Here is a 265,093-nt window from a genome sequence, read left to right on the forward strand (position 1 = left end):
AGTCTGTAATTGAAGTGGAAAGGTTTTAATGAAAGAACATTTTGAGAAAAATCCGCGAAAATATATTTTGAAAGATATTAGAATTTCAACACATTTTATATCGAACCTTTATGGTTTCATCTCTTCGTAGTTCTTTTTGGACATATTTGGGCGAAAATGGGCAGCGTATTTTTTTAAGTAATTGTTAATTATGAAAAATTCTAAAAATATGTTAATTTTCTACAAGTAATTAGATTGTCATTGCCTTGAAAAAACTATCTATGTAAGTATAAAATAGAAAACAAATTGTTTGTTTGTATGTTACCGATAGACTCAAAAACCGCTGAACGGATGTTAATGAGTATGTCATGACGTGTCCTGAAAGTTACATAGGCTATATAAACTTCTAAAAATCCGCGTGGATGCAGAGTTATATCATCAATAGTGAACATACCTCAAAATTTCTGTACATGTAATATGCGTATATCTTTAGAACGGTAATAGATACATCCATACATAAATGAGTGTGGTACGATTGGGAAAAATGCACTCACTGTTGCACTTAAATAATTTACATACAGCGAAAATAACATTTTTTGTTTGATTAGTCAAAAACCGCTCAACAGATTTTACTGAGAATTTTCGCAGTCAGTCATGCCATCCCATGAAAGTAAGATATGCAAAATAAACTTTCAAAATTCCGCGATGACGAAGAGTTATAGCATCAACCGTAATCATACCTTCGAACTAATATTAATTTTCTAAGCACATATCTGAATATCTTGAATAAATCTGTTCATAAAAGCATGTGTGAATCTTAATTGACAAGGAAGTAAAATTGGTCAAATTCAGAAATTTTCGACTCATAATTTTTTGTCCTATTATCAGTAATTATAATAGCCATCAGTTCAGTAATTCCGCTAAAGTCTACTGCTTTCCATCTCTCCATTGTCATACACATTGGAATAAAATTTGTGTAAAATGAAAAATTGTTGACATTATATTTTTTATATTTTGAAAAAAAATTCAGTTTTTGAACTTTTTTTAATTTGGTTTCCTAACAATACCAAGGTATGTACAGTTAAGAACATTCCACAACCATGAGTTAAGAAGAAGACTAAATCTAAGTTCGTTACAAATATTACAATGTGGAGGGATCCTAGCCATATAATGTTAAATCAGATAAGAATACAGACATAAAGCTAGGTGATAACGGGAATGAAGGATTTTTTGGTCTTTGAACGATTAATACACATGTGAATATTGTAGAAAATATATTAGAGTATAATCCTATTGAGACAAGTCAAACTGTTTCAAATAACGTATACATTAACCAGCTACTACGGTATTTGTACTGATACGAACAGTAATTGGGACTACATAATGCCTATATCAATCCTATCCATAAAAGTGTTGGAATGAAGTGTTGGATTTGATGCAAAATGTTTGTTTGTTGATTTCGATTTCGTCCAATTCCGGGTATGCTGGCTCGCTGGTACCTTTCAATTTGAATTAAGCTATATAAAGCGAACTATGTTTACAGAACCTACATTACCAAGACGAGGTCTATCGGTCCACACCATCTTCTACCTCTCTCACAACAGGTCCAAACTTTAAAAATTTACGGAGAACCAAACAACACAACATCATGTTCAAAGATGGACTACTTCGGGTTATAAATCTTTCGGTTTATAATAAAAGAGACTTGTCTTACTGATTTTAACCTATTTAAAGAATCAGAATCGATTATATTGAGAACATTTTCAAATATTCACGATAAACCTTACTTATTAAACAGATACCTAATGAATGCGATAATATTTCTTTACGATTCAGAAGCATTTTGTTATGCATTTAAATAAATGAGGTTTAACATCTGTGACAGAATATACGATGAGCTACCATTTCGTAAAATTGCATTCGCACGCTGACATATTAGTGAAATATTTATTACTATGCACTTTTAGAATATATTTGTACCCGCTTGCACAATGGATCTAATAAAGAACTAAGTATATACTAATTACCAAATAACCACAACGAAAATGGAAATTCAAATTCTTTGAGAATGTTTTATTTTTAAAAATTAACAAAAAATAGTTTTATGACCCTTCGATTTATAAATTAAAGCAATGTTGTGCAAACCTAAATTTAAAGTTAGTTTGGTGAGAATTCATCACCAAAAATGACACAGGAAAAGAGAACAAATGAGAATGCGTTTGTACCTTTTACGCTAACGTATGATTTTGGGAAGTTTTGAGCATCACTGAATTAAAGTCCGAGTCGAGATTCTTAAGTATATTCGAAAATAATCAACTATACTCTGTTTTAATGAATGAACAGAAATTAGTCACATGCTGCACATTGCCACTTTTTGAATAATCAGCGGTTTTTTGTATTGTTAATTTGTTTCTTATAGCTTTTTGTATTTTTTGTTGTTGCTGTAATTTGATTAGGTTTCATTTGAAGTAAATGAGTTCTTGTTTTACAGCCAGCATTTTATTTACGTCACATAGGAAGTAATAGTATTCGTTATTTTTTTGAATAATGTTTCCTTAGCGGCATAAAGTTGTGAAGGTGTTCGTTTTTTTTTTGTAGCAACAGGTGGGGTGCTGTAATGCTGAGCTATGAGAAATTAGAGAAATTGTTTTCGAAACAACTTTTGAAAATATGCATATATGTTTGTTGATATTTCTATATGGTGCTAATAGTTTAAAGAATTTTTCCTCAGGTTATATTTGAATTGTATGGAATTTATGGGAATTGTACTTACATCTAGCTGTTATAATATATAGACAGACGGGCTGGTCTATAAGAAACTTAGTGTAATGTATACATATATTATTGATCAGAATAAAATACTATGCCGAGGTCCGTATGTCGGCCGGGCCAAACTTTGGATACCCTCCACCATAGGTACACTGGCAGTTACCTGACTTGCAAGTTCCAACACCACTCCGATGTAATAAACCTGTAAGGAAAGTAGTAAAGTCGGTCTGCCCGACTATATGATACCCTTCACTACTTTGGGTATATTCTACATATGTATCCTAAAAGACGTCGCATATTCGAAGGAACGTTGACATGAAATTGAACGAAATTAAATATGTGATCTTTATCTATATCTAAACCGACTAACATCAATCCCTACACATGTCATTCTGCTACCTATGCTACATTTTGTAAATCGATTTAACGCAAACTTGACACACGCTATTCGGTATGCTGCACTGTTAAAAATTTAATCTCATTGATTATTTGGTGTACAATATACATGAATAAGTCGAAATTGTATATGGAAGCTATGCTATATCTATATCTGAACCGATTTCAAGGAAACTTGCCAGAGATTAATTTCTATTAATTTCAGTACTTTGTGTCAATCGGCCTAGCTACGGGTCTTTAGTGCACCATTTACTTAAAATCGGACGAAAATATATATAGGAGGTGTTTGTAAATCTGATCCGATTTTCAAGAAACTTTGCATACATCATTCTAGACGTAATTCAGTTGGCTATACCTAAATCGAAAGATATAGAGGCTTTGGTGCAGAATTTACATAAAATGGGACGAAAATATATATGGGAGCTATATCTAAATCTGAACCGATTTTCAGGAAACTTTGCACACATTATTCTAGACTTAATTTAGTACGCAATGCCAAAATTCGTGCAAATCAAAATATTTGCAGGGACTTTGCCCCACCATTTACCTAAAATCGGGTGAAACAATATACAATATAAATTCGTGCAAATCTAAAAATTTTCAGGGACTTTGGTACACCATTTACTTAAGATCGGACGAAACTATATATGGGAGCTATATCTAAATCTGAACCGATTTTCACGAAATATAACACACATCATTCTAGACTTTATTCAGTACGCTATGCCAAATTTTGTGCAAATCTAATGATTTTTAGGGACTTTGGTGCACCATTTACCTAAAATCGGGCGAAACTATATATGGGAGCTATATGTAAATCTGAACCGATTTTCCCGAAATTTAGCACGCATAACTGTCAACTTAATTCAGTACGCTACGCCAAAATTCGTGCAAATCTAATCATTTTCAGGGACTTTGGTGCACCATTTACTTAAAATCGGACGAAAATATCTAAATCTGAACCGATTGTCGTCATTGGGTTGTCCTTGGGCCAAACCAATGGGCTGTGCCAATTTCTGCGGATGGTTATTCCGAGCCTGGACAATATTTCGTGATATTTGCACCCTCTTGCCCGATTAGAGGTAAACAGCACCTCTCCCTAATGGGTTACTAAATAATATACAAATACGGAGATTCCTGTAAATATTTAGGTGTAACTCCCACATCCGAGCACATACAACAATATAACTGATATTAATTTAAAGGTCAACCACTCCTCTTGGATATAATATCAACTTCTCAGATCTATGTCCTTCAGGGGTAAATATATACGCTATAGAATACAAATTTTGTCATTTTTCACACAAAAGTCAGGGTCCATTTGACCTGCTAAATATTGACCGATCTTTATCAAAACAGACATGCTTATTCTTTGGCCCGATTCCCTTCTCCATGCAAAATTTCACGATGTTCGGGCCATTATTGCGGTCTCTGGAGCGACCCGAAAAACCGACAAAAATTTAGTATTTGGTCCATTTCATCCCCTAAATATTAACCGATCTTTCCCAAAAACAATAGGGGTCTTCATTGGCCAGAACCCATCCTACATGCAAAATGGACAGACGGACGGACACACATGTCTAGATCGACTCAGCTAGTCCAGATATGACGATCGGTATACTTAAAGGTGGGTCTAGGACCAATATTTCGCGGCGTTACAAACTTTTGGGGCTGCACAAAGCTATAATACCCTGACAACATAGTTGTGTAGGGTATAATTAAGTTTCGGCCCACTTCATCCCAAAATTATTATCTGATCATCACCGAAAATTACAAGCGCTGTACTTGGCCATAACTGGAACCTCATGGAACATTTTAAAGCGATCTGCGCTATATTTCCGCCCTCCAGTGTGGTAATGGGTATAATTAATGAACCTGTAGGGTATAATTAATGAACCTATGAAAACAATGTTTTCCAGTGAAACACACATAGTTGAGATCAGAAATCCTTAATTAGATACATTTTTTAAGGCAAATTTTCTAACGTTTACAACATATTGTATTTACATTTATTTGCAATAATGTTTCACACCCAACAAGTAACTAACGGATGAAATTATAATATACCAAAATGTGGACCTATAAAGAAGACTTTTCTAAACAAATGTTGTAAATATGAGGATGATTGACAGCCAATGAGAACACAAAATACCAAATTACAACCATTTCGGATGAAAACGTGTACTTTCTCCGCCAAGTGATTCGGAATTAATAGAACGGTGTCTGTAAAACGTTGTAGACTTTAAAATCAAAAATGGCAGTTTGTGTTGGTATTATTGGCAAGGATAATTCGCCCTTGTACTTGTCTACGACGGATATGGACAAGGAGTTGGAATTGCAGTATCGCGTCCACGCTTCGTTAGATGTCGTAGAAGAGAAGTGCCAAGCCGGTGTTAAAGGAACACCAGAAACTAAAGAATTATATTTGGGTCAATTATATGCAACTGAAACTCATAAAATATATGGTTTTGTGACAAATACAAAAATCAAATTCATTCTGGTGATTGACTCTGGTAACATAGCTCTTCGTGAAAATGAAGTTCGAGCGATGTTCCGAAATCTTCATATACTATATACGGATGTCTGTAACCCTTTCTTCTTACCTGGAGAACACTTAGACTCGAAGAAATTTGATCGCGCTGTACATAAGCTTATGAGCGGAAACATTTAAATAAAATCAGCCGTGAAAATGAACTATTAAATTGATTTTATTGTAATACTTTTCAGAATTGAATTCACTTTTAAAATAAATAACGGTCGTATGAACTAGGCCATTCCATTACAAAAATGTAATCTGGGAAACTGTCAATAAAAAATTCTCAAAATACCGATGGCTCGTGAGCTGAACATATCGCAATATTCCATTTGGCAAATATTGAAAAATGAGCTCGCGGCAAAGCCATTGAAATTCCAAAAAGTGCAAGAACTTACATCGCAACAGAAAGAAAATAGAATCAAAAGAGGTAAAGAGTTGCTTCGCTTGGCCGAAAGCCGATGGTCGCTCTCCACTCGTATTAATCGACCGTGGTATCAGAATAAATGCCGAATATTATCGCGAATATATTCTGGAGGGTGTATTTGAGCCTTGGGCACGCAAACATTTTGGCCGCGCCACCCAAGAATGGTTACAAAATGAGGTTCCTCGCTTCATTTCCAGCGCACAATGGCCACCAAAATCTCCGGATACCAATCCGTTGGACTAGTGTGTCTGGAGTATTTTGGAAAGTAAAGTTGGCACTACAAATACCAAAGTGTCGATCACCTCAAGCAAGCGCTTCGAACACATCTAAACTTAGTTGTGGCGTTTGACTTTGTTGCAGTTTTTTTTATCTCACCCTGTAAACAAAGGATCAAAAATTCAATTCTTTGTATGATTATACAATGTCAAATGTTACAGATGCGAAAATGCAACAGTGATAAAAAAATGGGTTAATAATTTTTCATATGTGCATATGTGTTATTCAATGAGAACCCAAAATACCAAATTACAGACAATTCGATGAAAACCCGTGTCCAAAATCCTGGAGATCTGCAGATTTCATAGCAAATGCTAAATTGCAGTCAAACTCCTCTTAATGAGGGGACTACCCGAAAAAGTAGACAGATATTGATATTTTTTGTGAAAATATTTGGTACCCAATAAGAAAACAATGCACTAAATTTAGTCGAAAACCCCGGATTTGTTCGAAGAACTTTTCAAAATACCGATAATTTGGCGGGCGTACCATTATATTTGGGTTATGCCTAAACGTGGTCCAATCTTCGAACATAACCTGCATGCAGACAAAATTTTAGCAATCTATTTCAATTCGTTTAAAGGCTTGAGTGATTACCGCAGACATGTGTAAATCGTCAAAGAATTTTACGCTGATTAAGAATAGATACATTATAGGGTCGGAAATTATTATTTCGATGAGTTACAAACGGAAAAACAAACGTAATACTGTGGTGGAGGGTATGACAATTATACATTCAATAGAAATTGTTATACCAGAGAGTAAACCAAAGTAGCACACACAAGTCAGGATATTTTTAGTGTACACGTTTTCAAATATATATTCCGTGTCGCTTAAGGACGATATCATAAGGTTCATAACCACCCCATAGAACCCACGGTAAGCTAACCCAGCCATAGAAGTTGCGTTGCAAATTTTCAGCTTTCTAACTATCATATCCGAGTTTTGCGTCGGGTATTTAAATCTCCAATCGACCAATTAGGGTTCTTGTTGCAAGGTTGTTGTTGTCTTCAGAACCCGCCTGAGTTGGGGGATTTTGGATTTGTCAGACAATCTGGAGACAATTTTTTCGTCTATTGTTCCATTTTCTAATTATTTATGTACATTCATATATCAAATTTCTCATTTTTAAATTTGTTTATCTTTGCCCAAGGGAAGCTATGATCAATTTTTTTAATTTAAACATACATTGTGAGGACAGAAAAAACCAAATCGTACTTAGTGTCCTTCAAAAAATAATTAGATATCTTATTCCACATTTAAGTTACGGCGATTTAAGTACGATCTATTTTACGGGTATTTAAATACCCATCAGGCATGAATGGGTTAATGATCCAACAAAATATATGTGGCTCAGTTTATTCGTTTCCGGCTGCAGTGTGCACCTCAAACTGTTGTAGTATCTCAATACATCTAAGTACTTAATGTCAAATAAAAATCTTTGCAAACGATTTCCAAAATAAGGTGGAGTGTATATGACATTTGTCATTCTGTCTCAAAATATTCGACGGAGACCACATATAGTAAAATTCTATGTCGATTTAGCCTGTCCATTAATCTGTAGAAATCACCGATAGATATCGTAGTTTTTAAGATAGAGCTGAAAATTTGCACATATATTGATACTACTAATAGGATGTTTGAATTGAAAATGGGATATATCGGTCAATGTTTTTAGACCGAATATAACGGTGATTTTTTTTTCGTTTTAGTCGCATTTCCAACCGAAAGGGCTGTATTTGGCATCACAGATCCATGGAGGACGAACAAATAATTTTTTTTCGCAAAAAAGGAATTTCGTTTGTAACATATTGAGTCGAGGTAAAATTCTGAGACAACTTTCGCCCTTTTCTTGAATTGCACTGTAGTTTTAGTTCTACCTTTTGATTGTTTCTATTCAGAGTTTCTACCGATTTAATATATTTTATAAGAATAACCTATTTCCTTATATTTCGTAATGACTTCCTTAATTCAATAGTGCTGATTATTAGTATATCATATAAATTTTTCTTAAAATAGACCCTCTCTATATTTCGTCAAAAGAGAGCATTTTTTTTTAGAAAAACAAAACACGTATATTTTATAGAAATAATTTTGATGAATTATTGTAGTGTTAAATCGTTTTCTATTCACTTCACTTTACAATCAATGTAACATAAGTATTCCTCTGTCCACTTTCATTTATGTTTCAATCATTTTGTTGCCGAACATTAAATAATTTATGCATTTATTTTAGCTCATCACAAAACTTTGTTTAATATATTATCCTTATTATTTTTTGCCAGGACTTTTATTTATTTATTTGTATAAATATTTTTTTCAAATCCCCACAACACTTTTGTTTATTATTTGTTTTAATTATTTTTTATTTCGTATCACTTTATTACCGATGCCGTTGATATTTTTACGAAACGTGTTGTTGCACGCGCTGTCAAATGTCAACTGATCTCCAATAATACGATATGAAAATATCGTTTACACAAAATTTGTTATTATTTGTTGCTGCTGCTTTGCGTTTTTTGTTGCTATTGTTGTTTTCATTCTCGTTCTCGTTGAAAATGCGCCTAGATAAAAAAGCAACAATCATAATTCACTGTCGTGTAGATACTTTTATTTGCTTTCTCGCGATTGTCATTGTAACTGCTCGGCTACTCAACTACTCGTACTAAAACATTCTGCATATCTCGTGAGTTCTGACGAGATAATACAGTGAATCGGTGAGTGTACAAAATTACATTGCTATTAAGGGCGAATATTGCAATACATTAAAAAGTCAATAACTTCGCTTTGTAATTTCAGGTTTATTTTTCCATTTTGATTTTGGAAATGAAAATTCCATATGAGAATGAAAGCTCATGGCTGAAGGAAATTTTGGCAACAGGTCAAGTTTTCGAGTTATGTCCTGATGCATATTTTGTTTTTTAACTCTAATGTTCATGAAGAAAATAAGAACGAAATTGGCGAACAAGGATTTGAGATAGAACGGGGATTTGTTTTGCAAAAAATGTTATCTCAAAAATAACCTCTACTAGCCTACTGGTTTTGCTTTATTCCAGTACCGAAATTCCAGTATTTTGGAGCCGGCGAACAAGTAAAAATTTACAGCCTGTTTTTGTAAAATTCCAAACGAACGAATTCGAGTGACTTACGACCAAACCTTTATTTATGTTTATAAATATTTTCTGATTCAAAACAAAAATAAATGACATATTTTTCAAAACCAAGGAGTTTGGTCGTAAGTCACTCGAATTCGTTCGTTTGGAATTTTACAAAAACAGGCTGTTAAACTTTTTATATCCTAAATCATGATGTGGACTTAAAGTCCAAGATGTCGCTGTACTCGGGAAGGTCAAAATATTTATACCCTTCACCACACTGTGGTACAGGGTATTATGTCTTTGTGCATATGATTGTAACAGGCAAAAGGAAACGAGGTAGACACATGGTTCCTTTTGAGAATATGCATAGAATCACTTTCTAAATCGATTTATGCATGTCCGTCTGTCTGTCGATGTTAAATTGTAAACAAAGTACAGGTCGCATTTATGATCCGAATTGGATGAAATTTGTCATAGGTCGCTTATTCGGCCCAAGGACGAACCCTATTGAAATTGGGAAAAATCGGTTCCGATTTAGATATAACTCCCATATATATATATATATATATATATATTTAACCGATTTAATGTAAACGGTCCCTATCATTAAATTTGCATGGCATTTGGTACAGCCTAATCATTTAGGTCTAGAATGATGTCTGCTAAGTTTCGTGAAAATCGGTCCAGATTTAGATATAGCTCCCATATATAGTTTCGTCCGATTTCATGTAAATGGTGCACCAAATTCTCTATATATCCTTCGATTTGCACGAAATTTGGTATAACGCACTGAATTGAGCCTAGAGTTATGTCTGGCAAGTTTTGAGAAAATCGGTTCAGATTTAGATATACCTCCCATATATAGTTTCGTCCGATTTCATGTAATTGGTGCCCCCAAAGTCCCTATATATCTTTCGATTTGCACGAAATTTTGCATAACGTACTGAATTAAGCCTAGAGTGATGTCTGCCAAGTTTCGAGAAAATCGGTCCAGATTTAGATATAGCTCCCTTAAATAGTTGCGTCCGATTTCATGTAAATGGTGCCCAAATCCCTATATATCTTTCGATTTGCACGAAATTTGGCATAACGTACTGAATTGAGCCTAGAATGATGTCTTCCAAGTTTCGAGAAAATCGGTCCAGATTTAGATATAGTTCTCATATATAGTTTCGTCCGATTTCATGTAAATGGTGCACCAAAGTCCCTATATATCCTTCGATTTGCACGAAATTTGGCATAACGTACTGAATTGAGCCTAGAATGATGTCTTCCAAGTTTCGAGAAAATCGGCCCAGATTTAGATATAGCTCTCATATATAGTTTCGTCCGATTTCATGTAAATGGTGCACCAAAGTCCCTATATATCCTTCGATTTGCACGAAATTCGGCATAACGTACTGAATTGAGCGTAGAGTGATGTTTGTCAAGTTTCGAGAAAATCGGTCCAGATTTCTATATAGCTCCCATATATAGTTTCGTCCGATTTCATGTAAATGGTGCACCATAGTCGCTATATATCTTTCGATTTGCACGAAATTTGGCATAACGTACTGAATTGAGCCTGGAGTGATGTCTGCCTTGTTTCGTGAAAATCGATCCAGATTTAGATATAGCTCCCATGTCTCGCCTCGTCCAATTTCATGTAAATGGTGCACCAAATGGTTCTTCGATTTGCACGAAATTTGGCATAACATACTGAATTGAGCCTAAAGTGCTGTCTGTCAAGTTTCGTGAAAATCGGTCAAGTTTTAGATATAGCTCCCATATATATTTTCGTCCGATTTAATGTAAATGGTGCACCAAAGTCCACATATATCTTTCGATATGTACGAAATTTGACATAGCGTACTGAATTTAGTCCAGAATGATATGTGACAAGCTTCGTGAAAATCGGTTGAGATGTAGATATAGCTCCCTTTTAAGTAATTGACACACCAAGGAATCAATAGGATAGGAACAAAACGTACTGAAATTAGTATAACATAACCTGTGACAAGTTTCGTTGGAATCGGTTCATATTTGGATATAGCTTCCATATATATTTTCGTCCGATTTGAAGTAAATGGTGCATCAAACTCCTCATGTTTGTCAGATTGTCTGAAATGTTGTTGAAATTGAGCATAGAATTACGTAGATCTATGTAGATTCACATTTAATTATATATCAGATATTTTATTTTATCCAATTTCATGTTAATAGTCCTGTTTAATATACCCATAGTGGTGAATGGTATCATATAGTCGGCCACGTCCGACTTTACTATTTTCCTTACTGGTTTTTTCTGTGAAAATGTCAATACAAACGACATATACTTTTACTCCGGCCTAGAATATAAAGTTTATAGTATCACCGACGGGAATGACTAGTTTAGGGTATATTCTAGAATAATGTAGAATATATCCGGAAGTGAAAACGTATATAAAACCCTTATATGGGAGCTATGTCAAAACATGAATCTTTATTGTAATATGTATGATAGGAAATTTATAAATCTCTAAGAAATTCGACAAAGACCATTAATGGACTGTTTTTATAAGGGGGTTTATATAAAAACATGTATAATGGAATATTTCTGCGATTAAAGGTTTTTCTGAATTTTGGTTTTTGTATATAATTTGAAAATACACTAATTCAAGAAAGTATTTTTACAATTTGAGGTGAACATTTCAACAACATTTGAAGATATAGTCTATTTATTGTGTAAGCTTCAAGCGATGGCAGAAGTGCTTCTCAAACTTTAAATGCGTCTTTCTCGAAACCGTGTTTTCCAAATGGCCGACACGATAACTCAATTAATAATCTAATCCGTTCCAAATTTTAACACGTTATAAAATTTCATTTATCCGCCATTTTCTCAATTTTTGTGCGATGGTAATAATCCTAGTTCATACTTGAGCCAGACATGTACTCTTTCTAATACCCTAGGAATTTTGGAATATTTTTATTTTTTTAACAAAAACAAACAAATGTCAAATCATTTTTATTTTATTTGTATACCTTCCACCATAGTATGGAGGGTATATTAAGTTTTTTTTCAGTTTGTAACTCATCGAAAAAATCATTTCCGACTCTATATAATATTCGTGATCAGCGTAAAATTCTATGACGATTTAAACATCTCCGCCTGGATTTCTGTTGTAATCACTCTAGCCTCTAAACGAATTGAGATAGATCGCCAAAATTTTTGCATAGAGTCGTCTTCGTCAAGTTCGAAGATGGACTATATCGACACACGCTTAGTCATAGCTCCGATATAAAAATATGAATATAGTTCCCTGTTTTAGTATGACCCCTATTCAGTATTTTAAGGATTTCAGACATATTTTTCAACCGCCACGCGTTTTTTCGGTATGTTCTAGGTCCTAGCCTAACATAAGGTGGAGTGTATATTACATGTGTCAATCCATTTACAATACCTCGAAATATTAACCGGATTCTATGATTTATGCGAGTCCGTATATTTGAGAAAGAGCTCTGAAATTTTGCACAGACATTGCTAGGATGTTTGGTATTGCAAATGGGATGTATCGGCCCACGTTATGTGTAGCCACCATATACCCGCAAATATTTGGTTTTGGGGATTTTGGACACGTTTTCAACCGACTTAACTGTAATTTAGTATTTTGGGTTCTCATTGTATAGTACATGTCCGCACCAAACATTAATAATATTGACCCAAGTTACAGGGTATTCACAATATAACGGTACCGCCAATATTCGGTTTTAGAGGATTTTCGACACCCAACCAAATTGGCTGTAATTTAGTATTTTGGTTCTCATTGAATATCTCCGTACTAAACATTATTTCAGGGTAGCCCCATATAACGGTACCCCCAATATTCGGGGGATTTGGGAAACGATTTTCAACCAAATTCACTGTAATGTAGTATTTTGGGTTCTAATTTTATAAAATATATTAATATTGAATCAAGTCTTAGGGTAGCCTCCATATACTGTTACCCCCACATTTCTGTACTAAAAATGATTAATATTGACCCAAGTCAAAGTATTTAACCGAATTGGCTGTAATTTGTATTCGCATTTGCTGTCAAATTTCAATACCCAAAATTATTAAGATTGATCCCCGTTTTGATATAGCCCCATAAAACCCCCCTATTAGGTTATCGTGTTCTCACGATTTTTTCGGTAAATTCATAATAAATTTTACATATTTTGAATGTCATTCTCATGCTGGAGGGTATAAAAACTTCGGCCGAGCCAAATTTATCTTTGTTTTAACTTTTTTTCGTTTTCTCCTAGATCGGGGCGGTTTTGAATTTTTTTTATACCCTCATCCTTATGAGGGTATATGGGAAATTACAAAATTCTTTTAAAATTCCATAAAAAAAATTGAAAATTTTTTTGCGAGCACATTCATGATTTTTGGTACATAGGTTAAGAAAAATATGCTGATTCGAAATAGGTTCGCGTTCACAAATTCGGATGCTGCGCACAAAAGTTATAGCGATTTTAAATCTTGTATTTCAAAGATAAATTAAATTTATTCCTATTTGTTGTAATTCGCGAATTTCTTGACAAATGGTTAAATACATTTGTTTTCTTTGCATACTTTTCAAATCACATTGAAATACGGTTTAATAGTCGCGAAAAATAATAAAAGAATGAAAATTTCTGAAAATAAAATAAATTAATTTTTGAATTGCCACAACATTTTTTTTCAATTTTTGATTTTTTAGTATGGTTACGGGAATACGGTTTTGTCTAGATCTTCTAAAACATGTGACGATTTCTTCTACAAATTATTTTAGATGATTGTTAAATATCGGTAGTTTCCTCTGTTAATCGTTTTGACTTTCAAAATGACCAAATATATTGCAGTTATAGCATATGAAAATGGTCATCATTAAAAAACATACAATTCGCGTATTCGTTGAAATCGATTGATGCGCATGTGGTTTTCGTATAAACCGAATCAATTTCTTCCATTAATTATGCATTTTTCGAGGTTTTATTTAGCGGCCAAGGTGTGCCGCTCGATGCACTTTACTATGCAAAAACCATAAAAATGGCTAAAAATCACGCAACGTGCATACAATTTTTATGCGCATCGGATTTTAGTAATCTCCTATGAAAATACACAAAAGGATCGGTTAAGAACCGCCGATGTGCCTCCACAATCGATTTTGGATAAAATACGCATATTATTCGCGTATCGATATAATTTTGTCCTATTTTCACACAGATTCGCGAATATGATAACACAAGAATGAATATATGTGAAATAAATTCGAAGGAATCCGCGATTATATACGCGAATTTGTCAAAATAAGTTTTTGCAGTTTTTCCCACATTCAAGGTACCTATATCAGCCGTTTTATTGGCGGAATTGAACATGGATGGGCTCATTAGATCCGGCACGTAAAAAAACTAAAATCACGCGGGGTTCCACGGAATTTGAATGGACTTTCTTAATTTTATTTATAGAAATGAATTTAAATTATATGCAATATGTTCATATTTGGCGAGTTATAACCTTGCAAACCTCAGCTTCAAGGAATTTAAAAGATTTTTGTAATTTCCCATATACACTTAGATACGGTGAAAATATGCCTCATCGAAATATTGGTTTTAGACCCCATATTTCTTTGGACCAAGTCCGTTTCAGACAATTGGGAGTCGAATTACAAATATCAGTCCGTCCACCTGTCTGTCTGTCTGGCCGGCTGATGCGCACGATAACTCTTGTAGGTTGCAACCGATTTCGTCCAAAGTTTGCACATCGTAATATTTCTTCCAAACTTAGTGGAAGTTCGGAGATGGGGAACCTCTTCAGGTACCTCCCCACAAAATGGTCAAAATTCCGCTAACAGTTAATTATTTAATATCACATGAACGGACTGTCCGATTTGAACCAAACTTTGCACAATCTATTATCTTTACTAAGCCTAGATCAAGTCCAAAGATGGGACCCATTGGCCCACTCCTTCTGGTACCTCCCCCACAAATGGTCAAAAATGTCAATATTTATTTGGAATGTCAGATATGAACCAAACTTTGCACTATCTTTACGAAGTCTAGATTAAGTCCGAAGATGGGATCCATTGGTCCACTCCTTCTGGTACCTCCCCTACAAATGGTAAATATTTTCTTTATTTATAAACGTAATGTCAGGCGAATGGAATGTCCGATTGGAGACAAACTTGGCACAACCTATTATCTTTACCAAGCCTATATCAAGTCCGAAGATGAGACTCAGTTGTCCACTACTTGCGGTACCTCCCTCACAAATGGTCAATATTTTATAAACATATAAATTAAATTTGAAGCAAATTGAATAACCAATTTGATCAACATTAAATGCGAAACCTATTTGATAAAGCTAATTACAAAATCTGTGTGTAATTCCGAAGACCTCGGCAAACCATAGGCTGGGGGTATATATCTGTCGGCAACACCGACTGACACTTTTTTACTTTTTGACTGTCCACCCGGTCCAGCCGAAATTAGAAACATTTTTCCTTTTTTTTTTATAACTATGTTGAGATGGATTGTATGTTTTTCGGCTAAAGAGTTTGTAAAGCTATGAAATTTTAGGGTTTAGACTATGTGAATAGATCTAGTCGTTGTGGTTGTTTGAAGGTCCGTCCAAATTGTAATGTAAATGACCTGACAAGTCAGAATTACGAATTGAAAAAATAGTTTTGGGAGTTTACTTCGTTATTAATTGCTTGTATTTTCATATGTTTTGGTCCAAGTGACAGCTACTGAATTTTTGTTTTTATCTATTAGAGTCAAATTTTCACTTTAAACCACTGTGCCAGAGTGAACCACAATAAGTAACAACTAGAACAATAATAATAAAAAAACAATAATTTTTTTACTACTCATATATACGTTTTTTTTTTTCAAAACTTAGCTCAGCTGATCAATTATTCTCATCTCACGAAGACTACGTCACGATCACTAATTGTGTGGGAGGGTGGAGGACACACACATATAGGTGAGTAGAACCAGCAAAGGGAAATGACATTTTGTTTTTGTGTTTCTTGTTTTTTTTTTTCGAATAGCCGATTGTAATTGTGTTTCCTGAATTCTCGAATCAACGCAAAAAAAACAAACCAAACAATTTTGAAATTTGATTTAATTTATTGGAGAAGCGTGTTACCGGTTGTATTTCATTCAATATTATTAAACCGCAATTGTTAATAGATACTATATTTAGCGAATTTTTTTTACAGTCAACTGGGAATGCATTTTCATTGTTGTTATTTTTATTTTGCTCTGATTTTTTGCCGTTTTATATATATATATATATATATATATATCGCACCAAATATCTACACTCATTATTATCGTTGTTGTGGCCACTTGTCACACTATTTCATACCGCTCGAATTTAGGTGTTCGTTTTCGCATTTCTCCACCATCGTTTTTTCACATACTTAAGATATTTTGTTTTTTGTTCGTAGCACATTTATTTTTATTCGTCATTTTGTATCTTGCCGTCTCAATTGTTGAATGACGGATCCAGAAGATATTATGTCAACTCGAAATATCTCTACTTACTATTCGTCATTGGTGCTCTGTCTGCACACATACTCGAGTCGCGAAGAACTTAAAATGTGTAACATACTTGACATTATTTCACCCCATTCCCTTTAAAGTTCGGACAATGTTATAATTTGTTTATTATGAATGTATGTTCGTTTGTTTGTCTGAAATGTTCTAGTTGTCCGTTAATTGAAATGAAAGCTCATTCTTTATGACAGTTAGCTTTGTGGTGACCGTTAAAGTTTGAATTTGTGAAAAACTTTCACTTATGTATAAAATTTTCTTTTAGGCACACTCAACTCAAAACCCTATACACCATATCACCACAATTTCTGTTTGAAAATTCACCATGAACATTTGAATTCCATAAAATGAAGCGAAACGCTTATATCTTGCTATTTCAAAAAAGCTCTTATATAAGAACGGGAAACTGTTTCCAATAATAACACAGATTCCACATTATAGCAAATTTAGCTCTACATATTCTGTAATGCTGAAGTGTAGCCACTTCGGTTGGAAAATGCACCAGAAAACTTCAAATACTTCGAGATCATTAACAAAAAATCAACGGAGAAAATGGCCAAATCAAAGAATATTTATTTGGAGCCGGAAAAATAGCCTGGGAAGCAATATCGCCTGAAATAATTTAATATACTCTATGCCTAAAGGATACCTGAGTATATTACGCGATATTTGTACCCCCTTGACGTATCAGAGGCCAATAGCTTATCGTTTTTCCCTGGCATTTACAATACAAATTTTCTTATTATATCCTCAGCCTTATTGCTAATGAGGGTATATACACTTTGATACTGCAAACATGTGCCCCATGGAAATATTGGATTTAGACCCCATGTTTCTTGGGACCAAATCCATTTCAGACAATTAGGAGTGGAATTACAAATGTCCTTTCGTGCGTCTGTCTGGCTTTTGCACACGATAACTCTCGAAGGGAATAACGGATTTCATCCAATCTTTACATGTCGTAATATTTCTACCAAACATAGTTAAAGTTCGAAGATGGGGAATATCTGTCCACTCCCTCAAAATGTTTAAAATTGTTCTAAAAACCAGTAAGGAAAGTAGTAAAGTCTAACAGGACAGACTACACCTTTTTCACATGTTATTCAAAACATTTCAAATGTAATTCGAGAATTCCATTTGTTATTCATAACATACAATATGCAATTCGAGAATTCCATTTGCAATTCATAACATTTCAGTTGTAATTCGAGAATTTCATTTGTAATTCATAGAACACCTTTCGAAATTCGCAGAATTCCATTTGAAATTTACAGAATTCAATTTGAAATTCGTAAAATTCCATTGGAAATTACTAAAATTCCATTTGAAATTCATAAAATTCCATCCAACTTTCTAATAAATTCAATCGAAAATCGTAATATTTGATTTGAAATTAATAACATTTCATTTTAAATTGGAAAAATGTTATGAGAAACACTCAAAATATGTGTAACACATTAAGGTGGGTAATAATGTATGTACATATTAATGTAATATACTTTATAATTTTAAATACTTTATACTTTTTTGCATCATGAACTTTAATGTATATATTTAAATTTAATTTATATAGATTATTGACAGACCTTAATGTTGATTTTTATTCATTCTTTTAAAAACCGCATATATATATCTTTTATGAATTTGTCATGTATATATGTATATATATATATGTGTATATATATATATATATATATATGTGTGTTTTAGTTTGTTTTTTAATACTATTTTTCACTACATAAAAAAAATCTACCCCACTTATTGTTCAATTTATTTATTTTATTCGAATTTGAAATAAAATGTTAAGAATTTGAAATGAATTTTTACGAATTACAACTGAAATATTATGATTTGCAAGTAAAATTTTATGAATTTTAAATGGAATTCATTGAATTTCAAATAAAAATATACAAATTACAAATGAAATTCTTAAAAATTCAGATGAAATTTTTTGAATTACATATGAAAAGTTTAAAATTACAAATGAATTGTTGTGAATTGCCGATAAAATACTCGAATTACAACTGAAATGTTATGAATTGCAAATTGAATTTTCGAATTACAAATGAAATTCTCGAATTGCAATTGAAATGTTTGGAATAACATTTGAAAAAGGTGTATATGATACCCTTCACCACTACGGGTATATTAAACAGGCAGGCGTCGTATTTTTGAAGAACCAATAACATGAAATTGGATGAACTAAAATATATGATCTTTATTTAAATGTGAACCGACTTACAGATCAATCCATAAACATATCATCCGTTTTTTACAATGGGATAAAAGTATGTAAATCGATTTTAAGCAAATATCAATCGGACAACCGTTGAATATTTGGAGCCCAATTAACACGAAGTTGGTCGGAAATATATATGGGCTATGCCTGTACTTCTACAAAACGATATTAAGAAATTCTATACTCAGTTTTGTACGTTGTGCAAAATTTAACGTTAATAAGACAAACATGAAAAGTTTGGTGCATCATTTACTTAAAATCGGACGAGAATATATATGGAAGCTATATCCAAATATGAACCGATTTCAACAAAACTTAGCACACGTTGGGCTATGCTAACTTCAGTACGTTGTGCAAAATTTTGTGTCAATTGGCTGAACCTTATGTCTTTTGTGCGCCAGGGAGCTATATCTAAATCTGAACCAACAAAACTTGACACACGTTAGTACGTTGGACAAAACTGACTGCAGTACGTTGGACAACATTTTGTTTCTATCGGCCTAACTTTACTTAAAATGGGTCGAAAATATATGTGGGATATATATCTAAATTTGAACTAACTGATCAACGAAACTTTACACACCGTAGGATATAGTAACTTCAGTACGTTGTGCAAATTGTTGTGCCAATCGGTCTAACCATTTATTTAAAATCGGACGAAACTATATATAGGAGCTATCTGTACATCTGAACCCATTTGTCTCAATTTCGATAAATGAGCTCTGTCAAATTTCACCCAATTCGGATAATTCATTTTATAATACAATGCCAACGGATTTTAACCAAACTATTATTTTTACCAAGTCTAGATAAAGTCCGAAGATGGCACACATTGGTTACTCCCTTCTAATACCTCTCCGACAAAGGGTCAAAATTTTCAATATTTATAAACGCAATATCAGAGGAATAGCCAATACCAGGCGAATTGAATGTCCGATTTGTACCAAGATCAAGTACGAAGATGCGACCCATTGGTCCTCTCCTTCTGGTACCACTCAAAGGGTCAAAATTTTCAAATCGATTTTAACCAAACTTTGTAAAACCTATTTTCTTTACCAAGTCTAGATGAAGTTCGAAGGTGGAACCCGTCAGCCCTCTCCTCTGGTATCTACCCGAAAAAGATTCAATATTATATAACCTTGTAAATTTTACTTGAAGCGAATTGAATAACCGATTTGATCAACATTAAATCCGAAACCTCTTTGATAAAAAACATATAATTTATATACGCAAACCATATGCTGAGGGTATATACTTGTCGGCAACACTGACTGATACTTTTGCACTTGTTTTACCCATAAACGTTTTTACTCATTTGACCCTCTAAATGTTGACAGATAACTATGAAAAAGTTGACTCGATGCCCTTCACGTTTAAAACTCGTGATGTTCTGCTTATAATAGTGACCTCTAGAGAGACTTCACCATTTCCCAGTCATTATCGCCACATTTCCGCCCTCTAAGGTGGTAATACAGAATGCGTAGACACCTGTAAATATTTACGTATAAATCCCACATTCGAGAGCATAGAACTATATTGTTGGTATCAATAAAGGTCTTTGAATATACTGTTAATTGGTTCATAACTGTAACGCGTTTACAAATTATAATGGACAAACCGACAGACGGACGGACACACATGTCTATACTCAGCTAGTCGATATATGACGATCGGTATCCTAAATGATGGGCTGAATGTTATGGGACACATGTAAGTATATTTGGTAAAAAACTGGAAATCCGCTTAATTCATGCAGAAATTTTGGAAAATACGATCATTCGATTATCCACAATTTTTTATAACGAAACCTGTAAGGAAATTCGAATGGGGCCGACTATATTATAGCTTTCACCACTTTCGGTACATACAAGATATGCTCCCATGTACAATTTCCTGTAGATAGAACTGACATAGCATCTTTGGAGGACCATTGAAATGGTATCGGACGATATTACATGTGTCATCTACATAGATATTTGAACCAATAAAAAACCATACTCATACCATTCTGATATGTATGAAAAATAGCAGGTCAATCGGGTAGACTTGGATTCTTTGGTGTACCATTTGTATGGAACCGAGCAAAATTATGTATAAGAGATATATGTTAATCTGGACATAATGTTATGCAAAATTTGGTCTCAATCGGACAAAAAGTGGGAGTTAGGTGTACCATTTACATAAAATCGGACGAACCTGTATATGGGAGCTATATCTAAATCTGAACCGATTTGAATAACAATTCACAGACATCGAACTGGTCCTAATTCAGTACTCTGTGAAAATTTTTTGTCTCAATCGGATAAAAATTGGGAGTTTAGTGCATCATGAACCGATTTTCTCCAATTTCAATAGGGTTCGTCCTTGGACCAAATAAGTGATTCTATGCATATTCCCAAAAGGAATCATGTGCCTATCTCGATTCCCATTGTCAGTTAGAAACATATGGACAAATACATAATACCATGTACCACAGTGTGGTGAAGGGTAAAAATTGTATGCTTTTAATAATTATAATAGTTTTAATTTTTAATTATTAACGGGTAGTTGGGACAACTAGTAGGTTTGGGCAACGACTAATACGTAATATTATGTTCTCTTTATAACAGGGCGATTCAGAAATCGAATAATTATAAATCGAGTTAATAACTTCTATAGCTGCGCCCTCTATTAAGCAGTAGTTAAGTTGATCTTGTTAATATCATAGTCAATGGGTGATGTCTTTATAATCAGTGTGACGCTAAAAAAAATAATCAACAGGACAAAAAAGTAATGATAAATTAAAAAAAAAGTTTTTTATTTTTTTATTTTTATAGGTGAAAAGTATATTAACTTTGTTATTCCGTTTGCAACACCTCCAAATATAATATTACATCGATTTTCGGTATTATCGACACTTTTTGAACTGAATTTGCAATAATAGTTCCGTTCCAGAACCTAAACGAATCTACTACTTTTAAAAGTTTTGTAACTTTTTACTCGAGTAAAAATGGTAAACAGCCAACTTCTGATTGGCTGTTATGTTGATTTTGAAGTATTGACATCTAATGTTGCTATATTTACTAAATATTCGAACCCGAACTTTTCAAATTATTTTGTAGGAATTTTGAAATGTTTCCCTTTTACTAGCTTTTCTATTAAAAATGCACTGGAACATACCAAATATGTCATGGTTCCCATAGAGTGATAAATTTCGTCCCAAAAATGATCCATATTTCTATATTTTGATATTCGATATTCTGAGGATGTTGAACAATTTTTTCCAAAATATCGGTTTGTGGAGACTTTGGCTGTAATTCGGCATTTTGGTTTCTCTGTATACCAAAAATTGTCTACGTTTTGGGGTGGTGGTCATATGGATTATACGATTTGAACTAAACTTTACACAACCTAATATTATAATCATAACTGTATAATTTTAACAGATGGGACAAACATACCCACTTCTTCTGGTACCTTCCACACAAATGGTCAGAATTAAAAAAAAAAAAAAAAAACACACACACATCTCATATGAAGCATACGAAATATCAAATTCCATCGAAACTTTGCACAACATTTTATTTATTCCGTAATTATAGTTTGTCCGAAGATGAGACCCGTCGGTCTACACCATCCGGTGCCACCTACCCAGTGTATTTTTTTATATTTGTTAATCAAATATTAAGAAAATTGAATGTCCGATTTAATCCAAACTTTGCCATGTCCAAAGATGGGAACTCTTTGGTATCTCCCAAGAAAAATGATAAAACCTTTGTGTAATTCGGTAGGCATCCGCCGAAGGCATATATCGGTCGGCAGCGCCAACTGACACTTTTCACCCGTTTCTATAAATAATTAGTCTATTTTATTACGCTAACTTCTGAAGGCTAGTTCCGAAGAAGGATCCACGATTGAAGACACTTGTTAAAACTATCCAATATTTATACATAGGTCCCTGTTTCCGGATGTTGAGAGGTTATAAACAAATCCGTTTAAATCTTGCGCTAATTTAGTAATTCATGTAAGTTGGGGGTTTCCCATTACACTTAAAAAATCAGTATAGGTCCATTTTTTGGTATATCCCCCATATGACTATCTCTATATATTACAACGGAAGTCGCAGAACTATAATACAGTTCCAGTGGGGTTGGAAACTCCATTGCAAGAAATATCAGTACCCCTATGTTTAGGAACATATGTCAATATAATTGTTTTATTGGGCTGTGATGCTAGGTTTTCATTGTCACATTAGTAGTTTTATAACATTTTTTTTCTTTAAAATAAGTTCAAAACTATTTAAAATTGTATGTATAAAATTATGCTAAACCTGTAAGGAAAGTAGTAAAGTCGGTCGGGGCCGACTATATGATACTCTTCACCACTTTGGGTATATTCAACAGATGAATGCTAACAGACGTCGAATTCTGCAACCTATACTAAATTTTTCATTTGTTCGGAGGGTTGCTTCTTGCAATGGGACAAAATTACCAAAACTCGGGAGAAAATATATATAGAAGCTCTATCCAAATCTGAACCGATTTCAAAACTTTCCACATTTCAAAACGTTGAGCAAAATTTGTGTCAATTTTGTGTAAAATCGGAAGAAAATATATATCGTTAGCTAAAATGCAAAAAGGCGTAACTAACAAAGAATTGAAAATTGACTTTTTGAATGAATATTTAAATGTCAATAAACTGAATGTGTTGACAAAGTTTTACACGCCTGCGGTCAAAAAAGGAGCTTCTATTTGATAAATACAAAAAGGCGTAACTAACAAAAAATTCACGTTTTTACTGAATTGTTATGACTTCCATTAAACTAAATAACTAAATTTTTTAAAAAAATTATAGTCTACTATTCGTCATATGCAATATCGCCCAGCCGGGCATACTTTTTTTGACATGTTTATAGTTTTCATTCAAAAACGTTTTTTGCTTCTCCTACACAATTATGCTCTTGTTAGTTACGCCTTTTTTGCATTTTAGCTGACGATATGTTGAAGCCATATCAAAATCTGAACCGATTTCAATGAGAATGGCAGAGATTAACTTATATTAACTACACTTTATTGTACAAAATTGTGTGGCAATCGGACAAATTTTGGGTCTTAGTGCACAATTTACATAAAATCGGAAGAAAAAATATATAGGAGCTATATATAAATCCGAACCGATTTTCGGGAAACTTAACACACATCATTTTAGACCTAATTCATTTCGCTAAGCCAAATTTCGAGCAAATCAAAAGATATATAGGGACTTTGGTACACCATTTACCTTAAATCAGACGAAGAGATATATGGGGCTATATCTAAATCTGAACTGATTTTCATGAAACTTAACACCCATCATTCTACACCTAATTCATTAAGCTATGCCGAATTTCGTGCAAATCGAAAGATATATAGGGACTTTGGTACACTATTTACCTTAAATTGGAGGAAAATATATATGGGAGCTATATCTAAATCTGAACCGATTTTCAAGAAACTTAACACACATCATTGTAGACCTAATCCATTTCGCTATGCCAAATTTCGGGCAAATCAAAAGATATGTAGGGACTTTGGTAAACCTTTACCTTGAATCGGACAAAGATATATATGGAAGCTATATCTAAATCTGAACAGATTTTTTCCCAATTTAAATAGGGTTCGTCCTTGGGCCAATTAAGTGACCTGTGCCAAATTTCATCCAAATCAGACCATAAATGCGACCAAAAAAACATGGACGGACGGACAGACGGACATGCATAAATCGATTCAGAAAGTGATTCTATGCATATTCTCAAAAGGAACCATGGGTCTATCTCGATTATTTTTGCCTGTTACAAACATATGCACAAATACATAATACCCTGTACCACAGTGTGGTGAAGAGTATAAAAATGCTAACTTAGTAACAGCAAAATGCTAAAAATTGGAATTGTCTGATTTGTTACGTTTGCCACACCTCACTGGTATATTTGGTGAAAATGTTTAATGTTGGGAGTAATTTGTCATTTCGAGTCATTGGTGGGTAAATATTAGGTTGTGGAAAAAGAAATCCATTAGACCGGTCGTCAAAAATGTCGATAAAGTCAGAGAAATTATCGAAGTTGACCGGCATGTTAGCAATCGTAACATCGCACTATTGGTAATTTGCCATGTTTTTGAAGCAAAAATTAATAACAGCGGTTTTAAACGCTTTTTTGAGATTTTAAATGACTTATATGTACAAGAAAGGGAAAACGCAGATTTCCACAGTAGAAACCGGATATAACGAACAACGGTTATAAGCAACTACGCATATAACGAACTAAGCCAATTCTTTCTCAAATATTTCCATTAGTTTTCTTAAACATAACAAACGGTTGAAAACGATTAGGGTAGTAAGTTATAAAAATTTCGACCACGCGATTAAATTTTTGAAGGAAAATTTATTACAATGTTGTATGTTTTTGCAGAATGCATTAATAACTATTATTTCAGTGCCCATTAATACTCTTTAAAGTTGTTAATATATAAAAGTGCGATAAAACCATGCTTATTACAGGCGAACACAATTATAGTAAACACTGGATATAACGAACAAATTTTTTTTCATATGCCACTTTTTTATTTTTAATCATATTTAATCGAAAATAAATTTTTGATGGTTTATATTCTAAGGGGAACTCAAACCCGCCATTTCTTCTTTTGCAGTTTTTGGGTTTTTTCTCATAATCTTTCCTTCGACAACCTATTTGCGGTTTATGAGTCATGTTACTTATTTTGTAATAAAATTCGAGTGTATTTTTTTTGCGGAAAAGTTTTATCTTCCTTTGACATTTGGTTCATCTTGATAAATGCATGCAAAATAACCTAATTTCCGTTTTTAATTTAACGTTTCTTTTCGTCCATATTGTTGTTATTGACAACTTTACTCACGGGGACGATGTAAACAACAATATGTTTCTTTTATTCTGAAGTTCCCAACAAAAAACTGATATATCTTGAAAAACGCAAAAAATGGCAATTTGAGACTTATTGGAATCAATAAAGAAGGCTTTCATTAATATATTTCAGTTGTCAAAAGATCAGACAAATTTAAACATTTTAGTAAAAGTCTATCTAAAATGACTTATGTGTAAAAAATAAACCCATTTATTTCATTATAGTTAACTATGTAAATTTTGAATCGCTACACAAAGGTATGAACAAATATTATATATTAAATAAACAGCACACACCATCGCCAATACTCTCCATGTTCAATTTTTATGTTTATGATTTGTATTTAGCGGTTTTAAACGTTTTAAAATACGCCTCAATTTCTCAATTTTTTTATTTCTTTAATTTTATTTTCAAAGTTTAGAGTTTGGCAACGATTTTCACCACTTTTAAGACACTTTTACGCAAAAAATCTTACAATCTTACATCAAAAAAGATTTTATTTTCCAAAATTAAAAAAAATACTTTTTGCCCAAAAAAATCGACAATAAAACTGGAGCTAAAAATCGACAATAAAACTGTTTAAACCATTTACATAAAGCTGGATTCAAATAATAATAAAATCAGCACGATGTTTGGGTGCACACCAATTAAGAGAAAAGGATGGGTCGAATATCCATCTGCGAAGCCTAGGCCACGAAAATCTTGTCCTGGTGGACAACGCTAGGCCTCACTCATCCACAGTCACTCGACGGAAACTTCGGGAGTTTGGTTGGGAAGTTTTACTGTATCCGACATACAGTCCGGACTTGGCACTAAGCGATTATATTCGACTATATTCTTCTGGCATTGAAAATTTTGTTTAATGATAAAAAATTGGTATCTAGGAAGGATTATGAAAATCGGCCATTAGAGTTTTTTGCAAACACTGTACATATTTGGTCCAATAATACATATATTGTTCATATAAAAATAATGGATTTCTTTTTCCCCAAACTAATATTTGTTAGCAGAAAATGCTATGTATAACGTATAATGTTTTGACTAATCATGCCTATTCTAGGTACTTCAATAATGCTTTGAGCGTTTTCCAACTGAATTGGCTGTTATTTGTAATTCCAGGTTCAGGTTACAAAATTGGTTCCGATTTAGATATAGCTCCCCGATTTACTGTAAATGGTGCACCAAAGTCCCTATATTTCTTTCGACTAGCACGAAATTTGGCATAGCGTACTGAATTAAGTCTAGGATGATATGTGTTAAATTTTGTGAAAATCGGTTCAGATTTAGACATAGGCTCCCATATATATATATATATATATATTATGATAATGAAGCACAAAAGCCCCTATTTTTTCGATTTGCACGAAATTTGGCATATCGTACTAATTTGAGTCTAGAGTAATGTGTGCTAAGATTTGTGAAAATCGGTTCAGATTTAGATATAGCTCGATTTTATGTAAATAGTGTACGAAAGCCCCTACATTTCTTTCGATTTGCAAGAAATTTGTCATGGGGTACTGAATTGGATTTAGAATGATGTGTATTAAGTTTCGTGAAAATCGATTCAGATTTAGATATAGCTCCCATATATATTTTCGTCCGATTTTTATTAAATGGTGCACCAAAGAGTCAAATTTAGGCCGATTAGCACAAAACTTGTGTCAAGTTTTAATGATATCGGTTCAGATTTAGATATAGCTCCAACATATAGTTTCGTCCGATTTTAAGTATGTGGTGTACCAATGATCCAAAGTTAGGTCGATTGTCACAAAATGTTGGACAACGTACTGAAGCTAGTATAGTCTAATATGTGCCAAGTTTTGTTGAAATCGGTTCAGCTTCCACATATATATTTGCGGCCGATTTTAAGAAAATAGTGCACCAAAGGCACAAAGTTAGACCGATAGACTCAACATTTTGCAGAACGTACTGAATCGGTTTAAATTTAGATAAGTATCCAATATCCCGTATATATAATGACAACCATTTTAGTAACAAAATGTGATCAAACTACACAAAATATCGAACTTTGCGAGATACAGTTATATGAAGGCTACCCTAAAAAGTGGACCAAAACTGATAATATTTGGTAGAAATATTTTCTACATATGCGATCTCTAAATATCAAATTCCGACTAATTCGGTTGAAAAAATTTTGGAATTTCGCTAAAGTTTAGATCCCTAGGAAATTAAAATAGTCCATATTGAGAAAACACTACGATTATTAAAGGTAGCAATATGACTTACCTACAAAAAAGGAATACATTATCTGGATTTTAGTATTCTGAAATGTTCAAATATTACCTATTTTCTCAAATGGGGATTTTTCCGTTTTTAGTGACACTTCCACCCAAAGACGGCTATCGAAAGTTTGGGATCATAGGTTTTTTTATTGAAGAATACAATTTCTGTCTACGTGGGCTTTACGACAAGTCCATTGGGGTGTGCCCATTTGGACAGAGTTAATAAGACACACTGCATGATGTCATAACTAGTTGACAGTCCGATTATCAGAAACTACATCATTGGCATAGGCTACAACCTTTATACGAAGGTGATCGAATTTCAGAATTATCATTATCACCAGAAGCCATAGTAGACGAGATCGTACTCCTCCCCGTGGTGTGCGTCTGTTGACAGATTTCCTCACGGAACTCTCTCCAATGGACGAATTGATAATTCTGCTTTCTAGCATTCTATCAATCCAAACCGTTAGGAGGGAGGGTATACCTGAACTATCGAGAGCAGAATGTATAGCTTCCAGCTTCACATTGTTGAAGGCTCCTTCAATGTCAAGGAACACAGACAATGTGTAACTGAAGGTCTTCATATTCTTCTGGATATGTCCGATCACCTCATCATAAGGCAAGGTCCACTGATTTGTCTTTGATGTATGTATGCTGGGATTTGCTAATTTTATTTGGGTTGATAATGTTCCTAATTTCAGAGTCTAGTAACCTTTCTAAATTCTTAAGTAGAATGGAAGAATTAGGATAGGTTAGAATTAAATAAAACGCAAACTCTAACTTTCTGCGGATGTGTATTCCGAGCTTAGGCAATATTTCGTGATATTTGCTCACTCTAGCCCGATTATAGTTCAACAGCACCTCTTCCTTACAAATGACATATTTTCCGAATATCACTCATATTCAGTACAGCGCTTCTAGTTAATTGTCCAGATTCCCTTCACCGTGGGTTGTGTTGTGATTTTTGGCTTATTATTGGCATCGCCTCGAAAAAACACAAAAAAATTAAGTATTCGGTCCACTTTATCCCATAAGTATAATCTGACCATCACCAAAAGTTATATGCGTTGTCCTTGACCATAACTAGAACCTCATGGAAAATTTCAAAGCGATCAGCTTTATATTTCCGTCCTCTAATGTGGTAATGGGTTACTAAATAATATCTGAATACGTAAGCACCTCTAAATATTTACGTGCAAGTCCCACATCCGAGTACGTATGACAATATAATTGGTATCAATTTAAAGGTCAACCACTTCTCTTGGCTATAGTATCAACTTCTCGGGTCTATGTCCTTCAGGGGTAAATATATACGCCATAGAATACAAATTTTGTCATTTTTCACACAAAAGTCAGGGTCCATTTGACCCGCTAAATATTGACCGATCTTTATCAAAATAGGCATGCTTATTCTTTGGTACGATTCCCTTCTTCATGTAGGTCCGCGATGTTCGGACCATAATTGCGGCCTCTGGAGCGACCAGAAAAACCGACAAAAAAAAGTAAGTATTTGGTCCATTTCATCCCCTAAATATTAACCGATCTTTGCCAAAAACAATAGGGGTCTTCATTGGTCAGAACCCATCCTACATGCAAAATTTCATGAAGATTGGTACATAACTGTGGCCTGTATTGGTACATAACTGTGGACAGACGGACGGACGGACACACATCGACTCTAGTCGAGATGTGACGATCGGTATACTTAAAGGTGGGTCTAGGACCAATATTTTGGTGCTGCACAAAGCTATAATACCCTGACAACATAGTTGTGTAGTTCTGTATAAAAATACAAATTTTTTGAAATCGAGAATATTGGGGTTCTCTTAAATAAAAACAAACAATGTTTTTTTTTTAATTTTTATTATTTTATTTATTTTTTTAATATTAGTTTTTTTATTTATGCATTTTTATTATTATAATTAAAATAATTTCGTTTTTTATACAGTTTTTTTTCATTTTTAAATTAAATTTAACTATTTAATATACAGAGTTGTTTTTATATATTTTTTATTTAAATAATAATATTAATACGCCAGTGCAAAAAGTATGACAAAATATAAAAATATATTAAAATAAAAAACAAATAAATTTAGAAAATTAAAAAAATAAGAAAAGTAAAAGCATTTTTAAGTGGTAATTTGTGACTGATTTAAGTAAAAAAAAAATAAAAAAAGAGAGATGTTGGTTAAAACAAACAAAAAAACTTTAAAAGCCCTGGCGGCATTAAAAAAGCGGAGATTTAGTGCAATTTAGCAAAAATATGAAATATTTATATAGGAATGTGTTTTAATGTACAAAAAGAAAACAAAGATAAATAAACTTATATATTAAAAAAAATATATTTATAAATCTAAAACGTTTTTCTGGGCTAGGGAGGGAGAGATTTCTTTTCTTTTCTTTTTTTGTTAGCGAAAATTAAAAATTGCAATATTTACATATATGTAAGATTGGTAGTAGGGATCGCTAGTTCGGTCCGGTTGGTTGGGAACTGCTAAGAAATCTATTTTAAAAGTTAGGAGATTTTTGAAAAACGTTTTAGTCGTTCGTTGCTAACATTTAAGTAGATTGGTGTGTTTTTTAAAGAGTTTTCGAAAAAAATGTTTTCGCAATTTTACTCTTTTGTTTCTAGTTAGGAAAATTGACTTAAAAACAAGTGACTATACATTGTGTAAATTATTTATAATATTGTCTGTTGAATAATTAAAATATATTTGATTGTGTGGTTGAAAAATATTGTGGAGATTTTTCTAAGGTCCCCTATGAAAAATATCCCACAATAAACTATATGTTCTTTTTAGTTCGCTGCTATATTTATTTTACAAGAACTATATTTTAAAGGGGTTCCTTCAAAGGGGAGTTTAAAAAAATTCCAGCAATATTTTTTCACCTATGTGGAAGCCAATTTATTGGAGGGAATTCTTTCCCAGTAATTTGGGGAAATCCTAAAATGGGGTTATGCATATGCTGCGGGTCCCCGGGAATGTCCTAGTAAGGAGTTGCATTTTTTGTTTTTATATATTTTTTTTAAATTAAAATTACGTTAAATATTAAACAAAACAGTTATTTATATATATAAAAAAATTAGTTAATATTTTTTATATGATATATTAAAAAAATATTAATAATAATCAAATCCTCCATTAGTCAGTTTAAAAATTAAAAAAATATAAACATTTAAATTAAAAAAGGATTTTTGCGGAATTATTTCCCCCCCTTGGGAAGTGGGAAAAGAAGGAACTTCTTGACAGTGAACTTCTGGTTCTATTGACATTTAGAAATTTAGAAATCATACAGGAAATCTTTAGGTTACTTCCTTGTTGAGTATTAAAGTGGGGGGAAATATTAGGGTTCTTCGAAATAAGTCTTTTTTTTAAATTTTGCATTCACAATATAATCGGAATTTTTATGCATTGTTCTAGTTGGCAGTTTAATGGTTGTTTTTTTTTTTGAAGACAGGGTATTTTTTCTGGGATTTTGGACGGAATGTTTGGGGAATTATATTTACAACTACATAGATGAACAGTAAAATAAAAAAAATCTGAAAACTAATATTTTGTTGACTAATGAAGAAGTTGTCGTTAGTACGAGAATCTGCAAATAGTTTGTGATTGATTGCCTTTGTAAGGAACTAACCTAAAACAGAGTTGCCATATCATTTATTTGTGCCCTTATTCGTTGTTTGTTTTTCTTCCGCTTCTTTAAATATTTTTGTTTTTTGTTTTTGTAACTTATAAGCAGTGTTGGTTATATAACTTTGGCAGTATTATACATATATAAATATTGTTTAAATTAAATTTAAATTAAATTACAAAATCACTTCCTATACATTTAAAGGATACAGATAGGCAGGGAGGAGTTCTCAGGGTGGTGCATTAAATGCAACTCTGTTAGGTATTTAATTAAAAAAAAATCTAAACTATTCGAAACTCTCATGTTAGTGGTTTTCTTTACTCTCTGCTTTTACAAACTAATCTAATAGAATTATTTTTTTTTTAATTTTTTCTTTTCTTTTTTACATTTTTCCAAAATACTTTTAATTTTCTTTTCAATTAAACATTTTTTTTAAAACGCCTTCATTAACGTTTTTCTTTAAAGTCATTTACCAAAATTTACGTTTAAAACTTTTTGCACTTGGTGTTTACAATAGTTTTTTTGTTGTTGCTGTTTTTTATAAAATTTTTTATATAACTTAATTTTCTAAATATTTGTTTTTGTTATTGTCTCACATTTGGATATATTTGTATCTTACGATAGATAGTCTGGTGTTGGTTCTGGCACTACTTCGGGATTGGCAAACAGGGGATTGGGGAACTCTGGTGGATGAGGTAGTGGCGCCAATTGTTTGGGTCTTCTTCGGTAGGCCATTAGCCAGCAGGAAACTGCCACAGCTACCGCTACCAAAGCCAAAAGGGCTGTAATTACCAAGGCAATTATAAGACCCACCATAGATACACAAATATCTTCGACACGCTGAGCGGCAGGTTTGACTGGAAGAAGAAAAAAAAATGAGAAATGTTATTAAATAAATATTGGAAAATATATATGATAGCAGCACAGCAGGGCAAATTCGAAGCGTAAAAGGGATATAAAATGAAAGTTTGAGATCCACTGATTGATTGGGCGCCATCGATCCACTATTTTTTTTTTATAATAAAATTTTATAATTTTATTTTTCAAATACTTACTATTTGCATCATTAGCTCCCGTTGTTGTTCTCTTCTCAAATGTCAAAATGGCATTTGATGATATCGTGATTTCCTCTCTCAGTTGACCCTCCATACCGGTGTTTGTGGCAATTGCCGTTGAATCATCGGTCGAATTGTCCGCTATTGAACGTCTACGACGACGACCAAATGCATTATAGCCACGGCAATTGACCGGTTGACATTTGCCAAAGCATACACGTATATTACACTGGAAGCGTATATTATCGGAGGAGGGGAATTTAAAGGCATTGAAATTAGCCAAAAGGCTATTCGTATCTGGGTTATATTCCCAATCGCCAAATATCGAGGGATCCGTGGCGCAACCATTTTCATCGGTGACAATATACTCGTTTTCGACATTATCTTCCATTGTCTTGGCTATGCAAGATCTGGCAAAGCCACCATAAATGGCTGAAAAGAGAGAAAAAAACATAAATTAGTAATGGATCCTCCTTAAAAAAATGTCTCCTTAAAAATACTTACTTGCTGGTTCCACATCAACTTGCAATTTCAAATTATCACCAATTTCAGCGGAATTAATTTCTTCACCTTCATGTGTTATGATTCTCATTTGACAGATTGGTGGTGGTCCAGTATTGGCAATAGTTCCAGCCGTGGTCAACATTGACACATTAAATCCTAGCGTCACATTCTTCTCGCCCGTCTGGTAGACACACTTGATGTTATATGCCTGAGCCTTATAGGTCACCAATTTCGGATGTTTCTGTATGACCAGAACAAAGCTAGCCACATCCTTAACTGCTTGCATACCACAGCTACCAAAGTGTACACGGAATATTTCTGTACGTGGTACCGTCTCACCGGCCAAATTGACAACACGTCTACACTCTTCATCCTTGCTGTGACCCTTGACATATAATACACCATTGAATCCAGGTTCGGTAATATGGATCTCAACTTGTACACCATCGGCCAAACATGACACAACCATATCAGGTCTTGGGAAATCGGTACGGAAGTTCGTGTGATTGCAGATCAAATCAGGATTACCCGAATAACCGGCAATACATTGACATTGGGCACGATGATTCACGGCATTACAGAACGCATTGACACCACATGTCTTGAGCAGGCATGGATCTTCACAGGTCTTTGTTTCGGTGTGACAATAACGATTATCGGCACAATCTTCATCGATGTTACATTCGGGCTGTACTTCGGGAATACATTCACCACTGCTAGTCAAACGATAGCCATGATCGGTTGGGCAAATACAACGGCCACGTTCATCAATGACGAAGCCTCTTTCCAAGGCGCAAACACAGTGACCGGTTTCATCAATCTTAAAGCCCTGCTCGGTAATGCATGGCGTACAGTATTCGTAGACATCTAAGGCTGTTCCAGGTGGACACACACATTGGCCATCAATATCCCGCACGAAGCCCTTTTCAATGACACACAAAGAGCGCTTATCGCACTGCACCGCAGCATTTCCGGTATAACCTTCCAAACATTCACAAATCATGGTGCGTACCGGAACTGTGTCTAGGACCTTACATTTAGCATTGACACCACATGGTTGGGTGGCATTGCAAGGATTGATACATTCTCCACGGATACATGCTGTCTGGCTTGGACAATCGCCATCATATTGACAAATGGGGATATCACGTAACGGTTCACAGCCATTGCGACGAGCCACAGTACCAGGTGGACAGGCACATTGTGGACGATGTTGATAGACCTTGCAGACCTCATCAATGGCACAAGCGGCCGTGGTTTCACATGGATTTTCACATTTACCATTGACACAAGCCTTATCGGCAGGACACTCACTGTCGCTGCGGCATCCCAATGGAGTACATGAGATACGAGCATTACCTCTAAAGCCAGGAATACATTGACATACAGCACGATGTTCCACAGCCAAACATTGGGCATTCAAACCACATTGTTCTCCTTGACAGGCGGGCACACAGAGATTGTTACGGCAGGCATGGGTCGATGGACAATCCGAATTGATGGAACATTCCACCTTAGAGCATTCAAATTCAGGATTACCTTCATAGCCTTGGCGACATGTGCATACAGGCTTATGATCCTTAATACGACACTCGGCATTCAAGCCACAATTACATGGGTCACGGCATACTCCATTCACACATGATCTATCGCTGGGACAATCAGAATCAGCCACACAACCTCCTACTTCAATGATGGTCTTTGTGGGTTGACAGGTACCACTTCCACTGCTGATATAACCATCAGGACATACACAGATCATGGTACGGACCGGTGATGTTGGTGTCACTTCACATTGGGCTGGTCTATTACATGGTTCCAAAACCAGACAAGGATCTACACATTCGTTGCCAATACAAGCCAAGCGCGAGGGGCAATCTGTATCCAATCTACAAGCTGGCTGTTCTTCCAAGGTACAGTCCACATATGGATTACCAATAAATCCAGCAGGACAGCGACATATGGCCAGATGGTTTTGAGCACGACATTCGGCACGTGGTGAGCATGTATTCTGATAGACACAAGGATTGACACACTGTTCGTTGTAGCAATATTTGTCCGATGGACAGTCGTTGTTCGATTGACAACCAATGACACGACAACGTTCGTAGGCATTACCGCGGAAACCGCTCTTACATCTGCACATGGCCTGGTTCGATTGGACGTAACATTCGGCATTGATGCCACAAGGATCCTTAACCAGACAGGGGTTGATGCAGTTACCATTAACACAAGCCTTACCGGAGTCACATTCGCTATCCACACGACAACCGATTGATCTACACAAGGTGTAAGGATTACCTTCAAATCCGTCTTGACATGAGCATATGGCACGATGGTTGCTGACTTGGCATAGGGCATTGGTACCACAATTACATGGGTTGCGACATTGACGATTGATACAAGCCTCTTGGTCGGAACAATCAGAATCCGAGGAACAGCCAGATGGAGTTTGCAGTACCAATTGTTTACATTCACCTCGAGAGTCGGGTACATACGAAGCTGGGCATTCACAAACCATGGTACGAACTGGGACACTGTCCAAAACACTACATTGGGCCGAGGCGGCACATGGCGAAAGTTCGGTACAAGGATTTTGACACTTCACGTCGATACAAGCCAAACCACTTGGACAATCACCATCATCTCGGCATACAGGCTCTTGAGGTCTGCTCTCACAATAAGCATAGGGGTTACCCAATGGCATATTGTCTGGACATCTACAGACGGCACGATGTTGCAAAGCCTGACAGATGGCATTCTGTGCACATGGGTTGCTTTGATCGCGACAAGGATTGATACACAAATTCTGGACACAAGCTTGATTAGAAGCACAGTCATAATCGGAATTACATTCCACGCGAATACAACGGACAAATGGATCACCCTGCATGCCAGCTGGGCAACGGCATGTGGCACGATGATTGCGGCCAAAGCATTCGGCATTCAAGGCACAGGGGTCACTGATCAGACAAGGATTGACACATTCACGATTAACACATTGTTGATCCGCAGAGCATTCATCATCCGATTGGCAACCGATTTGGACACAGCCATATTGGGCATTGCCCGAGAAGCCAGGTTTGCAATAGCAAATAGGATGATGATTGCGTACTTGACACTCGGTATTGGGTCCACAATTGCAAGGGTTAACACACTGTTCATTGACACAGGATTCGGTGAGTTGACAGTCACTGTTCGATTTACAGCCGACTGTGATGACATCGCGCGCTATGAAAAAAATCGAGGTTAGGAAGAACATCTTTTGGGGTCTTAAAATTATTTTAACTTACGTGGTACACATCCTTGTTTGGGTTCTCCGCTATATCCCGGAGGACAGCGGCAAATGGCCTGGCGATTTTGAACATGACAATAGGCACCTTGACCACATGGCTCTTCAACGCAGGGGTTAACACAACGCTCATTGCGACAGGTCTTATCATGTGGACAATCATCATTGGTGGTACATTCGGCTGGTGTCTTGGGTTGTTCATAAACAACACCGCGACATTCAACTCTTGGATTGCCTTCATAACCCTTAGGACAGGTACATTGGGCATAATGATCTCGAGCCAAACATTGGGCATTGACACCACAACGTTCCAGACGACAAGCATTAATGCAGTTTCCTCTCTGGCAGACTTCCGTATTGGCACATTCATCATTGTGTTGACAACCCACAATGACATCGTGTTTAATGGGTACACAATTGCCAGAATTATCGGTTATCGTGTCACTTGGGCACTTGCAAATCATGGTACGCAGTGGCAAGGTGTCCAAAACTGTGCAAGTTTGTCGAGGTGTACAGACATGTGGAGCAGCACAAGGATTGGCACATCTCTGATTAATGCAAGCCAGTTGTGATGGACAATCAGCATCCTGGGTACATTCCGGTTTGGGTTTAGTTGCCGGTGGTTGTTTGGGCATTAGACATTGTTGGTATGGATCTCCGGTATAGCCAGCTGGACATTGACACATTGGTTGATGTTGCCTGGCCAAGCAAATGGCATTCACAGCACAAGTATCCTCATCACAGACGGGACGGCAAACACGATTCAAACGATCGCAAGCCTCATGGTCGGCACAATCTTCGTTGTATTGACAATGACCAGTGATACAGGACACAAATGGATTACCCTGGGTACCGGCGGGACAGACACAAACGGCTTGATGATTTTGTGGTTCACACTGAGCATTGGTGCCACAGCGTACATTGCCATAGGTACAAGGATTGACACAATTTTCATTGATACACGATTTGTCGTAAGGACAGTCGGCATTGATTTTACATTCAGCTGTTAGGAAGATAAGAAATAGAGGTTAGAAAAGGGGGTTTTGAAATTGTGGGTACAGACAACATACGTTTGAAACATTGAATTTGTGGATCACCTCCCCATCCTGAAGGACAGGAGCAGATTGGACGATTGTTGAGTACCCGACATTCAGCATTGCCGGCACATGGATTACCCTCGGCACAAGGATCTTGACAACGTTTGTTGATGCAGGCAGCCGTGGGTGGGCATTCAGAGTCATGGGTGCAACCGGCGGTGATTTGAGCTGCAAAAATAAAAATCGTAATTAAAATTTATTCATCTCTTACGCACTCAATCTCTCCAGATCTTCTTTTGAAACTCCTACTTACGTGGTTGATAGCAATTAACGAACGGATCACCCTGGGTTCCCTGGGGACAGGTACAGATGGCTCTGTGTTGTTGGGCCAAACATTCGGCGCTACGGGCACAAGGTGAGGAATCAATACAAGGATTAACACAATTACCATTGCGGCAGGCCTCCGTAGAGGGGCATTCCTCATTCGATTGGCAACCTTGATCGCGTACAGGTTCTGTTCAAAATAAAAAAAAAACCGATTAGTATCCAGCAAATATTTTGGGGTGCACTTGTGCTTGGTGCTTCTGTTAAGAGTTGTGAAACTAAATATTAGATTGCTTGAAATTATTAAAACAAAAGAAAGTGCTCTAAGGACTATACAAAAGAAATAGAGGATCTGTTTTTTTCTTCTGAAATAAAAAGCAAGCTGCAATATGAAATAAAATCAAAACTGTAAACAATTTTGAAATAATATTTGTTTTCTATTGTACTCCCAGGAACATTGCAACTTACCCTTACGACAACCAACATCAGCATCACCCACATAACCAGGTTCACATTCACAGATCATGGTACGCAATGGCAAAGTATCCACCACAGAGCATTTAGCATTGGCTCCACATGGCTGCGTTACAATGCAAGGATTCTTACATTCGCCGGAGAAGCATGCCAACTTACTGCTACAATCCGAATCCATGGTACATTGAGGTGCGACCTTAGCTTCTTCAATGTCACAGCGTACCGCGGGATTACCCACATAACCGGGGGGACATCTACATTGAGCCTGGTGATTATTGACACGACATTGAGCATTGAGGCCACAGTTGCATGGATCTTCACAACGTTCATTGCGGCAGGCCAAATTGAAGGCACAATCATCATCACGAGTACATTCAGGTCTCTCGCAACGCACCAAAGGATTACCGCGATAACCATCGGGACAATGGCATCTAGCCTTGTGATTATAATCGGAACGGCAGATGGCTTGGGATCCACATTGTGTGTACAGGCATGGATCGGTACATTGCTTATTGATGCAAGCCTCAGTGGCGGGACATTCCTCATCGGAACGGCAGCCAATCAAATAGCAATTATTCAAAGCATTTCCGGTGTAGCCTTCATTGCAGACACACAATGGCCTGTGGCGTTGGACATGGCAACGGGCATTTAGACCACAAATATTATCCAGTTCACAAGGATTCTTGCACTGCTGATTCACACAGGCCTTGTCGTTGCTGCAATCGTTATCCGAAACACATTCTGGTTTCGGTACTGGTACAACATCCATTTGTTGCATACAACTGTTGTATGGTGAACCATAGAAGCCGGGAGGACATGTACACACCGCCTTATGATTGACACTGGTACAAATGGCATTAAGGCCACAGGCATTGATGCAAGGATCGCGACATTTCTGATTGACACAGGTTCGATCACGTGAACAATCTTCATTTACCACACATTCGGGATAGGAACAGGTGGCAACATTATTACGGACACGGCATACACCATTTGTACGGCAAGGTGATGGATTGCAGGGGTCCAATTGTTTGGGTGCTTCGTGACATTCAACGAATGGATTACCAACCATTGATGAGGGACATGAACAGATGGGATTGTGATTCACGGTCTGACAGACAGCTCCATAACCACAGACACCAGGGCAAGGATCCACGCACTTGTTGTTAACACATGCCTTATTCTTGGCACAATCGGAGCTGAGTGTACATTCGGGTCTACATTCAGGGCCATAGGGATTTCCAAAGAAGCCTGGCAGACATTCACACACAGCCTGTTTACCTTGCGTACGGCAAATTGTATTCTGGCCACAAGGTGTTGGATAGCATGGGTCTGTTTGTTTTTCGACCGGGATTTCTTGCACCACAATTGGCGAACATTGGACAAAGGCATTGCCAGTGTAGCCGTTGGGACATGAGCATATTGGTATGTGATTGTTAATCGTGCAAACAGCCTCAACACCACAGGTTCCAGGGCAGGGATCGGCACATTTCTGGTGTATACAGGCACGATTGGCCGGGCATTCCGAGTTGCCAACGCATTCAGGACGACAGCCTTCGTAGGGGTTGCCAATATAGTCGCGGACACATTCACAAGTGAAACCATCACCACGTATGCGACATTCAGCATTGCTGCCGCAAGGTGAGGGACGGCAAGGATTCTTGGGTTCCTCACGTTGGGGTGGTAAAACTGTAAAGAAGAAAAATAGTGATTAAATATAAATCCTACGGAACCTACATTGCCAAAAAATATTTTCTATAAAGCAAAACTCTGCCTTACTTTCTTTACGCTCGTAACACATGCGGAATGGATCACCGGTCATGCCTGTGGGACAATAACAATTGGCCATGTGTAGGGTGACAATGCAATTGGCATTGAAACCACATGAACCAGGACAAGGATCGCGACATTTCTGATTGATACAGGCCAAATTGTTGGGACAATCATCGTTGTTACTACATTCGGGACGGCAGTTTGGTGGGTTACCAATATATTCGGCCAAGCATGAACACTGAGCTTTGCCGTTGACAGCCAAGCACTGGGCATTGGGGCCACATGGTGACGGATAACAAGGATCCTTGGGTGTTTCTGGAGGATCACGACGTATTTCTAGACGAGACGAAGAATATTTTCAATTTAGTAAAAGTTCCCTGGAAACCCTGAAAATCTCTAAAAGCATACCTATACGATTACAAACTGAATAAGGATTTCCCTCATAGCCACGCAAACATTCACAGTGGGCCCTATGTTGTACGGCTTGACATTCAGCATTAAGACCACACTTGCCTGGGCAAGGATCTACACATTTGTTGTTGATACACGAATGTATCGGCGAACAATCCGAACTGGTGTAACATTCCAAGCGGCAGTTTGGTGGATTACCTAAGTAACCGGTGATACAAGAACATACTGCATTACCATTACGTTCCACACACTGAGAATTGGGGCCACAAGGTGATGGCTGGCATGGATTCTTTGGTGGTTCCTCACGTACTGCTTCACAGGCCACGAAGGCATTACCAGTCATCCGCTCAGGACAGCGACACATGGCAATGTGATTGATGACATCACACAGAGCATTCTGGCCACAAGTTCCCGGACAAGGATCGACACATTTATTGCGAACGCAGGCACGGTTACGTGCACAATCGGAATTCAATACACATTCGGGACGACAGCCAACATAAGGATCGCCATGATATTCTGGCAGGCAAGAGCATTTGCCATTTTGACACACGGAGTTGGAACCGCATGGTGATGGATTGCAGGGATCAACGGGGTCTCTTGGTCCTACAAATGGGGTATAATAAGGAGGAATATAAGAATTGGAAGCACTTTCGTTGAGCTTATAAATCATACTTGGTGGTGGTGGAGGTGGCAATTGTCTACAGCTGGTAAATGGATCTCCGGTATAACCGGCGGGACAAGAACAGCTTGGTGTATGATTGATGACATTACACAAAGCATCAAAACCACAAGAGCCTGGACATGGATCGCGACATTTTTCATTGATACAAGCCTGATTGCTGGCACATTCCGCATTAATGGTACACTCAGGGCGGCAATTGGGTGCCGAACCAATATAATTGGGTAGACAACTGCATGAGGCCACACCATTGACTTCTCGACATTGAGAGTAAGGACCGCAAGGTGAGGGCAAACATGGGTTAACTGGTGGCGGTATTGGTTCATTATCCTTGGCTGCTGGTATGGGCAAGCAACGCGTAAAAGCATCTCCAGTAAAGCCGGGTCTGCACGAACACAATGGGCTATGACTGCGTACATGACACTCTGCATTTTGGCCACAAACTCCTGGGCAGGGATCCTTACATTTCTGATTAATACAAGCCTTGTCCGAGGGACATTCCGAACTGACAACACATTCTGGACGGCAGGCTGGTGGTGATCCCATAAAATCGGGTAGGCAAGAGCAAACAGCTTGACCGTTAACTTCACGGCATTGGGCATTGGCACCGCAGGGTGATGGATCGCAGGGGTTCACATACACTGGAGGTTTGGCTGTACGAATTTTGAGTTTTGGATATAGATATGTTAATTTGTGTTGCAATTCAATAAAAAGCAAAGCTTTTAATTTAAAAGCTTTCTAAGCATAACTTAACGTCTAGAAAAGCATATAAGCAATAAGCGTATTGGGTTTATAAAGCAAGGCATTTGGTTTTTCGGAAGCGTTAAAGAGATTCTGTGAAATGAGAGATATGCAAAAGGTGGGGTTTCTTTGGTAGCTGCTGATAAAATTAAAAAAAGATTAGACCAGTGCCACAATGGGCGCCAGTAGTAATATTAAATATTAATTGATTTTTGAGGAAAGAAAAGCTGCATAAAAAAAAATTATATAATAAATATTATTTGGTTCGTTGGAGAACGCCAGGTTGGCATTAGACATTAATTGGTTTTCGGTAGGAGGAAAGAGCTTGTATTTATTTGTTGCAGTATTTAAAGCTGCCTATCAGAGGTTAAAAGTGCACATGTTGAGCGCTAGTTACTGTGAATTAACTTCCAGGGACCGATTTCAAAGAAATCTTAAAGATTAGATATTATTTCGTTCTTCAGACGAGACAAATAAGTTAATAAAGGTATTGTAAGTGGACATGTTGGGCGTCAGGGGCGGTGTAAAAAAAGCGAAGACAAAATTTCCCTTTCGAAATTTTGTCAAACCTTGGTTAAAAATTATTACATTTTGAAGTAAATACTTCGAAGAATTAGTTGATTAAGTTTGTTTGGTTGTTTTGGAGGAGAGGATAGCAAAAAAGAGAGAGAGAATGGAAAATCTTACGTTCATCCAAAGGTCTATGACATTGTCTATACGGATCACCCTCATATCCCCTGAGACATACACAATTGGGTATATGATTAACCACTTGACAGAGAGCATTATGACCACATGACCCCGGACAGGGATCAATACATTTCATATTCTGACATGCTTTGTGGGCTGGACAATCAGCATTATGCAAACATTCAGGACGACAAATTTCATAGGGGTTGCCATAGTAATTGGGTAGACATTGACACAGACTTAGGCCATTCTGTTCGCGACAAATTGCATTTGTGCCGCAGGGACTGGGATGGCACGGTACCGTAACTTCAATTGGGGGATCTTGTTGTCGGACACAACTGACAAATGGATCTCCCACATAGCCAGGAGGACAATAGCACATGGCTGTGTGCGAGTTTGTATGGCATTCAGCCTGATGGCCACATGTTCCCGGACAAGGATCAATGCATTTTTGATTGACACACGTCCTATCCGAGGGACAATCGGCACTGGTCGTACATTCTGGATGACAACGTGGTGGCTGACCTAAATAATCGCGCAGACATGAACATTTTGCTGAATTATCTGCCGCAACAGAACATTCAGAATATGGACCGCACGGTGATGGTTGACAAGGATTTGGTGGAGACACATCACTAATTGGGGGCTGACGAATTTGTTCAACTGCAAAAAATATTTTCAAAGAGAGGCATTAAAGAATCTGAAGACATGATAGGGGGCGGGTCGTTGCGAGCGGAAAACTACCTATTGGAGTACAGCGTATGAAAGGATTTCCAGTATATCTGGGTGGACAGGAACAACGCGGTGTGTGATCATATGATTGACATCTGGCTCCGATACCACATGCTCCCACGCAGGCATCTCTGCATTTTTGATTAAGACAGTATTTATCCGATGGACATTCTGAGTTGGTGGTACATTCGGGACGGCATGATGGCGGTGAACCCAAATAACCAATTACACAACTGCACACAGCTTGACCTCTAACCTCCAAACAATGAGAATTGGGACCACATGGCGAGGGATAACAAGGATCCTCTCTAGGGTTTTCAGCAAACGCAACATCACGTACAGGTTCGCAACGTATAAATGCATCACCGGTCATACCCGCTGGACAAGAGCACATGGGAATGTGATTTCGTACTTCACACATGGCTTGAAGACCACAAGCACCTGGACAAGGATCTTGACACTTACGATTCACACATGCCTTATCTCGTGAGCAATCATCGTTGAGTACACATTCGGGACGGCATCCTACATAAGGATCGCCTTGGAATTCCGGTAGACAAGAGCAAGAACCTTGATCGCACTGGGCATTCACACCACACGGTGATGGTACACAGGGATCGTGGTATGCTGGAGGATTTTCACTGTCCTTAATTGTCACCTTTGGTGGTAAGCATTCCGTGAAAGGATCGCCCGTAAATCCAGATTCACAAATACAATTTGGTATGTGATTAACCACATTGCAGAGGGCATTGAAGCCACATGAACCAGGACAGGGATCTCGACATTTTTCATTAAAGCAAGCCTTATTCGGAGGACAATCTGAATTGATCGTACACTCTGGACGACAATATGGTGGTGTGCCAATGTAACTGGGCAGGCAAGAGCAAATGGCAATGCCTTGGCGATTATGACATTGGGCGAATTGTCCACATGGTGAGGGGTAACAGGGGTTTATGGGTTCAGGAGTAGGTTGATATGTAGTGACTGGTGGTCTGGGACGTTGTGACTCCTCATTAATAACTGGGGGTTGAGAAGTTGTGGGCCTGTTTGTTTCATAGATAACATTAGGTGGTTGCTGAGGTCTTCTTGTGGGTTCCTCGTAAATAACTGGTGGCTGAGGGATAACTGGACGGGGACTTTCGTTGATAATGAATGGAGGCTGTTGAGGTCTTCGTGTGGATTCCTCATAAATAACTGGAGGTTGAGATGTAATTGGTCTATTGGTTTCATAGATTACAGAAGGTGGTTGTTGAGGTCTTCGTGTGGGTTCTTCATAAATAACTGGAGGTCGAGGAGGTCTAGGTGTTTCATTGACAATTATTGGAGGTTGCTGAGGTCTAGATGTTGTAATTGGTCTTGGGCTCTCATTGATAATGATTGGAGGTTGCTGAGGTCTTGATGTGGATTCCTCATAAACAACTGAGGGACGATACGTAGCTGGGTATTGAGGTCTGGTTGCTGTTTCATAGATCACACTAGGTGGTTGAGGTCTCATTGTGGGTTCATGTGAAATAGCAGGAATAGCTGAATTTGAATAATTGAGTTTAGAAAAGTCTTGCAAATCGTTTACACAAAAAGAAGCAATCTTACATTGCTGTACTGGATAACATCTGGTGAAGGCATCACCCTCAAATCCGGTCAAACATGAACACATCGGATTATGATAAATCACACGACATTCGGCATTAAGACCACATGTGCCGGGGCAGGGATCAGTACACTTACGATTAATACATGCCCTATTCAAGGCACACTCACTATTGGTGGTACATTCAGGTCGACATGCTGGCGGAGTACCAATAAAATCAGGCAGACATGAACATACCGCTTGTTGATTAATTTCGCGACATTGACTATTCGGACCACAGGGTGAAGGTGAACAAGGATTTTTATATTCGACTATGGGTTCTCCTGATAAATACAAAATGGGGGGAAATATGAAATTTGTTTCCTTCATGGTATTCGAGTGAATTATTTTCTTACTTTGTTGTATAGGATGACAGATACTGTAGGGATTACCGGAATACCCTTCGTAGCAAGAACATGAGGGCAAATGATTATTAACATAACACTGGGCATTTTGACCACATGTTCCAGGGCATGGATCTTGACATTTGGTTTGAATACATGCCCGAGAGTTGGGGCAATCGGAATTGAGAACACATTCGGGGCGACAACCTTCGTAGGGATTTCCATAGTAGTTGCGTAAGCAAACACAAGATCCTACACGATTATTGGAAAGGCACTCGGCATTGGGTCCACATGGATTGGGTATGCAAGGTTCCACATGTTCATGCTGTGGTGGTGGTGGAGGTGGCAATGTAGGCGTAGAAGGTTGTGAATGAACAACAGCAGTTGGATTATACTGAGGTGCTGGTAAAATTTGACGACAATAGGTAAATGGATCTCCCTCATAACCTTCTTCGCATGAACACATAGCCATGTGATTAATACTGCGGCAAATTGCATTTTGACCACATACACCGGGACAGGGATCTTGACATTGCTGATTGATACAAGCCTTTGTAAACGGACATTCTGAATTCGAAACACATTCGGGACGACAATATGGTGGAGAACCTTGATAGTTCGGCAAACATTTACATGAAGCAGAACCTTGATTCTGATCACACTGCGAGTAGGGGCCACATGGTGAGGGTATACAAGGATTTTGTGGCATTACATCTCGAACAGGTGGTGGAACCACTGTGGGTAATAAATCATAATAGTTATAAATTGTACCTAAAGGGTTCCTAACAAGGTGCTTACTTATTGGCTGACAGGCGATGAAGGGACTGCCAGTATAACCCGGCGGACAAGAACAAATGGGACTGTGATTAACCACATGACAAACAGCACGTTGACCACAACTTCCTGGACATGGATCGTGACATTTATAATTGATGCAAGCACGATTGAGGGCACATTCAGAGTCGGTAACACATTCACGACGACAGGATGGAGGAGAACCCATCAATTCTGGCAAACATGAACAAATGGCTACGCCATTTTGTTCACGACACTGCGAATTGGGACCACATGGGGTGGGAATACAAGGATTTGTAGGATCCATAATAGGTTGTGGTTTAGGACGGCACAAAACAAATGCATCTCCCACCATATCTTCGCCACAATGACACATGGGTACATGATTATGTACTTCACATATGGCATTGGAGGCACAAGTACCAGGACAGGGATCTTGGCATTTGTGATTGATGCAAGCCAAATTACTTGGACATTCCGAATTGAGTATACATTCAGGTCTGCAGGAGACATATGGATCGCCGTGATATTCGGGCAAACAAGAACATTTGCCACCACTACATTCGGCATTAGAACCGCAGGGTGAGGGATGACAAGGATCTTCGTCGGCAATTGGTGCGATAGGTGTGGGTTTTGTTTCAGGCAAACAACGAGTGAAAGGATCTCCGATATAACCTGGACTACAGACACAAATCGGTATGTGATTTGTAACTGAGCAAAGGGCATTCAAACCACACGAGCCGGGACAGGGATCTTGACAATGCTCATTTATACAAGCCAAGTTAGATGGACAATCAGAATTTATTACACACTCTGGTCGACAGTTAGGCGGAGAACCAACATATGAAAGTAGACAACTGCATGTGTATTGGTCACCTTGAATTACCCTACACTGACCATATTGACCACATGGTGAGGGCACACAAGGATTACGATATGGTTCCCTAGCTGGTGTTACAACGGTGGTCGGTATGGGATGACATGATGTAAATGGATTTCCGGTATAACCATTGACACAACTGCAACTTGGTAAATGTTGTATGACACGACACTCGGCCTGTGTACCGCATACACCAGGACATGGATCCTGACATTTGCGATTTATACAAGCCAACGAGGCGGGACATTCACTATTCACTGTACATTCTGGTCGACAACTTGGTGGTGTACCCACATAGTCTGGCAAACATGAACATCTCGCCTGACCCGCAATTTCACTACACTGTGAATTGGGACCACATGGCGAGGGCACACAAGGATTTACATAGTCACGTATAGCTACATTAGAAAAATACAAATTACAAACTAAGTTCAAACTGCTACTAGGAAGACTACTTATAGAACAATTTGAAATCTTACGTTCTCTAATCAGATTACAATAGCTGTAAGGATCACCGGAGTAACCCTGGTAACAGGAACAGGTGGGACGATGATTGATGACATCACATTGGGCATTTTGTCCACAAACACCGGGACAAGGATCACGGCATTTGTTGTTCTGACAAGCATTATTGGCAGGACAATCCGAATCCAAGACACATTCGGGGCGACAGCCTTCGTAGGGGTTGCCAAAGTAGTCGGGAAGACATTGACAGGAACCGGCTCCGTTTTGTTCACGACATATGGCATTACTGCCACATGGGCTCGGTGAGCAAGGTGTTACATGGTCACGTTCAATTTGAGGCGGTGGCTCACAGCGAGTAAATGGATCTCCAACATAGCCATTGACACAAAGACAGGATGGAATGTGGCTAACAACCTGGCATATGGCAGATTCACCACACACACCGGGACAAGGATCGCGACAACGCATATTGATGCAGGCCAAATTGCTGGGACACTCTGAGGAACTGATACACTCAGGTCTGCAATTGGGTGGAGCTCCGATGTAATTTTCCAAACATGAACAGGATGCTGAGCCTCTTTCCACACGACATTCGGAATTGGGGCCACAGGGAGAGGGTATACAAGGATTTGCAGGTTCCTCTTGGATCTTCACTGGTGGCGGCGGTGGTAACAACTGGCACATGACAAATGCATTACCTGTATAACCCGGGGGACATTTACAATGTGGTATGTGATTTACAACTTGACACTCGGCACGTAGACCACAAGATCCCGGACAAGGATCCTGACATTTTTGATTAACACAAGCCATATTGGGAGCACAATCCGAATTTATTGTACACTCTGGCCTACAATAGGGTGGTGTTCCCAAAAAGTTTGGCAGACAAGAACACACAGCTTGATTATTAAATTCACGACACTGGGAATTCGGACCACAGGGACTTGGTTGACATGGATGTTCAGGTTGTTCGACAACAGGAGCTAAAATTTTAAAAAGTATTGTAGGACTAATAATTTCGGACATTCGTTTATTAAACATACTTTCAATGTTTTGACATTGGACAAAGGCATTGCCAGTCATTTGAGCGGGACAACTGCACATGGGCACATGATTGATAACATCACATTGGGCGCCAATGCCACATGTACCAGGACATGGGTCCTGACACTTTTGGCGTATACAAGCCTTATCGCGACTACAATCTGTATTCAACACACATTCGGGACGACAGCCGACATAAGGGTTGCCCTGGAATTCGGGCAGGCAAGTACATTGGCCATTGTCACAACGAGCATTGGGACCACACGGCGAGGGATTACACAGATCTTTGGGTGCAACTATATAATTAAAAAAAGGGGATTTAATTGCGGATTCCTAAAATAATTTTCCTAATAAAAATATTACTTGGTTCCTGCTGTATGGGTTTCGGGGTACAGGCTGTAAATGGATCACCAATGTAACCCGTGGGACATGAACACATGGGAGTATGTGCAACAACTGAGCACAAAGCTGAAAGCCCACATGAGCCTGGGCATGGATCGCGACATTTCTCATTTATACAAGCCAAATTTGCGGGACAATCAGCATTGATGGTACATTCGGGTCGGCAATTGGGTGGTGAACCAAAGTAATTATTGAGACACGAACATGAGGCTTGTTCATTAACAACACGACATTGGGCATTCAAACCGCATGGCGAGGGTATACAGGGATCACGTCTTACATCCTTGAGAATTATCGGACTTGATGCTATATTTAAAGGGAGGGTTAATAAACTTCCAAGGAAATTTTATAATGTTCACTCTTACGTTTTGGTGGTATGGGGAGACAACGCACAAATGCATCGCCTGTAAAACCTGGCCTACACGAACACAATGGACTATGAATACGTACACGACACTCGGCATTAAGGCCACATGTTCCCGGACATGGATCTACACATTTTTGATTTACACAAGCCTTATCAAAGGCACATTCACTAGACAGGGTACACTCAGGACGACAGGCTGGTGGTTGTCCCACAAACGTGGGCAAACACGAGCATACCGCTTGATTTTGTACCTCACGACATTGAGAATTGGGACCACAGGGTGAAGGTTGACAAGGATTGGTAATGACATCGTAGATTGCTAAAATGGGGGAGGGAATTAGGAGATTAATTAGTCTCTCTCCATTCACTTTCTCAGTGCAGATCATCTTACGTTCTGGCAGCAGATTACAGTAGAGGTATGGATCACCAGTATAACCAGCAAGACAATTACATGTGGGCAAATGATTGCGCACCAAACAGTTGGCATTACGACCACAAGTTCCGGGGCAAGGATCTTTACATTTATTCTGCACACAGGCCAAATGTGCTGGACAATCGGAATTGATTACACATTCAGGACGACAGCCTTCATAGGGATTACCAAAGTATTCGGGCAGACATTTACAAGCTCCAACGCCGTTACGTTCCAGACATTCAGCATTGGCACCACATGGATTTGGTTCACAAGGTCTGACAATTTCCGGTGGACTAACATCTCTCAGTTGAGAGCAGAGCGTAAATGGATCTCCTGTGAAACCAGTTTCACAATAACACATTGGTGTGTGATTAACAACACGGCATTGGGCATTGGAACCACACACTCCAGGGCAAGGATCGCGGCAATGTTGATTAATGCAAGCCTGATTTGATGGGCATTGCGAATTTGTTACACATTCTGGTCGACAATTTGGTGGTGATCCAATGAAATCTTTCAGGCAAGAACACGAAGGATTTCCATTTATTGACCGACATTCAGAATTGGGACCACATGGTGAGGGACGGCATGGATCCTTTGGTTTTGAGGGGCTGTCTAATTGTGGCACGACTCGAATGCGTTCACATCCTACGAAAGGATTACCATTATATCCATTAAGACAGCGACAAATGGGACTGTGATTGTGTACTGAACATTCGGTATTTGCTCCACACGAACCGGGACAAGGATCTCGGCATTTTTGTTGCAGACAAGCCCTGTTCAGGGGACATTCATTGTTGTTACTACACTCAGGTCTACAGGATGGTGGAGCTCCTATGTAGTCAGGCAAACAAGAGCACACGGCCTGATCATTAAGGACACGACATTGTGAATTTGGACCACAGGGGGATGGTTGACATGGTTGGCTATCTCGAACCGGTGGCAGGGGTATGCATTGTGAGAAAGCATTTCCTGTCATACCCTCTGGACAGTGACACATTGCCACATGTTGATGTGCCTCACAAATTGCATTGGAGGCACATGTTCCCGGGCAGGGATCTCTACATTTCTGTTGGATGCAGGCACGATTCGAAGGACAGTCGGAGTTCAGAATACATTCAGGTTGACAGCGTACGAAGGGATTTCCTTGATATTCCGGTGGGCAAGAACATTTACCGTCACGGCAAATGGCATTTATTCCACACGGTGAAGGAACACATGGATCTTGAGGTTCACTGGGACTGCGTTGAGGTTCCACAGGGGCTTGACGGCAATTGACAAATGGATCTCCCACTAAACCTGGTCGGCATTGACATGTCGGTGTGTGATTGATAACATGGCAATCGGCATTAAAGCCACATGCCCCGGGACAAGGATCGCGACATTTCTGATTAATACATGCCAAAGAGCTGGGACAATCAGAATTGATGGTACATTCTGGTCGACAATTTGGTGGAGATCCCACATATTCGGGTAAGCACGAACACGAGGGAGCACCTCCTACATCGCGACATTGAGAATATTGACCACATGGTGATGGTAGACATGGATTCAGGGAAACATCTCGAGGAGGTTCCGCAACAGGGGCTAAATATTAAAACAACAAAGGGGTTATTTCAAAAAACCTATTTTCAGATTTCTTTAAAAATTCTTACTAGGTGGTATGGGATAGCAACGTGTAAAGGCATCTCCCGTATAACCAGGTTGGCATGAACATATTGGCGAATGACTGACAACACGACAATTGGCATTGGTGCCACAAGAACCGGGGCAAGGGTCTACACATTTACGCTGGACACAAGCCTTGTCATAGCTACATTCTGAATTTGTGGTGCATTCTGGACGACAACTGGGTGGTGTACCAATGTAGTCGGGTAGGCAAGAGCATACAGCTTGTTGATTTATTTCGCGACACTGAGAGTTCGGACCACAGGGTGACGGTTGACAGGGGTTTACATATTCTTTTAGAATGGCTAAATACATAAGCAAAATAATAGTTCAGTAAAAGGAGAGCTATGTGAATCCTATGACGCCGAGACTTACGTTTAGCTGGTAATTGACAACTCTGATAAGGATCGCCAACAAATTCAGGAATACACTGACATGTTGGCAAATGATTGACCCCATTACACAAGGCATTAAGACCACAAACGCCGGGACAAGGATCAACACATTTTTGATTCACGCAAGCCTTGTTGGCGGCACAATCTGAATTGGCAACACATTCGGGACGACACCCTTCATAGGGATTACCAAAGTAATTCGATAGACATTGACATGAACCGGCATTATTTTCCTGACGACAAATGGCATTTGCACCACATGGATTTGGCACACATGGTGAAATTGTATCCGCAATCTGTACCGGGGGTATCGAACAGCCTGTAAATGGATCTCCACTGTAGCCAGGAGCACAAGTACACATAGCTGTATGTGAAATCACCGAACACAAGGCATTCACACCGCACACTCCTGGACAGGGATCTTGACATTTTTGATTAATACAAGCCCGATTCGAGTGACAATCCGAATTTGCAATACATTCTGGACGACAGTTTGGTGGTGATCCTATAAAGGTGGCTAAACAACTGCATGATGGCGAATCTCCCACGACCCGGCATTCCGAGTTGGGACCACATGGTGAGGGTATACAAGGATTTGGTTTATCCATTAACTTCACGGGTTTTTCAATGATAGGCTGGCAGTTCAGGAATGGGTTGCCGGAATAACGTGTCGGACATACACAAATTGGAGCATGATTGACGACATGACACAAAGCATTCAGGCCACAAGAACCAGGACATGGATCTACACATTTTTGATTTTGACAAGCCTGCTGAGGTGGACAATCAGAATTGATGGTACACTCAGGTCTACAAGATGGTGGATTGCCTATATAATTTTCAATACACGAACAGATGGCAGTGTTTTGATTAACTCTACAACGACTGTTGGGTCCACAAGGTGAAGGCTGGCAAGGATCTTGAAGTCTGACTGGTTCACGTTCTATTTCACACAACACGAAAGCATTACCCGTCATACCATCGGGACAACGACACATGGGTACATGATTGTATACATCACAGAGAGCATTACTGGCACAGGTACCCGGGCAAGGGTCAACACATTTTTGATTGATACAAGCCCGGTTCGAAGGACATTCAGTGTTGAGAACACACTCGGGACGGCAGGCCACATATGGATCGCCATGATATTCGGGTAAGCAAGAGCATTGACCATTTGAACACTGAGCATTTGAACCACAGGGTGAGGGATTGCAAGGATCCTCCGCTTGCACGGGTTTGGCTAAAATATAATAACGGCAATTGAAAAATTCATTTTCGGGACAGAGAATTCTAAGGGCCTTACGTGGCGGTGCCTGTTGACAGCTGGTAAATGGATCTCCCACATATCCTTGTGAACAATAACATGATGGTATATGATTTTGTACTGTACACAAAGCATTGTAGGCACACGAGCCTGGACAGGGATCGAGGCAATGCATGTTTATGCAGGCCTTATTCAGAGGACATTCACTGTTTGTGGTACATTCGGGTCGGCAATTTGGTGGAGCTCCCAAAAATTGGGGCAGACAAGAGCATGAGGCCTGGCCATTAACATTACGACACTGTGCATTGAGGCCACAAGGTGAGGGTACACAAGGATCACGAATAGGTTCTTTTTGCCTTACAGGTGGTGGAGCTAAAATTGGAGATGAAGTTCTCGATGATACTTCCGTCGCACATATCCTATCGATTAACTTACGTGGTATGGGATAACAACGAGTAAATGGATCACCCGTGTAACCAGGTTGACACGAACACAATGGTACGTGATTGCGAACATTACAGATAGCCTGTTGGCCACAGACGCCCGGACAAGGGTCTTGACATTTTTGATTAATGCAAGCCTTGTTGCTGGGACATTCTGAACTGGAGGTACATTCGGGACGGCATGTGGGAGGTGTGCCAACAAACTCGGGAAGGCAAGAGCAGACAGCTTGTTCATTTGCAACGCGACACTGAGAATTGGGACCACATGGTGAGGGTTGGCAAGGATTTACATATTCCTTGAGAATGGCTAAACGGGAAAATAAGGACAACTTAGGTTCACCTTCTTATTTAACTGAAAAAGCCGAAAGGTCTTACGTTTTTCTTCTTTACTGCAATAACGATACGGATCGCCTTGATAGCCATATATACAATTACAGGTGGCCAAATGGTTGCGTACAAAACATTCAGCATTTTGACCGCAAGTGCCGGGACAAGGATCAACACATTTCTGATTAACACAAGCTCTATTTGATGCACAATCCGAATTGACAACACATTCTGGTCGGCATCCTTCATAGGGATTACCAAAGTACTCGGGAAGACATTGACAGGAACCAACACCGTTTTGTTGTAAACAGACAGTATTTGCCCCACATGGTGAAGGATTGCAGGGATCTACCGTTTCAATTTCTTGCCTCTGAGGTATGGGTGAACACAAAACAAACGGATCGCCCATATAACCGGTTTCACAATAACACATGGGTGTATGGCTTATGACACGACAGAGAGCATTTTGACCACACAATCCTGGGCATGGATCTTGACATTTTTGATTTTGACACACTTGAGTGTTGGGACATTCCGAGTTGGTTACACATTCGGGTCGGCAATTTGGTGGTTGTCCCACAAAGTCGCTGAGACATGAGCAGGCGGGTGAGGAACCCACAGCTCGACAGGCGCTGTTGGGGCCACATGGAGATGGTTGACAAGGATTGGCGGGTTCCACATCACGTTGAGGTTCAACTAAGGGGAGGGATTAAATGTTTAACACTCTCTTCCTCTTCTTCTAAGTAACATTTTTAACTTACTAATTCGTTGACACTGGACAAACGGATTGCCAGTATAACCCTCTAGACAGGCGCAGATTGGACTATGATTGACCACATTACATTGGGCAAAACGTCCACAAGTTCCAGGGCAGGGATCTACACACTTTTGATTTTGACATGCCAAATTTGCGGGACATTCCGAATTGGTAACACATTCGGGACGGCAACTAGGTGGTGAACCCAAATAATTGGGCAGACAAGAGCACACAGCCTGTGAATTAACTTCGCGGCATTGAGAATTTGGACCACAGGGTGAGGGTTGACAGGGATTGCGATATATTTCAGCTTTAAAGGGAAGTAGAGTTAAAACTTGGAACCTCTTAAAAATCTTCAAACAAATTAAACCTACTTTTTTGTATCGGTTGACAGAAAACAAAAGCATTACCCGTCATGTCTTCGGGGCAGTGGCACATAGGTACATGATTATGAACCTCACACAAGGCATTAGGAGCACATGTTCCCGGACAAGGATCACGGCATTTTTGGTTTATACAAGCACGATTCGATGGACATTCTGAATTAAGAACACACTCAGGCTTACAGGCACGGTACGGATCACCTTGATAGTCCGCTAAACAAGTACAGACACCATCACCCGAACATATGGCATTCGAACCACACGGGTTGGGATAACATGGATCTCGCGGGGCATCCTTAATTAACACTGGTGGTGGTGGTTCAGGTCTACATGCCACAAAGGCGTCACCAACAAAACCTATTTGACATCTGCATGAGGGTATGTGATTCATAACCGAACATTCGGTGTTCAAACCACAGGCCCCTACACAGGGATCACGACATTTTTCATTTATACACGCCTGATTAGAGGCACAATCCGCGTTAATGCTACACTCAGGTCTACAGTTGGGTGGGGAGCCTATATAATTTTCTAAGCAAGAACAAGAGGCTTGATTATTTTGATTACGGCACTGTGAATAAGGACCACAGGGTGAGGGCACACAGGGATCACGATAAATTTGTACATCCTTAATTGGTGGTCGGATGGCTAAAAATTCGATAAAATTAAAGTTATACACTTCGCACAACCAAATGTTGTTTGTCTTACATGGTTCGGGAGAGCAACGCACAAAGGCGTCGCCCGTCATACCGGGGCGACAGCTACACAAGGGACTGTGATTTCGAACACGACAATCGGCATTTAGGCCGCATACACCAGGGCAAGGGTCGGAACACTTACGCTTAATGCAAGCCTTATCCATAGGACACTCGGAATTGGCTGTACATTCGGGTCGACAGTCTGGTGCCACACCGACAAAATCTGCCAGGCATGAGCACACAGCCTGCTCATTGATGACACGGCATTGAGAGTTGGGACCACATGGTGATGGTTGACATGGATTGATATATTCATGGCGTATGGCTACATGATTTCGAATGGATATAGAATTGTATATAAATGTAAAAAATGAAATGATGATATGGGGAGAATTTTAAGGGGTAGGGGGAGGTTTGTTTAATGGTATGGTGCTCGGGAATTTAGTTTAGTGCAACGTCAATAACTACTATTAGTTTAGGGGTTAACAAGCGTTAATATTTCCTATATAATTCCAATCGGATCAAATCGCTTACGTTCTTGAGGTTTGACACAATAACTATACGGATCTCCCGTAAAGCCTGCAAGACAATTACATATTGGCGCATGATTGAGTACAGAACATTCCGCATTACTGCCGCATGTTCCAGGGCAGGGATCACGGCACTTCTGATTTTGACAAGCCCGGTTGGTGGGGCAATCCGAGTTGAGTACACATTCCGGACGACAACCTTCATAGGGATTTCCAAAGTATTCCGGCAAACATTGACATGCTCCAGCACCATTTCGTTCCAAGCACTGAGCATTTGCACCACATGGCGATGGATCGCATGGCCTTACTGGTTCATCGCGTATTTGTACCGGTATTGGTGTGCACAGCGTAAATGGATCTCCTGTAAAACCTTCGGCACACGTACACATAGGAGTGTGAGATACAACACGACATTGGGCCGAGGCTCCGCATAATCCTACACAGGGATCTTTACATTTCTGATTGATACAAGCCTGTGTGCTGGGACATTCCGAGTTGGAGATACATTCTGGTCGACAATAGGGAGCTGAGCCCACAAATCCTTCCAAGCATGTGCATGATGGTGTTTCTCCCACAACACGGCATTCGGAATTGGGTCCACATGGTGACGGGCGGCATGGATCTTGTGGTACAGGATCCTCTCTAATTGGTTCTATAATTTGTTGACAAGCCACAAATGGATTTCCTGTATAACCGGCCACGCAGGTACAATATGGGCTGTGATTCACCACCGAACATTGGGCATTACGGCCACATGCTCCAGGACAAGGATCCACACATTTTTGATTAACACAAGCCATATTGGCAGGACATTCTTGATTTGCAGTACATTCCGGACGACAGGCTGGTGGTGTTCCCAAGAACGAAGGCAGACACGAACAAACAGCCTGAGAATTGACAACACGACATTGTGAGTTCGGACCACATGGAGATGGTTGACAAGGATTCGTTTGAACGCGAGCTGTAATAGAGAAGTTCGCAAATGATTGCCATTGATCATATTTCAAGAGTTGCGGCGAATATTTACTTGGCACTGGAGAGCAGAGAACAAAAGCATTGCCAGTCATGCCTTCAGGACATGAACACATTGGAATGTGATTGATGACCTGGCATAGGGCATTTGTGGCACATGTACCCGGACATGGATCGCGACATTTATTTTGTATACATGCCAAGTCACGAGAACAATCGGAATTTAAAACACATTCAGGGCGACATCCACTATAGGGATCTCCTTGATACTCGGGTAGGCAAGTGCAGACACCATCATCACAGCGGGCATTGGGACCACAGGGTGAGGGATTGCAAGGATCATCTTTAACGGTGGCTATAAGAAAACCCCCCAAAACACACACATTAAAACATCCCCTATTTCTCAAATTCCTACAAATCTTACGTGTTGGTGGTGGTGGCGGGGCAGGGCTACACACGCTGAAAGGATCACCGGTATAACCCGCAGGACATCTACAGTTTGGTGTATGATTATTAACCTCACACAGAGCACCAAGACCACAGGCACCCACACAAGGATTGCGACATTTCTCATTAATGCAAGCCTCACTGCTGGGACAATCGGAATTGACAACACATTCTGGACGGCATTGTGGCGGAGCTCCAATATAATTGGGTAGACAGGAACAGGCCGGTGAATCTCCTACGTTGCGGCACACCGAATTGGGACCGCAGGGCGATGGGAAGCAAGGGTCGGCGGGAGTTTTTTGTACTTCTTGTACAGGTTCAGCTTTGTGGGAATAACAAAATTTACTTTTAATACCCTCACTTGTATACAAACAATCCCTAACAAAACTTACGAGGTATTGGTCGGCAAATAAAGAATGGATCGCCAGTAAAACCAGCCCTACATGAGCACAGAGGACTGTGGTTGATGACCTTGCAAAGGGCATTGGTGCCACAGGTTCCCGGGCAAGGATCGACACATTTTTGATTAACACATGCCTTGTCATAGGCACATTCCGAGGACATGGTACATTCAGGCCTACACAATGGTGGACTTCCTGTATATTCCGGCAAGCAAGAGCAAACGGGTTGCTCATTGATTTCGCGGCACTGCGAATTTGGACCACAAGGTGAGGGTTGGCATGGGTTGACATATTCTTTGAGGGCTAAAGCCGATAAAAAATAAATTAAACTTCCGCCCTAGTCAGAATTTAGTACGGTTCATTAACTTACGTTGTTTTTCTTGCAAACATTGGCGGTATGGATCTCCCGAGTAACCGGGTATACAAACACAATTCGGACGATGATTCAATACATTACAAATGGCATTCTGACCACATGTACCAGGGCAAGGGTCACGACATTTCATATTTTGACAAGCCAAGTTACTGGCACAATCCGAATCTAAAACACATTCGGGACGACAACCTTCATAGGGATTACCAAAGTAATCGGGCAGACATTGACATGAACCGGCACCATTACGTTGAGTACAGCGAGCATTGGGACCACAAGGACTGGGATTACAAGGATCCACTTGATCCAATTGTGGTACCACTTGCTTTCTAATACACTGAACAAATGGATCTCCTTCGAATTCTGGTGGACAATAGCAACTTGGTGTATGTGATACCACTCTACATTCGGCACCACTGCCGCACAATCCTGGACAGGGATCTTTACATTTTTGATTAATACAAGCTTGATTCGAAGGACATTCTGAACTGGTAACACATTCTGGACGACAGTTTGGCGGAGCGCCAACATAATCTGGAAGACAGGTACATGATGGTGTATCACCTACTTCACGGCATTGTGAATAGGGACCACAAGGTGAGGGTTGGCAAGGCTGAGTTGGTGCCGGTGGTGTGTCTTGCTCTCGTATCGGTTGGCAACTTACAAATGGATTGCCATCATAACGATCTGGACATCTACAGTAGGGACTGTGATTGCTAACGTGGCACAAGGCATTACGACCGCAAACTCCGGGACATGGATCAGAACACTTTTGATTCAAGCATGCCTGGTTAAGAGGACATTCCGAATTTGTGGTACATTCAGGTCGGCATAACGGTGGACTACCCATAAATCCTTCAATGCAGGAGCAAACAGCTTGACCATTGATTTCACGGCATTGAGAATTGGGACCGCAGGGTGATGGTTGACAAGGATTCGATGGGATGTCTTGTTCTACAATACACGTGACATTAAAACCTAATTCGCAACTAAACGACACAAACAAAATCTTACTTGGTATGGGCGAACAGAAGGTGAAGGCATTACCCTGCATACCCTCTGGACACCTACAGTTGGGTATGTGGTTTACCACTTCGCATATGGCATTTGAGGCACAAGTGCCAGGGCAAGGATCAACACATTTATGACGGACACAAGCCCTATCACGGGCACAGTCTGTATGCAGAACACATTCAGGTCTGCATCCAGTGTAGGGATCACCATGATATTCTGGCAGGCATGAACATTGTCCATCACGACATTGGGCATTTGCACCGCATGGTGAAGGATTGCAGGGATCATCGGCTGGTACAATTTCAGTTGGAGCTGGTGGTATGGGATTACAAACACTAAATGGATCTCCGGTATAGCCGGGCTGACACGAACAAATCGGTGTATGACTTCGCACAAAGCAAACGGTATTACTTCCGCAAGATCCCGGACATGGATCTCGACATTTTTCATTAATACAAGCTTGAGCGGATCCACATTCCGAATTGATTGTGCATTCGGGTCGACATTGTGGTGGTGAGCCCAAAAAGTTTGGCAGACAGGAGCAGGATGGTGTACCACCCACATTACGGCATTGTGAATTGGGTCCGCATGGTGAGGGTACACAAGGATCTCTGGGCGGTTGTTGTACAACCGGTTCGGATTGTCGCGGTGGTATGCGATAACAACGTAAGAAAGCATCTCCCGTAAAGCCGTTGCTACACGAACAAATGGGACTATGATTTCGTACATTGCATACGGCATTTTGACCACACACACCAGGACAAGGATCGGCACATTTACGATTTATGCAAGCCTTGTCCGATGGACATTCTGAACTGGAGGTACACTCTGGCCTACAAGCAGGTGGAGAGCCTATATAATCTGGGAGACATGAACAAACCGGTTGTTGATTTACTTCGCGACACTGAGAATTAGGACCACATGGTGATGGCTGGCAAGGGTTGACATATTGGCGAATTGCTAAAATCAAAGAACATTGAGTATCTAAATTAAGCCCTTGGTTCCTATAGAACTTACGTGCATCTCTAATTACAGAACACAAATTATAAGGATCTCCCGAAAATCCTGGTAAACAATTACAGGATGGCAAATGATTTATAACTTGGCATTCGGCATTTTGGCCGCACGTTCCAGGGCAGGGATCCATACACTTTTGATTACGACAAGCTTTATTCGATGGACAATCTGAATTCAAAACACATTCCGGACGACAGCCTTCATAGGGATTACCAAAGTAATCGGGTAGACATTGACACGATCCAGCTCCACCGCGTTCTTCACATTTGGCATTGGCGCCACAAGGGCTGGGATCACAAGGTCTCAAAACTTCAGGTGGTGCCTGTTGTACAGGGCTACACACTGAGAATGCATCTCCGGTAAAACCTTCTTCGCATAAACACATTGGTGTGTGGGAGAATACCCTACACAGGGCATTCTGGCCACACAAACCAGGGCAGGGATCACGACATTTTTGATTTATACAAGCCATGTTCGAGGAACACTCCGAATTTGAAATACACTCTGGGCGACACTGGGGTGGAGCTCCAATGAAATCTGGTAAACATGAACACGATGGCGAATCTCCATTGACACGACATTCCGAGTTCGGTCCACAAGGCGAGGGGACACATGGATTTGTGGGAGTCTTAACATCCCTGATAGGTTCCAATACTGGTTCGCACCTTACAAATGGATCGCCGGTCATACCCGGACGACAGGTACAGTACGGCGAATGATTTACAACATTACAAAGGGCATTAAAGCCGCATGTACCAGGGCAAGGATCGCGGCATTTCATATTTTGGCAAGCTTGATCTGGAGCACAATCGGAGTTGGTGGTACATTCCGGTCGACATTGTGGTGGACTACCAATGAAATTGGCTAGACATGAGCAAACTGCGGTATCTTGAACAACACGACATTGGCTGTTGGGGCCACACGGCGATGGTTGGCAAGGATTTGTTGGCACGGGAGCTAAGGAAGGGGAAAAATATTCCGAAATCAGTAAAGAACCGTAAGTTGAGAATATCGCATATTCATTACTTGGTATGGCACGGCAATCGAAGAAAGCATTTCCCGTCATTCCTTCGGGACAATGGCACATTGGTACATGGTTGTGAACCTCACATATGGCAGTAGGGGCACAAGTTCCTGGACAAGGATCCATGCACTTATTTTGTATACAAGCTCTGTCGCGTGGACAATCCGTGTTGAGAACACATTCAGGTCTGCAACCAACGTAGGGATCTCCTTGATATTCCGCAATGCATGTACATTGGCCATTATCACAAATGGCATTGGAACCGCAGGGTGAGGGATTACAAGGATCATCGAAACGAGGAGGTGTGGTAGCTGTGACAGAAAACATTTATTTTTTAAGTTAGGAAGTTCAACAATTGGAAATCTACGATTCCTTACGTTCTGGTGGTTTGGGTGAACAACTGACGAATGGATTACCGATGTAACCTTCGTCACAGGCACACGATGGTGTGTGATTTATGACACGACAAATAGCATTGAAGCCACAGGCACCAGGACATGGGTCTCTACATTTCTGATTGATACAGGCCTGTTGTGAGGGACATTCGGAGTTAATGGTACATTCCGGCCTACAGTTTGGTGGTTGGCCAATAAAGGTAGCCAGACATGAGCAGGATGGTACCCCATTGCTATTGCGACATTCCGAATTCGGACCGCACGGTGAAGGTACACAAGGATCGCGTATCTCTTCACGTTCAACTTGTGGAGGTGGTGCTATAAAATCAGAAGGGGTAGTTGTAAAAGACCTATCTCGAAACAAATTCAATTTTCAGCTTACGTGGTGGTATGGGATAGCATCTGGTGAATGCATCACCGGTATAACCGCGATTACAAGAACACAAAGGACTGTGATTGCGAACCCTACACTCGGCATTTTGTCCACACGGTGAATTGGCACATGGATTAACACACTTCTGGTTAACACAAGCCTTGTCCGCTGTACACTCTGAGGAGATTGTACATTCCGGACGACAGGCCGGTGGTTGACCAATAAATTCTGGCAAACAGGAGCATACAGCTTGGGTATTAACCTCACGGCATTGTGAATTGGGACCACAAGGTGAGGGTTGGCAAGGATTGACATATTCATTGCGTATCGCTTAGGTGTTATAAATGAAATATAAATGAAAAAGAAACAAAGAAGGAAATAATATTTCCAGTTAGGCATTGATCCGGTTTTTTGCAAAGAAGAAAATTAATTCTTACGTTCTGCAGGAAGTTGACAAATACGATAAGGATCACCGATGTAACCCGATAGACAATTACAGGTTGGCAAATGATTTACCACTTGACATTCTGCATTTTGTCCACAGGTACCAGGACAGGGATCCTGACACTTCTGCTGCAAACAGGCACGATTCGAGGGACAATCGGAATTGAGCAAACATTCAGGACGACAACCTTCATAGGGATTGCCGAAATATTCCGGCAAACAGGTGCAGGAACCAACTCCATTTCGTTCGCGGCAAACTGCATTAGGTCCACACGGCGAAGGACTGCAGGGTGTTAACACTTCCACGACGTCTCTTTCCACAACTGGCGAACACTGTACAAATGGATCTCCACTATAACCCTCAAAGCAAACACATTGCACAGCGTGACTAACAACTCGGCAATCGGCATTAAGACCACAACGTCCTGGACATGGATCGGTACACTTCTGATTAATACAAGCCAAGTTACTGGCACAATCCGAACTGGTTACACATTCTGGTCGGCAATTTGGCGGTACACCAATGTACGATTGCAAACACGAACATGAGGGTGCCTCTCCAATTGGCTTACATTGTGAATACGGACCACATGGTGAGGGATTGCAAGGATCTTGTGGTGCCACATCACGTACCGGTTCGACTAGATATAAAATGGGACTTTTGTTAATTTCCCTCCTAGAATTGTGCACTCAAATTTCAAACTTACTTATACGCTGACAACTGACGAACGGATTTCCTGTAAAACCATTGGGGCAAGTACAGAATGGACTATGATTGACAACGGAGCATTGGCCGCGAACACCACAAGTGCCCGGACATGGATCTTGACATTTTTGATTCAAACAAGCCTGTGTGGGCGAACACTCCGAATTGGAGGTGCATTCCGGACGACATAGTGGAGGAGCTCCAATAAAACCTTGTAGACAAGAGCAAACAGGTTGCTGATTTATTACACGACATTGTGAATTGGGTCCACATGGTGAGGGTTGACAAGGATTCGTGGGTGTCATTAATTCTAAATAATAAAACGAAGTAAAGTTATTTAACGATTCTCTCAGAGAGTAACTCATATTCCATTTACTTTGTTGAGGAGAACATCTAATGAAGGCACTTCCAACTGTACCCTCTGGGCATCGGCACATGGGTATGTGATTGATAACCTCACAAATGGCATTGTCACCACAAGTACCCGGACAAGGATCGACACACTTGCTGCGTGAGCAGGCCTTGTCTCGGCTACAATCGGCATTTAACACACATTCGGGACGACAACCACGATATGGATCACCTTGATATTCTGGTAGGCATGAACAAATGCCGTTACGACACTGAGCATTTGGTCCACATGGTGAGGGACGGCATGGATCGGTGGGTTCATCTAGGAGACAAGCATTTAAAATTTCCACAACTTCCAGAGAAACAAAAAATAAATCCTGCACTTACTATAAACCTCCTCGGGAGGTGCCGGACTACATGAACTAAACGGATCACCGGTGTAACCCTCCGGACAAGTACAAACTGGTGTGTGATTTACAACATTACAAACGGCGGAGAAGCCACACGATCCTGGGCAAGGATCAATACAACGTTCCCTTATACATGCCCTATCCGAGGCACATTCAGCACTAATGGTACATTCAGGTCTACAGTTGGGAGGGGCACCCATGTAATTTGCTAAGCAAGTACATGAGGGTACTCCCTGATTATTGCGACACTGCGAATTTGGACCACAGGGTGAGGGTATACAAGGATCACGTTGTATTGCTTCTTTTACAATTGGTTGAGGAGCTGAAGAAGGAAACGAAAACATTGGACCTAGGGTTTCGATATTTGTTTTAAGTTTCAGATATTTACGTGGTATGGGGAAACATCTGGTAAACGCATCACCCGTAAATCCTGGCCTACATTGACACAATGGACTGTGGTTGCGTACACGACATTCAGCATTGAGACCACAAGTTCCAGGGCAGGGATCTTGACAACGCTGATTGATACAGGCCCTATCACTGGCACATTCCGAACTAAGGACACATTCTGGCCTACACGAAGGCGGTAAACCGATGTAGTTTTCTAGGCAAGAGCAAACCGCCTGGCCATTTAATTCCCTACATTGAGAGTTGGGGCCACAGGGCGATGGTGAACAAGGATTAGTGGGTTCTTCTTGACGTACGGCTAAACAAGAGAGGAAAGGGGGAATTTATTACAATCTGTATAACGTAGGCGGTCGTTGAAAAATCGGTCTTACGTATTTCCGGAGCTTTATGACAAAAACTGTACGGTGCACCAGTATAACCTGGCAGACAGGAACATGTTGGTATGTGATTTGTTACCGTGCATATGGCATTCGAACCACAGGTACCCGGGCATGGATCGGTACATTTATTTTGGGTACAGGCACGTGTTGTTGGGCAATCGGAGTTGCGTACACATTCGGGACGACATGCTTGATATGGATCACCGAAATATTCGGGTAAGCATTGACAGGAACCAATACCGTTTTGTTCACGGCAAACAGCATTCGAACCGCATGGATTGGGTTCACATGGTGTAATTTGTTCGTTGATAACTCGTTCTGGGTGTACGAAGTAATGCAGATGACGAAGACAGAGGTTTTAGGGGGGGAGAAAACAGAGAGAGAAAAAATGGATTTTATTAAAACAAAAATTCCATGAACTTGGCCCCAGAACTACACCTCAAAATACAAGGCCTGGTGTAGTTAGGGTTGTATTAGTATTACATACTCTGGTGTTGAGTTTTGCGTGGTGAGATTGTGGTGAGTACGTTTTTGCACGTAAGCTTTTAATTGCACTTATTTTGGTGTGAGAGAGGCGGTTATTTCAAAATTTCACTACTTTATTTGATATTGATATTAATGTTGTTGTTGTTGTTTTTGCACTACATTTCTCATGAGCAGATGTTGTTATGGTTTTACACAAATTTACCACAAGATGGCGCAGTAATTGTAATAATAATTATGGTGCACTAAAGTTTTTGTTGTTTTTTTCGGAGAGTGTACTCTCTTTAATTTCAAAATTATGGTTATGGATGGTTGTGTTTGTGAGCGTAAGGTGTGTGTGAGTGTGTTGGTAAGTGTTTCTTGGATTAAGTTAGGTGTTTTATTTTGATTTGATTAGGGCCGTGTTCAGTAACTGTGGACACTGGGTGTAGCATTAAAATATATGATTCAGTTTACGAGCGGTGTTCAGTATGTTGTTTCCGAAATAAAACGCTTGTATTATTTTCGATTAAATTAATTTAATTTTTTTCATTTATTAATATTAATTTGTTTTAGCTTATTTTATGAATGGTTACAATTTAGTTTTCGGTTTAATTGTGATTAATACTAAGATTAACAACTACAAAAATGATTAACGAAAGCAGAATTTCCAAAATAATAAAACGAACGACCAACGATGTGTATTTTTGTTTATCAGTAGAGAAGCAGCAAGACAAAAACTTCCAAAAATTCAATTTTTGGCTACAAAATGGGTACCAAAAAAAATTTCAACGACAGCAAAAAAGGGTTAAGGGGTTAGGCGCAAAAGTAACAAAAAATTTCAAAACAAGTTTAACGCCGGGACAAGTGGTTAACCATAATGAGGGAGGGTGTTTGTTTATTATTATTAAAGTTTGGGTGGGGTCAATTTCAATGTTTCAATCAAAAATAAAACCAAAGCAATTTCCTTATTTTTCAAAACCAAAGTTACAAAAATTTGCAGCATATCTTTGTTTTTTGTTTTGTATGATAAGTGGGTGGGTCGAACAATCAAAAATCAACTACTATGTGTTGTATATATGTATATAATTCAGTTAAGTTTGGAGTGGAGCATAAATATACGTTTATATTTCGTCGTCATAAAATAAGCAGCATTACAATGGTTATCGATGTATTTTGTTTTGTTTGTTCCAAAATTAATAAGGCAGTTTGATTTTTAGATATTAGGGCAAAGGCATAGTTTGGCAGGGCAGTTTTGCGTTATATAAATATTTTTTGGGTTTATTTTGTATATATAATATATTGTAATAAAAAAAGGCAAACTACTACTACATAGCATAAATAATTGCAATATGAATATATGTATAATAAGTAAATATATATATATATATATATATATATATATATATAAAAATTTTGACTTTATTCAGCTAATTAATTCAATTAGCTAATTATTTTCCTTTAGATGGGGGGAAAAAATAATAACCAACAAACAACTTCCAATAGACTTTGAAATTCAGACAACTCGTACAGAATTAAAGTCATTATTGAAATCTGCATTTCGCCGTCAAAAGATATTTGTTTTTAATAATAGTAATTAAAATTAAAAAAATATCATCCAATAACATTAAAGTCTTCCAATTAGAAACTCTCAATAATGTCCTAAAAGTTATCTTTTGATATTGTGAATGTTTTATAAAAAATCTTTAACTTCCATGTATCATAAGAATTTTTTTACCAGTAATGAAAAATGTTATTCTCTAATAGAGAATAAGTTCCTACTCCTAATTTGGCGCCCAAGACATATGAAGCGATCTTGCATGTTTTATAAAAAAGGCTTATAATTGCACGCTAAAATCTTTAACTTCCATGTATCATAAGAATTTTTTTACCAGTAATGAAAAATTTTATTCTCTAATAGAGGATAAGTTCCTACTCCTAATTTGGCAAGCAAGACATATCAAACGATCTTTGACATTTTCCTACGATTAAGGTGCATCTAATGAAGTACATTTCATAATTTCTTTATTTGAAATCATTTTGCTAGTAAAGGAGAGTTTAAGCCCTTGTTGATTTAGCAATTTTACAAATGCTTCCAATTTGGCGCCCAACCTCTAGCTTAAAAGGGGTATATTTGATCAATTATGAAAAATTCTAATTTGGCGCCCAATATAAGGAGTTTACATTCAAACACATTATTCTTGATGCAAGCCTGAGAAAAAACTTCATTTGGAATTATTTTCTAAAAGCTTGAAAATTTGGCTCAATATAATAATAGTAAAAAAATTAAATTTGGCAATTTCCAATTGTATATATATATATATATGGGCGCTATAACTCCTCAGGTGGGATAATTATAAATATACTCACAATTTAACTTTTATAACAAGCTCCACTAACATAATTTTTTTTATTTATTAAGAAAACCAAAAAATGTTAAATCGGGCGCCCTTAGTTGAGTTTTTCCGAAAATGACTACTTTGAAGGCTATTTCGTTCATCTACTTCTTTTTTGTTGTTAGTCGTTCATTATTGCTTCTGTTTGCCTAGTTAATTTTTCTCCAATGGTGCATATAGATTTTTAGTACCACCGAGATAGTATTACAACCCTCTCTCTATTATAACTTCTCTCTTTCAGGCTTTTGCCTTAGTATTCAGTTACAAATTGTCTTTTGGTTCCAGTCTTAGTAAAAACTTCATGGGAAATTTTAAATACAGGATCAAGAGTTGCTCAGAACATCCGATTCAAAGTCTAATAAATCCGATTGAAAGTCTAATAAATAATTCATCATTTAAAGGGGATATGCCTAGTACTCTCCTTTAAAAGATATGTTAATTGATTCGGCGCCCAACAGTTTGCAGTCTTTACTAAATAAGCTGTTTTACTACATACTCATTATTTGTGAAATTATTTGCGTCTAATTTTTATCATTTTGATTTCTACTGGGAAGAGTATAAGGTATTGGATTTATAAATAATATTTTTTTTAGTTTTAATAAATGTAATTTGTTGATAAAAATAAAATAAAATTAATTTATCGTTTCTTTTTGTATTTGCAATGCAGTTGTGTTTGTCGGGAATAAAGCCACAATTTTTATTGTGAATTAATTATGGGGGGTCATCTAAACAACGCTTTAACAAATTAGAACTATTTGGCGCGGTTTTAAAAAATAAAATTTGACGATATCACGTATTTTTATTTAATTTCGTTTTTTTTTTCATAAAAGTGAACATGAAGTGAACACAAGGTGAACACAGATTAAAAAAAATAATTTGCAAGTGTATAACTGTGCTCAGTGGCAACACATAGAAAAATTAAACAAAACATTTATTGTGAAAAAAAAAAACATTGTGAAATGAAAGTTCGACTTTTGTTGTTGTGATTTTTGCAAAACATATAAAAACATTTTATATCGATTTGGGAAAATCGATAATGTTTTATTTTTATTTTTTAAATTCTTTTTGAAATTGTGTAAAATGAAAACTTAGTTCTAATTTGTGCGCTGTGTGGTGGTGACAAAGAATAAAACTGGTAATAAATGGAATGGGTGTATTTTTAATCAAAATGTAGTATTTAAATAAATAAACAAATATTCGAGAAATTCAAGCAGCTATGGATCTTCGAAGTATATATCTACTATATATTCAATTAAAATAGAAAATAAATAATAATTTGGGATGTGTCGGAACAATCTTAAAAAATCAGACATTCCTATAACTTTATACGGAAAACTAAATATGAGCCACTGAAGTATTTAGCTGGTGCCCAATATAATCTACGTTTATGGTTAAGACTGAGCTTGTAATGCTAGAATTGTTATTCAAAAGGTTTATTGACTAAATAAAAATACAAATAGCGACCAAAATTACTATCAAATGGCGCCCAACATTTCAAAGTGTGATCAGTAAATTCATAAAATACGATAATAGGATACTCAGAGCTGAGTAAAAATTTAAGAAATATTTCAAAAATTTGATTTTAATAGATTTCTATGCTATCTAATATGCGAATGGCGCCCAACGGAAATGGTTTTCTGGTTCAGTTGCATTCAAGAATTAATAAATATTGTTAAACTATATTTGGAATATAATTGTTTTTGATTTGTAGCATATACTATATCTTCATGATCCATATATGTTGCTTATTGAGTTTTTCACGTTTTTTAACACACACACATTCATAAGATTTACAGTTTTATTCTTTGTTTTAGGCATAACCAATATCTTTTTTATATAGCTATATATTTGTTTTAAAAGCGGATTATCGATTCCATATTTGTTTGTTTTTAATTTTTAATAAAGCTCCATGGTTTTTGGTTTTTAGTTAAGGCATCATTATTAATTTGCTCCCAGCAAATAGGTTTTGTTCGGATTTTGTGTCTTTGTTTTGCTTTCAACAGTTCCAAAAATTTATCACCATTATTATTGTTGTTGTTTATTTCCTTTCACTTTATTATATCCACCACCATTAAAGTCATTTCAACTTCCCTTTGGTTATGCCTAATCTCTAACAATTGGGACAAATTCGAAAACAAATTCCTACCTGGTATTGGTTGACAGCTTGAAAATGGATCTCCGGTAAAACCAGCTTCACAGCTACAAATTGGCATATGATTGGCAACAGTACAGCGAGCATTGAAACCGCATGATCCAATGCAAGGATCTTCACATTTCTGGCGTATACAGGCCTTTGTTGATGGACATTCTGGATTGATGGTACATTCAGGACGGCAATTTGGTGGTGTACCCAAGAAGGTGGCAGCACATGAACATGCTGGACTATCACCGACCACCTTACATTCTGAGTTTGGTCCGCATGGTGATGGTACACATGGATTTTGAGGTTGTGGTGGTGCTATTACCTTTGGTTCTTCATAGCATCGGGTGAAGGGATCACCAGTGTAACCATTGTTGCAAGTACAAATTGGATTGTGATTGATAACTTGACATTTGGCAAATTGTCCGCATGCTCCGGGGCAGGGATCGACACATTTGCGATTAATACATGCCGTTTGTAGCGAACATTCCGAACTGACAATACATTCAGGTTTACAGGCTGGTGGTGAACCCAACATACCCTGTTGGCAAGCACACTTGGGTCCTTGGGCTGAGACTTGGCATACACTGTTTGGTCCACATGGATTGGGACGGCAGAAGTCGACTGGTTCCTCATGGCGTACAACTTGACGGCAATTGATGAATGGATCTCCAGTGAAGCCTTTAGGACACGAGCACACTGGTATGTGGTTGTTGACATCACATTGGGCATTTTGTCCACATGTTCCAGGGCAGGGATCAACACATTTCTTATTTAAGCAAGCCTTGTTGGGTGAGCAATCTGTACTCAAGGTACACTCTGGACGGCATCCGACATAGGGATCACCTTGATAATCTCTCAAGCATACACAAACGCCTCCAGGACGGCATTCAGCATTGGCTCCACATGGTTGCAGGCTGCATGGATCACTTTCCACCGGCGTCTGAGTCTTCTCTTCAATAATCTCAATACACTGAGAGAATGGATCACCAGTGAAACCGTTGCGACAAGTGCAAATAGCCAAATGATTTTGTATGCGACATTCCGAATTGATGCCACAGGTGCCATCACATGGGTTGCGACACTTCTCGGCAATACAAGCCAAATCCGAAGGACAATCGGTGTTGACAACACATTCTGGACGGCAATTGGGTGGTGCTCCCACATAGTTGGGCAAGCAAGAGCATGACGGTTGATCACCACTAACACGACACTCCGAGTACAGACCACATGGTGATGGTATGCATGGATTCTTGGGTTTCGTTGGCACATCCTTAGGTAGTTCTGGAGCCGGGTAACATCTGGTAAATGGATCACCAGTCATGTCCAAGGCGCAACTGCAAATTGGGTTGTGGTTAATCACTTCACACTTGGCATCAATGCCACAAGTGCCAGCACAAGGATTGGCACACTTGAATTTGTGGCAAGCCTTGTTCTGGGGACATTCTGCATTAACAGTACATTCTGGTTTGCAGTTTGGTGGTGCTCCCACAAAGTTATCCAGGCACGAGCATACAGGTAAGCCATTGGAAACACGACATTTGCTGTTTGGTCCACATGGTGATGGTTGGCAAGGATTGCCAGGTGCTGGTGGTGGCAATTTTGGTTCTGGTCGGCAATTTGAGAATGGATCTCCGGTATAGCCTTCATTGCAAACACAGTTGGGTACATGGTTAACAGCATAGCACTGGGCATTGGAGCCGCATATTCCTGGGCATGGATCTTTACATTTGTTGCGTATGCAAGCCATATCGGTGGGACAATCCGAGCTAAGAACACATTCAGGTCTGCAACCTTGGTAGGGATTGCCTTGATAGTCATCAACACACTTGCAGGAGGCGGCACCATTACGTTCAATACATTCAGCGTTGGGACCACATGGTGATGGTTCGCAAGGTCTGATGGGTTCTTCTCTCTGTTGTATACATTGAACGAAAGCATTGCCAGCAAATCCGGTAGGACAAGAGCAAGACACCGTGTGACTGATGACACGACATTCGGCATTGGTACCACATGAGCCAGGGCATGGATCGCGACATTTGTTGTTGATACAAGCCTGGGTGGAGGGACAGTCGGGATTGATAATACATTCAGGTCGGCAATTTGGTGGTGAACCAAAGAAGTCTGGTAGACATTGACACGAAGGACCATTGGGTCCAGATTTGCATACAGAGTTGGGGCCACAAGGTGATGGGTCGCAGGGATCTCTTTCCACGACAGGATCCTTGGGTGTTGGCGGTGGTGGTGGAATATCCAAACATCTCTTGAATGGATCTCCAGTCTTGCCCGGAGGACAACCACAAATTGGACTGTGATTGATAACCTCACAACGAGCATCAATACCACAAGCTCCGGCACATGGATCCACACATTTCTTGTTGACACAAGCCTGCAAAGCCGAACATTCACTGGACACAACACACTCGGGACGACATTGTGGTGGGGCACCAATGAAACCATCCATACATGAGCATACGGCGTGATCGTTGACATTGCGGCACTGACTATTGGGTCCACATGGTGATGGTGAGCAAGGTTCTGCTGGTCTCTCGGGTTCATCTTGTTTCAAACGGCAGTTGGTGAATGGATCACCTTCATATCCTCGTTGACATGAGCAAACTGGAATGTGATTCAGTACCTCACACAAAGCATTAATGCCACAAGTTCCGGGGCAAGGATCCACACACTTGTTGCGCATGCAGGCCTTATCACGAGGGCAATCAGCCGAGAGAGTACATTCGGGACGACAGCCATCGTAAGGATTACCTTGGTAATTATCTTGGCATCTACATTCTCCGTTAAAGCAATCAGCATTGGGCCCACATGGATTGGGGTCACAAGGATCGTTAGGTGTCTTAGGAGCCTCTGTGACTGGTTCAGGACTGCAGCGTACAAATGGATCTCCTGTGTAGCCATCTAAGCAATTGCAAATAGGAACATGATTTAGGACATGGCATTTGGCTTCGAAACCGCAAGAACCAGGACAAGGATCACGGCATTTCTGATTGATGCAAGCCTCGCTGGGACCACATTCGGAGTTGAGAACACATTCAGGACGGCAGTTTGGTGGGGCGCCAGTAAAGTCTGGCAAGCAAGAGCAGGCTGGGCTGCCACCAATAATCTGGCATTTGGAGTTGGGTCCACATGGTGAGGGCACGCAGGATGGTGGTTTTTCGGTGGGTTCGCTTTCAATAACGATGGCTAGAGAGGGGAGAAAGAGACAAATTATTATAAATTTTAACTATAATAGTTTAGTAGAAACTTACGTATCTTGGAACATTTGACAAATGGATCGCCCGTCATGCCTCTGGGACATGTACAAATAGGACTGTGATTCTTTACTTGACAAATAGCCATTTGTCCGCAAGTATGTTGACATGGGTCCACACATTTGTTATTGACACAAGCCCTATCGGCGGAACATTCCGAACTGACCACACATTCTGGACGACAGTTGGGTGGTTGATTCACAAATCCGGATTGACATGAGCACACAGCCTGATCATTGATATTGCGGCAAATACTGTTGGGACCACATGGTGATGGTACACAAGGATTGACAATTGGTCTCGGCGTGATAGGTACTGGTTTACATTGGAAGAATGGATCGCCAGAATATCCTTGAGGACATGTACATGTTGGTACATGATTATCTACCGAGCAGATGGCATATTCTCCACAAATGTTAATGCATGGGTCGACACACTTGAAGCGGACACAAGCCTGGGCTGGCGAACACTCATCATTGGATTCACATTCACGGCGACAACCGACTTGAGCATCGTAGGGATTACCTTCATAACCCTCATGACAATAGCAAGCACCGGCTCCATTACGTTCACGACATTCGGCATGTGGACCACATGGTGAGGGTTCACAGGGTGAGGTAGGTGGTTGTTTGGGTAATACTGGTGGAATAAGTTGACATCCCGATATTGGATCACCTTCATAACCGTCGGCACATGAACAAATGGCATTATGTTGGACCACTTTGCAGAGAGCGTTAGAGCCGCAGGATCCTGGGCAAGGATCAATGCAACGTTCATTTTGACAGGCCAAATTGCTTTGACACTCATCGTGATTGGTACACTCTGGACGGCAATTTGGAGGTCTTCCAATGTAGTTGGTCTGGCACGAGCAGGCGGCTTGACCACCGATTTCACGGCACAATGAATTGGGTCCACATGGCGAGGGTACACAAGGATTTTGAGGATCACGAACAGTTGGAATATCTTCGACACATTCAACAAATGGATCACCAGTCATATCGGCAGGGCAGGTACAGATTGGATTGTGATTAACCACTTGGCATCTAGCCTGAGAGCCACAAGCTCCAGCACATGGATCACCACATTTCTGTTGGATGCAGGCACGATTTTGTGGACACTCTGAACTGACAACGCACTCGGGACGGCATGATGGTGGAGCACCAATGTAGTTATCCAAACAAGAGCATACTGCATGACCATTTGATTCACGACATTGACTATAGGGTCCGCAAGGTGATGGATAACATGGATTCAATGGTGCCATAGTTGTGACTTCAATGACCGAACAGGCACGATGAGCATCGCCGGTATATCCTTCAAAGCACTGACAGTTGGGTGCATGATTGATAACCCGACATTCGGCATTAATGCCACACACACCAGGGCAAGGATCTTGACATTTGTTGTTGAAGCAAGCCTTGGAGCGATCACAATCGGAGTTTTGTACACATTCAGGTCTACAGCCAGTGTAAGGATCACCAAAGTATTCGGGTAGACAGGCACAGGAGCCTACACCATTACGTTCACGGCAAATGGCATTGGCACCGCAAGGTGAGGGATTGCAAGGATCACGTGGTCGTTCAGTGGTGTCGGCTGTAAAAGTAATTGAGTGTAAAAATGGGATTAGTAAAATGGGATATTGAGTGTGTTCGTCGAGGATTTCAAAGGGAAGGAAAGGATCCCTTATTTTTTGTGGAAAGAATACTGACGAATCCTTCCGTTCCCCTTTTCCCCGTTTTGAGTGTATCGGTAGAGAGTAATTTGGATAGTAAGAAAAAAGATATATACTTATTTGTACAGCGCTACAGCCAGAGAACGGATCCCCGGTGTAGCCAGGTTCACATTGACATGCAGGACTGTGTTTTATAACTGTACACTGTGTATGTATGCCACAAGCACCCGCACACGGATTCGAACATTTCTGATTCATGCAGGCCATATTGGCGGGACAGTCCGAACTACTCATGCATTCGGGACGACAATTAGGTGGCCGTCCCAGATAGTCGGGTAAACAGGAGCATGCAGGCGAACCACCACCAACATCGATACATTTCGAGTTGGGTCCACATGGTGAGGGTACACATGGATTGCCCGTCTTTTCAACTGGACGAACATCCACTATGGGTGGCGGTGTACAGGGTGGTTTGATTGATTGGTTGGTAGGTTGTTAGGTGTGGTAGAGTAGTACAGTTTTTTTTTACAGATTTTGTTGGAGATGATAGTGTTGTAGGTGGTGTAGAGTAGAGTTGGATAGTAGTTGTATAGAACCATAGGATATAACATTCACAACACGACATAGAACATTCAGTATTACAATAATAACAAACAAAAAAGAGAGAGAAGGGAGAATAAAACATACATTAATATATATACATCATGCAAAGATAGATAATGGTATAGGTAGAGAGAAAGGGAGAGAGGTAAGGAACTCCAAAATACGATTCCTTAAAGAGAATACCAAATTGGAGCTGGACTAGCTTCTCCATAAGGTAATCTCTTCTGGGAGAATGAAACAAATCCTAAAAAATGGAGAATCTATGGAACATTTGTCTCTGTGGTTCTTTTGGAGTTCCCTTTCTCTCTCCCGCCCTCGAGAGAGAGTGAAAGAGAAACATGCTTACATTTAATTCTAGTACATCTATTGAAAGGATCTCCCGTATAACCAGGAGGACAGGAACATGCTGCATAGTGATTTACAACTTGACAACGTGCTTCGGGTCCACATGTGCCAGGGCAAGGATCAATACATTTCTGATTTTGACAAGCCATATTTTGGGCACAATCCGAGCTAACAATACATTCCGGACGACAATTGGGCGGTGAACCAATATAGCTGGTTTGGCATGAGCAAACGGCATGTCCATTAACTTCACGACATTGGCTATAGGGGCCACAGGGTGAGGGTTGACAAGGATTTTCATCGCGGGCAACTATTTGAGGAGGGAAAATACGAGTGGAAACATTAAAAGTATGCTCGCAGAGAATCGGTTTTTGGGGAAACCTACTTGGAGTTGGTTCAGGTTCTGGTATCAGACGACATGAACTCAAAGGATTTCCGGTAAAACCTGGTAGGCAGTGACATGTTGGCACATGATTGCCAACACGACATTCGGCATTCATGCCACATACACCCGGACAGGGATCGGTACATTTTTGATTGACACAAGACTTGTCACGAGGACAATCGGAATTGACCACACACTCAGGTCGGCAACCACTGTATGGATCACCAAAGTAACCCTCAACACAGGTACAAGAACCGGCACCATTGCGTTCCTTGCACTCGGCGTTGGGACCACATGGTGAGGGATTGCAGGGTGTTAGATGTTCTTCGGGTAGTGCTGAGGAAAAGAGAAACCTAAGTTTAGTATTTTTGCCCTAACATTTTGAGAGGAATATTGAGACCCTTACGTGTTGGATTACAACCGGCAAATGGATCTCCAGAATAACCCTGCTCACAGCTACACACAGGCGAGTGATTGACAACATTACAGAAAGCATTGAAGCCACACGATCCCGGACAAGGATCTTTACATTTCTCATTGATACAAGCCAAGTTGGCAGGACATTCGGAATTAATGCTACACTCGGGACGACAATTGGGTGCACGACCGACAAAATCGGGTAGGCAAGAGCACACTGGTGTCTCACCCACAACGCGACATTGAGAGTTGGGGCCACATGGGCTGGGTATACAAGGATTCGTTGGCTTGTCATCGTCCACCTTACGTTCTTCAATCTTGATGCAACGGATGAACGGATCACCCGTATAGCCGAGGGGACAAGAACATATGGGGTTGTGATTGGTAACCTTACATACAGCCTCATTGCCGCAAGTACCTGGGCATGGATCTACACAACGCAAATTCAAACAAGCCCTATCCTGAGCACACTCGGAACTAACCGAACACTCAGGACGACAGGCTGGTGGAGTACCCATATAATTGGTTAAGCATGAGCAGACCGCATGACCATTAACTTCACGACATTGGCTGTAGGGGCCACAGGGTGAAGGACGGCATGGTTTGACGGTGTCTAATTCTATAAAAAACGTAGGGAAAACAAATTGAAAATTTCTGAGGCCTAAAAAACCTAAATTTTTGACGGGGCTATTACGTTTAATTTCCTTGCGACAATATTCCGAAGGATTGCCAGTGTATCCGGAAGGACAGCTGCAACTTGGTGCGTGATTGATGACATGACATTGGGCATCAACACCACATACTCCAGGGCAGGGATCGCGGCATTTGTTGTTGATACAGGCCCGATTCTTGGAACAATCCGTGTTGAGTACACACTCGGGACGACATTCGGTGTAAGGATCTCCATGGTATTCTGGCAAACAAGTACAGGAGCCGACACCATTACGTTCCTTGCAAACGGCATTGGCACCACAGGGGCTGGGATTGCATGGTTCGGCTTTCTCCGTCGGTACAACAACTAGACGCGGAAAATTAAATTGCAATTTTTAAAATATTTCAAACGAAGCGAAGCGGTTTTTCCTAGCGGAACTTATATATAAAAAGCTATAGCTTTCTTAAAAACTAAATCTTACTTTGCGGACTACATTCTGAAAATGGATCACCCGTATAACCTGGTAAGCAACGACATATTGGTCTATGATTATTTACAATACATGTGGTGAAGGAACCGCATGAACCCTGACATGGATCTTGACAACGCTGATTGATGCAAGCCATGTTGCCGCGACATTCTGAATTCGAAGTACATTCGGGACGGCAATTTGGCGCCCGACCAATATAATTCGGCAGGCAAGAGCAAACTGCCTGTTCGTTGTTCGGTGAAACGCGACACTGTGAATTTGGACCACACGGTGAGGGTACACACGGATTCACAGGATCTCTTACAACAGGGCGTTCTATTTGTTTGTGGTGTTTTGTTGTTTTTTTGTAGATATGATAAATGAGAGCAATAAAGCATGCAGGAGAGGTAGGAGAGAGTATATAACATTTACATAAACATAAAAAGGAAGAGAAAGAGAAAAAACAAAATTGTATATTTGTACATGTATGAGAGAGAGGAGTATAAATGATGAGAGTATGGTATGGATGATATGGATGAGAACATGAGATCGACGAGAGCATTCGCCATTTCTTACTTTCTTCATATATACAGCGTATAAATGGATCTCCCGTATAGCCAGACATGCATGAACATATGGGATTATGATTGACAACACGACACTGGGCATTTATGCCACACGTTCCCGGACAAGGATCTTTGCATTTTTCATTGATACACGACTTGTCTTGAGCACAATCGGAGCTGGTCATACATTCGGGTCGACAATTTGGTGGTGCACCAATATAATTGGCTAGGCATGAACACACGGCGTGGCCATTTTGCACGCGGCAATTGCTATAGAGACCACATGGTGAGGGTACACAGGGATTGCTGGGTACGGTAATATCATCTAAATAGAGGAAAATGTTGGGTAACATATAAACCACAATGGGGATTTAAAACCAAGTATTATTTCTGGGGTTAGGTTGGGATATTAAATCCAAATTAGGTACGAAAATACCTAAACGAAGGAGTTCGAGGTGTTAAGGGTGAGTATAAAACCAATTTGTTTTCTGGAGGTAATTGGGGAGAATTAAATTTGTGAGTTCAGGGGATTCTGTTGGTTAGAGGTTAGATCTTTTTTTCTTGTGAGTGCAACTCAAACTCCTTCTGGGTGTTGTTAATTGGTTTTTTTGTGTGAGTGGTGTAAGTGTTCTTTGTTCTTTGGCTTACATTTAGGTGTCTCTGGTATGGGATGACAACCCACATTGGGATTTCCCGTAAAGCCCAACAGACATTCACAATTTGCCTGATGATTTAAAGCATAACATTCGGCATTATGACCACACACACCCGGACAGGGATCCACACATTTATTATTGACACAGGCCTGTGATTTCGAACAATCGCTGTTCAAAACACATTCCGGTCGACATTCAACATATGGATCACCAAAATATTCGGGTATGCATTTACATGCTGCCGCACGATTGCGTTCCTCACACAAAGCATTCAAACCGCAGGGGCTAGGATTGCAGGGTTGGGCAGGTTCATCGGGTACTACAGCAAACATAAAACAATAAAAAGCATTATTTCGGCCCTGATAATAGTCTCCCTAACAAGAAAAACGAACTGAAACACCTACTTTGTATTAACAGATAACAACCCGAAAATGGATCTCCAGTAAAGCCATCCTGACACATACACACCGGTACATGATTGCTAACATGACACAAGGCATTATTGCCGCATGAACCAATGCAGGGGTCAACACAACGATTGTTGACGCAAGCCCTTTGGGAAGGACACTCGGAGTTGATGGAACATTCAGGACGACAATTGGGTGGTCGTCCAACATAATCACGTAGACAAGAACAAACGGCACCATTACTAGAGACGCGGCACTGTGAATTGGCACCACACGGTGAGGGTACACAGGGATTTTGTGGTACAATGGGATCTCGGGGTGTTTCGGGTTCTTTTGACAATAAAAATAAGGTTTAATTAGAATTGATTTCATGGGGAAAAATTGCGAAGTCCCTCGGTGGTTTTGTAAACAGTTTTTATTTTATTATGAAAACCATTAGAAGTCCGGGCAGATCACAATTATTATAAGATCTGAGGAATCGAAATCACGTAGAGGACTGAGAAAAGTCAGTATTTATACGACTTCTCTGAATTACAAGGATACTTTTGAAATTAAGGGATCACAAAAATATTCGAAAGAGGAGATATTCGACTTCACCCTGATGGGTTAGATTTGAGAAACCGAAGTCAAATAAATGCAATGACTCAACTTGAATTCGGATTGTAATATGAAAACCAAATAGTTGAAAATATTCAGATTTAGGTATGAGGTGAAATGATCAAAGATCAAAAACGCTCTGCTCCTTGATCCAAAATTAAAAAAAACGTTTACAAAAACAACGAGGGTCTACACTTCGAAACAAAAAGACCTACTTCTTTCCGGTTGACATTGATGGAACGGATCACCCGTATAGCCCTGCACACAGGTACATATGGGTGAATGATTGGTAACACGACATCTGGCATTGTGACCACAAGTTCCAGGACATGGATCAACACAACGTTGATTCATGCATGCCTTATTCGATGGACATTCGGCACTGATGACACATTCCGGTTTACAATTTGGTGGTTGACCCATATAATTGGGTAGACACGAACAAATGGGACGATCACCGCGAACGCGGCAGGTACTAAACTGACCGCATGGTGATGGTCTACAGGGGTCACGGGGCAGTGGTAAATATTCATCTGATATATCAAAAAATAATATTTATATTTAATTTTCGGATCTTATTTTGGAGATCTATATTGAAGGGAAACCTACTTGATGGCCTTTCAACACATATTCTCATGGGATTACCAGTAAAACCTGGTTCACACGAGCACATGGGTTGATGATTTGCCACACGACACACCGCCCTATAGCCACACAAATTTTCACATGGATCTACACATTTCATATTTAGGCAAGTTTTTGTACGCGGACAATCGGAGTTTTGTACACATTCGGGGCGACAATTGATGTAAGGATCACCGAAATAATTTGGCAAGCAGCTACAAGCTCCTGCACCATTACGTTCACGACATATGGCATTGGAACCGCAGGGTGAGGGATTGCAAGGATCGCTTGGTGTATCGGGTACCACAACTATGAGTGGTGGTGGTGTTTCAAATAAAAAATATACGTAAGGGAAATGAATATTTTACATAGATAAAGAGAGGAAAAATAGAGATAGAGAGTATGGGAAATAAATAAAAGCTACAAAAATAACATATATAAAACTTATATCTAATTGAAATAAATAAATAAATATATAGGTAACAAAATAAAACATGCATAACAAAATTTAAATATCCCACAACCTTTTTTGGAAAACTGGAAAAAGAGTGTACATTTAAAAGTTTACATGTAAAAAGAGAGTACAACATTCCATTGTTTTGAAATGCTGGTAACTGAGAATCGGAAAATACGATAGCCAAATATTTGAAATGGTACTCACTTGCACGCATACTACAGCCGGCATAAGGATCACCTTCGTGACCCTCAAGGCAAGAGCAAACGGGTTTGTGATTCAATGCCGTACACACAGCATTGAAACCGCATGCTCCGGCACAAGGATCTTCACAACGTTGAGCAATACAGGCACGATTCGATGGACAATCCTGATGGATAACACATTCAGGACGGCAGTTGGGTGGTGCACCAAACATGCCGGGCAGACAAGAGCATACAGCTCGATTGTCCATATCACGACACTGGGCATTCGGACCACATGGGCTTGGTAGGCAGGCATTTATTTCAGGTGTGGGTTGTTTGGCTGTAATTAAGGAAATAAAAAAAGCTGTAAGCATTCTGCTTCCTCCCTCATTTATCACATCTGGACTTACGTTTGGGTACACATTGTTCAAATGGATCACCAGTCATTTCGGAGGGACATGAACATATTGGGTTGTGATTTACCACCTGGCATTTGGCATTGAAACCGCAGGTTCCGACACAAGGATCAACACATTTCTGATTGATACAGGCCAAGTGTTGGCTGCACTCAGAGCTGACCACACACTCAGGACGGCAGTTGGGTGGAGCGCCAAAGTAACCCTCCTGGCAAGAGCAAGTGGGACGGCCATCCACGGCACGACAAATGCTATAGGGGCCACACACATTGGGTTCACAGGGGCTAATGGGTTTCATTTCTGCAAAATATAAAATCATAATTAATATCGTTTCCTCGCGTATCCCTAAATTCTTCCAACTTACGTGTATCCTTTTTGCAACCCGTAAACGGATCACCAACATAACCACGGGCACAGCTACAAACCGGCACATGATTAACCACTGAACATTCGGCGTTGGAACCACAAGTACCAACACAAGGATCGCGGCAATGTTGTTTAATGCAAGCCTGTTGTGAAGGGCACTCCGCATTGTAGACACATTCAGGTCGGCAACCAGTTGAGTAAGGATCTCCAATATAGGGTTCAATACATGAACATCTGGCGATACCATTACGTTCAGTGCAAACAGCATTTTCAGCACAAGGATTGGCATAGCAAGGGTCAACATGGTCCTGAGGCTTAATGACCTTGGAACAGCCGACAAAGGCATCTCCTTCATAACCCTCTTCGCAACTACAGTACGCGGAATGGGCAATAACCGTACATTTGGCATTATGACCGCAGGTGTTGACACAAGGATTTTCACATTTCTCTTGGATACAGGCCTTATCTGCAGGACATTCACTGTTCAGGGTACATTCGGGTCTACAATATGGTGGACTTCCGACATAGTTGGCAACACAGGAACACACTGGGCGTCCTTGTTTCACTTGACAAATCGAATTGGGTCCACATGGTGAAGGTACACAAGGATTTTGTGGTCTTGGATGATCGACTTCTTTAGGTGATTCTTGAACTGGTTGACACGACACAAATGGATCTCCTTCATAACCCTGTTCACAAGAGCAAATCGGATTGTGATTTTGCACCTTACATTTGGCTGAAACACCACAGGTACCGGGGCAGGGATCAGCACAACGTTGATTAATACAAGCCTGTTGTAGGGGACATTCCGAGCTGACAATACATTCCGGTTGGCAGACAGGTGGCGAACCCTTGAAGTCTGGCAAGCAGGAACAAGCGGCATAACCTTCTGGTGAAATTAAACATCTGGCATTTGGACCACATGGCGAGGGTTCGCAAGGATTTCTGGGTCTATCTACTGGCAAATATGTGTTGGGTATTTGAGGTGTGCGCGAACATTGTTTGAAAGCATCACCCGTGTAACCTTCAGGGCAAATACAAACTGGGCCGTGATTGACAACCTGGCAAAGGGCATTGATGCCACAAACTCCGGAGCAGACATCCACACATTTCGAATTGACACAAGCTCTATCCACCGGACAATCCGAGTTTAGTACACATTCGGGTCTACAGCCAACGAAAGGATTACCAAAGTAACCCTTGCGACAAACACAGCTGAGGACACCACTTTGCTTCTTACATTCCGCATTGGCACCACACTGCAATTTGGCGCAGCTTGGTGATGGTGTTGGTTTATCACGAATCGGTACATCACAATGATCATAAGGATTGCCATAAAGACCAGGAGGACAAGAGCAGATGGGATTGTGCTCATAGACATGACACAGAGCCTTGTGACCGCACGAACCGGGGCAAGGATCTAAGCATCTCGAACCCAAACAGGCCTTATCGAAGGGACAATCGGAGTTGGAAATACATTCAGGACGACAACGTGGATTATATTGGGCATCTGGGCCAAAGCATGGATCGCAGAGAGCAACGCCATCGGTATAAACTGAGCAGACATCTGAGGGACCACATGGTGATGGTACGCAAGGATCACGTGACACATTGTGCAGCACACCAATGGCAATACATTGACGGAAGGCATCTCCGGTGAAACCATCCAAACAGCGACAGACTGGGGTATGTTGTTGGACTGAACATAAGGCATTGATACCGCAAATAGTTCCAGCACATGGGTCAATACATTTGTGATTGATACAGGCCTGATTGGAACCACAATCGGAGTTGATGTCACACTCGGGACGGCAGCCAGTCTTGGGATCACCCAAATAACTTGGTAGACACGAACAAACGGCGTGATTATTCATGACTTTACATTCACTGTTCAAGCCGCATGGGCTGGGAACGCAAGGGTTTCTATTTTTCTTGGGGACATCCAAAGCGTAGCAGAAAACACCAGGATTGCCGGTAAGGCCAGGGTTGCACGAGCACACAGGATGATGTTGTTCAACACGGCAATTGGCACCATGACCACAGGCTCCAGGGCATGGATCGTGACACTTGAAGCCCATACAAGCCTTATCGAAGGGACAGTCATCATCCACTTGACACTCATAGCCATGACAACCCAGCGAAGAGTTGGGATCTCCAGCCAAACCATCAGGACAGACACAGGCACTTTGACCATTCGGTGATATAACACATTCTGCATTAGGTCCACAGGGGTTTGGTTCACACACGGAACGTGGTGGTTCACGACAACTCTGATAAGGATCACCAATATAACCAGGACGACAATAGCATTCTTCACGATTATCGGTAACATAACAATCGGCATTTTGACCACAAGGTCCAGGTTTACATAACTCAATGGTGACAGATGGTTTTTCACACAAACGGAAGGGATTGCCAATTTTATTATCGGGACAGAAGCAGACGGGATTGCGTGTTGAATCGCAGATGGCACCAATACCACAAGGATTGGGGTCACAAGGGTTAATGGGTTCAATGCAACCACGAATGGTATTCGGACTTTCCACATAGCCCGGTAGACAGGTACATTTTGAGAAGCCATTTGACAATGTGGTACATTGGGTGTTGGGACCACATGGTGAAGGATCGCAAGGATTCGATGGCAACTGACAGGGCACGTGAGGTGGTTGACCTTCATATTCGGGTAGACAGAAACATATGGGTGAATTTGAGACCATACGGCAACCGGAATTGGGTCCGCAAGGGTTCGGTGTACATTCATCGCCCTCAGGAACTAATGAGAGAAAGAGAAACAAGTTTGCATTTTATGTCTGAGATACATGGAAGAGGGTTTCCTAAATACTTACTGCAATTCTTGAAGGGGTTGCCTGTACGACCCTTTGGACAATAACAAATCGGATTACCATTATCCAATTCGCACAAAGCATTTGTACCACAAGGATTTGGATCACATGGATTGCTGGGTGGACTGCAGGCAATTGCTGGATTTCCGGTATAGCCAGGAGGACATTTACAGATACCACGATGATTGACAACATCACACAGGGCATAGGCACCACAGCTACAGGGCGATGAACATTTGCCGTTAATGCAAGCCTCACTGGCCGCACATTCTCCATCCGAACGGCAACCCTGCAGAACCGAACACTCAACATAGGCATTGCCAGCATAGCCAGGCAAGCAACGACATTCAATGCCATGATTAACGGCCAGACATTCGGCATTTTCACCACAGGAATCTTCTTGGCAGGGATTGATGCAACGACGATTCAAACGATCGCATAACTTGTTCGGAGGACAATCCTCATTGTATTGACAGACCGGTGGAGATTTGAAAGCTATTTTTTGTTTGGGGTATTGGTTTGAATGGGAATTGTTGTGGGTGTGATGGGTTGTTGGTCGGTTAAGGGTGTCGTAAGGTGGGTCGTTCATTTATCGGTGTATTTATACAGGGATTTTTTTCAGAGTTTTTTTGTGAAATCATTTTGCGCAGTGTTTACATTGTTGTATTTTGTACACCAGTGCAAATTATTTGCAGAGTTGTATATTTTTACAGTGTTGTTGTTGTTTTATTTTCAATGTGAATGATAAGAAAGATTAAAAAAGTTTTGATAAGATTAGAAAAAAGGGTTTTAGAGGTGCCTGAGAGTTTTTAAATTTTGTTTCTGAAATTTTAGTAACAAAACCTACCTGGTTGACAGCCAACATAACCATTACCCTCATAGCCATCGGTACAGCTACATTCGGCAGCATGATTGGTGTTGACACAGACAGCATTTTGGGCACAAGGATTGTGGGCATCACATGGATGCAGGCAACGTTGATTGATACAGGCCTCGGTTATGCTGCAATCGGCGTCATGGGAACATTCCACTGTTACAGGGGGAGGAAGAAAATAAAATTAATAATCCGAATTGTTTGGGTTTTGATATTTTCTAAATTTCCAAAAAAGGTTATTTTAATTTTATTGTTGATTAATGTAAGTTTTTAATTAATTTTTTTTAGCAATGACATGAGGATTTTGTTGATTAGCTTATTAGTATTATTCGCTTACTTGACTTATCGGCGGTAACACATTTCACCGTTGGATTACCCTCATGTCCAGGTGGACATGAACATATGGGACGATGCATTTTGGCAACACATTTTGCTGTGGCCGCACAAACATTGGCAAATTCACATGGATCCTGACACAGACCCATATAACATGCTTCACTTTCAATACAATCGTTATTCGATTGACATGGTTCCGGATTTTTAGGTCTACCAGGGGATTCTAGTTTTTTTTTTGATGTTGTTGTTGTTAAGGTAAGTAATTGGTTTGTTTGTTGATTTGGATGATGGTTAAGAAAAATAAGTTAGAAAAAAATATGTTATTATTGTTATTATTTTAATTTGTTATTAATTAAAAAAATGTTAGGTTATGTTTAATATTATATGACACTATTTTTTGTTGTTGTTGTGCTATATACACGCAGTGTCTTGAGGGGTAAGGGAAATGGAAGATAAAATAAAAATTAACTGTACACAAAGGTTATATTTACAGCGGTACAGAAACATTAACAAATTGAGGTTATGTATACGATATAGTATGAAGGGGATGTGAGATAATACTCTTGTTAACGACCTAGTTTTCCAAGTCGGGATGAAAATTGTATAAATTTCTAAATCATCCAGTCTACTTGGTGTTACATTATGGAATTTAAAGGGAATTTTATTACACGATTTTATATATAATATAATTCCCATTGATCTGACATGCCTGGGCGCATCAAAAGGTATCTTGTTTTAATCTGAATTTTAAAGAAGAGCAGCATTCTACGAGGCCTACAAGCTCAAAAGCTTCGATATCTAAACAGTTGAATTCTGAAAGGGATTCTTGCGAACGAGCCGAACTTCCCATATTTTGGGAAGAATTTTAAGCAGCTTTCTGCAGTTAAATAAATTATCGTTAAAACTTTACTGCTATTAAAAAAAATCGGACCAATGTTAAATTTTTGAAAGGCAGATCAATAATCTGTAGAATATTCAAATTATTTGTAAGGATACCAAAAGAGATGTAATTTCCATGATATCATCCATTTTTAGGAAGTTCTGTTAAAACGAGTCATTACACTTTAAATACCAAGGCATGAGTACGAGAAATCGGATCTCTAACTACTGTTCATGGGTCGTTTATAATTATTAACAAGACTAACATGAAACTCTGTATTATAGTTATTTAAAAAGCGCTCCATATAGTTCACTTTACTTGAACTATTTCGTTCATCTAGTTCAAAGTTCATTCATCGATTGTTCATTCCTGAACTTACTCAAATCTAGTACATATGAACTTGTTTGTTCGGTAACGATACAATTTGCATTCCCTTTTTATTTAAACATTGGAGGAATACATCGTTCTGTCAATAAACGGAGCTAAATGAACATAGTTCATACGCTCTTTTCGGAGAAATGTTCAATTTAATTTATTTCTTTTATTAACTCAACAACTCTATTCTCGAGCAGAGAATACTTTAAGGGGTAAACTATTTCGGCAATGTTAAGAAAATAAAAATATTTGCGTGTATTCAGGGGGAGTTGGTTCAAATCAACTATTCTGGAAAAGGAATTATCGGTACTGGGGTCCGTTCTTTCGTTCGTCTAGTTCATACAGCTCAAGTCGTTCATTTTTTCTCTCGTTTACGTAGATTCATTGGATTCTATTTAGATTTTCCAGTTCACTGAAAGAATAATGTGAAGTGTGCCAATGAACGATTGGACTAACAAGGAACTATTGAACTAAATCTTTGACCGAGTTCCTTTGCGGAGCAATAATGAAAATGCTTCAGTCACGTCTACCTTTTTTTTTAGAAAAGAGACAGAAATCAGAGACAGAATAATGAGACCTAAAAAACTGAAGTATTCAGTATTTTCGACTTTGTTCTCTAGTCTTCGATTGAAGAATTTGAAACTGTTATTATACCTAACCTAAATTTTAGTGAAATATTACAAAATAGAAATCTTCTATATACACAGCTACATTATTTTAAGACAATATATAAACAAATCTTATGTATTTTTTATAGGGTAGGGAATTTATACCTTTTACACAATTCGTATCTGTGATGCCATCACCACGACACTTATTACGACACTGACCCATAATACACAGCTGATTAGGGGCGCAATTAGTATGAACTGTACAAGTGGTGTTAATAATTGTGATTATGGTGCTGGTAGTGGTAATGCTTGTTACTGTAGTGGTATTTTCTGTTGCTGTTGTTGTGGGAATCGTAGTGGGGATCATAGTCGGTATGAAATCTGGTGGTTGTTCAGATGTTTGATTCGAGGCAGATTTTTCACTGGTTGCAGTAACACCAGTTTCGGGTATAAGCATTGTTGTTGTACCCGGTACCTCCGGCAGGGATGTGGTAACTTTTTCTGTTATCACCGGGAACATGGTGGTAGTCATTCCTTCTAGAATTTTCGGTTTCAACGTAGTGGGTACTGGTTCCTCAACTTCGGTTACAACACTTGGACTTGTTAGGACCATTTTTTGTGTGGTTGTTGTAATGGGTTCCATTACATCTGAGGGACTTTGCAGAGTGGTGGCTGGTACTGTGGGTGGTTCATGAGTGGGTGGTGTAGATTCTGGTGTTATTACCGGGAACATGGTTGTCTTATCCATTGCCACAAGAGGTTTTTCAGTACTTGGTAGTTCTTCGGGTATCCTTGGTTTATCTGTTACCATAATAACCGGGAATGTTGAACTCTCATATTTCGGTGTAGTCGAGGTACCTGTTATTGTTGTGGCATTATACATTTCCTCTTCGAGGGATGTATCAATGCGTGTGGTTTTCATTTTAGGTGTTGTGGGATAATCAAATGGACCCTTAACATCTTCACCCCGTTGTGGTGGTGTACTAGTGGTAATCACCGGTCCAGGTGTGGTACTGGTGGGCACTTCTGCCGCTGTAGTATCGGTAATATTATTCTCACCATCGCGATATGTTTTCGGGGGTCCCGTCTTCGTAGCAGTTGAACTTTCCACATCTGTGGAAGAGGATGGTGTACTGGTTGTTGTCGTCGTGGTAGCCTTTGTGGTTGATGTTGTTTTACCATCCGATCCTTCTGTACTTGACGTGGTTGTAAAATCCTCTATACCTTCATCTTCTTTTTTAGTAGTTTTCGATTTTTGCGTCGTTGAGGTGGTACTTGACGTTTGGGTACTTGTTTCAATGGCTTTGGTTACAGATGGTGTAGTTGTAGTAGTAGTTGTTGTGGTGGTGGTAGTGGTTGTAGTTAATGTGGTAGTGTTATCGGTGGTTATGATTTTCTTATCTTTAGTGGGTGGTTTGGTTATTTTTTTGTATATACACAGGGAGTTTTGATCAGTGGGGGGTTCAGGATAGATTTTGTCATTATAAGTGATTTGTGGGAGAAAACATATATACAAAGTTATATTATGTATTAAAAAAATATATATTTACAAAATATTAATTAATTAATTATGATGTGATTTTTAAAAATGATTTCTTGATTTAGATTATTTTTGTTTTTGCTAATTAAATTTTTTGTTAGAATTGTTAAAATTTTTATTTTGATTTCAGAACCAAATATGTTTTTTGATATTTTTGGTTTGGTTAGGTTGAAAGGGTTTTGTTTGAGAAATGTTGAATGGACTTACCCTTTATACAGGCTCCCGTTGAGGCATCACATAGATAGCCAGGGGCACAGTGTTCACAGCCAGGTGTACGTTGAATTACTGGAATAGGATTGAATTAAGCAAATAGAAATATAAATATAAAAATATCTAAATTTATAAAAAATTTTGAAATATTTTGTTAAATCTACATTTAAAAGATAAAAAGATTAATCTATTTTTATTAAAATCTTTTTTTTTTTTTTAAATTCGCTTTTTAGAATATTGTAAAATATATTTTCAAAAAAATTTACGCATATTAAAATGTTGTAAAATATACCAAAAAGGACTGCCCTTATCAAAATTCAGCCTAAATACATTTTAAAAAATCTACACTCATTAAAAGAATCAAAAAATTATTAAAAAAATATATTTAAAAAATCTACGCCTATAAAAACTCCTTTAAAAAATCTACGGTCAATAAAATCTTTGGAAAATATTTTTGAAGAACATGCGCTCATTGAATATTTAAAATAAAATGAAATATGAAAATAGTTAAATTTTTGTTTATTAAAATCTTTCATTTTTGCTTATTAAAATATTTTTAAAAATCTTCTGTTATTAAAATCTTGTGAAACATTTTGTATAAAAATATATGGTTAAGGAAACAACTTAAAAAAAATATTCTATATATTTTCAATAAGTCCCGAATCTGACTATGGTTATTATGACATATAAATTTTAAAAATCGCAGCTCCTTCACTTACCTTGACGACATTGACAACCATCGCATTCGAAATCTTTGGGACAATCCGATTTGCGCTGACATTCACAGAGTCTGGAGCAAACCGGTTGGTGTTCAATAACCTTACATTCTTGTTGGGGTCCACAGTGATTGGCCAAGGAGCAGGGATCAACACAAATGGAATTGATGCAAGCCTTTTGGGCTGGACAATCGGAATTTGAAGCACATCCAATTTCTGTGCAATGCGAATTAGTAATTCAAAAATAAAAGTAAAATAAATTGCAAAAATTAGCAAAAGGCATAGCAAATAATCGCATACAAAGACAAATATGCTAAAAAAAAGAACATTCATAGCATTTCATATATAAAAAAATGGAAAAAATATGATTTTTTTCAAATCAAAATTCAATTGATTTTTTTCTCTAATATTTTTTGGGTTAAAATTTTCAGCTAATTTTTTAAATTAAATAAATTTTAATTTTTTTAAGTTAGTTTGATTTCATTGTTAAATTTAGTAGTTGTTGTTATTATTATTGTTGATATATATCATTTCAAAAAGGCATACACAACATATACACATGCTGCTACTTACTGCTTACATGCTAAGCAAAAAAAATTGTATTCCATACCGTAACCAATATTCCATAAACCATGATTAGTAAAAAAATCCAAAACCAAATAATTTATTTACATTATTTACAGGAGGAAAATAGGTTGCTGTACAAGTATTGATTTTCTAAAAACTAAACTATTAAACTATAACATGCTATAAAAAAAGCTCATTGTGAGAGAGCTTTTTTTCTACATAATCGTTTCAATTCAACTACGTTTTTACAATTTAACATGCTTGACATTCGTACTATTTGGTACTCGTTTTTTTTCAATTTCGTACTAAACGTGCTACAAAAAGAGAGATATATTTTGAACATATAAGGGAGAGAGAGAGAGAGAGACAGACAGGGGGAGAGAGAAACAACGTGCTTGAAATATCATTGACGTTGATAACAAAATCATTCCAAGAATAACCTTTACACCATTTACAATCAAAAATAACACAAGAGAAATACATTGAGAGAGACATGGGGAGAGAGAGAACATATTTTTTCTCTGACATGCAATGGGGGTACATTCCAGACTTACGGATTTTCTTTGCCTAAACTAACATGAGATTGAGAAGAATTTACCAAAACAGAGAGGGAGAGAGAGAGCGGGGGCCACATGATTTCCAAAAATGATTGTCGAGATATTGTGTATTGGCTGTAAAAGAAAAGTGTTCCGGGGATACAGGAGTAGAAAGAGAGAGACAGAAATTTCATTCCTTGTGATAATCGAAAAAGAATACTACTGTTGTAACAATAATCGATTACTTGATGGGTACTGGTTATTCATGCGATCATTATTCTTCTTGGTGCTTAGAAGCAAATATTTGGGAAAATTCAAAAATATTTGTAATTTTCTTTGAAAAAAAGTTTAAATCATTGGAAAAATATTGCATTAAAAACTACCCATATTAAACCCTTTAGCAAAAATAGATTTAAAATCTACGTTCATTAAAATCATTTGAAAATATTTTTAAAAAATCTGCGCTTTTTGAAATCTCTACAAAAATAGTCCGGCCTAAAATGTTTCTAGAGAAGATATTCTTTGTTAAGCTCGGTCAGATTTACGTTAGCTTTGTTTTTTGTGCGATTTGCAAATTAGTTCATTACTTATTTATGCCGGCAGTTGAATCCGTTTATCCCATTGATCTAAAAGAAGCGATTTCAAAGAGGACTAGTTCAACTGATCATTTTCGTGAAGTGTTCAAATGAACGATGATGAGCTCAGTCAGATTCGTGAATGCTTTATTTTTTTCAATTTTTAACTTAGTTGAAAACTGATTTAGGCTGGTAGGTAAATCCTACCCTGTTTCAATTGGTTAGATATTGTTCCGCCTCTTCTATTCAAAATAACAAATTCATCTGTTCATTGACGTAAAGTGTTCAATTACACTGATGTGATCCTATATTTTCTTTTTGGTGACAACTATATGCGATTTTTACCGTTAGGTTATAAGGAAAGTTCCGCCATTGAGAACGGATATCAAGTACTCTCTAAAAAATTATAATAACCAGTTATCACAAGTAACGAAATTTCCCAACACTAGCATCGAGAGTTGTTTTGTGTTTGTGTGTTCAACATGGGGGATATGGAGAGAAAACCAAGAGAGTAAGTAAGTAAGAGACAAAGAGAGAGAGAGAGACATATATATGGGATGCAGGAAAAAACAAGACAACAAGACATCCTTCTGTTCTTAATTTGAAGATGCTGTGATTGTGGGTGGGTGTGTTTTGCAAGTGTATTTGGTTGGGTGGTTGGATTGGTGTGTGTGTGTGTAATAATCCGTATTATGCTGAGACACAACAGATGACGATGACGACGATCTCATTCCACCAAGTCATACGGTGTGTTTGTTCGTTGAGATCTACTAAAACAGAACACATCATTGACCCGTTTTTTTGTGATTCTTCCATTCATTACTTCATTCATTCCGATGTATGTAGGTGAACCATAAACCCCTTTTTTGATTTTCCCCAGTTTATGGATTTCGCTTTTTTTTTGTTTGTTTCGCTTGCATTCCACAGAATAGGAGTAATAGTAGGAGGAAGAAGATGTAGAGAGAGATACAATAAACAAAACACACACATTTGGACCGTTTCATTTCAGTTTTCAGTTACCTGCTATGATGTGACAATCACTTGCTGTTGGATCGGTGGGTACGTGTGCGCAGAAACACATAGGTGTATGTTTGAGGGTATGACATTTCGTATATATAGGTCGATATTTTTGACATATGTTCGGATAAAAATTACAGGGTTTAGCACAATTACGTCCAATACATGTTTCATCGTCGGCACAGTCATAGTCCGTTATGCAGCAGATGTCAGTACGATTTGTCGTCGTCAAGAATGGTATAATGGTCGTTGAGGTCTTTTGTGTTGGCTGGGCAGTTGAATGTGGTGTGGCTAAATCGAATTTGGGCGTAGTCATGGTACTTATGTATGAAGGTTCTAGCGTAGTGGCAGTGATATCTTTAGCAACTGTGGCAGTGAGAGTTGTTAAATCAAATTTCGTCTCAGTGGTTACGGCAGTGGATGTTTCGGTTGTATTGACGGTATACAGCGGAACACTGGTTGTTGTAGTTTCAACATCCGAAATTGGTGTAGAACCAGTTGTAAGCGTTATTGGAGTAACAGTATATATTTTAGTTACCGGTTCAGTAGATGAGGTAACGAATTCGCCAGAGGTGGCATTGATTCCGACAATTGTGGTTATGGTCTCGGGAGTAACGGTTACAACCTTTGTTGTGATTTCCTCGGGCATCAATGTAACATTTTCTTTTGTTAATTCCTCAATACTAGGTGTCGTGGAAATTTCGGAAGGTATTTCAGTTATCAGTGGTCTATCGATGCTTGGAGTTGTGGTTATTTCTCCTTCGGAAGTTGTGGAAATATCTATTGCCATTTCAGTTGTCAGAGGTCTTTCAGCGCTTGGTGTTGTTGTAATTTCTCTATCAGATGAAGTGGAAATTTCGGATAGGATTGTGATAATTTCTCCATCTTTTCCAGGTGATGTAAGCATTTCTGAAGGAATTGTGGTGATTTCTTTATCGAAGTCAGTTGAAGTCTTCGTTGCAGATGTTGTGACTCCACTTTCAGTTGTAACGAAAATGTCTGGTTGTGCTGTGGTAATTTCACCTTCTAGGGTTGTGGAGATCTTCGTTGGAATTGTGACAAGTTCTCTTTCGGATGTAGTAGTGATCTCTGGCGTTATTGTGGTAATTTCTCTTTCATATGGTGTGGAAGTCTCAGCTGTTTCAGTTACTTTATCGGCACTTGAAATTGTTGTTTGTCTTTCTGAGGAAGTGAGTCCCTCTTTTGGGGTTATAGTAATTTCTTTATCCAAGGAAGTAGAAGTCACTGATGGAACGGTGGTTTTCTCGCTTTCAGAGGATGTGGAAATTGCAGTTACTTTATCGATACCTGGAGTTGTGGTCGTTTCTCCCTCGGAAGTCGCAGTAGTTCCTGCTGGAGCTGTGGTCATTTCTGGTCTTTCTGGGAAGGTGGAAATCTCCGTCGAAATTGTTGTGAATTCTTTTTCAGAGAACGTGGAAGAAATAGTAGTATTTTCTAGTCCAAAAGGTGTGGATGTTTCGGCAGATTGTGTGGTCATTTCTTTTTCAGAAGACTTTGGAGTCTCCGATGAAATTGTGGTAATTTCTGTTTCATATGTCTCCGTAACCACTGGAGTTGTGACAGAAGGGGTGGAGATCTCGGTTGTTGCATCGGCTCTCAGAGGTGTGGTTGTATCTCTTTCGGATGGCGTTGTAATTTCAAGTGGGACTGTTGTAAATTCCTTTTCAAATGACGTTGCAGTTGTTGTCATTTCTCTATCTTTGGATTCCTCAGCAGAAGTTAGAGTCGTCCTTTCCACAGCAATATCTGTGGTAGGTACTCCTCTTTCTGTGGTTGTTTCTTCGGTTGTAACAGTTGACCGAATTGTGCTGGGAATTTCGGTAATTTCTCCGACAGTAGGTTCGGAAGTTTCGATAATTTCTGGGGCAGTTACAGGAATTTCAGTTACAGAAGAACTTGGTGTTGTAACGGAAATTTGACTTTCGATTGTCGTTTCTCCAATTACCTTTGTGGATTGAGTAGTATCGGTTATTTCCGATTCTGTCACAGCTTTTTCCACTTGTTCGGTTGTTTCCGTTACAACTTCCTCCGACGCTTCTGTTGTTATGGGACCCTCAGAAGTTTCTATGGAGATTTTAGTTGTAGGAATTTCTGGAGTTTCTGTGGTGGGTTCAGTAGAAATCTCTTCCGTTGGTTCCATCATACCAGGTAGTTCGGTAGTTACATCAAAGGCGCCCAATGTTGTTTCCATTTTTGGGAATTTTGTGGTGGCTAATGTTGTTTTGAGCTCGGGAATTTCTGTAGCACCGAAAGTTGTTTCCATTTCAGGAATTTCTGTTCCACCCACTGTTGTTTCAAGTTCTGTGGCGCTCAACGTTGTTTCTATTTCTGGACGTTTTGTGGTTCTAATATCTGGGATTTCAGTGGCGCCCAAAGTAGTACCGATTTCTGGACGTATTGTAGTTCCCAATGTTGTCTCCTCTTCTGGGGTTTCAGGTTTTACAGTTGTTCCCACTTTTGGTACTTCCGTCGTGCCCAGCGTTGTTATCGTTGGGGCTTCAGTGTCTGGTAATTTCGATGTAGCTAATGTAGTACCAATTTCTGTAACTTCTGTGGACCTCAAAATTGTTTCAGTAGTTGAAATTTCTGTTTCCTTCAGTGTTGTTTCCATTTTTGGTACTTCTGTGGCGCCCAACGTTGTTTCCATTACTGAACGTTCTGTGGTTTCAATTTCTGTAGCTCTTAATGTAGTTTCCATTGTTGTTTCAATTTCTGGCATTTCTGTGGTGCCCAATGTTGTCTCTATATCTGAACGTTTTGTGGTTCCCAATGATGTTCTAACATCTGTGATTTCAGTGGTAGTACCCATTTCTGGACGAGTTGTAGTTCCCAATGTTTCTTCTGGTAATTCTGAGGTACTCAATGTTATGTCAACCACTGGTATTTCTGTGGCGCCCAACGTTGTTACTATTTCCGGGCGTTTTGTGGTACCCAACGGAGTTTCAGTTTCCGAAATTTCTGTGGCTCCCAGAGTAGTTTCCAATTCTGGAGTTTTCGTCGTGCCATAAGTGGTTTCTTTTTCAGACAATTCTGTTGTGTCAGTCATTGGCATTTTTGTGGCGCCCAACGTCGTTACAATTTGTGGTTGTTTTGTTGTGGGCAACGAGGTTTCTTTCTCTGGTACCTGTGTGGTAGCTGATGTTGTTTGAACATCTGGAATTTCTGTGGCGCCCAATGTTGTTACAATTTCTGGTATCTCTGTGGCGATCAACGTTGTTTCTTTTGTTTTCATCGTTGTTGCCATTGTATCCGTTACTGAAGCATCAGTGACACGAACAGAACTTGGGGTTGTTGTCATTTCCGATATAATTTCAGTTCTTTCATCCTTGGGCGTCATTGTCATAACAGTTTCCTTTTCCACCAGCGTAGGTGTGGTAATTATTTGAATTTCTTCCGTAGTCAATTTGGTTGTAGATTCTATGCCGATTTCCGGTTTAGATGTTACTTCCACTCCTGGCTTTTCTGTTCTACTTTCCAAGGATATTTGTGTCATTGGCGTTATAGTGTCTGATTCGGTAGCAAATGGTTCGGCGGAGATTGTGGTTGTTTCGGTGACACCCTTTGTGGTGACATCGGCAGACTCTACGCCTGTGGTTGTTTGTGGAACTTCCGAAATAGATTTCAACGTTGGTTCCGTAGCCTCAATGGTAACTTTTGTTGGTTCGGTTGTATCTTCTGCTACTCCAGATATTGTAGACTCTTTAATAATTTCAGTGAGTGGAGTTGTTGTAATATACGGAATACCGGTAGTTCTACCAAAGACAGTGGTTGTCAGAGGTTCGATTGTAGTGATTTTTTCTGTTATGACTGCCTGTTCGGTTGTGTCAGTTGGGAGAATTGAATCAGTGGTTACAGATTGAGTTTTAATTGTGGTGGTCAAAACTGAAGGAATGTCCGTACGTTCTTGAGGTAAGGTACTTGCTTCTGTCGGAACCTGAACAGTTTGTGTGGTATCGTACGTTTTGGTAGTTTTTCCAATTTCTACTTCAGGTACTGTAACTCCTGTAATCGTGGTTAGGTCTTGCGGAGTTTGTGTGATTGATGTAACAGTTGCCAATTTTTCGGTAGTCACACTTTCTGAGGGTGTTGTACCATCTGTTAAATATGTTGGAGTCGTAGCAGTGGTCATACTCACTTCGGAAGAAGTTTCTAAACCTACAACGTCCGAGGTCTTATCTGTCATTTCAGTCATGATCACTGTGGGAGTTTCAGTCACGTCCAATTGCTGTACTGTGGTCGAAGCAACGGTCTCCTGGCTTGTTGTGTCAAATCTTGGTAGTGAAGTAGTTGTCTCTTTTACCCGACCTTGTTCTTCTGGGGTAGTAGTTTGAAGTGGTTTAATGGTAGTTAGGTCCGAAGTAGGTGTTTCCGAAGTGGCCTCGGGTGGAATAGTTTTTGGTTGTACAGTCATAATATATGATGGAGTGGTTTCTGTCACACCCAGAGAAGGTGTGGTTTCCTCCATGGGCTGAATTGTCGTTTTAGGTTGTTCAGTTAGGGGGATTTCTGTAGGCATGGTTTCAGTTTTAGAGGTCATGGGGGAAATTTCTTGGGGTACTACAGTAGTTTGCTTTTCGGGTGGCGAAGTTGTAATCACTTCGGTTTCTGAGACTGTTGGAGAGGATGTGGTTGGAATTTCGAAAGGCATGGTTTCAGTTTTAGATGTCATGGGGGAAATTTCTTGGGGTACTACAGTAGTTTGCTTTTCGGGTAGCGAAGTTGTAATCACTTCGGTTTCTGATACTGTTGGGGATGAAGTGGTTGGAATTTCAGTTTCTAAGCTTGTGGTCGTGTCTGGTTTAGGGACTAACTCCGTAGTTGTACGAATTTCAGTGGGTTTAGTGGTCATTTCTTTTTCAGAAGATTCAGTTGATATAGTGGAAGGTTCACCAATCGTTGTTAACATTTTCGAAGACGTAGTTTCATAGATTGGAATTTCAGTGGTTTTGGAGGGGGTTTCAGTTTCGGAAGGCATAGTTGAGGTTGGAATTTGTGGTGTTTCTGTTTCTGAAGTGATTTCTGGATATTTTGTCACATCTACCTTAGAAGTTGTTAACATCTCTGAAGTTGTGGTTTCAACAACTGGAACTGCAGTTGTTATGACGGGTATCTCAGTATCTAAAGATATCGTGGAGGTGAATATTTCTGGGGATTTTGTTACAGCTTCTTTGGATGTTGTTAACATTTCAGTGGCTTTAGTGGGAATTTCTGTTTCGGAAGGCAATGTGGATGTAGTTATTTCTGGTGATTTTGTCGCAGTTTCTTTAGAAGTTGTAGGCATTTCAGACACTTTGGTTCCAGCTACAGGAACCTCAGTTGTAGCTTTGGAAGGAATTTCAGTTTCTGCTGTTTCCGTTACACTTTCTCTTGAAGTTGTTAGCATTTCGGAAGGTATGGTTTCTGTTGGCATTCGAGAGGTCGTAATTTCTGGTTTTTCAGTTATAGGTTCAATTGTGGTGATTGTATATTCGGTTACACCTTGCGAAGTTGTAGGTATTTCAGTAGAATGGGTTTCGGTTGCCAGGGTTGATGTTTGTGAAACTTCCGAGGATTTCGTTGTGGAACTCATTTCAGTTACTTTTTGTTGTGTTGTGATTTCTTTTGTAGAAATTTCGGTTGACACGAAGGGTGCTTCTGTCTCAGAAGGTATTGTTGCAATTGTGGGAATTTCTGACGTAATGGCTTTTTCGGTTGTTTCATATACCTCCTTGGATGTTGTGAGATCTTCGGAGGTTGAGATTTTAGTTATGGGAATTTCAGTTGGAACATCGGTTTTGTATGTTGTAGGCTTTGTAGTAGATGCAGAAGAAGTTTCGTCTACAACTGATGTAGTAGCTTCTGTTAAAGACTTTTCGGTAATCTCAGAGGGAGTTTCAGTTTCTGGAGATATTGTAGAATCTGTTGGAGTTTTCGTAGCAGATTCGCTTGAAATTTCATAGATTCCTGCGATAGTAGTTTCTGTTATTTGGGATGTTGTTTCTTGGGTGGTTGAAATTTGTACTGATTTTTCAGTTGTAGCTTCTTCTCCCGGGTGAGTTTGCTCGGTTATTTTAATTGTAGTTTCATAATCCAAGCCCTTGGCTAAGGTGGTGGCTTCTGGTATAACTGTGGATGCCTCAATAGTTTTATATTCCGTTGTACCAAATGTTGTGGCTTCCTTAGGTTCTGGAGTAACTGCCTCTCCCTGAATCACTTCAGTGGTTTCTGTCGTAGTTTTATATTCCATACCCTTGGCTATGGTTGTGGTTTCCTTAGCTTCCGGAGTAACTGTAGGCACTGCAGTTGTATCAGTTCGCTCAGGTATTTTTGTCGTTCGTGTTGTAGTTTCAATTTCTGAAACCGTTGGTGCCACAGTTGCCTCAGTTTTTGTAGTCTCCGGTTCCCCATCAATACTTATACCGGTGGGTAGGGTTTCAAATATAATTGCTGGTTCTGTTGTGATTTTCGGTTCATATTCTGTAGTCTCTTCCGATTTGGGAGTTGTTCCACTTTCCCTGGTAGTTTCCTGGATTTCAGGAACGTCAGTTGAGGGTGTAGTTATCTTTTCTGTTATACCAACTTCTGTGGTGCGGGAAGTAACAGTTGTGGTAACCTGGGAAGTTGTTTCCACGGGCAATGTAGTGGTTTCTCCAGCAACTGTTTTCAGAGTTGTTGATTCTTCGGTGACTCCAGCAATTTGTGTTGTTAGGGGTTCCAAGGGGATTTTCGTGGTTTCCTTTTCACCATATCCCGGTGTGGTGGTTCCTTCTGTTTCCTTCGGTTTCACATATTCATAACCAGTCGTTTCCTTGACTTCTTCCCCTGGAATTGTGGTCTGCTTGGCTGGTGTTTCGGTTGTTAATCCCAACAAATCTTCAGGTAATTTGGTTTCCTCTTCAACTTCTTGAACTGGTCTGAAGGTTGGTAATTCTAAGGGTGTCGGTGGTGTGGCATATTCATAGCCTCTATCAGGCTTAATGGGAGTTAGTTGTTCACCGTCGGTTGTTAGCTGTGTAGGAGTTGTTGTTTCGAAATCTTTACCCATTAATGTGGGAATGGTAATGTAGGGAATTCCCGTAGTTTTGCCATAAGTAGTTGTCGTTTCAGGGCCTGAAGTTGTTACGGTTTTACCAAGACCTTCGGTTACCATTTCCATGGGTACCATTGTCGTGGCAGCACTTATAGAAGATGTTTCGTATTCAAAGGCTTTTTCGGTTGTAACATCCTGAGGAGTTGTTGTCTCTTTGCTAGGTTCGGTGACCTTTGATGTCACACTGGGAGTTGTTTTTCCTTCCAACTCTATTTCCGTAACTGGAATTGTCTTTGTGGTACTTAGTACTTCTACCCCTTGGGATGTTGTGGGAATTGTAGTTTCCTCAAGTTTAGGTTGTATCGTACCGATGGAAGGTAGACCAGTTGTTATATATGGAATACCTGAGGTTTTACCAAATATTGTAGTGGAAGTTTCATAAATCTCAGAGTCGGTAGTGAATTTTGGTCCAACTGGTGTGGTTGTTTTAGCAAATGTTGGTTCTGTGCTTTGAGGATCCGCTTGTGTAGTTTCTGTGATATATGTTGTGGTTTCTTTTGGTTTAACGATTCGAGAAGTAGTTGTGTCTAATGGTCCCATGGTTGTGGGATATTCGGTAGTGTATTTTATTTTGGTGGTAGGTAGAGTTGTTACTTCTACAGGTAGTGTTGTCTTGCTTTCCGAAACCATGGAAGATGTTTCAACACCATCATATTTCTCAGTAGTGATGGGAATCTTTTCTGTCGTCACAGATTCAATAGTTGTGCCAATGTCTTTGACTCCAGTAGTTTCCAAATATTGTTCGGTAGTTGTATCCTCCTTCGATCCGACTGTTGTTGTTTCTTTTCTTTCACTTTCTGGTGTGATGGTTTCCGTTCTCTCCGTGGTAGTTCCTCCCTCAGTAGTCTTCTGGGTGACTTCTTCAACAACGGCGACTGTAGTTGATACCTCCTCCGTTGTAGTATCTCTTGGCCCAGCTGTGGTCACCTTTGGTTTAATTTCTTCCACTGTAGCAACAATTGTTGATTCTTCAATTGATTTGGGAGTACTTGGAGCTGTGGTTCCAATACCTTCTGTTGTCCCTTTGGGTATTATTTCTTCTACCCTGGCGGTGACCTCAGTTTCGGTTATTCCCGCAGAGGTTGTAGTTTCGTCAATTGTTGTGGGTTTCAGGGTGATTTCTTCAACAATAGCTCTAGTGGTGGAAGCTTCCTCACCTCGTTCAGTAATTGTTGTTACAATTCCGGGACTAGTGGAGGTTTCGGTATATTCTGGTCTTTGAGTAGTTCCTGGTTTTATTGGCACTGTTGTTGTTGTTGTTTCCACTCCTTGTTTTGTGGTTGTGGTTTCATCATAATCAAACATTTCCTCATCAGGTTCTGTAGAGGTTTCATCTTCCTCTTCTTCTTCATACTCCTCACTTTCGCCTTCCGTTGTAGTTTTAATTCCGGGATGTGGAGTTGGTTTGGGAGTTACAGTCGAAAACTCGGTTGTAGTCTCTGTGGTTTTTGTAGTTGCTTTAGCAGGTTTCATGGTGGTAGCCGGTTCTTCTTCGTATAACTTGGTAGTGGTTTCGGTTTTAGGGAATTGTGTCGTATCTACCTTCGTCGATGAAACAGTAGTGGTCATCTTTTCCTCAATTTGTGTTGTTTCAATTGTTTTCTCGGTAGTTTCATATTCGAATTTCGTTGTTTCCATTACCCTCGGAGTTGTTGTTATTTGAATTGCTGGGACCACTGTGGTGATTTCTGCGACAGGTTTCATGGTGAATTTTCCAGTTGTTGTTTCAATTTCTTTACTTGGAATTTCAGTCGATGTTTCCATTTCCATCTCCTTAGTTGTTGTTTCCTCCAAGCCCTTTGTAGTTGTTGTACCCTCAGTTGTTCCTAATGTAGGTTGTTGAGTAGTTTCTAAACCCATTGTAGTTTTCTTTACCAAACTCTCCGTAGTAGTTTCCTGACTTTCCTCCTCAGACAGAGTAGTTTTGCCCGCAGATGTTGCCGTGGTTTCAATAACCTTCTCAGTTGTCAAGTCTGCTGCAATCTTCATTGTTGTTTCGGAAGCTTTAGGAGTTGTGGATTCGTCGGAAATTACCGGTGTTGCTTCGGGCACTTTCATTGTGGTAATATCTTCAGACATTTTCGGTGTTGTGGTTTCAGATACTTTCATGGTTGTAATATCTCCAAATATTTGTTCCGTTGTTTGGGGAATTTCTGAAACAGTAACTGTACCCGTTTCTGTAGTGATACCCGAAGTAACTTCCAAATATGGTTTTGTAGTTGTTTCTGCCTCTAAAGCTTTCAATGTTGTTCCTCTTTCCAAAGTCGAGAGTGTGGTACTGTCTGTGCCTGTTGGTCCCATTGTAGTGACACCAGGAATGCGAGAAATCGCTTCCGTGGTCTCTTCAACAATTTCTTGAGTTGTCTGATCCCGACTTGTGACCAAATCTTCAACTGTTGTTCTACCGGTTGTGGTCTGAAGTTCTGTTACTGAAACAGTAGTCTCTTCAGTAAATATAGTAGTTTGCCCAGTCGTTAAACCTGCAACGGTGGTTGCTTCTGGAGTGATTTGCTCCCCAACACCTAAGGTTGTCATTATTTCTTCAGTAATACCAGGAACTAAGGCTTCCTTCGGAATTTCTGTGGTAGTTTCTATACCTTTCTGGGTTGTTGTTTCTCTGCTCCCTGCTGTAGGAATCGTAGTGCCTTGTGTAATTTCAGGTGCTGTGGTTTCCAACCCACTATACCTCTGAGTTGTTTCAGTTTCAAGAACTGCTGCAGTTGTTTCCTTGTCGAAAACTTTAGAAGTTGTTGATTCGAATGTTGTCTCTGCTTCCATGGGTTTCGTGGTGCTTCCAATTGTTTCCGGGGGTCTTTCAGTTGTGATTTCTTTGGGAACTCCCGTTGTTATTATTTTCATTGTTGTCAGATCTTCTGCAGGAGGTGTTTGAGTTTCCAATATCTTTTCAGTGGTTTCTTCCGTGGGAAGAGGTATTGTTGTTGCTTTGCTTGGTATGAGTGTTGTGGTTCTGAAAGTCGTTTCTTCCATTTCCCCACCACTTGGTGTTACGGTTTCTTTTGCAGTACCTGCGGTTGTTTCGAATTTCGAAGTTACTGTGGTCATCTCAATATCTGAAGTTATTTTTGTTGTTTCTCCGAGAACTATTCCCGATTCTGTGGTTTTTTCGAATGCTTTCGTAGCCACTGTGGTTTCTTCAATTTCGGAAACAATTCCTGGGGTTTCACCTTCGGTAACTTCCGTGGTTAATTTTTCTGTTATAAAATCTCTTGGAGCCACGGTTGTTCCTTCGATGCCTGATATTACTTTTGTGGTTTCCGGAAGTGTTGTTTCTTCGATTGCCACTTTCGATTCTGTTGTTGTCTTCTCCACATCGATGTATTTCGGAGTTATTGTAGTATCTTCAAGTTCTGAAATAAGTTTCGTTGTTTCTTCCATAATTATTGTAGATTGTGTAGTTGCCTTTGATACTTCTATACCCTCTGGTGCCATTGTGGTTTCTTCAGAAATGATTTTAGTAGTTGCTGGGATTGTTGTGTCTCCCAAGACTTCAGCCGATTCTGTGGTTAATCCAAATTCTTTGGAAGTCATTGTCATTTGGCCAGTACCAGGAACTGTGGTTTCTTCAACACCAAGAGTTGTAGCTTCAGGAGATGTCTTAGATTCGGTAGTCACTACACCTTCAAGCTCTGTAGGAGTCAATGTAGTAATATCAATGCCAGGCACGAATTTTGATGTTGTTGCATCGGTAACTACTCCATATTTTGTTGTGGGTTTTTCAACATCAAAATCAATTGTTGATTCCTCAATATCAGATATCGATTTAGGCGTTGTTTCATCGGTAGCCACTTGAGATTCCGTTGTGGGTTTTCCTACGTCAAGATCTTTGGAAGCGATTGTGGTTTCTTCAACACCAGTTACCCTCTCGGTAGTTACTTGATATTTGATCGTTGTCTGTTCCTCTTCGAACACTTTCGGAGTCTCTGTAGCAATCTCAATACCGGAAACTGTTGACTTTTCAGAGAGATCAAATTCCGTGGTTGCCTTTTCAACTTCGAATTCCTTCGGAGTCATTGTGGTTTCTCCAATAGTGGAGATCTTTGTTGTTCCCTCGGAACTTATATCCGATTCTGCGGTTGTCATTTCAACTTCAAATTCTTTAGGAGTCATTGTTGTTTCCTCAGCTTCGGAGAATGCTTTTGTTGTTGCAACACCGGTTTCGGTGGTAGTTTTTTCCACTTTAGGAGTTGTGGAGGTTTCTTTCACATCCAACTCTTTTGTAGTTTCGTCAATGCCAGAAATTGTTGTTGCTTCTGTAGCTATTCTGAACTCGGTGGTTGTTTTTCCCACATCATAATCTTTGGGTGTTGTCGTCGTTTCTTCAACATCCGAAACTATTTTTGTTGTGGTCGCAATTGTTGTTCCTTCTGTACCGATTTTTGTTTCTGTGGTTGTCTTTTCCACGCCCACCTCTGATGGAGCTACTGTAGCTTCTTCAATATCCGAAATTATTTTTGTTGTTGTGCCTTCCGACTGTGTCGGGGACATTGTGGTCTTATCTATACCAGTAATAATTTGTGTTGTGACTTCTTGAGATCCTGTAGTGGTCTTTGACACTTCCAGATCTTTAGGAGCCAATGTAGTTCCTTCAGGAATTAGTGCTGATGTTGTTGTTACTTCTGAGTCAGTCCCTAATGTAGTTCTCTCCCCTTCAACCTCCTTCGCCGTTACTGTGGTTTCCTCTAGACCTGTCATCTGTTTTATTGTACTCACCTCTTGACCTATAACCATTTCTGTTGTTGTTGTTGTCGTTTCTTCTTTACCAATTGTTGTTGGTTTTGTTGTACTATCATATGACCTTGTGGTCTCATCCAACTCTGCCTCAATTTCTGTAAACCTTGTACGCATTTCTGTTTGATTAGCCACATCAGCCAATGTGTATTTTAAAGTAGTGGCCTCTGTCGTGGCCAATTTGTCCAAGTCCGTAGGTCTTAAAGTCGTCACCACCATCATGTCTTGTCCGTCTGACGGCGGTATGTCAATACATCTATGCGTTGCATTACCCTGATAACCTGCCGAACATATACATGTCTTAACCCTATGTGTTCTGACTATGCACACCACGGCCATTGCACATTCGTAGATACAGGGATCCACACATAGGCCCTGTGGACCGCAACGTAATATATCTGGACACTCAGCATCCTTTGAACATGTTATGGTTGTTGTGGTGGTAGTAGTTGTTGTTGTACTTGTGGTGACTTCTTGTGGGGGTGGTGTAGAAGCTGTGGTTTGTTTGGTTGGTATTGAAATTTTTGTTTTGTTTTTTGGACCCCCAAGATTTTTTTGTAAGATTTTTGGTAAAGGTGTAGTTGAGCAAAAAATATTTTTTTGGTTTTTTGTTGTAGAAAGTGTAAGATAATTTTTTACATAAGATTTTTTTGGGTGTAAAGAAAAAAAATTGTCGTTATTAAAAATTAAAAAAATATTTACAAGAAAAAAATTGTTTATATAAAAAAATAAATAAATAAAAAAGTGGAGTAGAAGAGTGTTGAGTGGTCTGTAGAGAAAAGTGGGAGAAGGAAGAAAATAATTCAATTCCCTGATTTTTACAAAAACTCCTTAAATTTGTTACTCAATTTCCAGATGAGCTTTGGTTCAAGGGCATAGGAGAAAAAATAACTAAATAATTCCTAAAATTCTAAAATAAAATTATTTTTACAAAAAAAAAATTTACATTTTTTACAAAAATAAAAAATTAATAAATTATTTTACAATATAAACAAATTAGTAACCATAAATTTTATAAAACACTAAATCAATTTTGTTTTTGTTTGTTTTTTTTTCAAGTTATTTCTAAATATTTACACTTACAAAGTTAGCTACGTTTTGTTTACGTTTTACAAGATTACTTTACGTTTACGGATTAGTAATCAGTGAGTTGTTGTTTGGGGGTTTAATTTAATTTACAAAAACAAAAAAATAAATGGTTAAAACTGTTTCTGTAACTAAGTTTTTGTTTTAGTACCAATTGATTAAAGAGAGAGACAGAGCAAGGTGGACGGAAGGCTTTTGGGTGAGAGTAAAAAATTAAAAAAAGAGAACATTTTTTTGGAAAGGAACAGGGAATTTTGGAAATTTTGTATTCCAATTTTGTTGAAAGGAAAATTAGGGCCTTGGTGTTAATTTTTATTTTGGTGTGGGCTTTTGGCAGTGTAAAAATTATCAGACTTTAGTGGCAACTTCTTTGGTTGGTTTGTTGTTGTTGTTGCTATTTTGTCAGAAGTTGTGAGCATGAGCGTGTGTGAATGTTTTTATTATTATTGGTTTTTAATTTGCAAAAATTATTTTAAAATTAAATTATTGTTTTTTAATTAAAATATCAGTCTTGTGAGAGAGGGCATTTGGTGTTCGGAAAGAGCGAGAGAGAGAGCATTCTCACTTGTGGCTTTAATCAGAAGAAATATTTCTTGCCAAGAAATTTCCTTCTTGGTTAGGTTTTAGGGGCTTTAGCAATTAGGGAGAGTGAGAGAGAGCAAAAAAGGGACACACAATATTTTTTTTATTAATTAACAGCATTATTGGAAAATTGTTGTTGTTCCTTGGTATCTTTACAGCTAATTGGTCATTAAAAAAACGGGGATTAGAGAGCTTTTGTTTTGGAGCTTAAAAACTAGGACACAGCGTGTGGTAGACAGACAGTTAATTTAAATTAATTATTACAAAATAGAGAGGAATTTGTGTTTGTGTGTGTGTGAGAGAGAGAAAAAGACAGGAATTGTTGTTGTTGTTTGGTGGTTGTAAGTTTTGTGTTTGTTGCTTTACCTTTTTGACATCCATAACGTGAATCGGCAATAAATCCACTGGGACAGAATTTACATATCGGCTTGTGATCCTCCACAATACACGGTGAGTTGGGAGCACATTGTGCAAAATCGCAAGGATTGACACACTGATAATTGCGACAGGCCAAACCTTCGGGACAGCCGGCATCACGTAAACATATCGAGATCGAAGGTTGGCAATCCTTCATGCAAATACACACGGGTTTGTGGTCCTGAACTTCGCAGGATTTATTCTCGGCACAAATGGGTGCCCGGCCCACGGGGACAATGCAAGGATTACGGCATTTACCCTCATTGCAAGCCATATTTGAGGCACAATCATCATCACGATAACATTCACGTTTCTCCGGTGCACAGGTCAGTTCACCGTATTCATTGACAATGAACCCAGTCTTACAGACACACACCGGATGATGGCGTCTCGTTTCACATTTCTTATGGCCGCGGCAAACAAATTGAGGATTCTGGCAAGGATCGGTACATTGGCCATATGCACCACACTGTAAGCTATCCGGACAATCGGAATCTTGGGCGCACAAAATTTGTTCCTGGGGATCTCGCGATTGGCTTTGGTCTTCATCGGCACATTTGGGATCGGGTTTACATTCAACTTCGGGACGGCCAATGAAACAGCTGGGACATGAACAGCGTGGTCGATGCAATACGGTTTTGCACAATGCGTTGGCTCCACAGGCACCGCGTAAGGTGCAAGGATCAATGCAGTGGCCTTGTTGGCAGGATTTTTCACTGGGGCAATCCGTGTCGGCAGAACATTTTTCGGTGTCTATAACGTACATATTGGTTGTTGATTGATTGGGTTGCGTTATGAGGGCATGGTGTAGAATATAAAATATTTTTATAAAGTTTGTTTGGTTTTTGGTTTTGGGGTTTTTTACGAGGTTTGTTGGATTGTTGGGACGGGGGAAGAGAAAGACAGTGATCATGAGAGAGAGAAAGAAAAAGAATTACATGGGAAAACAAATAATTTGAAAGAAATATTCAAATAAAAATATTTTCTTTTTCAAAATATTCTAAAGGTCTGGGGAGAAAAAAATCAATTTCTCTAAAGTGTGTAAGGGGAAAAGTGGGTGTGTGGGTGTGGGGGGTGGTGGTAAACGGGATTGTGGTATTGGTGGAATGGGTATTGTAAAAAGTGTGACATAAACTTATATTTAAACCTGCAAAATTATGCTTATAAAAATCCTAACTGGTTTGTTTGTTTTTTTTCTAAACCTAAAATTTATGGCAAGTGTTGTGTGTGTGTGTTTTTGTTTTATAAGAAAGTAGGGGTTTGGGGGTGGTATTTTTGTAAAGTGTTAGATTGGTTCTAGTTGTGGCATTTTTTCATTATTGGGAATCTTTAGTGTTCGTTGTGGGACGGGGGGAAAAGTTTGGTGCATTGGTTTTTTAATATTAAATAATAAGAAGAAAAATAATTTTGAGTTTGTTACAACAATTAATTATAAAAAAAATTAAATTAATATAAAAAATATAAACAAAATTATTATTTTTTCTAAATTTTCTCAACAAAATTATATTTCAATTCAGAGAACTGTGAAGGGGAGACATCTCACATGTTTTTGTTTAAACAAATAGTTTGGTTTTTTTGGTATTTATAAAAAAAATATTTATATATATGCTTAGCAAACCATTAGTTTTGAACGTTGTTTTATTTTGTACAGTGTTGTTTTTGTTGTTTTTCTTTCAAGCCGATTATTTAATTTTTAGAAATATGTATATATATATAGAAAAAACGATTTTGGTTATAGAACAAGCTGATGATATTTTTTTAGTATAACAAAATTTTGAAAAATAAAATATTTTTTTTTTTAAATTACACGACATCCAACACATGCGCTCTGCCCTGATGCAAGAAGGACACGTTATTGGAGAATTATTTGCTTTTCGAATATTGGTTTTCTATTGTTTCGAATTTGAAATTAGGTACGTTTTTTTCGATTTTTTTAAAGAAGAAAAAAATTAGGAAAATTATTTTTTGTAAGAATAAAAGTTTTGGTAGAGGTTGGTCTAAGTAGGGAGGTTAGTAGCAGAATGAAAAGAAAAGAGAAGGGAGTATGAAAAAAATCAATTTTTTATACAAAACTAAAAAAAAAACAAAATTTAGAAAAAAACTGGTATATTAACATATTTACAATTAGTTTGGAGGGTTAGATGTTTTTTCTTGTGGCCGGGGGTTAGTGGAAAAAATTCATTTTTTTTGTTTTATAGGAAAAAATTGGATTATATACAAATTTCATATATATAGTATTTACAACTTATGTCTATTATGTTTTGTACCGAGAATATAAACCGATTTTTCTATGTATTTTTTGTTTGTTGGCAAAAATGTGTGTTAGTTCTAAAAATTTAGTTACATAAGATTGTGATGAGAATTCTTGTTTTGTTTTGTACATGGAAAAAAATATTTTCTTTTTTTTAAATGAAGAAACAAAAAATAAATATATTTTTATTTTATTTTTGAAACAATAAAAAATATATTGTTCCAATGTGATAACCTGGCCTTAAATATTGTTGAGAAATTTAAGCCAATTTTAGTTATTACAAGAAATTATAAACCTAATTTTTCAATACATGATTAATGAATATTTAAAAATGGCGTGCTGTTATAAAATGCTTTGGTAAAATTTTTTTATTTAAAAACGGCGATTAGAAAAAAATAATGACATGTGTGGTTGTGGTTTGTTTTTAATCTGTATGTGTGTTTTTGCTTTATATTATGGTAGGCAGAACTATGTGTGAGAATTGTCCCGTCCACAGTTCCCAATCTGAGACTTGTTGTTGTTGTTATTTGTTGTAAAAGGGAGATTTTTGTATCTTATATTAAAGAAATATTTATTTTGTATAAATTATTAAAAAAAAAAACGAACATATTTAGCTCAAAATTATAGTTCTTAATACATTACCAAAACAAAAAGGACAGGAGAAAGGATGGGTAGTAGGTTGGATTGGGTAGGGGAATTATAAAGGATACTAATCGAGGATAGTTTTGGGAAAACGTAGGGTAGCATAATTCATATTCATATTAGTTAATACTCTTTATTGCTTTACACTTGTGTTTGCTTTTGTGTGACCCTGTAGTTTTTCAATTTTATTTCTTTACATATCGCTATCGCGGCATATTCGTTTATCACTTTAGTTAGGTCACAGTTTGTTTGACGTTTTATTTTCTTAAATCTTATATTGTGTGAATGTGTTTTATTTGATCTGTGCATAGATCCTAGTTGACGGCATGTTAAAGGTGTATGGTTCGCAATTTGTATTTTCGAATGTGCTGGTTAGATTTTTAAGAATATCTGTTAAAGAACTGATTAGTTAATAAACTAGTGTGTTCGAACAAAACTGATACCAAATTTATTGCTATTATTTCTAAAATATTTTTCTGGATCAGATCAAAAACTTAAGGAGGAAAGAAGGATATTTGCATACGACAGAATTGGCGCCCAACATTGTACGATATAATAAATGCTTTATTGCACTGATTATAAGATCTGATCTGATTAAAAAATTATGTTTTGTAAAATTCAAAGACTTTACTGACCCAATAAAAAAGATGGCGCCCAATGTGCGGTCGTGTCTTAACATTGATATTCTGTAAGGATTTCTGGATTTCAGCATTTATATTGAATTTGGTTTTTTTGAAAACAATTTACAAATTATAATAAAACTTTATTATGTCATTCAAAGAAAAATTTACATTTTTAAAATAGTTGTTCGATCTTTTTATAGAGATTCTACAGGACAACTGTAAATTGTATTAAAAAAAAAAAAAAAAAAAAATCGAAATTCCGGATAGTTGTTGCAAATTTTGGTATCCAAACGAGAGGAGTTGAATTTTGCTGAGATTCAAGGCCTGGGCTAGTACGAAAAAATCGCCGTATGAACGTTTTATTTGTATAAATTAGTTTATTTTGCAATTGGCGTCCAAAGAGGGGCTATTTCCATAATTAAATGAGGTTTTGTATTCCTCAATTCAATATGCAAAGCAGATTTTAAGTTTGAAAAGAAAAGTTTTCACTGTCTAAGGAAATATAACAAAATTGTTGTTACAGAAAACGATTCGGAGAGAAAACATGAAAATGGCGCCCAACAGTAAGAATACTGGGAGTTGTTTTGAAAATAATGCTTTTAAACAACACTCCATTACATCCCAGCTGAACTGAATATTATAGTGGCGACCCTGGAAGAATCACGTAAGGTTACAAATTTAGCCGACTGGAATCGGAATATTTATATGTAACGTAGGGGCCCATAATGGTTTTTGCTTCTTCTGAGCCATACGATGTTTCTGGAGAGATATCTGTACGGATATACGACACTGGACCTAACACACGAGATGGAACTTATAAATGGAAAATCCAATGGAAAATCCAATTTCCCACAAGTTTTTGGTTAAATTAATAATTTGTAGCGTCATAATGTTATGCTGTTTTTATGATACATCATTATGTTGGGCGCCATCTAATGTCACTGCAAAACTTTTTCAAAACCTTCAGTTCACTATTTAAAATTTAAATTTGAAAGTAACATGAATTGGTGGAAAAGTAACCTGAATTGAAGGTGATTTGGTCCTGTTTTGTCTGACGTTGGGCGCCATTTTAAATAATGTACGTAATACATTGATCTAAAACTTTTTAGAAATGATTCCTATTAAAAATGGTCTCTTGAAACTAATGATGGAACCTTGAAAAAAATTGTGGAAAAGTAACCTGTAGGCCTATTCTGTAACTTTTTTAAGAGTTACAAACTCTTTGTTATTAAATATTTTCATTAAAACGTGGACTTTGAAATGTTTGTGTTATTATTGGGACTGTTCACTAATAATTAAAAAAAACTATAATTATTTATATTTTTTTTAATAAATAATGTTTAAAATTATTATTATGAAATTATATGGCAAATAAAAATTGCTACTAAAATTTTATCAAAAAGCTTTTATGATTTTGCCAAAAAAGCTGTTATCTAAAAAGCTATATTATTTATTTATGTCGATTGAGGAAAAAATGAGGTTATGTTTCATTGCTGGTTGGTATTTAAAGGAGAAGTTTTTTTTGGTTTAATGTTAGAAGACAAGCTTTTGTTGAGGTTAAATTGCCAAACGAAAGCTTTTGATTGATATTGTTTATTTGTTTTGCTATTATTAATTTATAGGATGAGTTAGGGTTTTATAATTATTATTATTTTTATTGGTAACGATTGTATTCGATTTGTATTAAAAATTGTTTGGTGGATTTGTTTTAATTTTTTTTTGTTGAGGGGGATCAGGGTGTAAAAAAATAATGTCAAGGTGTTGGTGATAAATAAAAAAAATGATTATTAGCTATAAAAATAAATAATTTTATAAAACAATAATATTATAAAAAAACTTAACATTAATAAAAAACAAAATGATTAAATAAGGCACAGATTGGGAGACCGCGATAGCGACAGCGACATTCCACGAATGAGATTTTCTTTTTTTCTTATAAAATTTCCTTGCTAGTCAATGGAATTATGTAAAGTTCTCTGTTTTAATAAAAAATTACTAATATATAAAAATAGTAATAAGGGAAGGTGCAAAAAAATAATTTTATAAAATTGCGTGAGTGTATTTTCTTTTTAACAAAACTCAAAATAATCAATTTTGAATCCGTGTGTGTTTTTGGTATATTTTGTGTGTGTGTATTTTTCATTTTTAATTATTTAAAAAAATTGTACACTAATTGAATTTGTGTGTTTTTGTATACCACATGTGTATAAATTGTTTCTCTTTTTTATCGGGTTAATCTTTTGTTTTTAATTTTATAAGACAAAATATAAAATTTAGTATTTACACACACTACGGCTGGGTTGGTTTTGTTTTGAACTCATTATGGCAAATTAATGAAAACAAAATATTTGAGGTTAAGCAAAAAAATAATAAAAAAAAACAAAATATTGAAAACTATTAAAATCCCTCCTAAGATTATAAAAACATGTTTAATTATTTTTTAATATTTTTTTGGATTATCTAATTTGTCTTTGTTAAACTAATTCCATTTTTTTTGCGGATATTTGGTTTTTATAAACACGCAAAATACCCAACGTATGTTACTCACACAATTAATTGGATTATCAAACAAAATTAATATCCCGAATTCAAAAAAATATTATTAATCAATTTAAAAACAACAACGAAAACCCTACAACTTTGTTTTAATTAAAAAAATATATAAATACTTTGTTGTTTTTATTTGCTTGTTGGCAAATAAACCTAATTACTATAAAATATTGAAGCTCTAAGGATAATAAACTTATTGTGGTAGGGTACTTACCTTGTTTGCAAACATAATCATAACCTTCGCGTACACATTCACCGATCGCACAACCTTCAGTTAGGCAATTTCGGGGTGGTTGAGTTAGATAACCTGGAAAAGGAAAGATAGAATTTTGTATATTTTTTTTGGATCAGAAAAAGTATGGCAAAACTTTCTCCCTCATTACATTTTTCTTATATTGTTAGAAAGTCATTTCACTAAGTGGCGCCCAACGTAGAAACGTACATATTTCCCTATAATTAAATCATTTAACATTTTGTCACACTAAAAATCCAAGCTATGTATTTAGGATATACGCTTTTCATTTAGTGGCGCCCAAGTTGAGATTTTTTGAAGTAAAATCGAATAATAAGCGTCATAGGGAACACTGTTGGGGAAAACTTGGGGACCTTTTTTGATTTAAACTCGTCATGAAAACAGCATTTTTTAGAATTAAAATTAAATGGCGCCCAACATTAGGATATAAACATAATCTTCCATTTTCTTACAGACTATGTTCTTTATATCAGGAAGTATTATTAAGAACTAGTACTTTTGAAATAATCTTTAAATGGCGCCCAACATTATCACAGCTTATTTTTTATATACATAAATAATTGCTACTTCGGCCTCAGATCCTGATCATCCCATGTTTTATTATTTTTACATATATCGAAAGTCTAATATAATGTTTTTTCTCTACTTACATTGAACATATGGATCTCCATTAGGGTATTCCTCGGGACAATAACATTGAGCCTCGTCATGTGGCAATACCCGGCAGGCAGCATTCAAACCACACACTTGGTGATGGCATACATCAACAATATTTCCATCACAGATACAACCCTTTTTGGCATCTCCAACACAACCTTCCATGCAGGAGCATTCATAGCCACCGGGCACTTCGTTACAACGTGCATTTTCACCACAGGGATTATTGTCACAGCCACCTTCCAAAGGTTGACATTCGGTGGCAGCATCACCAAAGAAATCTGGTGGACAAGAACATTGGGGTCTACGATCGACCACACGACATTGGGCATTGACACCGCAGGCTCCGAATTCCAAGCAGGGATTGCGACATTTACCCTTGTCACAACGCTTGTTCGCTTCACAATCTTCATCATGTTGGCATTCGAATTGGATACATTCCTTATTCGGTTCACCTTCATAGCCATCAGGACAATAGCAAAGCATACGATGTTCTGATACGGTACATAAGGCGTTGCGGCCACAGGATTTCTTATTGGCACATGGGTCACTACATTGTCCCTTGATGCAAGTTTGATCGGTGGCACAATCATTGTTGGTTTTACATCCAGCCACGCAGGCTCCACGTTCACATAACTGGCCAACTGGACAGGATCTGTTGGCTCCGCATTTGGAACGGCATTTGCCACGCATACACATTTGACCACAAGCACAATCGGTGTTTCTGGTACAGGATTCGGCACAGTAGGTATTGCTTTCATCGCATTGACACGAGGGGTTACATCTTTGTGGTGGCATTTGACAACCGGTAAGACCATCTCCCAGGAAGCCATTGGGGCAACTGCATTGGACACCGTGATTGACAACCAAGCAATTGGCACATTGACCACATTGTCCGGGCGTATCGCAAGGATTCTTACATTGTTTGTTGACGCAAGCCTGATCTTGGGCACAGGTCAAATCATTGCGACAACCAATTTGACAAATACGATTTTCACAAATTTGTCCTTGGGCACAAGCTGAATCGGTGTTGCAGACAGTGCGGCAAGAGCCACGCATACATTTCTCATCGGCCAGACAGTTTTGGTCATTACGGCAACGGCTTTGACAGCTACCTCCATAGCATAGTTGATTCGATTGACAATCAGCATTGGTCTGGCATACAGTGATTGGTGGTTTACAGGAAACCTCAGGGTTGCCCACCAAACCATCAGGACAAGAGCATACCTTTTGATGATTGAAGACATTACATTGAGAATTGGTGCCACAGGCACGGGCATCCGCACATGGATCGACACATTGTTGATTGATGCAGGACAAATTATCGGGACAACCTTGATCCGAACGACAACCAGCGACACAGGATAATCCCAGGCACACTTCGCTATTGCGGCAATCATCGTCACGACGACACAAGGGCTTGCAGACGCCATTCTGGCAACGTTCATTGGACAGACAACCCAAATCATCGGCACACAAGGGACGACATACAGCTTCGAAACAGGCCAAACCATTGAAACAATCACGATTCTCTGAACACTCCTGGGGTGGAGCGCGAACACATCCAACTTGGGCAGTGGGGCTGGGCACCATGCCATCGAGACAGGTGCAGGTGGCACGATGGTTGGACACCGAACAGGCAGCATTGGGACCACATGGATTTTCCGAACATGGATGAATACATTTATCGTTGCGGCAGGATTCAGAAGCACTGCAATCGTCATCTGTGTGGCAGCCAAAGACACATTTGTTGTGCAAGCACACATGACCCAAGAAGCAGTCATTGTCAACACGGCAGGTAACTGAAAATTCAAAATAAGGAAACAAATGCAATCATGTTCTGTCTCTATACAGGGAGTCCTATCCCAGTCTCCTCCGTTATGCAATACTTACGCATACATATGCCCCGCAAACATTTCTCATTCAAGGCACAATCTTGATCATTGCCACATTCTGGGAAGCACATACCATCGCGACAATTATAACCCTGACCACATTCCAAATCGGTACTGCATGCAATTGGTATGCGTACACATTCCACTTCAGCATTTCCGGTGAAACCAGCAGGACATGAGCATTGTTTATAGTGATTATCGATGGAACATAATGCATTCATACCACATGCCTGAGGTTGGCTACATGGATTAACGCATTGACCGCCTTGACAAAGTTCATTGCCGGTACATTCGGTATCCAAGACACAAGCAGCTGTGCAGGTGGTGAGGAAGGAAGGAAGTAAAACAAAATTATTAAATTTTTAATTATTGAGAACATAAGCTGGTGGTGGGTAATCACAATAATGACAAATATACACTGAAATGGGGGAGTACTGGGAGTTTGTTTTTACAAAATTCAACACAGAGTTCAATAGAAAATAGTCATCATTATCACACATCGACAAAAAGAGTGACAGAGAGAGAGAGAAGTGATAACAAAGGGAGAGACTACTTTTTGAATTCAAGGCAAATCATTGTGTGATATTCCTACCGAGTTTATTTGACAAACTTGTGTTTTCAGAAAGGCTGACAGAGATGAAGAGGGGGTGTGAGATGTAAAAGCCATGGATTTTTAATATTTTCAGTCCTGCATTTTCAAAAAAAAAAAAAAAATATATATATATATATATAAATATATTTTTGATGTACTATTAAACGTGAGGATTCTTTAAAAATACTTTTAAAGGTACGTAGATTTTTGAAAACGCTTTTTTTGAAGCACTATCAAAGGCATGGATTGTTTTTAAAGATTTTGTGAGACAATGAGGCAATGATTTTTTTTTAAGGTACAAAGTCGTGGATTTTTTTAAATATACGCCAATATCAAAGGCAGGCATTTTTTTAAATTTGTTTTTATGGTACTATCAAAAGCGTGGATTTTTTAAAAATATTTTAAGAGGTACCGTCAAATGTTTGAACTTGGCGACCAACGTGGGGTCAACGATAATTTCCTTATTTAAATAAATGTAACATTTTTGTGGGTCGTTGGCCGATGAGGATCTATATACAGTATATTTTAAAGCCTTGATTTTCTGAAAACACAAATTTGCCAAATAATAAAACAATATTTTTCTAGAACTAAATTAGAAATTGCAAAATATTTTGTGTTGATAATTTTGACGAAAGAGTACCTAAAAATTGTGTAATATAAATTCTGGTGTACATATATTTTTGAGTGGGGTTGGATGTATATGTAGATGTGTAGAGTATTGTAATGCTCCTCTTTTTTGAAGGTTTTTTCTTGGATCTTGTATTTTTGTTTTTTTCTTTTTTTATAAAAACTATTGTTTTGTTTGTAAATATTTGTTTATGTATGTGTTCGTGTAACCCTTTACCCCTTGGGTAAGTTTCTTAACTACATGTTAATATAAAAAATAAAGAAAACCCCAAACAAAAACCCAAAACATAACAAAATAAAAATAAAAAAATACCACATTCACACTGTTAGTACTTACGTTTGCATATACTATCCGAACAATACGAATTGATCGGACAATCGCCGGTAACTTGGCATGGTGTCGGCAATGGCTTACAACCATTGACCCGGTCAGCGGGATTGCCATCATAACCATTGCGACATGCACACTGAGCCTTGTGACCCTTCGGAATACATTCCGCATTGGGGCCACAGCGCACGTTGGCGCATACATCATGACATTTGGGTACACCATTTGTTTTCGTGCATTCAGCATGCGGTGGGCAGTCTTCGTTGGTCTCACATTCCACCGAGGTGCGACAACCCTCATTATAAGGGTCGCCAACCAAACCAGCGGGACAGGTACACTTGAAGGAGCCGCGTGAATTGCGACACCGAGCACCTGGACCACACGGGGCATCTTTACAGAAATCAATGACTTGACAACCGAGTTTAGGATCACCAGTAAAACCGGGTTGACAATGGCAGACTTGTTTATGATTTTCCGCTGTACAAACGGCATTATCGCCACAAGGCTGACCGATGAGGCAGGCGATTTTACACATATGACCCTCACAGGTCTTGTCGCTGGAACAATCATCATCCGAGGTACATTCGACTTTACGACAACCCGACTTGGGATCACCAAAGAATCCCTCTTTGCATTCACAATCCGCGGCATGACTGCGGGCAATACATTCAGCATTGCGTCCGCAAACGGCGCGTCCTAAGCAAACATTTTCACAACTGGCTCTGCCGTAGTTATCGACAACACACACTTCATTACTGCCACAATCCTGATCTTCGCGACACAACACTTCCTTGGTGCAAATATTATTCAAACAGAATTGGAATTCAGGGCAGGTAGAGTTAGATTTACAGGTGGGTTGGCACACACCTTGGATACACAATTGATCGGCAATACAATCGCGATTTGACGAACACAATGAACAACAGAGGCCATTCGAGCAAATGCTACCGGCGGCACATTGATTATCGGCATTACAGTACTGCAATGGGACACAACCCAGTTGAGGATTACCAGTGGTACCTCTTTCACACGAGCAAATACCGATGTGATTTTGGGCTATACAACGAGCTTGGGAGCCACAGGCATTTGGCAATGAGCAAGGGTCAACACATTTCGAATCGACACAAGCCTTTTCACCTGAACAATCATCATTATCCGCGCATTCAATAAATACACATTCCACCGAAGGATCTCCACGAGCATTGGCAGGACAGGTGCAGACAGCATTATGCGATTGAGCAACACAATTGGCATTAACGCCACAAACATTTTCACGTTCACACGGGCTACGGCATCTGGAGTTTTGACAGCTGGCGGTGGCAGGACAATCGGAGTCAGTAAGACATTCATTGGGGTCACGGCATCCAGCATGCACTGGATCGCCAATCAAACCTTCAGGGCATTGACAATTGAATGATCCTGGTAAATTCTGACAGAAGGCAGTCTTGTGGCATGGGCGACTCAGACATTCATCGACATCTTCACAGATGCCATTATTCAGATGATAACCTTCATAGCAGGAGCACAATGCCTTGTGATCGACAACATTACAGGATCCCTTGCCGCAGGTGATAAAATCGCAAGGTTTAATACAGCGATTGGTGGCTTCATCACAGGCCCTATCACTGGCACAATCGTCGTCGGTGATACATTCCACCTTGAAACAACCCACTGAGCTATCGAATGGATCTCCCAAATGTCCTGGAGGACATTCACACATAGCCTGGTGTTGTTCCGCCTGGCAAAGGGCATTTGGACCGCAGCTGGTAGTCAAGCAAGGATTGGAACATTTATCATTGATACATGCCAAGGCAGTGGAACAGTCTTCATTCTTGTAACATTCTTTGGGTTTAGCACAGCCCTTGACATAGCCATCTCCAACAGTACCCTCGGGGCAAACACATTTAAACGATCCAGGAATATTTTCACATTTGGCCGAAGCATGACATGGTAGTTCGGTACATTCATCAATATCAGAACAGCCGAATGGGGTACCAATGAACCCTTGAGCACATTTACATTTTCCGCTCAAACACAATTCGGTTGGTGGACAATCGGCGTCAGAATCACAACCAGGTTGGCAGGTGCCATCATTGTTACAAATCTCTCCGGGCAAACAGTTATTGCTGGTGTAACAAACCTTGCGACAGACTTGTTGATAGCAACGTTCTCCAATGGCGCAGGAGGAAGTCTTTTGACATGGCAAATTACATTGATTGCCGATACACATATGACCGGTGGGACACTGATTGGTGGCCAAGCAAGGAGCTGGTACACGTACACAGCCTTGTTCAGGTGTGGGGTTGCCTTCAAAGCCCTCAGGACAAGAGCAGTGGCTACGTTGGTTGTCAATATTACAAAGAGCATTGGGACCGCAGACACCTCCAGTTTGACAGGGGTCAGCACATTTGTTATCAATACAAGAACGATCCGAAGGACAATCTTTGTTGCTACGACATCCAATGGAGCAGACACCCTTCAAGCATGCCAAACCGCTGGCACACTGGCTATGGTCAACACATGGAATCACACAGACATTCTGCAAACATTTCTCTCCGACGGAACAATCATTTTCTTCACGGCATATAACACGACATTCTCCGTTATAGCAAACTTCACCGCCACAATCAGCATCTGAACGACAGTGGGAGACGGAACGGGCACAACCTTCCTTAGCTGATTCTCCCATTGGTTGGAAACGGAAGGGACATGAGCAAACAGGTTTACGATTGATAACCTTACATTCGGCATTGGCACCACAGGCATTGTCACAGGGATTAACACAGCGACCGCCGCTGCAAATTGTATTGGCGGGACAATCACCATCACCATTTGGACATTGTCCCTCGGGACGGCAACCCTGACGAACTGGATCTCCAATGAAATGTTCAGGACATTTACAAATTGGACCTTCAGATGTAACTTCACAAATGGCCGAATGATGACAGGTACCTGGGGTGCAACCTCCGGTCTTAATACATTCCATTTCAGGTATTGGGTTGGCTTTGTATCCCGGAGGACATTGGCATACAGCACGATGATCTTCAGCCAAACAGATGGCATTGGTGCCACAGGATTCGTCGTCGCAAACATCGAAGCAAGTGTGGGTCAGACGATTACACAACTGATGTGAGGGACAGTCTTTATTGTAGACACATGGGACACTCTGACAGCCCTCATAAGGATCATACGGATCGCCAGCAAATGGTCCAGGAGGACATTGACATTGTGCCTGATGATTGTTGGTAATGCATACAGCACGTGGGCCACATTTGACTGCCTCACAGGCAGGTCTACATGTGAGCACTTCCTCTGGTCCATATTTAATACATGCCTCCGATTCTGCACACTCAGCATTGGAACGGCATTGATGTTTCTGTTTAGGTTGACAGCCATTACGATCATTGGGATTACCCACAAATCCAGGCAAGCAATCACAGCGGCCTTGATGATTCTTGGCAACACAAATAGAATTGGCAGGGCAGGTGAATTCATCACAAATTGATACACATTTCAAAACGCCCACAACATCTGGTCGACAAGCCGAAGCAGCTGGACATTCTTGTTCCGAAGTACAATCGGGCAGGCTGGGTTTCTCACAAGTCGATGACACGGGGTTCCAGACATAGCTGTCATCACAGCTGCAAATTGCATTGCCACTGTTATCCAACTTGCAAACTTCGTTGGTGCCACACACCACTTTGGAGCACATATGCACACATTCCTTGGCTCCGTCATTAACCGCCGAACAGGTATAACCCAATTCACAATCATTATTTGATTTACATTTATCCTCCACTTCGGGTATTTTACGTTCGGGTTGACAACCTGTTTGCAAATTGCTGGGTACACCATAATAACCATCACTACAAATACACGAGGAACGATGGTCATTGGCCACGCAGAGAGCATTTGGTCCACACTGTATTTTTGAACAGGCATCAACACATTTACGCAATCCCTTGCTAAGTTGGAAGCAAATTTCGGAATTTTTACAATCAGCATCGTTGTTACATTGACCACGAATGGTACAGCCTGTCTCGAGATTATTGGGATCACCCAAATAACCCAAGGGGCATAAACATTTACCGGCATCACACACGGCTCTGGGACCACAAGTTGTCTTGGAGCATAGATCCTTACATTTGCCACGTTCGCAGGAATAACCATCGGGGCAGTAGACACGTTCATTACATTTGCATTTCTGGGCATCGGAGCAGAATTCTGTGTCAACAGGTTGACAGCTGGTGAATGGATCTCCACCAAATCCTGACAAACATAGACATTCGAAACCTCCATGGGTGTTGAGGCAGGCGGCATTAAGACCACATGGTTTGTTCATACACTCATCAATATCGTGGCAACCGACATAGGCATTACCGGCAAATCCTTGAGGGCAGACACATGTAATGCCATTGGCATCAGCTCTACATTCGGCATTGGGGCCACAGCTATTCGGCTCACATGCTGTTTTACTTTGGGCGCCACAGCCCTCGTAGGGATTACCTGTGGTTCCTGAGTTGCAAACACACTCAGCACTGCCATAGCCATATTCACAATGAGCATTAAGACCACATGGAGGATTACATTCAGCATACTTAATCGGAGGCATACAAATCAAATCAGGGTTGCCAATGAAGTTCGGTTCACAGACACATTTGCCACTGTTCTTATCGCACATGGCACCAATACCGCAAACAACGCCATCACATCTTTCCTTGCAACGCCCATTAATGCAAATTTGTCTTTCATTACAGGGCCTGGAGGCAGAACATTGATCTGTCGAGCAAGAACCACCAGGGAAAGGATTACCCATATAACCCTGGGGACATTTGCAAGTGGGTCCTTCAGAGGTGGGAATACACAAAGCTCCTTCTCCACAAATGACATCCTTACACTGGGATACACAATCGCCATTATCGTCCTTGACAAAGCCCACACGGCAGCGACACCATGCGGCATGATTATCTGTTTCACAGAAGGCATTGGGTCCACAGAGTAAACTGGCGCAGGGGCTGACACAGGTACCTTGCATACAGGCCAAGTTACTGGCACAATCTTCATTAGTAACGCACACGCTCTTGGGTTCGTCCGATGATTCCAAAATACAACCACTCTTGTAGGGGTCTCCCGTAAAGCCCTTGGGGCAAACACATTGATAACCTCCTTTCTTGTTGACACAATAGGCGCCATAGGCACATGGCAAATGGGCACATTCATCTTCATCGGTACAACCCAGCAGAGGATCACCCTTATAACCCACTTCACACATACATTGTGGTGGATCGGTTGGTGTACACTTGGCATTGATACCACATGGGAATCGTTCACAAGGACTTTTACATTTGTTGTTGTCATAGGGATCAAGGAAGAAGGGTGGTGGACAGACACATTCTCCTGGCTGCACACATTTCTCATTCGTGTTACATTCCTTGTCTGCCGCACATTTTCTTTGGGCCGGAGTACATTGGCCATTGTAGGCATCTCCATTGTAGCCATCGGGACAAACACAGGAGAACGAACCAGGTTTATTAATACATTCCGCACCATAGGCACATACCCTGCTGCCAGGTTCAGAGCATTCATCAACATCGACACATGAGCCATCAGACAAAGTTTTGTAACCCTTGGGGCAGGCACAATAGCTAACACCGCCTGCAATTGAAATACATTCTGCACCACTGGGACACTTCTCGCCATTCGAGCAGCCGGAGAGTATACAACTGCTACCGACCAGTTTGAAGGGAGCTTGACATTGGCATTCGGGCGAGTTACATTGTTCACACATAACGAAGGGATTACCATTAAAACCGGCGGCACAGCGACATTCGTAGCTGCCTGGCAGATTCTTACACAAGGCATTAATACCACAGGCCGGTTTGGATCGTGTGGCGGAACATTCATCAATATCCTGACATTGTCCTGTGGCTGGATTACGTTCATAACCTTGACGGCAAATACAAACACTGGTTCCGGTATAACTGTCTGCCACGCAGGATTCACCTGGAGCACATGGATTTGAGTCGGAACAGGATGGTGGTGCCCGAGTTGCGGCGCAACCTTCACGGTAAGGATCTCCTGAGGCACCCGAGGGGCATTGGCATTGATAGCCACCAGGAGTATTCGAGCAAATGGCATTTGCAGCACATGGATTGGCTTTACATTCATCGATGTCATTACAACCTCCAGGCATATCTGGGGAGCCAGTGAAGCCTTCAGCGCACAAACATTGAGCCTGGCCGTTTACCAACATACAATGGGCATGGGCACCACAATTCTTGAATTCACATGGATGGCGGCATTCATTGCCGACATTTGGTTCGGGACACAAGCATCTCTTGGCCGGATCACAAATAGCATTGCCAGGACAATCGTTGTCCAAATTACAGGTGACAATTGGTACACATCTGACAGTTGGGTCAGGATCGGGTATGGAGTCGTCGGGGCATTTACAGGTGAAACCACCATTCATGTTGATGCACTCGGCGCCTTCACCGCATTTATTGCCACTGCGGCATTCATCCACGTCCACACATTTTGTGTGAGGATCTCCTGAAAAGCCTGAGGGGCATGAACACGAATAGCTGCCTAAGGTGTTTGTACAGGTGGCATTGGTGCCACAGCTGCCAAATGGTCCATGTACACCTGTGTCACATTCATCAATATCCACACAGCCGGCAGCAACATCACTGGGATTAAATGTCCAGCCATCTTCACAGATACAATAGGCTTCATTGCCATCGGGCTTACAATAGGCATGATCACCACAATGGACATCGGCACAGGGTTCCTTGCACATAACGCGCGGTGGAGTTCCTACATAACCAGCTTCACAATCGCACCTATACGAGCCGGGGGTGTTGATACATTGGGCATGATCGCCACATACACCAGCATGGGTACGACACTCATCAATGTCCACACAACTAGAACCCATAGGTTCAAACCCGTCCAAACAGAAACATTGATTTTCAATACACTCCGCATTGTTGGTACAGTCGAAATTCGTTGAACATTGGATATTAACATCAACCTGTTCGCAAGCGGTCTTGGCATCAGGTTTACCTGCAAATCCTTGGGGACACGAACACTCATAACCCGGTTGTTTATTTTCACAAATCGCGTGGGGACCACAGGGTTTTTCCATGGTCGAACATTCATCGATATCAATGCAACCGCGGAAGGGATCACCGGTAAAATCGGGTTTACAGGAGCAGACAAAACTACCAATGGTGTCGGTGCAAATGGCATTTTCACCACAGGGATTGTCTTGACATTCATTGATATCTGTAGAGATGCACAAAGGTCGGTCGGACGGATAAGGTAACGTAGAAAGTGAGACAGAGATTTTTCGTTTTCGATACGTTGGTGAAAGCCGTGAACAAAGCAATTGCGTATTTTGTATTTTTTTTTGAACAATTGCATTTGTTTTTGTTGTTGTTGGTGGTGGTTTTTTGGAGGTGTTATGAAAAAATGTTAATGAAATTAGTGTTGTTTTATTTTTGGGGAAATAGGGGATATTTTTTATATATAAAAATAATATATAACTTAAAACTAAAGTGGCGTGAAAATAGAGCGAGCAGTAGCAGTTGTCTACAATAAATGTGAAAATAGTTGCAAGTCAAAAGACTTTTGGCGGTAGTCATAAAGCTATGAAGAGAAAATAATCGAGTTGAAGCATTTCAGAAAAGCTTGTTGGTTGGTTCTTTTGCTGGTGAAGAAGCAAGTGTTTAACTTTGGTGTAGGTGTTTGTTTGTGTGTTTTAATTTGGAAGCTTTTATGAAAATGCTGAAGTGTAGAGTTTAGAAAGAGTACGTTGAGAATAATATTTGCAAAATTTTTTGGCAGGTGATATCCTAAACACTGAGAGTGGAAATTATTCATTGGTGAGAAAATATATGTGTATATCTTCTTGATTCCTGTGCAATACGCAAAATTGTTAGGTTACATAGATATGCCCTGACGTATACAATGAAATATCTAATTAATAAATTTGTCATGTGTTGGGCGCCAGATTACAGAGAATTTGAAACATAATATTTATAATAAAATTGTATGAAATAAAACACACTCTAAATGGAAGACTGTCAAACGTCGGGCGCCATTTTTGAGTTTATGTCACAAAAATATTGGATCTACAGAGTACATTGGCATGCAACGCAAATAACTGGTACAACCAACCTGATAAAGATCTCGAGTAAAGCAGATATTGGGAAAATCGATTATTAACATCCCCTTTTGTTGACCTCCCTTTATGGTAAACAATAGGGTCCCAAATTTTGAAAATTACAAATTTATTGTGTTAATGTGGATGCACTAAGAACGAAGATCTGGCATCTCTAAACACCACATTGAGCGCAAAGACATAAATAAATCGGTACAAATGGAAGGTGATACATTGGGCGCCATTAAGGTGTATCACTAGGAAGTCTTCTAATTCAATTTTGAAAGTAGGAGAGAAAATAAATATTACGTTGGAAGCCTGATTAATTAAAAAAATGTAGGTAAAAGAATAACGTTGGGCGCCACTTGATATTAACTTTTTTACAATGGCGATTTCTACAATGAATTGTAATAAAAAAATTTGCAAATAGAATTCCCAGGCATTCTCAGCTTTTAAAAATTTTTGTAATAATCATGATTTTAAAAAATTTCACAGAGAGAGAGAGAGAGAGTGAGAGAGATAGAAAGAAAGAGAGAGAGGTCAAAGTATAAAAGTTGATGAAAGAGTAAGCTTAATGCATAATCGATAAAAAAATGATACTAACTTTCACAATGCAAATAACCTTGGCCTTGAAAACCATTTGGGCACAAGCAACGATATGAACCGGGAAAATTAATGCATTTAGCGTTGGTGCCGCATTTGGCGACACCATTATCTGGATTACATTCATCCACATCTATGCAAGCACGACCGGCACCGATGGGGCCCATAGCTAATGATTTGTTGCTGTTGTTGTTGCCGTTTGTATTATATTTATTCGAATCGTAGCCATAGTCCTCGAGTTGAAAACCCGCCGGACAACGACATGCAAAACTACCGCCCATATTCACGCATTCAGCACCCAAACCACATGGATTGTTAATGGAGCACTCGTCGACATCTGTTGTGTGTGGGTGTGGTTGGTTGGTTTATGTAAATGATAAGCGTTGATTTTATTTTTTGTTTTGGTTGGTGTTGTGCAAGGATGGTATGGTTGGTGTTTGTGTGTTTTAAATTAAATAATTAAAATATTAAATTTAATATTAGTAAATTAAATTATATATAAAATAATATGAAATGTAGGCCAGTTCCAAATTCAATATTTATTGTTTGTTTGATGTAATGTTGTTTTTTCATTGAATTTGAAAATTAATTTAAAATTGGTGCAAATGTAATGCTTGCTTTTGGTGTTGTTGTTTGTTTCTGTTGTGGTTGCTATTATTATTGCTTTCATTGTAAATGAAAATGATTTTTGCATAGTAATAATGGGTGCAAATTTTTAAATATATTTTGACTTAAGGAAACATCCTACAACTAAAATCAGCTTCAGCTTGATTTCTAAAGGAACAAGATTGGTGCAAATACATTGAAGCTTGTTTTGTTTTTTTTTCATCTTCTAACAAATAACAAAAACATAAATGTTGTTCATTTTGTTTTGTAAATTTTTTCTGAACTATGGAGCAACGCAAAAGCAACATGTAACATAAAGATACCATCCTCTGGATGAGGGTATGGTTTTTTTAAAGCACTTTAAAAGCTTGAAAAAAAATAAATTCTCTTCTTTTTTGCAAAACTTACCTTCACAACCGTGCATTGGATCACCTGAATAACCATCAGGACACAGACATTTGAAACTACCCTCCGTATTTTGACACTGAGCATTGCGGCCACATGGTGAGCGTGCACATTCATCATAATCTAAACAACCAGCTTCTGATCGTCCATCGCCGTCATAACCTGTAGGACAGTCGCAGCGATAACTGCCCTCCAGGTTAGTACATATAGCGTTTGGACCACAAACATTCGGTTGAGCACACTCATCGATATCCAGGCAACCATCGTAGGGATTGCCATAGAAACCATCGGGGCAGGTACATGTATAATTGCCGGGCATATTAATGCACTGAGCATTATGACCGCAAGCATTTGGATTTTGGCACTCATCAATATCTGGGAGAAGAGAGAGAGAGAGAGGAAAAAGAGAGATTAAGAGATAACAATTTCTAAGCAAATTTCGTCATAGGACAATTAAGCAATTTTGCTGAGACATTTTTAGGTCGTTGAAATCCTGCCCAGAAGTTTTTGGGCACCATAGAATATTTTTGTTTTTGACATTCTGCTTCGCACTCACCTGTACATAATACTTCACCATCACCTTCGTAGCCATCTTTACATTTACACAAAAAGTGTGCGGGTAAATTGCAACATTCGGCATTTTCAACGCAACGTGCAGCTATTTGTGGATCTTGACACTCATCGATGTCTAAAAAGAAGAATGAAATAAAATTAGGAAATAAATAAATGATTTTTTTTTGCTTTGAAAATTAATATTGACAATAAAATCTATGACTGAATACAGAAACAAAACAAACAGACAATTATATTTCTTGAAGAATTTATCAGAGAAATAAGAGTGGATTTTTTACCCAATTTTCATAAATTTTTTATTTTCAGATATCATGTTGGGCGCCAATTTGAAGATGATCAATTGGGCACTATTAAAATGCCCAATAAGCGACTTTTGAAGAATATTTTTTTACCGGACCGAATACCGAATGGAGCTACAAGTTAACTATATTTTTTGAAGGACAAGCAGAGCTGAAGGTGTGGATTTTTTAAAGAAACTGCAGATCTACAAGCTTGGATTTGTTAAAAAATATTATTTGAAGGAACAGCAGAAGTAAAAAAGTGGATTTTTAATTTTTTTTTGAGGGACACCCAACTAGAACCGTGAAGTTGTTTTAAGAATATTTTTTGAAGGACAGGCAATGCTACAGGCTTGGATTTTTAACGAATATTTTTTCAAGGACAGACAGTGCTATAGGCTTTTATTTTTTATGTCAAACAAATGTTTTTTTGAAGGATTAGCAAATTTTTTGAGAATATTTTAGAGGGATTAGCAGAGCTAGAAGCCTGGACTTAAAAAAAAATTGAGGGACTGGCCGAGCTAGAAGCGTGAATTTTTTAAAGAAAAATTTTAAAGGACTAGCAGAAGTAGAAGCGTGGATTTTTCGAAGATTTTTTTCAAGGATTAGCAGAGCTGGAAGGGTCGATTTTTCGAAGAATATATTTGTAAGGACTAGAAGAGCTAGAAGCGTGGCTTTTTCGAAGAATATTTTTGAGGGACTAGCCGAACTGGAAGCCTGGATTTTTAAAGAATATTTTTGAAGAACTAATAGAGCTAGAAGTATGGATTTTTAAAGAATTTTTTTGAAGGAGTACCGAGCTAAACGGGTGAATTTTTCGAATAATATTTTTCAAGGACTAGCAGAGGTAGAAGCGCAGATTTTTCGAAGGTCAGATAGTGCTACACGCTTGGTTTTCTATAGAATATTTTTTTAAAGACTCAGATAGAAGCGCGGATTTTTTATTTTTGTTCCGAATCATGGACTCATGCGTTTGAGCGTGGAAAAAACACTTCGAATCAATAATCGTCTATTTCTTCGGCACAACGGGTCATGGAGCGACTGTTCGCTTTGTAAGTAATGACGGCCAGTTTTGAATGGTAATTTGGCGAATTTTGAAAAACTAATCATAGACAATTGAATTATTGGCAACGAATGTCTGCAAGAAAAAAATTTAGGTCCAAGATTTTTGATGCCAGAAGATGAAGTTGTTCGACAATTGGTTTTTTCGTATGGAAAAGTGTAGACTTTTTTATGATGATAATTATTTGGATTTTCATTAATAGACCACAAATTTATGTGATATACCTCATTTTTCACACCTTTTATTATTTTTATCTAAAAATCATTTGTTTATTAAATTATTTTTTCTCAATCCCACACCCGGACACACTCTCATGACTCCTTCCTGGTTCTGTAATCGGCATTATTAAAAATATACTTTATGACGTCTATCAAACAACCAAATAAATCAGATGGGTTTTTTTCCTTTTTTCAAAATAACATAACTCATCGCAGAACAATGGCACTTCCTATCATTTATCTGTCTGCTTTACGCGATACTCAAAGAAAAATACATATACAATGCGTATAAAGAAAATTGCGTAAAGCCAAACGATGTGATTAACATTTTAGCATTGAAACAATTGATGTATGGTCGTGATGCAGAGGTAAAAATGCAACAACAATGGCGTAGCATAGAACACGCATACTTGGCAAACAATTGAGGAATGAGAGGTTGAGATGAAGAATAATTGTTGCAAAAAATCGAAATGAAACCACGCAATATTTACCACCTGACTAGAATGTTGGTATATGACGTTACTGACGTATAGCGGAGCTCTATAGTTTTCTGGTGGTGATTTCAATGAGTGAATCTACACTTGTGGCATGCCATTGCTTTGCAACATTTGACATTGTTTAATAATAATCAGAACTGAAGTTGGCCGAACAATTGATTTGAAATCTTCTGTGATAGATTCATTAATCATAAAATGTGGATTTCAGAACAAAGAAAACTAGAAACTGAGTTTGCTTCCAAGAATTTGATTTTCATTTGTCTTCATATAAAATAATATCTTGATCGAGGCAACATAGTTTCATAACTGATTTCGGTGAGAAGATTGACACCAAAGTATAATATTTTTTAAAGCGACAAGAACTCAATAATAATATAAAATATAGCATACTTTTTGGGGCAAAAGTTATTTTTTTACAAAAACTCGAAAATCACTTTGAAATAATTGTTTCTCCTTCGCTGGTACATTGAGCCCATCGCTTTGTAGTCTGGCGGACCATCCACTGCATTTCGCAATCTCTAGCCATATATAAGTGGCATAAAAATCCTCTGGAACAGGACTTAGCAGTGTATATCCCTATTTAGCTGCTTTGAATGTGCACCTGGTGGTGCAGAGTATGAAAAGTTCGGTCCAACCAAATTTAACACAGATTTTACTTGTTAATTTATCAGTCATTTTAAATATGTGGGACCTCTTCGTTGCCATTCCCTTATAGTAGAATTGAATTATATTAACGAATAAAAATCCCTTTAAAAAATCACAACTTTTTATTTGTTCTATCAACATGTTTTTTATTCTGAAAAAAAAACTTCCCCCCAATGAAAACTGTTTTCTATTATGTTTGGATCCACTACCGTACCAGTTCATACTGCCTCATTTCAAATCTTGTTCTAAATCTCCATAATACCTATATTAAATATATGCCTTGGCCAAAGCCAACATATGTACCTGTCTGCCAGCCAGCCAGTCATCCAACCAACCAACCATCCCAGTCAGCCAACCAAACAACCTGTGTAATGCGATTCTTCGCCTTCTATTTTTCTACATTTGCGTTTTGGCCTTCATTCCTATACTTAACTGTCATTCAGAAAAAAAATGTTTGTGATGTTTAATTGTGTTATGCAACTTTAATTAACGCCTCTATGTGAATTAAAACAAGAATTCAAACCAAGACGACCATCAAACAAAGATACTAAGCTCCATCTCAACTCGTCTATCACATTTGAATACCATCAGTAACATTTCTTTTTGCATTTTTGTTTTCTTTCTCATTTTCTTCTTCTTCTTCTCCTGTTTGTAGTGACATTCGAAATGAGTTACAACTGTGTAAATGCATTTCTATGTCTTATTTGCTAGTTGTTGTTTTTGCAGTACATATTTTTCTGACAGCATATCCATCAATTTGAACAGCTGTCAATTTTGCTATAAAAACAACAACCACACACTCATACGCAGCCACAGACTGGCAGGGTATTGGTATTACTATCTATGGTTGGAATTCATCTAATGGTCATTATCGTTTTGGTCCAGGGCGAAAAAAAATGGAGACGAAAGATATTCAGACTAATGGAAAGGTAGTTAGGCCATGATGCTTGATTTATTGGAATGTTATGTTATGCTATGATGAGGAAGTGATAGGATTTTCAGTTTAAAAAGGAAAATAATTTAAAATTTTAATGGAAAAAATTGAAGAAGTTTCTATATAAAGTATTTTACCAAAAGATCTATAGAAGTTTCTGTATAAAATATTTACATATAGAAAGCTTCACTACAGAAGCAAGAGATAAAGTTTAATATCTCCAAGGTTTGTTCAAAAAGTATACGGATAGGAGATAGTTTGAACGCATTTTACCAGTAAAAATGTAATATATGTAGACCTATAGAATATTTTGTTTATAATCATAAACATATATATAGAGGTTTATCTAGCGGAGCAGTATAGTCGGACGGGGCCGACCATATGATACCAAACACAACTACCACGGAACTCTAACTTTTGCGTATGTTTATTTCGAGCCTGATCAATATTTCGTGATATTTGCATCCTCTTGACCGATTAGAGATCAACAGCACCTCTTCCTTCCACTGACATATTTTCCGAATATCTCAATATTCTGTACAGCCCTTCTAATTACTTGTCCAGATTCACTTCACCGTGTGTTGTGTTGTGATTTTCGGTTTTGTGGCCTATAGATCGACTTGAAAAAATACAACAAATTTAGTTTTGGGTCCACTTCATCCCAAAATTTTAATCTGATCATCACAGAAAATTATAGACGTTGTCCTTGAACATACCTGGATCCTCAACGAAAATTTCAAAGCGATGAGCGCTATATTTCCCCCCTCTATTGTGGTAATATGTTACTAAATAATATATGAATACGTAAGCTCCTGAAAATATTTACGTGTAACTCCCACATCCGAGTACATACGACCATATAATTGGTATCAATTTAAAGGTCAACCACTCCTCTTGGATATACTATCAACTTCTTGGGTCTATGTCCTTCAGGAGTAAATATATACGCTATATAATACAAATTTTGTCATTTTTCACACAAAAGTCAGGGTCCATTTGACCCGCCATATTGATCGGAAATATGATTTCCAATTAAAAATGTTGCTGTTTTTTATTTAATATGCAATCAAAAAACCTTGTACAAGGGCCACTGACAAAACAGCAACAATCAAGGCAAATAAAAAAATCAGAGGCATGACGTATTATAGCCACTTTTTGTCCCTCCATTCAGTTGGCTAGGCGCAAAACGTTTTGCATTTCACGCACTATCTACAATGGTGACATCATGTTGTCATTTATGAAATAAAACAACAAAAACGACAAGTTTTTTTTTACTTCTAAGATATAAAACAAAGATTGTTGTAGTTGTTTTATATGTTTTCACTTCTATTTTAAACCTTATTGTTAATAATCATATTTCATGTTATTGTTTGGCAAGAAAAAAATCCAAAAAAAAAAAAAAAACGCGGCAGCTAACCTTGATATTGTCTTAACAATGCTTAGATGTTTTGTTGTTGCTGTTTTGTTTCTAGCTTTACAACAAAAACAATAAATTGTATATTTAAATGAAGCTTAGATGCGTAACAATTAATTAGTTGTTTTTCTTGTTGTTGTTGTGTATTTTCAATAACAATTACATTTCCAGAGTCTATGATGCGTACAACATAATTTTTTTCTTTCTTAACAGAAATACGTCTCTATCGAAACGTTGGGTTTGAAGGCAATTTTATGAAAAATTAGTAGCAAATGTCTTAAAGAAGTTTATATCAAGCTGTTAATGTTTTAATATCATAAATCAGTTTTTTTCTATTTTGTTGATTTGCTTCCCATTAATCAAATCACAGAAATTTTGCCGCCAAATAATTGATTAGGCCATCATATAGCCTATGATGTTGTTAATGACTACCAAAGAAGCTGTGATTATACGAAAAATAGGCTTGTTTGCTTAGGGCAAGGTGAGAAGACATGGTAGCAGATGTTGTCATCTTTTGTTTTTTGATGTGCTATTTTTGTTATAATTATTCCCACGTTCGAATTAAAACGTTACCATCTTTCTATTTGTTTGTATGCCAAGTTTGTGTCTTAAGTCTTTTGTTTGCGATGTTTGTTGTTCTTAATAAGAATTCTCTTCTTTTTTCTTAAGAAGTTAGATTATTTTTTATATTTATAATATATGGCATGAATAATTTATATAAAAAAACTCAATTAAAAAGGTTCTCATCAATTTAAGCTATTGTTTTCGGAAATAAGCTATCTGTTTGCAGAGTTCCTGTGGCTACATAACAAAATAGAATTCTTATGGCCTGGAGTAGATAATATTTTGTTTTAATAAAACAATTTTGAAACTTAATCAAAAAGTCTAACTAATTTGGTGGGAATTCGAAAAGAAGGCAATTAAAATGGGAGAAGATCATTAGTAGTAGATGGATCTTTGGAGAACTATAGAAGATCTTTCAAATGTATTTGATCTATAAAAGCCTTTAGAACAGATTCCATTTGTGGAAGACCTTAAGACAGGGTTTTCAAAAATTTTGGCATTTAAAATTCTAAATTCATCCGAAGTGCCTTAATCCCAAACGAAAATATATGGAGAATATGGCAATTGGCAATAAAATTAGTTTAAATATATATCACGATAAACATCTTTTAAGTATTATTGAATAGTTTGTACTTGGGTAAAATTGTGTACCAATGCCAAATCTTACAGAAATTACAAAAATCGGAAATTCTAAATTACAATAGAATTGCATACCTTCAAAACTTGGATTGAAAAGAAAATATGTTGGCAAACAATTATAAATAATTTAAATTAATTAATTAATTTTAATTTAAAAATAAATGCCCTGGAAAATGCCCTATATTTTGCAACATTAATTAGGGAAATTTGAAAAAAGTTGAGAACATCTGAAAACATAGAATATTGGATTAGAAACTTCAAATCGTTGATTGAAGACATATTTAAAGAAAATATTTAGAATTAAAAATTTTCAGGCCCCCTGAAAGTATGCATCACTCACTGAACATTTTTGATTATTTTATGGAGCCTCAAAAATGGGTCTATAATCTTTAAAAACTCTATTGAAAATAAATTGTGGATATTTGCCTTTTAGCAAGCTTAGAATTATGCAAAGGTATGGAATAATTATATTATCAGGGTCATCCCAAGACAGGAATATTGTGTTATTTTATAAAATCTCAACGCCTAAAAATATGCATCGCACACAGAACATTTTTGTTTATTTTATGGAGCCTCAAAATTAGTCATATTAGTCGACAATTAGTCAGAAAACTTCGTATAAACAATGGGTCTTTAATCGTCAAGCGCTTGGCTGAAATCAAATTGTGAATATTTGCCCTTTAGCTAACCTAAAATTATGCAAGGGCACGAAAAAAATTAAATTATCAGGTTCATCCTAAGACAACATTCGGTTATTTTATAAAACTTTAACCATTGAGAAAATATAGACCAAGATTTGTTTGTTCATGTTAACTAAAATACTAAAATATTCCGTCTTTGTATGATCTTAAAAAAGGGCTAAAACAGCGTAGCAACGTATGCAGCCTGGTTTTGTATTGAAGAATTCGTTATTTTTTAAAACATCAATAAAGTCATTGGCTGTCATGGATATGTTCCTGAAAATTCCAGATTTTCTTTAAACATATTTTAATTTTGTTTTTAAGTTTTCATTACAATAAAACAGCAACAGGAAATTTGAGTACATTTTAGAGCTCCTAAAAGTATGCACCACATTTTTTGAGTTTTTTTTTGTTTTTGGAAAATATTCTAGTTTATAATGTTGACCAAATGAATTTTTAGATTTATGGAAAACATATTATATACGGAGATAACTACTGTAATATATTTGATGCTACAAACTCTGTTAAAATATGAGGCCAATCACCTGATACCACATAGAAGTATGTAACATACTACTTTTGGTTAAAACATAGGGCTAATCAGCTGATACCACCTAGAAGTATGCACCATTGTTTATGTTAAAATATAAGGGTAAGCAGTTAATGTCATTTTTAAATCGGATTATACCATTTTTTAAATTTTAAAAATAATGAAGCGCGACGAAATTCTGGAATTTTCTACTTGTAAATTTTTTTCTCAAACATTGTCAGTTTTTCAAAAAACGAGAACAAGCAACAAAAATCTAATGCTACACATTAATAATGTAGTGAAAAAAACAACAACAACTATAACCAACTGTTACAAAAAAATAGGAACACATTCTCAACTCCTCTGTTATTAATTTCATTATTTTTGTGCGCAACTACATAAAGGTAAGCTTTTTCATTCCTCCAGATGCCATTGCCTGTGTGGCGAAAAGCACTCAACCTAATAACAGGTGCATAATTATGTGTTTGTAAATTGAGAAATGTGTAGAGATATAGGAACAGCAGAAGAAGAAGCAGCAGCGGAATATTTGTGTGCTCTACTCGAATATAGCTTGCCATGCGAATCGTCGGTTTACCCACAAGAAATCACTGAACAAATCACAAACAAAAACAACCATTCCGTGCCGGGCTGAATAAAAGAAGAACAACAACAGCAACAATGCAACAACAATGTTTGCAAACATAAAGTATGATATCAAGGAAGTTATTATAAGATTTCATGATGAGGTTGCAAAGAACATTGTAAAGAAAAAAAAATAATAATAATAACAACAACAACAACGAGAACAAATGTTCTGCAGCCATATATTTATTTGAAAGATCTTAGGTTTGATGACTTGGTTGGATGGATGGTTGTTGGCTTGTTTGATTGGTGAGAACTATAAGTTTGTTGCAAGTTGTGGTGTGTTGTATGTGTGTGCGTGTGTTCGCCTGTGATTCTTGTTTGTTTGCTTGATGTTTGAACTTGCAAATTATCTATCCTCTGCACTTGCCTATTAATTGAGAGCATAGTAATTCCAAAAGGGACAAATTGATTGTTTGAACAAAAATCGTCTTCATTGAATTTTTACAATAATGACAAACACGAAATAATAGAGGAAATCTTTATTTTTGTAGCTTGAAGGGGGAAAATAATGAGGAAGACTACACCAATTCGTGTTGAAAATTATAATAATTTCCAAAATGTAACAGAGTTGCTTTTTCATATGTGGGTAGTTAAAAATGTATCTAATCCGTAAAAAAAACGCCTAACCTTGAATAATAATTTAACAGTGTGAATAGTTATCTTTTGTAATGCGATGTATGTACGCAGGCGTATAAATTGTGAAATAAATGAAATAATTTGACTTTTCAGTTCTGTTTTCATTTGACATTGTAGGCCTAACGAAATAAAAACAAAACAAAATCATGTAATTATTTAACCAGCAGCATTATACCGAAGCAAGGTCTTCTTAAGGTTTAGAGGGGGAAGTTGAAAGAAATCAACAACAATTTACGTCCGCACCAAAGAATTGGGATTTAGGGCAAATGCTGTATAATTTCCGGCATATAATTGCGTATTATTATAAAATAATTTTTGTTATTTTGATGGGAAATTTAAGAGGGGAAAGAGTGTGGTTTCTTAACAGGTGGTGGTGGGTTATTGAAATTAATTGTAAATAGCTGAAGGGGGAAGTAAACAATTTTAAATATTTAATTTCATAAAATGACCATATAAAAAAACAAAAAATTAAAATTTAATTGAATACCTGCTAAAGGTAGGCCTTGCTAAGGCATAAAATATTGGAACTCCTGAAAGTATGCATCCTGGACAGGCAATGAGGATTTGGTTTTTTGTTAAAGTTCAAAATCACTCATTGGATGGTTTCTATTGAATTTCTTCTTAAAAAATTGAATTGAAAATTTGAATTGAGGACCTACTAAAAGTCTTCAAGAAGAAATTTTGGATTTTGTAGACGTTGTCGTAAAAGTAGGTATTGCTAAGGTATTTTGGATCGTGTAGTTAAATAACGGATTTAAACATTGTAACTTCGTAATTCTTAATGTGAGCATCCTTGCTATACAGAAGCACTGAATATTTTATTAAAGCCTCAAATCAAAATCTGGAAAATTAGTGGTGAGGACTGCGGCGTTTATATTAATTTTTCTGGTTATTTCCCTCAAATCTTATTTTTTTACTTATTATAAGTTTTTATTTGAACATTTCTACAGATTCTTTTCATTCGTGAAATGTGGGATATTTTATTATTGAAGACTTTCACTAACTTCTGCTAAGGGCTACGGTCGGAATTAATTAAATTATTTCAAAAAACCCTTTTGTTTAAATTCGAAGGGGGTTTTTTTCATAAGAATTAATGTCCAAATTTGTAGTAACCATTATGATCAACATACTTTATGGTTCCATAAATTCTAATCAATTTACAATAAAACGAATTAAAATAAAATAGAAAATTAAATCTTTTATGCCCAATGAGGAAGTCATAACAGGTCTACAAACAAAAGACTTAGGACACAAACTTCTAAACACCTTATACCAATAATTAAGCAATATATAAACGGAAATAATTATCAAACCAGTAAGCGGAGCAGTATAGTCGGACGGGGCCGACCATATGATACCCTACACAACTTCAACGAAAAACTAACATTCTGTGGATCTATATTCTGAGCTTGGGCAATATTTCGCGATTTTTGAACCGTCTGGACCATCTAGAGGCCGACAATTATTACTAATGTTCAACCCTTCTAATTACTTGTCCAGATTCCCTTTCCTTGTTTTGTGATTTTCTTATTCCCATTGGAGCCTTAGGTCCACTTCATCACAATATAATTATCTGATCGGCACCGAAAATTGTAGGCGTTATCCTTGACCATAACTGGACTTTCATGGAACTAGTGTGGTAAAGGGTTACTAAATATTATCTGAATACATAAGCAGCTGTAAATATTTAAGTGTAACTCCCACATCTGAGTACATACGACTATATAATTGGTATCAATTTAAAGGTCAATCACTGCCCTTGGATGTACCAAAACCTTTTCGGGTCTATGTCCTTCAGGGGTAATTCTATACGCTATATAATACAAATTTTGTAATTTTTCACACAAAAGTCAGGGTCCATTTGACCCGCTAAATATTGACCGATCCTTATCAAAACTGGCATGCATATTCTTTGGACCGATCTCCTTCTCTATGTAAAAATTCGAGATGTTTGGGTCATAATTGCGGCCAGAAAAAACGATAAAACTGAAGTATTTGGTCCATTTCATCCCCTAGATATTATCCGATCTTTACCAAAAACAATAGGGCGAAGATTTGTCCATAACTGTGGCCTGTATCGTGTTTACAAAATATAATGGACAGACGGACGGACGGACACACATGTCTAGATCGACTCAGATAGTCGAGATATGACCATCGGTATACTTAAAGGTGGGTCTAGGACCAATATTTCGCGGCGTTACAAATTCTTGGGGCTGCACAAAGCTATAATACCCTGACAAATATAAGAAAATAATAAATTAAATCTCCTATGCCTAAAGAGGAATTCACAACAGGTCTACAAACAAAAGACTTAAGACACAAACATCTAAATTTCCTTATAACAACAATTAAGCAATCTACAAACGGAAATAATTATTAAAAAAAAAAATCACAAATAAAAATCATCGAAAAGAACATTCAATTTCATAAATTGAAATTTAAAACTTTGGAATATTGTTAAATATTTTTTGTTTCAAAAAATATGGATTTTTAAAATATTCAAATATATTCATTTCATTAATTAAAATGGAGAAATTATCGAAATTATCATTTATAATTTTTTATAAATATGTTAAATCCAAGGCCGTTGAATTTAATACAATTGTGATGACGAATTAATATCTTATCTTATTATTTTCAATTATTTTCTCCCATCCCATTCTATTGTCATAAGTAATTACGTAATTAAATTATGGTCTAACTCCAATACCGAAGCTATTTATTGCTTCTTCTATATCTCCATTAATATCTCAATTCTTCTCCCCTTTACGGTTTCTGCTTAATGTCTAGATATAACAAATATCACCCTATTCTGGAATCCATCTTCCTTTTAACGGTTTGTCTAAGCCACATTTTTGTTTTGTGTGCCACTTGCATCTACCAGTTTTTTGTTGTTGTTGTTATTAATTGGTCATAAATCGATGTCAATACAAAAACTTAAATTCCAACCAAAAAAAAAAAAACTTGCTAGACAATATCAGAATCAGGTGGCACCTGTTTGCTGGCAGCGACCATATCTAGGAGGATGGCTGTGATACTGAATGGAATTGAACGACAGGTTTTTGTTGTGTTGTATTTTGCAAATATATTTGGGAATGAATGCTAGCTATATTTAATGTTTTGGGAGTTCTCAGAATAATATTGATAATATCCAATTGGAAAATGACGTTCTTTAGTGAAAATTCAGTTCGATATTAAAAAAAAAAACATTTTATATAGGGCCTCCATAAAGGCATTGCCTTTTTCTATGTATTATGAAGATCTTAGACGCATTTTCCACTCGAAGTGGAACTTCTCTGTAATATTTCTTCTGCAATTGAAGATTTTCCTCCGAAAATGGAGGCCTCTGCCTTTTTTCCATACATCGATTTATTTTTTCTATTTTGTCCTAAATACCAGTTTGTTGTTTGGCTTACACACCACGCTGGATACTATAAAACAACTAATCCTAATAACTCCCCAGTTCTTCTTCATTTTTCCCCCAAAACATTCCAATACTATTTTTGTTTTGTTTTTGGATTTTAGCACAGTTAGTTAGGCAATACTATTGCCGGTTTTTTTTCATATACAGAAAAATAGGCGTTGGGTTATTCTGGTATATGCCTGGCTGTCATTTATATTATGCAATTTTTTTTCTTTAATAATTTTATGGTCTTAATTGCAGACATATTTAGCAAACTACGATTTTTTGATTTATACTCTTTTGTATGTTTGTGTGCTTTTACCACTTTACCCATTTACAACTAATATGGCTGAGCTGTTGTTGTTGTGATATTTTTTATGGACATCAAAATGAAATGAGGTTAAGTGGGAATTTATATGCGTGTATATATTTACATTATTTTTCGTATTTTTCTTTCATTTTCTCTCCCTCTTTTTTTGTTGAGAGTTGTGTTTTTTTTTCTCTACAATTTATTCATACCAAAAGACTGGAAAGTCTTGGTTTGCAATTGAAATTCAGAAGATTCCTCAGCTAGTTAGTTGCTTTGGCGGGTTTTTCTCGTCGATTTGTTCTTTTTTTGTGGGGGACCAGTTCTATAACACAAAAAAACCAAACTAGTTGTTTGGTTCATTTCTTTGTTAGGCCCATGATAAACGATCACAATTTCAAACATGGAAGATGTTTTTTGGCTGAGTGCATTTTAGTTACCTACTACTACTTGGTGGAAATATTCAAATTTATATCACGTTTTGTTGCACTAAACCGGCATGTGTTAACGGTTTCTTAATGCCAAACTGCAGTCAATGTGTGTCGTGTTGCTGAAAAAAGTGGCTAACATTGTTGTGTGTTTCTTTTGTTGTTGTTGTTGTTGCTGCTGTGTGCACTCTGCAAGTAGTAAATTTGTCAAGTGCCAGACAAATCAAGTGCATGAAGAAGTTATTCAAAACAACAGCAAAAAAGCGAAGTAGTCTGGGTTGTTTGGATTTTTATGAAGTACATAATACAAAAAAAAATTAAAATCAAGTTGATTGCGACTTCCATGTGCTGGGGGAGATTTTTTCTGTTCAGTTTCAAATTATCATTTTAAGTTTAATGGTCTCTAAATTAGTTTAGTTATACATCCTGTATGGCAATTAGATAAAATTTAATAGAGAATTTGATAATTATTTCCGTTGGAAAGAGAGGCCAAGAAGAATATGAACAATTAATAGGATTGCCTGTTTGTGTCTTAAGTCTTTGGTTTTTTAGGCTAAAGTTTATAGCCATGACTTCTTTTGTTAATATTGAAATAATTTTAATGGAAAATTGATTGAAATTTATGGTTCTATTAATTATTGTTCTAATCCATTTATAGGCAATTATGGTGGCTAATAAAATTTGAAATAAATTCGTGCAATAAAAAATCTTTAAACAAGTAAATAGACTCCGAGGAAGAAAAAATATTTTATAAATTAAAACTGTTAGATAGGACTTCCATAGATATACCCTTTCAAAAGAACTTTCCTCCTAAGTAGTTTCGCTAACAAAAAGCTCGTGAAACCCCAAACTATAGAACATTTTTTATGAAACTGGGCCATTTATATATAGAAGATCTAATAAAATAGACATCCGTCTATAGCAGACCTCCTTAAACCACTAGAATTTGTTTATACCCTTCACCACACTGTGGTACAGGGTATTATGTCTTTGTACATATATTTGTAACAGGCAAAAGGAAACAAGATAGACACATGGTTCCTTTTGAGAATATGCATAGAATCACTTTCTGAGTCGATTTATGCATGTCCGTCCGTCCGTCCGTCTGTCTGTCCATGTTAAATTGTAAACAAAGTACAGGTCGTATTTATGATCCGAATTGGATGACATTTGGCATAGGTCACTTGTTTGGCCCAAGGACGAACCCTATTGAAATTGGGAAAAATCCGTTCAGATTTAGATATAGCTCCCATATATATTTTCGTCCGATTTTTTGTAAATGGTGCACCAAAGTCCCTATATACCTCTCGATTTGCACGAAATTTGGCACAGCGTACTTAATTAAGCCTAGAATGATGTGTGCTAAATTTCGTAAAAATCGGTTCAGATTTATATATAGCTCCCATATGTATTTTCGTCCGATTTAAGGTAAATGGTGCACCAAAGTCCCTATATATCTTTCGATTTGCACGAAATTTGGCACAGCGTAATGAATTAGGTCTAGAATGATGTGTGTAAAATTTCATAAAAATCGGTTAAGATTTAGATATAGCTCCCATATATATTTTCGTCCGATCTTAGGTAAATGGTGCACCAAAGACCTATATATCCTTCGATTTGCACGAAATTTGGCATAGCGTACTGAATTAAGTCTAGAAATATGTGTTTTTAATTTCGTAAAAATCGGTTGAGATTTAGATATAGATCCCATATATATTTTGGTCCGATTTTAAGTATGTTTTTATATATAATAAAGAAATCAAAATGTGACGAATGCACAAAATATACTAAAGTAAGTGTAACCTAACATGTGACAAGTTTCGATGAAATCGGTTTATATTTAGATATTTTGCTTTAAATTAATTTACATAATTTTGTCCTATTGTAAGAAGCAACTCTATATCTGACCAAAATGTATAGGTTGCAGAAAGACCTGTTTAATTTCAAATTAATGGTGCTTCAAAAATGCGACGTCTGTTAGGCTTCCATCTGTTGAATATACCCAAAGTTGTGAAGGGTATCATATAGTCGGCCCCGTCCGACTTTACTACTTTCCTTACTGGTTTATTTATCTGTTATCAAGTAATAAAAGTATGACAAGTACAATTTTCCTGACCCTAATTTTTCACATCGTATAGTGTCCTAAATATTCACTGAACTCTGAAATTTGTTTTATAATCAAATCAAAAATTAAAACAAACTCACGTACCAAAAAACACTCCCAAAACTCTGCGTCCAAAATGAAAACAAAAAACTCAAAACTTTGCAAAGCTAAGAAAACAGAAGACATGTCGTGAAATTAAAACACCATCATCAGTTTTTTAACCAAACATACACGTTCATACACACAACATGTTGTACAAGTGTGTTGTGTGGCGCATGTGAAAACATTATTTTGCGTATTTTTTTTTCGTTTCGTTGCTTTTAGATCTTAAAGATTTGATAAAAATGTTACGCTTTGTATAAGGACTGCCACTAGTTTATGTCTTGCGCGCCGAATATGCGAAACGCCTAAGTCATTCCCAGTTGATTCGATGCGATGCGATGCAGACGACAACACTTGATGATGCATCGTCATTGTGGACTAGTGAACTAAAATATGTCTGAACTATGACTACTTGTGTTGTACTAAAACACAACAAAAATATATACATACAAGTTAATATATTTGTGTAAGTGAGTGTTGTGGTCTTTATACATTTTTGCATATACATTACGATTTACATGCAAGTTAAGGCCCAGAAAATTGCTACCAAAACAGTTGCTATTTTGTTTTTGGTTTTACTGTGTTTTTTTTTTCTGGGTTTGTGCTATTTTCGTACAACAACCATTGACATGCGTAATTACATTGTAGTCTTGGTTAAAGATGTTAAAGGCTTGATATATATATATATATATATATATATATGGTTTGTTGCCGAACATCCTTTGTAAAAGTACTGAAAAATGTGGCAGATCTTTTTGCTGCCTGTATAGAAGTATATTAATTAAGCTGTCACTAATGATGACAAGTTGAAAGGAAATATATGTTTTAACATCAGACTTGAGGGTGTAATTTGCTTCTTTTTTAGATTTACCGGGAATTCATGTTTGGGTTTGGCTTAAATCATAAATCTGCTTTTGCAGTTGCAATTTGCCACTTTGGTCGGTAATATATTATACCATGTCCATTACATCGAGATTTAATGAATTGATTTACTAGGAATCGCCATTGTTCGGTGGTGTTGGTGGTATGGACTGTTGGTATAGTTTTAAAACAAAAGATTTAAGAAAGAAGATGAGGGGTTTCTAGGGTTATTTTCTAGTACTATTATTAGTTAGATGGAAGGCGATATAAAATATCGCTATGTGTATTTTCTTTGGGATACAAAGATGGGGTCCTTCAGTAAAGAGCTTAGCTATAGGATAACTCCTTTGAAGACCTCTGTTATAGGGCTTTTAAAGAAGTTTCGTATATGTATTAGGGTTGTACAACTATCTTCTATAAACAAAAGCTCTTGAAATTGGAAAAACCTGAGGAATTTTATAAAACCAAATTGAAAAATCTAACAGACCTATGATGATGACAATAAAAAATTTTATTTAGCGCCCTGTGGAGACATTCTACGAAAATATGAAATTCTTTATGGAAGACCTCGTATCCACAAAAAAAACCTCTTCTGTTTAAATAAGTGCTCTACAGAGGTATAGTTTCAAGCCCCTATAACCTATCTCAATAGAGGTATGCTATGAATGAAGCCCCTGGAAACGTTTTCTAATGAAAAATGGCTCTGAAAAATTTTCTGCAGATAGAAGTATTTATGAAAATATGCTGTCTTAATAGAAGATTCACACAAAACCGTTTCTGTATGAATAAGGCCTGTCCAGAGATCTGTTATAGATAAAAGCTTCAAAAATGTTTTTCTAATTTAAAGAACACCTCTGAAGATATTTTTTTAGCAATCAGATATATACAGAGTTATGCCATGGATTGAAGCGCCTGTCGAGGCATCTGAAGAGTATAGCAAATTTCTATTTTTTTATAAAAAATACTACTAAAGGGGTCGGATATAGGAAGAAGATCTCAGAAGATAAGTAAATGCCTTTTTGCGGAAAGTATATATTGGGAAACGGTTTTTGGTAGAAATGAGACATCCTAATGGGTCTTTTATAAAATCAGGGCGCATTTAAAAGACAGGCATATAAAAGGAAAGCCCCTGAAGAGGTTTTATAAACAGTATATGGGAATTATGATATTCTATAGATGAAAACCCTCTTGAAAATACTTCGTAGTTTCAAAAATTTTCTATTACTCCAGACGCCCTGTTCCAAACACTTCTATTTCCAAATAAATGTTAGAACATGTCTGAACATGTCTGTCAATGTCCAAATAGAAAAAAAATGTTCCAACATGACTACAATGGAAAACTGCAATAGAAATTCAAATGAAAACAATATAAATGTTTTTAAAAAGGGGGAAAATAGCTCTGTGCCACACGACAACAGGCATACACCATCTCTTGGCATTGTAATCAATGCCTGTGGACTTCTAATGTTGTCGTGCATATAAAATGAATTTAAATCAAAGGAACGCTACAAGACAACCGGGAAGTTCTCTTTAACGAAAAACAAAAAGAAAATGAAAGAAAGCCAACAACATCGGCAGTCATGTTATGATTAGTGTGGAAGAAAATTATATTGGCATCTGGGGAATAAGGAAATCGTAGAATTTGTAGCGAAACTAACAACAAACAAATGCCCATAAAGAAAAGTCCGCAAAAGCATGTAAACACCAAATACAAAGCATAACAGAACAGAACATGGTGATGAAGATGATGATGCTGATGTTGGAAGAAAGTAAATTACATGAGCAATTTTACTGTTTTAAGCTAATGTAATTTATCGAATAACCAAATAAATCGTTGTATATCAAATGTTTAAGGTTTGACAAAGAAATGGCGCAATACACACTATCTATGATCTTTAAAAGTAATTTGCTGTTTGTGTCTTAAGTCTTTTGTGGTTTTTGCAAATGGAACAAATTAGCAATGAGTCTTTATATGGTATAGAACATGATGCATGTCTAACATTTTGAATACCATCCACACCGCATACCGGTGCAATCATTAAAATTTCATTTAAAGAATTGAAAAAATAAAACAGGTTGTTGTTCTTATTGCGTTTCATTTTAATCTGAGCTGAATTATCGAGAATGTCAAGATTTGTTTGTATAAGGTATTAAATTATTTAACAAATATTAATAATAATTAATTAAAAGCAAGCTGTGGGAATTTCCGCAAAGTTTATCCGGAAAAAAATTAAAAAAAAATCTCAAGCTTAGTAAAAGGGATTTTTTAAGGTCAATTCTTAAGGAGGTACAAATTAGATGTAAAAATCATAATTCCTTTTAGAAGATCTATCTGGACCTTGACTAGTTTTTATTCTTTGTATACTTTAATTTTTATTTTGCCCTAAAACTTTTAGAATTAAAAAAATCACATTTTTTCCACCATAACAATAGTGAAATACTTTCAATCTAAAAGGAGTTCAAGGATTTATTTCCCTACCAAAAGATTGAAAACATATTGAACATATTGAAAACATATTCCCTTAGCTCCTATTCCCTTGAAAGCCATTTTTTGGTCTGGATAAAATATTTTTTTAAATATATTTCTATTACTTATAACAGTTATATCCAGGTTTTCCTATTTTTTTCTTCTCCTTTGTCATTTGATTTCTTGCAGGTTTTTTTTTATTCTTTACTTTATTATGTCATTACATTTAAGTATTACATAACATTACAATACAATACCATTTAATGTTAAATCACTGTTGTTCCCCTAACATCACGAACAACAAAAATAAAATCAATGAATAACAATGAGGTAAATTTGTTTTGCCAACGGAGACAAAATAAAAGGGAGAATTTTGAAATTGATGAATAAATTTAGAAAGATGTTTCTATTGACAATATAAGATGGGTAAGGTGCGGTAAGTTTATAGGGAGATATATAAGGGATCTATTATTCTGAACTATTCCGATTTCATACCTTGGGTAATGTCTACAAATTTTAATTATGAGACTAAAAAATTTACTTCTTAAAAATCTGGCATTTCTGATCTGGTGAAAGAATTTCTGGTATTCCAGATATCAGTGATGATTAGGCACCAAATTTCGCACCCTGGACCCCAAAATTAAATTTTTTGTTAACTAAACTGGCAATGCGTCTACAATAAAATCTACTGCTTTAGGTCCTGAAACAATCTTATATTTTAAAGTTGTGGAAGAAAAAGGGTACTTCCTTTATTACATAGGTTTTCTACCACAGATTTTCTTTAGATAGAAACATCTGACGGAGTTTTATGTTTAAAAGGAGCCACAAGGCCTCTGAAGTACACATATATATGACCATTGATGAAAACGCAGTAGGGTTTATTATAGAAAAAAATCATTGATACCTTTTATATAGAACGACTCTAAAGAGTCCGGCTACAGAGAAAAGGAAGAAGTTTTATTAAAAAAAGTAATATAAGAGATAGTCCATGAACAGATTTCTTCTATACCCAGAATGGTTCTAAAAGTTTATCGAAACAAAGAAGCGCTCTGAGGGATTATTTAACAGGCAGAAGACTTTGCAATAGATCCTCCATAGAAAGAATATCACCAGTTTCAGTTTCAGGCAGCAATGGGGTTCCAATATATATAAAGTGCCCTGAAGAGGTCTTCTAAAGGAAAATGTTTTTTGAATAGATTTTCGTCTAAAAAATATAGAAAAGAAATTTATCAAAAAATAAAGTCAGAAAATGTTTTCTTACCTAGAGTGTATCTAAGAAGTTATCGAAGAAAATCTCCAAATAATTATTGATGGAGATCTTCGACAATGATAGATATATAAAGAAGAGGTTCACTAAAGGAAAATGTTTTTTTCTTCTGAGAAAAGATGAACTCAGCCAGAAAATGGGGGAAAATTTTAAATAATTCTTGATGGAGATATTCCACAATGATAGTTATTAAGGAAAAACCCTCTTTATTAAAGATAAATTTGAAAATACAAAAAACGGCCTTGTAGTGTCTTCGATCTACATAAGTCTTTTGAATGGCTTCCTACGTGAAAATGTCTGTAGAAAACTTTACTAGTAGGTGACTTCTTGATACATTAAAATTTCTTTGAAGACCATTGTTCTATCCATTGAAGATTTTTTTACCCTTTTAATGGCAAGGTTTCTTGAACAAACTGATATCTGTAGACAATATTAAGAAAATATCTGTGGAATATTTATCTCTGACTGTAGAGGACTTCTTTGGCAATTAAAAGTCAGATCCTTTAAATATATCTGTTATAATCATAGAAGACTTAATAGAAAGTCTTATATTTAACAAAGTGATCGATTTGATATAAAATCTATCATTTGAAGATCAGGACGATATGAGAAGTTATCATGAAAGATATGATGAGCGACTAATAAAGGAACCTCCGTCAGCTGACATTCTATTGATTAAAATAAAGTATCACCTTCTATAGAGGAAGGTCGCCTATCAATGAAATACATTATAAGCTATCCAGTTTTTTATCCACAGAAGACCCCTGGACTAATACTTGTTGGGAGGTATAAAGGTTGATATCATACTGATATCTATTGAATTTAAAAAATCATTTATAGAAGACCTGGTGGAGGACCTCTACCAATGAAAATGTTTTTAAAGGCACTTATTGTAAGAAGTCCTTCTATCTTTGGATAAACTCTCGAAACATCTATTGTTCGGAATAAGGACATATTTCTATGATATAAAACCACCTCATTAATAAACTTTTCAGTTATTGGATCATCACGGAAAACCCTTTTTTCTATCGAAAAACTCTCAAATCCTTTTATATCCGTAATAAGGACTGATTCCTATTATATCTTTCTGTATAAGCTACCTCTTGAATGGCATCTAAATTCCTGGAGAAACATTTGTCAGTTATTGGACCCTTCTATCCACCGATAAACTCTATATCTAAGATCTCCTCTGCGAAATGGTGTCACCTTTCAGTGTCCCATTGCTGTTCTAACAAGATTTTCGTCATTGCTACTCATTTTTTGTTTGTTCTGCTACTAAGACCAAAGAAAATCAAATCTCGTTTTTTTTTTCTTTCTCCTCTAGTCTGCCTCTGACGATCATCTTAGAATAACGTAAAAGACGATGTTGTCGGTATATATCTCTGAACATGGCATAAGAATAACAACTGATACTATCATTGTCGATGACTTTATAGCTTGAATTATTTTACTTCTATGGATTGTTGTTGTCGTTTTTTGTTGTTGTTGTTGCTGTTGGTTACCTTTTTCATTTCATATTCTAGACAGATAGTTACAAAAGATGAACATGTTCCAGGCTAGATTATGGCCCAGTAGCTACAATAGGACCGGGGTAATGTGTGTGTGTGTGTAACACAAATCTGAAAATGTTATGATTATTGTTGTTTTGTGTATGTTCGTATATGAGAGAGTGTGTGTTTTAGCCCGTTGATGGCAGTTTGGTGAGAAATGTTAGATACCTAACTGACTGGTGCTGTGGTGTGGTATGGTGTTGTTGTTGTTGACTATCATTATGTGGTCTAAGGTCTTTTTCGTTATGTTGTATTGTGTGCTTGGGAGCTATACATTTCTCAAAAACCGTTAAGAAAACTATACAGTCAACCAACAGCAGCAGCAACAACAACAATAATGTGTTATGTGCTCTGCTGCTGCCGCTGCCGTACAATGAGTGTAAAACTTTATGCTTGAAATATGTTTATGGTATAACATTTCTTCCAGTTTCATGCTAATGCCATTGTAAGACAACAACAGCAACAAAATTGTTTATATATAAATGATAATTTTGTTGTTGCTGTTGTTATCATTTTCCTAAGGTATTGTTCTCTATGGGCTTTGCTTTATACGACTGCTGATCTTAGATGGGCGGAAGTTTTTGTTTGTTTTTTGTTTCTGTTAAGATCTTTTGAATATAAAATTGCATTATATTACAAATAAAATAAAAAATAATAATAAAAATAAAATACGAAAAAATAATAAAAAAACAATTCAACTTACCTTCACAACGATGACCATCACCACGATAACCTGGAAAACAGGTACACGTATAACTGCCGAGTGTATTCGTACAGTGGGCAAATACATCACAGGGACGTGATTTGCACTCGTTTTCATCTGTTGGATTTTTGTAAAGAAAAGAAAAGCAAAGAAAAAAGAAACAAAATAATAAGATGTAAAAAGAAGAGGTAAACAAAGTATCACAAAGAAAAACACATTTGACATTCCATCAAATGTAGATAATGATGATAGTGATTGTTAATGATCATTAACGACAATGATGTTAAATGTTTCTCTTGTTATTCTTTTTCTTTGTATTTGACATTTAACTTACCTTGATCGTTACAATTGCAACCACCCCAGCCATCGTTGCAATGGCAAACACCATTCAAACACACACCATTTATGCACTGAGTGCCATCTTTATCACAGTCATCTGAATTTGTTGTTGTAGTTGATGTTTTTGGTTTGGTGAAATTATTTTGAAAAGAAAGGAAATAATAAAACATTAAAATTGAATAATGACTCTTGACATAATGTGAGAACTTGTCGTTTCGTTTAGTTTCATTTCTCCTTATTTTTTGACTTACTTGTGCATTTGAGCTCTTTGCTTAGCTCATCGGATCCCATATAACAATCCTGGGAACCGTCGCATAATTTCGATAGTTCGTATAATTGTAAATAGTCGCTGGACGCATTTACTTGGCAGCCAAAATAGCCATCTTCCAAATTTATAAAAAATACTTCGTTACGAAATCGACTATTTTTTAAATTTGTTTTAAATGGCGATAATTGTGTTTGTGTAAAATATTGTGTTTGTTGTTGTTGTGAATGTACCTGTGGAGAAGAAAGAAGAAAAAAATGAATATAAAATTAGTTATTTTTTTAAAAGAAGCAATAAAATTTAAATTAAAATAGAGTGGATAGATTTAAACTAAGATAAAACGCAAGACTTAAGACACAAACTTTCTATCTTCAAATTTCTGATACTTTTGGTATTTTCGATTTCAATTTATTATGATTTTCAACCGGCTCGCAAATGGAAGACTTGTAACTTTGTATATAAGCACTTGAAGAATTAAAGGATATGAAAATAAATTGTCATAATGATGTTGTTGTTTTTGTAACTACAATGAATCGGATATATTTTCAAGAGTTGTTGAGATTTCCATGTGAAATTTTAAAGGGGCATTCTTCAATTAGTATGGGTTCGTATTTACTAGAAAACCATTTTTTTTTTGAAACCTTAAGTCGAAAATATGGTTGTAATTCGGTGATCTCTGTTTAAGAAAAAATGTATCGAAGTGCCCTGACCCATAAAAGGAAAACCTGCCAAGGTATTACTTCCGGATGTTTTGAAATGATACTTTGAAATCTTAAAATGGGTAGCAAACCTTTTTTCAGTAATGAGACCATTATAGTAATGTTTTTTCTAGAAAGCTTATATGTTTATTATGAAAATGTTTCCTATTGAGAATCTTGCTGCTTCCAAACATTTTGCCAAAAATTGTGTATATTGGAAGGCGAAGGTCCATCCTTATTATTACAATGTTCTCTAGACTGTTTAAACATGCCTTATGATATGTTCCTTATCGGACAAAGTTTTCTTATCGAGAAAGGTATGAACATTTTCACATGTCAGGCATATCCTTAAAGGATAAGAGGAGGTAATAAAGGTGAAATGTGTTCCTTCAATTGTTTGTTGAATATAGTGTAAAATAATAACTCTTAGAATTTTTGCAATATCAATTTTTTTCTTTCCATTTTGTTGTAAAAAAGTCTATTTTGTTTAATATTAATTTATAGTAAATATTTTCTTATTAATATCTTAAAGCACCCACAATATTGCATGCTAAAATGCTGCACACCATTGAATGATGCAGAGAGCGAAAAAGCAAATTTCCACAGCTGATGGAAAATAATTAAAACGATTTAATGAAAAGAAAAAAAAAAATACGACTATGAAAAAAATTTCACATATTTATTACAAATAAGCAATTTGTTATTAAGATTTTCTGTGAAAAGAAACTAAAAGTAATGACGTATGGAAACATTCAATGAAATGAAGAAAAATTTAGGAAAATTCTTTAAAAACGATAAACCATGAAAATATGGAATATTTTCCAAGTAACTACTACGTTAACGTAAAGTTTGCGTCTTTAGTCTTTTAATATTTTGTATATAAATAATTATTTTATTAAGTTCTGTAAAAACGATAAGCCATGGATATATGGAATATTTTCCATGTAACTACCATATAAACTACTTGAAGTTTGTTTCTTAAGTCTTTCGATATTTTGTGGAAAAATAATTATTTTACATTTTGTTTTGGTAAGATTAAATTTTATAATTTTTTTTTTAAATTTTTTATAAATTTTGATGGATTAAAAATTTTAACTATTCAGTAAATAATTTTTTACGTTTCTTCCATTAAATATTTAATTGAAATTATGACCTATTGTTTATTTATTATATTTTATTGTTAAAATTTTTTATTTCTCTTTGTTTATATTTTAACTACGGCCTAGTATAATAAGCTTTTATTTTATTGCTCAGCAAATTTTCTTTCCTTCATTTCAGAAAAAATTGTAATTCCAATAAAGCCCTGACCTTGTCAATGAATTTTGTGTTTACATGGACGGTAGTTAAAAACGATCTGCGGTTATGAACACGGTTACGAACACAATCATTTTATATTTAATAATTATTTTTGGACAAAAAATACACTTAATTGTATATTAATTAAGATAAGAAGGTCTAAGATTTTTAAGATTTATTTCAGCTAAAATAAGGAAGTGTGGAGCTTTATTAAAGAGACAAGCGGAAGGCTAATATAATTCCGATTGAAGCATTAATATTTTTTTGGTTATAATGTTGATTTGAGGAAGACCGAAAATCTCTTTTGAATGAAGTTGTTAAGTTTTCATGTCGTATGCAATGGATCTTTTCTATAAGGCAATGGAAGGATGTCTATGAATATATTGTATTTACAACTAGTAAGAACCACCTTTAGTTCAATCAGTCGGGTTTTTTTACCCTCAACCATGAGGTAGGCACTTAAAGTACTTAACATCCATCAGGACTTTTAAATGGAGACTATGTTACTACTAGGAAGACTAAAATGAGAACCTATAATATCAAATTAGTTTCAATTCAATTAGAGGCCCCATATATCGGTAGTGAATAATTGGTGTACCGATTAATGGTGCTTTAGCCTAACACTTTTTAAACTTCCAAAAAAAAATTAAGCATATTTTTAATCATTTCAAATTTCATATAATTTCTTTAAAAACAATGGCAATTGTGATTTTTTTTTTGAAAAAGTCCCATGACATTGTCAGTCTATACCCTTTGTCCGCCCATCCGTCCCACCATTCATGCATTCAGACGTCTGCCATCAGCATTATCAAACAATCGACCGCTAACTTTAGAAACGTTATAACGTTCATTTATCATAGCTATTGTTTTTGTTGCTGTTTGGTGTTGTATTTTTTCAAGACCAACTGCAATTAGATTTTAACTGCAACTTGCATTCGCTGTTGTTGTTGTTGCTGCTGCGTTTTATCATGGGCTCTACCGTAAAAGGTTCCCCATCAAGCGACAATGCGATTTACCATGAAGTTTGCCAGCCAGGTGACTATGATTATTATTTTTATTGTGATTTACCATGATCACCATTACATGGTGATCATCTTCATCTTCTACCGGAATATAATGACAATAAATATTTTTTTTGATGTGGTTTTTATTATTGTTTGCTATTATTTGTTGTTGTTGTTTTTACTGCACTAGAGTGCATCCGTTATAACTGTCATTTTTGTTATGTTGTTGTTTTTTTATTTATTCTTTACGAACAACAAAAAACCAAAGCTACAGTAAGGTGATAGCTGGAATAATTATGCAAGTGTAACAGCTAAGAGGTAAACAAGTGTTAGGTGTGTGTGTAAAGAATGAAAATAAAGAAGTAGAAGAAAACGCACATAGCTGTTCTACAAGAGTGCCTTGCATTAAACCCAGATATCTCATAATTCGTGTTGTAACATATATGCTGGGCGGCATGTATTATGTATGAAGTTGTAACAGGTTGAGGGTTTGGATAGATGCCAGAAGTCTATGGGGGTCCCAGATCAGGGCCTCAATTTTTTGTTTTGTTAAAAATTGAGTATTATTTCTGTTTTCTCTTCTTCCCCACCAACAGCCTCCACAATAATCACGATAGTGTCCTAAGTCTTTTGATTAGTTTCAACAACTTAAAAAAAAAAAAATTGTTACATGCCCACAAGATACAAAATTGTTGTTTTTTGCCAATAATGAAGAGAAATTGTTTCCAAAAAATTTTTTTTTTAAAAATTGAAGTTCCCCAACTTTTGCTACAAATATCATGTTTGTGGCTTAAGTCTTTCATATGTATTTTTCCCACTTCTTTCATACACCTCATTAAAATTCCGCAAGCTTATAGGCAATTAAATTCTGTAAACAAAATCATACATAGCTCCGAACCGACCAAAAAAAATTACTTATTTTAGGTACGTTGCGTTATAAATTTAATTACCACTTGCCATGCACAGATGTATGGATGAATGGCAAGCTGGCTGACTGACAGTCTGCCTTCTAGCCTACGCTAGGTGGACGAATATGGTTGAATGTCAAGGAACAGAATATTTCAGCACATCATTAAAACGACACTGATAAAAATCAATTTTGATTGCCAACACCAACAACGGCGAACTTGCTCCCTTACACAATTCGCAGAATAGCAGAGCAGGGGAGAGAGGGACCGGTAACATGATAATGATGACGTTCAGCGTTGTGAAAAACTTTAATTTTAATGATGATCGTTGAAAATTAATGATGTAGAAAAATAAACTAACGGGATGTTATTTTGCAATATTTTAATTTCTTTACATTTTTTTCCAAACCATTAACATGGTGATGATCAACATCATCGCCACAGAAGTTGATGAATAATAAAATAACGGCCACTATGTTAACTAACTGATCAGTTTGCATTAATTATTACCTTTCGTAAAAAGAAAAAAATCTTCAAAACTAACGTTAAGGAAAACAATATGCAAATAATGGCTTAGGAAAAAGTTTAGGAAAGAGAGGGAGAGTTCCAAGGGAAAAGATAACCAATAATTGTCTATGAAAACATTTCGAATCATTAGTCAAAGAAAGGCAAGAAAACTAAACAAAAAAACAGAAAGCAATAACAAAGCAAGCTAAGAACCAATCAAGGCTATATTGTGTGGTGTGTGTGTCAGTATTGGTAGCTAAGGTCGTTGTTGATAGTTTGCCGGCATCAATATAAATATAGAATAAGAGGAATGGTATAGCAAACCATAAAAGAAAGTTGAAAGACCTTTCGTTATATCGGTTTTTTTTGCTTAGTTTATGCGGTCATTGGTCTTTTGACAAATATTGGCGCTATATTGTTTATTATACCCTATATTGTTATATGATTGTGGGGTATTAGAATGTGATTTTTGTTGGCTGTAATATTAATCAAATTGGCAAAATAGAAGATACAATTAAGTCAATGTTATTGACAGAATTTTATTAGACCATAAATCCGAATTAAGACCTAGTTGACTTTGAATAATGCTCTCTCATTCTCTTACTCTTATTACGCTTGTTTCTTAAGTCTTTTGTATTTGACCTCATATCTATGTTTTATTGCCATAATATGAATCTGATTTTGTTAGGATTAGCGGAGCTATAAGCGTAGACGTTTTAAATAATTAAAAAAAAAAAAAAATAAAAATAAAAAAATAAAAAAAATAAGCAAAACATTTACTTCTTTTTAAATATGTTTAAAGCAATAGCAGGACTATAAGAGTGGATTTGGGAAAAATATGTTTTAAGCCATAGCAGAGATCTTAGAGTGGATTTATAAAATATATTTGTAAACAGTGAGCGGAGCAGTATAGTCGGACGGATCGGACCATATGATACCCTACACAACTACCACGAAAAGCAAACTTTCGGCGGTTCTATATTCTGAGCCTGGGCAATATTTCGTGATATATGCACCCTTTTTACCGATTATAGATCAACAACTCCACTTTCTAAGTCTTGCATATTTTCCAAAATGTTTTTTTTTTTTAAATAAAATAAAAAATTGGTCACTTTAGGTTTTGGTTGATTTGACCCTCGGAAAATTGACCTATCATCATCTAAACAGCCGTTCTAAGTATTTGGTCAGAACCCCTTCACCTTGTAAAATATGTGATGTTCTGCATATAATAATTGCATCTAGATCGATTAGAAAATCTGACAAAATTAAAGTCTTCGGTTCATTGCGCCCCCTGAATGAAATCTCAACTTCACCGAAAACTATAGGCGTCTTCCTTGACCATAGTCGGGAATTCATGTACAAATTCGAAGCGATCAGCGCAAAATTTCCGTCCTCTAATGGAGTAATAGTAATATTATGCACATAGTCACATTTACCTAATTACATATAACCCCCACATCAGAGTACATACAGCCATATAATTGGTAGCAATTTGAAGGTCAACAACTCCTCACGATGTTCGGACCATAACTGCGGCGTCTGGAGCGACCAGAAAAAACCGGCAAAAATTTAGTATTTGGTCCATTTCATTTCTTAAATATTAACCGATCTTTACCCACAAACAATAGGGGTCTTCATTGGGCCGAATCCAACCTACGTGCAAAATTTCGTGAAGATTGGTCCATAACTGTGGCCTGTATCGTGTTTACAAATTATAATGGACAGACGGACGGATGGACTAACACACATGTCTAGATCGACTCAGCTAGTCGAGATATGACGATCGGTATACTTAAAGGTGGGTCTAGGACCAATATTTCGCGGCGTTACAAACTTTTGGAGTTTCACAAAGCTATAATACCCTGACAACATAGTTGTGTAGGGTATAAATATCAAACGGAGCAATAAGTGTGGATTTTATTTAAAATATTTGTAGAAAAATAGAGCTAACAAGTGAAAAAACGTTAATTTCGGAATTTTGGATACCCTCCATCATAGGTAACTTGCAATGAAAATATAGGGAACCTACCATAAAAGTGGGCATATATCGATAATTCTACAATGTTCACCAAATATAAAATTCTGTTATTTTTAATGGGCATTTTTCCTAAAATCTGAAAACCCCAAAACGTGGACTCATATTCATAACGCACGGTAGAGTATAAAATTCTCAAACGACTGTAATTTATATTACAAACTTATATGAGGCTATACCTAAAGGGGGACCAATATTGATAGAACAGTATAGTAATTAGCGAATATTTGGAGTTATCATTATTTGAGGGCTATGCCTAATTAGTGACAGATATATGTATGTCAATTAATAATAATTATATGGAGGAGATGCCTAAATGCTTGCCGATACATTTCATTAACCTGTGGTAACCTGTGGACGTCAATAAGCGAATATTTCGGGTTATCATTATTTGAGGGCTATGCCTAATTAGTGACCGATATATGTCAATTTCTCAACTCTTTCCTCCAAGAGGTATAATTATATGGAGGAGATGCCTAAATGCTGGCCGATACATTTCATTAGCCTGTGGTAACCTGTGGACGTCAATTTGGAGTGGTACACCACATCTTGTATACCTTCGGAGTCTTCCACGAAATTTCAAATACGGACAAGAGATGAAACATAATTGTAGATCATTACAATGTGACTCTCACACACTGGCAGAATCAATCGCATTTTTAACTGACCAAAACATGGATTTCAAGGTTCTTCTTTTCATTCCCGCACATCACCCATATTTCCCTACTAAAATCAGTTGCTATGCCGCCAAATTGTGATGTAGGAAATGACTCAATAATCTCTAAGATTGATAGCCCTTTTCGTTAATTATTTGTCTTAGATTTTTTTCCAACTTTTTTCTTAAGCCTTTTATAAAAATACCTTCTTTGATTTTTTCTTAATTATCTGTCAAAGTTAGGAAATTTTGTAGAAAAAAATCATAGAAAAAGTCTTTCGTTTTTGGAGAGTCATTAAATCTCCACCTTAAAGTGGTACAACAATACAAATGTTTTTGAACTTTAAGCCGATAAACCTTTCTTTTTGGCAAATACTCTGTATGTGTGTGTGCGATTGTGTGTCCATTAAAGAAAAGAAATACCAACAAATTGTAAGCTCTTTACCGCCAAAACCCCTATCCCATTTTGTTAGACAAAAATTCGGAGTTTATTGACTTTATTCGGCTGTTTCTTTCATTTCATTTCTTTTGCTTTGTTGTGTTGTTTTTTTATTTAGGTGAGAGTCACATAACCAAAAAGTGACTAGTTCACATTGTGATTTATATTGTTCACCTGGTAGGAAATTGTTGGCTCATTTTTTATTAGAGGATTTTCTTGCGGATTTTTTTGGTTTGGTTTATTAAAGCTTGAGTTTTGCTTTTGTTTGTTTGTTAATTTGTAAAACAAATGATTTATTTGTTAACAGCATTCCAATTAATTTTGTTTGTCTAGGCTTAAGACACTTTTTAATTGGATTATATTTCGCTTGGGGCCATAAAAGAGAGAAGAGGTTTCTTAGAATTTTTATAAATTATGGAAAGAATTTCTTTGTTATTTTTTTATAATTTAATTTAAATTTTGGCAAATACTTTTGATTTTTAATTTGTTTATTTTTGGAATACTAACGGAATTTTGATTCTATCACCACATAATAAAAAAAATAAATAAATAAATAAAATGTTTATTCATGAATATTTTTTTGGATAATGATCCTGTTTTAGATTTTATTTTGTAATATTGAATGCATACCCAATAGGCTTAAAGAACAAAATTTAGGTTTTAGAACTTAATTTTGATTTGAAAAAAATATATAATAAAATATATTTCCATTTTTAGAAAGGTGCAAAGTGATTTTGTTTCAGTACCTTAGAGTATCGGATTTTCAAATATATTAGATTAAATGTGCCTTTGATTCTAATTGGTTTTTTTTCTTACCCCTTTTTTTCTATATTTCTTCAAATATATTAGATTAAATGTGCTTTAAGTGATTCTAATTGGGTCTTAATTTTCTATTTTACCCATTTTTATAAAAAAAAATAAATAAATAAATAAATAATTTAAACTTTTGTATACACTTACCGTACTCGAAAGTATTAGTACTGTCCACGTGACTAGTGGCAAAAATATTTTCATTTTTGCTGTAAAGAGAAGAAAAAAGGACAAAATTATTAATAAATGGTTATGCGTAAATAATTAAAAACAGAAAATATTAATAAATGGTTATGCGTAAATAATTAAATATAGATAAAAATTGTCACACACACAATGTATATCCAACAGTCAACTCCTTTACCTTCTTATCTTAAAAATATTTACTTTATTTGACATCAGGGCAATGAACAAGTTAAATGTATTTATAAATTCCCTTTGTTTATCTTTTGACAATTTTTTTGCTGAAAACGTCCTTGGTATGGTGGTACCCTTTGCTACAACAAACAGCAGTCACAGCGAAAAATTCCCTCAAATCAGTTACAAACTTAATTGATAGCAGTGTCTAACTATGACTAATTAATTACACTTTTTCAATGTCAAACTGTCACTGTATTGGACGGAAACACACTTCCAGCACACATATGCTGCTGACCACTAGATATCTGCGAATGCAGAAGAAAAATCAGCAAAAACAACAACAACAGCAAAAAAGGCGAATAAAAGGGCGCCATAAAATAGGCGGCATTATTTCTCAAACAAAAAACAATCCCAACAACAGACTGACGACTGTCCAGTCGACTAGTCTATGAAAAAATAAAAAAAAAACAAAGAATGGACAAACGTCTGAATTTAAAGGCCATACAAACAAGCCTACTTACATACACATATGTATGCTGCATTGGCCAAACATCCAAAGGATTGACCATGTTAACTTTTGTTAGTCGCGGCAACAGAGAAAGATACGAAAAAAGTGCCAGCCACTTGGCAAGAATTGCGTAAATTGATATTCTATCCATTTTAAGCATAACAAGTGTGTATAAATCAAAAGGGCGGCCATGAAATGAAAAGCAGTCAAACAGATTCCTATGTGAATGGTATGGCATCGTATGGTATGCAGGATTGTTGTCTCTGCTTTGCAGGCTTCTTCTTCTTCTTCTTGACAAAATGAAGAATTTCCAGCTGTCAAATATTCTTTGTAAACTGCTTAGAAAAGAAAGCTTTGATTTATCAGCTACAACATTAAATGAGACACTAATATGTTGAGGACATTTTTTTAGCAGCAACGAAGAGGAAAAAGTACTCAAAAGGGAAATCATTATTCAAAGTGATGGGCGAATTTGTCTTTTTGGAGTTGCCGAATGGGGAAAATGTGAAAAAAAACAAAGGACTTAAGACAGGAGCGCAATTTTCTTTGTAAATATTTAATAATTAATGTGAACAAAAGGGCTAATTATTTTATGTGTCATAGGAACAGGTGATACAGCAGGGTAGTTAATTTTAGAGAAAACAAAAGACTTAAGGTACAAACTTGAAAAGAAAAAATGTTTGTAGAAAAAATTATTCTCACAAAACATTTCTGTAGCAAATAGTACTTATATTTCTGAGAGGAGCATTTTTTCAATAGGAAAAGAAAATATACTTCTGAGGAAAGAATTTTTCTATGGAAAAATGTTCTAGTCTGCTGAGGGAATATTTCTTTCTATAGAAACAATTGCATAGAAACAATTGAAGAGTTATAAGTCAAAGGCGAGAATTTTTCGGAAGGATTTTCAGATGCCTAGAAGTAATTTCTCAATATCGACGCCTCCGAACCATAGTATGCTAAGTCGACTTAGCCTATTTTAAAGTTTTTTACGTTTTTAGATACTACGGTCCTTAATTTAAATTCACTGAAATTTTGGTAATCATCGGCCAATCCAAACCAAAGTTATAAGCAAACATGTACATAGCATGGCACGTACGATTAAAGAAACTTCCATACTTTGAAAGCTTCTACTGAAAAACGCACTTTTCAGATTTAGCATACTATGGTTTGGAGGCGTCGATATGTTTTTTGATTATTAAAGCTAGAAACGTGAATTTGTCTACATATATTTTTTTGTGAGTTTATCAGAACCACTGACATTTTGAATTATTTTGTTAAAATTTCAAAGAGCTATAGGTCATTTCTCTGTATAGTTTTTAAAGAAATATTTGTGCCAGAGACGTGGATTTCTTACAATTATTTTTGTTTTTGTTTTTTAAGAAATATTGGATCGAAAGTCGTGATTTTTAAAGAATTTAATCAAGAACCTTAAATGACTTAAGCCACAATCTTACTTAGTGATTGAAGGAATATGAATTTCAAAAAAAAAAAAAAATGATATAGCTATTTAAGACAAAAGACTTAAGACACAAACATGTGCATATGATCATAAATATTGTGTCAAAGTAAAAACCTCTTTAGGAAAATTTTAAAAATATAATAAAACAGTTGAATTTATACAAAAGACTTAAGAAAGCTACTTGTGGTGAAATTACGATTTATTTTATTTTTTAATTATTATTAAAACTTTATGTTCATATTCTTATTATTTTTTTTTTCAAATTTAAAAATTAATTGCTTCATCATCCAAAACACTCCATACCTCATTGTTTGCCATCATCATATTCAATGCTCTTTAAATGGTGTTTTGTTTTGCCACTTTTCAACAAGTTGTATTTTTCAAAACAATTGCTATTTGTATTTGTTACAACAAAAAACCATGTACAATAAGAATTATTCTATTGCCTTAACTATAAGCAAATAAGAGGATTTCATGCTTAAAACAATTACTTGATGAATCTTCAAAAGGCCTCTCCAAAAAACATAAAAAACGAACGGTACAAACACGTGAATGAAACTCAGAACAACACCACATGAAATTGAATTTTTGGTTTGTGTTAGAATTCCAAGCACATACAACTACCATCATCATCCACGATGTTGTTGACTGACTGAATTTACAAACAACAACTCCAAAAGACATTTAACTTTATGTGAAACACTTTTGCGAGTCATTAGTGGCCGAGAGATACTTGAAGACACTTGCTATGGAACAAAAATGAAAGAAATTAAATAATATTTCTTTTTTTGAGAAATGAAGAAGAAGAAGGAAAACAACAACAATAACTGGAAAAGGTGAACAAACTTGGGTATAATTTTTTTTGAAAGAATAAAAAAAGAGAAAATTGTTTTTGTTTTGCTTTTTTGTCAAATGGTGGGTAATTGAACTTGTCCACGAAAGGCTGAGCTACATGACAAGTGGTATTTTTTTCTGTAGAATTAAAAAAGAATTATTATGTAAGAAGTAAAAGGTATTCTAATCTGTCAATGTGTGCAGAGAAAGTGTAAAAATAGAAAACACTCGATGACATAAGGAATTCATGATCTATGACAATAATTTTTGTCACCATGTGGGATAAAAGAAAAATGTTTGTGTCTTAAGTCTTTTATTGAAAGTCGTCAGAGCTTATGGATTTTTTTTCTAAAAATGTGTATTTTTCAGGTCCAGAATTTGTTACCCGCATAAGGAATTCATGATCTATGACAATAATTTTTGTCACCATGTGAGATAAAAAAATGTTTTTGTCTTAAGTCTTTTATTGAAAGTCATCAGAGGGTATGGATGTTTTCTAAAAGTGTGTATTTTTTCAGGTCTAGAATCTGTTATCAGTATATCCACAAGGCGCGTGTAATTGTTCTTTAAGTCGGGGACTTTTATAACAAATAATTCTTCTGAACGCAGAAAAAATCCTTTTCTGTTCACATTTTTGAAAAATAAAAATATTCTTTCAATTTGATCGGCGTTTATTTATTCAGAAAATCAGAAAAACATCTGACTTCAAAACTCACTGCAATTTTTTTTTGAATTCGCTTTTTGTCGCATTTTTAGATAGCCTTTAAATAAAAAAAATATCCTGCGCACATGCTGAACCTCATGACAGTCTGTGTATATTTTTAACCAAAAGACAACAACAATTCAATGCAATAAATAAACAAAAATCTACTAAGGCATGTGTCATTTTCAATCTATTTATGAGCATTTGATTTTTTGGTCAAAACCACTAATACCACCACCAGCACGACCATCTGTAAAACGAGCACATGCGACTAAAAATCTTATTGCGTTCAGGGTCTGTATCTGCGTGCCTATCAATGCGTCTAATGCTGGGTATTGGTATGTTGCATGCCACTAGGCCTAATAGAAAAACCAAGAAGAAGAAAAAAATAACAACAACGCAAAACATGCAACATGGAAACATGAATGTGTTGTTCCCCCTCTTTCAGACTACAACTTCAAATCTTAGAGAGTGCTTCGAGACAGCTCATACTTTTGCAAAAAAAAAATCAACTATTTTTGTTTGTGGACACATATTTAAGCAGGAATAAAAAATATGAGAAAAAAATAAATAACAGCAAGAAGAAGAAGCAGCAGCAGCTACAGCTTATTGCAAGTCAGTCATACAGCCAGTAAGTCAGTCAGTACACTATACATGAGTAAAATAAGACCAACAACATGTTACAAACGAACAAAAAAAAATTGTCTACAACATTGAACAACAGTAAGAATTTTTTTTTTAAATGGCCAACCAATTTATCGTCTAGAATATTTTAAGGGTATAGCAAAGCTATAAACATGAATTCATTAGGTAATAATTATTTGAAGACCCTTAAAGTTCAGCTCACGGGACTGGAGCTGAATTTTTAGGATTAGCAGACTAGCAGAGCAAAAAGCTAGGACTTTTAAAAAACATTCGCTGAAAGGACTTCCCGAGCAAAAAATGTGTTTTTATGGAATTTTTAAAAAGTACGTGCAGACCTGTATACGTGCATTCTAAAGGCCTAGGGAAATCTAGAAGATTTAATTTTTATACCCTACACAACTATGTTGTCAGGGTATTATAGCTTCGTGCAGCCCCAAAAGTTTGTAACACCGCGAAATTTTGGTCCTAGACCCACCTTTAAGTATACCGATCGTCATATCTCGACTAGCTGAGTCGATCTAGACATGTGTGTCCGTCCGTCCGTCTGTCCGTCTGTCCATTATAATTTGTAAACACGATACAGGCCACAGTTATGGACCAATGTTCACGAAATTTTGCATGTAGGATGGGTCTTGGCCAATGAAGACCCCTATTGTTTTTTGGAAAGATCGGTTAATATTTAGGGGATGAAATGGACCAAATACTAATTTTTTGTCAGTTTTTCTGGTCGCTCCAGAGGCCGCAATAATGGCCCGAACTTCGTGAAATTTTGCATGGAGAAGGGGATCGGGTCAAAGAATAAGCATGCCAGATCGGTCAATATTTAGCGGGTCAAATGGACCCTGACTTTTGTGTGAAAAATGACAAAATTTGTATTCTATGGCATATATATTTACCCCTGAAGGACATAGGCCCTAGAAGTTGATATTATATCCAAGAGGAGTGGTTGACTTTTAAATTAATACCAATTATATTGTTGTATGTGCTCGGATGTGGGAGTAACACCTAAATATTTACAGGCATCTCGTATTCGTATATTATTTAGTAACCCATTATCGCTCTACAGAGGGGAACTATAGCGCTGATCGCTTTGAAATGTTCTATGAGGTTCCAGTTATGGCCAAGGACAACGCCTATAATTTTCGGTGATGATCAGATAATAATTTTGGAATGAAGTGGACCGAAAACTTAATTTTTTTGTGTTATTTTCGAGTCGATATATAGACCACAAATGAAAGCCGAACATCACAACACAACCGACGGTGAAGGGAATCTGGACAATAGCTGTAGTGAATACTCGTAATATTCGGAAAATATGTCAGTGTGAGGAAGAGGTGATGTTTACCTCAAATCGGGCAAGATCACGAAATATTGCCTACGCTCGGAATAAACATCCGCAGAAAATTTGAGTTCCGTGGTAGTTGTGTAGGGTATAGTATGGTCGGCCCCGTCCGACTATACTGCTCCGCTCACTGGTTTTTTTTTTCAAAATCCTTTAAAGGTATTTTGATGATTTTCCTACCGACATGATTATATTAAGGCATTACGAAGTGGCTGTAACTCCTTCACAGATAATTTTTAAATGTTTCTAATCACCATAAAAAGTTCGCGCGTCATCTTCGGTATGTTCAAGGTCCTAGCCCAATTTCACAACCTATTGGTTAATTATTGATGCTTTTTGTTGGGATTTTTTGGTCAGGTATTTTTGATGAAAATAATTTTTCATCAAAAATACCTGAGCAATATTTTTCTAGCAGCCTCATGGTGGAGGGTATAGGAACTTCGGCCCGGAGGGTATAACAATTTTTAAAGCCTATTTTAATAAGGAGGGAGGTCCGATAGACCAAGAAAAATGGAGTTAACAAAATGGTGAATGTCTATTTATTGAAATATCATGGATTGTTGAAAAAATATATTTTGTGGAGTTTTAAAAATATGTTCTATGTGTCTTTATTTTGTAATAAAATATTTTATAAACATATATTTTTGAATTTATAAAGATAACTATTTTCTTACATTCAAATCATTTTTTGAAGGCTAACCAAAGTTGACCATGATTTTAAAACTCTAAAATTTTCTTTATTTTATAATTTGTTTTAATATTTTTTAATAGCCATCTCACTGTACATTTAATAAACAGAAAAACAAAACCAGGCAGCACGAACTGTAATAGCAAAAAAAGTAACTAGAAATCGTTTTTAAAACAAAAAACAATAATAATAAAAACAGAAACAACAGCAAAGCAAGCAATATATCCATGAAAAATACAAAATATTCGAGAGCGAGAAATATCTCTTTGGTGGCAGTTGGTCGGGTGGAAAAATGCGTAAAATTTCCGGTTTTACTAGATTTAACAAATAGAAAAATATGAAGAAGTTTTAAGCTGCAGATGCTGCAAATATTGGTGCTTGGTGCCAACACCGGCAGCGGCATAATCAACACTAGTCGCATAACCATGGACATGAATGTGTTTCATATACGTATAAATAAAATGACAGCTACAGTTGTTGATATTATTATCATCCCTCTCCTGACATTTTATTAATGAGAAAATGAAAATAATCTTCCTCCATAATTATACAAAAATTAATTTGAAAATTGTCCTGAATGACCTTAAGGTCATTCCATTAATGAGAAATTTTGAAATACTATGACACAGGTGCAGAGCACACATTGCGTGTTGGAAATGGCATTAGAATAAAGAACGAATTGATTACCCGCTTAGGTATGTACCCAAGGGCATTTAGTTAACTAATCCTCCCTTCTTCAAAAATTAACCCAATGCAAACAATGTAAACGTTCGTAAAACCAATATTGATATTTTCAATCCCCATCATCCAAACTTTTTTTGTTTGCTTTTGAATGTCAAGGTTCTTGTTCAAATGATGGTATTTACAAATGTGAAACTATTTAACCCAAAATATGACCCCCTGTGTGTAAGACATACATACATGCTCTCAAACTGGTTGCTTGATGGTTGTAAACACTTCACATTAACAACAACACCAACAACGATGATCATAACACGCATTTGTTAAAGACGTTGTAAAATTCATTCATTAAAATCTCATAAATCATTTGATAGCTCTTGAGGCGTTCATAAAACAATACATACATCGACAATATGCACTAAATAAACTGAAATTTACTACGGAAACTCTGGCCCAAAGGGCAAACAGCAGGGCTATGTAGACAAGTTTCATGAACATACGCACTGACTCAATAATCTTAAGGCGGATGGTGTATTTCGAGTCTGCCAACTCCTTATATAGTTCGACACTGTTAATGAAGTAATAATGTTACCCACAAAAAGGGCACTGTATCATCCATCCTCAGAATCGTCATCACCAGTACCGCACCATCATCAACATCATCATCATTATATTATTGCCTTAATTGTTTGTAGTACCATCTTCGTGTTGTTCTTTTTATTGTACTACACATTTCGTGTTTTACTTTTGACTCTTCTTGATTAATAATACATTTGTGTTGTAGTTGTTGGTGTTGTTGTTTTTTTTATATTTCTTAGTTAATAAACATGAGCACAGCTCATTTTGTAGAGCTTCATAAGCAATAAGAGGGCGGATGGGCGGTTGTTCGGTCAGCGCCAGTCCAGTGCAGTCTCATGCATTTCAAGAACAACACCACTCATCCTCTAGCCATGTTAACAGATGTTGTACAAATTTAGCTCAAGAAAACTGTGCTAAAAATGTCATTAATATGCATGGCATGACCAATATAAGGTTAACCAGAAAAGGTGCCCATAGCCTGCTTCCTAGGAAAGAATTTACAAGCTAGCGAGACAAGAATTTTTGCCATGAGCATTCATGCCAAAGTTATGATGAAATAATTTCATGCCAAGTTATGGTCAATACGAAATGTCAAATATTTAGATAGCGCCTCTCATCATCGGCGGATGACAACAGCCACTCTTGTCACAAGAGTTTATTATCAGAATAAAAATGTGGATATTAAATTAAATGTTAAGAAGATATGAAAGTCAAGGCATACGAAAGACTTAAGCCACAAACTTGTTTGGAATTAGAATTGAGAGGGAGAAGGATTTTTGTAGAAATGAAAAGGAGTATGTATTCCGGCAATGATGTGAGATAAAGAAAGGATCATACACATACATACACGTCAAGATGACATGTCCACTTTTCAGGACATTTTATTTTTAGAATTACATTTGAAAGTAAATATTAGAAAGATATAAGAAGACTTAAGACACAAACATGATTTAATTCAGTAATGAAAGGGGAAGACTTCAAAAGGGAACATTTAGCAGAAAAAGGAAGGAATGGTTTAGGACTCTGCATTTGATGTAAAATATTCTGTAGTATACAAATAAAAGTAAGGCACACATCTTTGTGGAAAGAAATTGTATTGGAGAAGTCAAATAAAAGACTTTTTTCAAGGCACACACTTGCTTTGATTTTCTTTTTTTTTTAATTTGATGAAAATTCATTATTTTTGGCCATAAAAGAAACACACACTTGCTTTGTGGAAAATTCATTATTTTTGACCATAAACCAATTTAGAAAATAAAGAAGGTCTTGACCGATTACTTTTATCCTAGTTCATATGATAGCTATGTATGTACAGAATAACGTGTGAAAATTTGGAATCGATTGGATTATTAGTTTTTGAGTTATTGTGCAATATATAAATCCAGTTTATAGAGAAATTCTTGAAACAAAATTCAATTTTTGAAACCAAGAATGAATGGTATCAAAACTCTAATGACGGGGTTTTAAGGAACCAACAGAGCTTTATGCCCGGATCTCTTTATGTGTGGGTTTTAATATATAATTTTTATTAAATATAAAATATTTTGAAGCTTTGACCTGGGTTCAAACGTAGATTTTAAAAATAAGCTTTGGTCTGGCTTCAAAATTCTTTTACTTTATAAAATGTTTATCCTGTTTTCAACCGAGGAGGACAGAAGAGGACTATAACCACATTTTTCGTTCAGATAATTTCCAAATTTAACACATAATTTTAACGCCTTTCCCAAACCACAAACTTCATATATTCTCCTTCTATTTATTTTCAGTGCAAACAAAAAATATATAAATTTTTGTGTTGAGCCTTTTTTATGTTAATCCCAACCAAAAAAAAAAAACTAACAAAAAATGGGTGTTAACCCAACAACTTTCTTATATTAAATTATGGTATTAACCATAAAAAAGCAAACCTGCAATGTTTCCTTTTACACCTCATGGCTATAAAGTTTACAAAAGTTAGATATAAAAGCACAAGAAAAGAACTTGCCTCAGCAAAACATGTTCACACTTCCTTGTGGTCAACGGATACAAAAAAGAAATCATCATAAAAATCTCATTGTACCTTGGCTTAGGACAATAAAAATTTCAACACCCAGTATTGTTAATGGTCTACAATTTCATATAATAATTTACAAAAGCTACCTTAACAACCACAATAGGGAGTTTCAAATTCTCAGATTTGTTTGAGAAGAAGAACAACAACAGGAAAAAAAGAGCGAAAGAAAAACTAGAACTACTTGAATATTATTTGCAACCTTAAGATATTGTTCTTTAGGGTTTTTTGTTGTTGTTGTTGTTGCTGTTATGGTTTTTGTTGCCATATTTATGTCTTGCTGTTTGTTTATCTAGTTTAGTTTATCAGCTAATAAACGCTTAAATAAAATATATCCACCTGAAGCCAAATCATGATAACATGAAACTACAACGCTTGGCAATGATGCAATGGTGTTGTTGTTTTACTCCTAGATAAATAAAGACAAGGATTGTAACAAAAGGATTTGCACAAGGTTTTGAGACTAGGATTTTTTCGTCTGCTCCCTTGTGGCATTTTAATGAGTTTATGTTGCCTTTTCTCTCTCGCTGTTTTTCTCTCTCAATAAATAATATAGTTGTGAAATATAAAAGAACCTTTATAGCAGAAATTTGAATTTCCATATATAATTGAAACCAATTGAAACCCCCACAATTTCAAACTCCCACAACAATGTTTTCAAACCAAAAGAAATTTCCCCATAGTACGTTTTTTTTATAGTTCAAGCTATTTTCTGTATAAATATCATATTTAACACCTTGCTTATAACACATTTTAAATTAAGCCACAATGACTAATTGGTAAGGTATAAATATTTTTTTCAACTAAGAAATTTTTATGGTTATCAAATGGCGAAGATGATGAGGAGATACAACGATGATGATTGTATGATGCGGATGATGATATCATCGCACTTGTTTTTTGGCATTAATACACAAATGACACAGATTTAATAAAAGCAGCTAACGTTTAGCAAAACCATTCGATCATCATGGTAGACAAGTAAACCAGCTAGTCAAACCACGCACACACACACACACACACACACACACACAAATGTGACTAGTCTTTAAAGAAAAAAACTTGACAGATATATCAAATACCAGTTCTTGGTTTTTTTACATTCATTTGTATTTGTTTAACTGGTTGTGTCTTTGTTTGCCCAATTTGTTGAAATTTGATTTGTCAAAAAATGAACAGAAATCTTGCCGTTAAATGATATTCTAAAAAATTGTTTATTATGTTAATCTGATTTTGTGATGAGTATTCTTTATCATATTAAAAAAAATTAAATACCGTCAAGGATATATGATTTTTGCGGTTGAAAGATGTTTTTGAATAATTCCATCGAATTTTGAAATGTTTTCTGAAATTTTGTTTAGCTATTATTGTTTGCCATAACAAAAATATGTTTTTATATTGCTCTCCACATCATTATTCAAAACTCCTGAGGTAGTGCCTATATTGACAGTAATATTTCAAATGTTGACATAATAAAAATAATTAACAGATGATAATGAAGATGTGAATTGAACGTTATTTTGATAAATGATGACAACAATTTTGAAGAAAAAACATAATTATAATAATCGGCATAAAAACAAATCAGGATTGTAATACTATTTTTTGTTTTGATATCAAATTTTCCTACAATTTTTTTTTTCAATATTGGTCCTTTTTAGGTTAGCCATTATATACACAATTTTTAATTATAAATTTAATTTTTCTTTGCAAAAAAATTTTTGTAGAACTTCAATGGCCTAACTGAGAAATATTAATTTTTTTTTAATATTCTACTTGTTTGGTATCAAATCTGCCTACAAAAAGTTTCAATATTGGTCCACTTCTTAGCCTCTATATTTTTTATATATAAATTAAATTTTCCATAATTTATATGCACAAAATTTCCGTAAAACTTCAATGGCCTAGTTGAAATATTACATTTTTTATCCTTCCCCTTGTTCTACATAATTATAAAAAATAGAACATATTTTTTTTCATTATTTCAAATGACCTAATTTTTCGTAATATGCAATCATTCTTGTTCTCTTTTCCGCATAGCCCCTTGATTCCATTAGATAACCTTATAATTTTCTTTTGCAAAAAACAACTTCGACTAAGCTTCTATGATATCATCTAATGCTACATCGTCTTCTTGTTTTAATCTGATCTTTGACATCGTTTTTTGTTGTTGCTTCTTATGATCATTATTCCCAGTTTATTTCAGAGTCAAATAACCACAAAAAAATCGGCTTTGTTAGATATGATATGCTAAAACAAGTTTGTTTCTTAAGTCTTTTGTTTTACATACAGAATTTAGAATAGAACAGCACGCATAAAAATATTATCATATGTCATATTATATTATATTATAATCATGTCATAATACTGCGAAATAACCTAATTTTTTCTTAAGAGGAATATTATGATGATGGCATGGATATGAAAATAATATTTTATTATGAGATCAAGCTCAATGGAATTTCGAAAAGATGAAAACATAACCAGGTTACTGAGTTCATTATTCGGGCAATGATGTGATTAATTAAAATTGAAATGCTAGAAAACATTTAAAATATTATTTTTAAATAAAAATAAAAAATCAATTCAATCTTCTCCCGCTCAATTTTTATTCAATGAAAATTTAAAATAAAATTATGGTTATTTTTTTAGATATTTATAATTAAAAAAAATTGTCATTATACAAAAAAAAAAAAAAAATAAAATAAAATAAAAATGTCCCAACGGTGAAACGCGTCGCATATTGGTAGGATCATAGGTTCTTCTCCTGGCTTTCCTTTTTATTGAAAAACTTAGATCATTAAGCTCGACTCGAAAGAGTATAAATAACTCTTAGTAATTGTTTATAGCAATCGGCTTTCTATATTTTATTTTAAATTACAATTTCCTTTTTATTCAAAATCCTATTCTTAATTAATAAAAAAAATACTCACATTGAAAAAAATATCACAAATCTGGTTTTATATTCTTTTTCAGGATGTCACTCCACTACCTCCTTCCAAATCCCATTGCACAACTCGTTGCAGTGTTATGTTTCTTTTTTTCCACTTTGTAAAAATCTTCACTAACAAGTCTTAAAGTATGCCGATGGTTATTTTTCACAACAACAACAACAAAAATCAATACAAAAATAACACCAACGAGCAAACGAATGAAAAAAAACGAAACCAAGAATGTAACTGTTAATTTAAGCCGGAAAAAAGAAGAGTTCTTCTTCTTCTACAGCTAACGATGAGTGAGTTCTGCTTATCTTAAAATCCAAAGACTGTTTTAGCACCCACCATCACCACCACCAGTTGCTTAGTTAGTTCTAGTGAATGCTCGAGCTAATGGTCATCGGCTAGATAGATATGACCAAACTGGTTACAATTGAAGCTGCCAGTGAAGGCGGCAGCAGCAGCAGCAGAGAATTCAGTTTCAACAAACAAACAAACAAACACAAATAGCTTGTTAAAGTGTACTCACTACTTATTTAACACTCGTGCTCGAAGACATACACACACGTACATACAAATACAAAATATTTTTTTTCAATACACAGTGGGGGGATGTGAAAAGTCAGGTGGATTTATTTTATTCTGGTGGGAAAAATCATTAGGAGCACTATTTATAGGGATGATATTATTTCTTTTGGAAAAATAAATAAAAAGGTCGTTCAGTTCGGTTGAGCGGAATCTTTTATACCTCCTCCTCCACTAATAGGTCAGCATTCAAAATACCTAAAAATTATCCGTACTTTTATATTGAGGCTATGCCATGGCGAATTGATGCAAACTACCGAAATTCGGGGTTGCAATATTGGGGTAGGAATTTGAACATATCGCAAATGACGGAAGAGGCTATGTAGAAAAGTGGAAATGAAGAATGTGAAGAAGTTTTTTATGTCATCATGATCCCGGAAGGCCACTTCGTAATGATGAAATATAGCCAAAGCGGTTAGAAAGTACTCCCTGGATCATCAAATACCTATAAATGAGGAATATCCTCGTGGAAATGAAAATAGATTTTGAAAAAGTTGTTTAGCCACCAAAATCCCGAAATGAAACTTCATAATCTGTCACATCGTTTGGAAAAGAGGGCGAGGGCGAGGGCGACCATCACTTACCTATATCTATATGGGAGTTATACTCAATCATGGACCTCAACTTATAATTTTTGCTAGAAAGATCAATGTGAATACCATATTTAAAGTTAGACTCAATTCGGTTGAAAACGAATACCGAATAACCCCAAACATGACTCCATATTAATAAATATGAAGCTACCCCAAAATTCGCCCGATAGTAATCATTTTTGGTAGGGGGATATATGGGCGCTATGATAAAAAGTGGATCAGTTTTGATTGGAGGTTTTTCCACCAAATGACAACATTACATCTCAAATTACAATAAGTTTGGCTGCCTAACGTGTCCAAAATCTATAAAATACCGAATATTGGGGTGTGCCGATTTTTAGGGGGCTATACCAAAACATGCGCCAATGTTGATAATTTTTGGTAGGGTAAATTGAAACCTAATAAAAACCCAACATATCAAATACGATCCGAATCGGTTGAAAAATGTAGCCAAAATCTTCAAAATAGGGAATAATTGGGGGTTCCGTTATACAGGGCCTAACCTGAATCTTGGGCAATATCGATAATTTATTGTATAATGGGGGACCAAAATAATAATGTGCAATTAATTTAGTAAAAAAGCCAGCCCTAACTCCCCATGGGGACAACCTTAAAATGTGAACCAATATTAATAACTTTAAGTAGGAAAATTCGATACCCAATGAGAACCCAAAACCGACCGATTGGGGAATACCATTATACCACAATTTGGAACGATATGTCCCATATTCAATACCAAACATTTTAGGATATTGTGGCTTTTCGGGATGAAATTGTTTGTAGGCCATTTTTTGTGGAAGAAACTTATGTATCCTTTCCTACCCCTTTTTTCAACAAACCTGCCCTAAAGACCATATCCACCCACTGTTTGCACCATCGTGAATACAACGACAACAGCAACACCGTCATTTAAACCCATCCAACCGGTACGATTAGTGTTAGAAGTAGTCTTTCGTTTTGTTTTTTTCGTTCATCTTTGTTGTTATTGTATTTTTTTTGCCAGGCGATCTTAACTGCAATGGCCCAATCGGTCAATGATGGTTTAGTCAGTTCGATGTTCTTAAAAAGTTCCAACGATGCTGCTCGTACCATGTTTTTTTAGTCTATTATTAAATCTATAGCATCGTATAGACTCATCGTGATCGTATTCTTGCAAAGCAGACACAATTTACAGGTAAAAATCATACAGACAACAACAACAGCAACATTTTGTTGTTAGATTTTTGTTGTAATGGCAGTGGCTACAAAGGCCACATAACAGAAACTACAGGAAAAAATCAACGATAAATAAAGGTTAAGATAAACTAGACGACCAAGTCAATGAGGAAGTATGGAAAAAGAATATCTACAGAAAACAACATAAACTTCCTTTGGGTGTGTAATTTGTTGTTGCAGGGTTCTCGTCGTCGTCTTTTATGACCAAACGTAACCTAAAACAAAATGGCAGTTAACCATGGTCGTCTAGCAAATGATAAATGTTTTGCACGTCCAATTACGTTACAGCGTCATCGCCTTATCGCACTCTGAACACTCAATATGTGTGTGTGTGTCTGAGTGTGGACAAACGGCGGGCAACACAGTACAGGTATAGTAGTTTCCTTAAAGGAAATACCAAAATATTTGGCATGTTCGACTGTCCATTCAACGTTTGTGTGAAAGTGTGATAAACAGTTAGTTTAGTCAGCTACAAAATGTTGCACCTTTATATAAGGCTTAAGGAAAAAAGAACAACAACAACAACTACAAAACAAACCTAAACTGGCAACAGTTGTTGGCGGCGTTCGTCGGTAGTCACTATTGCCGGTGCAAGCAAACAGCATTGCGGTTCCATGCGCACACAATGTGAATACAGAATAATAAGAAGAACGGATGTAATTAAGAAACAAAAGGATTAAAGAAAATTGCCTGCATGATTAATGTTGTGCAGTTGTTGTAATGCTATTGTTGTTGTTCTTCTTCGGTGTGTATTAAGTGTCGGCAAAAAGGCCATTTAAAACAACAAGTACAGAAAAAAACAGAATCTAACACTGTTCGTTTCTTAAGTCTTTTGTTTTGATAAATTGAGGTTTCCACGCTATTTTATGTTAGAAAAAAAATAGTGTTTTCTTTTTCGTTAACGATTCTAGAGATGTTGCTTTGTGATTAGCCATTAAATTGGAAATAAAATATAAAAAAATAAATGGAGAAATAGAAAAAAATAGGAAGCCTATGAGAAGAGTGGAAAATTATTTCAATAAGGAAAAACATGAACGGACACAAATAAAATCCAAGCGGTCTCAGGATGTTATGAATCATGGGTTTTGGAGGTGAAACATCTTTTGTCACAATGAGAACTGAAATTCGAGCCAAATGAAAACTTAAAATTTTTTTTTTGTTTCCCAACATTACTAACTCTTTTTTTTTAAATTTCCTTAGCAATTTAATTTAATTCTTGCAAAAAGTGAATATACCTATTTACATTTGTCAACAAATAAAGCAATTATCCCTTGAGAATATATTTAAATAAGTTTTTTTGTTTTTAAAGGCATTTATCATATTTACACACAATTATTGACAGATGTATTTGCTTGAGCCGGGCTTGAAGAGACTGCCAAGTGCATTGGCCTCGCAGAAGGACAATATCTAGACAAATCGTTGAGTTCTTTTTACAATCGTCATGACTTTGGGTTACGCAGAACAACTCTAGCCCTGGCCAACACTTAAGTCATATTCAAACAAAATAATAAAATGTTGTTCATATTTGTTTGTCTGTCGGTCTGTCTGTCTCTCCGACGATATGGCTTATTTTCTGTATTGGCTTTCTTTTGTTGGTAAAACAAAAACCCAAACAAATAGGCCTACAATTGCCTAAGTTTTGCCGGGTAAACAAAATTTACGTTGTTTTCTTGTACACAGTGCGTGGTGGTGGATTTCCATTGAAGTTGTCCTTGTTGTCAAGTTGCTGTTGTTGTTGCTTGAACAAACAACACCACTACCACCAACACAGTTGTCATCATCATTATTATTTGGACGTTTATGCTATATGGAAAACAAAGAAAAATAACAATCTGTGAAAAATAATAAATTGCTAGACTTGCAATGAGACTTTGTGTTTCCGTGCACATACACACACACACTAACACAGTGATACAACAACGGTTAACTGGTCTACGAATTGCATGTAGCCTCGTAACATGAATGCTTGCGTTACTTGATATATTGTTAAAGGTCCGGTGGAAGATTTACAACTCTTTTGTTTTGCAGTTCGTTGGCAATTTAGGCTGGGTATGCAAGGGAGGCAAAACAAATTTGTGGACCTTTAAAGTTTTATGGGAGATGGTGTTTCGTTGTTTTTTTAAAGGGTCTATGATACGCATTGTACGGTACCCCCTAGGACTTTACAAATCAAAAGGGTTACATTTTGGTAAAGTTGTTGGTTTTCCCCCAATACCCTCTGTTGGTTTTCCCCCAATACGCGGATCTACCTCTCCCCCATTTGTGGGCATAATAAGTGTGGCAAATGTCATGTGTGTCGTTGTGCTTTATACTTCTCTCCTCCTGCACTTCGGTTTTTGTTCTCCGTTGTTGAGTTCAAAATTTTAAATTGTTCTTATTCTTCTGTGTTGGAAGCGCCTTTTTGGCACGCATAAGTGATTTGTAACTAAATTTTGTTTTATTTATTTCGTTGTTTATTTTGTTCTTGTTTTTTTCTTTTTGCTCTGTAAGCATTGCGTTGGGTCTTGCCATACATTAAACAAAAAATAGGTTTTTTTGCTCCTCTGACCAGTTATAAATTACATTGTTTCTTTTGGTCATTTTGCCCTTAAGGCTTTTTAGTAATATATGGGCTGGTCATTTGGTTGGCATTTTGCATGTTAAAGGCCATGACATAATTGAGACATTATCGAGCTATTTAAATTTATATTTTTATATAATTGATTATTGGCAAAAAAAGCTAGACTTGAACTAGGGACTGAAAAACGTTATCTACATACTGACTACTATGTAGGCTGTTTACATGGAAAATAGATTCAGGACCTAAATTGCTGCCTGGAGAAAATGGATTACCAAACTTCAAACGTTCAGGTTGGCAAATTGGGCTAGAACTTGAATTTATCGAAAAGGATGTTTGGCCCTTTTATGGAGTCAATGAAAAGATGTGGACTTACATATGCCAAATAAAAGCTTCTATATCTGGTTGCTACACACGATTTATCTTTGGTCTATATTTACATTTTTGGTAGAAAATTTTGCTATCCAATGAGAAATCAAAATACCAAAGTAGAACCAAGTCGGTTGAAAAATATGTCCGATATCCTTCAAATAACAAAGAAATTTCAAATGACATTAAGGTCGGTCAAATTCAAAATTCCTTTAATCGGTCGGGTATTTATATTGGGACTATGTTATTACATTGAGCTAGTAGTATTGAAACATTTTTGGAAATAAGTTTTTTATTTATCAGGGATGCGATTTGCCAATTTGTAGCCATTTCGATAAGAACATTCTGTTTAAATCCTTATAATGGGATGGTACCTCTAAGTGAGGGCTATGACCACCCCATATATAAATATTATTCTTATTATACAGCTTTATTTGGTTTTTATTTATTTACGATCCTTAGAAGTCTATATCTATACCTGTCTAGATTTTCTTTAACATTTTGCTTATCTTAAAGATTACAATGTTCGACATTATTTGTCGGTAAATGGCCATGGTAAAAGAAAAGATAAAACAAAACTTAAATTAAATACCCTACGACGCATGTGTGCGTGAAGAGGCGACAGTGTCGCAGTTTTATTTTTTGTTCCGCAAATACTGGAAAAAATTCCTTTGATCTTTGGCTATTTTCAGCCAAAGTTGCCAAGAAAAAAAAAAACATACACAGCAGCTTTCATGGCTGTTAAATACTATTTAAGCTAAATACAGTTTAAAGCGAAGTAGTATCGGGGAGAATCCCACTTGGAAAAAAACCCTAGAAGTTGTTTGGCTTAAATTGTTTCCAGTGAATGAGAAGAGTTTTTTTTTTTTGCCCAACCTTCCTGCCAAAGTAGTTGTGGCATTAACAAGTAAATGCATTTAAATGGAATGTAAAGATAAAATGTAATAAACTGGATTTCAAAAAAAGCACACTGGTAGTATTTTCCCTTTCATTTGTGTGGATGTGAAGCTTTTAACGCTCTCCTCACACATATGGGCTATTTAAAGAATATGGTCTAGGGCTGTTAGTCTAGTTGCGACTAAATACCAGGATATTTGTCTTAACAGCTAAAGAAAAAAATCTTTGAATTTTCAAATGTCAGTTACAATTGTTTTGTTTTGCGTTGTTCTCCTTTTGTAGCTGGAGTAATTAAACATTGTCTGGCCGGGCGGTTTATTTATTCATTTGATCTCACCTTTTAGCAGGAACATTATAAAGGCATTTAAAAGAACCTTTATTTGTTTATTCGAAAAAGCGTTAAGGACTCGTGTGTTTATCTACAATCAGTGAAATCTTTGCCTTACCTGTAAAGATAAAAAAGAAGAAGAAAAGAGGAAAAATTAGTACAAGTTGTGTGTGTGATTGAGGCGTCTACGCCTTTGTATTGAGAGATTGTTCATTGCAACATTGTTAGTCAAAAAACAAAACAGAGTTGCATATTTGTTATAACCTAGGGCCATTAAAATAGCATCACAGGTACTTTAAAAGGATTTTATGTAAACAAAACGAAGTGTCATGTTAAACAGTAAAGGGTTTCGATAGCAGGGAGATTCTTTTGCCAAGACGCTCAGGTTGTCTTTAAAAAAAAGATAAGATATGGAATTGTTCTATAAAAGAAGGAATTTTTAAAATGGAAAAGTTCATAGGAAAAAGATGTAGAAAACTTGAACTTCTATGGAAAAGTTGAATTTTTTTCTGTGGGTCTTATTCTATGGAATAATAGCAAGAAATGTCTATATGTAATTTTCAATGCCAGTTGTTTGGAATACTTTTTTTAAATAAGCCTTTTAGAAAAAATATAATTTTGGAATTATTTTTTCTGTTGAAAATTTAACCATACTTTTGTTTTAAGAAACTGGCAGATAAGACTCCTAACTAAGATTATTACTCTTGCATATATGTCACTAATGCACATAATAGTACGAAAGCGTTGATGGTTAAAAACGTATTTTTTCTCGATCCGTCAGTTAATTTTTATAAATTTTTCTCAGATACCCTTTCACTCACTTAATCTCAATTTAGTTCTGTTTGGCACGGTTTTGCATACATTTTTAGTCATATTATTTACTCTCTTTAAGAGATTTTCTGATACAAAAAGAAATGATTTGTTTCTATATTTTAATTTTCTATACCAGTAGTAAACTATTCTCTCCAACTGAGAGTAAAAATAAATAATATTGAGTCGTCCATCATCTCTTTTTATCTTTGAGAATTAGAATTTCTATGTATCTTAATAGGTATACTGTATAACTTTTTAAATCAAGAGATCTAAGACACAAACTCTCTCTCTCAGAAGAGAATAGATTTTGTAAATTGATTGTCCATTTAACTGACTATTTTGTAATGACTCTCTCGCAATCTCTCTCTGAGAATTATAATTGTTATTCATCACATGAACAACCCTACATTGTACTGCATTACAATTGACATCAAAAGACTTAAGACACAAACTGTTGTTTCTTAAGTCTTTTGAGAAAAAAAAAACTCTTCATATTTCTAATAATTGTCTCTTTATATTGATATTTTGTAAGAGATTATTAAGAAGTACTTGTACACTCATACATGACTCCCTATTATTTCACTGATAAGCGATCTATTTCCCTGAGAATTATAATAGATACTTATCCTAGGAACCGTATGGTAATTGAAATCAAAAGACTTAAGATAGAAACGCTCTTAAATTTTGTTAATTTAAACAAAAAAGACTTAAGACACAACCACTATCAAATGGTTTCTCAGAAGAAAATAATTGTTTAATTCAGTTGTGCTCATACTATAAAATGTTCGATCGGATCGGGGTTCCAAAGACAATGACTTCCAAAAATTACAAAAGGATTCTTTTAAATTCTTTCTTCGAAGAGAATTATTATTGTGAAAAAATATTACATTTAAAAGAAAATAACACAAATAGTGAAATATTCGAATGGAGTTCCGGTGACAAATATTACCAGAAATTGTTTTTTCGTCTCTCTCCGGATTTTCTTATTTATATAATTTTTTTTTGTGTTCATGTTCATAATAAACACCTTTTACATTTATATATTTTTTTAAATTTTACTCCACGTTGTTAATATTGGCGTAAATCCAAACAATTTTCATTAGGCTATTACTTCATTTCTTGTATTTCCATATAAAAGGTTTATAAATAAATTACGGAATATTTTATTATGTAAATTCGAAACGACACAAATTGCAGAAATTGTTTTTTTTTTATTTTTGCATAAACACCCGCAACCATAGCTCATTTTGTATGCAATTCTTGTGAAATATGACTCATGGTAGTCAGCCATAAACCTAATGTTTGTTTGCCAAAGGAAAGCATAAAATAAGTCAACTTGTGATGTCTTTATAAATCATGCAAGGGGGGTGCAAGGAAATTGGTTACACACACTTACATTGGTGTTTATAAGAAGAAAAAAATTGTTGGAGGTAAATTGATTTTGTTTGTCAATTCAATCAAAACTTCGCCTGTGCCGATCTGCCATATTGAATAAAGTCCACACTTGAAGTGGTAAGTTATTGAAGCGTAGAGTCAAAAACAATTGGTAATGTGGTTATTTTTTGTACCCTACTCTGTCGTATAGAGGTCAAATGAATTGTATTTGGTTTCAAGATATATGTTAACTAAAAATTATCACTGTATTATTCCTTTTTTAGTTTAACAGACATTTTTCCTGTTCGAGCATACATATTTGTCCTTACTGTAGGGTTTATAATGTACCTTGGCGTCACTTGCCTTTTGTATTTTATTTTTTCCCTCAACTTCTTCATTTGTGGTAACTCATTACAAATGTAATATCTAAAAACCATAAATAATAAAGGCTGCCAATGAAGTGGTGTAATTCAATGGAAGACTAAGATGATGATGAAGGGTATAACTTTGTGGTTTCAAAGAATAATTTCTTATTATGTTGTTTTCCTTTTTTTTCTTTCTTTCATTGGAGTCAATAATGCTAGTACTTTTCTTTTGTTTGTAATTTTGTAGTTTTCGTATTCTTGTCGCTCTTCGTGGCCTGTTGTTGTCTTTTCTTGTATTTCCGGCGGAAAAAATAAACACACACACACATAGAAATTTACAAAAATATTCTTGCATTTAGAATTGAGTGTTTGACTGTGTATGGGGATGGACAGACGAATGGATGACTGACTGGATAGATGGATGGATATGGTTATGGAGATACATACCAATTAGTCTTTTGAAGAGACTCATGAAATGAAATTCGTGACGTTTTAAAGACAACGACACCAACCAACAATGTTTTGTCAATGGCCGGGACTGCATGCTAAGTCTTTAGTGGCCAATTCAAATGGCAATAACATTTTTTTGGTCATTGCCATAGGTCTTTATGACTGAAAAGAACAAAAACGAAATTCCTACTCATTTCTTTCTAACGTATCCTAAGACTTCTTATTTGTGTGTGTGTGCTTTTTTCTTTTTAAGGAAATTTCACATTTACATAATTTGTATTTCCGTTATATGATTACCTCATCCCGGTATATGATTGATGATTGTCTTTTGGGTGAATATGCAGGAGAGTGTGTGTGTGGGCTCCATAATGAATAACTAAACAGCAACAAAATAAGAAAAATTTGCCACAATGGTGGTTCCCAACTTCTTATTCGCCTTCTTGGATGTAATAATCGTTGTTGTTGCTGTTTTTTTTTTGTAATTTTCCACTAAAGACGCTTAAATAATAATGACGAATAATTATAGTTGTGCTTTATAGTAGGTAAGGTATATTTAAGAGAGCGAGAGAAAAACAACCTACGTTACAATTAATTATGTTGAATAATAATTTGTTTCTCATTTTTTTGTAACAGTATTTAGAAACTGGAGGTTAATTTTCTATTTTAAAAGTATACTTTTTCAGAATGTCCCAAAGATTACTCAATGCTCAAAAAATTCTCACTGGGATTGCTCTAATTAGCAGAGAAAATAAATGTGATTCTCTTTCAAAGATAACCAATGCTTCACTGATAGAGTTGTAATCTCATGAGCAAGGAATTTAATATTAGATACCAACAAAAGACTTAAGACACAAACATATTCACAGTCTCCATATCAGAGCCCCTCATAATTTGGCTTTTATTATTTTCTTATATGAATAAGTGATTAAATCAAAAGACTTGGGACACGAAAATCAGAGACAATTATCTCATGAAAAACACTGACAAAATAGAATCAAAGGACTTAAGACACGAACATTTCCGTGCAAATCTCTCACTAGTGGGTTACAGTATTAGAAATCTCTCTTCACTCTGCTGCTTGGTAGCTTATATTCCTCATTATGTTTATCTCTTTCAAAATGAGACAGTTTCTCTCTCATATTAAATATCATGAAAAGACTTAAGGCACAAACATAATAATTAATCAATAGGAAATCACAATCTCTCATATTTTAGCATTATTTTCCCACTCTTACTCTCTCTCTCTCTCTGTATACAAATGTTTCCTCTTTAATAATTTTATGTAGAGCCAGGGCTGCCATATTTGCCGATTTATCGGCATTTTGACTATTTTTCACTCTAAAAATGGAAAAAGCCGATTTTCCGATTTTTGCCTCAGAATTGCCGATATTTCAACAATCGACACAAATTGTCTAACTTTTTTAATTTAATACGGCGTTACCATACAAACATATAAAATTGGCAGCTTTAAATCATTATAACTATCGGCGACTCGCCGCAGCCTTTTTCAATGGCTTAGAAATCTGCATTTTTTGTCAGCATTGTACTCTGTCTTGTTTACATTTTACATCGAATAAGGCAAAATTAAAAATAAACGAATAAAAAGTGCGCACACGTATCAAATTGGTGGTGTATTCTATAAAGTTAATTTATTTAATTATAAATATGGATAAATACCTGACAAAACGAAAAGGTATTTACTTAAATATCTCTCTCTCTCTCTCTCTCTCTCTATTTTTTACTGCGAGTAGATTCTTGCAGTACGGGAACAGACCAATAGTGTCTAAGATACATGTGTTGATTTGTTGATTTTTCATAGAAAACAACACAGACGAGGAAAATAGTTGTGCATCAAGTGTCCAGCAGGAACAACACACAAGAAGTAAGCAGAAATCACAATGGATTGACTCTGATACGGAGTGTTGGGCAGAAATGATGAACAATTTTTTCTTTTGTAAATTGTGCAACGTGCAGTTGAAAGCTGGTTCGGGAAAATGCGTCTTACTGGCCCATTCAAAAACAAAAAAACATTTAACCAAAAAAATATGAATTTATTTATAAATTATATGCTGCCGATTTTTAAAAATACAAATGCCGATTATGCCGATTTTTTTCTGAAAAATTGACGATTTTTCATGAAATTTAACTGGCAGCACTGTGTAGAGCTGATAAAATCAAAAGACATAGGACACAAACACGTGCATATTCCATCTCGGTTAAACATTGAATAGAGATTGTCATCTCATGAGGAAAGCCCGAAACCTTGCACATTCAAAAATTGTTTCTTATAAGTAATCCTTTGAATATTAAATTAAATAAAAATCCATTGAATAATAAATGAAATCAAAGGATATTTTTTGTATTTCATTTCATATTCATTTTGTAATTCTGAATCTTTTCATATATGTCTTATGAGAAAATATGTCCAATTTTATATATGAATAATAATTTTTCAACTCTTGAAGACGCCATTGTCCCACGTCAATCAAAAGACTTAAGACACAAAACAAATCAACACTTGTGAAGTATTCTTGAGAGATCTTACAGTTGTTGTTCCCAACGGTTTAAATTCCTTTATGAACCGTTATGAAAAAACTGAATATTTATAAATTAAAAAATAAAATAATTTACATTGTAATATGAACACGAACACGAATAATTGTTTACTCCTACAATATCCCAGGAGATCATATTAATTGCCATAAATGTTGAAAACACATGGTCAGCATCCATGTTCTGCTTTTTTTGTGTCGTTGTTTAATGACTTGTTTCTCGCATCAATAAAAATGTTAACATTGTTTTCTTGGTGGCAGGCGCCTGCCTGCTTGATATACAAAGGATATGTATACAATTCTTAGTGTATAAATTGCCAGAGGAATAATTTAAATAAAACGGCAAATAAAACTGATGGTCGATATGCCTACAAACATACACTACTTTTCATTGAAGAAATTGTAATAATGGACACAAGGAAGGAAATTTTAATATTATTTTTCTTTAATGAAAAATAATGCAGTTTATAAAAAAATCTAAGAGAATTCGTGTATATTATTTTTTCAATAAGGAGTACTGCACTTCATTGAAAAAATGTATCTTTTTTAAAATTCTTTATTTTTTATTTTCCGCTATTTACATTGTGAAATCCAATATAGCTCTAAAATACCTTAAGTAGCACCTCTTCAAAAAATAGTAATTCAATCTGTGTATAATTAAATTCAAGATCACTTTTTTGTGTGGCCAGGTTTTTCTTAATGTATTCCTTCTCAAAAAAGACGAACGTTTACAACACGCCTTGACTTCACTCAATGATTACGATTCGCTTTGTTAATTGGATTAAAATACAATGCAACAAAAAACAAGGAATTCAATTTTCATATATTTTAGTCAAGGAAACACAAAAACACCACAACCACTAAAAATTACATGTCGTCCTTTTATTTCATTTTTTTATTTTATTTTTTTGCTGGCCCAAAATGAAACAGAATAATATTGTTTTATTGTTGTATGGTGGTTTCATTTGCTATGCCTTGGTTTTTATTGCTCCACAGCATCTCCTCCTCTTAAGCGTTCGTCTATTTTTATCGATAATTAACACCTTTACATTTGGCCGTGTGGCTATGAGCCAATCGGTCGCCACGCTCTTACAAATGATATATGTATTTGTTGATGTACATCTTGACCAACTGGTCTTGCAATTGATTGTGTGCCAGCAGTTGTTTTTGTTGTTGTTGATTTTTAATGAGTTCAATTTCATGACCATATAGACTGGTTTATTTAATGGTGGCGGTAAAAGGATTTAAGAAGTTCGCGCTAGGTCTCTTACCGCTTCTCCCTGCGCTTGTATTTGTGTGTAGCTGTCCGTAATGATATCTTTTTTGGCAATCTTTGCATATAAATCATTGCAAATGATTATCAATATCATAGTATTTTGTATGTGTATGTGTGTGGATTTTCATTTTGGGATTGGCATAAGAAGGAGATTTGCCATTATTTAAATAGAACTATGTCGTGTATGCTAATTATGTGATTGAAAGTAATGAGGATGGTCTTAATTTTGGTACAGATTTTTTTGAGTTTGTATAGGTCTTGAAATAATGTGTATTATTTAAATATATATTTGTTTAAGTTGAGCCATCTGAAAGTTTCTAATTTATTTAATATTATCATTAACATATATTTTTTGTTAGAAACCAGACTAGTTTTTGCATAGTCTTATTTGCATATGAACGTGCTTGTGTCTTAAGTCTTTTGATTATGGTTGATCATTGCGGTGTTTCTCCTTATATGTATAGTTATCTCATGAAATTACTCTCAGTGCCTGATGAGAAAGAATATGAACACACTTGTATCTTAAGTCTTTTAATTTTTACCGGTATCCATATGATTACTCACGAGATGATTTCGGTTAGCATTATCATTTCTCAAAGAGAGAAATCCAACAATATCATAATCCTCTCTCAATACTTACAAGACAATGAATTTGAACAAGTTTGTATCTTAAGTCTTTTGATTGTAATGTGTATTTGTTTATCAACTAAGGAAATATTGCGGGTATGTTTGTGTCCTAAGTCTTTTGATTTTATTTCATATTTGCACAGTTTCAGATGAGATGTTTATTTTTGATTACTCCCAGCATTTAGGGGTATAGCAGTAAATACTTCAAGAGTGATTTTTTCAGCTAAAAAGGTAAACGTCTCTGCATGATTTTATTATTAATTATCAAACAATAATTGCAGAGTAGAATTAATAATTTCGCCAAATAAATTGCAAAACCTTCGCTAAGGAACCTGTGAATAACTAAGTTTTCTACGCAATTTCTATAATTGTTTCTATTTTATTTTCATATTCTTGATATCATATCGCAATTTCTATAATTGTTTCTATTTTATTTTCATATTCTTGATATCATATCACATAACACTATATGTCATATTATCTTTTATTTTTATTTGTTGTATATTTTTTTGATATATAGTGTTACCTCAGGCCATATAATGTAACTAAATATTACTTCACACAGAGAAAAAATTGCGGCACCTTCAAAAACATAGATATTCTCATCTCAACATTTCATGAGATGAAGGTAATTTAGATGTTTTTGTAATTTTCTTATTTGGAAGTATAAAAAAATATTAAAATATAATTTTTGTTTGCAACTCATCTCAAAAATTGCGTAGTATTGAAAATTGAAAATAGAACTTGTTTTGTTAACAATGCCCACTCTTGGTAGTCTAAACCGACCTTCATAGATCACTGATAGATACAAACACAATGTTTGTTGTGAATACAACAGATAGTTAAATGTGGTAACTGATTCAACCACAAGTTAAATGTGTTTGTGTGTAGGTGTTTGCAATACAATAATAAATCATAAAAAATGTTGAAAATAAGTTGTCCATACGACTGGTTATGATATAGACTGAATTGTATATTTTCAACGGATGGGCAGGTGATAAAATCTGCTAACGTATTGACAAAGCGGCTGGGTAGCCAAACATTTACGAATGGTATTAAATGGGGAGTTGAAACTGGATATAGGTTTGTTATCCAATTTAAAATTGCTGTTTATAAAAAAGGATGTCCAGAAAGGGCTTCCACATATCTGGGGTTTTCAGGTGGAAGTGACATTAATATGTGAAACCTTGTTTAATTCGATTTTAATATTAATTATAAAATACGATTATTTTTTCTATTTACTAGCATTAAATATTCCTTCAAACCCCTTTTTGAAAATTCTCTATCAAGAATTAATATTCCTTTCATACGAATTATTACCCTATACTTCCTCTTTGGTTATTTCATAATATCTGTCAGGAATTCCTAACCATTATCTAAGTTCAGTTCAAGGTATTTGCTACTGTACCTTTCCACAAAAAAACTTTCACATCAAAGGTCAAGTTGTGGTTCCCACTAAATGATGATGACCATCAAAGGCCAAATCATATATTCAACATTCACATTGCTGCTGACATCATCATCATTCGCGTCCTCATCATTGTTGTTGTCATTTTCCATTTTTTTCATCGTGTTCGTTTGCTGTTCTATGAAACCTTCACCCCCACTTACCAATTCGGATGATGACGGTAATGCCATTGTACATCATCATTTATATAGATATAGAGTATAGGAACGACATAATAGCAAAATCTCAGCTTTGGCGAAGACATAGATAACTTCTGGCGGCAGTACAATGGCCCGACCAGGCCTGGGGTATGATTTTCTCCCAGCTAGGCCACATGGTTATGCTTCTAAGCGGCAGTAGTAAATCCGAAAAAAATAGGAAAGAAAACAAAATGCGAAAGAACCAAAACAACCATGGACAGTAAAACCAGCACGTTGCTTCCTTCCTTGGTTGGTTGTTGGTTGGTTCAAGGAATGGTCCCAGAAGAAGAAGAAGAAACAGAAAAGAATGTTGCAGTTCTTTGACTTTTTGGAATTCAACAATAGTTGCAGTAACGTCAACGACCAGCAGTAGTACAGAAAAGACAACAGCAACAACAAAAAGAAAATTACAAAAAAAAAAAATGAAACGAAACTTAAAGGCTAGGAAAACCTCATGAGACGTTTTTTTTCTCTCATTGCTGTTATTGTTTTTGTTATATTATGATTGTGATGGTTTGGCTAGTTTGGTTGATTTGCTAGCTATTTGCCCTATCTACCCATGTTGGAAGTTTTGTTCTTTAGTTGTTTTGGTTATAGGCCAGTTATTTAAAGGTTCTTAGAGTTCTTGACTGTTGCTTACTGTTGATTTCAGTTGATGGATATGTTTTTTCTTCTTCTTTCTTTTCTGAAATAGTTTTTCTGAAGTTTTGTTGTTGTTGTTCTGAAGTTCTGTTTTTGTGAACTTTGGATTTGTTTTGTTCAATTTTGTAATGATTTTGTTTTGGACGTCGTTATGTGGCTTATCAATGGTTTTGTGTTTTTTTTTTTTTTTTTGTAACTATTGTTAGCCGGCAGATTTTCAATTTTTCATAATGCTGCAAATTTAAAACTCCTAATCCTAACCAGTTATTTATGTTGGAATTTTGCTTTTTAGAAAATCATATTTTCGATGGTCATTTCCGTCTGGATCAGGAATATTATTGATGTTATAATACATATAAAGGTTGGAAGTTTTAAGGAATAAATTTTTTTAGAACTAGGAAATTTTTGTTCGAGAATTTTTAGGGTAACTTGTTGAGAAATTAGCAGAGATACAGTTTTAGATTATTTTAAAATTGTACTTTGAAGAGCCAGCATAACTACAAGGACCTATGGGGCCACAGACAGCAAGCAGTGTAAATTATGTAAATTATTTTAAATTCCAACCTTTTATACCATGAGATGGACATTTCAAATATTTAAAATTTATAGGGACTTTTATATGAAAACTGTTCCGTTTTTAACTGCTACCAGGAGGAAATGAAATATTAAACTTTAGACAATCAGGTTGAAAAATTAGGCTGGATGGGGTCTATACCCAAAGATGAACCAATATTTATGTTTTTTGGTAACTCAGTAACTCAAAATACCAAAGTAGACACAATAAGATTGAAACAAGTTTGAATACTCTATATACTCTGTGGGGTCTCGGGTGAATATTTCGAGATGTTGCCAACGGAATGGCAAATTTAATATGCAGACTACTTTGTTGTGGAGGTTATAAAAATATGCTCGTTCTGGTGGCAAAGGTGTTTACAAAACCACCACAGTCGACTAAATTGGGTTCTATGGGTACGAGAAGCAGGAAACAAAACTGCATAACGGCCGTGTGCTACTTCGAAGACGAGCTAAATCCAATAAATGTTGTTCGTGGAAAAAGAACTTTGTATGAAATGATCGTCTATTCCTTCGGCAAAACAGGTTATCGCTTGAGAAACGTAGGGATTTTACGTCAAAATTTGTTTGCCTTCAAAGAAATTCGAAAAAAGTATTGCTCACATGACAATGGGAGCTCTCTCACATCGGTGCATTGCCCAGCTCCTTTTGGACAGGCTAAATTGTAGATTAATGGTTTATCCACCTCACGGGTTTGACCAGGCACCCAATGTCTTCCATGTATTTAAGGGGACCCCCCATTCTCGGGGTCAAAATTTTTGTTGATATAATTCGAATCTACACTGATTAAATAATGTCTCTACAAAATTTCAAGTGAAATTCTGGAAGATATATCCGATTTATTGTGTCAGCATCAAGTGACCAGCTTCTCAAACTTTAAACGCGTTTTTCTCTAAACATTTTTTTGCATGTGCCTCTAATAATCAATGTTAAAAAAATCCTCGTATGAACAGCCAATCGGTGAAGATCTTCCTTATTTTTTAACTTGGTTTTTGGAAGCGATTTTCCAAAAATATTTTTTCAAATGTCCACCATTTTGTTAATTTTAGAGCGAAGTTAATAACCGTTCAGATATGTGATAAATATTAACATTTTTATTAATTTCTCTTTCGAGATGAGCTACATGATCGAAGTTTTCAAAAAACTCCTTCAATGGGCTTGTATTTACATCTAGCTGAGACATTAATTTCTTGTATTTCTCTCCTTTTTCCCTTATTCATTCATCCATCCTTAAATAATCAAATTCACAAACAAATACTTTGTTGCCACCACAAATTGAAAAACGACACTAAAAATATTTTTAGAATTATATTTTTTTAGAATTATATTTTTATTTATAATCTACACGTCCTTGCCGATATGATTTCCAATGAAAACAAATTCTTCTCATACCTAATTGATTCATTTTCAATTATAGTTATTTTTACGCTTACATTTCAGATGTGATCTGGCTTTCCCACAACCTTTGCCATTGACCATCATCCCCATGTTCATCATTGCCATCGCCATGCCAATAAAACCACAATTACACATTGGCAGTTCCGAATAAGCAAGACATCGTATTAAAAAAAACTAAATATTGCGGCAACAACAAATTGTAAAAACAAAACTTATAAATACCCCCTCTACTCTTCAACAAGAAAAGGAAGAAGAAGAGGCATTTATTGCCATGTGGTTTGTGTCCGGAGAGTACACACACACAAAAACAACAAACAATTATTGTCCTTTTGCCTAGAAAATTGTTTTAACCACAACACAAGAAACGGGGCGGCTAAAGCTCAACAAGGAACCAATGAAGAATTTGTGTTGTAGCTGCAAAAAAGTTGTTGGCAACGACAACAGCAACAATGATAGCGACAATGACCACCATCAGCAAGCAGCACCAGAACAACAATAATAATGATGATGACGATGACGATGACACTACAACAACAATGTTAACAACAAATAAAAGCTGTTTACAAAGAGTCAACAATTTTATTTAATGATGATGATGAGGATCGAAAAAAATAAACAAAATGAGACATAAGAACCCGTGGAACATCATGGACCAGAGGATAATGCTAATGAAGCTGGCGAGGATGATGATGATGATGATCATCATGTTGCTGTTGTTGAGGTTGATCAGTAGTATGATCGTGTTGCTGATGTCAAGATGATGATATAGCCCAAACTTGGTGCCTGTGTGTGTCTCTAGTCTATGGACACGAACATATTAACAGGACCAGTAACACTAGTGCCTGGGTCTCGTGGAACCACACAATTATTAAATTACATTCTACATGCATTCAGGCCATTCAACTAAAAAGCCAAATAACCTAAATTATATATTTAAAGAAAATACCAGCAAAGAAGTTTAAAATTAGCTTACAATGTAAATTTATTTTTATTTTTTATTTTTATAAGTTAAGTTATTTGCCTTTTTATCCTAAGTTCTTGTGATGTGATATGATATCACGCCTGTTCACATCAGTTGGTAGTTGAGAACTATCACGAGCTATGCAAATTCTTGACTTTGATATTGCATGTAATCGTAACGTATCTCTGGATGAAGAAAACCAACAACAAGAACAACATGACAACACTTCCAAGTGCCTGTCGGGATGGATGAGTGAGTGAGTAAGTTTGCATGACAGGTTTCATGAAAATAATCAACCAACTACTGGTATTTTCTTTTGTGGTTGTTTTTGCTGTTGGTGGGATACTTCCCAGATTTTCTTTAGCATACGTATGTTACGCCCTTTTAAAGGCTAGATTATAATGTTTATTTTAGCTAAAATGCAAGGTTTTGTAAAGATTTTCTCTTCCCTGGCCATGGATATATCCATGGAATGTTGAGTGAACCAAAACAAAATTGATTTTAAGTGCTGGTAAAATTGAAAAATTAAGTTATTTTAAATTGTTGGCAAATCATGATTCATATAATTTTATAGATTTGTAACACGGACGGCAGTGACGGCATCACCATCATCCACATTTACAACTTCTTACTGCTCTTGGTCTTGATGTCGACAATAAGCCACAGGTCTTGTTGGTTGGTAGTTGATTGTTTGTTGTTGTCTTAAAAATAAGTCTACTGACGCCTTTTGAAGGTAATCCAGTTGACAATAAAAAAGATTTTCGTGTAGGTTTTCACGAATGTTGTTGTCGGAGTGCTCAGCACATACGACGACGACTCTATGGCAACTTTTCTAATCAATGACAAAACAAAAATGGAAATTGCTGGTATTTCTGGTATTTTGTTTTTGCCATAAGTTAAGGTAAGTAATTTCAACAAGGTATTGGGTGGAGAGGAAGAGGTAAGAAAATAGTTTTTGAAAATTGTCTTTCACATTCATTTGAATAATTTCATTCTATGGAGGAAATTCTTTGCAAGCAGAAAAACTTAGAAACAAAAAAAAAAAAAAAAAAAAAAAAAAAAAAAAAGCTAAATTGAAAAAGTGAGAAAAGTGGTATTGGTAGGGAAACGAAGGGATTTTAATGAAATGGAGAAACGTATTTATTTAATAAAAAATTAAGAAAAATCAGAATTCACTTTTGCAAATGAAATAATAATACTAATAATAAAGTTTGTTACTTAAGTCTTGGAACATATTCCCCTTCCTTGGAAAAATATTTTAAAAAATCCGCGCATTATTATAAATATAAAATTATAATAAAAATTATTTTTAAATTACAGCATTAATAATTTTTGCATTCATACTGACACCATTTTCAACATTATTTGTTTGTTTCTTAAGTCCTTTTTTAATTAAGAACTAAAATCTCCAATTTAAATCCCTCTTTTGGCAATCTAATTGACAAGATGTCTAATAAACAAATATGAATTTATTTTCCAAACAATACGGAACTAAGTATTAAACAAAGGAACAGAAATCCATAATCTACTTAACCACACCTTATATCCGTAATTATGACCAACGAATAAACATTGAAATCTACTTAAGTAAAATTCAATGTGACAATTACGTTTTCATGTGATTTTGTTGTTGTTAAGCATATTCAAATTTAAGCTTTAACGTTTTTTTTTAATAATATTTATTTAATAATTATAAATGAAAAAAAATAAGTGGGTGTTAAATTTGAATAATCATATTTCAAAATTGATTTACATATTGCGATAGCAACACTTATGTATACCACCTCCATCCCTCCCTTGACTAAACAATTCCACTACTTTCAATCTTAGACCAATTTGATTTGTTATTTTATATTATTATTTTTTTACCATTATTATTGTAAACTGAAACCCACATACGCAACTTAATCAAATTGAAAAGGCGTTTTTATGGCAATTGTTGTTGTGTTTATTTGAGTGGTTGAGTAGTCGTCGTCGTTGTTGTAGCATGAATAAGTGTAAATAAAAGAAGGTCAAACCACAAAAAAAAACCAAGCAGCAACAACAAGAGCTTTGCTAGTATGTCTTTAAAGTTAAGCTGGTATTCATACAATTGCATTGGCGGTTATTTATTTATTTTTTTGATCGGAATTGGCTAAAGAAAACGAATGAAATGAAATGAAATCAAAAATTGTGTTTATTAAAAAAAAAAATAATTTACAGGTATGTCATAACTTTGTGACAAATTTTGAACAATGTGAATACAAAAATAATTAATAATTGTAACAATTGTATCACATGTTTAGGTTTGATGTTAAAGACCCAACTTGTTAAATAACAAGGCCATGGAATTTATTATTTTGACTATCAATGAAAAGATGGAACAAATCTTCTCATATACAGTTTGTTGCTTAAGTCTTTTGATATCAAAAATAAATATTTTGATGAACTCTTTTTTTAATATTGATATTAAGGGATTCTCTCTTTTCCAAATGATACAGCTTTACTAGTGAGAGGAAGTATACAAATAATAGGATAGTCGTCTCTTAACTTCAACGAAACTTTTCTGAGAGAGACAATACCGTTAATTGAAGCTGTTTAACTACAGAAGTTTGTTGCTTAAGTCTTTTGATGCAAATCAAAGAATATTTGTTATATTAAATAAATGATGTCTCTCTATGAAGTGATACTCTCTTCCCTCAATGAAATAACGTGAGAGAGACAATACCGTTAATTGAAGCTGTTTAAATAAAGACGTTTGTTGCTTAAGTCTTTTGATGCAACTCAAAGAATGTTTGTTATATTAAATAAATGATGTCTCTCTATGAAGAGATACTCTCTTCCCTCCATGAAATAAAGTTTTTATTGAGAGTGAGGATATGAATGATTCAATTTGTTCGTCTCTCAAGATTTCTGTTTGTTTTATTCTGCTTGAGAATTAGAGATTGAAAGAGCTTGCCGTTAATGGCTGATTTTAATTGAAATAAATAAATTGCTGGAAATAAATGGTGATAAACCTTTATAAAATGTTCTATTCTTAATGATGCCAAAGAAGAGAATTTAAGTATGCATCCAAAAGGGAATTTCTTTTAATTTTTGGTGGTATTGTTAAAATAAAAATTCAGTAAGGGGAAAATTAAAAATTATTTTAATCTTTTTGCATGGAGTGAAATAAAAAATTAAGGAAATTATTTGAGAAATGCATGGAAAAATGCTCTTCACATAGAAGTAGAAAATTGACAGTTGGTAATTTTGAAGTGATCTACAGTCTACCTAATGTTTTATATTTTTACCTTTATTTAGTTTATGGCCACGTGTGCATTGAATGGTAAATACTTTAAGCAAAACGGGAGCTTACCTGAAAATTAAAGAGAAAATAAGTTATTAGTAATGGAAATGTATAAAAATATTAAAAATAATAAAAATTCGTTTTTAAAGTACTAAGGTCGTTAGGTTTCCCCAAAAACAATTTTTTTACATTTTCACCTCAAGTTCGTTTCCAAAGTCTTTCTAATTTCTTCCCGTTTTATGTATAAATATATTTTTGCAATACTATTATCTCATTTGAACAATAGCCATTGTCTTTCGCCACATGCCCCAAAGGTGGCCCACAGAGGTTACATAAATAAATATTTTATTGGTTTTGATATGAGAGCCACCAACAACTGATGGTATACATATGTATGTATGTAGACATGTGCAAAAATTGTAATAATGAAAAGTTGTTATAATATTATTACGATTTCTGTTTATTTATTTTGTTGTTGTAGTTATTAAAGAAGAATGATGGTGGGCTTTTGTGTGAATGGTATTCGAAAAAAACTGGTTTGCCTTTCAATAAAAATACAAATACAAGAAAATATTGGATTTTTTATTTTATTTTAAAATGAAAAAAAAAATCAAAAGAGAGCAAAAACCAAAAAAAGGCTTGGCTGAATGGTAACCAATGGTACCACACACAAAAGTTAAATAAATCAGCAGAAAGTTTAAATAGTAAATAACGGTTTCCTATAATGTTTTTTTTTATTAAACAAACCAGAAATTGAAATGAAATAAGTATTTTTTCTAATTAAGTTGATATTGTTCCAGTTGAAAAATATATATGGTGGAAAGGTCAGAGTATTATTTCCCAGTTTCGTGGTTGGGTTCTGGCTCATTTGCAGGACTTATAGTTGGTTTAATTAAAATTTAAGATAAATTAAAATGAATAAGACAGCAAACATGTTGTTGGTCCAATATATTGCAAACATGTTATTTTTCAATGCCCTTGTCGATTAAAAAATAAATAAAGTCTGGCATAAAAAATAGCAACAATCAATACAAAACATGACATATGTTTTTTTTTGGGGAATTATCATAATTAAGAGGGGGGCATTCAAAAAAAAAAAAATATATATATATATATATTCTTAAAAAATAATTTTCTTTAATTATTTAAAGATATTTGAATAATTTCGTATTTGTTTTTTGCAAATTATTATTTTTTTATTATCTTTAAAGGAAGTGTATACCTTTCCTTACCAACCCTCGTTTGACCAGCTTTTTTTATAGTTTAGCAAATTTATTTCTATTTTGCTTTGGGCAGTCGTTTTTTTCTCTCTTCTATTTTGACCATTTGTTGTTGTCGTTGGGTGTTTTTTGGTGGGCGAACAATATCATTGTAATATTTGCACTCCAATTTTTTTTGTTTTGTCTTGCCAACTTTGTTGCCTTGATTCGTGGTCCAACAGCAAACTTGAGTAGCTGGTAGCCAACAACCGTTCAGAAAATAAAAAAAGCAAACCAGCACACAAAAGATAAATCTTTCAAATCATGCTCAAGAGTGTATTTTGAAAGTATTTTTGTTAAAACTTCATTTGTGGCTTTTTTGTTGCTAGTGGCTTTAACCATATCTGTTGGTTTTAGAGGTTTTTTTTCTTTGGTTTTGTCTTCAATACTAGACTGTCTCACGTTTTTTTTTTGTTTCTGTTTGCAGTTTGCCACTGCTGCTAAATGCATTTGTTTCTTGTTAGTTTATTGTAAACAACCGTTAATTGGCCAGTTTCTTCTATGGCCAAAAGCCAATGTGGTGATTTTTCTCTAAAGCAACTAGTTCAGTTGGTTTGTGTTTTTCTGATGGCTGGCTGGTCTCCGCAATAAAAAAACTTTTTTTTTTCAAATTGTCGATACTTGAATTTGGTGAATTTCTTGGACCATGCCATACAATGTGAATTGTTTGAGTGTTGCGGGGTACCAATTAAATGTCTGCGAATTTTAGATATTTTTCGGATTTTCCTTATGAAAAAAAACAACAACATAGAAATCTATAGAGGAAGGAGTGGGCAGGGTTAGAAGGTAAATTTGAATTGATGATAAATTACTGTCTATATCGAAATCCTCAATTGTGAGAATACTTTGTAAAGTTTTTCTGTGTGTGGATGGTATTTGCATTATTCTACAAATTAATTACCGTATGGACCAAGGTATAGGGTCTAAAGAATAATTTTTGGGGTGCCATATTTAGGTAGGAGACTAACTACTAAAGTCAAGACATCTTTTAAAGTCAGGACATTTTCTAAATCTACTGAAGAGAAAAGACTTTATACGCCTTCTAGATATAACAGATCTTTCAGGTCCTTTAAGAGTCTTCCAACGACATAAGATCTCATAGCACAGGAGATACCTTCTAAAGGACTTCTAGCTTTCCTAAGACAGACCTTCTATATTCAGATATTTTAAACATTTTAGTTCTTCTAGTTCTTTTAGAATATACTAAGGGACTTCGACCCTGACTTGGTATCTACTGACTTCTTTTCATACCAGCACATCGCCAGAAGCCATGCCAATGCGAACTCTCACATATTTCCCCAAACCAGGCAAATGTGTAACGACCAACATGTGGACTTGATGGGCTATATGGAAGGTTTTCTAAACAGAAATCTTTTGAAGAAATCCTTCAAAATGCAGCAAAGTGGCCGAAACCCGTCTACAGAATTTTAGTCCAAAAATCATAGACTGCAATATAGTCTACAAACTTTTTAAATAATTTGTAGAAAAGATGTGAACTTCTAAAGTTCTATTGGGGATATAAAAGCCATGAAACAATTGAAAAAGTGTTTAGACAATTATATAGAATATTTTATTGTTTTTTTCTAGATATTGAGATTTATATATAGGAATTCTATCGACCGGGGTCCACAAATATGTAATCTATATTTGTAAAGCCTTCTGAGGTATTATATGTGATGAATATCCTTTACAGACTTTTAGCAGAATAGGTGAACTTCTCGAGGTCTATTCTAGTAAAATTATCTTCCCTATATCTTCTGTACAAATTTGATCTTCCCTAAGGTATTCTATATGTTCCATTTTGTAGATATGTGGACTTCAAGGGGTATGTTGGGGTTAAAAAAAAATACTCTATGTTCTCGCTTTCTTCTAAAAATTAGACACTTTTTAAATAGAAATCTGATTTTAAAAATTTTATTTCGAATAAAATTCAAAGTCCCCTGATTTTTGTTTCCATTTACTTCAGTGTTACTAGGAAATGTTTTTTGGCAGACAAGTCTGTCTATTTTCAAATCCAAAGCATTTAAACGTTTCAGCAATTAAAACAAACTTTGGGAACTTGTTTTCTATCGCAGTTAGTCGGTGGTGCTCTGATTTTAAATGCAATGAGTCATTATTGAAGGTTTGAGAGGTTGTTTTGTGTCCACAGACCAGTGGTTAGTTATACCAGTTTGTTTGGTCTCATTGGAGTTTGTGTCTTAAGTCTTTTGTGTTTGTGACACACCACAACAACAAATTGGCAAGTTTGTTTTTCGTTCTCTGTATTAATTGTGGGAGTTTTAGAATAAATAATAACTAGAAATTAAAATTATATTTATTAAATACAAAGTATGGAGTTTTAAGTTAATTGGTGAGGCGTGGGAACAAATACATTTTATTGAAGGAAAATCTCTATTAGATCTTTTAAGGTAACCTGTACCGGATTTAATAACAGCTTAGCAACAATGTATGGAATATTTTTTTTAAATAATTTTTTTGGTTTTATATAAAATCTTCCCCACCATTGAACGATTGCCTTCAACTTAACTATATAATTTCAATAATTAGTTATTATTTTTTTATGAATTTTTTTCGTTCATGTTTTATTGTTTTCACAAGTTAAACACCAGCGCCATAAAATTCGTGTATATTTCACATCAATTATTATTATTTGTTTACCCTCCCTCGCCCCACTTTATCAAACTTTCAATGCACATTTCGATCTTAATGGTCTGCATGTATCAAAGCAATCAATTCTAAAAATTTCAAATAATTCAGCATCAAAGCAAGCAACACTTCTCCACAATAAAGGAAGTTCAAGATTTACTGATTTTTTTTGTTTTGTTGCTCTCAATGACCATATAACTGATTTAGCATTGAATTTCAGTTGTTGTTATTCGGTTTTTTTTTTGGTTTTGGCATTTGTTAACATTTTATTCGTGATTCTAGTTTCTTATGTCTTAAAAGTCAAAACATTCAAATGATTACCAATCAAGTGAAACGAAAACTTCTTCAGAGCAAAAAAAGGAAAGATTTCTCTTTTCTTGAAACACTCACACCAAACATAAAAGAGCAATGAATACCAAATCAATGGCCAAAAAGAACAACACAACTAATTTTTGCATGAAACATGTAATGACTTTTCTTTATCCCCATTCCCAGTGAATGAAATTCACAGGGTTATCGTTTTTGTTGTTGTAGTTTTGTATAAAGCAATAAAACAGCAATTGGTTATGCATATTAAAGCTTAAAGTGAAAGAAAGATTACTTGATTATTTTATTGAATGAGGTTTCATGTGAGTAGGGGGGAGGTACACCAATACATGTACAGGTCACAATTAGTGTGACATATTTTGAAAGGTGAAATGGAAGTTTTAGGTAATGGAAATTTGAGTTTGGGAACGGATTTGCATAGAAATGCTAATTTAATTTCTTTCTTCCTATAAAAGGTTGGGGATAACGAAAAATTTTAGGAGGAAATCTCAGAATCTAAATATATATTCTTTATAATCAAATAAAGGTTAGATTATGGATATTTAAAATATTTTCTATGGGTCTTAAATATAGTTTTTTATTTAAAATTTTTCACAGTTGCTTGGACTGCATTTCGTGAAATTTTCAATAAGTCTTAATATTTGTGAGAGTTAGTTACTGATGAGTCTTCACTTCCAGTATGAAAAATGCACATATGCTGTGTTTACTACTTGATCGTATCCTTCAATATATTTCAAGTTCAATATCTCACATTTTCAAGATTGTTATTTTTTCTTGGAACATTTTTTTCACACAACTTTGCCTGAAAATGCCAAAACTCAGCTTCCCCAAGAAGTCATTAACCTTGCACCCAGAAAAAAATCTTATTGAAATATGATATTTTTGTTGGTGTATTGAAAATGTTAACATCTTGCAGCACATAAAACAAATAACAACAACAAAAAATTAACAAATTTCAAAAGTTTTTTTTGGTTCCTTTAAAAATATCGTTTGTTTTAGACTGAACTCAGACGACCTTCAATAATGATTGCACTTTTGTGTGAATGTGTTTGCAGACAGCCAATAATTTCAATAAAGCACACACATATACACATGCAAACGAATACAAATTGTTTAATTTAGATTTGTTGTTGTTGTTGTTTTGTTAAGAGGATTTTAATGGCAAATAAATTAAATCCATAATGCTTAATATAAAAAGAGAGACTGATTGTGAGAGAGAACGAGAACTAGTAAAACAACTTTTCAAAATAAATCATATAAGCTTAGCTAAGCTTGGCCAAGACTTAAAAAAATAACATTTGCTTTGATATTCTAAAAAAGAATATCAAGTTTGTGGCTTAAGTCTTTTGAATGGGAAACTAAAGAAAAAATATTAAAAAATTGAATAAAATTCAATTGAACGGAATAATATCAACGCGATATACCAAAACGTTGACCGATATTTGCAATTTTTGGAATGGGAATCCTAAATATCAAATTAGAGCCAATTTGGTTCAAACCCCAAAATACCGAAATTTGAGAGGTACCGATATATGGTGTCTACCCTAAAAAGTTGATCTATATCCATAATTTTTGATAGGAAGATTTGCTACCCAGTAAGAAACAAAAATACTAAATTAAAGTCAATGATTGGCTTTAAATTGGAATAGTGCTTTGAAATAGTGTATATAGGTCCAAGACCTACCTACCAGAAGGAGGTAGGTCTTGGACCAATATTTCTTACATAAAAAACTCTTGTGGCCATACAAGCTTATAATACTCATAACATAGTTATGTGGGGTACACCGATTCAAATATTTTATTCATGTATACATTTTTTTTTAAATCCTTTTCAAGATCATCATTTTTTTAAACATTAGGTTTGTGTTGTAAGTCTTTTGAAACATGCCAATATTTGCAAACTTAAAGTATTTCAGAAAAAATCTCGGAAATATCTTCGCAATGGTTTTTAGATGTTTGTTGCTAAATATTAGAAAACGTTTTTATACCCTTCACCACACTGTGGTACAGGGTATTATGTCTTTGTGCATATGTTTGTAACAGGCAAAAATAATCGAGATACACCCATGGTTCCTTTTGAGAATATGCATAGAATCACTTTCTAAGTCGATTTATGCATGTCCGTCCGTCCGTCTGTCCGTCTGTCCGTCTGTCCGTCTGTCTGTCCATGTTAAATTGTAAACAAAGTACAGGTCGCATTTATGATCCGAATTGGATGAAATTTGGCATAGGTCACTTATTCGGCCCAAGGACGAACCCTATTGAAATTGGGAAAAATCGGTTCAGATTTAGATATAGCTCCCATATATATATTTAACCGATTTAATGTAAACGGTCCCTATATAGATTTGCACGAAATTTGGTACAGGCTAATCATTTAGGCCTATAATGATGTCTGCCAAGTTTCGTGAAAATCGGTCCAGATTTAGATATAGCTCCCATATATAGTTTCGTCCGATTTCAGGTAAATGGTAGTCCCTATATATCATTTGATTTGCACGAAATTTGGCATAACGTACTGAATTAAGACTAGAGTGATGTCTGCCAAGTTTCGAGAAAATCGGTCCAGATGTAGATATAGCTCCCATATATAGGTTCGTCCGATTTCATGTAAATTGTGCCCCAAAATCCCTATATATCTTTTGATTTGCACGAAATTTGGCATAACGTACTGAATTAAGTCTAGAGTGATTTCTGCCAAGTTTCGAGAAAATCGGTCCAGATTTAGATATAGCTCCCATATATAGTTTCGTCCGATTTCATGTAAATGGTGCCCCAAAGTCCCTATATATCATTCGATTTCCACGAAATTTGGTACAACCTAATCATTTAGTTCTAGAATGATGTCTGCAAAGTTTCGTGAAAATCGGTCCAGATTTAGATATAGCTCCCATATATAGTGTCGTCCGATTTCATGTAAATGGTGCCCCAAAGTCCCTATATATCTTTCGATTTGCACGAAATTTGGCATAACGTATTGAATTGAGTCTAGAATGATGTCTGCCAAGTTTCATGAAAATCGGTCCTGATTTAGATATATTTCCCATATATAGTTTCGTCCGATTTCATGTAAATGGTGCCCCAAAGTCCCTATATATCTTTCGATTTGCACGAAATTTGGTACAGCCTAATCATTTAGGTCTAGAATGATGTCTGCCAAGTTTCGTGAAAATCGGTCAAGATTTAGATATAGCTCCCATACATAGTTTCGTCCGATTTCATGTAAATGGTGCCCTAAAGTCCCTATATATCTTTCGATTTGCACGAAATTTGGCATAACCTACTGAATTAAGCCTAGAGTGATGTCTGCCAAGTTTGGAGAAAATCGGTCCTGATTTATAAATAACTACCATATATAGTTTGGTCCGATTTTGAAGTCCCTATATATCCTTCGATTAGCACGAAATTTGGTGTGTGTGATGTCTGCCAAGTTTCGAGATTGATATATAGATTAATTTTAAGTATTTGACGCACCAAGCAACCAATAGGCTGATAGGAACAAAACGTTCTGAAATTAGTATAACCTAAGCTGTGACAAGTTTGTTTAAAATCGCTTAATATTTGGATAGAGCTTCCATATATATTTTTGCCCGATTTCAAGTAAATTGGGCATCATACTCCTCATGTTAGTCAGATGGACATAAAATTTTGCACATCGTACAAAATTGAGCATAGAATTACGTAGTTGCGTTTTCTAGAAGTACGGACATAGCCCAACGGATGACCTATTTATATTTGTTTGAAGTCGATTTACATATTTTTGTCCCATTGTAACAAACGAATGACATTTTTATGGATAGATCTGTAGATTCAAATTTAGGTAAATGTCACATACTTTATTTTATCCAATTTCATGTTAATAGTCCTGTTTAATATACCCATAGTGGTGAAGGGTTTCATATAGTCGGCCCCGTCCGACTTTACTACTTTCCTTACTGGTTTTTCTTTGTTTCTCCAGAAACTCCAGGAGTTCTTCTGTTCCCACAGCATGCTTCAAAAAGTAGCAACAGTCCAGTGGTATTTCTCGTCTATGCAACAGGTAAATGGAAAGGTTGGAGAGCACAAAAAATGTATATATAACTACACACGTACCACCAGCATAATTTAGATACATTTTTTGTTGTTTTGCTTTCAAATTGAAAACGAAAACCTTTACTTTGAGAAAAAAAGAAGCAAAAAATAACCTCAACAAAGTACAAGACATTTGCCAACTCAGGTGAACTAAATTGTACGTTCACATTCACCTCCACGTCCACCACCACCATCATCATCATTATTATAACATCAAATCAAAGATCACCAGCGATCACCAAACCATCGTCATCATTGGTAGTCAAGCAACTAGCTGGCTGTTATTATTGCATTGAGTTGGTGTGTGTGTGTGTAAGAGAGTGGTGTGGCTTTGTGTGTGTGAGTGTTTTTCTACACGGTTTTAAAAAAGACCGGCTTGATCAGCAGCATGACATCATTTCATATGAAATTCAGACAAACTCTTTTGTGTGTGGCTTGTCTTTTTTGGTATCTTTTTACGTTTTTTTGGTGACTTGGCAGCCCACTTGCTTTTCAGCATAACATTTTGGTGGTTTAGTTGGCTTTGCAATAAATTTTTGTTGACCGTTTAAATATCATGAATTTTTTTGGAAACCATGGCAAATGTGACACCAAACCTTTTTGGTTTCAGAGTCAAAGTTGTGTTTTTTTTTGGCAATCACTATAACACAGAAAGAGAGAGGTTGAGATAAAAAGTACAAAGAAAAAATCCACCAAAAAAAAGGCATCAGTGAAACTGGTCCTTAATATTTGTTACTTTCGCTTTTATTTTTGATGAGGAGGAGAATGGGGAGCAAACCAAATACCATAAGAATTGACAACCTTTTTTGTGGTTTTTACGTTTTCAAGGTTTTCGGTTGTTCGAAATAAAATCTAAATAATCATCAAAATGCAAAAGCAATGTTCTGCGTCAGAGGATGCTGCCTATCAAAAGGAGATTTTATGGCAATGACGTAATATTTTGTTGCCATTTTAACACGAAAATCCTAAAGATATCCTACAAACTGACACACCATACATAATCGTGTTGCATGATTTTTGGCAGTTGAAGAGTATTTAAGAACGAAAAAAAGCACAATAAAAAAGGATTGTAGGATAATAACTTGCGTGGTAATAAAACACAGAAACTAAAGAAATAAAATTATGTTTTAAATGTAGGGACATAAAATGAAATTCTCAGAATTGTGTGACACTTAGCTGTTGATCTCCTTCGACACACAGGTAGGTAATTTTAAGGGTGTCTGTGTGTGTCAAGGTTAAACAAAAGATTTAAGGCACAAACTTGTTGGAATGAATTTTAAATCATATTCTAAGAAAACGCTGTAATGATTTAATTGCATTGTGGGAAGGATCATCAGAGGCCCAGTACAGGAAGTGGAGATAATATTGTTTCAATTTCAATTGGATTGGAATATAATAACATATATATTTAAGATCATCCCGCGGGAATTGAATTAAATGCTATTGTTGAAAGCTAATATTCTTAAAGAGATGTGGTTTATAACTATTTAGAGATTTGGGAAAGAAATGTTATTGCCTTGAAGCGATTGTTGGACTCATTGTGCACTATGACAATGTGAGCTCTCACATATCCCGGATTTGACACATAATGACTTCTTATAAAAGCCGCTCAACAAGAAAAAAAGCGTGTGGTAAAGATTTTTGTTGCCAAAAGATGCTGTTGAAGTGTTGAAAAAACATGTTGTGAAGAAATGTCTCAATCGGAGAGGAAAAGGGCTTTGACAAATGGATGGAGGGCATGAATTTAGGCGCACGAATTTAGGTTTATACTATTTGTGATTGCTTTTCAAGTCTCACATTTCCACATTTTTTACTTATTCACATCGATGGGCGGATATTGCTTGTTTGATGTAGAGAAGACTTTTCTTGGATTCCTAAAGGGGTTTCCAATAAACACCATTGTAAATATTTCAGAAATACTTTACTCCAAAAGTTTCCCAAATAATTTTGTAAATTATTACCAAATATAGGCGTGGGTTCCTTAAGTCCCATAAGCTACCATTTTCTATTTCATTTTATTGTGAAATTCCTCAGAAAGTTTTAAATACAAAAATGAGTAGGATGCTTTGAAGATTCCACGCCATGAAATTAATAAAAAATGAGTGTGGGTTCAAATGTTACTTAATTTATCTCCTCCTAAAATTACAAAAAAAAAAAAAAAAAAAAAAAAACAAAAAAACAAAAAAAAAACACGCACACGAAGTTTTAATTTTCGGAATTAAATTCTGATATAAAATATTATAAAAAATTACAAATGTAACAGAAATAAAAATCTGCCTACAACCATAGACAGAAAAAAAACCTGTTACAGATATTAATAAACAACCTCTGTCAAAGAAAGAAAAAAAAAAACACAATGAAGAAGAGCTTTTGAAAGCCATTAATTTTTGTGTGGGATTTTATTGGTCACTTGATGGCGAGTGAGTGAAAGTTTTGCAGCTGGTTCTGTAAGGTTGACCCTTTCTTGCATTTCGAGTGGGTTTATGTTTGTGATAGTGATATGAAATGAAAAGTTTTTGTTTTATGCTATTGATTCCGTGGGCATAGGTAATTAAGAACCCCGTTTGGTTTTTATGTCACTATTTGTGATTATACGGCCTACATGTTTACACGACAGGGGAATGCATGAATTTCAATATCTAAGCTATTAATCGCGACATTATCTATTCGTATCAAATGAAAGTGAAAATTGGGAAATAAGGAAGTTAAGATTATTTGGAAATCGAAAATCAAAAATTTAAATCGTATTAAAAGCAAAAGTGTAGTCCATAGTACGCATGTGGGTTTAAGGCAAGTTGTGGAGTATAATACACCATCTCCGAAAAAATCGAAAACAAAGAAGAGAGGAGAAAACGTTGTGCACCCCGGCAATGCAAACCAGCACCTTTGAGAGGCCAAAATAAAGAAAATTTCGATGTCATAACATCAAAAAGTTTTTTTTAGACAATTTTTGGAAAGTGGTACATCATCTTCGGAAAAATGCTAAAAAAAGGGACTCAAACAATAGCCTTTTTAACAAGATAAACGTGAGATTGATGGGTCATCAGCCGCACAACCTTAAAATTTTGAAATAACTTTGATTTGAAGATGTTTCAACTAAAGAGGAAAAAGTGCTCCTTAATTTGTTAGGATAAATGTTGGTTCGGTCATTACTGGGCCAGAAATAAATATACTATCTCATCGTACATCCTATATGGTACACTCATGGGTCTTTCGAAGCTTTCCAGTTGTCTTGAAATTTAATATTGTCTTTGGTTTTGTCCTCACCGACTTTATAGGCATAGTGAAAGTCGACATTATGTTCTTCTGTCAATTTTGAGTTTTGTCGAAACCGATGGTTACTTTGCAAATTAAATACCTCTATATCCCCTTGCTTTAGTCATCCCAACGACACGATTCACCGAAAACGCCTACCTGTCATCATATAAGGCCTACCAGTAAACCAAAAAAAGAAAATTTCCATAGAAAAGCAAAGACATAAATTCTTGTTGTCTTTATTTTTGTCATACAAAATATTATTGCTTTGGCAAATGTTGATGGTCCCGACGATGATGATGGCGATGGTGGTTATTTTGAACGCCCACTGCATACCAAATTTAGTTTGATTTCATAAAATCCATGTGTGTCTTCAAGCCAATTGAATACTCTTTTCAAGCTCTTTAATAAAATTGATTTTTTTATTTCTTTGTTTTTATTTTTTTTTTTCAATGAATATGAGATCAGCATTTGTACATGGTGTTGCTGATTTAATTTCAATATTTGTAGAAACAAAATCTAAAGGTAGCTAGCACATGTGTTTTTTGTGTTAGCAACACCTTTTTCCATAAGAGAGTGTTGACAAGTGGGCGGTTTTTTTCACTCTACCAAATGTTCAATGTTAAGTTGAATTTTTAATTTAATTTCTTGTGTACTTTTTTGGATTCTTATTTTCAAAGAATTGTGAATTAATGTTTGGTTTCTTGTTATGGTTATAACAAGTTGGGTGTTAATACATGTGCTTGTGTGTATTGCTAACTTCTTTGTGTGTGATCATAGGACCTTGAATAAGATCAATGAATCAAGTTGTGGTTTGAAGAAGATGGAAAAAAAACGATGTTGACTAGCTAATTTTGGCGCTGACAAAAATCCTGTAACCATGAAATGGGTTACAAGTGTTATGCACAATTTCATCTGACATGAAATGGGAGTGCATATTTTAGCACACGTTTCAGAATGATGATTAATTTTAATTTATACAATGGTAGCCAAATTTTGTGAGGTATTATAAATGGCAAAACTTCATATATGCAAGATTTACTAATAATCTTTTTTTATATTCAAAGACACATATATGAAGCCTTTACTAATACTTCTTTTAAATATCTTTTTAATCACTTTACCTATACAATTTTTTTTCGTAACAAGGAGCAAAGTTACTACTGCCAGGATTTAGGTCCAAAATGCCAATGAAGTGATTTGGTTACACCACTTCAACTGAACTAATTAAACATCAGTATCCTAAAGCCCTTGAGATAGGTTTTAGCTCCAAGAGTCCAACGGTTTAACTTCTGTGTAACACCACCAAGTTGTAATTTATAAAACCTCCAAGACATTCCTCTTGAAGTTCTTCATTAACACCTTTTCCTTATTGTGTGGGCCAAATAAATTCAAGTCAATGTGGAAGTTACAAAAATTATAAGAAATCCCTCATACAAATAAAGAATCAAACCCCAACTCTACCCGGTCTAATGACATACGTTCACACATGAACTCCTGACACAGTTTTCTAGCATACGAATGGTATGTATGAATGAATCTAAAATAAAGGAAGGGGAAGGCACACAAAAATAAACAAATGATAATGATTGCCAAAGCAAAACACAAAACGTTCAACAAATAAATAACAATAATAAAATATAAAATAGAGTGTGTTTATGATTTTGATGTTGTTGTTGTCTTTCAATAGTACATTAGAGGTTGCAACACTCTCATACATATTTATGTAGCTTTAAAAGTAAAATTTGTTTTGATATGAAAATATTTGCATATTTGTTGCTTTTGTTTTTCTTTAACTATTTCTTCATGTGGTTGAGGATGGAGGAGAAGACGATAGAGAAAAATACAAACTTCAAGAGGCTCCATAATCAAAAGAAAAATAGAAAAAAACACTTCAGCCGAAGCAATCAAAATAGGGCAATCAAAATAGGGCTTTAGGCAGTAGCGTGGCAATTAGATATGTGAGGGTGGATTCTTCAAGCTCTTGGGAATTAATAATTAAATCGAAAAAATTGGAAAATTCATTCAAATTTCACCAAACAATTATTTTAGACAAAATATAAAAACTCTGTACTAGAAAAAGAACTGAAAGTGGAGGAAATTGACAAGAACGCCCAAACGACATATTCAATAAAGAGTAGATGTTTCCGAATATAAAGACAGCAATGAATGCTAAATATAAACCAGAATGGAAATTAGTAAAGTCGGGTTGGGCCGACTATATGATACCCTTCACCACTTTGGTTATATTCAACATATGTATCCTAAAATACGTCGATTTTTCGAAGGAAAATTTAAATATATATGGGAGCTGTATCTGAATATGAACCGATTTCCAAAAAAATTGCACACGTCTTTCTAGACTCAAGTCAGTACGTTATGCCAAAATTCGTGCAAATCGAAAGATTTTGAGGGACTTTGGTTCACCATTTACCAAAAATCGGGCGAAACTATATATAGGAGCTATATCTAAATCTAAACCGATTTTCACAAAACTTAGCACACGTCTTTCTAGACTTAATTCCGTAGGCTATGCCAAAATTCGTGCAAATCGAAAGATTTTCTGGGACTTTGGTGCTCCATTTACCATAAATCGACACAGAAAGTGATTCTATGCATATTCTCAAAAGGAACCATGGGTCAATCTTGATTCCTTTTGCCTGTTACAAACATATGCACAAAGACATAATACCCTGTACAAAAGCATAAAATAAATGCTTTTGATGTGCAGGATTAAAAATAAATCCTTGGGGCCACGTCAGGACTGGACGGCGGAGAACCCACCATTTTCACTATTTGGACTATCAAAAACGCACTGATTTGAGCCCGTGTGTGTGAGATCGTTTTTTGTTTCTACATTAAATCGTACAGAATACGTTTATGCCAAAAATATTTCAAACATTCTAATGACAATTTTTGCTTGCCTTTAGAAAGCCTAGATTGAAGGTCATATGCCAATAAAAGCCCTATAAGGTTTTCTGATCATAGAAGAAGTATGATGTCCTAGAAGATGTTTTTGACTTTTGAAAACACATTTTTTTCTGAGGTCTTCGAAAGACCTAGAATAAAAAATTATCACAGGAAAATGTTCTCGAGTTAATTCTATTCATTCTAATAATAGAACACTTTCATCGTACTGAGAACAGTGCTAAATAATAATTTTGTTTGTAGAAAAATTCATAAATTTATTTCAAACTATTTTAGAAAAAAAATTATCAAAAATATTTGAAAACAAAAATCAAAATTTTTCAAACTCTTAAAATTCCTCCCCCACATCATCACCATGATTTAAAATTTTACTTCAACGTCTGTGCCTTCATTTCGTGTTTTTTTGGACAATTTATTTTTTGTTTGCTTAACACTGTTTGAAATAGCAAAGTAAAAAAAAACTTTTGAAGTAAATAAAACAGCTAATAAATTGCCAAGTACTGTTTCTTTGTTATCTTTTTTTCAAATAGTTTTTTTGTGAGTGTTTAGCCAAAGGTGCAAAACTTTCACTTGAGTCTATTAGGGTAATTTTTTGAGGATGATGATAATGAGGTTTGCGTTTTGTTTTACTATTTGTGTGATTTGTTTCTTACTTGCAAAAAAAATCAGTTAGTTTCGGTTTCATTCATTTATTTTTTGAAGTTATCTTCAATTTTAATGGTGTGGGTTGTTAAATTTAAGAGGAAAAAGAAAATTATGATTATGAAAATAATAAAAGAAATGAAATGAAAGAAATGTGAGTTGTAATCGTTTGGTATGTGATTGCAAAACAAAAGACTTAAGACACAAACATGAAAGAGACCGATTAATAATACAACATTTATGGAGGATTTGCAATTTGTTTTCTTTGAAACAAAAGACTTAAGACACAAGCTTGTGAGAGGGAGAGTAAAATTGGAAGAAAACAGGAATGAATTCAAAATTTTCAAAATTTTTAAAACATATTAGTCATTTACAAGAAGATAAGCTTAAGGAAGTTTATATTTTTGGGCCCAACACCGATGTACCAGAAATAAATTTTGGTACGGGGCTTAGGATTTAGAAATTTTAAAAACGTTCGCTCTAGTTGGAGGCTTTATTTACGGTTATTTTTAATAATTCGATACATAAAACAGGTCATATTTTAACAATTAATTTGCTTTAAGATGTTGAAATCCAAATTATTTACAAATTTTATTGTAGATGAATAAATATATTTTTGATTTTTAATTTTACTTATTAGAATCCCTGACACCTGTTTGAAACTCATCAACGGATTCTTTGGAATTTTTATTATCCGAGAATTTATTAATTTTTTCTCAGGTAAAAATATTCTTTCCCTTGTGGTCTATACATAATATTGCTGCATTCCATATTTTGTATATTTTTTTTATATATTGTCGCTCTCCCTGGCACCACCCAGTACGTGATAATTTCACAATCTGTCATTCGCTCATTTAGATAATTTGAAAAATTTGTTTGTGACATCTGTTTTGCATCTTAAACCCCTTTGATTCAATTGATTGATGTTTGATTACAATCAAGAAAAAAATAATAAATAAAAAAATCCATTCCAAAGCTACATAGATTTTCTATTTTATTATATAGCTGACATCATAAAAAATGCCCTTGCCGTAATTGTGGCACCAGCGTATTATTATCATTGCAGCTACTCATCTTGAATTTATAAAAAACAAAAAAATAAATTGTGTTTGTTTGTTGTTTATATGACGTTATTGTTAAGCTGGTTTCATTGCGTTTGTTGTCAGTTTATTTTTTTCACATAACATTGGCTGGGGTGATGATGATGGGGATGGGAAATCACAAAAAAACCTCAAAATTAATATCAAATTATTCACACCAAGTGCATTGGAGATTTGTTTTAGGAAAATCGAGAGTGAGAGAAACTAATGAAATCCCAAACAAAGGTTATTGTCTGATGTTCGGATTGGATAATAGCTAAAGTAATGGGTCACTGACAGATTTAATAATGGGATTTTTGTTTCCATAATATAACTAATTTCTAATTATAATTATTGGAGGGGTGTTATCGATCAAAAAACACATGGCAACAGAATAGACAAGGGAATTGAGTGCAGCTCACACAAAGTTGCAATTAAAGTTATAATTAATTGTTAAAGATTCTGCTTAAAATAAAATCATATGCAGCTTAATTAAGAAAATAATATATATTTTATTTTAAGCAGCTTTAATCATCATTCAAAAAAATTAAAACAATAAGCCTTTTCTATACACATATACAAATATATTGTATTTAATTTTTTTTAATATGATTATCATTTACACTTTTTTCTATTACTGGGTTAAGGTAATACATTTTATTTCTATTCTATTTATATATTTTTTAATGAATTATAGAAAAAAACAAAACATGTTTGTGATGAGTTGAATTTTTTATGACATGTAAATGCTTAGAGAAGCTGCAAATATTTCAGTTTTCTTTTTTTGGATTTTGTTTTAAAACCTGTCTTTTCAATATAATTGGGTTTTTAACAGGCATCGTTTTGTTAATATGTCTGTAATTTTTAAAATATTCAACAACACATATTATTGACAATATAATATTAATTACAATTCTGGTAATTTTGAAATACAATAGAAGATGCAATTTTTTAGATACTTTTTTAAATGGGTATTTAAAGATGTATAATATATAATTTTTTACGAAGTGGCAGAACGTGATTTGCTTAATAATGTGGGGCTATTATTTTTTAAACCTACACAAATTGTTGGAACAGCAAAATATTCATCCCGCAAAAGGACTCAATTTTGAAGTGTGTTTTTTTAAATCACAATATACAAAAATATTATTAATATACGAGGACTAATATGGGGAGATGCTTATGATGTCTAGATTTTCTAAAAATTCAAAAAAGATGTGTATTTAAAAATACATTTTTTTATGACGTTCCGAAAAATTGATAATATTGCAAATTGAAAGACAGAAAATGAAATACAGAATATCGGATTATCATTTCTTTTAACCAGAAATTGGAGAGAATTTTTATTATTTATGTATTTCATTTCAAAATATTAAGCTATACAAAGTGAATATAATTTGGTAAAGCAGATTTTTAGGAACTTTAATGTGTTTCTAAAATATTCTAAAATCATTAAGGAAACTCAAGAGTAAATATGAGTTCCACTGACTAAAAATGCCAGAACCAGATGTCTGTGGACATATCTGTCAAAAGGAAAGATAATTCAAAAATGTTAAAAATAACTAAGGTCAACTTAAAATCCTTTGGGAATATTTTATAAAAAATCATTTTATGTTATAGCAAAATGCCTATATGTTTTCCTAAAAATATATTTATCGAATTCACAAACAAATATTGATATTTTAAACGAAAGAAAGACGCGAAACTTGGACGAGAGTTTTTTGAATATATTTAGTGTCATATACGGAGATAATAATTAAAAAATTTAATTTAATTAATATTATTTTAACCATCCATTTTTAAAGAATATTTGGGGTTTTAATTGTCTGTAACCTGTAAATCCGATAATTTTTGGTTCTTTTTAATCCATTCTGTTAAGTTGACACTAAGAAAATAATAAGCTTAATAAAATTTTGCAGAAAAGTTTTAAACAGTTTTTTTTTCGGAAATTACGCTAGAATTTAAAACTTTTCCATCTGTGCTTTTTTTGAGTTTCTTTCAGACCTACTGACAACATCAATATATTTCCACTTGGGGAAAAACTTTTCTAATTTTGTTATTTTTAAATTAATTTTCAAAATTATAACATGTTTTCAGGATTAACCGAATAATAGTTCTCCATGTGTGATTTTTTTCGAGTTTCATTCAGACTCACTGAGTAGAACAATATTCGTTCACTTGAGGAAAACCTCTCTGAATTTCGAGTTTCGCCAAGACCTACTGACCACATCAGTTTCAATATTTTTTCACTTGATACAAAATTTCTATAAATTTTTAGCTCATAATTTATTTTCAAAATTATGGCATGTTTTCAAGATTTTCACTAAATTTTTATTAAAAATATAGCATTTCAACCACAAACAATAGTTTAGACAATAGATTTTTTAGCGACAAATTTATTTTTTGAAAATGAAAAAAAAAATGGAATAAGACAAGAACGCATTCGAGAGAATATTTTTTGTTTCACAAATTTGTTAAAATAATCCAAAATTAGAAAATACTGTTAAAAGGTTTTCACTTCCAGCAATCTGAAATTTCAATGATTTTTAGTTGGTTTTATTCATATTCGTTTTAAATGGTCCTGAACATAATTTTCAAAAATGTTCGTTGTAATATTCTTAATATCCTCTAAAGTTGATCCAATTTTTATGAGATTTTTTATATAAATTATTATATTTCATAGAAGACAAGAAAAAAACTGACTAAATATGGGGTTAACACTAGAACGCCGAAGGCGGTCATTTTGACCGCTATTCAATTTCAAGTACAAAAGCAACTGTGCATTTAATGACACTTTTTTTTAAAATATGGTGACTTTTTGTACCTCATAGAATTACGTTTATTATAAAAAATTCACCAAATTTTAAAAAAAGTGTCATTAAATGCACAGTTGCTTTTGTACTTGAAATTCGAAAGCGGTCAAAATGACCGCCTTCGGCGTTCTAGTGTTAAATTTATAATTGAAAAATAATTTCACAAAAACTCGTAAATTTGGTCAAGTCATTTCTTTAATTTTTTTTAATTTTTCTTTAATATCACATCTAAGGCCATTCGGCTTCTATTTTGATTTTCTCTAACACAAAATAATATTTTTATGCCTTCTATCACGATTTTCTCTTCACTTTTAATTTTTTTTATAGTATTTAATTTTGTTTAAATATTTTATTCTTATAATTTATATTTTACTCAAAAAAAAAAAAAAAAAATTGCTCACCATTTTTTGTTAACGAAAATAATCCAAAATTAGTACATGCTTTTTTTGCCAGCTTGAACAGCAGCCTAGATACCAGCAAAAGAAGAAATAAAAATCCACACAAACAATTCTTTTGCTCGCTCCCTTGGTTTTTGGTATTCTTGGCCAAAGAGCGTTTCTTGTATTTTTTTTATTGGTTTTCTGGTTGGCTGGTTCACAAACAAACACTATTTTTATAACAATTTTTTCTTAAGAAAAATTAAATCACTTATCTGCCACTTTTTTCTTGAAACATTTATTTATTCTGTTGCTGTTGTTAACAATTTTTTTCAACTATAAAAAAAAATATAAAATAAATAAATATTTATTTATTTAATTTTTCCCTTCTACACAAAACTTCCAACTTGTTGATTGTTTGCCTAAGCGGCAAACTTTCACTTGGAGGAATTAACAAAAATGAAGAAGAAAAATATTTTTATTTAAGCTCACACACTATATAAAATTATTTTTTTCTTTTTGCGAATTATTTTTTCAAATAAGCCAAATTATGTTTTGGAGTTAGAATTCTTAAGGCTTGTTATTTCACAATTTGAGATCCGTCTCAAATTTTTTTATGTTATTTTTTTTTCTCAAAGCAAATGGTGTTTGATCTTAAGACACTAGTGTTAGTGGAAAGAAAATCATCAAAGATTTTGCTTTCCAGAAAATCCAACCGTACCGCACGAGCGCTAAAAACAAACTGAACGTTGGCCAGCAATGTTGGTAACAACCAACCGTGTTGGTTGCCATCAAACCGTTAACAGGTATTGAGAGTGTCTAACAGTTGCATTGGTGTGCGGTGTATGGGTAGTTGTAATGTTAAGTTAACATGAAAAAATGTTGGCTTAAAACCAAATGTTTGATACTCTCTTTAAGGTCGAATAGTGGCTTAGACGACGAAGAAGAAGCCACAATAGCAAAATATTATTAATGATGATCATCAAAGAGGAGGTTGGATGGTTAGTTGTGACTGAGGATGATGACTATGAGTATTTGGTTAGCTGCCCACTCAATTATTTTTGTAGGCACTTTTGTTGAGTTGGCTAAAATTCCTAAATGGAATTTTTGCTCTCTGCCAGGCGGCATCTTTTTGTCTATTTCAGTTCTCTAAAGTTTTTGTTTGGCCAGAAACAGATGTTCGCTGTGGAACATGTTCAAGAGCAAAGCAAAGCCTCAAACTACAATTCATCATCATGATGATCACAGACTATCTTAACGTTTTTGAATCGTTTTTTGAAAACAGAAACACACGCAAAACAGCAACAACAAAAATCTTCATCTCGTTTTAGACATTTCTTGTTTTGGGTTAATGTTAAGAAGTTGTTAGAAATTAACGCCTAACAACATTGTCGTTCCTTGCCAGTCGGTGTTTTGTTTCTGTAGCGTTTTTTTGTCTGTTTCTCGTTTCTGATTTGCGATCTATCGTAACAGGTTGTATGAGTGTGGTTAGACATAGATGATGACGGTTGCATGTGTTTGTGTGTGAGTGAGTGTCTTTGAAATCTCATCCATTAATTCAAGTTTATTGACGCAATTTAAGGCGGTTATGTGGCGGCGATGGTGGCAACGACATACTTTAAGCCAGTTTCAGTACCTGTACCAGGCTTTTGCTGTGCTGGTGCGGAAAAGTAGTGTTTCGGTTGTTTTTCTGTCATATGCAACGCCTACAAGCCTACCGCTACCGCCTACATTGCACTCAGCGATAATTCATTAAAGTTTGGTGTTGCTTTCAAAGAATTGCTATTGACATGATTGGTATTGTTGTTATTTTTGCTGTTGCCTTTGATGGTTGATGATGGTAATGATAATAATGTCGCCGTTGTTTTCTGGAAGAGTCACCACACTTTCGCTACTAAATGCCTGAATGATGAAGATGACATGCTTGAAAAACACCTAATTTTCGTGTTGGCTGTTTGGTATTTTTCTTCTTCGTCTTTTATTTTCTTCCCTGGATTTTCAATTTGAGTCTTTGTGTTTTTGTTTTTGCGTGGGGTGATTGAACGTTGTAACTGCATAATGCGTATACATTTGTTGTTATTTCTGTAAATTGTTTAAATTCAATTTCTATGCTTTGACATGTAAATCAAAAGACTTAAGCAACAAACACGAGCCAAGATGACGAAACAAGGTTAAGTTAAATGCCAGTTTCTAATGCCGCTAATGAAACTCCGCAATAAAAACGATTTATCAAGACAGTGACCAAACCACACCTTATCTTTTAAAAGCAGCAATAATGACTTAATCTGGCACACTTATGACACATAGCTGAGGTAGTTATATGACATTTGTTTCAACCATGTAGACAAAGTTCGATTTAAATAGGATATACAATTATTATTAAGAAACATTTCCTGTCGGTATTAAAAGATATTTTAGTCACTGCCACTGTCGGAAACCGTGACGTCGGAAGCGAAATACGAAAAAATATTCCTAACGAGTTAAAAGGAAGTTATGTCCTGCATTACAAGCTTGTGTAAGCTCAAGAGACCTACGTTTTAGCATATCTTAACTAACTGAACGGATCAAAATATGTGTATTTGCCGTTGTTGTGTTTAATTTGTATGAAATCGAATAAAATAATTTATGGCAGCTATACATAAATGTGGACTGATTTGAAAAACAAAATTAATATACACCAATCGTAAGTACCCAAACTTTGGGTACTTAGTGCAAAATTTGCATACTATATGGGAGCTATATCTATCTGATCTGATTTCAATGAAACTTAATACGCTATGTTAATATCATTTTTTACTACAGTGAAATTTTGTTAGAGTTGTGGAAATTTCAGCGAAATAGAATCAGACGTCTTAAGGGGGTATATGGGAGGTACCACGCCCTTTTCGAATTCCCAAAAACTACAATTATTTTTATACCCTTCACCAAACTGTGGTACAGGGTATTATGTCTTTGTGCATATGTTTGTAACAGGCAAAAGGAAACGAGATAGACACATGGTTCCCTTTGAGAATATGCATAGAATCACTTTTTGAGCATGATTTATGCATGTCCATGTTAAATGGTAAATAATGTGCAGGTCGCATTTATGATCCGAATTGGATAAAATTTGGTACAGCTAAACAAATGAGCTGTGCCAAATTTTATCCAAGGCTCAAGGGCGAACCCTATTGAAATTGGGAAAAATCGGTTCAGATTTAAATATAGCTCCCATATATATTTTCGTCCGATTTAAGGTAAATGGTGTACCAAAGTCCCTATATATCTTTCGATTTGCACGAAATTTGGCATAGCGTACTAAATTAAATCATTAAAGTCCCTGGAAATGTTTTGATTTGCACGAATTTTGGCATGCACTGAAGTTTATAACGCTAAGAAAATCGGTTCAGATTTAGATATAGCTCCCATATATAGTTTCGCCCGATTTTAGGTAATTGGATTTTAGGTAATTGGTGCACCAAAGTCTCTGAAAATTATTCGATTTGCACGAAGTTTGTCACAGCGTAGTGAATAAAGGCTAAAATGACGTGTGCTAAGTTTCGTGAAAATCGGTTCAAATTTAGATATAGCTCCCATATATATTTTCGTCCGATTTTATGTAATTGGTGCACCAAAGCCCCTATATATCTTTCGATTTGCACGAATTTTGCTATAGGGTACTGAATTAAATTTAGACTGATTTTGCTAAGCTTCGTGAAAAGATCCATTGCTAGACCGATTGACACAACGTACTGAAGTAATATAAATAAATCTCTGGCAAGTTTCCCTGAAATCGGTACAGATATAGATATATAACAAAAACGGGTTGTCTGTTAGGATACATGTGTAATATACCCAAAGTGGGGAAGGGTATCATACAGTCGGCCCAGTCCGACTTCACTACTTTCCTTCCTGTTTTTACCACAGTGAAATCCGGCATGTTTAGTGTCTTAAGGATAAGGCGTTAAAAAATGAATTTTCTATGGATATGTCAACCCATTTGCAATACCTCAAAATATAAACTTGAGACCTCAAAACAAATAATTTTTCCTGATCAGAATAAAATTGTATGTCTGTTAAGACTTGTCTGTCAATATGACTGCTGATAGAGTTCGTACCATTAAAGATATACCTTGGTAGTGCATTGGGGATAAGGCGTTTAAAAAATTGTGTTTTCTATGGATTTGTCAGCCCATCTCAAAAAATGCGTGCGTCCTCATCAGAATAAAGTTGTATGTCCAATAAGCCCAGTCCGTCAATATGTCTGCTGATAGAGCTCGTACTATTTAAGATAGATCTTTGCAATTCTGCACAAACATTTCTAGTACCCCTAGGAGTCCGCCTATCCTAACAATCTTTTTAGTTCTTCATAACCACATAAGTAGCATTTGGAATCCTAGACAATATAGAATTGTTAAAATGAAATTTTATCTTATTTTATGACAAGGATGTCCAAATTCTAAATAAACGTTTGTGTAAAATACAGACGATACCATAATAACAGAGCAAACCTAGAAATAATAAACAGATCAACACATTTATTATACCCCATATAATACGGTAGTGCCAATAAAACCAACCAACTTGTTGCAAAGAGCGCAGGTACTACCTACTGAATTTTCTACAAAAATGCTGTTGAATGCAGTTATTTGGGACCTACTTCGTCTACAAAAATTTAAAATAAGAACAAATAAATATAAATAATTTCTATTTTATAGACAAAGGGTTGTCTTGGAGAATTAAATTGTGGTGTGATACATTTCTGAGACATTAAAATGGGCATCTTATTGGGCCTTTTTTACTGTTCTTTACTACTTGTGGAAATTATAAATCAGTTTGTCGCAAAAATTAGTAACATCACGAAATATGTACACTGCATCATCCATTCCGGATCAGATGCTATGTGGCCGTCTTTCGTTATTAATTGTCGGCAAACTATTAGTTGTCGTCCTGGTTTGATAAAAAATAATGGCAAACATTTTTATATGGATCAACGCTTTTTAATGAAAATATTAGTAGCGTGAAGTAAAATTATTATTTGATGTATACCTATTAAAAATGATTTCAAGTTCCGTTGAAAACTATTCACAGAAAACTAATTAACAACATCCGTCTACATTACATGATGATTACTTGCATATTACATTCAACATTGTTTCCACAAATTACTTCCAAAAAATATTTTAATTTCTTTTTAAAATTGTTAATATTTCCGTTATTTTCATATAAAAATTTCTTAACGTGATAATTAGCAATAACACATATGCAACGCCCAACTTTCTTATCAAATAAAACAGCCCGCTTATAGTCATTGACGCTTTTACACGTAGGCCCTTTAAAACATCATTTTGTTTTCTTAATTTGTTCGTGTTTGTTTTTTTTTGTGACCTACTATCTCCGATTAAAAACTCAAAAAATTACAAAAAAAAAACTTGTAATGAACAGTGAACCAGAACATCATTTTGTCAAAAACGCCTTCCTGCCAGCCTTGATGGATGCGATGATGTTGGCGCACTACGAAAATCTTGGCCAGCAAATAAGTTATAATGAGCTTGAAGACATCATAAATTGTTAATGCCAAAAAAACGTGATCTAAATTTAAACTTAAAAATCGGACATTTAATCATCATACAACGTCTGCAGAAGACAAAACCGGGTCGACATCAAAATTCGGTGACGTTGCATTGTGCGGGACATTATACAGTAGCTGTTTGTGGCATAATCGTAAAATATTCGATGTCGCATACATTTTTGAAATGGAGAGCAATTACAAACGTTATAAGACACGCTAGCATTTACATTTTTGTTATAAAGGGCGATATTTAATTCAAATGAAATTGCATTATTTTTGTAATAAATGAAAAATGAATTTTGATGCCGATTTGAATTTTAAAATTTATAGCTATCGCCGTTTGAATTATTACGGAAATACAATTTGGGACAAATACAAAGGAAATACTGTATATTGAAGCGTAGACTTTCTACAAATCCAATGATTCTCTATTAAAGTTTGTCGGACGGGACGGACTTTATGATATCCTTCAGCACTACCATTTTTGGAGGACTAATGACATGGATTTGGACGAAATTAAGTGTGTGATCTACAATAATATGTAAACCAATTGAAATCATTCACAATTAGAAAGACTTGAAGTATTTGGTACATCATATGGATGAAATCGGATGGAAACACAGAATTGATTTCAACAAAACTTTTCACACATCATTCTACACTCAATTCAATACGCTATGCCACATTTTGTGTCAATCGAACAAACATAGGCTCTTTGGTGCGCCATTTACATAAAATCGGAAGAAATAACACATGGGACCTATATCTAAATCTTTACCGATTTTCATCAATAGGGTTTGTATACATATGTAAATAATTTATAGGGTATACGTTGAATGTGTTGAGGCGTTGCAAACGGAATTACAATTTTAATATACTTCCACCCTATGGGGCAGATAAAAACACCAATCTTAGATAGTTTGCTATAGAAAATACTATAGGCAAATTTGGCGAGGAACATTCTGAAAGATTTTTGTTTTTTGAAAAATAATGGCAAATAACAATGACACCGACGTCCAGCGACCTCATGTTATATTTGAAATGATGAAATAGAAGTATTTATTGGAGGCGAGATTAAGGTTAGTTCCCTTAAGTCCATGTCAAGTTATTGTAGTATATTTTAGTTCCTTGTGTGGCGCAACTTGTCGATCCAATATTTTGAAACTTAAATCGAAAATGTTGGGGCAGATCTCTGATGTTTAACAGAAAAAGTACAGGTCGCATTTATGTTCCGATTTGGATGAAATTTGGCACAAGTCACTTATTTGGGCCAAGGACGAACCCTATTGAAATTGAGAAAAATCGGTTCAGATTTAGATATAGCTCCCATATATATTTTCGTCCTATTTAAGGTAAATGGGGCACAAAAGGGCTATATCTTTCGATTTGCACGAAATTTGGCACAGAGCATTGAATTATGTCCAGAATGATTAGATATAGCTCCCATATATAGTTTCGTCCAATTTAAGGTAAATGGTATACCAAAGTCCCTACATATCATTCGATTTGCATGAAATTTGGCACACATCATTCTGGACCTAATTCGGGGCAGAATGATGTCTGCTAAGTTTCGTGAAAATCGGTCCAGATTTAGAAATAGTTCCCATATATATTTTCGTCCGATTTAAGGTAAATCGGTCTCCGTAGTCCCTATATATCTTTCGATTTGCGCGAAACTTGGCATAGGATACTGAATAGGTCCAGAATGATGTGTAAAACTCGGTCCTGATTTAGTTATGGCTCCAATATATATTTTCGGTTGATATATATATCTTTCGATTTGCATAGGGTACTGAATTGGGTACAGAATGATGTGTGCTAAGTTTCATGAAAATCGGTCCAGATTTAGATATAGCTCCTATATATATTTTCGTCCGATTTAAGGTAAAAGGGACACCAAAGTCCCTATATGTCTTTCGATTTGCACGAAATTTGGCATAAAGTACTGAATTAGGTCAAGAATGACTCCCATATATATTTTCGTCCGATTTAAGGTAAATGGGTCTCTAATGTTCCTATATATCTTTCGAGTTGCACGAATTTGGCATAGGGTACTGAATTGGGTCCAGAATGATGTGTGCTAATATATATTTTCGTCCGATTTAATGTAAATTGTGCACTAAAGAACCAAAGATTGGCCGACCAGCACACAATTTTGTACAATGTACTGAAGTTACTATAACCTTTCGTATGTTATGTTTTCTTGAAATTGGTTCAGATTTACATATGCCTCCTATATATATTTTCGTCCGAAGTAAATGGTGTACTAAAGGCCCATAGCTAGGCCGACTGGCAAAACGGACTGAAAATAATATAAATTAATCCCGGGCAAGATTCCTTGAAATCGGTTCAGATTTAGATATAGCATATCTTCCATATATAACATCGACCTATTCATGTTCGTTGTAAACCAAATAATCAATGGGTGCTTGAAAGCGTGCGAAAGTTTGCTTAACGTCTATTTACATAGTACGGAATAGATTGCAGAATGGCATGTGCAAGGATTGATGTTAGTCCGTTTACTTGTAGATAAAGATCCCATCCTTCGAAAAGATACATATGTAGAATATCCCCAAAGTGGTGAATGGTATCATATAGTCGGCCCAGTCCGTCTTTACTACTTTCCTTACTAATTTAATCCAGCAAAACAGATATTAACGATACTGTGGAACATGAGGTAGGGTTGGAAGGATTTTGCGGATTAAGCTCTTGGGGGAGTAAGTTAAGAAACCAGAAGGGCACATTCGTCATAGGTCAAGATTTTTGGTAATGACATACATAATTAGAAGACAAAAACATATTTTCTGACTTCAAAATATGCCGATCATAATATCTTTAGTAGGGCCTTGAAAGACAAGAAATCTATATTCGTAAGTCCTTTTCCTTTTTATTCGAATTTATAAACAATCTTATAAATCGGATTTCTCATACCTAACCCTATAAATGTAATAAATCCATGGGAGCGTGTGGTTTCAGAGTGAGAAGAAAATCCGCAGACATTATTAAATTATTGATTTCTTCTACAGTTATTTGAATGTTAGTATGAAGAGGGATTTTAATTCCTAAACAGTATCCAAACCTCTACGCCCATCATAGCTTAATATTAAAGTTAACCTTATTATGATGTTATTTATAGAACCTGGAATTCTAATATTTTGAATTCAGTTGGAATTAATATATTATATTCTTGTATCACATTCAGTTAATTGGGGATACACAAATTGACCACCCTGACAACTAGTTTGATTTTAAATTCCTTAAAAACCATGCGAATACATTGGTTCTTCTCGATAGAAATCATTGGGGTAATATTGTAAGTATTAAATAATTATGTGCAAATAAATGCAAAGAAATAATATCCTCCACATGTTTTTTCATGTGTTAACTTGAAAACTACATTTAATCTCCTTGACGAATGATGGCAGGCAAGCCATGTCCTTGTTTTGGTTAAAGGCAATCATTAACGAAAGACTTAAGACACAAACCCCAAGACATTAAATTCTTGACATTTTACACAAATTTTACATCAGTGCGAGTATATTACATAATTTTGGCGTGTTTTATTGCATTTTCTGACTAAATTTTATGTTGTTCTGTGCTGTTGATGCTGGTGGGGCCCATAAACTCATTAAATTATTTAAGACAAGAATACAAAAACAAAACTGTGCACAACATCATCACCATTGCTATCATTAACTTTTGTTCTGCTTCTCGGCTTTTTTATTTTGATTTCTAGTCAGTTTTTGTTTTGCTTTTTTTATTATTTATTGTTGTAATTGTGATGAGTGCCCTGGCTATGGTTCTGTTATGATATGTCTCACTTTTACATCTCGTGCATATTTAATTAATCAAGTCAAGCCATACGCTTGAACCAAAGTCATTTAAGTTTAGGTTTTTTATGAATGAATTCTCAGGTTAATTCAGTTATTACACAAACTGAAAAACAACAGCAACAAAAACAAACGAGAAAAAAACGTTTACAGAAGCTGATATCGTTTATAACACAACAACAGCAGCAACAACAACAACATCAGGAGAAACATCGATGACAACAACAAACGAATTGGCAGCAGCCATTCATCTACTCAGCCGCCAACAACGGCAATTGAGCAGTAACAATTTTTTGTTGTTGGTTGTTTCTACAAGTCCCCGTCTGTCCCATCGTCATCATCAGTCGTCTCAATGAATGGTTTTGTTGGATGACTAGCTGGCTGGTTGGCTGACTAGCTTTTTGCTTGCTATATATCCCAAACGAATGTTGTGATGAAATATAAGTCATGTGTATAAAGAAATATATTAATGAGCACCTCGAGTTGACTACTCAATGTGTAGGTGTAATGTATAGTTGCTATCCTTGATAAATGGTGTTTTATACCAACAGAATCACCATCGCCGTTGTTGTTATGGTGGACAGACGGAATGAAAAAAAACGGTTCAGTGTGTGGTAGCATAGAACAACAAAATTTTTACTAAAAGTTATTAATAATTGATTTCAAATTTGATAAACTGTGTTTCTTTTTATACCCTTCGTTTTGACATGGATGGGATACTAATTTTATCATTCAGTTTGTACCACACCTTAATATATAGCCAGAGGCCCCATAAAACATATATTGGTATTCCGCTTGCAGTAGCTCGAAATGTTGGTCAGAGACCATAAGGTGACTGGGTCAAAGTGACATTCTTCGTCTGCTGTTGACATCACGATAAAGCTCTTCACAAAGTAGGGTGGTATTATCCAGGGTAAATCCAGAATTCGAATAATAAATAAGTTACACTGCGATCGTGAACCAAACACATCCTTCAGATGTGGGATTCTTTATGTCTATAGTCATGGGTACCGCTACATGCACGCTGCCAACATGCAAAAGTGGGTCTGAGTTAAACAATCCTCGGGGAAGAGTAATCTCTGCTCAACCATCTGGGGCAGGTGGGGGATTGACATACTCTTAGTCGGAAAACTAATGAAAAATCGACATGTTGGACATTATATGCCGGAGGAGTGAAGATGGTGGAAAAAGTGAGCAAGGACACTAAATAAGCACTTATCTAGGACACAGAGTCGGAAACTGGGCGGGATGGGCCGGATAACCAAGAACGAACAGCAAATGGATGTCCTTAGGATAATCCTGACCTTTCGTCCACTTCGTCGGACGTCGTGAAGGTGTGAAATCTGCTATGCGATCGACAAACATATTGGTTGCCTTAAATTGAGCAAAGATGCTCCCAAACAGGTGTTGGATACGGTCAACAATTATATAACCGATCTGATCCATATGCATGTCATTTGTCTGTTACAATGGATATGGAAGCTATATCCAAATATGAACCGATTTCAACGAAACTTGTCACAAGTTAGGTTTTGTTCCTTTCAGCCATATATTGGGTATTTGGTGCGTCATTTACTCAAAATCGATCGATAGTATATAAGGGAGCTATATCTAAATCTCAATCGATTTTCACGAAACTCAGCACACATCATTCCAGACTAAATTCGGTACGCTATACCAAATTTCGGCAAATCACAGGATATATAGGACTTTGGTGCATTATTAATACCAAATCGGACGAAACTATATATGGGAGCTATATCTAAATCTGGACCGATTTTCTCGAAACTTGGCAGACATCATTCTAGGCTCAATACGTTATGCAAAATTTCGTGCAAATCGAAAGGTATATAGGGACTTTGGTGCGACATTTACATAGAATTACAACACATTATGGGAGCTATATTATCAAAACTTTTGAAACTTGGCAGACATAATTCTAGGCTCAATACGTTATGCAAAATTTCGTGCAAATAAAGTTATATAAACTTTGGTGCGACATTTACATAGAATCGTACGAAACTATATATGGGAGCTATATCTAAATCTGGACCGATTTTCTCGAAACTTGGCAGACATCATTCTAGGCTCAATACGTTATGCAAAATTTCGTGCAAATCGAAAGGTATATAGGGACTTTGGTGCGACATTTACATAGAAACGGACGAAACTATATATGGGAGCTACTTCTATATATGGACCGATTTTTCCCAATTTCAATAGGGTTCGTCCTTGGGCCAAATAAATGAGCTGTGCCAACTTTCATTCAATTTGGATTATAAATGAGACCTGTACTTTGATTACAATTTAACACCAACAGACAGGACGGAAATGCATAAATCGACTCAAAAAGTGATTCTATGCATTTTCCTTTTGCCTGTTACAAACATATGCTCAAAGACATAATACCCTGTACCACAGTGTGGTGAAGGGTATAAAAACTGTGTTAACCCCAAGTCAAAGGAGATTGCCACGAGAATTCATCGTCTGAACGTCCCAAATCTGACATAATTTTCAAGAAGGGGAGAATGGCCCGGAGTATTCGATATATTATATTTGAAAAATTTTATATAACATTGACATGTGTCAACATATTTACATGAAATGACGGTTCATTAACACAAGAACGCCGAAGGCAGTCATTTTGACTGCTTTCCAATTTCAAGTACAAAAGCAACTGTGCATTTAATGACACTTTTTTTAAAATATGGTGACTTTTTGTACCTCATAGAATTACGTTTATTATAAAAAATTCACCAAATTTAAAAAAAAGTGTCATTAAATGCACAGTTGCTTTTGTACTTGAAATTGGAAAGCGGTCAAAATGACCGCCTTCGGCGTTCTAGTGTTAAAGGAGTGATTTTTTCCAAAACATTTGAGTTTCAGAAACTAGTGCTAAGCAGTGACAGAGTATATTTAAATGGTTATAACACCAAGCCTACTCGGCATAACTATCAGAGACGAATTAGGAAGTCTTTCACCACTGCTGTGGGTTACAACTATAAATAGTTTTCCATTAGACTTAATCGTGCGGTATTTGAACCCATCAATTATACAGGTATCTATATTATGCATCTAAGGGGAAATAATACAGACTTAGAATGCAGAAAGACTAAAACGGCTTTAAACATCGGCCGAGGCTGATGGAATTCAGTGTTAATCCCAAACGGATACATATTTTTTATCACAAGAAAAACAAAATTGTGGAGATAGCCATATCAAATATCTGGTATTCAACCTAGACAGGAAGCTTAAACGGAGAGAAAACAGCCCATAGATACTATTCTTTCTGATAAAAAGGATTTATATCCTCAAATGTAACACCGGATCTGTAACATAGACAATGTAAAACAATTCCAGGCTCATGAAACACTAGTGCAATTAATCTCAGGACACTGTTGTGTTGCAGATGACTCTTTGGAAGCAAGAAGCTCGGGACTGAGATTCCTCAAAGAAGAATCGGGACTGATATTTCACTTTGCCTAACATATTACAACTTGGACCTTTTTAAATGTAATATTTTTAAAATCGCTTAAATCTCTGTCTTCAAATATTCCAGTTAGTTGAGCTATCAACTAGTTATTGATGATACATTTGAAACGTATAACTTAAGCTAAATATCCCCAACTACATATTGATTTCAATTTAGTTTATTTTGACATTTACACATGCTATTTTATTTTCTATAATTTCAAACTATTGGTTTCTTAAATTACTAACATAATTTTTGTTCATACCCACTCACACATTACTGCCAGCATCTTGAATTAAACAAAAAAACTACATCTAATTTACATCTGCTTGTATTAGCTCAAGGGCTCTATTGACAACTTCCCGGTTTTATGCGATTTATAGCCTCAATGCTATTGTGAATAACATGAACATAATTATTGTTACGACTGCTACTGTTGTTGGGTGAATTTGTAATATAAAACGCTTCATAGAACCTAATGAATGCCCTGCATTTACAACTGTCAGTAATGGTTAGGCGATAGCGTATGCAATCAATGGAAAATAATGGTGGCGCCAGTGCGATACCTGAAAGTGGGCGAAACTATTTAAATTATGGTAATAAAATTGGTATGAACAAATGTTGGAGAAATTGATTTTCATTATTTGTCATAGTTGAATAAGTGGTTACATTGTTTTTTTAACAAATATGGGATATACATTTAAATTTCGTTTTAGGCGAAATTTTATGTTCAGTTGGGTTTGGTGTAAATATTAAGTAAGGACGACTTTATATTTGGAAGTGTCGAGTATGAAAACACAACCTTTTAAATAATAATAAATTTATTATTGAATTACAATCAAATATTTTAATCCATAAACTTCCTTAAACACTTAATGCGATGTCTATGTGTACACAGAAGACGCATACCTGGCCTATCGTTTGATAAGGCGCGGAGATTATATAGATGATATGTCAAAACATGAGCTGGTCTTAAAAACGTATGCCAAACTGCAGCCCTTAAAACCAGTATGGAAAACAGTAAAGTCGGACGGGGCCGACTTTATGATACCCTTTATCACTATGGATATATTAAACAGGACTATTAATATGAAATTGGATGAACTAAAATATGTGATATTTATCTAAATGTGAATCGATTCAGATCAATTCATAAACATGTCATTGGTTTCTTACAATGGGACAAAAGTATTTAAATCGACTTCGAACAAATATCAATTGGACATCCGTTGTGCTATGTCTGTACTTCTAAAAAACGCAACTACGTTATTCTATGATCAATTTTGTAAGTTGTGCCAATTTTGGTGCAAATCGAAAGATATATAGCGACTTTGGTGCATCATTTACATAAAATTGGACGAAAATATATATGGGAGCTATATCTAAACCTGGACCGATTTTCACGAAACTTGCCATAAATCATTCTAGCCTCGTCTCAGTACGTTATGTCATGTTTCGTGCAAATCGAATAATATATAGGGACTTTGGTGCACCATTTACATAAAATCGGACGAAACTATATATAGGAGCTATATATAAATCTGGACTGATTTTCACGAAACTTGACAGACATCATTCTAGGCTCAATTCAGTACGTTATGCCAAATTTCGTGCAAATCGAAAGATATATAAGGACTTTAGAGCACCATTTACATGAAATCGGACGAAACTATATATGGGAGCTATATCTAAATCTGGACCGATTTTCAAGAAACAAACATCATTATAGGCTATGGGAGCAATATATAAATCTGGACCGATTTTCACGAAACATGACAGACATCACTCTACGCTCAACTCAATACGTTATGCCAAATTTCGTGCAAATCGAAAAATATTTAGGGTATTTGGTGCACCATTTTCATAAAATCGGACGAAGCTATATATGGGAGCTATATATAAATCGGGACTGATTTTCACGAAACTTGGCAGACAGCTTTCTAGGCTGGAAAGTTATATAGGGTCTTTGGTGCACCATTTACATAAAATCGGACGAAAACTTTGCACACATTATTCTATACCTATTTTTCCCAATTTCAATGGGGGTTCGTCCTTGGGCCAATTAAATGAGTTTTGCCAAATTTCATCATATTCGGATTATTAATGCGACATGTACTTTGTTTACAATTTAACACCAACAGACGGGTGGACATGCATATATATCAGAAAGTGAGCTATATCCAAAAGGAACTATGCAGATCTCTCTCTCTTGCCTGTTACAAACATATATAAAGACTTTGTACCACAGTGTTACATAAAATCGGACGAAAATATATGTGGAAGCTATATCTAAATCTGAACCGATTTTTTCCAATTTCCATAGGGTTCGTCCTTGGGCCAATTAAATGAGTTCTGTCAAATTTCATCCTATTCGGATTATAAATGCGACCTGTACTTTGTTTACAATTTAACACCAACAGACAAATGGACATGCATAAATTGAGTCAGAAAGTAATTCTATGCATATTCTCAAAAGGAACTATGGGTCTATCTCGTTTCCTTTTGCCTCTTACAAACATATGCACAAAGATATAATATCCTGTAGCACAGTGTGGTGAAATATATATGGAAATTATGTCTAAATCTGAATCGTAACTCGTTTCCTTTTGCCTGTTACAAATATATGCACAAAGACATAATTCCGTGTACATAAGTGTGTTGAAATTTGTTACAAAAAATATGGGCACACAGGACATTTATCAGACCAGGAACCAGTCTATATCATGGTGTTACAAATATATGACATAATTACGTGTACGGCAGTGTGTTGAAGGGTATACAAAACGAAATATCATGTATACTACAGATACTATATCATATTGATCTTTGAAAATTGATCTTTGAACAAAATATGCGGGAGCTACGTAGAAATATGGACTTATATTGAAAGAATTCCATAAATAACATGCCACTTTACAATAATATCCCCTCAGTCACTGTAAAATTTTATAGAACCATAAAAATACTAATGAAAGGGCTGGACATTTATATTTAAACTAATTGGTAGGTAGATTTGCAAAAAATATATAATTACAGCCCATTCGATTGAAAAAAGGCGTCTGAAATCCTCAAAGTACCGATGGGGGTATCATCGTTTTGTGGCTTATAACAATCCATAACATTGCGAAATAAAATCATGAGAACTACCGGTTTCGGCCGAAATTTTAACCAACAATTTATGCTAAACACGTTGATAAAATTCACTTGCGGTTGCCAGATCCGGATCCCTAAATGTTTTGACAACGTTGACCATTGTTTTAATTAATTTAAAGTTTTTATGCTTAAAATTAATGATAATTATCAGCGTTTTGTGTACGCATCTTATTTTCATCAACGTTTATCAAAGCTTATCTGATACCTTAATGCTCAGTCTGGTACCTTAATACATAAGGTATCAGACTGGCAGACGTTTGATGTGGCTATAAATTTATATTAGCTTAGATTTATGGTTCATTATTGCAAAATTAGATTTCCATAAAACGAAATACTTTGTAAGAGATTTAAATTGCAAATGCTGACTTCGAATAAAGTCAATAGTCCAACGAGTAATGAATTTAGTTCGCAGTTAACTTATAATACGTCTTGTATATAGTTTACACCGTCCTTTTTAAGCATTCTGTGGTTTTCGACATGATCAGGTTAACATTTTAAAATTATGTCACTGTCTTCGTAATATTGGGTCCTGCTGTCCCTATGCTGTTCACAACACAACATTCTATTAAAAAGATTATAACGGTTTGGTTTATAAAACCGCAAATAAATCATAAAGTTATAGTGGTGGTCACACATACTTATTATAGGTAATAATAATGGTTTATAAGACCATAAATCAATGCGTTTTGTAAAATGATCTTGCCTCGTTCTACAGGCTTGGTAAATGGTCAGTTTATTGTGTGCTTTAGTTTATTACATAAAATCCATTGTTATTTCATGTTGTGTTCTATTTATAAAAAAAGTTTATGTTGTGATAATAAAAAAACTGACACACATTCACATAAACACACACATGTATGTAGTAGAAAGAAATATTCACGTTTTACGCTTAAGTCTTTTGTTTTTGGTGTAAACAATTTCTATTGTCTTAACCTATAGATATGTACATATGTATATGTGTGTGAACTACTCTTGATGCTTAATTTTAATTTCAGTTACAAATAAGAAATCTCTTTTCTAACGAACTTCTATGCTGTTTTTGTTGTTTTATCTCCACCCGTCTGTCCATTCAGCCAACCATCTCTGGTCAGCCATTTAACGCGCCAATCAAACACACCAAACCGAGTCATTTTGTGTTACGACTTTACATAGCCGTTGGCTCTATTTGTTTATGTATTTTCTTCAGTTTGATGTTAACGGTTAAATGTATGTCAACATATTTATCGATGTCAATTTGAAGAAACTATGCTGGAGATGTACTCTCATATTGACATAGCGACACTTTCACAAATCATGGACAAGAGCCGGTTGTTTATTTTCTGTAGTTTTTTGTTAAAATGGTCATAAACAAAATCTAAAACTTTAATGAAATGAAAACATTAAGCTGGTTTTACTACATAACAAAACAAAAGAGCAGACAGAAAAATATATGCCAGAGTTTGCAAATTACGTCAGTGTGGTACCATGAAACGGATTTGATAAAAATGACAAAAACAAGTCCAAATTATATTGTCATTGATTTGAATTAAAGTTAACAAGTTATCGATTTTAAGCTTTTACGCTTTATTTCTATTACAAAGACATTTTTGTCACAGATGTACCAACATAATTACGAAACGTAGAAAATATTAAAAATTTTGATAGTTAAAATTTCTGGATAGTTGGAAGTATACTAAACAAAAAAATTACTTCCTGAAATTTTATATAGGTCTAACTAATATTCGATTAAACTTATTCATATAGAACCAATAAGGAAATCTCAATAATAAGTTTGGTCGTATATGTACAATATAAACCAGAAAGTTCAGAAGTCGGGCGGATCCGACTATATGATACCCTTCACTAGTTTGGGTACATACATGAGATTTTCATAAGGACAATATCCTTTAGATAAAATAAACATTGCACTTTTGGAGGAATTGGACGAAATTTACTGTGTGAACTACATAGATATTTGAACTAAAATAAAAGAACCCATACACATACCAATCTGAAATTTATGAAAAGTTGAATGTCAATCATTTGTTTGAAATGGAGCAAAATCGAGCGTATTTGAGTAACCGCTGCTAAATTTTTAAACTTAACATTTTACAACGAAACTTCACAGATGTAAACTATAGTGACTTTAATACGCAATTCACACAACGTCGCATACATAATTCTGTACCTACCCAGTAGTTCGAGTAACTGGTGATGAACTAGATATTTCACTAATTACCTGTAAGTACCGCTAGTTACCACTTCATGCCCTAGACTGGTGAATTTAACATGGGTATGTCATTGGGGAAGTCAATTGTCCCCTGCCTGCGTTACCAGTATGCAGTTATTTCGATAGTCGATTCATTACCCTTTGCATTACCAGTAACTACTGAATTGGTGTGATGTGCGTCGACAACTTTTTCAATTGACAAAAAAAATCCAACTGTCTATTTTGTGTTCCTTTTTGGAGTATGAAGTAACAAGATCACCAAGTAACTAGCTATATTACTATATAATAGCAGACAATTGATATTTTTTGAACAACTGGGTAATTCAGTACGCTGTGCAAAATTTTGTCTCAATCGACGAATATTGGCAGTATGGAGCTCCATTTAAATAAAATCGGACGAAAATATATAAGCGACCTATATCTTAATCTGAACCGATTTCAACAGAACTTCGCGCACGTCGACCTGCAGTAATTTCAATACGCTATGCGAACTTCTATTCCATCAATCTGGACCTAATTCAGTACTCTGTGCAAAATTTTGTCTCAATCGGACATACATTGGGAGTCAGGTGCACCATTTACATAAAATCGGACGAAACTATATATGGGAGCTATATTAAAATCTGAAACGATTTGCTCCAATTTCAATAGGATTCGTCTTTGGGCCAAATAAGTGACCTGAATGTGCTCGGAATTTTAAAAGATTTTTGAAAAATCCAATTTTTAATGCCTTTTATTGGAAGGAAAATTGTCATGTGCCTGCAGCAAAGCGCTTTGTTCAAGGAAATAAAATCTGAAGAAAAAATCTGAACCATTTTCGTGAAACTTTACTGTAACTAAAAAAAATATTTTTTAAAAAATTAAATTGAATTAAATCGTGGAAAATAAATGGATCTTATCGTGGATCACTACAAGAGTGCATCTATGAATTTAAATCTTCTCAATGCACAGTGGTCTATTGCACAGTGGTTCTGCTTGAAGGAAAGCATTGTAAAACCAGTAAGGAAAGTAGTAAAGTCGGGCGGGGCCGACTATATGATACCCTTCACCACTTTGGGTATATTCAACAGATGAATGCTAACAGACGTCGAATTTTGCAACCTATACTAAATTTTTCATTTGTTCAGATATAGGGTTGCTTCTTACAATGGGAAAAAATTACCAAAACTCGGGAGAAAATATATATAGAAGCTTTATCCAAATCTGAACCGATCTCAAAACTTTAGTACGTTGTGCAAAATTTGTGTCAATTTTGTGTAAAATCGGACGAAAATATATATGTAGAAGCTATATTAAAATCTAAACCGATTTCAATGAGAATGGCAGAGATTAACTTATATTAACTACAGTTATTTGTACAAAATTGTGTGGCAATCGGACAAACTTTGGGTCTTTAGTGCACAATTTACATAAAATCGGAAGAAAAAAATACGTAGGAGCTATATATAAATTTGAACCGATTTTCAGGAAACTTTACACATATCACTCCAGACTCATTTCAGTACATTATGCCAAATTTTGTGCAATTCGAAATATGTATAGGGACTTTGGTACACCATTTACATTATATCGGACGAAAATTTATATAGGAGCTATATGTAAATCCAAACCGATTTTCACGAAACTTAACTTGTACTATTCTAAACTTAATTAAGTACGATATGCCAAATTTCGTGCAAATCGAAAGATATATAGGGACTTTGGTACACCATTTACCTTAAATCGGACTAAAATATATATGGGAGCTATATCTAAATCTGAACCGATTTTCAGGAAACTTAACACACATCATTTTAGACCTAATTCATTTCGCCATGCCAAATTTCGTGCAAATCAAAATATATATAGGGACTTTGGTACACCATTTACCTTAAATCGGACAAAGATATATATGGGACTATATCTAAAACTGAACCGATTTTCAGGAAACATAACACACATCATTCTAGACCTAATTCATTACGCTATGCCAAATTTCGTGCAAATCGAAAGATATATAGGGACTTTGGTGCGCCATTTACCTTAAATCGGATGAAAATATATATGGGAGCTATATCTAAATCTGAACCGATTTTCAGGAAACTTCATTCTGGACCTAATCCATTTCGCTATGCCAAATTTAGCGACTTTGGTACACCATTTACCTTAAATCGGACGAAAATATATATGGGAGCTATATCTAAATCTGAATCAATTTTAATAGGGTTCGTCCTTGGACCAATCATGTGACCTGTGCCAAATTTCATCTAAATCGGATCATAAATGCGACCTGTGTCTGGTACAGGTTATCCAATCCAATCCGTTTTGGTATATGCCCTCTAATGGTATTTTGAGGGTTTTACCCAATTTTTTTCTAACAGAAAATGCAGTAGTTTGGCATCTCAGGTTTTTGTAAGTTAGCATGCATCCGTGCATAATATTATCATATCCACCATATAAACCCTCATGTAATTTATCTTCTCAGAAAAAATTCATAGTTCCTAGTCCAGTTTAGTGTCTGCAATATTTTTTGTTCTGTAGATTACAATAAGAATCTGGGTTGCACATATGTATAACCAAATTAGTGTCAGGTATCATATAGTTGACCCCTTCCGTGTATTTCTTACTGGCCAACTACGTTGGCTAGCTTTTTCAGTTGTCGAAAAATTGTACATGGGTGACCATGCTTTCGCAGTGTAATTGTAAACTTTTATTCTTTTGGTTGTAAGGGCGTAGGAAGAATTATGTGTAAGTTTTCTTTCGTAAAACACATTTTTTGTAATGTAATTTCTTTCATATATATTTATTACATATTATTATTTATTACATTTCCGTAAAAAGCCACGGGTGGGGCACCTTTGAACATGCCCATTAACTACGAGTTAAAAGCGGAGTTTTTAACTTTTGGCTTCGATTTCTCAAAATTTCAAATGTGATAATAAGATTACGAAATTAACTATATTTTTCACCATATTAATTTTTGTTTTATTAATTATGTTTTAAAAAATTTTGATCTGAATTTTATAATTTTCGAAAATTTTTGTATATATTTTTAATAAATAAATGCATTTCAGATATGTTTGAATAAAATACATTTATATTTTAACATAAACACTCTAAAAAACCAAGCCGTTCAAAAATGTCAAGCCTTGTTCAAAGGTGCCCTCCTGGGGGGCAGTTTTGAACACTTTGACTTCCTCCCTTAAAACAGCAATAAAATATTTATTTCAAGCTTAAAGTATGTCATATGTATATTCATTGTAAAGGTTACATATGTACCTATTAGATAACATTTATAAGAAACCAAAAATTATAAAATAAAAAATTTTATGAGGCTTGAAATAAAAAAGTGATCAAACGTGCTCCCTCTCCCCTACAGGTCGCATTTATGATCCGATTTGTATAAAATTTGGCACAGTTCACTTATTTGGCTCAAGGACGAACCCTATTGGACCGATTGGAGAAAATCGGTTTAGATTTAGATATAGCTCCCATATATAGTCTCGTCCGATTTTTTGTGAAAGATACACCAAACTTCCAATATTTGTCCGATTAGGACAAAATTTTCCACAGAGTACTGAATTAGGTCCAGACTGAAGTCTGCGAAGTTTTGTTAAAATCGATTCAGATTTAGATATAGCTCCCATGTATAGTTTCGTCCGATTTTTTGGGAATGATACACAAACTCCTAATATTTGTCCGATTGAGCAAAATTTTGTATAGCGAATGCAATTGAGGAAAAAATTATGTGTGATAAGGTTTGTTGAAATCGGTTCAGATTTTGATATAGGTCTGATATATATTTTCGTTCGATTTTATGTAAATGGTGCACCGAAGGGCCTATGTTTGTTCGATTTACACGAAAAACAACTGTTGTATGCAACGGTTGCTCAATTAGGTCCATGTGTTTACATATATAGCTCCCATACATAATTTGCTCGATTTCATACGAATGGTACACCAAAGAATCCAAGTCTGTCCGTTTGACCCGCAATCCGTTTGACAAATTAGAAACACTCAATGCCATATCTTTCAAAATTTCAACGAAATAAAATTTCAGACATAACAATTCAAAATATCCATCTCTGGTGATAATGCATGGCCACCCCCAATGATAGGTGTGGATGTGTTTGTGTGTCAGTATTCAATTTAATTGAATTTATAAATTGAGCATAATTTTTGCAGTATTTAATAATGTTATGTAACTCCATATGGACGTTTGAATGACATTCGTTCGTCACTGAATGGTCGGTCACACACATATTTTGTTGGAGCATTCAGCTGTATTTACGGATTTTATGTGACTTTTATTTTGCTGCTACCACTTTTTGTTGTTATGTGTGTGTGCGGTTTGTCGTTAACTGACAATTTTTTGTAAGTCACGTTAAACAATTAACTGTGTCTACGACCAATTACCACGTTTGTTTGGTGAAAACAAAAAACGATTCACTTCACTTTTTTTGGGAGGAGGGTAGGTGGGCGATTTGTTGTTAAAACACGTTTTAAATGGTGTCAAATGCGTTTGACCTCATCTTTGGAAAATATTTTGTAAAGAATTTGCTACTGCTACGCTCTATGCTTGCTATTACCGTAATTTTTCCATAAAAATTCAACAGATTTTCTTCTTCAATCACACACTTTTCACTATACTTCGCTTCTCTCTCTCTCTCTATCGTTTAATTCTTGTTAAGTTTATAGACCGACCGAGCGAACGACCCGTTTCACAAGATTGAGAGAAGAAGGAGGAACTGCACTTGGAACGAAACAAAAACAACAACTTAACATCGAACGTAACGAAGTCGAAGTTAGCTAAACGCCTATCTAAGCCAAACTAAATCCAAGTTTTAGTTTAGAAACAATATTTGCTACTACTGCTAAGCGAGATCCCAGAGTCCAGCCTGGTGAGCAGCGTTGTTGTTGTGTTTTTGCTTTGTGGCATGGCATGGGGCGTTTAAGTGCAATTTTTTGCCATTTGCCGTTTGGCGTTATTTTTTCTGCCACTTTTGTTGTTTGTTTTGCTACTGATGTTATTGTTGTTTAGACTTGTTTTAATTTTATTTATAGTTGTGGCTATTGTTGTTGTTGTTAGGTTTTTTTGCTGCTGCTTTTGTGTAAACAATCAGTTTGTAAAAAGCAGCAATTTTTTGTTTGCTGCCGCCGTATTTCAGTTACTCTGCATTCACATACAAAGTCTCTATGCGGATCAGCTGAGCTGTAGTTTATTTATTTGTATCTTTCTTTCTTTTCGTTATATTTGTATCTGTTTTTGTTTGTTTTCTTTGGTGTTCGTTTAATTTGATTGTCTACCTTTTTAGGGTTGGCATTAGAAAACTAGTTTCGAGCCAGTATAACAGTAGTGTTTGGTATAATAAAATTGTTATACAAATCGGTTTAGAGTTGCCAATGAATGAATTCATATGTGAGGTGGATGAATTTTGTGAATGAAAGTATATATTTGTTACGAATAGCTCAATATGGGACCTTAGCAGAAATGTGTATGTACAAAGGGAAAATTAGAAAAAGGCAACAATTACGGCCAAGAAAGATAACTCCTCAATGTGAATCCAAGAACGTATTGCATATTAATGCCATTTCGATTGAAAATGTTTTTATTTTTTTAATACCTTAAACCCAAATTTCATAATCCTAATGTGTAAATATTGACTCCTTTGTTCACTGAATACAATCCGCGAAATTATAATTTCTTCTTCTTTATAAATTGAAAACATAACAATAAGCGTAGGACGGGGCCGACTATATGATACCCTTCATATCAACATGGTGGCGTAGGGGATGATAGATACCAAGCAACGGCTCTGATTGGCTTTAACATGGCAAAGTCCAGGCTTATCTTGGTCCCTCTTTCATCTCAATTGCGGACACTGACCTCCACGCGGTGTTACCTGGGAAGCTATTCTCATCACCCGATGAAATAGTGAGCTAATATGTTCGGGAGTTCACCCATAAGAACTATAAAAAATGGGTTGAGGCGTCGGGTTAGTTGCCCACTCTCGGAAAACCCAACCCAACCTCAGCATCCTGTGTCCCGTGCACAAAAAAGGAGACAAGACGATATGTGCCAACTATAGAGGAATAAGTCTCCTTCCCATCGCATATAAAGTGCTATCCAGTGTGCTGTGTGAACGATTGAAGCCAATGGTCAATGAAATCATCGAACCATACCAATGCGGCTTCAGACCTGGCAAATCCACGATTAGCCAAATTTTCACACTGCGCCAAATCCTGGAAAAACACATCGACACATACCACCTACTTGTCGACTATAAAGCCGCATTCGACAGCCCTATCCGTTCAGAGGTGTTTAAAGCCATGTCTACATTCGGCATTCCTGCAAAATTAATACGGCTATGCAGGATAACTTTAAGTGGCATAAGGTCGGCAGTTAAAGTAGGAAAGGACCTATCGGAGCCTTTCAATACCGAACGGGGGTTCAGACAAGGTGACAGTTTGTCGTGTGATCTTTTTAACATATTGCTGGAAAAGGTCATACGTACACCAAACAACACATGTTACTCGCCTACGCTGGTGACATCGATATAATGGGTCGAACATTTCGAGCGCTAACTGCCACCTTTGAACAAATTGAAAAGCAGTCTGCCAAAGTGGGTCTGGCAGTAAACGGAGAGAAGACCAAGCTGATGGTATCAACGCGCAAGACGTCCAGTAGACTCGGACCAACTGTGGAACTTGAGTAAGCAGTTTAGAAACAAGGCCACCTCCCGCCAGACCAAACACACACATTACAAGACGCTGATACTACCAGTGCTATTATATGGATCAGAAGCATGGGTACTTGCGCAAGCAGATGAGGCAGCTCTTAGGGTGTTTGAAAGAAAAATTCTCCGAACGATCTGCGTCGACGGTGAATATCGGCGTCGAATGAACCACGAGCTTTACAATTTATACGCGGACATCGACATAGTCAGTCGTATTGAGCTGCAGCGACTACGGTGGCTAGGCCATGTTGTGCAGATGAATAAAAATGCCCCAGCTCAAAAGGCATAAAAAAACGAGCCTACTGATGGTTCCCGTTGAAAGGGAATTCCACGAATTAGATGGAAAGACCAAGTAGAAAACAACATCTTGGAACGTGGTCTTCCAAATTTGTGGACATGCCCACAAGACCTACGCGCTTGGAAATCTTTTTTAAGCTCGGCTTATGGAACAACCGTTCTGTAACAAGCCAGATAAGTAAGTATATCAAAAACGTGAACCTATGTAAATATATATTTTCCACAAAAATGTGTTTTACCCTCCAATATCCCCGAATGCCAAATTAACAGTCAGTAATGGTAAAATGCGACTAAAAATCAAAATACTGCTAAAGGGACGATAACTTTATATGAACGCTATGTCAAAACATTGCCCTTTGTTGACCATTTTCAATATATGTATATGTAGGTCAGTCATCAAGAACCGTTTATATCGAATTACAGCCGTATCGGTGGGAAAATGCTATTAAAGCATTGAAAATACCTAAAATGGCTCGGTATCGTTATATGAGAGCTAAATTTTTAGTAGAATGATTTCACACCCCAAGACAAATTAAAAATGTCAGATTAATGTAAATTCGGTTGAAAAATGTGCCCAAACACCGAAAAATACCGAATAATGGGGGTGAGTATGCTAAAACGTGGGCAAATATTAATAATTTTTAGTGGATATGTTTCCGACCCAGTGAAATCCGAAATATCTACTTACAGCTGGTTAGGTTAAAAACCGGGCCCCAAAGCTTCAAAATACCTAATATTGAGAGCTACCCTAAAAAGCGGAACGATATAACATTTTCAATACAATACATCCTGAGAGTAGTAGCAATCTATGTGTAAAACCTCAAAGCTCTATTTTAAATATTTCAACTGACATATAGGCTAAATTGACATAGAATTATATTCTGGTCAAGAATATATATCATATATGTTTTCTCCAGTGAATACAGATTTATTCACGGTTTCCTTTGCAAGGATCTGGTAAACGTTGAAAAATGCGATTTAACACAATTATAGTGATTGTATTTTGGCATTCTGTTTACATGGAGGGTCTTAGCCGAATTTTCCAACCTTACTAACTATACCTATGTGAGCGGATACAAATTAATTCTGTAACATCTAGATACATTCAGGGACACAGCGATTGGAGAATAATCAATGTCTGTGAAAAATATATATGTTATAGCAAAATATGGACCTATAATATAATTTTTAGCGAAGAAATACAAAATAGCAGTCAGTACATCATAAACTTTACAATACCTAAACTCTTGTTGCGTCTGAGTTTAGATATTGTATATGAACTATACATATATTCGAAAATCAAAAGAAACAGAATATTTATGAAAATTATTAACTTCAAATACCCTATAGAAGCTTCACTCTGATTATTGCGTTTTTGTTTGTCTGTCTAACGTATCAGCAATGTGAATCTTTATTTAACATTTCCGTTCGCTATAAAGTAAATTGTTTAACATTTAACACTAACAAAAGGCAGAAAAATGACAAACGCCACCTGAAAATATGAACCCCTTCCCCCAGACTACGAAAACTTGTTATTGATGGCGCTGTTATTATTTTAAGTCACGTTACATTGTTTAGTTACGGACGAATGAATTTGTCGCAAAAATGATTCAAATAATTTGAAATTTTTGAGTAAATCTCTAAAACTACAACAGCAAATTATGGCTAAGAAAACAAATGTAGGTTACAAGTTCAAATGGGCATTAAACAACATGACCATGAAGAAATAAACATTGGAATTATTATCATTTGTGGAAATGTTCTACTTTTGTAGTTTATTTTTAGGTTTTGCGGTATTAAAATGGAAGGAAATTACATAAAATGGTGAGGCATTATTTTACGTTTAATAATAAAGGTTCCGAATTCAGGAAATATTTTAGTAAAATACTTGGCAATATTTTGTCTCAATCGTGCAAATTTTGGGAGTTTGATTCACCATTTACATAAAATCGGACCAAAATATATATGAAAGCTATATCTAAATCTTAACCGATTGCAACAAAACTTCATATAATGTCGGATAAAAATCGATATTGTAGTTGTATCTAAATCTGAACTAATTTTTCCCAATTTCAATAGGTGGTCTGTGTCCTAATTAATTCTATACATATTCCCAAGAGGGACTATGGGCTATCTCGATTCCTTTTGCCTGTTACAAACATATGCACAAATATATAAGACCCTGTACCTCAGTATGGTGAAGGGTATAAAAAGGGGTTATATGGAGACGACCACGAAATGGCGACGAATTTTAATAATATTTAGTATGTAGATTTGTTACTAAATAGGAATCCAACATACCAAATTGCAGTGAATTACGTAGAAAACTGCGCTCAAACCCCAAAATACCGACATTTTGGGAAAGCTGTTATATGGAGATAACAAAAAAAAATTAACCAATATGGAAAAGTAGAACCCAACATACCAAATAAGAGCTAATTCTCTTGAAAGAATTGTCCAAAATCTTTAAGATCCGCATATTTTGGGGGGATACTTCAAAAAGTTGACCGATATTGATCATTATACCCTTCACCACACTGTGGTACAGGGTATTATGTCTTTGTGTATATGTTTGTAACAGGCAAAAGGAAACGAGATAGACACATGGTTCCTTTTGAGAATGTGCATAAAATCACTTTCTGAGTCGATTTATGCATGTCCGTCTGTCCGTCCGTCCGTCTGTATATGTTAAATTGTAAACAAAGTATAGGTCGCATTTATGATCCGATTTGGATGAAATTTTGCACAAGTCACTTATTTGGCCCAAGGACGAACCCTATTGAAATTGGGAAAAATCGGTTCAGATTTAGATATAGCTCCCATATATATTTTCGTCCGATTTAAGGTAAATGGGGCACCAAAGTCCCTCTATATCTTTCGGTTTCCATGAAATTTGGCATAAAGTACTGAATTAGATGCAGAACGATGTGTGTATAAGTCGTTTTTCATAAATTTATCCCTTGGTACGAAGTCGACTTTAAATCTGACCGAATAAAATTTATCATAGGTTGCAGAAAGACTTGCGTATGTTCCTTGTAGGAGATACATATGTACAATATACTCAAAGTGGTGAAGGGTATCATATAGTCGGCCCAGTCCGACTATGCTGCTTTCCTTACTGGTTTTTATAGATATATTTGGTACCCAATAAGCACCATATGCGCCAAATCGCAGCGAATTCTGTCGAAAACGTGTTCAAAAACCGATAGATCTGGAATCCTGTATTCCATTTTTTCGCAGAAATGTAATCAAGCCCCATTTTAGTTATTTTGATGGGCCTTTTTCCCACAGACTTGGATGTCATTAAGCATTCTGGGTTCTTGGTGCCTGATAATTTACAATGTACTTATAATTCAGATAATAAGGTCCAGGTTGGTTATATGCACCTATATATTTACATTCTACTAGACTTTATTTATCCCTCATATTTTATAAAAAATTTGAAACATATACCAACGCTCAATCTACCTTAGAACCTTTAGGAGAACTACCTTCATCCTAAAATAGAATTCCTAATACACAATTAAATATCCCGCTGTATTTTAAAGGAGCCTACCAGAACTAAATCCAACGAGCCAACCGAAAATACATTGGCATTTCTATCAATATTTATGGCTTTATGAAAACTTAAATAAAAACACAAAAACATTATCAATTTGCCGGTAAATTGCTCCGACACACTTAGGTGTTGTCCTTCCCCTAATTACAATAAAGCAACATTGTTGTAGCAAAAAATTAAACATTTGTATAAATATTAGCAGAAATATTCTGTTCTGAACAACAGAATATGACAACTGCAGTAGACAAGTTGAATAGCACAATTAACTATTTATTTAGTGATTGCAAAAAATGAGAAAAAATAGCACCACTGCTCACTGCTTATGATATCATCCCGCAGAAATGTGTGGGGGCTGTGTTGGTTTTGTTTTATTTGCGTTTGAAATCATCTCGTACTAGATGTTTTGCATTTAGAGTTTTTGGCGTTGGTTTTTGCCATTTTACCAATTTAGTTTTGCAATCGACAAAATATCCGCACATAAATTAAAAAATTGTATTTTAATTATTTTTGCCAGTGATTTTTGTTGTTGTTGTTGTTGCCGGGTGACACATTTGGAATTTGCTAAAAATTTTATTTATCTCATGTATCGAAGTTGTTATTGTTTTTTTTCGTTTTTAACTTAACAACCAACAAATAACCTAAATTTATCAAGCGTGAAAAACAAAACGTTTTTGCAAATATTTTGTCGTTGTTGTTTTTTTTGTTTTGTTTTTGTTTTAATGTATTTTGTTCAATAGTACTTCTCTGAGAGTATTGCATTTTTTCGTTTCACTCGTTCCAAATTTACATATTGTTCATGCTGTATTGAATTGGAAGATAGTGTGAGCGTTTATTTTTGCATTCATTGCCTAGTGACGTTATTGACAATGCGTGTAAAAAGCTACCCATCACCTGGAATAAAATAACATTATGTATGTATGTTCAACAAGCGACAATAGCTGACACATACGTCCGCAAAAAAATCAACACATCCCATCCCAAAGATACTGATGAGCTTGTGGCTGGCAAATAGTTGCATGCAATCAGTAAACCGCCTCGCTATTTACAATTAAACCGATAAAGGTTATTTATAGGAAAATAAAAAAATAATGAATACGATCTGATAAGACGATGGGATGTAGGTACTGAGTTGTAAAAAATGTCGCACAAATAGCGTTGCAAAAATAAGGGGGTTAAGTCGACAATATTATATGTATGTTAGACGGAATTGGGGAACTGTTAGGACGCTGGAGCATCATTTAATTAAAATCAACCGAATCCATGTATATTAGAAGCTATATCTAAACTTGAAGCAATTTGAACAAAAAATCCATTCACCTAACTTTAGAACGATCTAAAAAATTTCGTGAAACCCAATTGACCAATTGGCATGAAATCGGACGAAAATATATTTGGAAGCTAAGTCTAAATTTTGTACCGATTTACAAAAATCCAAAGACTTCATTCTACGCTCAATTTGGTCCATTATATATGGAAGTATATGGGATGTATATCTAAATCCGAACTTATTTCCAAGAATGTTGTGAAAATTTTAGACTCAATCGGAAAAACGTTGGGTATTTGGCGCATAATTTGTTTGGAATCGACAGAAATCGAGGAACAAGAATTCCATTATTTTTCGGCAGATGGCTGTTCTGGGCCGATTATATGATACCCTTCAAACCTTCACCTTATATATAAATCTGAACCGATTTCAACTTCTAGACTAAATTCCATACCCCTGCTAAATTTCTGGAATATAGAACAAACATAGACTCCTCCGAAATTTTGTCTCAATCGGAGCAATATTGGCAGTTTAGTGCACCATTTACATAAAGTCGGATGAAACTATATATGGGAGCTATATGTAAATTTGAACTGATTTTCTCCAATTTCAATAGGTTTCGTCCTTGGGCCAATTAAGTGACATGAGCAAAAATACATGGACCGACAGACATGAATAATTCTAATTAGAAATTTATTCTATGCATATTCTCAAAAGGAGCCATTGGTCTATCACGATTGTTTTTGCCCGTTACGAACATATGCACAAAGACATAACAAAAGACAAAAATGTCGATAAACTGTTTGACTATTTTAAACCATTTACAATTGACCAGAAACGGTCAGAATTGGCCCACCGGAAAGGTGTCGTGTTCCAGCAGAGCAACGCTAGGCCACACACATCTATAGTGATTCGCCGGAAACTTCGGAAGCTTGGTTGGGATGTTTTAATGCACCCGCCATACAGTCCGGACTTGACACCAAGCGATTATCATTTTTCTTGCATTGCAAAATTTCATGGCCGAGGATCGCTCAAAGATGAAGGTCAGGGGAACGTCATTGAAAAACTATCAGTTGTGCCACGGAAAATTCATTCCACCACTATACATTCGATATATGTGCCGGCTGTTCCGCTTGAGTAACCAAGAAATTCAATAAAAACTAATTTGATCCATCTTATTTTGGTGGGTTTGATTCAATTCGGTTAAGTTATTCATATAAGACTTGGGTGTAATTTAGCTTGATTTTAATATTATCCCTATGAACGCCCATTTTTGTATATCCAAGGTGATTTAGAGTATCATACAGTCGACCCTTTCCGACTTTGGCCCTTACCTTTTAAAATATTATACTCCAAAATATCAACTGTTTTAGGTAGTGTTGCTTATAATTACCACTTATTTTATTCATATCTAAAAATGTTTATAAAAAAATCATAACACACAATTTTACACGCCAGTGAATCTATTCAATGATCACATTAATTGTGATCAAGTTCTACATATTTTGTTGTTTTTTATTCACATACGGCATATAGAGCAAATACCTAAAGTAACAAAAAAGAAATGTATAAAAACACAAAATGCATTTAAAAACAGAAATGACCTACAAATATAGAGCAATAACAATTTTGAATGAAAATATTTTTTTTCTGCTGCTGTTATCGTCATTGAATGCCTGTCATCACTCTGTCTGTTCGTAATGATCATCACAATGACATTGACAATAGTAGTGCGGTATTTATGATGAAGTTAGATCATGTCATATTTGTTGGAATGGTAGTTCAATACTGATATACTCACAAATGCATTTTGACATCAAAAGATTTCCTTTCAATAAATCGATCAATCAATCATGGGGGAATGAAATGCCAAAAATGTTTATTTAATTCAATGATCTAGATTTTTGAATAAAAGTAACGGCCGTTTATATGCTATCTATGCACGTGATCAGCGCTTAAAAAAAGACAGAGGCTGCAATTGAAATTTTGCATGTATAAAAGTATCAATGCGAAGTGGTGTGGTAGGGCTCTAGAGCTAATATTTTTGGTTGCATTTTCAAACACTTTACTTCGCTTAAAAGAAAAAAGTTCAATTTAAAATCCGTTTAAAAGAAACTCTTTTTTTCTTGCAAAAATGCAAATATGTATGAAACGAACACCGAAAAAATAAGATTTTTGTAAAAAAATTATATTGTTATTTTTCAACATACAAGCAATGCCTACGGAGAAATTACATTATTATTTGTTAATTTCACATTTTTCAGATTGATTGATTAAGAATTTTGTCTGGGAAAAAATATTCCTTTAAGAAATCCATATCTATTGGTCTTAGAACAAATATTCTTTTAAGGGGACCCTCCATTATCGGTGTCAAAAATTTTTATGATTTAATTCGAATCTACCCTATTTTTAGAATGTACCCCCATAATTTCAAGTGAAAATCTCAAGAACTCTTGAAGATGTAGCCGATTAATTGTCAAGAGACGGCAAGAGTGATTCACAAACTTTAAGCGCATTTTTCTCGAAGCAGTGTATTACGAATCGCGGGCACGATAACTCAAAAGCTAATAATCCAATCGGTTCCAAATTTTGACACGTTTCTCTGGGAGTGTATAGTTCTCGTATGAACTAGGATAAAGCCAATCGGTGAAGAACTTCCTTATTTTTTAACATACTTTTTGGTCAAAAATAGTCGAATTTCCTAATTTGTTTTCAAAGATCCGCCTTTTTGTTAATTTTTGTGCGAAGTCAATAATGCTAGTTCATACGAGAGCCAGGCATGTACTTTTTCTAACACCGTTGGAATTTCCGGATTTCTTTAATCGCCGAAAACAACAAGAAAACAACAACAACCAAGTTTTACAAATTATTTTTTTTCTTCTATTTTAAATCTTCAATTACATATGTGGAAAGTTACAAACCATAAATGAAAATCTTGAAAATTTAAAATCGAGAGTGGGTGAGGTCCCCTTAAGAAATCCATGCTTATTGACAAATGTGATGTACATAGATATTTGAACCAATAAAAAACCATACACATACCATTTTGAAATATATAAAAAAAATTCATTGTCAATAGGGCAGACTTGAATTTTTGGTGTAACTTTTGTATGAAATTCGGCAAAATTTGATATTGGAGATATATGAAAATCTGAACTGATTTTAACAAAACTTAAAACACATCAAACTGGACTTAATTCAGTGTGCTGTGCAAAATGTTGTCTCAATCGGAGAAATATTGGGAGTTTGGTACACAATTTACCTAAAATCGGACGAAAATGTATATGGGAGCTATATCTAAATCTGGACCTATGTCAACAAAAACTGGTCTAAATTCCGTAAGTTGTGCAAAATTTTGTCCTAATCGGGCAAATATTTTCATTTCGGTGCACCATTTACCTAAAATAGGACGAAACTATATATGGAGCTATATCTAAATCTGAACCGATTCCAACAAAACTTCGCATACATAAGTTTGGACCTAATTCAGTATGCAGTGCCATTCGGCCAAACTTTTACTTTTTGGTGCTCCATTTATATAAAATCGGACGAAACTATATATGGCAGCTATATCTAAATCTGGACCGATTTTCACGAAACTTGGCAGACATCATTCTAGATTAGGCTGTACCATATTTCGTGCAAATCGAAAGATATATAGGGACCGTTTATATTAAATCAGTTGAATATATATATATATATATATATATGGGAGCTATATCTAAATCTGAACCGATTTTTCCCAATTTCTATAGGGTTCGTCCTTGGGCTGAATAAGTGAACTATGCCAAATTTCATCCAATTCGGAACATAAATGCGACCTGTATTTTGTTTACAATTTAACATGGACAGACAGACAGACGGACGGACATGCATAAATCGACTTAGAAAGTGATTCTATGCATATTTTCAAAAGGAACCATGTGTCTATCTCGTTTCCTTTTGCCTGTTACAAACATATGCACAAAGACATAATACCCTGTACCACAGTGTGGTGAAGGGTATAAAAAGGGGATTGTATGGGGACTACCCCAAAAAGGGGGCGAATATTAATAATTTTTGGTAGGGAGATTTGTTACCATATACTACCTCAAAATTCCAAATTACAGCGAATTCGGTTGAAAAACGAGCTCAAGAACCCCAAAATACCGAAAGTTGGGGGGTACCCTTATATGGGGGCTATCCGCAAAAATGGACCTATATTCATAATTTTTCGTGGAGAGTTTTGGTATCTATTAAGATCTCAAAATACTAAATTACAGCCAATTCGGTGGAAAAATATGATATAAACTCCCAAAATACTGCAAATTAGAGGGTACTGTTATATGGGGGCTACCAGAAAAAGTGGACCTATATTTATAATTTTTTGTGGACAAATTTGGAACTAAATAAGAAACCATTGTAGCAAATTTCAGCGAATTCGGTTGAAAAACGTGTTCAAGAACCCCAAAAAAAAAAACGAAAAATAGTGGGCACCCTTTTATGGGAGCTATGCCTAAACGTGGACCGATATATCCCATCTTCGAACTTGACTTGCCTGCAGACAAAAGACAACCCTATGCAAAATTTCAGCACCCTATCTCAATTCTATCAGAAGACAGCGTGATTACAACAGATGTACGGAGGGACAGACGGACTGACATGCCTAGATCGCCTTAGAAGTTTACCCTGATCAAGAATATATACTTTATAGGGTCGGAAATGAATATTTCGATGAGTTACAAACGGAATGACAAAATTAATATACCCTCCATACTATGGTGGAGGGTATAAAAAGGGGGTTATATGGGGACGATCCCAAAAAGGGGGCGAATATTCAACATTTTTGGTAGGGAGATTTGTTACCATATACGACTACAAAATACCAAATTGCAGCGAATTCGGTTGAAAAACTAGCTCAAGACCCCAAAATACCGAAAATTGGGGGTACCCTTATATGGGGGCTATCCGAAAAAATGGACCTATAATTATAAGTTTTGGTGGAGAGATTTGGTACCTATTAGGAATTCAAAATACTAAATTACAGCCAATTCGGTGGAAAAATACGATCAAAACCCCCAAAATACTGAAAATTATGAGGTACCGTTATATGGGGTCTACCAGAAAAAGTGGACCTATATTTATAATTTGTTGTGGAGACATTTAGTACCCAATAAGAACCCAATGTACCAAATTTCAGCGTATTCGGTTGAAAAACGCGCTCAAGAACTCCAAAATACCGAAGATTGGGGGGTACCCTTATATGGGAGCTATGCCTAAACGTGGACCGATATATCCCATATTCTAACTTGACCTGCCTGCAGACAAAAGACAAACCTATGCAAAATTTTAGCACCCTATCTTAATTCCTTCAGAAGCATGATTACAACAGACGGAAGGACAGACAGACGGACGGACGGACATGTCTAGATCGTCTTAGAATTTTACCCTGATCAAGAATGTATACACTTTAAGGGTCGAAATGAATATTTCGATGAGTTAAAAAAGGGATTAACGAAATTAATATACCCTCCATACTATGGTGGAGGGTATAAAAAGGGGGTTATATGGGGACGACCCCAAAAAGGGGGCGAATATTAAATATTTTTGGTAGGGAGATTTGTTACCATATACGACTACAAAATACCAAATTGTAGCGAATTCAGTTGAAAAACGCGCTCAGGAACCCCAAAATACCCAAAATTGGGGGTTGCCCTTATATGGGGGCTATCCGAAAAAATTGACCTATAATAAGGAACTCAAAAAACTAAATTACAGCCAATTCAGTGGAAAAATACGTCCAAAACCCCTAAATTACTGAAAAATGGGAGGTACCGTTATATGGGGGCTACCAGAAAAATTGGACCTATATTTATAATTTTTTGTGGAGATATTTAGTACCCAATAAGAACCCAATGTACCAAATTTCAGCGTATTCGGTTGAAAAACGCGCTCAAGAGCCCCAAAATACCAAAAATTTGGGGTACTGTTATATGGGAGCTATGCCTAAACGTGGACCAATGTATCCCATCTTCGAACTTGACCTGCCTGCAGACAAAAGACAAACCTATGCAAAAATTCAGCACCCTATCTCAATTCCTTCAGAAGATAGCGTGATTACAACAGACGGACGGAATATATATACTTTATAGGGTCGGAAATGAATATTTCGATGAGTTACAAACGGAATGACAAAATTAATATACCTTCCATACTATGGTGGAGGGTATAAAAAAAATTATTACAGTTAATAATCGTTTTTTCGCCTATGGAAAATATTGGTTGGAGAAGTACTATTATGGAATTTTTTTTTTTCATTTTACTTTTTCCGGATTCCTGATGATTAAAAACCCTCTTTCCAGAAATACGTTTTTATGATTTTTACATCGCTCTCGCTTAATTTTTTGTCCATTTTTTAAGCTCGGTGTCTGCCATTTGGTTTTTCATTTTCCCTCATAAACAACCTACTAGCGGACAATTGACAATGCTTCAAAATGATTTGTCTCTCTCCAGGAATCCGAAATGCCAAATTAAACTCGTTCGGTTGGAATTTGCGGTTAAACATTAAAAATTGCAGATTGTCCATTTTTAAGCTCGGTGTCTGCCATTTGGTTTTTCATTTTCCCTCATAAACAACCTACTAGCGGACAATTGACAATGCTTCAAAATGATTTGTCTCTCTCCAGGAATCCGAAATGCCAAATTAAACTCGTTCGGTTGGAATTTGCGGTTAAACATTAAAAATTGCAGATATAACAAAACTAATATAGGTTAACATATTATTACAGAAAATATTTCCAACTCGTTCGGATAAGCGTTAGCGTATAACCGTCCAGAAAACAACCAATATCCATTGTCCAGGACAACTTATTTATTGTGAACATGTGCTGGTGTGGAATAGTTGAAATTCTGCCAAAGTAATATTATTTCTTGGATCTTTCCGCTGAAGTCCAAAAGTATGGAACTCTTAATACATTAATACATTCAAACACCCATCCACGCATATGATTAAAGGTCATTGAGTAGTACCTCCGGTGGCATCGCGAGACGACAACGTATTCGTATATTCTTGGCTTGTTTCCATCATTTCATTGGAATTAAGTGCGAATATAGATAAAAACATCATTGATTACCATAATGTCGTTACGTGTTTTTTTATTTTCGTTATGTTATGCTGAAATTTCATATTGGCATATATATGTATGTCTGTATATAAACTACTATAATTGAAGGTATATCATTTATAAATATATAAATAACCAAACCACGTGAATGCTATAGAATATATCCATCAATATGAAACGAGTTGCAATAGTGACAATTGAACACATACACCCTAAGCTAAGGTACACACACACAGACACATATATTCATATAACTGCACGATTAATGTTAACCGTACAACCGTGTACAAACATACCTACATATATATGCAAACAATCACGTTATCGTTACGGTGTTGTTTGGCATATTGAATTAGTTTTGTCGTAACTGCGCTGCTGCATTCGACGCCCTGGCATCGTACATTTGCCATTCTGACGTTGTGGTGGTATGACACTATACAGCAACAACATTTTGTCGGCTTATATTTCTATTAAAAGACACACTGAAAATAAGACAAAATCAAAATAACAACAACAGCAATACGCAGTCGTTTGAAGATTGAAAACATCAGCAGACGTGAGGAGGAGTGAGAAGAGACCGGTGAAAGATGTTGATAAATATTAGTTGCAAGACACGTCATGGCGCATACATAACTGATTAATGCGTGAGGCGACAATGAACATGCAATCAAATATACACACATACATACATATTTATACCTCCTTGCCACTCTTAACTCTCAATTTCCTCTTCTGTTCCCTTCAATAACTCTTCTTCTTGGCATTCATTCAGTTTTGTGTCTGTTTTGATTGGTTCATGCTACCGTCAAATGTGATTTGTAACAAAAGAGACTTGGTAAAGTGACAAATACAACAGTGAACTGATTTTTCTATTATTTCATTTTTTAAAGAGAGTGGGGCAATGCAAACAGAGCAAACGTATGCAAAAGATGGCAAAGAAATCAAAAGACTTAAGACACAAACTGAGGTTTTATCACTTAACCCTTGTCTCTTCAGCCTGGCTCTCGTATGAACTAGGATTATTGACTTCGCACTACAATTAACAAAATGGTGGAACTTTGAAGAAACATTTTTGGAAAATCGCCTATTTTTGACCACAAACTTAGTTAAAAAATAAGGAAGATCTTCACCGATTGTCTGAACTAGGATAAGTTCATACGATAGCTATATACTCAGAGAGAAACGCCCCAAAATTTGAAATCGATTGGGTTATTAGTTTTTGAGCTATCGTGCCCTCCATTGGAGAAAAACGCGTTTAAAGTTTGAGAAGCCCTCTTGCTGTCACTTCATGCTAACACAATCAATCGGCTATATCTTCAAAATTTTTTGAGATTTTCACTTGAAAATTTATAGGAACATTCTTGAATTAGTCTACGTTCGAATTAAATCGAAATACAAAATTAAATTTTTTGAAACCGAGTATTAGGGGGTTCCCTTAAGTCATAAACACAGGCTTTGTCACTTAACCCTTGGAGTTGTTTTTTTCAGGCAGAGAGTATGTCACAGCTCTAAGAAAATTAAATGCCAATTTGAAACTGAGCTAGGCACTTCTACGTACCGACAATTATGCAAAACTATAGTATATATAAAATAATTACAGCTACAGAATTTCGAATTACATTCACTTTAGTGGAAAATGCGACTAAATTCTCCTAAATACCTAAAGTGTGGCGAACCTTTATGTGGGGACTATGACAAAATATGACACAAAATTGCTTTAAAACATCTCAAAAACGGAATACCATATAACGGACACTACCTTGGGAAAATATGGCAAAACCTTCAAACTACCGAAAGTAGTGCGATGCGCCTAATCCCTTTAAAATACCGAAAAAAATGATCCTACATCAAAAAATGTTTACTAACATTAGTTTGAACTTCCTAGAACTTGTATTACCGAAAATGGGGCGGCACCTGAATATGGGGTCGACATACAAAACATGGACTTACATCAAAATGTTTTTAAAATAGATTTTTTGTTGATTTATTTCAGTTTAAGGTCAGTGAAAGATCTTTTTATTTTTTGATTTAAACATTTTCTTATATTCACTTTAAATATTTCGGTTGAAATCGTCAACCATCTTCAGGGATAAAGTTTTGTGAGAAAAGCTACAAGTTACTTTCGTCGTTTGAAAATATGTTTTTCACCCTCCATACCGTCAAATATGTACCCTCAGCCTGTGAGGCCAGGAGATGACAGACCTATATATCCGATAGTTGGATTAAATAAATGGTTAGTATATGTTTGGACCATACAGGATTCACCGTTTTGTTTTATTATGAATGTAAATGTTTTACCAAATCTGAAACTACATTCGCATGAATATTGAAATCATACACGTTTAAATAATTTGTTCCGAGACGGAGTGGACCAATGGTTTCCATTTGCCGAATAGATCTAGACATGGTAAAAATGTTAATATTTTCAACATTTGAATGGAGTTGGACATTCCGTTAGCCTAATATGTGATATACAAATGTTTAAAATATTGACACTTTGTGGTGGGGGAGTGGAGTGGACCATCTTCAAACATTCAAAAATATTAGGTTGTGTAAAGTTTGGTTCAAATCGGATACACCGTTCGAAAGATTTTATAATATTAATTATCAGCAAAATGTGGAGAAAAGAAGGTTGTTTAACGACGGAAGCGTTAAAAACCCTAGCTGAGTTGCTTCACCTCTTATCATTTCAGCTTGGGAGGAAGAGAGACTGCCTCCAACTTAGAAGAAAGGCATTGTGGTGAAGTTACTCAAAATGGTGACTTGAATGTTTGTAACAAATTGAGAGGAATAACCCTGCTCATCACCATATACACAATTCTGGAAAACATAATACAAAAAAGAATTCATAGTCATGTAGAAAACATTCTGAGAGGTGAACAAGATTGCATTATACCAAATGGAAGCTACGTTCACCACACCAACACCCTAGGAGTTATAATAAAGCAATATATTCCCAGGAACCCATACACAAGCAGATTAAACGTAGAGATGGAGATGGATTGTCCACGCCTTAAGCACAAAAGGTCCATAGCATAACCAATATGGCGTTTGAATAGACTCCCCAAGGATCAAGAAATCGAGGTCGACCAATAAACACCTGGCGGAAATCCAAGAACGAAATAACCTTACATGGGAAGATGCAAAAACCACGACAACTAACTGAGTGGCGGTGCTTTTGGGAGGCTTATGCTGCCAAGAGGAGTAACAGAAAAATCGTGTATATGCAGACTTTTCGGTGTACCATTTACATAAAATCAGACGTAAATATATATGGGAGATATATCTAAATCTAACCCGATTTATGCAACTTTCATTAACATCACTCTAAACTCATCTCTGCCAAATTTCGTGTAAATCGAATAAACACAGGCTCGAGCAATATCTAAATATGATCCGATTTCAACAAAATTTATATGAACACTGCGCAAGATTTTGTCTCAATCGGACAAATATTGGGAGTTTGGTGCACCATTTAGATAAAACCGGACGAAACTATGTATGGAAGCTATATCTATCTTAACAAAATGTGCACGATTTTGTCTCAATCGGATATCCTATATATAAATCTGAACCGATTTTCACGAAATTTAACACACATCATTCTAGATTTAATTCAGTACGCTATGCCAAATTTCGTTCAAACCGAAATATAAATATATATAGGGACTTTGATGAACCATTTTCGTCCTTGGGCAAAATAGATGAACTGTTCCAAATTTCATTCAATTCGGATCAAAAATGCGACATGTACTTTGTTTACAATTTAACATGGACAGACAGACAGATGGACGGACATGCTTATATCGACTCATAAAGTGATTCTATATATATTCTCAAAAGGAAAAGTGTATATACCCATAGTAATTTTCTGAATCAATTCATGTAGATTTGTTCTGTCTTACATAAAGTTCTGTGCAGCTATTTTTTTGGACCAAGTACGAACTCTATTGATATTGGTAAAAATTGGAGCACAGTTAGATATAGCTCCCATATCCATATTATCTTCCGATTCCATATAAATTGTACATCAAATAGGTAACGTTTGAATGATTGAAAGGAATGACAGCGTAACGAATTGAGATTAGAATGACGTTTGTTACGTTTTGTCGAAACCGCTTAAGCTTCATTTTATTTAGTCAATCGATTTTATGCAAATTGTGCAACAAATTCCTAACGTTTGTATAAAATGGAGTCATGAAAGACGTGAATTAAGTTTTCATAAAATAGTTTCAGAATTTGATAAAGCTCCCCTATATATTTCTGTCCGATTTAATATTCTGACAAGATATTCAAACACATACCAACTATTTAAGGTTATAATTCTAATCTTAGAAGCTTATAGTCGGTTGTATGACATGTGGCGCCGTCTTGTTGAAATCACATATTGGTCCGATTTCATGTACTCCATCTGCCCGATTGTCATGGAATTGATTTAAAATGCCGTCCCAAGAAAGAAGGATTTGTCATATGATTTGGCCCGATGCATTCCTGCCGATATTACTATTCATTGAATACTATTCAGTAGATTTCAATCAAATAGTTTTCGGTAATTTTGCCAAAAATCAAGTATCTATCTATTATGTTCTAGACTGGTTCTTGTAGATGCTCAGAAGGTCTACTTATAGAAGACCAAGATAATAATAATTTTTAAAAATTTTATTATAGTAGGTCTTTCTAGAGAAATATGCTGCGAAATTATTATAAGTTCATAGCACCTCAAAAAATACCATTTATATACTCCTACTACGACTTGCCTATGGAACTGTTTTCAATTAATAGAATAACTAAAAAATATTCAATTGACTACCATGGCATTTTTAGAACAATTACTTATTGCATACGTCCATGATTTTTATGCCCTTCACCACACTGTGGTACAGGGTATTATGTCTTTGTGCATATGTTTGTAACAGGCAAAAATAATCGAGATAGACACATGGTTCCTTTTGAGAATATGCATAGAATCACTTTTTGAGTCAATTTACGTATGTCCGTCTGTCCGTCCGTCCATGTATTTTTGTGAACAAAGTGCAGGTCGCATTTATGATCTGATTTGGATGAAATATGGCATAGTTCACTTATTTGGCCCAAGGACGATTCCTATTGAAATTGGGAAAAATCGGTTAAGATTTAGATATAGCTCCCATATATATTTTCGTCCGATTTAATGTAAATGGTCCATCAAAATCCATATATATCTAGAATGATGTGTGTTAAGTTTCGTGAAAATCGATTCAGATTTAGATATAGCTTCTATATCTGACCAAAGGAAAAATGTAGTATCGGTTTAGAATGAAATGTTTACGGATCCAATTTCATTTTACTGGTCCTTTCAAAATGCGACGTCTGTTAAGATTAATCTGTTGAATAGACCCAAAGTGGTGAAGGGTATCATATAGTCGGCCACGTCCGACTTATTTCCTTACTGGTAATAAAATAAATAATGTCAAAACTTTTAGTGCAACGTGTCTAGAACCGAGATCATGGGTATTATGTCTTTGTGCATATGTTTGTAACAGGCAAAAGGAAACGAGAAAGACACATGGTTCCTTTTGAGAATATGCATAGAATCACTTTCTAAGTCGATTTATGCATGTCCGTCCGTAGGTCCGTCTGTCCATCTGCAATTGTGAACAAAGTACAGGTCGCATTTATTATTCGAATTGGATGAAATTTGGCGAAGCGTACTAAATGAAGCCTAGAATGATGTGTGCTAAGTTTCGTAAAAATCGGTTCAGATTTAGATATAGCTCCCATATATTTTCGCCCGATTTAAGGTAAATGGTGCACTAAAATCGGTTAAGATATAGATATAGCTCCCATATATTTTTTCGTCCCATATAAGGAAAATGGTGCAACAAAGTCCCTAAATATCTTTAGATTTGCACGAAATTTGGTTTAGCTTACTGAAATAAGCCTAGAATAATGTGTGCTAAGTTTCCTGATAATCGGTTCAGATTTAGATATAGCACTCATATATATATTCGTTCGATTTAAGGTAAAGTTCCTATATATCTTTCGATTTGCACGAAATTTTGTATAGCTTACTGAAATAAGCCTAGAATAATGTCTGCTAAGTTTTGTGAAAATCGGTTCAGATTTAGATATAGCTCCCATATATATTTTCGTCCCATTTAAGGTACATGGTGCAGTAAAGTCCCCATATATCTTTCGATTTGCACGAAATTTGGTACAGCGTACTGAATTAAGCCTAGAATGATGTGTGCAAAGTTTCGTGAAAATCGGTTCAGATTTAGATATAGTTCCCATATATATTTTCGTCCGATTTAATGAATATGGTGCACCCAAGACTCTATATATCTTTCGACTTGCACGAAATTTGGCACAGCGTTCTGAATTGGGTCTGTAGTCATGTCTGCCACGAAATTTGTCACGAAATTTGTATAGCGTACTGAATTAAGTCTTGAATGATGTGTGTTAAATTTCGTCAAAATTGGTTAAGATTTATATTTAGCTCACATATATATTTTCTTCCGATTTAAGGTAAATGGTGTGCCAATGTCCCTATATACCGTTCGATTTGCATGAAATTTGACATAGCGTACTGATTTAAGTCTAGAATGATATGAGTTAATTTTCCTGATAATGCAGATTTAGATATATCTGCCACATATATATTTTCGTCCGATTTTAGGTAAATGGTGCACCAAACTCCTCCGGTTCATTTATTGATAAAGATCAAATCAAAACAATTGTTTTTAAAGGAATTTAAAAAATGGGTATATTCTACATATGGGTAGAATATACCCAAAGTGGTGAAGGGTATCATATAGTCGGCACAGCCGACTTTACTACTTTCCTTCCCGGTTATTATTTATTTTTTTATGGCTTCCTTGGGGTTGGACTTTTTCTACTTCATAACTCTGGCATTAAATCAATGAATTCATGGAAATATAATATAATTTTTTAAAAAAATAATCCATCAATTATTATCAACAAAAATGTTCCCAAGCTGATCATTAGCCAGTCCGCAATTGTACATAATCTTAATCAGTAATTCTATTGTGCGAATATCAATTTCAGTAAATAGGGCACTCGCCGAAGCGTTACATTCCTAACATTCCAGCCATGTTTGTAGTCAACTCTGGTAGAACTTGCGATAAATGGGTTAAATCAAGTGCAAATAAGCCAATTTTTTGTTTTTTTCCTCTCTTTGGTCTGCTATCGTTTGCTGTTACTTTTTATTCTGCTATTTAAGTTCAGTCTGCAGCATTTGTTTGTTGTTGTTTTGTTAGCAGAAATGGTGTTCTGTCTGTCAGTTTGTGGTTGTCGGCAACGTCATAGACCCGAGAATCATATTTGACGATAGTTGGTTGTTGGCTGGCTTGTGGTAGTGGTAATTGAAATGTAACGGTAAATAATGTAAGTGGAGTAAAGGTGAATTAATAGTTGTGCCAAAGATGTGAACAAAACCAGCACGAGAGAGACTATCAGCTACTACTGCTGTTACTTGCAGCTATTCGCAGCGCAGACAAACTAGAGGGCCCAAACAACAACAAAAATCATTAACTGTAAGTCGGAAGAAAAAATCTATGATTATGATAAAGCACAGTGGTTGGGGGGATGTAAGAATAGGTTAGAAAAGAGAGCGTATTATAGCTCATATTTTACAATGCAGGAACAGATTTCGGAAGACGAGAAGGACTTATTAAACTAGACCAGACATTCTTCTCATATAATACCCCAAGGTTTATATGCAGGACATCTGAAGGTCTATTTATAGAATAGCAGAAGATATTCTTATAGATGGTCTTCTTATTTAAGACAAATATATCTTCTTATGGAATGTCTTTATATACAAGACAAAATGTATTTTTATGGGAGACCAGAAAGTGATATTCTTCTATAACTATAGTTCTATTAGAAGATATGGATCATACCTAAAGATCTTCTGATAGAAGAATAGCAGAAAATCTTCAAATCTGTATTTAGAAGACCTACGAAATCTGTATTTGGAAGACCTAGTGGTATTTTGATAGAAGACTAAAAATTCTTCTAAGAAGTCCTGATAGTCCAGGGACTTTAGAAGATCAATACGATTTCTTGGAGACCAAGGACTTGTCGGATATATATAGTCAGTACAGATATATATAGTCAGTAATCTCATAGTTTATTATTTATTTACAACTTTTTCAATTCAGTGTTATCCTTCCAACCATTTTCTTTTCCTCTCCATACATTCGAATACGCAATACTTGACATAAAATTATGCCGAACGAAAAATTATAAATCTATTAAGAAGATTTTCTTCAATCAACCATCCATCTGGTCGGGATCAACAATCATCCATCCAACCAACCAGTCAGTCAGCCATATATCATACATCTCTTCTAATGAGTTCGGATGACTGGAAATATTTGAGATTGTTTATTTTCCTCTTGTGAGTCGTATTCGAAGAATAGGTGGCTGGTAGCAAGAATTGCGTTTAGGTAAAAAAAAACTACAATCGTTGAAATGTTTGCAAAAAATAACCTTATGTTGATGCTTTTGACAGTTGATTGACAGGAATTTGTTTGACTTAGATGAAAGAATAATATTAATTAAAATATTTTTTGTTTTTGTAGAAATTTCCAACATAAATACATTGCTGTATCAGACATAAATTCTGGTATTGATGTGAGAGGTTTGGTGTATACCCTACACTACTACGTTGTGTTCGTAATATCAGTAATTCGGTTTAAAAAATTAACCTTCGATTTTCTAACATTAGGAGCAACTGTAGTCTGCTTATACTCAAATATAATAGCATAGCCAAAAGGTGTCTAACGGAAGTAACTGTTATGATGCAATTAATGATGTTGATATTAATCTGATTGGATTAGTGGAGACAACTTTCTATTAAGGAAATTTAGTCTTAGTTTGGCTTAGAGTTTCAAGTGAAAGAATGTAGATTAGAAAATATAATATTAATAACTATTGGAAGTATAATTCTGACATTTTTCTCACAATTTACTTATGGTACGGAACGAGGTAAAAGCAAACCATTGTTTTCAAAAGACACAAAATTTACATATTTTTAAGGATATTATTTGAGTTGTTTAAATAACGACGGCACGACTAAATGATACAACATGGATGACATATTGTTCATTTGCTGCAAGACCGGCATAAATAAAAAAAATCGATTTTGCAGAAAATGCGTTTTGAGTAGTAATTTACTCATAATTTTTTGGACTGAAGTATTGAATACTCGTTGACCTATAAAATAATACTAATTTTTACTAAAATATGTACAGGTATCTGTATTCTGATGAAAATGTGCCTCATCGAAATATTGGTTTTGGTCTCCATGTTTCTTTGGAACAAATCCGTTGTAGACAATTTGGAGTCGAATTACAAATATCCGTATGTCTGGCTGGATGGTGCGCACGATAACTCTCGAAGATAGCAACCGATTTCGTCCATACTTTGCACATCGTAATATTTTTTCCAAACTAAGTTTAAGTTCGAAGATGTGATATATGGGTCCATTCCTTCTGGTACCTCCCCCACAAAATGGTCAAAATTGTGCTAAAAATTAATTTTATAACATTATCCGAACGATCTATCCGATTTGAGCCATTTGACTCTCTGTCTGGCTGGTGCTCACGATAACTCTAGAAGATGGGATCCATTGGTGCACTCCTTTTGGTACCTCACCCACAAATGGTCAACATTTTCAAAATTTTATATCCAATATCAGGCAAAAGAACCAAACTTTGCACAACCCATTATCTATACGAAATCTAGATTAAGTCCGAAGATGAAATCCATTGGGCCACTTCTTCTGATACCTCCCCCACAAATCGTAAAGCATTTTCAATATTTATAAATGCTATATCAGGCCAATGGAATGTCAGCTTTGAACCAAAACTTGAACATTCTATTATCTTTACCTAGCCTATATCAAGTCCCCAAACATACATTAAATCCTCTCTGATAAAAATATATTTCTTATATAAAGCTAATAATAAAATCTGTGTGTAATTCCGAAGACCTGCGCAAACCATAGGCTGGGGGTATATAATTGTCGGCAACACCGACTGATACTACTGCACAGTCTCAGAATGTAAAGTTCAGGCATATTTATGTAGGGTATCATATGGTTGGCCTGTCTAACTATACTGCTCCATTCACTGGTTTAATACATATTTGGAGTAATATATTTTCAAAAAGGTAAAACTATGGGCGTGGACTCTAAATCCATTTGTTGACCTCAGTATTATTTGTTGCATTGACAATTCACCAATATGAGGTGTTTTTTATACCCTCCACCATAGTATGGAGTGTATATTAATTTTGTCATTAACTCCCATATAAGGGTACAACCAAATATTCGGTATTTTGGGGTTCTTGAGTGCGTTTTTCAACCGAATTCACTGAAATTTAGTACATTGGGTTCTTATTGGGTACATTGGGTCCTTATTGGGTGTCTCCACAACAAACTACAAATATAGTTCCACTTTTTCTGGTAGCCCCCATATAACGGTACCTCCTAATTTTTATATTTTGGGGGTTTTGATCGTATTTTTCCACCGAATTGGCTGTAATTTAGTATTTTGAGTTCTTTATAGATTCCAAATCTCTCAACAAAAAATTATGAATATAGGGGATCTTGAGCGCGTTTTTCAACCGAATTCGCTGCAATTTGGTATTTTGTAGTCGAATATGGTAACAAATCTCCCTAACAAAAATTATTAATATTCGCCCACTTTTAGGCGTAGTCTCCATATAACCCCCTTTTTAAACCCTGTACCACACTGTGGTTCTGGGTATTATGCCTTTGTGCATATGTTTGTAACAGGCAAAAATAATCGCGATAGACCCATGGGTCCTTTTGAGAATATTCATAGAATCACTTTCTGAGTCGTCTGTCTGTCCATGTTAAATTGTAAACAAAGTACAGGTAGCATTTATGATTTATGATAAAATTAGGCACAGCTCATTTGTTTTGTCCAATGACCCTATTGAAATTGCAAATAATTGGTTCAGACTTAGATATAGCACCCATATATATCTTCGTCCGATTTAAGGTAATTGGTGCATCAAGGTCTCTGAAAATCATTCGATTTGCACGAAATTTGTCATAGCGTACTGAATTAAGTCTAGAATGATGTGTGCAAAGATTCGAGAAAATCGGTTCAGATTTAGAAATAGCTCCCATATATATTTTCGTCCGATTTTTTGTACTTGGTTCACCAAAGTCCCTATATATCTTTCGATTTGCACGAATGTTGGTATAGGGTACTGAATTAAGTCTAGAATAATGTTGCTAAGCTTCGTGAAAAGATCCATAGCTAGGCCGATTGACACAACGTACTGAAGTAATATAAATTGGTCTCTGCCAAGTTTCCCTGAAATCGGTTCAGATATAGATATATAACAAAAACGCGAGGTCTGTTAAGATACATATGTAGAATATATCCAATATATCATATAGTCGGCCCAGTCCGACTTTACTACTTTCCTTACTGGTTTATATTAAAATAGTTATCTGATTTGTTCCGCGTTTTGGGTTTTGTCCTTAGATTCTGTTATAATCATTTCACCTTCAGAGGATATCGAGATAAAAAAAACTAGAACGTAACGTTCAATAATGAACGATATATGAACTATAGCCCAGATTTAGGCCTAAGCCTTGCCCCCGTGTGGGACGTACCAGAGAGAGTAGAGCGATATTCCCCATCTTCGAACTGGAACTAAGTTTGGAAGAAATAATAAGATAGGCAAAGTTTCGATGAAATCAAAATTTTCTGAAATGGATTTGGTCCAAAGAAACATGGGGTCTAGAACTGAGGGCATAAATATGGTTTACATAATCAGTTTCTAGAAAGGTCACTTTTTTGTATGTTCCCTACATTTTCATTTCAAGTATCTGTCAGTATATCTATGGTGGAGGGTATCCAAGGTTCGGCCCGACCGAACTTAACACTACTCGTTTATCGTTATAATGGTTATATTCGACAATTTAAGAAAATATAAAAAAAAACTATAAATATTTTTATACCAAATTTTTTTCGTTTAATATCAATGGCACGCATTTTCTTACTACTTAAATATAAGTTAGAACAAATGTTCTGAGTTTGATCAGTGAAAATCAAAATCAAATAGTTCAGTATTAACTGCATGGTTAATTCACGTGTTCGTATCAAACATTTAAAATATATATTTATAGTTTTAACTTTGTATTTGTATATTTCCCCCACTTATATATTTAAACAACATTTGAAAATTTTACTTACGATTATTATATTTAAAGTCACGTACCTGCAATGAAATACAAAATATTATTTAGTTATATATAAACCAGTAAGGAAAGTTCAAAAGATATGCTCTTATTTACAATATTCTGCAGATAGAACAGTCATACCTTCTTTGAAGGTCAACTGAAATGGAATCGGGCGAAATAAAATTTGTGATTTACATAGATATTTGAACCAATAAAAAACCTAGTCGGGCAGACTAGGATTCTTTGGTGTACCATTTGTATGAAATCGAGCAAAAAATGTATGGGAGCTATATGTAATTCTGGACTTAATTGAGCAACTGTGGCAACTGGCATACACCATTTGGTATGCTGCAGCACAGTGCGCTGTCCACAATTTTATGTCGCTAGGACAAACTCAGACGAAAATATATAAGGGTTATATGTACATCTGAATATGTTTTATAACATCCAATACACCTTTTTAGCTCCATGTTGGTGCTTTGTGCACAAATTTGTCTAAATCGGAAAAACTTTTGTTATTTGGAACACCATCTAGATGAAATCGGATGGAAATATATATATGGAAGCTATAGTTAAACCTGAACCGCTTTCGACAAATTTCAATTTCAATCCAATACTCCCTGCAATTTGCATCATTTGCATGAAAATGGATGAAAATATATTTGGGAACTATATCTAAATATGAACCGATTTGATCAAAACTTCACAGGCATTGAACTGGATATAATGCAAAATTTTGTCTCAATTGGGCATATATTGGTAGTTTGGTGCAGTATTTACATAAAATCGCACGAAAATATGTGGGAGCTAAATCTATATCTGAACCGATTTCAACAAAACCTCACACACATCAAACTGGGGCTAATTCAGTACGATATGTAAAATTTTGTCTCAATCGGACTAACATCGGAAGTATGGTGATCCTTTTTCATAAAATCGGAAGATAGAGTTTCGTCCGATTTTATGAAAAAGCTAATGGGGGCTATATCTAAATCTGAACTGATTACAACAAAATCTCACAGACATCAAACTTGGTTTAATTAAGTACGCTATGCAAAATGTTGTGTCAATCAGACCAACATTGGTATTATGATGCACCATTTACCTAAAATCGGACGAAACTATATATGGGAACTAATCTTAACCGATCTTCTCCAATTTCAATAGGTTTCCTCCTTGTGCCATATGGTGACTTGTGCCAAATTTCATTCTATTAGGGTCATAAATGCCACCTGTACTTTGTTTACCATTTAATATGGACAGACAGGCTATGTCGGGGGAGTATTTTTACGAACATCGACAAGAGAATTTAGTGTATATTAGATTTATTAGTTTCGAGTTTTAAATTACCCCATAATAGCACCCGGCTTTACATCTTTATAAGGTAAGGCCCATATGAAGGGGTATACTGTTAGCATAGCTAACAATTAACCGCATATGCCAATTACCTAACGTATAACTTTATGATGCGGGTGTGTGTATGTTAAATTCAATTACTGCTTTAATTAACGCCGATTTATATTCATAGCTATTAATAAATTCTAAAATGTCCTTATTTGGAGTATCAATCATCGTGTTTGTTGTAACCCATTTCTTGGCAGTTGTCAGTCTTGTTGTATAATCCATAAAAATATTGGCTTATAGCCAGTTCAATGAATTAAGAAATGCACACAGACTGCAAATATAAAACAGAATGGAAACAAATTGTGGGATTTGTATACAACTTGGCCAATCCCATTTTCTGAATTGAGTCTCTACTCAGTTGTTTCCATATCTAAATCAGTAAATCCGTGTTTCAATGAATGCGTTATGTTTTCTTTAGAAAAAAAGACCCCGTAACCATGACGAAATTAAAAAGACATTGCTTGTGAAATAGTTTTTGTTTTCGATTTTGCTCTTACTTGTGTGCAACAAAGAAAAAACTTTCAGCATTGAAAGATTTGAAGTCATGCTGGAATGATATCATTATTGTGAAGGTGACATCGAAGACACAACAAAAATGAGATTTAAATGTTTAGGT

General features: G+C 35.9%; 2 protein-coding genes across 2 annotated transcripts; one reads left to right on the forward strand and one right to left on the reverse strand.

The window, feature by feature from the left end:
• Positions 1 to 5,387: 5,387 nt before the first annotated feature.
• LOC133326218 (trafficking protein particle complex subunit 2-like protein) lies at positions 5,388 to 5,815 on the forward strand. Its single transcript, XM_061534899.1, has one exon. It carries the CDS (start codon positions 5,399 to 5,401, stop codon positions 5,813 to 5,815), a length of 417 nt encoding a protein of 138 aa, XP_061390883.1. The 5' UTR covers positions 5,388 to 5,398.
• A 26,824-nt stretch (positions 5,816 to 32,639) lies between these two features.
• On the reverse strand, positions 32,640 to 213,824 carry LOC133326219 (uncharacterized). Its single transcript, XM_061534900.1, is given in 69 exon segments — positions 32,640 to 32,888; positions 33,087 to 33,518; positions 33,591 to 36,821; positions 36,884 to 37,885; positions 37,953 to 38,147; positions 38,233 to 38,433; positions 38,712 to 40,406; positions 40,497 to 40,826; positions 40,899 to 41,507; positions 41,577 to 42,236; positions 47,872 to 49,191; positions 49,262 to 49,636; positions 49,639 to 49,989; positions 50,062 to 51,648; positions 51,711 to 52,058; positions 52,129 to 53,391; positions 53,455 to 53,787; positions 53,851 to 54,165; positions 54,234 to 54,881; positions 54,947 to 55,252; positions 55,317 to 55,973; positions 56,034 to 56,348; positions 56,558 to 57,514; positions 57,581 to 57,880; positions 57,950 to 58,294; positions 58,365 to 58,676; positions 58,744 to 59,694; positions 59,761 to 60,720; positions 60,778 to 61,734; positions 61,804 to 62,112; positions 62,179 to 62,514; positions 62,579 to 62,899; positions 63,007 to 64,029; positions 64,096 to 64,392; positions 64,458 to 64,802; positions 64,869 to 65,186; positions 65,260 to 65,586; positions 70,273 to 73,467; positions 73,533 to 75,128; positions 75,324 to 75,653; positions 76,157 to 76,465; positions 76,541 to 76,876; positions 76,947 to 77,576; positions 77,652 to 77,975; positions 78,091 to 78,414; positions 78,655 to 78,969; positions 79,293 to 79,619; positions 79,705 to 80,037; positions 80,520 to 80,837; positions 80,914 to 81,237; positions 81,590 to 81,907; positions 81,978 to 82,283; positions 82,348 to 85,122; positions 85,196 to 85,687; positions 86,040 to 86,222; positions 90,016 to 90,093; positions 90,738 to 90,950; positions 113,634 to 113,726; positions 114,323 to 116,131; positions 116,223 to 116,537; positions 117,781 to 125,058; positions 126,540 to 126,875; positions 127,553 to 127,924; positions 128,106 to 128,237; positions 150,060 to 150,176; positions 150,394 to 150,495; positions 150,650 to 150,896; positions 159,166 to 159,224; positions 213,712 to 213,824. Coding segments are annotated over 68 exon segments (48,354 nt in total). The 5' UTR covers positions 159,220 to 159,224; positions 213,712 to 213,824; the 3' UTR covers positions 32,640 to 32,646.
• Between the last annotated feature and the right edge of the window lie 51,269 nt (positions 213,825 to 265,093).

This window comes from Musca vetustissima, unplaced genomic scaffold (assembly GCF_032173495.1).
Source record: "Musca vetustissima isolate MV318-11 ecotype Yass unplaced genomic scaffold, APGP_CSIRO_Mvet_v1 utg5479, whole genome shotgun sequence".
Lineage (NCBI taxonomy): Eukaryota > Metazoa > Arthropoda > Insecta > Diptera > Muscidae > Musca > Musca vetustissima.

Excerpts from the sequence above, each read along its gene's own strand:
- LOC133326218 (XM_061534899.1), top strand. The coding sequence starts at position 5,399 with ATGGCAGTTTGTGTTGGTATTATTGGCAAGGATAATTCGCCCTTGTAC.